The sequence below is a fragment of the Triturus cristatus genome, chromosome 12, assembly GCF_964204655.1.
Source record: "Triturus cristatus chromosome 12, aTriCri1.1, whole genome shotgun sequence".
NCBI lineage: Eukaryota > Metazoa > Chordata > Amphibia > Caudata > Salamandridae > Triturus > Triturus cristatus.
This window is the reverse complement of record NC_140595.1, coordinates 174,998,596-175,270,801: the sequence shown is the minus strand read 5'-3', so window position 1 is coordinate 175,270,801 and position 272,206 is coordinate 174,998,596. Positions and strand designations below refer to the sequence as shown.

Genomic DNA, 272,206 nt, shown 5'->3' with positions numbered 1-272,206 from the left:
CAGTGTGTTCATTTCAGTTTAGCTTTATTCGGTTAAAATGTGAAATCATGAAAGATAGACCATAAAAGCAGACAATCAACACCTCCTATTATGCTCTTCGCTCTTTCTGCTCCAGAAATGAAACAAGCAGCTTGAGAAATATGTACATCAGGTAAAAGCTGGAAATATAAAAGTTCATTCGTAACCTGTTTAAAATTCAATTTCTGGAGCCGCGGCCGAATAACATTATTCCACAAAATACTGTACATTGGACAAAACCTAATAAAGTGCAGTGTAGCATGTGCAATACCTTTGTGCAGAGGCTAGGTGCAATTCCGGTTTCCTCTGCCCAGCCCTTCGGTATAACTAACAGATTATGAGCAAGGCTCATCATAAACCACTAAGAAGAGTCACTGTTGCTGAGAGAAAAATTGGGAAAAGAGTAGTTTTAGAGAAATGGATAAGAGTCAGAGAGACTTTTACTAGATGCCCTCACACCCCCCAAGGGATGTCATGCTTCATCATGGGGCGGTGCTCCTCGTCAGGCCAGCGCTGCACTGCCCTACGTGTCCCCCAAAGGGTCACTTTGTCGGAGATCTTACTTGTTATCTAGCCATATGGTGTGTGCAGTGTTATGTGAGAGGTGACCATTAAAAATGACTTGAGGGTATCTAAGGTAGACTAATTTTAATGAGGGGGATCCCTCTATCATAGTTTTTTTTTTTTAAATAACCGGTTGTGTGCTGCTCGAGGGTAGTTATGACCCTCAGTAGCTAGACAAGTGCAGTGTTTGTTAAAAAGAGAATGGGGTCGACATGTTTCGCGCCATAGTGTTGTCTCAGGAGGAGATCCTTCGCGGTTCTTCAGGACCATAGGGTAGTGATTAAGGTCATGGGAAAAAGGGTTATGCGGTGGCACTATTGAGTCAAGTAGTCACTCGGAGGACCCAGGTAGTGGGCCTATCTTAAACAACAAAAAAGAAGGAAGAAAATAAGAGTTCAAAGATTAAGTGAAGCAGCACACTATTAATACAGAGTAGAGGTCCCCATTGGTGGACCGAGGTGTCTTAATATGAGCAAAGCCCACAAGTCACTATTTTCCACGTGTGTATTGGTGAGGCGCTTAGTAACATGAATAAATACAAGAATAAGTAGAACGAACAAACATGAGAGATAAGCCATTAAATCATAACCAGTGCTCATGGTGGACATGTTGCTGTAGGAATAAATACAAGAATAACTAGAACGAACAAACAAGCAACATGAGAGATAAGCCATTAAATCATAACAAGTGCTCATGGTGGACATGTTGCTGTAGGCTGCCCCATAGCTGTTAATATAGGTAGATAGTATATGGTACAAAATGATCATGTTGCAGCCATAAAGCCTATTTTGGTAATAGTAGTCAGAAATACGGTTACCATTGATAGCAAAACCTTTTTGGTCCACACTGTGATATCAAGGATAACAGGGTGGGGGGAGGAGAGATAGTTGAGGACCGCTTAACTATTTAATTAGTTGATTACTCCATAAGTCTTAGTGAGAGCGTGCTGGCCGTCACAAGCTACATGTTCCAGCAGAAAGCTGAGAAGGGGTGTGTGGCTACGGACGAACGGGGTGTGACAGGGTAGTCACCAGCAGTAACTGAAGGTTGCCATCTTAGAGTGGTTTGAATTATCGTGGGTAAGAGAGAAAGTACTAATTGATCATCATAAATGTAGCTGTGTTATTGCTACTAGAGTCCATAGTGAAGTGGAGTGATGTGTAGCCCTCATGTACGAGAGAAGAGTCTGATGGTTCTTCTATGAGGTTAGCAACTGTTGTGGTGTGTCAATAGAGAAAGAGTCATCATGATGTTGTGACGAGAATGCCTGAAGGTGGCCAGACTGATAATTGCCCAACAATTGGTGCAAAATTCATTGTTGGAGGAACAAGCACCTCTCTAGGGTGACAATTTGTTTGTTATACGCACCGGTCAGTGTGTCTCTCTAAAATTCACTCATGGTTGAGCGTATATAGGAGTGATATCAAACTGGGGACTGGTGGTTATGAGTGTCGTCGTATGTCCCTAATGTGTGTATGCAACATAGAGAGTTACACCGAATGATGGAGTGACAGGAGATATTGATGAGTGTTAGTCAAGGAGTACCTACAGGGTAGATTGAAAGCGTTGGTTCAACTTTGCAGTTCTATCCAAGGTATCTCGTCATTCAGACCATTGATGTTTGAGCGCAACCGGAACACCCAATGTTCTTTTCTGAATAGGGTGGTTGTATTCAAGATGGATTGGCCTCCAGAATGTCCATGCTAGTTGGTCTATGGTGCGGCGTTTCTCAATATAATGGTTACACATTTTGGTTGTGCTACAGCCACAGCGGATATTGCTCTTATGTTCACTAATTCTGATTTTCACTGGTCTGGTGGTCATACCTACGTAATGCATGGTGCAAGGACATGATTAGGTAGACAGTTTTTTGTGTTAGTGTGTTGTCGTTGGGTCTAACACACTTCGCCTATCTGTAGGTCCTTTGTGTGGCGTGTGGAGACACAGGCACTGCAGTTACCGCAAGGGTAGTGACCCTTAACTGTACGAAGGTCCCACAGTGTTGTTTTGTTGAATCATTCTCTTTGTCTGCGGTTGAGTGTGGACCAGCCCGTCTTTAAGGTTTTGAGTTCTCTTGAAGGCGAATCTGGGGCGTCTAACTGGAGTTCTCCTTTGTTGACAATGTTCCAGTGTTTTAGAATTATGTTTTTTTACTTTGTTGGATGTGGGGGTGTATGTCGTGACGCAAGCCATGGTATCGTTTGTTCTCGGGGTGGTTTCTAAAAGGGCTTTGTGATGGTTGTTGCGGGCCCTCTTCTTTGCAGTTCTGATGACTTTCTTTGGGTAGCTCTTGATATGTAGATTGTGGCTGAGAGGGTCCGCTTGTAGATCATAGTCTCTTGTGTTGCTGCAGTTCCTCCTCAAACTCAAGAATTATCCGTATGGTAAATTCTCGCAAAGTGCTTTTAGGGTGGTGCCTATTGAAGGGGAGGAGACTGTTGCAATCAGTGTTTTTTTTTGTGTATGTTTTAGTTTGTAGTGTGCCCTGTTTCAGGGAGATGAGAAGATCTAGGAAGGGGACTTTCTTATTAGATTTGGAGAGGGTGAATTTGAGATATGAGTCTCTTGTATTGATCCAGAGATGGAATTCTTTGCACCTTTCCTCAGTACCTGCCCAGAGGATCAGAATGTCATAGATGTAGCGTTTCTAGTTGTTGATGTCTGTCTTGTAGGAGATTGTGTTGGTGAACACATGTGAGGATTCGAAGTCGGCCATGTAGAGACATGCCAGGCTCAGCGCAAAAGTGCTGCCCATTGATGTTCTGTGTTTCTGGTGGTACAGTTGGGTCTTACATTGGAAAAAGTTGTTTTTGAGACCTATACTGGCACAATCCATGATGAACTCTACAGGTGTTGGTGAGGTGATCAATGTTGTTCTTAGGATATTGTCTCTGACCCTGATTGTAGCGTTTTGGGGAATGTTGGTGTAAAGAGCTTCCACATCAAGGGTAACGAGGAAGGGGATCTCATGTTGATTGGGAAGGATGTCAGTATGGCAAAGGGTTTTCTTTGTGTCCTTTAGGAATGATGGTGTGTCCTGTACTAAGGGTTGTAGATAATTATCCCAGAATTTGCTTAAAGGTTCAAAAAGAGAGCCAGTACTGGACACTATAGGTCGTCCTGAAGGAGGTTTCACATTCTTATGTATTTTTGGAAGGATGTAGAAGTATGGGATTGTGGGTGTAGTTTTTACCAAAAGATCTGCATCATTCTTCATGATCCATCTGTTGGGAGATCGCTTCATTGACCAGACATTTTATCTTCTTGGTCAGGGATTCCGTGGGATCTGTATCCAATTTCTTATAGTATTGGTTGTTGGGCAATTGTCTGTGGCACTTGGTGTCATAGTTCAGGATGACAGTTGCGCCGCCCTTGTCTGCTGGTTTAAATACTATATTGGAGTCATTGTTGAGATCCGTGATGGCTCTTCTTTTAATTTGAAATTCCTTTAAAAATGGCACCAATGAACTTCATCCCTTTTTCCCACCAAGCCTACAATATTCCAATTCCAAACATTCAAGAATCCATTTGACTCCTGATCAATGGAAGAAACATGAAAGGCGTTATCAGAGGTAGAAGGGAATGTTTGTAGTCAATCTAGGTCATCCAAATTGCTTAATACTTCAAATCTATTGGGCGTAGGAATGTAAAGGGTTAGGGCCCTCTGAACCCTAAAAGGCCAATTCACCTTTGGGAAGGTACAGCCAGTGGAGCCAGCCAATCCTTGCAGCCGGTAGATGAATTCTAAAGGCAATGCCAGGCTGCCCTTCCTTAACGAGGGATAGGTTTCTCTAAGAGATGGCCAGCAGTTGATCATTGTTAAAATTCATCACAACACAATCCCCCTCAAATATTTTAGGGTCCCTGCCTACCCAAGAAACTTTCCTGACCTTTATCTTATGAAACAACATTTGTCCCGGTTCAAACTCCTGTTCAGCAAATGACTATCCTTGTTTTTCAACTGCGAGAAACTCTCTTCCTCCCCTCCCCCTTTACTCCTAAGATGTCGCATTGGCCAAGATCATCATAAAATTGATGGTGGGAAGTCCAGAGTAGAGGCTGCAGGTGAAATCTTAGCCTGGCCCAACAGCTTACTCCTTTTAAATAGCAATTACTTTTGTGACCAGTGGGAAATTGGTAGCAGGTATGTACAGGTAGGACTTTTATTGACGGAACAAAATACACTGTTCACATTTAGGGTGGATAATGTCAGCTGAATGTGGGATTGAATAGGAGGCTATAATAGGCGCCCCTCTCCATATTATTAGTACCATTTCTGCCTACTGCTGATATCCTTGTCTGCTCTTATTGTTATTTTCATGTGAAGTTGGCAAAGATGCATTTGTTTAAAAAATTAAAAAAAATGATCCTCCTTGTAAATGCATAGTAAAATACTGGGTGAGTAATTACGATTAGCAGCAAGTCTACATATGTTATTCTTGCTAGCGGTTATGGTGGCATGTGGCACATCTAGACCCTGTCACCATGTAATCATGGCTGGTAGAGTGGCCAATTGCCACATTGGGAGGGCTTTTCATTGAGTTATTTCACTTAGAAAGGTAAAATACGAGAAGAGGCGGGTGCAGAATTACTGCGGGGATTGGGTGGGTCTCGACTACTGCCTAATTGGGAGTGAATGAAAGAAGAGTACAATTACAGTAAGTATTGTTCCTCTTAGCAGTTTTTCCTACCACTGAAGCTCCAGATTTAAGGCAGAGAAAATTATCAAGATTTACTTTTTTGCCCCATATTAGTAACTGACAATTCTACTTTTACAACACTGCCTGGTACTTAACAGACTTACGAACTTTACATATAGCTGTGGTGAAGCAGTGAGATTCTTAATCTCCTTCTTACTGCTGAAACAATAGCATCCAAACATACCCAGAACAGCAGAAGTACAGATGTCGGTGTATACTTTAGTCTTCTTCTTGGATGCTGTGAGGGCAAAGGTCCAGATCTCTAAAACACTGGAGCTGTCACCATGTCCTGGTGCAGATCCCCTGACAACCTGCATTGCTGACCCCATTCCAGGTTCTGGCCATATTTATTCTGGTTACTCCAGCTCACCCTTCAGGGAATCCATCTTTGAGCCACCCTCCTTGCAAGAGGGCATTCCTGGAGCAGCCTAGAGACTGGTTGTGGTGAATAAGATAATCTTTAGCCAAGCATATGCTGTTCTGACCAACACATTGTAGAACCTATCCTTTGTGACCCCACCTTCCCAAAAGAGGATACGGTCAATTCTGCCTTGATGGCTGCAACACCACCCAACCCATCAAATTAGACCATGTCCCTTAAGTCCTAAGTTCTCAAGCAGGCTTAGGAGATTTAGAGGCAACTTAACTCCAAAAGTGCCACCTCCCTTTTGGGCTTCAGCAACCCCCCGCTATAAGTTTCTCAGAATTTCTAAAGGCAGTCTGTCTAATTCCCTCCACACCTAGTTGTCTACTGTACACCCTCAACAGAATACATAATACCACGTTATGTGAATATTTATCTGAGAGACTTCTCGCAGTAGATTTCTTACCTCAGAACATTCCCCAGGCTTCAGACTGGATCTGGAAATTTTCAAGCAATACCCCTGCGTGCCGGTAGGTGGCATCATTTGGCTTCGCACTGGTCACACCTGGACCGGAAGTGAATTGTACAGTGCCTTTATTGGCATCGCGCCTGCACGCTGAAGTCAATTCATTTCTTTCTGCACCAGTCAGCACAGATGCAAAAGAGAGATCAGTTTTTGAATGACTTTTTTCTTGACTTTTTGTTGAAACTTTTTAAAGAATTTCTTCACCTGCCATGTTAGGGGTGTCCCCAAAAAAACCACCGGGTTTCAAGCCATGTTGTGCCTATCACAGGCACAGGTCTTTGACAGACCAACACTTGGTTTGTCTTTGGTGCTTTGAGCGGGACCACGACTCATAGACCTGCAAGGACTGCCGCACCATGCATCCAAAGGTGCTGTGGGAGCATTCACTTAAGCGCCTTGCTGTTTGATGATGCCACAACCCTCATGATCCCAGTCACGCAGAAGGTCCCGGGACCACTCACTGGGCCGCTTCCGATGCACCCCCTCCCCTACCCAAGTTGTCCAGTAAGTATCCCCATAAGAAGTAGTCTGAAAAGTTGAAGAGGCCTTAGATTTCATTGTGCCTGTATAAGTACATGGACCAGATGCGGAAGCGTCATCACTTTAGGACTCGCTCCTCCTTGCCAGGGTCCACTCCTCATTTCCCTGACTTTCCAGGAGCTGGAGCAACCCCTGCCTAACTGAAAAAGTTTCATGAGGCAATGCACTTCATATTTCGGTGGCCCAATCCCTCTGAAGGCCCACAGGTGTAAGAAGGCTACTAGATTTCTGCTGGCAGGTTTGTCCTCCGCACCAGTTGGGCCCCTTGGATCCAGTGCTGAATCTGGAGCAGCATGCCTGTGACCTTACTCAGCACCCGTTCCAGTACCGACACCCCCCAGTGCTGCAGATGCCCCGCAGTGGCACCATACGTATTGTCATACCGTCTGTCCAGCTCGACCAGGGCCTCCGAGTTGGAACCAGCACCTTTTTCTTTTGACCGGCCTTAGTTAAGGGTGATGAATGGAAAGGGTTAGATGACCCTTATGGATACCAGCATCCTTTATATGACACATGGGACAACTGGTATGAGGAACTAGAGATACCAGTGGTCTGGATGCCTTACTAAACACTGGCCTGGTCTCTCCCCCCTACTTCGCTAAAGAGGAGGGCCCCTCATTTGCAGTGGTGGTGCGGCTGAGGTCTTGGATCCTATGCTACCCTCCATGGCAGTCAAGAGGAACGTCTTGATGGATGTGCTTCACGTCTTGATTGAAGCGCTTCAGCAATGGGTTGCCCACACCGAACCCTTTCATACAGATGTTCTCCTTTGGAACCGGCCCAAGATGTGCATAGGAGATCTCGTGCACAGGACAATTGCCGGCCGCCACTGCCTCACTCCAGGGGATCCCAGTTTTTGTTTTCTGACTGAGTACCTCACGCTGGAGAGCTTGGTGGTCCAAATCACCACTTCTGACTCATCCCCGGGTACTTGGGTCTATACATGGCTCCTCGCCAACCCCAGTCTGTCATCCGCCCCTTTCGGGGTGACGAAAGGGGCTTCCAACTGCATGCATTCCCTCCAAGCCAAACATACATCCCAGCCTTTTCGTGGCAGAGGACGTGGTTCCCGGGACTACTAGCTAGAGTTTGGGCTAGTCTATTACTCCCCTAGCAGTCACACCTCCAAGCTCCTTTAATTTGCCCTCAAACCACAATGGGCATCCAGTGGGGGCCAGAATATGCCACCACCTGCACATCTGGAAGTAGATTACATAAGAAAGTGGGTTTTACAGATAGTCCAAGGGGCTACTCTATTCCCTTTCTGGACACCCCTCCGCCCACTTATGATTGGCAGGCGGAGGACTATCTCTCCTTCCTCTGTTACAAAATGTTGGCTGTTTTGGCCAAGGTAGCTATTGAGAGGGTGCTGGTGTCAGAAGTAGGTTGTGGTTGCTATTCAGGATACTTTCTGGTGCCTTTGTCGTAACCTAGACCTGCGCCTTGTGAACTTCTTCCTGAAAAAGGAGAAGTTCAATCTACTCACATCAGATCAAGTCCTGTTTGCCCTGGAACCTGGATTGTAGCGTTGGATTTGCAGGATCCATATTTCCATATGCTCGTCCTGCCTGCCCACAGCTGTTCGCTGCAATTCATGGTGGGTGAAGAGCATTTTCAGTTTGCCGTGCTTCCCTTTGGACTTACCAGCACCCTCCAGTGTTCACCAAGGTGATGGTGGCTGCAGTGCATCTGCGGAGGTCATAGGTTCCAGCTTTCCACTATGTCGATGACTAGCTGGTGAAGGTGAACTTGCCCCAGGCAGTCGTCTCCCACATCCAGACTATGGAGGACCTCGTGCACTTGCTGGGGTTCACTATCAATGTGCAGAAGTCACACCGGACTCTCTTCAGACACTTCCTTCCATACGAGCTGTACTGACACAGTACAGTTTTGGGCCTCTCCTCCCGAGCGGTGAGTTCAAAATAATGAGGCTATGATACTAATGATTCAGTTTCTATCCTGGATTTCGGTGAGACTGACCCTTGGGCTATTGCACCTCATGTGCTCCTGCTTGTTATGCATGCTTGTTTGCATATGTGCGCTCTGCAGTGGGACCTGAAGTTCCAGTGGGCACAGCATATGGGGAATTTCTCAGATATGGTCCAAATCTCAGTGTCCTCTGAATGACCAGCAGTGAAAGCTGACAAACCATGTTTGAGTCAGACTCCTCTCCCTTTCTCAGCCACAGATAACTGTTGTGACTGGGATGGTATAGAAATATGCCCCCTTTTGACATGGTCACTCCCACTTTTTGCCTGGTAAATGATGCAATTTTGATAGAAGTGCACTGGGTTCCTGCTATGTAGGTCCCCAGTGCCAGATCTCTTTCCCTAAAACTATACAATTGTTCCCTCAATTAGCAATACCTTTAGCGCACACACCGAATTTCCCTGGTAAATGGTACCTGGGGCATGGATGCTAACAAGGGTCTCCCGAAGGGCTGCAGCATGTATTATGCCAACCTACCGGACCCCTCGCCACATTAATGCAAACTGCCATTGCAGGCTGCAGATAAAGACACACTATGGCACACCTCCTGTGTGCTATGCCTGTAGATACTGCATTTAATATGTAAATCACTCCTACAGCAGGCCTTACAGCCCTAAGGCAGGGTGCATTATATCATGTGTGAGGACATATCTGCATGAGCAGATATGCCTCTGTGATGCCAAGTCAATGCTTGGATATTGCCAGTGAACAAGGAAGCCATCTTGAGTATATGTGCTGGGCACTGGTGATTAAGAATTCCCCAGCTACATGACTGCTTCACTGAAACCAAAGATGTTTGGTATCCAACATCTCAAATTAATAAACCCACACTGATTCCGGTGATGGATTCATTAAATGTATTAATACATCTACCTTAGAGGTGCCCCTTGAAAACCTACAATTCTCTAGTGTACTGGCTGACTGGTGTAGACCAGCCTGCCATCGAGGGACGTCCGCACCACCGAGACTCGCGTCCAGTGGCCCAGCTATCCTGATTTTTGCACCCTCGACTAGCGAGACTATAACCGCAAGGTCCTACAATGCACCAGCCAACCTAACCGCTCTGCACATGAGTGCTCTGGCCCGAGTTCTCAAGAACAGACTGTGCTGCTCTGCTTCCATGACCCTTATGCACCTTAAGTCCTGAAGGAGACCCCTGGAAACCTACTGCAAGTACCGGTATACCATAAATGTATTTTTCTCCCATAGGAAAGTATTCCGCGTAGAAGCATTTAAGTGAACTTTTTACTTAACCAGTGAAAGTTGATATTTTAAAAATGACTTGCTTACAAAATTCCTGGTATCAAAATTTACATAAAAATGAATGAGTTATTTTCCTACATTGGTCTCGGATTTATTCTTTGAGTGTGTGTCTCATTTATTGCCTCTGTGAGTACAAATGCTTAGCATATAAGCCTAAACGTCTCACCCACACTACCTCAAAAGAAAGCATTTAGGGGAAGATTTACCAAATCGCCACGCAATGAATCCTAGCCTCATGTGAGGCTGTGCTGCATTGCGCTGCAGGGAAGAAGCAGAGGAGCACCATATTTTTAAAGCTATGGCGCTCTCCTCCCCTTTCCTGCTGTGCGCCACGCACCACCTTAGCTGCAAAGTCGGAAAAGGAAGAACAAATGAAAGCATTTCTCCTTCTTTGTGCCTAGTTTAATAGGGCACAGTTTTCTCATGCTAAACCCAATCTACTGTATTCAGTAAATTTGGTTTAACGTGAGAAACCTTGGGTGGTTGCATGGGAACGCCCATGCACCACCCTTGGAACGCCCTCATGGCGCAAATCAATGCGAAGTAGCGCTATGCGCTGCTTTGCATTACGTTTGTTATATTCAGATCTAAACAAGTTTAGCGCTGGAAAGTAAATTGGAAAAAAAAGAATTTGCGTGGGTTTGTGTCACTTTTGTGACGCAGACAAGGCGCAAAAAATTTGTAAATCTCCACCCTAGTCTTATTATTTTTGTCTCTGTGAACCAATAAGGGTTGCATGGACTCTCTACATAGTGTACCTTGTTTTGGTCCAGTATACACAAAGCCAGCTTCCTACATTTGACTGCCATCTGGGAGATGGGGAGATGAAGGGACTCTGGTCAAATCCTAACTTCATCTCAACTTGCTGAGCTTCGGGCGATCCGATTGACATTGAAAACCTTTTTTGTTTGATAAGGGGGTAGGCTGTTGTGGGTGTTCACTGCTAACACCATTGCCACGTGGTCCTGCAACAACCAGGGCAGGTTAGGGTCGTGGACCCTTTGTCAAAAGGTCTGCATCTCTGAAAATGGCTGAAATGTCAAGGTATTCACCTGGTGGGCTCTCTGAACGTCAGGGTGGAGGAACTCAGTCATCAATGCCTACTGGATCACAAAAGGCATCTCCATCTAGAGGTGGTTTAAGATCTCGTTCACGGGTTCAGTATTTCCACCTGTAAACTAATTTAGGTATTTTCTGTGGCTGTCCTGAAGAAGGAGCTTAGAACGCCGAAACGTGCATAGAGAAACAAAGAATTGTTCCATCCCTAAGCCACTATGTTTTAACATGAAACAAATCTTTATACCTATGTTTTGTTTTTTGTATTAATGTTTGATTTATTTGGATTTAAAAAATGTTTGATTTATTTGGATTTTTTGTTTTACATTTGTTAGTTCTGTATATACGTTTGTTATCAAATATAGTATGTTTTGTTTGTCTCACAAAAATCTTTTTTATATGAATTAACATTAATAAAATGAGATTTTTAATATAAATGTTAAGTACACTGAGTCCCTATTTATATCAATGTGTCTAGCATAGGTCTACATATGACCAGTTAATTGCCTAGGTTCTTTCTCAAATGTATTTTCCCTGCCCTAGGATTTAGTATCCTTTGCAGGGGGTCCCTCTTTTTCTCAAATGAGAACAAATGGTGCCAAAAATTAGTCATGGGAAGTAAACACATACATTCATCCACCGTTGCAACTATTGTCGCCAACAGTCTCTGGGAACCTTTCTTTAAAAAAAAAAAAAAAACACAAGGGCAGTATAGATGCATGCGTAAGTATGGGCTCAAAAGCACCAAACAAAACTACTAAGTTCAAAGCCCGTCATATCGCGGAAAGAAATCTGCTAGCCTCTTCCCATTATGTCGAGCTCGGTCATTTTCAGCTTCATAACATACAATGCATGATGTTCTGATGCCATCATGTGGCCACTTTTGATATTGCAAGCATCGGTAAAAACACACTGGCATGTTAATGCTTGCACTCTTGCTTGCATCCACGACAACGAGCAGCAGCGCGCAGGACATATGTTTTCAATTAGCACGCGTGCCGCTGCTCGCTCCCGCAAGGTGGATGCCATCACAAGCACGAGTGTGCTTGAAAAGGAACAGACTGATTTCTAAAGGTCATCTCCTAGACCAGCGCATGAGCGCTGCCTAGGCGAAACCTAAAAATCTGTACTTAGAATAGTGTACCGCCCGACTTGTATTTTGCTGTTTCTGTCATTGCATCCAGATATATGATACAAGTAGTAACATCATACCTACAAGTCAGGACTATAGGCTTTGTCAATTGTTGTCAGTTGCATAAGATAAATAAGCAGCAACTATGGCTCGCATATAATATTGAAAAAACTTCCATTTAAAGCCCTGGTTACACCACGACAATGTTACTGCGCCTGAGTTTCAAAAAGAGAAGGGAAATCCAGAAGAAAATGCCTCTTTAAAGGATTTCCCTTACCCTACAAGGCTCACCTGGCATGATGCAATGCCCTAACTTCTCTACTAGTGAGAAGTGAGCAGTGCACATTGATGTGCCTACTATCACTGCAGTCTGGAAAAAAATGGACTGCCTGTGCCAGGGCACAAAACAGAGCCCGATAGAGACCTGTTTCGAGGCCCCCTTTAAAAAACTGTGGGTGCTCAGCACTGAGAGACCTGTTTCGAGGCCCCCTTTAAAAAACTGGGGGTGCTCAGCACTGGTGAGACCCAGCCCACTTAAAGCCCTGATCATACCTACTATCGACTTTGTAAGTCGTTAGCTAGTTGCATGAGATAAGTACGCAGCAACAATGGCTTGTATAAATTAAATCCATCTGAATTTGAAAACAGCAAAACTCTCCAGCCATCTTTTTAGTTTCGATGAGGCTGCCAATGACCCACTTTCTTGAGTGTCTGTTCTGGTCACGCTGCTAGTACAATCTTAACAACCCCTTTAGACAAAATGTGACATTTTAACAAGAAGCAGTTTGACTTAATGAGATTCCCTTTTTTGTACTTGCATATATTAGGGTGAAAGGGAGTGATCTACAGTACAAAAGTCAGCTCTGAAGTTCATCTGGTTAAGCAGACTGTCTTGTGATAGGAGCTTGCCATACATCTAGTAGTGCAGCTTCCGTACTGTAGTTGGGACAGAAAAGTGACCGATGGGAATTCAACAGTTGGCTTGCTTCTAAATATTGTTTAAATTGTAGGGTGGTTATTCTTTACAGGTTTAATGGGGTCAGAGGAAGGAAGAAAGGGGAAATGTTTGTGGTATTTCTCTATTTTTTTTTATGTAGGTGCTCATTATGGCAAGTCTGAAGAATAGAGTAGCTGGATCTTGACCCAGTGAGACACTGATGATGGTAACAGTAGTCTCGAGCAGTGGAGGAGCAGAGTCTTTTTTAGGGTCTTAATTATTGTTCTATTATTGTCTTGAGAAACTGACATCTAGAAAGAGTGTGTTTTTCATGCACGATGAGCTGTGACCTGAGCATTCTACGGGACTAGGTGATGTACCAGTGCAGTGATGGTGCAGGTTTTCACAGATCACTTGTCAGCGTTGTAATGTTGGTCTAAGTTTGTATTTTTTTCAAGGATTTGAAAGTTACATAGCAGTTCAGTGATCACTTTTATCACCTATTAAAGCCTCTAAGCACACTGCTCACTCGAAGTCATCCAGTTTTACTTCATCTGAAAGTTTTCTTGTTAATTGCAGCTCCAGACGGGCGCTGCGATTAACCTGAAAACTTTAACAAAAGCACACTATCACCTTGCAGCTGCGCTGTATTAAGAAAAGAAATGCAGCAACTCTACAAACATGGCGTGTAAAGCACACGCAGTGTTTGTAGACTTGCAGGATTTCTCTTCTTAATAGAGCAGGGCTGTGGGGTGATTGTGTGACTTTTTAAACTTTTCTGTGCTTGGCATAGTATGCCCCTGACTTGTATTTTCCTGTTTCTGTCATTGCGTCCAGATATATGATACATCAAGTAACAGCGTACCTACAACAAGTCGGACTATTGGCTTTGTCAGAGGTTGTTAGTTGTATAAGATAAATAAGTAGCAACTATGGCTTGTATATAATATTGAAAAAGCTTCCACTTAAAGCCCTGGTGACACCACAACAATGTTGCTGCCCCTGAGTTTCAAAAAGAAAAGGGAAGCAAGTGTTAGTGAAGAGAATACCCCCGACAGATCGATCAGTCATTTACACACTTGCAGCTGCCATTTGCTCAGACCTGCATCTTGGCAAGGCCTAACCAGCCTTCCACCTTCCTTAGTTTGTTCAGGTGAGCACAGTTACATAGAGCAAGCGTTTAGAAATGACAAGATGGCAAAAAAGGCTCCTTATAGAACCCCCCAATGTCGATATGCAGAGATGCTACTTCTGAATCATTGCCATAACCACACTCGTTGGCTTCTCTGACATCTTTTGTAATTTTTTCTTCCACTCTCCAGCTGCTCTTTCTATCTCCTTCTCTTCATTTTCTTCTTCCTCATATCAGTCCCGCTCCACGTTTACCCACTTACCCCTTCGCCCCCATCCCAATCTTGTCTCCATTTCCCTCTCGCTGCCTGTTCTTTGCTTTCTCTCTTGCCGGTTTTCCATTCTCCCTCCCAGTTCTCCAAAGCCTCTGGCTGCCTTTCTCTTTCCGTCCCTCTCTTACAAATTTCACCATTATTGTCATGGCGTGTGTATCCAAATTGCAATCTGCCTCAAGCCCCTTAACGTGGGTTGTATGTGTGGAAAGGCACTGTCTTTTCAGTTTTTTAAGCAAAAGTTTGGAGTGATATTTGGAGCTGCGCACAAGCGCGGTCTGGTTCCTGGCGCACACAGCCATGGCTGCAGCGCACAGAGACCCTACACTGCCGCACACAGAGGAACAAAATTAGAGGGAACATTGCTGCTGACTTACCTGTAAACAAACCAACCGCATTAATCTGTATTATACCTGCAAAGTATTATTTCACATATCTGCACCAGGTCTGGCTTGGTTCTAGAAAATAAAATATAACTAAATATTTTTATACAAACAAATTGGTCTGAGTTCAGTCTTTGAGTGTGTGACATTATGTTTTGCCTGAGTATGTACAGTAAATGCTTTACACTACCCTCTGATAAAGTCTTACTGCTAACCCACACTACCACAAATAGAGAGTAAGGTTCTATCTACTTTTACCTCTGCCTACCTTTCGGATCCCACTAGACTCTGTGCACACTATACCTTACTTTGGTATAGTTTATACAGAGCCAGCTTCCTATAGCTATGTGGGCTTCTCTGCACAGGTTTACTAAGCACTACTGCCTGGTTGATGGGGCAGGCATTTTGCTTCTTCGGTCCTGCAGTACTTTTTGGTCTAAACCCCGTTTAGCACACCCACCTTCAAGGATGTATTGCTTGAACAACTATTCCAAGGTATGGAATCCATAGCTAGAAGTCTGTATTAGATTAGCAAGTTGCTTACCTTCTGTAATGCCATATCTAGTAGAGACTAATCACAGATTCCTTACCGACCCTGCCAGCTCGGTGAACTGATTATGGTTTAAGGGTAACCCTTCTAAAAGCCCTAGACTTGCATACTAATCTGTCAGTGTTCCTCATGACTCCATGCTTTTGGCGTGGAAAGTACTAAAAAGAACCCAATGTCATTGCAGTGGGGTGGTGCCTATTTAGGCACCGTGCACTTCACTTTCAGCATGAACGTTGATGCTGACGCGGAGTCGTTTGATGCCACCTACCGGAGTGCAGGGGTACTGCTCAAAAATCTCTGGATTCAGTCTGATGCCTGGGTAATATTCTAAGGTAAGGAATCTGCTGCAAGATAAAGTCTTTACCAGATTTCTTTGAAGACAGATGCGCGTAAGTAGATTTAATGATCTAATGTTGGGGCAGGCCATTTTATATAGTCTGTTCGAGCCTTTGAAATATCAAATTTTAATTTGTTTGTGCCTTTAAATTGATAATTCTCAGTACTCACTTGACCAATGTTAGGACAGGTCATTTCATTCGGTCTGTTCCAGCTTTTGAAATAACACATTTTAATTTGTTTATTCCTTGAAGTTGATTATTCTCAGTACTCACTTGACCAGTACCCTAATGCTCTTATTAAACTATTTAAATATGTCCACATGACTACTAAAAAGCTTTAAAAAACCAAAACACTCCGTGAACAAAAATTGTGTGAGTTCTTTGGTATTACCTCTTTCAAATAAACGTTTTGATCCTATGCAAACTTCCTAATTGTGCACTTCTTGTCAGACTACACTTAACACCTGTGGGCAGTCCTAGTCTGCTACAGTGGGACTCTCTCCCGACTCATGTTCTTCTCCTTCATATATATATATTTTTTAATAAAAAGTCTCCTGCACTGGACAAGTGTTGTTGAAAAGGAAAGTCCCACTCAGACAGTTAGTAAAGAAACTGCGCATGAAGAAGCACACGTGGCAGTCTTAATGTTTGGTACAACCAAAGGGCACTCCGAAGCAGTAGCACTGGCCCATTTGAGCAAACTCCTCTGGGACACAACCACAGCAGTCCAGTTTTGAGATTGGCCTGACACCAAGTTCAGTCTGCGTGGGTGATGATGACTCAGCTTCTCCATGGACAAAGCCTTGCCCTCCCACGTACAGGAAAAGGTGAAAACGTATGGTAACATGCGCTGCCAGTCCAAATGCTTATTTCAATGGGAGAACAAACCCAACATAGTCATCTCCATTGAGCATCTCTGGTGCGAAGCTTCCTTGCTCCGACCACCTAAGATTACTACTTTTTCATGCTCAACTCAAGCGTCCAACTGCTGAGGTCCTTGGACTGAATTAACACCATGATCTGGGCCAAATCTGGTTTCCCGATACAGCTGCAGTCGTGGCTCAAGTCCTTTGACTAAATGGAAAAAGCGCTGGAAATAGTAATCAACCTCGCCTTTAACAGGAAGAATATCTGCAATCCCCCTCCAGGGAAGTTCCTCAAGACTGGCATGGCAGGGCCCAATTGCTAAGTGTCATCCAAGCATCATACAGAAGGTCCAGTTTTAAGACTCATGCGAGTCCTGTGAGAAAGTGGCTCTGTATATACTGTTCCCTAATAGGTACAGGGTGTACAGAGTCCACAGTCCCCCAGAGGCTGATAGAGGTCAAAGTTAGGTATGACCTTACTCTCAAAAGTGGTAGCTTGGTCGAGCAGTAAGGCAGTACCAGAGGACAGTGTAAAGCATTTATTGTACACACTCAGTCAGCAAATGGTTTCACACACTCAATAACTGAACTCTAGGCCAATGGTTTATATATATAAAATATATGCTTGTTTTATTTTTAGAACCACAAAGGGGATAAAAATATACTTTCTCAGAATGAGAGGTTGAATATAAATACTTTTGCCTTAAGCAATACATTTTTGTAAACAGTCAGTTGTTTGCAATAAACAATCCTATTTCCTAAACATAACAATGCATTGAGCTCAATGGTAAATTTAGGTTATTTGTAATAAATTACTTTTCAGATAACTTTTGGAATTCCAGGTCTCGCTCCTAGATCCAGCCCTGGGTTAGTACTCAGAATCAAGTGATGAAAGTCGACTTAATAACTGTAATGATTTTTAAATAATATTTAGCTATTTCAAAAGTTAGCACTTAGAAAATATTTCAAAGAAAACATTCAATGGATCTCTATGGCAAGAAATTCAAATTGCAGGTAGAGTACTTTATCGTTACTTTAGTAATCCAGGACTGGGTACCTAGACCCAGGACTGGGGTCCTTATCAAAAACAGGTAAGTAATTTCGTTTGCAGAAATGGTACGATTTTAGAAGAATATTTCAAATTTGCAAAAGTAGACACTTAGAAGAAATTTCACAGAAAAGCAGACAATGGTTTCCTATGGGAGAAAAATGGGTTAGAGGTAAGTATAGTTGTGGACACTTTTCAGAGTCAGGGCTGGGCACCAAGATCCAGCACTGGGAGCTCACCTAGGAGCAGGTGAGTAAATTCGTTTTTGTCACTTGGCTGATTTTTAGTGAATATTTGCAGTTTTGAAAAGTTCACACTTCGAAGATTTTTCAAGAAAAAGCCAGTCAATGTTACCCTATGAGGAAAATGAAGTTAGCGGTTTAAGGGTAAGTACTCGACTGGCAGAGTTGAAATTCCGGGCATAGACTCAGGGGTCGCCCAGTGTCAGGTAGGTACAGTTGGTTCACCCTCAGCGGTTTCAGGACGGCCGGGTGCAGAGAGAGTTAGGCCCAATGTTATCCTATGAGGGATAGGGGGGCCTTGGTTGGTGGCTGCTGTCTGGCAAGCCACGCGGCTGTGGGAGCTGGGCTCCTGGTCACTTACTCAGGGCAAGTGGGGTCGTAGGTTAGTGTAGAGAGTGCACTGCCAGGGCCACTCGGGCGGCTGGGTGCAGGGTGCTTTTGAGCCCTCGGGCGCTCAATGGAAGTCAATGGGAATGTTCCGGTTTGGAAAAAGGCTGCAAGCTCGGGAACGAGGATGCTTCAGATGCCACCACCACTTCGAGAGGTAAGTTGGGTAGTTGTAGGTTAGGTGGGTATCCCGGGATTGGGCACAGGGGGCCGCAGGGCGCCGGGTGCAGGGGTGCCTTTTGATGTCGGAATCTTACCCTCTTGTTGATCGCGGTTGGGGTGGCACTCTGTTCTGAGGCTGCAGGCTTCTTCCGGAATGTCGAGGGGGGTCCTTGGGTGCCGGACTCGGGGTCACAGTCGCCATGGGGTCGTCCTCAGGGTCTTTGTTCACTCCGGCACTGGCCAGGCTTGGCTGGTGCAGAGTGTGCTGGGTTCGCGGTTCCGGGCTGCTGCCAGGGGTTAGAGATAGGTTTCTGAGTAGAGCCTCAACTCATGGGAGTCCCAGGGGCTTAGAGCCAAAAGGTAGCCAGGTCCTCCGGGGTTGGTGAGGTTGCTGGCCACGAGAGATGCCGCGCTGGTGCAGGTTCGAGAGTCGACAGGCCGGTAGGGCTGGGGCCAAAGCAGTTGGTGTCTTCTTCTCTTTTTAGCAGCTGCAGGGCAGGTCCTTGTTCTTCTTGCTCTTTTTGTAGTTTTCTGTCTGGAATCTAAGGGAGGAAGGTTCAGGGTGCCCCTAAATACTAAATTTAGGGGCGTTACAGGTAGGTGAAGGCCAGGGACCAATGGGTCCCTGTCCTGGGGTGGGTACACCCCCTATCCTGCCTCTCTCCTGTGGGAGGGGGGCAGTAGCCTAATCCTGATAGGGTAGGGCCTCCCATCTTCAAGATGGCGAGAGCCCGGAGATGTGTTTCACCTCGCCTCCCCTACCTGAGGGGTGGGGTGGGCAGGCTGGCACATCCCCTGTCCTTGTATGGGGTTTCCGGCCAAGCTTCCCGCCATAGTGGGGGGTTGCAGTGGCCTGGGGAAACTCCAAATGGCGGTATGCCTTTGAAGCTTCTCTTTGCTCATCTTGGGGGAGGAGATTTCTCACCTCACCCAGCATGTGCATTGTTGCAGGCCCGGGAGAGCAGGGGCTCTCCCAACCAGGGGTCCAGCAACGTGTCTGCTGTGTGGCAGCCTGGGCAGCCTCAGAGCAGACGTGGATTGTAGGTTAGCTGTGAGGGGGCATCTCTAAGATGCCCTCTGGGGTGCTTAGTACATTAAATCCCACACTGGCATCAGTGTGGGTTTAATGTGCTGAGAAGTTTGATACCAAACTTCCCAGTCTTCAATGTTGCCATTATGGTGCTGTGGAGCTCGTGTTTGACGAGCTCTCAGCACCATGTACTCTTAAATGGCAGCACTGCACTTACAGTGCCCAGGAATGGACCCGGGTACTGTAGGGGCACAGGGCTCCTGCTCCTGTGCCCACACCATAGGCGTAAGGCACCCAGCCAGAGGGGTGACTGACATATGCCTTGGCAGTGTAGGTGATGGGCATGGCACACAGAGATGTGTGCCATGTCGACTCTTTGTTTTGTCCTGCACCCAGACACTCAGCCTGCAAGGCAGTGTGTGTGTGTAAGGGTACAGGGCCTCTGAGGGTGGCACAATGAGTGCTGCAGCCCTTAGAGGCCTTCCCTGGCCACAAGGCCCTGGGTACCTAGGATACCATTTACCAGGGGCTGACATGTGGCTAGGGTTTGCCAATTTGGAGTTTGTGTGGTTTAAGGAAGGAACATAGGCCCTGGGCACCTGATTGGCAGGAACCCAGGGTACACTCAATCAAAGTACATTCAGCAATTTAGCAAAAAGTGGGGGCATACCATGCAAGAAAGATGGCACTTTCTCACACAACCCCCCCCCCTCCCCCCCCCCCCCCCCCAAACGAAAGGTGATGAGACTAACCTTGTCCTATGGAGTCTTCATTGTCTAAGTGGAAGAACCTGGAAAGTCCATCTGCATTGGCATGGGCAGTCCCTGGTCTGTGTTCCACTTCAAAGTCCATTCCCTGTAGGGAGATGGACCACCTCAGTAGTTTTGGATTTTCCCCCTTCATCTGCATTAGCCATCTGAGAGGTCTGTGGTCAGTTTGAACTAGGAAGTGAGTGCCAAACAAGTATGGCCTCAGCTTCTTCAGGGACCAAACCACAGCAAAGGCCTCCCTCTCAATGGCACTCCAACGCTGCTCTCTAGGGAGTAGCCTTCTGCTTATAAAAGCAACAGGTTGGTCTTGGCCTTCATCATTGGTCTGGGATAGGACCGCTCCTATCCCTAGCTCAGAGGCATCAGTCTGCACTATGAACTGCTTGGCATAATCTGGAGCTTTGAGAATTGGTGCTGAGCACATTGCTTCTTTTAGGGTGTCAAAAGCCTTTTGACAACTAACTGTCCAGTTAACTTTCTTGGGCATTTTCTTGGAGGTGAGTTCTGTGAGACCCATACCCCTTCACAAACCTCCTGTAGTACCCAGTCAAGCCAAGGAATGCCCTGACTTGGGTCTGGGTTGTTGGAGCTATCCAGTCCATGATGGCCTGGATTTTGGGTTGTAAGGGCTGTACCTGGCCTCCACCTACAAGGTGGCCCAAGTACACCACAGTGCCCTGCCCTATCTGGCATTTGGATGCCTTGATAGTGAGACCTGCACTTTGCAGAGCCTCTAAAACCTTCCCAAGGTGGATCAGGTGATCCTGCCAGGTGGAGCTAAAGACAGCAATATCATCAAGATAAGCTGCACTAAAGGACTCCAACCCAGCCAGGACATGGTTCACCAACCTCTGGAAGGTGGCAGGGGCATTCTTTAACCCAAAGGGCATCACAGTAAACTGATAATGCCCATCAGGGGTGGAGAATGCTGTCTTTTCTTTTGCTCCTGGGGCCATGCCAATCTGCCAGTACCCTGCAGTTAAGTCAAAGGTACTGAGAAATTTGGCAGCCCCCAATTTGTCTATCAGTTCATCTGCTCTTGGGATAGGGTGAGCATCTGTCTTGGTGACAGAGTTGAGCCCTCTATAGTCCACACAGAACCTCATCTCTCTCTTTTCACCCTGTTGATGAGGTTTGGGGACCAGAACCACTGGGCTAGCCCAGGGGCTCTCTGAAGGCTCAATGACCCCTAACTCCAGCATCTTGCTGACCTCAGCTTTGATGCTTTCCTTGACTTGATCTGACTGTCGATAGATTTTGTTCTTGACAGGTGCACTGTCACCAGTGTCCACATCATGGGTACACCAGCTTGTCAGACCAGGGGTCAGGGAAAAGAGGCTAGCATATTGTTGTAAGACTTGCTTGCAGTCAGTCTGCTGTTGGGCAGAGAGGGTGTCTGAGAAAATCACACCATCTACTGACCCATCTTTTGGGCTGTAGGATAGGAGGTCAGGGAGTGGTTCACTCTCTGCTTCCTGTTCTTCATCAGTCACCATCAGCATGGTGATGTCAGCCCTATCATTGTAGAGTTTAAGGCGGTTCACATGGATGACCCTTTTGGGTGTCCTGCTAGTGCCCAGGTCAACTAGATAGGTGACCTCACTCTTTCTCTCTAGGATAGGGTAAGGGCCACTCCATTTGTCTTGGAGAGCCCTTGGTGCCACTGGCTCCAAAACCCACACCTGTTGCCCTGGTTGAAATTCAACCAGTGCAGCTTTTTGGTCATACCAGTGCTTCTGGAGCTCCTGGCTGGCCTCAAGGTTCTTGGATGCCTTTTCCATATACTCAGCCATTCTGGACCTTAGGCCAAGCACATAGTCCACTATGTCCTGTTTGGGTTCTTGAAGGGGCCTCTCCCAGCCCTCCTTTACAAGACACAGTGGTCCCCTTACAGGATGACCAAACAGAAGTTCAAAGGGTGAGAAACCTACTTCCTTCTGTGGCACTTCCCTGTAAGCGAAAAGCAAGCATGGTAACAGGACATCCCACCTCCTTTTGAGTTTCTCAGGGAGTCCCATGATCATACCCTTCAATGTCTTGTTGAACCTCTCAACAAGGCCATTGGTTTGTGGGTGGTAGGGTGTAGTAAACTTGTACTGCACTCCACACTCTTTCCACATGTGTGTTAGGTAAGCAGACATGAAGTTGGAACCTCTGTCTGAAACCACCTCCTTAGGAAAACCCACCCTGGTGAAGACACCCAGGAGGGCCTTGGCTACTGCAGGAGCTGTAGTAGTCCTAAGTGGAATTGCTTCAGGGTACCTAGTAGCATGATCCACTACTACTAGAATGAATTTGTTCCCTGAGGCTGTGGGAGGTTCAAGAGGACCCACAATGTCCACACCTACCCTTTCAAAGGGGACCCCCACCACTGGTAGTGGGATGAGGGGGGCCTTTGGGTGGCCACCTGTCTTGCCACTGGCCTGACAGGTAACACAGGAGCTGACAAACTCCTTCACCTTTTGGTGCATCTGGGGCCAGTAAAAGTGACTCACTAACCTTTCCCAAGTTTTGGATTGCCCCAGATGTCCAGCTAGGGGGATGTCATGAGCTAAAGTTAGGAGGAACTCCCTGTACTTCTGTGGCACTACCACCCTCCTGGTGGCTCCAGGAGTGGGGTCTCTTGCCTCAGCATACAGTAATCCCTCTCCCCAATAAGCTCTGTGGGTACCACTAACATCTCCCCTGGCTTCTGAAGCAGCTTGTTGTCTCAGGCTTTCAAGAGTGGGACAGTCTCGCTGACCCTGGCACAGCTCTTCCCTAGAGGGTCCCCCTGGGCCCAAGAGTTCAACCTGGTAAGGGTCAAGCTCCATGGACTCAGTTCCCTCAGGGGTATCCACATCCTCTCCAGGGGGAGAGGGGTTCTGAGTGTTTGGCTGTACAGAAGCTGGTCCCCCAGTCTTCTTGCCTTTCTTCTTGGTTGGTTGGGCCATTATTCCAGGCTCCAAACCTACTTTTTCACCCTTCCTCTTGCTCTGTGCTCTGGTTTGCACACACACCAATTCAGGGATGCCCAGCATGGCTGCATGGGCCTTTAACTCAACCTCAGCCCAGGCTGAGGTTTCCAGATCATTTCCAAGCAGACATGCAGCTGGCAACTTTGGAGAGACCACTACCTGTTTCAGGCCAGTAACCCCCCCCCCCCCCCCCCCCCAGCCTAATGTTACCATGGCCATGGGATGACTAGTGGTGACACTATCAGCGTTGGTGACTGGGTAAGACTTCCCAATCAAGTATTGCTCAGGGGAAACCAGTGTGTCTTTCACCATAGTGACACTGGCACCTGTATCCCTCAGAGCTTCTACCCTAGTTCCATTCACCCAGGGGTACTGTAAGTATTTCTTTAAGTTGGGGGGCCACACAGCTACAGTGGCAAACTCCACTTCTCCCAAGGAGACTAAACTTGCTTCAGTGTGTTCCCAGATTTGCTCAGGGTACACCTCTGATCCCATTTGTATGCTTGCTGCCCCAGGAGTAGCTGTACTGGGTGCCTTAGGGGCTTTGTTTTGGGGGCAAGATACAGTTAGGTGTCCCTGCTTTTTACAGGTATTACACCAGGCCTTTAAGGGATCAAAGTTCTTCCCCCTATATGGTTGGGGCACATAGGGAGTAGTTTGGGTCCCACCCACCTGAACAGGTTTTTGGGGCCCTTTGGAAGACTCAGACTTTTTATCTTGGGGATTCTCACCACCTTTCCCCTGGGGAGGTTTTGTGACCATTTTCTTTTGGTCACCCCCAGTGGTTGTCTTGGTCACCCTAGTCTTGACCCAGTGGTCTGCCTTCTTTCCCAATTCTTGGGGAGAAATTAGACCTAGGTCTATCAAATGCTGATGCAACTTTTCCTTTGTGCAGTTACTCAAAATATGTTCCTTCATGAATAAATTGTACAATCCAGTAAAATCCTGCACACCATGTCCAGCTAACCAACCATCCAGTGTCTTCACTGAGAAATCTACAAAATCAATCCAGGACTGGGTCTGGGTTTTGTGAGCCCCCCTGAATCTAATTCTATACTCCTCAGTGGTGAATCCAAATCCCTCAATCAGAGCTTTCTTCATGAGGTCATAGGACCCTGCTTCTGGCCCAGAGAGAGTCAGAAGCCTGTCCCTGCAGTTACCAGAGAACAGTTCCCACAGGAGTGCCCCCCAGAGAGGTTTCTTTACTTTCCTGATATCACAAGCCCTCTCAAAGGCTGTGAACCATTTGGTAATATCATCACCTTCCTCAAATTTAGGGACAATCCCTTTGGGGATTTTAGGGTCAGAAGTTTCCTCCCTATCCTTGTTTTTATTATTGCTGCCACCATTGATGGTTGCTAAACCCATCTCTCTCCTTTCTTTTTCTAGAGCCAGGAGCCTGGACTCTAGATCTAATCTTTTGGCCAGCCTCACAAGGCTGTCCTCTTCACTGGGGGATCCCCCAGTGTTGTCTCTGGGACCAGAGCCACCTGTGTGGTCTCTAGGTGCCCAGATGCTAATTCTTGAGTTGGAGGGTATGGGTGCCATCTCCTCCCTAGGGAATAGTATGGGGAGGTTGTTGTCCACCTCCCCTGTTTCCCTTTCCTCATCTGACTGGTCATCACCATGTTCAGATGGGTGGTCTTTAGCATACTCAGCCAGGAGCTCCTGGAGCCCTTGTTTGGTTGGATGCAGACCCATTTGTAAATTTTTGAGTTTACATAAGGACCTCAATTCCTTGAAAGACAAGTGTAAGTAAGGTGTGAGGTCGAGCTCCTCCACCAGGTCCATGTTATTATTATCACTAATAGCTGGGTTTGTTTGAGGCATTCTAACCTGACAGTTCTAACCCTCTACCCTGACTATAGTGACTTTTATTTTTCTAAAATTCTAATGGGACTTAAGCAAGGCCCTAGCAAGACTTTTAGTAATTTTGGAAAAACCAATCAGAATTCTAAAGGCAATTTTTAAGAGTTCTGTCGTGTGATCAGATGGTAACCAAGTAGTCCAACAAATGCAAGTTTGTATCCCACCGCTGATCCACCAATGTGAGAAAGTGGCTCTGTATATACTGTTCCCTAATAGGTACAGGGTGTACAGAGTCCACAGTCCCCCAGAGGCTGATAGAGGTCAAAGTTAGGTATGACCTTACTCTCAAAAGTGGTAGCTTGGTCGAGCAGTAAGGCAGTACCAGAGGACAGTGTAAAGCATTTATTGTACACACTCAGTCAGCAAATGGTTTCACACACTCAATAACTGAACTCTAGGCCAATGGTTTATATATATATAAAATATATGCTTGTTTTATTTTTAGAACCACAAAGGGGATAAAAATATACTTTCTCAGAATGAGAGGTTGAATATAAATACTTTTGCCTTAAGCAATACATTTTTGTAAACAGTCACAGTTGTTTGCAATAAACAATCCTATTTCCTAAACATAACAATGCATTGAGCTCAATGGTAAATTCAGGTTATTTGTAATAAATTACTTTTCAGATAACTTTTGGAATTCCAGGTCTCGCTCCTAGATCCAGCCCTGGGTTAGTATTCAGAATCAAGTGATGAAAGTCGACTTAATAACTGTAATGATTTTTAAATAATATTTAGCTATTTCAAAAGTTAGCACTTAGAAAATATTTCAAAGAAAACATTCAATGGATCTCTATGGCAAGAAATTCAAATTGCAGGTAGAGTACTTTATCGTTACTTTAGTAATCCAGGACTGGGTACCTAGACCCAGGACTGGGGTCCTTATCAAAAACAGGTAAGTAATTTCGTTTGCAGAAATGGTACGATTTTAGAAGAATATTTCAAATTTGCAAAAGTAGACACTTAGAAGAAATTTCACAGAAAAGCAGACAATGGTTTCCTATGGGAGAAAAATGGGTTAGAGGTAAGTATAGTTGTGGACACTTTTCAGAGTCAGGGCTGGGCACCAAGATCCAGCACTGGGAGCTCACCTAGGAGCAGGTGAGTAAAGTCGTTTTTGTCACTTGGCTGATTTTTAGTGAATATTTGCAGTTTTGAAAAGTTCACACTTCGAAGATTTTTCAAGAAAAAGCCAGTCAATGTTACCCTATGAGGAAAATGAAGTTAGCGGTTTAAGGGTAAGTACTCGACTGGCAGAGTTGAAATTCCGGGCATAGACTCAGGGGTCGCCCAGTGTCAGGTAGGTACAGTTGGTTCACCCTCAGCGGTTTCAGGACGGCCGGGTGCAGAGAGAGTTAGGCCCAATGTTATCCTATGAGGGATAGGGGGGCCTTGGTTGGTGGCTGCTGTCTGGCAAGCCACGCGGCTGTGGGAGCTGGGCTCCTGGTCACTTACTCAGGGCAAGTGGGGTCGTAGGTTAGTGTAGAGAGTGCACTGCCAGGGCCACTCGGGCGGCTGGGTGCAGGGTGCTTTTGAGCCCTCGGGCGCTCAATGGAAGTCAATGGGAATGTTCCGGTTTGGAAAAAGGCTGCAAGCTCGGGGACGAGGATGCTTCAGATGCCACCACCACTTCGAGAGGTAAGTTGGGTAGTTGTAGGTTAGGTGGGTATCCCGGGATTGGGCACAGGGGGCCGCAGGGCGCCGGGTGCAGGGGTGCCTTTTGATGTCGGAATCTTACCCTCTTGTTGATCGCGGTTGGGGTGGCACTCTGTTCTGAGGCTGCAGGCTTCTTCCGGAATGTCGAGGGGGGTCCTTGGGTGCCGGACTCGGGGTCACAGTCGCCGTGGGGTCGTCCTCAGGGTCTTTGTTCACTCCGGCACTGGCCAGGCTTGGCTGGTGCAGAGTGTGCTGGGTTCGCGGTTCCGGGCTGCTGCCAGGGGTTAGAGATAGGTTTCTGAGTAGAGCCTCTACTCATGGGAGTCCCAGGGGCTTAGAGCCAAAAGGTAGCCAGGTCCTCCGGGGTTGGTGAGGTTGCTGGCCACGAGAGATGCCGCGCTGGTGCAGGTTCGAGAGTCGACAGGCCGGTAGGGCTGGGGCCAAAGCAGTTGGTGTCTTCTTCTCTTTTTAGCAGATGCAGGGCAGGTCCTTGTTCTTCTTGCTCTTTTTGTAGTTTTCTGTCTGGAATCTAAGGGAGGAAGGTTCAGGGTGCCCCTAAATACTAAATTTAGGGGCGTTACAGGTAGGTGAAGGCCAGGGACCAATGGGTCCCTGTCCTGGGGTGGGTACACCCCCTATCCTGCCTCTCTCCTGTGGGAGGGGGGCAGTAGCCTAATCCTGATAGGGTAGGGCCTCCCATCTTCAAGATGGCGAGAGCCCGGAGATGTGTTTCACCTCGCCTCCCCTACCTGAGGGGTGGGGTGGGCAGGCTGGCACATCCCCTGTCCTTGTATGGGGTTTCCGGCCAAGCTTCCCGCCAGAGTGGGGGGTTGCAGTGGCCTGGGGAAACTCCAAATGGCGGTATGCCTTTGAAGCTTCTCTTTGCTCATCTTGGGGGAGGAGATTTCTCACCTCACCCAGCATGTGCATTGTTGCAGGCCCGGGAGAGCAGGGGCTCTCCCAACCAGGGGTCCAGCAACGTGTCTGCTGTGTGGCAGCCTGGGCAGCCTCAGAGCAGACGTGGATTGTAGGTTAGCTGTGAGGGGGCATCTCTAAGATGCCCTCTGGGGTGCTTAGTACATTAAATCCCACACTGGCATCAGTGTGGGTTTAATGTGCTGAGAAGTTTGATACCAAACTTCCCAGTCTTCAATGTTGCCATTATGGTGCTGTGGAGCTCGTGTTTGACGAGCTCTCAGCACCATGTACTCTTAAATGGCAGCACTGCACTTACAGTGCCCAGGAATGGACCCGGGTACTGTAGGGGCACAGGGCTCCTGCTCCTGTGCCCACACCATAGGCGTAAGGCACCCAGCCAGAGGGGTGACTGACATATGCCTTGGCAGTGTAGGTGATGGGCATGGCACACAGAGATGTGTACCATGTCGACTCTTTGTTTTGTCCTGCACCCAGACACTCAGCCTGCAAGGCAGTGTGTGTGTGTAAGGGTACAGGGCCTCTGAGGGTGGCACAATGAGTGCTGCAGCCCTTAGAGGCCTTCCCTGGCCACAAGGCCCTGGGTACCTAGGATACCATTTACCAGGGGCTGACATGTGGCTAGGGTTTGCCAATTTGGAGTTTGTGTGGTTTAAGGAAGGAACATAGGCCCTGGGCACCTGATTGGCAGGAACCCAGGGTACACTCAATCAAAGTACATTCAGCAATTTAGCAAAAAGTGGGGGCATACCATGCAAGAAAGATGGCACTTTCTCACACAACCCCCCCTCCCCCCCCCCAAACGAAAGGTGATGAGACTAACCTTGTCCTATGGAGTCTTCATTGTCTAAGTGGAAGAACCTGGAAAGTCCATCTGCATTGGCATGGGCAGTCCCTGGTCTGTGTTCCACTTCAAAGTCCATTCCCTGTAGGGAGATGGACCACCTCAGTAGTTTTGGATTTTCCCCCTTCATCTGCATTAGCCATCTGAGAGGTCTGTGGTCAGTTTGAACTAGGAAGTGAGTGCCAAACAAGTATGGCCTCAGCTTCTTCAGGGACCAAACCACAGCAAAGGCCTCCCTCTCAATGGCACTCCAACGCTGCTCTCTAGGGAGTAGCCTTCTGCTTATAAAAGCAACAGGTTGGTCTTGGCCTTCATCATTGGTCTGGGATAGGACCGCTCCTATCCCTAGCTCAGAGGCATCAGTCTGCACTATGAACTGCTTGGCATAATCTGGAGCTTTGAGAATTGGTGCTGAGCACATTGCTTCTTTTAGGGTGTCAAAAGCCTTTTGACAACTAACTGTCCAGTTAACTTTCTTGGGCATTTTCTTGGAGGTGAGTTCTGTGAGACCCATACCCCTTCACAAACCTCCTGTAGTACCCAGTCAAGCCAAGGAATGCCCTGACTTGGGTCTGGGTTGTTGGAGCTATCCAGTCCATGATGGCCTGGATTTTGGGTTGTAAGGGCTGTACCTGGCCTCCACCTACAAGGTGGCCCAAGTACACCACAGTGCCCTGCCCTATCTGGCATTTGGATGCCTTGATAGTGAGACCTGCACTTTGCAGAGCCTCTAAAACCTTCCCAAGGTGGATCAGGTGATCCTGCCAGGTGGAGCTAAAGACAGCAATATCATCAAGATAAGCTGCACTAAAGGACTCCAACCCAGCCAGGACATGGTTCACCAACCTCTGGAAGGTGGCAGGGGCATTCTTTAACCCAAAGGGCATCACAGTAAACTGATAATGCCCATCAGGGGTGGAGAATGCTGTCTTTTCTTTTGCTCCTGGGGCCATGCCAATCTGCCAGTACCCTGCAGTTAAGTCAAAGGTACTGAGAAATTTGGCAGCCCCCAATTTGTCTATCAGTTCATCTGCTCTTGGGATAGGGTGAGCATCTACCCTGGTGACAGAGTTGAGCCCTCTATAGTCCACACAGAACCTCATCTCTCTCTTTTCACCCTGTTGATGAGGTTTGGGGACCAGAACCACTGGGCTAGCCCAGGGGCTCTCTGAAGGCTCAATGACCCCTAACTCCAGCATCTTGCTGACCTCAGCTTTGATGCTTTCCTTGACTTGATCTGACTGTCGATAGATTTTGTTCTTGACAGGTGCACTGTCACCAGTGTCCACATCATGGGTACACCAGCTTGTCAGACCAGGGGTCAGGGAAAAGAGGCTAGCATATTGTTGTAAGACTTGCTTGCAGTCAGTCTGCTGTTGGGCAGAGAGGGTGTCTGAGAAAATCACACCATCTACTGACCCATCTTTTGGGCTGTAGGATAGGAGGTCAGGGAGTGGTTCACTCTCTGCTTCCTGTTCTTCATCAGTCACCATCAGCATGGTGATGTCAGCCCTATCATTGTAGAGTTTAAGGCGGTTCACATGGATGACCCTTTTGGGTGTCCTGCTAGTGCCCAGGTCAACTAGATAGGTGACCTCACTCTTTCTCTCTAGGATAGGGTAAGGGCCACTCCATTTGTCTTGGAGAGCCCTTGGTGCCACTGGCTCCAAAACCCACACCTGTTGCCCTGGTTGAAATTCAACCAGTGCAGCTTTTTGGTCATACCAGTGCTTCTGGAGCTCCTGGCTGGCCTCAAGGTTCTTGGATGCCTTTTCCATATACTCAGCCATTCTGGACCTTAGGCCAAGCACATAGTCCACTATGTCCTGTTTGGGTTCTTGAAGGGGCCTCTCCCAGCCCTCCTTTACAAGACACAGTGGTCCCCTTACAGGATGACCAAACAGAAGTTCAAAGGGTGAGAAACCTACTTCCTTCTGTGGCACTTCCCTGTAAGCGAAAAGCAAGCATGGTAACAGGACATCCCACCTCCTTTTGAGTTTCTCAGGGAGTCCCATGATCATACCCTTCAATGTCTTGTTGAACCTCTCAACAAGGCCATTGGTTTGTGGGTGGTAGGGTGTAGTAAACTTGTACTGCACTCCACACTCTTTCCACATGTGTGTTAGGTAAGCAGACATGAAGTTGGAACCTCTGTCTGAAACCACCTCCTTAGGAAAACCCACCCTGGTGAAGACACCCAGGAGGGCCTTGGCTACTGCAGGAGCTGTAGTAGTCCTAAGTGGAATTGCTTCAGGGTACCTAGTAGCATGATCCACTACTACTAGAATGAATTTGTTCCCTGAGGCTGTGGGAGGTTCAAGAGGACCCACAATGTCCACACCTACCCTTTCAAAGGGGACCCCCACCACTGGTAGTGGGATGAGGGGGGCCTTTGGGTGGCCACCTGTCTTGCCACTGGCCTGACAGGTAACACAGGAGCTGACAAACTCCTTCACCTTTTGGTGCATCTGGGGCCAGTAAAAGTGACTCACTAACCTTTCCCAAGTTTTGGATTGCCCCAGATGTCCAGCTAGGGGGATGTCATGAGCTAAAGTTAGGAGGAACTCCCTGTACTTCTGTGGCACTACCACCCTCCTGGTGACTCCAGGAGTGGGGTCTCTTGCCTCAGCATACAGTAATCCCTCTCCCCAATAAGCTCTGTGGGTACCACTAACATCTCCCCTGGCTTCTGAAGCAGCTTGTTGTCTCAGGCTTTCAAGAGTGGGACAGTCTCGCTGACCCTGGCACAGCTCTTCCCTAGAGGGTCCCCCTGGGCCCAAGAGTTCAACCTGGTAAGGGTCAAGCTCCATGGACTCAGTTCCCTCAGGGGTATCCACATCCTCTCCAGGGGGAGAGGGGTTCTGAGTGTTTGGCTGTACAGAAGCTGGTCCCCCAGTCTTCTTGCCTTTCTTCTTGGTTGGTTGGGCCATTATTCCAGGCTCCAAACCTACTTTTTCACCCTTCCTCTTGCTCTGTGCTCTGGTTTGCACACACACCAATTCAGGGATGCCCAGCATGGCTGCATGGGCCTTTAACTCAACCTCAGCCCAGGCTGAGGTTTCCAGATCATTTCCAAGCAGACATGCAGCTGGCAACTTTGGAGAGACCACTACCTGTTTCAGGCCAGTAACCCCCCCCCCAGCCTAATGTTACCATGGCCATGGGATGACTAGTGGTGACACTATCAGCGTTGGTGACTGGGTAAGACTTCCCAATCAAGTATTGCTCAGGGGAAACCAGTGTGTCTTTCACCATAGTGACACTGGCACCTGTATCCCTCAGAGCTTCTACCCTAGTTCCATTCACCCAGGGGTACTGTAAGTATTTCTTTAAGTTGGGGGGCCACACAGCTACAGTGGCAAACTCCACTTCTCCCAAGGAGACTAAACTTGCTTCAGTGTGTTCCCAGATTTGCTCAGGGTACACCTCTGATCCCATTTGTATGCTTGCTGCCCCAGGAGTAGCTGTACTGGGTGCCTTAGGGGCTTTGTTTTGGGGGCAAGATACAGTTAGGTGTCCCTGCTTTTTACAGGTATTACACCAGGCCTTTAAGGGATCAAAGTTCTTCCCCCTATATGGTTGGGGCACATAGGGAGTAGTTTGGGTCCCACCCACCTGAACAGGTTTTTGGGGCCCTTTGGAAGACTCAGACTTTTTATCTTGGGGATTCTCACCACCTTTCCCCTGGGGAGGTTTTGTGACCATTTTCTTTTGGTCACCCCCAGTGGTTGTCTTGGTCACCCTAGTCTTGACCCAGTGGTCTGCCTTCTTTCCCAATTCTTGGGGAGAAATTAGACCTAGGTCTATCAAATGCTGATGCAACTTTTCCTTTGTGCAGTTACTCAAAATATGTTCCTTCATGAATAAATTGTACAATCCAGTAAAATCCTGCACACCATGTCCAGCTAACCAACCATCCAGTGTCTTCACTGAGAAATCTACAAAATCAATCCAGGACTGGGTCTGGGTTTTGTGAGCCCCCCTGAATCTAATTCTATACTCCTCAGTGGTGAATCCAAATCCCTCAATCAGAGCTTTCTTCATGAGGTCATAGGACCCTGCTTCTGGCCCAGAGAGAGTCAGAAGCCTGTCCCTGCAGTTACCAGAGAACAGTTCCCACAGGAGTGCCCCCCAGAGAGGTTTCTTTACTTTCCTGATATCACAAGCCCTCTCAAAGGCTGTGAACCATTTGGTAATATCATCACCTTCCTCAAATTTAGGGACAATCCCTTTGGGGATTTTAGGGTCAGAAGTTTCCTCCCTATCCTTGTTTTTATTATTGCTGCCACCATTGATGGTTGCTAAACCCATCTCTCTCCTTTCTTTTTCTAGAGCCAGGAGCCTGGACTCTAGATCTAATCTTTTGGCCAGCCTCACAAGGCTGTCCTCTTCACTGGGGGATCCCCCAGTGTTGTCTCTGGGACCAGAGCCACCTGTGTGGTCTCTAGGTGCCCAGATGCTAATTCTTGAGTTGGAGGGTATGGGTGCCATCTCCTCCCTAGGGAATAGTATGGGGAGGTTGTTGTCCACCTCCCCTGTTTCCCTTTCCTCATCTGACTGGTCATCACCATGTTCAGATGGGTGGTCTTTAGCATACTCAGCCAGGAGCTCCTGGAGCCCTTGTTTGGTTGGATGCAGACCCATTTGTAAATTTTTGAGTTTACATAAGGACCTCAATTCCTTGAAAGACAAGTGTAAGTAAGGTGTGAGGTCGAGCTCCTCCACCAGGTCCATGTTATTATTATCACTAATAGCTGGGTTTGTTTGAGGCCTTCTAACCTGACAGTTCTAACCCTCTACCCTGACTATAGTAACTTTTATTTTTCTAAAATTCTAATGGGACTTAAGCAAGGCCCTAGCAAGACTTTTAGTAATTTTGGAAAAACCAATCAGAATTCTAAAGGCAATTTTTAAGAGTTCTGTCGTGTGATCAGATGGTAACCAAGTAGTCCAACAAATGCAAGTTTGTATCCCACCGCTGATCCACCAATGTGAGAAAGTGGCTCTGTATATACTGTTCCCTAATAGGTACAGGGTGTACAGAGTCCACAGTCCCCCAGAGGCTGATAGAGGTCAAAGTTAGGTATGACCTTACTCTCAAAAGTGGTAGCTTGGTCGAGCAGTAAGGCAGTACCAGATGACAGTGTAAAGCATTTATTGTACACACTCAGTCAGCAAATGGTTTCACACACTCAATAACTGAACTCTAGGCCAATGGTTTATATATATAAAATATATGCTTGTTTTATTTTTAGAACCACAAAGGGGATAAAAATATACTTTCTCAGAATGAGAGGTTGAATATAAATACTTTTGCCTTAAGCAATAAATTTTTGTAAACAGTCACAGTTGGTTGCAATAAACAATCCTATTTCCTAAACATAACAATGCATTGAGCTCAATGGTAAATTCAGGTTATTTGTAATAAATTACTTTTCAGATAACTTTTGGAATTCCAGGTCTGGCTCCTAGATCCAGCCCTGGGTTAGTATTCAGAATCAAGTGATGAAAGTCGACTTAATAACTGTAATGATTTTTAAATATTTAGCTATTTCAAAAGTTAGCACTTAGAAAATATTTCAAAGAAAACATTCAATGGATCTCTATGGCAAGAAATTCAAATTGCAGGTAGAGTACTTTATCGTTACTTTAGTAATCCAGGACTGGGTACCTAGACCCAGGACTGGGGTCCTTATCAAAAACAGGTAAGTAATTTCGTTTGCAGAAATGGTACGATTTTAGAAGAATATTTCAAATTTGCAAAAGTAGACACTTAGAAGAAATTTCACAGAAAAGCAGACAATGGTTTCCTATGGGAGAAAAATGGGTTAGAGGTAAGTATAGTTGTGGACACTTTTCAGAGTCAGGGCTGGGCACCAAGATCCAGCACTGGGAGCTCACCTAGGAGCAGGTGAGTAAATTCGTTTTTGTCACTTGGCTGATTTTTAGTGAATATTTGCAGTTTTGAAAAGTTCACACTTCGAAGATTTTTCAAGAAAAAGCCAGTCAATGTTACCCTATGAGGAAAATGAAGTTAGCGGTTTAAGGGTAAGTACTCGACTGGCAGAGTTGAAATTCCGGGCATAGACTCAGGGGTCGCCCAGTGTCAGGTAGGTACAGTTGGTTCACCCTCAGCGGTTTCAGGACGGCCGGGTGCAGAGAGAGTTAGGCCCAATGTTATCCTATGAGGGATAGGGGGGCCTTGGTTGGTGGCTGCTGTCTGGCAAGCCACGCGGCTGTGGGAGCTGGGCTCCTGGTCACTTACTCAGGGCAAGTGGGGTCGTAGGTTAGTGTAGAGAGTGCACTGCCAGGGCCACTCGGGCGGCTGGGTGCAGGGTGCTTTTGAGCCCTCGGGCGCTCAATGGAAGTCAATGGGAATGTTCCGGTTTGGAAAAAGGCTGCAAGCTCGGGGACGAGGATGCTTCAGATGCCACCACCACTTCGAGAGGTAAGTTGGGTAGTTGTAGGTTAGGTGGGTACCCCGGGATTGGGCACAGGGGGCCGCAGGGCGCCGGGTGCAGGGGTGCCTTTTGATGTCGGAATCTTACCCTCTTGTTGATCGCGGTTGGGGTGGCACTCTGTTCTGAGGCTGCAGGCTTCTTCCGGAATGTCGAGGGGGGTCCTTGGGTGCCGGACTCGGGGTCACAGTCGCCGTGGGGTCGTCCTCAGGGTCTTTGTTCACTCCGGCACTGGCCAGGCTTGGCTGGTGCAGAGTGTGCTGGGTTCGCGGTTCCGGGCTGCTGCCAGGGGTTAGAGATAGGTTTCTGAGTAGAGCCTCTACTCATGGGAGTCCCAGGTGCTTAGAGCCAAAAGGTAGCCAGGTCCTCCGGGGTTGGTGAGGTTGCTGGCCACGAGAGATGCCGCGCTGGTGCAGGTTCGAGAGTCGACAGGCCGGTAGGGCTGGGGCCAAAGCAGTTGGTGTCTTCTTCTCTTTTTAGCAGCTGCAGGGCAGGTCCTTGTTCTTCTTGCTCTTCTTGTAGTTTTCTGTCTGGAATCTAAGGGAGGAAGGTTCAGGGTGCCCCTAAATACTAAATTTAGGGGCGTTACAGGTAGGTGAAGGCCAGGGACCAATGGCTCCCTGTCCTGGGGTGGGTACACCCCCTATCCTGCCTCTCTCCTGTGGGAGGGGGGCAGTAGCTTAATCCTGATAGGGTAGGGCCTCCCATCTTCAAGATGGCGAGAGCCCGGAGATGTGTTTCACCTCGCCTCCCCCACCTGAGGGGTGGGGTGGGCAGGCTGGCACATCCCCTGTCCTTGTATGGGGTTTCCGGCCAAGCTTCCCGCCAGAGTGGGGGGTTGCAGTGGCCTGGGGAAACTCCAAATGGCGGTATGCCTTTGAAGCTTCCCTTTGCTCATCCTGGGGGAGGAGATTTCTCACCTCACCCAGGATGTGCATTGTTGCAGGCCCGGAAGAGCAGGGGCTCTCCCACCCAGGGGTCCAGCAACGTGTCTGCTGTGTGGCAGCCTGGGCAGCCTCAGAGCAGACGTGGATTGTAGGTTAGCTGTGAGGGGGCATCTCTAAGATGCCCTCTGGGGTGCTTAGTACATTAAATCCCACACTGGCATCAGTGTGGGTTTAATGTGCTGAGAAGTTTGATACCAAACTTCCCAGTCTTCAATGTTGCCATTATGGTGCTGTGGAGTTCGTGTTTGACGAGCTCTCAGCACCATGTACTCTTAAATGGCAGCACTGCACTTACAGTGCCCAGGAATGGACCCGGGTACTGTAGGGGCACAGGGCTCCTGCTCCTGTGCCCACACCATAGGCGTAAGGCACCCAGCCAGAGGGGTGACTGACATATGCCTTGGCAGTGTAGGTGATGGGCATGGCACACAGAGATGTGTGCCATGTCGACTCTTTGTTTTGCCCTGCACCCAGACACTCAGCCTGCAAGGCAGTGTGTGTGTGTAAGGGTACAGGGCCTCTGAGGGTGGCACAATGAGTGCTGCAGCCCTTAGAGGCCTTCCCTGGTCACAAGGCCCTGGGTACCTAGGATACCATTTACCAGGGGCTGACATGTGGCTAGGGTTTGCCAATTTGGAGTTTGTGTGGTTTAAGGAAGGAACATAGGCCCTGGGCACCTGATTGGCAGGAACCCAGGGTACACTCAATCAAAGTACATTCAGCAATTTAGCAAAAAGTGGGGGCATACCATGCAAGAAAGATGGCACTTTCTCACAAGTCCTTCTTTACAGTGATGGCATTTTACCACTTACATGTTCTAACATATAAAATACATGAATTATGATTTAGGTCTACGTGATATGTGGCTTTCCCTTGACAAACAACATGCAAAGAATGGCTTAAGAGTCAAGTTCAGTAATAATGAATGGATTGAGAGCGCTAACTTGGAACTCATACCATTGAAATCTAGAGCAAATACTTGAATTGCCAATAAAAGAGTCAAGGGTTGGGACTCTGTATGTACCCACGGCACACTAGATCATTTGATTAGATTGAGTAGTTTTGCCAGTCGGTGACGTGATAAGAAATAGAATTATGCTATACCTCGATTATGGGTTGGTTTCGGCACGGATGATGTGATTGAAACAAGCATGTGATTTCTATTATTTATCCTTAGCGTAAAATTTCCGGGAAAAATGTTTTGCCTTTGATTAGGGTCTGTAATGGAACATGCATAATGGAGGCTCATATTGATGATGTTGGATTGGTTTAATAAGTTTTTACTCTGAACAAACTAAGTAAACTAAAACTATTTGGTCTGTACCGGCCTCCCTAGGGTTCCAGTAATATGTTCTGCGCAGGAATCGCAAAACTCCTTCCCCATATGGCTGACCTGACTTCTATGGAGGGAGGTAAATTATTGCATCCCCCAATATCATTGCCCAGCTTGTGTGCATTTTTACTGAGGCGCTTACCTTTACACATCAACCCCATTCTCCAAGAACTTGGAGGTACCGAAATAGCCCAAAGGAAATAACATCCAAAGTTCAACTACCAAAAACACAGCAACAGCTTCATGTTTAATAGACATTATGACATTCAGATACTTTGAAATGATGTAAAGAGAATGCCTCAGTGTTCTCTTATCTCCACAGGATGGCAAAAAAATAGCATCCAATCCACCTGAGCTGATGTGCACTCTCCCAACACATTGAACAGGTGCATGGATGCTCAGTTACCACCACCAAAAACCTTTCTGCAGGATTCCATCCCATACAAATACCACACCGTGGCGCATAGGTTTTGGCTTAGGTTTTGTGACAGCAGCAAATCTCATAATAATCACATACGCGTACACAAAATAGAACTGTGGGCTGCAGTGCATCAGTAAAGGGTTTCAAAACATTTCTTTCTTCTCAATATTTCTCAATCTCACACGATGACCTGAATAGTCGAATATTCATATTCTTTCTTGATAGTCATACATCTTCCACAATATCACATAATGCCACAGTATGGTCTTCTTTAGCTTAAATCCTGATATCCTCCTGAAAAGCAAGTCCTTTGGGAATTCATGAAACTCCTATCTGGGAAGCTTTGAAAAGTGAATGCAATGGTGTAATGTATATCTAAAAGGTTAAAGTAGAATGACAGTAAATCGTTACAATCTATGCTGCTTTCAGTTTGACGGTCTAAAAATATGTCACATTCCTTGTTCACGTAACTCTTGTATCTTTGGATGGTGAGGATGGTCAATTTCCATGTTTTTGTTAAGTAATCACAAGTCTGCACAGGGATGTAACCCACCCCCTTTTTTTGCTATTAACATAGGGGTGACGTGCTCTTCCGAGATGACAGGTTCAATGACATATTCTCTGCTGTTGCCCTTCTTTATATTCTGCTAAGCTCCTGTGACAAACAAAGGAACATTTATGACCTACTGCCCAATAGAAATAGCTTTCTATGTCATTGTAATCTTGTGTTGGAATCCACTTACACAGCCAGGCTTACTTGTCTTTGTAAGACTCCACAATACCATCATCCTTGTCGTGAATGTGGCAAAAAAAGACACCACTTTGTGCCTTAGCATTTGAATAGTTAGGAAAGAAGGAATGCGAATGGTCTGTGAACAGAAAAATAGGACTTCCAAAAGGCAGCTGAAATACTTTATTCAGATCAAACCTAACAAGAGGGAGCTCGCCTGCCAACTGCTCCCATTCGTAACACACTGAGCCTTGTCCATCATTATAACAAAATGCTCACTCGGTGTTCTTCACAGCAAGGAGTGCAGGATGCCACCACTCTTCCTCCCTTAAATTATAACAAAGAAACACATATATAATGCCATCATAACGAACCATGTTACAAAATACTATTAACAAACAAATGGAAAAATGAACATATCTGTATAAACGAAAATCATAACATTACATTAAAGTCATATTAAAATTCACAATTTTCATACATTGAAGAACATGCTTCAAAATCCTCAAACTACTAGGACGCTTTGTGTGTCCTATTCAAGAACGGTGATTTAGTGCCACCACTTTTACCAATCTGTTACTTCACTCCCTGTATCAGGCACTCCAGTAGCTTCAACACTTTCTTGCATTCTCTTTACTCAACAGAACAGAATAAGGATTAACTCTCCTTATCTGGAGGGGCTGGAAATATGGGGTCAACACTTTGCTTGTCCAATGTCCTTTTCTCACCCAAACTCCTTCCTGCAACTCTATAGTAACAAACCTGGCCAATTCCTTTTCATTTCCACACACATTTTTCTTCTCCACATTATTAGACAACAATGCCCTTGGTTGCTACACCTCAATCTCAACACAGGTTACCCTTTGACACTGTTGGGAGTTGTCTCATATGACCACACCAACATGCTCAGAGCATTTTCCCACGGAAATCCACAAGTTATCTGCACACCCTCTAGTTCTATCCACCACTCAACCAAACCATTTCCTTGGCGATCATATATAGACAACTGAACATATTCAGTTCCCTTTACTGCCAAGAAATATTTTATAGTATGGAAAACAGACTTTTCCATTGTCTTTTACAATAACCTCAGGCATTCCTTCTCTATTTCATAAATCTTCCAGGAACTTGATAACCTCCCCTGTAGTAACCCGATTAATACATTTCATTTCTGGTCATTGTGAATAATACTCTACAACCACAATCGCATATATGGGGCTAAGATCCATAACACTGTAAGAACCATAAATATCTGGGGGAATTTTCTTCCATGGTGAATTCAGCTTGTCAGACTCATTTGGTGGATGTAGCACTGTTTTCGGTCACTTATCGTTTCATGCACATGGTATACAATACCTTCTGTTTCATTCCACATCACAGACCACTCTTGGCCACCAGTAACTCTGTTCTAATACGACATTTGGTGGCACTCATCCCTATTTAACCTTCCAGGACAATCTTAAAATTCGGTCTCGCAACATCTCAGGAACTACCAGTAAATCATTTCTCAATGCAATCTCTCCCGAGTATGGCAATTCTTTATCTGCTTTGCATAATGAATCTGCCAGTTCCAACACATGACCCTTCTTAAACTATCCAACAGAACATTTTCTTTCAGGGAATCCACTCATCATGCAAAATATGGCCTTCTGTTATTTCATGCACACTAGAAATCGTTACTCCTTACTCAATCTATTCAGCAACCTAAATATCTTCCACAGGCAGAGGTGACAGAATCTGCTAAAATATGTTTTTTTCCAGGAAGGTATCCCACTCTAAATATTTTCCATTAATCTCAAAAGTCTCTTCGAAATTCTCACAGAGGCATGGCCTACCGCCTTAGTGGTAAAAATATCTACAAGAGGACGATGATCTATGCGTACAACAAATTTGGACTCCCACGTAAACCTTTCTAAGTAGTTTACTCCCCACCAACACGCTATCAATCGTGAAGTAGTTCTTCTCTGCTTCCATTAATGGCCTCGATGTATGCACAATGGTAACTTCTTTATAGTGCTGGAGTTGTAATAGAACAGCACCTAACCCAATGTTACTAGCATCAGTACTAATGAAAGTTTTATCCTGTGTGTTGAACGTTTGTAGTGCTGTGGCTATGAACTTTTTCAAGTCACAAAACTCCTTCTCACACTCTTCACTCCAATTAAATATCAGTTTTCAGCATATGTTTACATATTTACTTAGTCTAGTCTTGAAACATGGGACTAAAGAAATAATAATATGCCGCAAGCCCTAGGAATGTTTATAATTGTTTGTTGCTCTGTGGTAAAGGAGCTTTTTCAATAATAGTTGGACTAGTTTTACGTTTGGACAGATTTCATTTTCATCTAATCACTGACCAAGGTACTGAACTCCTTCAACATCAGTTCTGCATTTTTCCCTCTTAATGGTGAATTCACTGTCCTGAAGTACTTCTAAGACCCTATTATGTGTCTTAATGGTCTCTTCAAATCCCAATATGCGTCCTGGAAGCATTTAACATTGTGCATATTCTTAACTAGTTGGTAAATGGCTCTTTGAATACTGCCAAAGCCAACTCAAATGGCACACACTTGTACCTGTATTCTCTGTCAAGCATGATGATAGAAGGCAACATCATGGAATCTGAGAGAAGAGAGATTTGATGGTATGCTGATGACAAGTCCAAAGTGGAGAAAATACTCGCTGCTCTGATTTTTCGTCAGCATTGCCCCAATGTTAGGGGGAGGATGTCTATCCACCCAGATTGCGGAGTTCAAATCACGCAAAGCAACACATAAGCAAATCTCGGCGTTTTTTTGTTTGTTTGAACCACAGGGGTCAACCATTCCGACACCTACGTTTATTCAATAATATCCTCCTCTCATAACCTTTACAATTCTCTGTACAAAGGTTCCCTCATAACCAATGGAATACCTCGAACTTTGTATGCCTTGCGAATTACACTGTTTGTAAGTGGATGCAGCCATATTAGGTATGGGTTCTTCCTGCCCTTGTCCATTGTTTTGAAAGACCAGGTTGGAGTCCTTGTGATGGATAGTTTCCTTGGCTGGTTCCTTCGGGTATGCCCAAATTCTGGAGTTGCCTCCTCGCCCTGCCTAAGGGTACTGTGTGCCCTTCGACTCAAGTGCATGGGGGAAGCTGGAAAGAAGGTAACCCTAGCTAAAACGAGTATGTCTCTTGTCAGACCTCATGGTGGTTGTAGACACACACTGTGCCCCCCAGTTGTATGTCCTGGAAGCTGGTGGTTGTAGACACACACTGTGCCCCCCAGTTGTATGTCCTGGAAGCTGTTACTGACATTACAGTTACTTTTTTTTATTGTAATAGTATTATCTGTCCCTGCTTGTTTATGGCATCTTTATTTGCGACCTGATAACCATTTTTATGCGTATTTACTAAGACAGACATTCCTGCTTCATTGGTTTTCTAGAATGGAAACCGTCTATCCCATCACCTCTCAGGCTTTTGTATAGATATTGCTTGATTATTATTTTTGTTCAGTTAAATCTGTGGTCTGTTTTTTTTTTTATTACCTTCTCCTATGCATATCTTCAATTCTTTTATAGGTTTTGTAAGTGTCTCGGGACGGTAATTATGCAAGTGTATTTTTGTATGAATGTGAATATATATATATGCACACACACACACATATATAATACACACATATATATTTATACATATATATTGTTTAATAGTAAAACTACTTAGGCAAGCCCCTTTTGTGTTGATTCTGCGATGCTTCACCAAGCCCTAATTCTTTTGTGTACGATATTGGTGACTAGTGTTTTCCTTTTTTGTTCGTTAAGGTTACTTTTACCCAAGTGTCATTTGACAATTGTCCTGGTGATGGCCTGGTAAATTAAACTGCAGGGGTTGAAATGTCGACTTTCCTTATCTTTAATATGGACTGCACTAAGTGTTTGAATTGCAATTATATTTACTTGGAAGTGATTCTCAGATTTTGGAAAATTACCATATGATTTGTGTCCTAATATATCCCAATAATCCATGCCACACTTTCACGTGCACGAAGGACGCACCCCTTTCTTTAGAAGAGCTGGGTCTAAGGAAAGGTGCGCGGCCGCTATTAAAGTAAAACCGCGGCATGGCGGTTTTTACAAAAAAAAGCATTTGTTTGAAGAAAAGATGCTTTTTTGGGGGGGGGGGGGAGCTCCCATGCCGCGGTTTCACTTTATTAGTAGTCACACACCTTTTGTTAGATACAGCTTTTTTAAAGAAATGGGCGCTGCCTTCATGTGCGCGAATGGGCGTCATGGGGGATTTAACAACAAAAAAGTATTTGCAATGCCATAGGTCTCGCATTTGTGAGAGTTTAACCCCTTGTGTGCCACGCCCTTTCCCCGCCCTGTGCCGGCCGTTACATTAGTGGGCGGGGTTTATGACGAGCTGGACTCGTCATGGGCACAGTGCAACCGCGGCCCATGACGAGTCCAGCTCGTCATGGGCACACAAGGGGTTAAGCTGTTGGCATTTACAATGTCAATAGCTCAAACTCTCGTAAATGCGAGAACTATTGCACTGCAAATGCTTGTTTCTAAAGTTGCATACTTAAACCTCCTATGTCAAGAAATGAGGTGACCAGATTTTAAAACAACTAACGGGGACATTCTCCAAAATAAAAGGAGGACTACAATTTCACATCATCCATGGGGCACAGAAAGACAGCGCTTGTTAACAGAAACACTGCTAACGAGGTACTAAGGTAATAAAATGCACTTTTCAAGCCCAGTATCTTACCTGTTAAAAAATTGCTTTCTGATAAGAGCTGCTAACTAGTCCTGCTTTGGATTACATAAAAAGCTTGCCTCTGACTATCTGCAATTGTGAAAATCTGGTGTCAATTTGCTGATATCTGCCTGGACAGCTGGTTTGAAACCAGGACTGTCCCTGCAGATCTGGGATGCCTGGTCACCCTATCAAGAATCATGTTGATGATTGTTTTCGTTTCAGCACCTTGTTGTCACCAAGGGCAGACTATAGCACTGATATTAACACAATCTCCCTTTCCTGCCACTGTATGTACCCCACCACACACCACTATTACTTTTGCTCTTTTCCAGATCATGTGTGTTGCTTAACACTATGTGGTCATCTGATCTGACAACAATAAGATGCTTAAGTGTAATTAAATATGCCTTGATGCTGCCCATACAGTAACTGTTGTGTGTTTTCTAGCCAGTCTTTGAAAGCTGCAGGCTGTGCTTTGCTTTTGAGGAAATCTTGTACCGCTGTTGCTAGTGATGGATCTTTCTCCGCCTGCCACGGATGTTGCAAAGCTTGCACTGCCGCTGTTGCCTGTGCCAAACGTATTAAGCGGCTAGGGGTGCTTGTACTGATGCTGCCTGCGCTGTACCTGTCTGAAGAAAGACGACACTGCTGCTGCCTGTGCTTACCCCGGCTGAGCTCATGGTACCTCATAGCGGAGAGAAAGCTGAAATCGCTCGTAAAGTATACACTTCCATTTAAAATGATGTACAAATACTCCCAGTGGCCACCAGTACAAAGTGGAGAACAATATGATGGTCAGATCATTAGGTCAGTTGCTTATTTAATTTCAAGTACACACAGCACCACATTATCCGCGGACCAACGATACTGGCACTTTTCCGCAAAAGGGTACATGACAAGCTTAGCATTGGAGTTTAGAGTGCCTCAGTCTTTGTGCGAAAACGACAGCTGGAATGTTTTGTCATTGGATTTAAAGGGGACAGTGAGGAGTGCTAAACAAATCAATCGTTTACCAACAGGTTTTGCTGTGTGAAAAGGACTTATCGTGCCGGCAGAACCAATTCTCTGGTTGCAATAGTTTTCTTCTGTTCATACAATTTGCTGAAATCAAGGACTCTAAAATTGCAAGATAGGGCTACTGGTCAGATTGGTTGATTTCTGTAGTACAAGGACAGCAGGACGCACAGGGAGATTGCTAAGGCTTTGGAATCGTCTATACTTTGGTGACTTTACCATACAAGTCAGGTCTCCGGTGGCTGCATACAGGCATTTCCTGGCGGATGCGGTGGAGGTAGTCAAGATTTATCTCTGCACAGCAAAGGCCGGTTCCTTCTTGGCACTGAGCGATGATACTGCCCCATGGATCCACTACCATGGCATGGCCATACGAGGCACGGCGCTCGTTGTGTGAGCCGGTCTGCGCGGCAGCCACCACATAACACTGAGTCTCTATGGCGCGAGCACGCAAAAGTACCTAAACAAAAAGATGGAGATATTGGTTTTGCAATTCTTTATGAATGATGTGAGAACCATGAACGAAAGCACTGAGCGAAGTTCTCAACTCTTTTGCCTACTGACATTATCCATAGTAAGGGGAATGTGCACCCGGCCATGCTTACCTCCCAATGCGCCGGCCCAGTAGTTAGCGTAAAGGCTGATGGGAATGTCAGAAGCTCTGCTCCTTCCTGGGCCAGAGTTAAGGACATTTCTGGGAAACGTAGATCATAACAAACTGCTAGGCCAACCTGGTGGGAGAAATATGCATGTGTACATGAATAATGTATAGGAATAATGTTAATCAACTTGTTTAATTGTATGGGATATATTTTGATTCCTATGCATTTTTTTTAATCCCAGTGCTTGGCTTAAGTTAACATTAGATAATTATTTTTTATAAACTTTGTTTGCAAGATGCAATTATTTCTTTATTATTAAGTTACAAACATTGCCTCAGAGGTCACTCGCTTGCTCATTAGGGTTGCAGTGATTAAGTCACCTCAACACCACTCAAAAATGGCATTCAAAATAAAAGTAAAAGCTCTAATTATGGTAATGCAGATTGTAAATCTTTATGCGGTAATTCTGCACGAGACAGTGTTCATAGAGAGCCTACACGGAGCGTGAAAACATACACTACTGAGAAACATATACAGGTCAACGAGCTTCAATGTATGCATTTAGAATTTGCCTCATGTTACGATTAATAATTTGCTGAGCATCAACCCATTTAAAAAGAATGCATGGCCTTTTCCAAATGTATCACCCAGTACTTAATGTGTTCATCAATACATTTGAGCTATAATAAAAAGTTGGGATCCTAAGTCACACATAAATATTTGAGGCGAAGTAAAGAATGGAAGATATAATTGTAAAGGCATGAGAGTATCTGTTCATATTTTCATACTGCTGACAGAAGACCCAAGTCTACTTTTCCTAAGAGTAACAACCCAAACAATTTGTAGCATTAGTCTGCAAAAATGTTTCCAGATCCTAGAGTGGCCATTTGCCCACTGACAATACCTACCTTCCCAACGGGTGAGCTCACAGGCGGTAGAATTTCAGAGCCAGGGATGGTGAATTTGCTCTCTCTCAGAGAAACCCTTCCAGCTATCTGAACATCAAAGAGGTGTGCCTTGTGGTATACAGACACAATAGATCCTGGAGAAACCCCACAACAAATATACAGTAGTTAGCAGAGGAAGCATAAGAGTATTGATTGTTAGCAAAAAAATCAAGGAAGCCTACAAGCTCTGCAAAAACCAAATCCAATGCATGAGCGTGTAGTGCATAAAACCAGTTATGATCAAGTTAGAGGTAAGATCGACCACTCTTCAGAGATGGGACAATGCATTTCGGTGGGTACAGAAATTGTCAGGGCTACAGAAATCTTGCCCTCTTTAATTCAGCTTGATAGATGAAACACTTGTATCACAAGGAAACCAGGTCAGAAACCTTAAGTGACTATGCAGCATAGACATAAAGCTGCTGACACATTAAAGAACATTGGGCCTTTCATTCAACATAAAGTGAAAGGGGAGAGTACGCTGGGAAGGGGCCTGTACATAAGAGTACAAAATACTCTCCAATCATTCTGCATCTATTGCACTGGTATGAACATGGAAAGTTTTCCCTTCAGTTATTCTCGAAAGGCACAGGTAGAATGCACTAGTTTGGAAACTTTGGACCCAGGTTTAACAAACCACTTCCGGAGCTCCTGTATGTCCATCCGCCTGCCATCTGAAACAGGGGAAAACAGAAGCGTCTTTGCCAAATATGCAACCTTTGCCTGTTTTGTTGCCAACCTCAACACTGTGTCTCGCTGGGATTCACCAAGCACCACGGGTCAACTCTGGAGTTCCCAGGTCACCGTCCAAGTGTTGATCACCCCTAACAGGCACTCTCAGTGCCCGCCTAACAAGGATAGCCTAACTGCACAGGAAATATTCACAGAGTTGCGAAGGAGGGACTGACTAGCACCATTAAAAACACCATGCCGATTGGACTCAAGCCAACCCAGTTACCGTAAATTGTTTGCTCTATTGACATTCTCCAGTCCATTCTTGCTAGTGGCTGTTTTGCTCCTATGTCTGGAGAGTACAAATAATGCTGGGGGTCCCCCAATGCAATGGAATGCAAATGAGCTTCGATCGCTCTCACACTCTGTTTATTTTCTTCCAGAGGCTTTTCAGTGACTTCAAGAAGGTGTACGCCACCAGTCCAACATATTGTTACTTCCCAAGATGATCATACCCATTATTATTTCCTGAACTCCAGACAGTCTCATCCATTGTTATTTACCATATCCAGAACAGCCATCACTCGGTTATTTCCCACACTCAAGAAGGCTATACGCACTATTTTACCATACTCCAGGAAAGCATGTCCAAGTTGCTATCTTAATACGCTTTCAAACTGTGATTTTTCCTGCTACATTTAAACTGGTTTGACACTCAATTCCAAACACATTCAATAGAAAACCATACTGTAGTAAAGCCAATGTATATTTTTTCTTAGGTCTTCATTGTATGAGCATGGCGGAAGTATACAAATGCTGAAGCGACAGGGCATACAAACAGTACTGAGAAAAGAACGCTCAGTGACCCCAATTTTGGCCCTGTCAGTTTTGCAAAGAGGTTTTAAGCTCTTGAAAAAAGGTAAGATTGCGATCTTTAAGCATACAAACAGCTCGTTGGGTATCCATACAAAATGCAGGTACTTTTCTTTACAGTTATGCTAAAAATTATGAAACCAATATAGAACTATTCACATGAGCACAGGACAGGTTCAGGTGTTGGTATGCTGTCCCCAGCCCCCTCAGTAAAATTGGAAAGTGCTGAAGAGGGTATGAAAAGGACAGTACTTCAAAAGATAAGCAGGATGGTGTGCTGCCACAGAGAGGACTTGGCCGATGCGAAGTAGTAGCTATTGGCCACCAAATGAAAGCCAAAGTGAATTGCTGCATTTTTCTATGAGTGATTTACTCTCCCACAGATCTCTGTCTATTACAAGTTGGACAGTTGTGGTTAAAAAGCACAGCTACTGGGCCACCAAAGGAATATTTCATATTATACATTCAAAAGAGCAGGAAAGGGCACACATACGGTAAACAGCCATTGCAACGAGGCTGTTACCACGCAAGTTGTTACATCGCATGCGTAACAACGCATGCGATGTAACAACGACTACCATTACAAAGCAAACCATTATATCGCATGCGCTTTTAAAACGCATGCGATGTAATGGTTATTCAAATCGTTGTGAGAAAACTGGGCTGTTCCGTTTCCTCACAACAACATGCACCGCCCCTCTTTCGACGCTGGAACCAGGAGAGAGGAACCACGAGGAGAGAGAGGTAAGGGGGATTGTGCTTGGCGCTGGGGTTACCTTTTAATGGTTTAGGGTAGTGTCGAAGTAGTGTAGTAATGTTTGTGTAGTGTAGGGTTGTGTGTAGGGGGAGGGTCGTGCTGGGGTAGTGTTTTAGGATTTAGGGTAGAGTTGCGGTGTTTGTGTAGTGTAGGAAAGTGTTTTTGGGTTTAGGGTAGTGTCAAGGGGGTCGTGCAGGGTAGTGCTAGAGTGTAGGGGCCGGACTGGGGGTAGTGATTTAGGGTAGTGTTATGGTGTTTGTATAGTGTAGGGTAGTGTTTTAGGGTTCAGGGTAGTGTTGGAGGTCGTGCAGGGTAGTGTTAGAGTGTAGGGACCGCACTGGGGGTAGGGGAAGGGTCGTGCAGAGGGTAGAGTTTTAGGGTTTAGTGTAGTGTTGTATTTTTGTAGTGTAGGGTAGTGTTTTAGGGTTTAGAGTAGTGTAAGGGATATTGCAGGGTAGTGTTAAAGTGTAGGGACCAGACTGGGGGTAGAGGGAGGGTCGTGCAGGGGGTAGAGTTGTAGGGTTTAGGGTAGTGTTGTGGTGTTTGTGTAGTGTAGGGTCGTGTTTTAGGAATTACTGTAGTGTCGCAGGGTTGAGCAGGGTATTGTAGTGTTATTGTAGGAAGAGGACTGGGGTCGGAGAAGGGTCTGGGAATTAGTGTAGTGTCGGGGGGTTGTGCAGGGTAGTGTAATGGTATTGTAGGGAGAGGACTGGGGGTCGGGGGAGGCTTGTGCAGTGGAACTACATTAGGGATTAGGATAGGGTAGGTTGGAGTCACTTACCTTGCAAACGTTTACCATGAGTATACCTTTACCACGCATGCCTTGGTGTTGAAATGTGTTACAGCAAACAAAAGCGTGGTAAAGGTATAGTCGTGGTAAAATTTTGCGTTGTAATGGTACTCGTAATTGACATCGCGTAGTTATACCCGCGTTGTAAAGGCATGCGTGGTATTTCTATGCGATGTAATGAGTGCTATTCCACACATACACCACAATACGCTTCGTATATGAGGCTGAAATAAGCTTTTTTCTTATGGCTCATGACAAACTTCAACGTCATGGAGGTCGACACCTTGTGAATAATTATGGTGCATGATGTTAGAAACTCTCAGGCAGACAAGACTGAACATTTGCAAAAAGCAGATTCAGGCCTTATGTGCTGTCAGAATTTGAAGTTGCATGGCAGAATTTTAATTTTGGGTAGAAGACTGACCTTTGTTGTCCATAATGACGTGAGAGTTGTGTATTCTCTGATCTTTCTCCCAGTCACTCGTTTTTTCATGAAAACCTCCCAAGGACAACCACATTCCAGACTCCCTGAAAAACATCCGGAGACATGACTTAGAATATAAAGCCGGGCTACACCACTCACAACATACTTTTTATTACTGGCTAAACATGACAGTTGTGCACAAAAATCCATCTGATTTGGAGGGTCTGTTCAGGCTGTTCTACAGCTCAAAATCATATGAACCTTGTAGCACAGAGGAATAGTACTAGTAAAGCATGACCTATATGCAAGGTAGGCAAAGATCTTTAAGGCACATAAAAAAACTTTGACAGATATCAATCAAGCATTTCCTATTCAGATGCTTCTGGGGTCTATACTGGAGAAATGCCAGGGTCCAGATTATTTCTAGTTTCTGTATGTTTGATTTCACAACAAAGGAGGAAACAATTTTGCAAAGTTTTTCTCTGGCCCTTCGCTACGCCAGACTCAATGATGGTTGAAATAGTTTACCCACTCACTCCACTATGACCAGGCAACTTCAAAATGAAGGGCAATTAACTTGTGTAATGTTAAATGGCCTTCGCAAATTGAGTTAGTTTAGAATAAAGAAAGCCAATGGCAGCTTTATTACACGCAAAGCTATGATGACGCTTGGGAACAACCATATGGATCATGGTGCACTTACTGGTGCTCAAGAGGTGCATTAGTTCCAACAGGATCCCTGCAACCTGTCACTAGAATGAAGGCCTAGTTACAAGAACTCATTATGTCATGATGCTACCATTGGCATGCTTGGTATGCTATATTAACATTTCCGTCTGCATTTATCCATATTTATTTTTGGGCCATCTTGTTGGTATTTATCTATATTTATTTTGTGTTTTTAGAATAAATGATTCATAAAATGGTATAATTTCCACATTTTTTTTACTGAATAACTTGCAACTATACTTTGCTGGCTGTCGTGTTTTAGCAAATTTAGCAGCTAAATATAGTGAAACATTACACCCACTGGTAAATATAACCATTATAATGCAAAAATATATTACAATATGCAGGTATTTAGGTAAATGTGAATCTGTTTTTTAACTTCCCATGTGGTCTATCTGCTCAACTGTTGTTCTGGAAATCATGAAAGACAGCATGGTGAGTCACCCACAGAAAGCACAATTTTCTGTATTTTCTGCTTTTACAAATAAACACAGACAGGAAACATATTGTTTTCTGTCTGGATTTATCTGTAGAAATCAGTACAAATGGAAAACTGGGAGCCTTATTTATACGCAACGAAGTTAAACTTTTGCAACTCTTGATGCTAATCCTACCTACTATTTGTTAAAGTTAATGTAATACTTGCATTTCTTCCTTTATTGTCCTCGTTAGGGGAGAGGGTGCTCAGTATTCATCTTGGAAGTAAAAAAACACAAGACACTACTCTTGACTTTGGGCTTTTTTCTTTAACCCCTTCAGTGCCCATGACGAGATAGTCTCGTCATGAACCCCGCCCGCTAATGAAACGCCCGGCACAGGGCGTGAAAAGGGCGGGGCACTGAAGAGGTTAACCAAAAAGGCAGCCTAAATGCTTCACCGGTAGATACCACTCTCCTTCACCATTCTAATGGCATTGGTTAGAGGGGTCTATCAATCTTTTTCCCTGTTCATGAAGGCTTTGGATACCTGCAAAGTTTGTGTTTCTCAATGTAGTGAAAAAAATACTCTTTTCAGAGGTTTTTTTCTTAAGCAGTGAGACATTCAAGTTTTTGTTCATTAAGAAAAAAGAAAACAATCAAAATACTGTTTAAAAGCATTTCGACTACAAAAGAAACTATGTATTAAATAGTTACAAATAAACTACGGAGACGAAGGTTCCAATTTATGGTGGAATACATCTTTTGGAAGGGAAATTGGTGAAAGAAGGGTAGATAGTGGTCATTATGTCAAGGGTTGCCCTGTAAGTGTTCACTGGACTGATGCGTCCACTACAGTGATCTGGGTATGACCGCATGGTCACATGTTTGGATCCCTGTGACCTCACACTCTCTTTAATCCTCCAGGGGTCGACAGAATGAGTCTGGTCAAAATAAACATCCATTATCCAACTGCTGCACCATATGTATGTTGTTCTTTTTATTCTTTTTAATTAAGAATTGTTTTTGAAGTGTGCTCTTGTTTAACTAAAACACATCTAAATAGATTCCGATCGCTTTGGTCTTCATGGTAAAACTGTCGAGGGACTGCAATACTAGAACAAATGAAAAAATGATTGGTAAAGCAGCTGGCCACCCTACTGGTCTTAAAACTTCTGCACACCAGATGTACTAATAAGGAATTAGGTCAAATAAATCTGCTTAAGAGCAAGTGGCTAAAAGGAAGACTGTACCAGTGACTGGGCCAAGGAAAGGACAACAAATCTGCCAATGTGGTCCTTAGAGATTGTTTTCTATTCAGTTTCTTAGAGTGTCCCAATCACCGGGATCTGGCATAAGAACACCAGAGCAAGGGTTTCCTAATGACTGAGCCTTGTCAGAAAGGACTCAGTGAAAAGTACACTAGGCCTTGAATTGAAATTTGCATAGAGACTTGAGGCCAATCAGATGAAAGGAAACAGAGAAACATGCACAAATACTCGAATGGAGTTATGCTCGAGTGTTCTGGATAGGTTTAAGATTTTGGATCAAGAGCATAGGTGTAGAGAATTACAGTGGTCAATTCGGGATAAAATCAAGGACTGCACCATCATTTTATGAGTCTCCGTTTGCAGAGGACGGATGACCCAGATGTAAAAGGAACAGTAGGAAATGACATGATTGATTTGATCGATAAGCACAGATCGTGGTCAACACTATCCGGAGTTCCTGACACCGACGTGTCATCGTGGGGGATAGAACCACCTCTGAGTTTGCCGCACCTCAATGAATCTTAACACTCCTCCTACATTCCAGACATGGTTAGAACAGGTGATGAGTGCTGGTGCCAAATTCCTAGGAGGAAGGCACTTAGTAGTCCGAAGGCAGAGATTCAACAAGATGGATACAGTGCCATCTTTAACGGGTGTAAACAGGTGTGCAACACACTCTAGGTCTAGAGAATGAGATGATCTCCTCTCCAGTAATTTGCAATAACAATGTCCTTCTTGGTTAATAGTTTTTCTTAGACAATTTGATCCTTGGAATTTTGTCTAAGTAAATGGAGGTTCAATTCTGCTAACATTGGACTATTAAGCCTTGTACATGGAAAATGTAGCTCCTATGCTATATCTCCTGATGTCCCGCAGGGAGATTGAATGTTAATTCATCCTGGCTGTCAAGTACAGATGGATCAAGTTCTGCAGACCCTATAACCATTAGACCTTTCCAAATTTATCCCAGGAGCCTGAGTGGTTGGAGCAGAGGTAGCATGGCATCTGCTCTTGGAAGCATGGCAGCAGCCATTTACAACTGAGCATTCCTCCCTCTCTCGGTCTCCGCATCAGCATAGTACAACTTTTTCTAATGACTAATAATAACTCCAAATGCTGTTCTTCCCATTGGAACTCCTGATTCACAATCCCATGTCCCAAATACTACTTGTGAGTTGAACACTTCTCATTTGTAAACTGCTGAAACTAAGGGGGCCATTATGATGTCGTGTGGATCGCCACTGCCAGACCGGCGGTGGCAATCCGCCCGACATCTTTCCCCACCCACACGCTATTTACCCCCGCTCTATTACAATGGCAGTGGGCACAGCGGTGGACGGAAAGGCCATCCGCCGCTTTACTGCAGGCAGGCAATCGTTAAGATTGCCTGCCGTGCGGTCCTGGGCCATAACATGGTGGCTGTGCCTAGCAGGCACTGCCCGCCATATTATGATGTTTGCGGATTTTGGCCTTTCCATGGCGGTGATGCCGCCATGGAAAGGCATGCAGTTTTTGGCATTGGGGGCCCGTTGCGGGCACCCGTGGTGTTAGGGGGGTGCGTATTGTACCTCCCCACATTGGCATGCACAAGGTGGCAGGCACCGCGCGGTGCCTGTCACGTTGTGCATGCCAATGCACAACATGCATATTTGACATTGTGGCGGGTGCTGCACAAAGCACTGCCCCCCACAATGTTAAATATGCGGGATGCGACCGCCAGGGTGGCGGTCGCAACCTAATGGGCACAGCGGGACCGCCGCACCTCTGGCGGTCGGTCCAGTTTACCATTACGGTGTCCGCCCGCCATCGTAATGGACACCTAAGTGTGGTCACCTAAACTACAGTGGCATGTCACTACATAAATGTTACTACTACAGGGAATGCTGCTACATCATGTAGGCAAATATAATACATTTATTTAGATTGTGAGGTAATTCAATTTAATTAAGGATTATAGGTTACATTTAATTTCTTTTAATTTAAAATATGAGAGGATTAATGTACAAATTTATTTTCAATTAGTCAAGAGGTGGGGTAAATAATAATATCTAGCTTAATGTGCATTAATTGTGCATTAGGGTAAGGCATACTAATTAAGCGTATTGGAAATAAGTGTTAAGGAAAATCATTTAAAATAAAATAAATATACAACTTAATTTTATTTACTGGCACAAACAAAATTAAGTACGGGATTCAGATTAATTAATTAACTAAATGTTTCTATTAATTTTAACATTTCAAATCAAGGTTTAGGATTGACATGTTTACATTAAGATTACTTATTTTATTTAATATAGATGAAATATATATAATAAATCTTTGGTGATGGTTAATTTAACATTAAATCAATGGACATCAACAATAAGAGTAATGGTTACTTTTTTATGTCATCTATTTTTTTATTGGGTTCATTATTTTCTATTTTGTAAATTAATTAAATGGTAGGGTTAGAATTAAAAGAATGTGGGACGAGGTTAGGGGTACGATACAATTTTGGCTAGAGGTGAATATTTAATGGGTTTTCATTTAAATGAATTAATAGTTAGGGGCACCATACAGTTTTTAGGTCTCGCCTGAGCCAGCGCTTTAGCGCAGCCCTGGCGAGAGCTTTAGTGACCGGGGATTTGGATGTGCAAACTAGTGCTTTTCAGGCCTCCAAATACAGTGCATGTGCGCCGGGCGCGCGTGCCATTTGTCAGCCTGCCTGATCACTTTCGCGGCCGTTTTGATGTTCTCAGCGAGCCGCGCGGCCACTGAGAACATCAAAACGGCCGCGAAAGTGCTCCCCATTTGCCACCCCTTCCCTCACCATTTGCCACCCCCTCCCTTATCCCACTTCCTGCTTGCTTTTTTTCTGTTGACTTTCGCGCGACCTGGACGGTGGAAACATCGGACTCTGTTTATACATCCACAGATCACAGTCCGCGATGTACGTACACCCTGCGTGACTTAAACCCTCCTTTATATTTTTTCAAGGACCCTCTCCTTCACCTTCTGCATGCTCCCTGAGTACACGGTACACCGCATGCCTAAATCTCTCGCTCTGAAAATAAACCCCCACATCCTAACAATATGTTTAGTCGCTCGATCCACGATTTGCTTCCCACATACCCCCAACTAATTATCATACCAAAATCATTAATATTACAACATAGTAACTGGAGTAAGAGCCAGGAGCGGCTTCCTTGACAGCACAAGAAGAACCGTTCACTGCTGCACTGCCCAGTCATTTCGGGTGCGCTCCCGATTCATTTTAGACAAACAAGCGAAACGCTCACGTACACAGATGGTAATAAAAACTAATTGAAACAGAAGGTACCCTGAACACTGATGCCTACAGAAATACAGTATAATTTGACAATTTCACAATGTCGTACGTGCGTTTGGTGTTTTCCTCTGTTGTGTGCTCTCCGCAGCAGCCACAATCTACGTTCAGTATTTTCAGTGCCTGTGATATATTTTGCCCCTCAACGTCGCATTCCCTCCCCCTTCATCTATCACGGAGCTGCTGGGATGTTCGATTTTCTTTCTTTCTTTTAAAAATTGCCATTGTCATTACCAATTTGTGGTGATGCCCTTTGGTCTGAAGAATGCACCTGCCACTTTTCAAAGGTTGGTGAACCAAGTCCTTACTGGGTTGGATGACTTCTGTGCAGCATATCTAGATGATATTGCTGTCTTTAGCTCCACCTGGGAGGATCACCTGATCCACCTGACAAAAGTACTAGAGGCCCTGCAAAAGGCAGGCCTCACTATCAAGGCTACTAAGTGCCAGATAGGGCAGAGTAAAGTTGTATACTTGGGCCACCTTGTAGGTGGAGGCCAGGTTCAACCACTGGAGAGTAAGATCCAGACCATCAAGGACTGGTCCCCTCCAACTACCCAGACTCAGGTCAGAGCTTTCTTGGGCCTGACTGGGTACTACAGGAAGTTTGTTAAGAACTATGGGTCCATAGTGACTCCTCTTAATGATCTGACATCCAAGAAGGTGCCCAAAAAGGTTCAGTGGACAGTAAACTGTCAAAAGGCATTTGATGACCTGAAGAAGGCCATGTGCTCTGCACCTATCCTGAAGAGTCCTGACTACTCCAAAGAGTTTATTGTCCAAACAGATGCTTCTGAGTTGGGGATGGGAGCTGTGCTTTCACAACTTAATGTAGATGGTCAAGACCAGCCCATTGCTTTTATTAGCAGAAGGCTGACCCCTAGAGAGAAACGTTGGTCAGCTATTGAGAGGGAGGCCTTTGCTGTGGTGTGGGCCCTGAAGAAGTTGAGACCATACTTATTTGGAACTCACTTCAAGATTCAGACCGACCATAAGCCCCTCTTATGGCTAAATCAGATGAAGGGTGAAAACCCCAAACTACTCAGGTGGTCCATTTCCCTACAGGGGATGGACTTTACAGTGGAGCACCGCCCAGGGACTGACCATGGTAATGCAGATGGTCTCTCCCGGTACTTCCACTTAGAACATGAAGACACAACTGGTCAAGGTTAGTCTAATGTCCCTGCGTTGGGGGGGGGTTGTGTAGGAGAGTAGGGTCTGCTATCCTATGGTCACCCCAAATTTTTGCTTTTGCTTCACTGGTTTTATGACTTAGTGTGGCTGTGGGCCTACTAATCAGACCCACAGCCCTGCTGCTCTCTACCTAAACTAATGCCAATGCACACTAGGTGCATTACCAATTGGAACTGGTTCACCTTATTGGCCCCTGTAACAGTGTACCCCAGGTACCCAGGGCATAGGTGTATCCAAGGCCTACCAGGGGCTGCAGCATGTATTATGCCACCCCTGGCCTGGCCTCACTATTTGACACAACTGGCTGATCACTCAGCTGGGGTAAGTTGGTGCAATCACCTCTTTCTTAGATATAGTATATCTATATCTAACATATATGGACACATGGTAGCCTATCAGCCACTCCTATGGCAGGCCTTAACAATCCTGGAGGCAGAGTGCTTGGTTTCATGTGAGATGGTGCTCTGGCATGAGCTGAGCCTGTCTGCAGCTTTCGGAACAACGTCCTTTAGCTGTTTCATGATATTGCCATACTATATACTCTTAAGTGCATTATGTACCTCGCGGTCAAATGCTAACTTTGGTTTGGCTTTATCCAAACATGTCGAGTAAGGTGTCATACGATTTGGAATACTACCCCCTCACCAGTTCTGGCGACGGGGGTAGCATTCCACCCTTCTAGAGGGACACGACATGTACCCAACCTGAAACCCGGGTAAAGTTAGACAGAGCCTCAGCATCACAAAATGGATGCTGCCACCACAGACACAAGTCTGCCCTCCTGCTGCTGGGAGTCCTTCCAGCTTGGGAGGTGTGGACAAAGGGTTTCCTGTCAGGGGAGGTGTTTGCACCAACCCAGACAGGATTTTGTGTAGTGGGTTAGGGAGGGCTGAATAGATTGAGACATCCCTGTGCATATGCCAGTTCAAACCGGAGCTGGGGCTCTCCAGCCCCAGTCCTGGCGCGAAACTGGACAAAGGAAAGGGGGTGTAACCACCCCCCTTCCTGGTCCCACCCAGAGGAGGGACCTAGCAGGTAATCCGGCCCCTAGATTTGGAATAAGAGTAGGAGCTGTTTCCCAAGACTTCAGATCATCCTGAAACTCTACTTGAAGAAGAAGAACTACTGGACTTCGACGTTCTGCTGCACAGAAGACTGAAGAGAATCTCCCTTGTGGCCAAGGGGTGACCACCCTGTGAATACAGGCACCATCCAGCAACTCAACGACTGCTTTGCCGCCACCTCCCACCGGAGACCGAGCCCAGAGCCCGACAAGACCCAGACTCCCAGACATCTCTGAGCCAGATCCACAGTCCCTGCAAAGAAGAGACCCGTGGAGGCACCGTGAGACGTGGGACCGGCCATCTTGAAACGTCCACGAGAAGCTGACTGCGCAGCACCTGAGGCATCCTCAACGCTGTGCTTTGGGCCCTGAGAAGCCCCAACACCGAGCAGCATTTGCACCAAAGATCAGCCCTCCAGCATCCACGAGATCTGCGTGGGGTCCTTTTGCTTTTTGCCACTCGACGCGTCATCCCGGTTACTGGCCCGTTGGCTAGTGGCCATCTTGGCGACGAAATCTACGAACAACACCGCTGGTCTGGTTGCTCCAGACTGGCCCTTGCTCCTGTGAAAAGGAGCAGCCCCTCTGACCTTGCTGGTTAGAGCACCAAGCTTTCATCGATTCCTGCGTGGCTTGCATTAGCCAAGGCCTGTTTGCTCCAATCAAGAAGCCGACACCGCCATCAGCTAGAGCCTTCGTGGGACAGCTCGTGAGTGACTTCTGGTCGTCGTCGATCCCTTCACGTCCACGTGGCTGCGGAGACAAGCTTCCTTTCTTCACCTGTTGGCACCTGACATCGCCTGGTTCCTTCCTGGTTCCACGACGGTCACTGGCTAGTGACTTTGAACACTGTCCCCTCTGCTTACAGGTCGTCTACTCTTCAGATCCACCCTTGGATCCACCCGAACTCTTCCTGCCTGGCCACCTGCAGCATCTTCATCTTCAGGCTCCATAGACCTGCACGACGAAACCCGACGTACTTTGACACCTATGCACCCGCTTCCTGTGGGTGAGGTAACGCTGGCACTCCGGTGCTCCTGTGTAGAAAAACATCTCTAGTGTCTAGGTTTCAAGTTGCTAGGTTCTAGTCCATCCGGAAGGTTCCTTTTTCTTTAACTTTGTGACTTTTACGCACCCATTGAAATCAATAGGTGCACGCGTGTAACTATTCACACTGCACACGCATCCTGTGGGCCTCCTGGTCACTAACTACAGTTAGCTCCTTGTCGTCCCAGCGATTCCCAAGGCCCTAGGCCTTCCTTCCTTTCTATTCGTGGTTCTTATACCACTATTTTAGTATATGGTTTAGCTGACCACCTGGCCCATCCATAATTGTGCAACTTTTGTATATTTAAACACTGCCTTGTTTTAATGAATGTGCTTCTGTGCTCATAAAGAGTATAGGGGATACTTTTAAGTAAATAAATACATATATATTTTGAATATATATCTGTGTGGTGTCCTTTCATTTGGTATTCAAGGGGGTTACATATGGTAAAACAGCTGGCTTCACATGCCCTCAAGAGTTTAGCCTGCAGACTGCACTGTCCACGCTACCACTAGGATAGCTGGTCTATCAAGGTTGACTTCAACCACCACCATAAGGGTTGTTTGGCATGGTACAAGGTGATCACTAGAATTAGTGAGCAGCATATACCAGGCCAACTTCTCACATTGGTGAGCAGCGGTTGGGATTTGAGCTTGCTGTGTTTTACCAGTTGTAATCTTTGAAAATATCATTTGAAAGATCACACAGGTACCTTTAGGTACATATAAAAACAAGACTAGTATACATAAGTTCTACTGAACTTAGTTGTTGTAGAGCAAAGGGAGTAGCACGCCCTGACTACAACTAACTAGAAAAGGTACAGTAGGAAAACACCAGTGTAGGTAGATTACAACACATCCACCTCACTAAGAGAATGGCTGGAGCAGCAGGAGCCACTGGGCTCCCAGTTGTTGAGAGTGACCCTCAAAAGGCACCATCCAAATATTCTATGTTAAACTATCAGGAGTTAAGACAGCTGTGTAACACCAGAGGTCTTAAGCAGGGTCAAAACCCTACTATAGCCCAACTCCTAGAGCTATTAGATTACTCTGATACTCAAAGTCCCCCTGACTCAGTCCCTACAGGGTCTGGAAATGGAGGTCACCCATCTGAAGATGATAATACTAATGCCCTATCACTCCAGAGGGAGATGATGCAGATGAGGAGGAGGCAGATTCAGATGATAGACATAGCCAGGTGCCAGTCAGGAGACTTAGCCAGGCTAACTTAAGCTTACATGGGTCTGGAAATGGGATACCTCCCTACAGACCCCCAAGCAGGCTTAACCAGAGACAGAGGGATAGAGGATCCAGTTCGAGTGGGTCTGACCATTCCACTGGCTCTAAAGGCCCACATGCCCCTGCTCAGAGGAGGATGACTTCCCCTCAGAGAAGAGAGCATGAAGCCAAGATGAGAGAGGCTGAACTTAGGATTCAAAGGCAAGAACTAGAAGTTGCCTTAGCTAAGGAGAAACTTGCTAGAGCAAGACAGTCTAGAGAGAGTGGATTAGATTCCACTGGTGGCAGCAATATCCCTAAGGATAGAGACAGGTCCTATGATCAGAGAAACTTGAGTAAGATTGTGCCCCCCTACAAAACTGGGGATGACATCCACAAGTGGATAACTGCCCTTGAGAGGGCCTGCAGAGTACAGCAGGTCCCTAAGGAGCAGTGGGCAGCAATCTTGTGGCTCTCCTTTGAATGTAGAGGCAGAGACAAGCTCCTCACAGTTAGTGATGAGGATGCTAGAAATTACCTGGTCCTGAAGAGTGTTCTGATTGATGGGTTAGGCTTAACCACTGAACAGTACAGGTTAATGTTCAGAGACACCCAGAAGACACAGACTCGGGACTGGTCTGAATTTGTTGAGTCTGCCACTAAGGCTCTGGAGTGCTGGTTGCTGGGAAGTAAGGTTGCAGATTACACAGGATTATATAATCTAATTATGAGAGAGCAAATCTTAAATAATTGTCAGAACCAGCAGTTGCATCAACACCTGATTGACTCAGATCTGACCTCTCCCCAAGAATTGGGAAAGAAGGCAGACAAATGGGTTAGAACCAGGGTTAAGCAAAAGAACCAGAACCAGGGTGGTGACCAGAAGAAGGCAGACCAAAAGGGTGGGGAACAGAAACCCAAAGACCAGAAGTCTTCGCCAGGCCCCCAACAGAATAATGAGGGTGGGTCCCAAACTTCCAAGAAGAAAGAAGGATTTTGTGTAGTGGGTTAGGGAGGGCTGAATAGATTGAGACATGCCTGGGACAGACAAGGTGTCCCTGTGCATATGCCAGTTCAAACCGGAGCTGGGGCTCTCCAGCCCCAGTCCTGGTGCGAAACTGGACAAAGGAAAGGGGGTGTAACCACCCCCTTCCTGGTCCCACCCAGAGGAGGGACCTAGCAGGTAATCCGGCCCGCTAGATTTGGAATAAGAGTAGGAGCTGTGTCCCAGATCATCCTGAAACTCGACTTGAAGAAAAAGAACTACAGGACTTCGACGTTCTGCTGCACAGAAGACTGAAGAGAATCTCCCTTGTGGCCAAGGAGTGACCACCCTGTGAATACAGGCACCATCCAGCAGCTCAACGACTGCTTTGCCGCCGCCTCCCGCCGGAGACCGAGCCCAGAGCCCGACAAGACCCAGACTCCCAGACATCTCTGAGCCAGATCCACAGTCCCTGCAAAGAAGAGACCCGTGGAGGCACCGAGAGATGTGGGACCGGCCATCTTGAAACGTCCACGAGAAGCTGACTGCGCAGCACCTGAGGCATCCTCAACGCTGTGCTTTGGGCCCTGAGAAGCCCCAACACCGAGCAGCATTTGCACCAAAGATCAGCCCTCCAGCATCCACGAGATCTGCGTGGGGCCCTTTTGCTTTTTGCCGCTCGACGCGTCATCCCGGTTACTGGCCCGTTGGCTAGTGGCCATCTTGGCGACGAAATCTACGAACAACACCGCTGGTCTGGTTGCTTCAGACTGGCCCTTGCTCCTGTGAAAAGGAGCAGCCCCTCTGACCTTGCTGGTTAGAGCACCAAGCTTTCATCGATTCCTGCGTGGCTTGCATTAGCCAAGGCCTGTTTGCTCCGATCAAGAAGCCGACACCGCCATCAGCTAGAGCCTTCGTGGGACAGCTCGTGAGTGACTCCTGGTCATCGTCGATCCCTTCACGTCCACGTGGCTGCGGAGACAAGCTTCCTTTCTTTACCTGTTGGCACCCGACATCGCCTGGTTCCTTCCTGGTTCCACGCCAGTCACTGGCTAGTGACTTTGAACACTGTCCCCTCTGCTTACAGGTCGTCTACTCTTCATATCCACCCTTGGATCCACCCGAACTCTTCCTGCCTGGCCGCCTGCAGCATCTTCATCTTCAGGCTCCATAGACCTGCACGGCGAAACCCGACATACTTTGACACCTATGCACCCGCTTCCTGTGGGTGAGGTAACGCTGGCACTCCGGTGCTCCTGAGTAGAGAAACATCTCTAGTGTCTAGGTTTCAAGTTGCTAGGTTCTAGTCTATCCGGAAGGTTCCTTTTTCTTTAACTTTGTGACTTTTACGCACCCATTGAAATCAATAGGCGCACGCGTGTAACTTTTCACACTGCACACGCATCCTGTGGGCCTCCTGGTCACTAACTACAGTTAGCTCCTTGTCGTCCCAGCGATTCCCAAGGCCCTAGGCCTTCCTTCCTTTCTATTCGTGGTTCTTATACCACTATTTTAGTATATGGTTTAGCTGGCCACCTGGCCCATCCATAATTGTGCAACTTTTGTATATTTAAACACTGCCTTGTTTTAAACTAATGTGCTTCTGTGCTCATAAAGAGTATAGGGGATACTTTTAAGTAAATAAATACATATATATTTTGAATATATATCTGTGTGGTGTCCTTTCATTTGGTATTCAAGGGGGTTACATATGGTAAAACAGCTGGCTTCACATGCCCTCAAGAGTTTAGCCTGCAGACTGCACTGTCCACGCTACCACTAGGATAGCTGGTCTATCAAGGTTGACTTCAACCACCACCATAAGGGTTGTTTGGCATGGTACAAGGTGATCACTAGAATTAGTGAGCAGCATATAGCAGGCCAACTTCTCACACCTGGCATATCCTAAATATGTTTCAGCACCTGCTTGTCATAACTCATGATCCAACGGATGATGCAGGTTTTTGGAATTTTCCACAGAAACCTGGGTTGCACTTCAATCCAGCTACAAACGGATGCCAGGAAAGGAAGAATGTGTCCCGTTCTTATGGCTCCACATCTCTAACAGGGCAACATATAATCTAGCCCAGCACAATTGCCTTCAGCATAGAAATGCCTAAATATACCCTGATGACAGCTGCCAGATGGTTCAGCTGATTCATCGAGAGGTGTCCTCTTTCCTTTTGAGTTATGTCTGGAAATCCCTCAGCCCAAAATCTCCACAAGAGAAGAGTACTGTTGGAATCCCTGCGCCCCTAAAGACACCAAATGGATATGTACCTTTCTCCACGGACCAGATTACTTGTCAAACAAGCATTTGCAATGCAATAGGTTTCGCATTTTTAAAGTTTAAGCTATTGGTGATGCATTATTTAGCAATGCCAATAGCTCAAACTTTAATAATGCAAGACCTATTGCATTGCAAATGCTTTTTGTTATGGTTAATGGTTACATTAATTTTGACAAAGAGGCACAGACTACGATTCTAGTTTGGATTTGGCTATCTAAATATAAATAAATTAAAGTTATTCATTTTACTTTAGTCACTGTAGTTTTAGGGCAGGGGTAGTGTGGACACTGTAGTTGTATGAACATTTAAAAAAACATTAAGTATGTAGTTGCTAACAGGACATTGGCATTGAATGCACTAGTACCGCAAGCTATTGATCAATAAGGTAATAACATAGAACTGAGAGAGAATGCGAATAGCACAACCAATGTAAATATAGATCTTTAAGTCGATTGTCCATTAGATTATAGCAATCATGCTGTTATTGCCGTGAGCAAGAAACCAGGAAAATCATAAACAAATGTTGCTAATTTTCTCATGCTTTCACAATAAGTAAATCAATACATTTTCTGTAGCTGCACAAAGACACTTGATATGTACCTGGCTAGGTTGGAGTATCTCTGCATGAGGTCACCTTCTAAGGTTTCAGCCTGGTTCAGGGTCTCTTCAGTGCTTCTTCCAACATAATCAAAGTTCTCTGGCAGAAAAACCATGCTGGCACCGCGATGACCAGCTTCGCGGATCAGTTGTGAGCAGGTAGCAAAATTCTGCTCCTTGTCAGAGGTGGATGTCATCTGACACACAGCTATGAGGGGTTTGGCCGGACTGGCTGTGCTGGACATGCTGCTGATCCTATTCATTGATAAAATATTCAGCGATTAAAGAACAAGATAAACTGGGTTCATTTTATTCCTTATGTCCGCAAAGTCTGCTACAAGCACAGCACCATGTTTGCCTTTGATACAATCCTGAAGATTCATGCTCTCTGGTATCATGGAATTTCTATTCCCCGGTGCCTTCACTGTGACAACATCTATATTAGAAAATGCTGACCCACTGTTTGCAACGCAGCCTTATAAAAGAATTCCACTCCTACTCTGGTGTAAAGAAAATATTTTGAGGGTGATGCATTAAATAAGCCCCTAGAAATCTGAAAAATGTTTTAAACAGGCAAATCTCAAAGTTAGAGGATTCTGCCACCTTGAACTAAAACTTGATCAAACATATATATATATAGATATATATATCTCCCTTCCACTGTGTGCAATCATGTGTTGCCACACTGATCCCTTTGCGCAAGAACGTTTTACCACCTTCAAATTATGCAGCAGACGTTAGATTATGTGGCATATGCAATATATATATATGTCACATAATCTAACATCTGCAGATGATAAAATGATCTTGCGCAAAGGGAACAATGTGGCAACATGTGTTTGCATACAGAGGAAGGGCCAGGGCAAATGTTGACTGGTCATCTTTCAGCTGCTTATTTCTGCCTGGTACTAATAAGGTGAAGTGTTCAACCAGACAGTACTACCCTGTTTACAAATGTGCTCTCCTAATGCATATTTCCAGTGACCCTGGAGATTACACTATTTTTTCACAAGGAGCACGCCTGCGCACAAAGTTGCAGGGCCTACTATGTGAATGGGTGCTTCTTGAGATCAAAGGTAGATTTGTCGCTTCGGAAAATTACTTTTATACTGTCAATGGCCCAGCTTATCCCCAAACAACTAAGTTTTGCATAAACCATTACAGAAGAATGCTGTGGAAGTGGGTATGTTCAGGTATGTTGCAGCTTCACCAAAAAAAGATATGACATTTTTTGTTTACTTACTTTTGCACACATCTCTCCTTCGCAAACATCCAACGACTGATTTAGAACAGTACTTATGCCTTCTACGTAAGACACTGTTTTAGGAGAAAGTTTTTATCCAGTCAGCATAGATGACGGCTCGGGGATGACTGCAGCGCAGGGCCTAACGTGGCTTTTAGAGGACAGCTCTGAGACAGGATCAGATACGGAGTCATCGATTCACAAAGAGCCTCCGTACTCGTGGTGGAGGCTCCTCAGCCATTGAGGGATCTCTGCCCTCATGGCAGGATCCCCGCAATGGGAAACATCACGAATGCGGAAATCCCACCCCGACTGAGGAGCCTTGGCCACGAGTGCAGAGGCTCTTTGTGAATCAGGTCTGAGACAATCGTCTTCCAGAAATTCTGAGGGACACGATGATGGTAGTCATGATGTCCCTTTGCAAGCACAGTCTGCAGCAGAGCAACCATAGCAGGGCAGACCAACCAAGACAGCAGGCAGTGCAATCACCAGCACAGACATTGTGATGTATTGGCTGCTGCCCAGTTTAGTGCAGCCCGAAAATGCACCATTCAATTGCGACGCTGGATGTGAAGTCAAAACAGCCAATCGACTACGTCCATCTCTTTTTGTATGTTGAGTTCCTTGAGCAAATTGTGAAGCAAACAAATCTGCATGCAGATCAATTTCTGAGGGAACATGGACACTCTAGGGGCTCATTCTTAGGCGCTCCAGTTGACTCCTACTTTACTTGAGAAGTTGAAGACATTTTTTGGCCTTACACTCAAAATTGGGTTAGTGCAGAAACCAAGCTTGCAGTCCTACTGCTCTACTACAACTGTTTGGGTCACACCCATATTTTCACTGTAGAATAGCAGAGATTGTTTTTTGCTATTGCAGCGTATATTCATTTCAATGATAATTCTGATGCATTGCCCCAAGACCATACAGACCATAACAGAATGTTAAAAATTCAGCCTGTCGTGGAACACTTGTCTGCCAGGTTTCCAGACATTTATACTCCTGGAAAGAATATACCACTGATGAGTCATTGATCCTATACATTGGGTAGCTGCTAGTCAGACAGTACATTGCGAGCAAAACAGCTTGCTATAGCATCAAGTTTTACATGTTGTGTGAGAGCTCTACAGGCTAAGTATACAACTTGAGAATGTATACAGGGAAGGACCCCACTCTAAACACTAGGTTTGTTTTCAATGTAAAAATGTGATGTGTCTTTGTTGCATTTGGTGGCCTGTTCTGTCACGGGCACTAGGACTACCCAAGAAAATGAGGTAGAATTGTTATCTGGAAACTTGGGAGAAATCTGGGTGGCAGGAAAGGGTGGCTCCCCACAGATTTCAGAGCTTTCTATCACAGAAATGTGAGAGAATGTGTGTTTTAACCAAACAGAGGTTTGCATTGGCTTCTGGGTAAAATTACTTAGTGACAGCCATGCAAGTCACGTACCCCTGGATGTCTAGTTTTCAAACATGTACAAGTTTGCTAGGTTTCCCTAGGAGCTTGCTGAGGTAGGGCAAAAAATAAATCCACCGCTGCCAACATTGTAAAAATAGGTCCATGTTGCATTTGGCCTGTTTCCCATTGCAGACACTGGGCCTACCCACACAAGTGAGGTACCATTTTTATTGGGAGACGTGGCTGAATGCTAGGAAGTTTGTGCCTCCACGCACATTACAGAACTTTCTATTACACAAATGTGAGGAACATTTTGTTTAGTCAAAGTTTGAGGTTTGCATGATTCTGGATGAAGAAAATCGGGTGAGAGCCACACAGGTCACCCCACCCTGAATCCCATAGGTGTCTACTTTTCAAAAATGTTCAGATTTGCTAGGTTTCCGTAGGTGCCTCCTGCGTTAGGGCCCAAAATCCACAGCTACCCACGCTGGACAAAAAAGGATCCGTTTTGCTCCGTTTCTGTTGCAGGCCTACCAATACAAGTGAAGTACCATTTTTATCGGTAGACCTGTGGGTGCATAGAATAGTAGAACATTCCTAATTAACTATTGGATTTTATTCCATATGTGTCTTGCAAATGTAAGCCAGTGTATAAGAAAGAAGACATTTTGAAAAATACCCTCTGAATCTCATGCTGGTAAGGGTACTCGCAAATTCAGAGATGTACATATAACCAATGCTCCTAAACTCAATTTTTGTGCCATTTTCGAAAATACATAGGATTCCTTGATACCACATTTCACCAAATGAATTGGTCTACACTTGGTACACAAAGAAAAACCATTGAATGGTGCAGCTTAGTTGTTGGCTATGGGTACCTCGGGTTCTTGGAGAACCCACAAACCCTATGTATGCCCACAACCAGATGGGTCAAGCGGACATAATGGTATATAGCTTTTGTAAATCAGCCATCACGGCAAAACGTTACAGGTGAAAACGTTCTCATAAATGACAGTTTTTTCCTACTCATTCTCAATATTTCTTTATTTTAACAGTTTATTTTGGAAAACTTTGAGTGATCTTCATATGCTGAATTTGGGATTTTGTCTACTATTCAGAAAAGTATAACTTTCCTGGATAACCCATGTGATTCCCATTGGTTTCTAAAACAAACAAAGCAGGTTCAAAGGCAAAATGGACGACCGCTTTGAAAAATGCTAAAACTAGTTTTTTTGATTCAGCTGCCCATATTCCTTAAAGCTGGGAAGATGACTTTAGCACAGCAACCTTTTTGTTGATGCCATTTTAGGACAAAAACCAGACTCTTATCTGGAGCACTTTTTCCCAATTTTATTTTTTTAAACATTTCAAAATGTAGCTATATTTGCCTATTTTCTTGGTCCCCACCAGAGGAATCCACAAACCCTGTGTACCTTTCGAATCCCCAGGACGTTTGGAAAAAAAGATGCAAATTTGGCATTGATATCTTATGTAGAAAAAAGTTATGGAGGGCTAAGCACGACTCACCCTGAATAGTCATAAAAAGGCTCAGCAATGGGGATTAGGGAGAACAGCAGTTAAGGGGTGAAAGGGGTATCCGGTATATGGAAAACACTGTTAACTTTACACAGCCCTAAATCTCTAATAATCATCATCAATGAGCTTTCTATAACGTTGGACCCATTGTGACATCATTCACCTAATGGTCGCCTAAAAGGATCAGCCTCAATATTCAGTTTGACCACTTTACCGTACTGTTTATTTCTAAATGACTTACAACTGGAGCACTTAGACACAGGTTACAAATGGGCTGAAAAATTCTGATGCCTGTTTGTGGAGGGGTCTGAATTATAAGTAGTGTGGATTTTATCACACCTGGTTGTTACCTTGTGTGTTCAATTCACAGCCCAATTAAAGTTCGGCTGGTCTAAAAGGTTACCAGGACATGCATATTTTTAGTGCGATTAGCACCAAATCTTCATGACCATTACTGGAGAAGAACGTATAAAAGATGCTGTTATTACACCCAGAGCTCGGAAAAAAAAAATTTGTTAAATCTACTTGACCTAACTGTAATGCACTTGACCTCTGTGAGCAAATGTGACAAGTTAACAAGATTTAAAGGCATTTATTTAGCTCATTCACTTTGTGAGAAATAAAGATGCCTTTAAATCTAGCTATCTTGTCACATTTTATCTGCTTTCAGAGACAGAGGTCAAAAGTCGGTTTGTCTTCCTACTTGCCAGAAAGGGCGAGTAGGACCTACAAATAGCTCTCCCTAAATAAATCTGGCTCGCAGTGTGAGCGGGTTTTTTAAACCCTGACACCAGATAAATTGCTAATCCTGAGGCGTGGGATTTTATGGGATGTGAAAACTACCAGTAACCCTCCCTGACAATAACAATATGGTGCTGCATAGGAGTCCACTAGAACAAAGAAGTGAAGCAATGTATAATTCATATGGCAATTTTGAATAACTGTTGATGGGGCCTTGATTTAGAGTTTGCATCAGTTAACAGTTTAGCACACAGGCAGCCTTTCACGTGTAGGTGATTAAGTCTAAGCTAAAGCCAAATCTGTCTGTAGGAAGCTGGCTTTGTATATGGTATTACAACTAGGTGGTATTACCATTGACAGAGTCCAGGGGTTCCCCAGAAGTTTAATGTATAACCCAAAGTGCTCTATTAGTGGTAGTGTGGGCAAGCAGCCCCAGGCCTAACAAAGAGGTGTGGAAGACATTTATTGCTCAACAGTTATCAATAATGGACACACGAATCAAGAAGGAGACCCAGACCAATTTTAGAAAAACATACTTTGTATTTCATTTTAAGACCAAGGTCTTCGTAATAAGGTAAGTACATTTTAAATTAAAAATACTTTTCACTTTGAAAAATCGACATTTAGAAACTTTTCAAAACAGTCCAATGTTATCCTATTGGGAAATCAATATTGCGGTTAAACAGGTAAGTATTAACTCTTAGAATCTCAGTCTTCGGAGCTAAAAGTAAGCAATGGCCAGGGGTCAGGTCAGCACCAAAACTGCACCATCAGCGGCACGGGGCGGCCAGGTGCAGAGGTCAAAATCGGAGTTCGACCCAATGCTTTCCAATGGAGACAGAGGGTGCCTGGAGCCACACTGCTTGCAGTTAAGTAGATCGATTGCATGAGCCACACTTTGGGGGGTTAAGTTAAGCATGGGGGGGCCAAAAATCAGCACCAAACTTACACCACCAGAGGCACATAGGTGGCCGGGTGCAGGGTTCAATGCTTTCCCATAGAGATTCTTCTTTCGGCAAAGATGCTGCAGGCTTGGCCGCGGAGGTTGCAAGAGAAGACCACTGACAGAAGAGGTAAGTTGGGATGTAGGGGGTCGTAGGGGCCCTGTCGGTTCAGCTGACCAAGGCCCAGGGGCTTCGGTGCAGGGGTGCCTTTCAACACTGGAAAATTCTTACTGGATCAGATCGCGGTCAGGGGATCCTCTGGATTCACACTGCAGGCACCATCGTGGCAGGCAGGAGAGGACTGCCACTGAGGTCAGCCACTGTTGGACACAACGTCAGGATTGCCTGGGAGACTTCACTGCACAGGTGAGCCACTCAGATGCGGGCTGTGGGCGTTGGGTGCAGAGTGGACTGGAGACACAGATCCGCCTGGTTCCGGAGTCCTTAGAGTAGCTTTCTTCAGGACAGGTCAGTTGTCCATGGGAGATTGGAGTCTTTTTCGAAGGCAGCAGTCCTCCCATGGGTTTCAGAGGTCGCTGGCTGCAAGACAGGTCGCAGGTCCGCAGAATCTAGAGATGGGTCGGTAGGGCTGGGGCCAGCAGAGTTGTCGCCTTCTTTCTTCTGAGGCCGTCGCAGATCTGAGTTCCAGGTCTGAGGGGGGAAACCTAAATACTACATTTAGAAGGCGTTTTATGGGAGTAGCAGGTAGGGCCAATGGGCACCTTACCTGGGGTGACTACACCCTCTATTATGTCACCCTCCTGTGGGAGAGGTGCATAGACTTAGCCCTGACTGGAGGGGTCTCGCCATCTTCAAGATGGCAGGGACTGAAAGTTGTGCTTCACCTTGTCTCCCCCACCTTAGTGGTGGTGTTGGCAGAGGTAGGCACACCTCCTATTCTTTTGAAGTTTTCCCGCCGGTTTTGCTGCCTAACGTGGGGGTGTAAACTAGGGGCTGCCATCTGCTGCTAGCAGGAGAGGCTAGGGGTCACATTGTAAAGGCGGAAGACCTTTGAAGCTCCCCTCTTCGAGCACTGGTCCATCCTGGGGGAGGAGGCATGGCACCTTTGCCCAAGATGTGCATTGTTTCTGGTCCCAGAGAGCAGAGGTTCTCTACCCAGGGGTACTAGAAACATGTCTGGTGGTGGCTGGCTGCCAACAGACGGTCAAAGACCATACCAGGGTTTGCAGGTTTTCGGGGGGCACCTCTGAGTTGGACTCTGGTTACATGGTACAATAAATCCCACACTGGCATCAGTGGGGATTTATTGAAAGGAATAGTTTGGTACCTAACACTCCTGTGTTCAGTGAAGCCAACATGGTGCTGTGGAACTCAAGTTGTCGAGTTTCCAGCTCATGTACTCTCTATGGCTTCATTGCCACTTACAATAATAGGAAATTGACCCAAATATTGTAGAGACATATCTGCTCACAGAGATATGCCCTCAACTGTAGTATTGCGCACCCTGCCGCTGGGAGGCCTGCTAGAGAGGCGACTTACCTATGCCTTGAGGCAGTGATAGTTGGCATGGCATCCAGGAGGATGCCATGTCAACTTTATCATTTTCTCCCTCACAGAGGTATGCAAACTGCAAAGGCAGTGGCATGGCCTTCAGCTCTCAGGCCCTAGGCACTCAGTGTACCACTTACTAGGGACTTATAGGGGGCACAAGTACCAATTAGGGATTTGTTTTTTGGGAAGAAGCACTGGCCCTGGTTGTCAGAACCCAGTGCACTACATTTGAAACCACATTAAAACCAGGCAAAAAAGTGAGGGGCTAACCATGCAAAAAAGGCACTGTCTCACACTGTCCTTGTCCTGCTCTTAGAAAGGATGCTGAAAGAGAATGTGGCAAGATAGTATTCATGCTCATACACAAATTAAGAACACAAGCTTAAATTCCAAACATAAAACTGTCAATTGTCTATTGAACTGAACTTTATAAAAAAGCAAAACGTCAAAAGAAGTAATCCCACATTCTGTTTGTTCCCCTTATTTTGCCGATGGAAGCTTGAATGGCTGATACTTTAATGTAAAAGTGATAGTCTTTTCAAAACTATCTCCCATATAACAATATTTCAATAAATTATTTCATTTTTTTGTCAAAGAAAACTAAAGAAAAATGTTATTTTAGAATTAACTGAATAACTTCTCAACAACATTAGACTTTTGTTCTAAGCACAATATAAATACTGAACATCGAAATAAAAAAAGGTTTTGGGAGAACGTGTATGTCTCCAATTAGAGCAAAATGGGAATGAAATAAGGATGTTCTTATATCAACAACAAAATGTATTATCTACCTGCTGCAGGGCATTAATCACCATCTCTAAAACAACAGTAACTTAATAACTGGTCTTTTCAAGTGTTATTCACTACTGTCTCTTCCCCTTATATTTACTAATAAAATACTAAGAGCACAAAAAGCCTATGTGTAATGGTACCTGTAGGGAGGTATGTCAAAGACAACTTTTGTCAATGGTCCTCGTGTGGCTCGCAGAAGGATCTTGTGCAAAATCTGTGCCGGCTTCTGTATAAATAATCCTGTCCTAAAAAACCGAAAGCAGTTTTACATCAATTTCTATCAGACTGTTACGTCACTTTGACAGAACTATCTACAGATAAATAAATAACTCCCTTGACTAAACACAAGCATTTATTGGAGTTCGTTTTCAGAAGAGAAATGTACCTGAAAAAAACAGAAGCAACTCCAGAGTATTTTTTTATAAACAATAGAAAAAACAGTTTCAAATAATTCTAGCAGTTTTTATGCATACTGTATATTTCGCCAATGACTTCCAGTGCATGGCTTATTCCACGATGTCGTCCTCTGGAAGCATGGGCTGCCTCTGAAAAGTACTAGGGTGGAATCAGTGATAACTTTCGCCCTTGGATTAAGAATTTTTGGATCACAATGCTGGGAGGGGAGTGATGGGGAGTGATGCAACAACCCCAGGAAAATGCTCTGAAGCCCATAGACTCAGATTTATATTCTCTGGGGCCGATTCACAAAGGACCTCCACACTTGTGGTAGAGGCCACGGAGCCATGTTAGGGGAGGGTGCACTTGTGGCGGGACCTCCGCAATGGGTGACTGCAATACAGAGGTCCTGCCACGAGTGCAGGACCCCTGTCAGAACAGCAGGACCCTCACCACGACTGCAGAGGCCCTTTAAGTTAGTCACATAGAAAGCTTCTCCATATGCCTGAAGAAATTTATTAGACACCAGAGACATGTTCCTGTGTCAATTGAATAATTTAGTTACCAAATTACTAGCCACCCTGAAATCATGTACAGAACTGATTACAACAAAACCTTCCTCGCAGTCATAACTTGATGGAAGATCATTTCCCGAGAGTCAGAGAATCACAGAAGTTGATTGAGGCTGAAGCACCTGCTTCCCTTCACGTAAGCTGAATATAAGTATTCTCTCAATATTCTTTGAATAAAATATGCAAAAAATGCACTTAGATTAGTAATGACTGAAATTCTTGTCTATCTAGGCAGAACCTTAGCCACATGAAACCATTTTCATGGACTTTAGACCCATAACAGAAGCAGAGCTCCTAGCTGTGATGGGTAGCAGCAGGTCATGGGGATCTCCCTCAGATATACAACGTATTGTAAATGCATTTATATACCACTTATTTATCTGGACAAGGCATTGGAGATTTCACAGAGAGCAGCACGCTACTCTGGACCCAAGGTTAGTGGTAAATACAGTGGTTATTGATTTTTATTGATTCTTGGGATTTTAACCGAATAAAGCAATTTTTGATTGATTGATTGATTGATTCTTGGGATTAGTCATTTGTTCTCCGGAAAACGTTGTATACATTTATTTCTGCTTCTTTGTGGTAGACTAAATTAATAGGAGTTAGGTATGATCATTAGTGGGGTATAGCAATAGGCAACAAAAAGGTGACCAGTCCAACTTCGCAAGGGGCCTTCTACTGCGCGAAACATGCGTCACTGCTTTTTATTAACTTTGGGGGGGGGGGAAATCTGCCGATTATGTGGCAAATCATGGATTATGTAGCAAATCTATAATTATGCTAAAATCGCAGTGGCCGCATAATTCCAGTGTCCTGAGTATAATGGCTGTAATGCATGGAATGCAACTTTACTGAAAGGGATCCGAGGAGAACCATACTATAGTTCATGGACTCATTCATCCAAATTAACCCCTTCTGTGCCCATGACGAGATAGTCTCGTCATGGAGCGCGGTTGCGCTGTGCCCATGACGAGACTATCTCGTCATGGACCCCGCCCGCTAATGAAAGGGCCGGCACAGGCGGGGGAAAGGGCGGGGCACTCAAGGGGTTAAAACATACCATTTACAATCATTCATGATGAACTGTAAGGTCCAAGTAGGATGTTTATTTAATTCCAGGGGATGAAGTGTCCCTTAATCTTTTTTCAAACTGATTTTCTAAAAAGGGTTTTATTTTTAACAACATGAAAACAGATGCTTCTATTTTAGCAAAAACTGACTTCTGTTTAGATTAGTTTGCTGCTGCTGTTGACTTCAGTCATGTTTTGGGGGCAAGGCTGGAGGGTCTTGAGAGTCTGAACATGGGAGTGGGGTCATAGGTGTGGCTAAAAACATAATATTCTGTATGTTTTTCAAGTCTTTCACCATCTGAAAGAAACACGTTAGTTAGATTCCTCACCTTAGAATATCCCCAGGCGTCAGACTGGATCCGGAAGATTTTTGTAGCAATACCCCTTGCGCGTCGCTAGGCGTCGTCTGCGGCTCCGCGTCCGTCGTTGGCGTCGTGCGCCGGAATGAAGTTGTCGGAGTACTTAGACACCGTCCTCGCGCGCCGACGTCAGTTCTTCTTTTTTCCGCGCCAGTAAGCGCCGATCCGGGAGAGCTACCCCTTTAGTAATTTTTTGACTAAATATTTTGACTCTTTTTGGTCACTTTCTCGACTCTGGTGCCGGTAGGATGCCTGGTTTCAAGGCCTGCGACGACTGTCACCGACTGATGTCGGTGTCCGATCATCACCGCCGGTGCCTGTACTGTTTGGGGCTCGACCACGACGCGGAGTCGTGTTCCGATTGTATGGCCCTGACCTCGAAAGCTAGGCGGGAGCGGTCCCGTAAGCTTCTCGAGCTTCGCCACTCGGCCTCTCGATCCCGGTCCAGGAGTAGGTCCATGGATCGGTCGCGGAGCCGCACTCGACAACGTCGCTCGTCTGGCTCGAAGTCTTCGGGTAAGTCGAAGCGCTCCAAGAAGTCCAAGAGGCGACACCGCTCTTCGGACTCCCCTCGCCGGTCGCGCGACTCGGCCGAGGGTCAGGGTGGTTCCACCCCCGCGGCTCCGCCGGAGCTGCAGGGGCCGCGCACGTCCCCATACCCGCCGGTCCCTGGGACTGACGCGACGCCGGCGGAGGTCAGAGCCTTCCTCTCGGCCATGAGGAGCCTGGCCCCGCCGTCGACGCCCGCTGGCGCGCCTTCAGGCCCCGCGGACTCGACTGGGCGACCTTGCGCGCCGGCGGCTCCGGCCCCGACGCCGCAGGTCCCCGAGGGGCCCAGGCCTGGGCCCCCGTCGACCTCGTCACGCCTCCTCCGCCGGCGTCGACACCGGTGCCACCTCCGACGCCGACTACGGTCGACGTCGATCCCCGGTTCAGCCCCTGTCCGGACCCGAGGCCGGCGCGGCGCCGCTCAACGCCGCATCCGACGCCGCTAGAGACACATTTTGTCTATCGTCCGGCTCCGATCATTCCTCCTGTTTACCAGGAATCGGATGACGGGGGCGACTGGGAGGGGTCCGTGGACCCTTTGGCCCTACAGGGTCAACTTTCTCAGGACTGGGCAGATGAACTGGGGGAGGCCAGTGGTTTGGATACCTCACCGGACACTGGATTCATCTCTCCTCCGACTGTGGCTTCGGAGGAGGGTGCAGCTTTTTCTGTGGTGCTGCGCAAGGCGGCCGCGGCCCTTGGGCTTGAGCTGCCTGCTGTGGCTGTGCGGACTAACATCCTCACTGAGGTGCTTCAGTCTGCAGCAAGTTCCACTGAACCTCTGCTGTAATTCAATGAGGCCCTCATTGACGTTCTGCAGGGCACCTGGTCCAAGCCCTCCACAGTCCCTTCTGTGGATAGGAACGTTGCCAGGCGCCACCGCCCTGCTCCGGGCGATCCCGGTTTTCTGTCCCAACACCCCACCCCCGAGAGTCTGGTTATCCAGGCCTCTACCTCCCAATCCTCCTTCCCGTCCGCTCCTCCGGACAGGGATTCCAAGAGACTGGAACAGTTCGGTATGAAGCTGTTCTCTTCGCTCAGTTTGGGCCTGCGGTCTTTGAACACTGCCTGTCTCTTGGACCGTTATTCCCACTCTCTGTGGGATACGGTGGAGGACGTGCTGCCCCTGTGCCCTGAGGAGGCTCGGGCACGGCTTTCCTCAGCTCTGGCCGATGGGAGAGATGCAGCGCGCCATGAAATCCGATGTGGACTCGACACTACGGACTCGCTGGGTAGGGCAATTTCTACCACGGTGGTGCTTCAACGTCACGCCTGGCTGCAGTCCACGTCCTTTTCAGGGGATGTCCAGAGCACTCTCATGGACATGCCTTTTGATGGCACTCGCCTTTTTGGTGAGAAAGCGGACAGTGCGCTGGCTCGCTTCAAGGACTCCCGGACTACGGCCAAGTCCTTGGGCCTCTCGGCCCCGCGGCCACAACCTTCCGCTTTTCGCTCCTTTCGTGGCCAAGGAAGGGGCACCTCCTCACGTCCGCCTAGCCACCGGCCGCAGAACCAGCCTGCACGCGGTCGCGGACGTGGTTTCTGCCGAGGCGGTACTGGAGGACAACGCGGTCAGTCCACATCCACCCCGGCAGCATCCGCCTCAAAGCCTTCCTAATCCGAGCTTTCAGGCCCATTCCTCGCCAGTGGGAGGCCGGGTTCGCCATCACCTGCTCCACTGGCGTACCATTACTTCGGACAGGTGGGTGCTGCAAATCGTCCGACGGGGCTACTCCCTCCCCTTCGAGACGACCCCTCCAGCCATGCCACCGCAGCACCATCGTATCTCGGAGGATCATTTGAATCTTCTGCAAGAGGAAGTTTCGGCCCTCTTGGCCAAAGAGGCCGTCGAGCGCGTTCCGAGCCCAGAAGTAGGTCGTGGTTGTTATTCCCACTACTTTCTGGTTCCCAAGAAGGGCAAAGGGGGCCTATGCCCTATCTTGGACCTCAGGAACGTCAATGCCATCCTCCGGAAGGAACGGTTCAAAATGTTGACTTTGGCTCAGGTTCTAGCTGCCCTCGACCCTGGAGACTGGATGGTAGCGTTGGACTTGCAGGGCGCATATTTCCACATCCCCGTCCTGCCGGCCCACCGGCGTTACCTGCTGTTCACGTTGGGTCAGGAGCACTTTCAGCTCACCGTGCTCCCCTTCGGCCTTACCAGTGCCCCTCGGGTGTTCACAAAAGTGATGGCGGTGGTCGCAGCTCATCTGCACAGATCAGGGGTTCCAGTCTTCCCCTATCTCAACGACTGGTTGTTGAAGGTGGGCTCGCCCCAGACTGTCGTCTCCCACCTCCAGACTACGGCGGATCTCCTGCATTTGCTGGGGTTTTCCATCAACGTGCCGAAGTCACACTTGAGCCCCTCTCAGAAGCTCCTCTTCATCAGAGCGGTTCTCGATTCGGCGCAGTTCCGGGTTTATCCACCGGAACAGCGGGTCCGGGATATACAGGCCCTGATTCCCATCTTTCGGCCTCTATCCTGGGTTTCGGTCAGGCTAGTGTTGCGGCTTCTGGGGCTGATGGCCTCCTGCATCCTACTAGTGCATCACGCCAGGCGGCGCCTGCGGGCTCTGCAGTGGGACCTGAGGTTTCAGTGGGCCCAGCATCACGGCAACCTGTCCGACCATGTCTTGATCTCGGAGGGAACTGCACAGCAGTTGCAGTGGTGGCTCACAGACCGCGATTGGGTCACGGGCAAGAGCCTCTCCCTACCCCTGCCGGAGCATGTCGTAGTGACGGATGCATCCCTCCTGGGATGGGGTGGCCATATGGGAGAGGCGGAGATCAGAGGCCTCTGGTCTCCGGCGGAGTCTCGCTTCCACATCAACTTGTTGGAGCTGAGAGCGATCCGACTTGCTTTGAAAGCCTTCCTTCCCTCTGTCCGGGGAAGTGTCGTGCAGGTGTTCACAGACAACACCACCGCCATGTGGTATTGCAATAAACAGGGCGGGGTGGGGTCGTGGACCCTTTGTCAGGAGGCCCTGCGCCTCTGGACATGGCTGGAACACCAGGGCATCACCCTGGTGGTTCAACATCTGGCGGGCTCTCTGAATGCCAGAGCAGACGAACTCAGCCGCCGGTGCATAATGGATCACGAATGGCGTCTGAACTCAGAGGTGGCGCAAGGTCTCTTTCAGCAGTGGGGAGAGCCTTGGTTAGATCTATTCGCCACCGACGAGAATGCGCAATGTCAGCAGTTCTGCGCGTTGGAATTTCCAAGGCGGCACTCACTCGGCGACGATTTTCGTCGCAAGTGGAGTTGCGGTCTGTTGTACGCCTTTCCGCCTATACCACTTCTGCCCAGAGTGCTGAAGAAGATCAGGCACGACCGGGCCCAAGTCATCTTGGTGGCTCCGGATTGGGCACGAAGGTACTGGTATCCCGAGCTACTCAGTATGTTGACCGATCCTCCGATATGTCTGCCCCTTCGGGAGGATCTTCTGTCGCAGCAGCAGGGGACGGTCCTCCACCCGAACCTGTCCAGCCTCCACCTCCATGCGTGGAGATTGAGCAGCGGCAGTTGATGCCATTTAACTTGCCTCCTGAAGTCTGTGATATCATTCTGGCAGCCAGGCGTCCCTCCACAAAGACGGTATACGCCTGCCGGTGGAACAAATTTGTGGCATGGTGCACAGCAAAGGCTGTGGATCCCCTTTCCGCCCCTCTTTCTGAGGTTCTCCTCTTTCTTCTTTCTTTGGCCCAGCAGGGCTCTGCCTTGGGCACCTTGAAAGGTTATCTTGCTGCCATCTCTGCCTTCTTACGGCTTCCTGATCAGCCTTCTCTGTTCAAGTCCCCTGTAGTTTCACGCTTTCTTAAAGGCATTACTCACACGTTCCCTCCTGTCCCTTTCGTAATGCCTCAGTGGGACTTGAATCTTGTCTTAACATTTCTGATGTGCGCTCCCTTTGAGCCTCTTCACAATTGTCCTCTTCGTCTTCTGACTCTTAAGACTGCTTTCCTGGTAGCCATCACCTCGGCTAGATGGGTGAGTGAGCTCCAGGCTCTATCGTCCAAGCCTCCTTTTCTATCTGTTCATCCGGACAAGGTTGTCCTTCGGCCTCGTCCTTCCTTTCTACCGAAAGTGGTGACCCCCTTTCATCTTGGGCAATCTGTCACCTTGCCCACCTTCTTTCCGCCTCCGCATCCTTCCAAAGAGGAAGAGCGGCTCCACCGTTTGGACCGCACGAAACAGTTCCGGGTGGACGACCAGCTTTTCGTTGGCTACGTGGGTGCTAAGAAGGGGAAAGCTGTGCACAAACGGACCATCTCCCGGTGGGTCGTTTTGTGTATAAAAACCTGTTATTCCTTGGCGAAAAAGGACCCTCCTGTTGGGCTGCGAGCCCATTCTACTCGGGCCACAGCGGCTACTACTGCTTTGGGACGGGGAGTTCCTTTGCAGGACATCTGTCAGGCGGCGACGTGGGCTTCGCTGCACACTTTTGCCAGGCATTATTGCCTAGACAGCCAAGTCCGGAGGGATGACTTCTTTGGCCGTTCTGTCCTCCAGGACTTTCTGGTGTGATCTTGGTTCGCAGACCCACCACCGGGGTTGGTATTGCTTGGGTATCTATTCTAAGGTGAGGAATCTAACTAACGTGTTTCTTTCAGATGAACAAGTTACTTACCTTCGGTAACGATGTATCTGTAAGAAACATTAGTTAGTTAGATTCCTCACCGACCCACCCATCCTCCCCGTTCTACGAACTGACATCTAGGGTTAAGGCTATCCTTTTCAGGGCCCTAGATTTTTTGGCACCAGTGTCGGTCTCTTGCATGGCTCTGCGTTCCTGGCGCGGAAAGCTATGTACAAGAACTGACGTCAGCGCGCGAGGGTGGCGTCTAAGTACTCCGACGACGTCATTCCGGCGCACGATGCAAACGACGGACGCGGAGCCGCAGACGACGCCTAGCGACGTGCAAGGGGTATTGCTACAAAAATCTTCCGGATCCAGTCTGACGCCTGGGGATATTCTAAGGTGAGGAATCTAACTAACTAATGTTTCTTACAGATACATCGTTACCGAAGGTAAGTAACTTGTTCGTCAGGTAGATACATATAACGTAGCAGGCAGCTTAAATGAAAAATACATTTTAAAAGTTGTTATTCAGAGGGAAATGCACAATAGTATATCATGCAACCTTTATTAGTTAATGAACTGCAAAGGTCTGTGTGTAGCCACAGAATTAAATCTTGGTTGGTTCAGTGGAGAATAGTGACTTGTGTATTTTTAGTGCTACGAGGTCACAGCCTGTGACAGAAAGTACTGTGAATATTCAAGTCATTCTTTTTGACTTGCATTACACACAGTACAAGATAGACTGCCACAAAATGTACAAAACGTTTTATGATAAAATGGTGCTTCTAAAATATACATTTTATTAATACCCAGACTGGACGTAATGCAATTTTGTTTACATAACTGTTCCTTCAACACCTCCTCAGGGATAGTAAGGGCTATGTAAGTATAATGATAATTAAAAGCACGCACTTCACAGCTTAGTTGTTAACTCCTCACACTACCACTCAAAAAGAATAACTCTTCGTCATCATAAAACTTCAAGTGATTCGATCAATTGGCTCCCATGCATCCTTTACATTGGCAGATTAACTCATTGTGCACATTTGCATTTCTTTCAGGCAAGCAGCACACTGGCAGAAAGGGGTGTTTAGCTTTTCTGCCTGGCTTCGGCCTCATAGCACAAGAGATTCCCTAAATTACACTCCAGCTGAAGCATTTTAACTATTGGAATAACCATCCGGAGACGGTTGTCTTTTTCCAAAACAAAGACCAAACGTTTTAGATTCCAGGCAGAAGTGAGGCTGAGCAATGCACACCCCCTTTCCATGGGTTGCGCCCCAAAGATTGAAGACCTCTGCACTAACGTGTTGTTTTAATTTAAAAGAAATGAAAAAATGGGTTATCACCAGCTGAGAGCAACTCGCCTACACACACGCACTCACAATTATATTCCATGTTATCTAATTCTATTCTAGTGTGTTTCTAGTGCACAGGAACCACAGAAACAAAGGTACCTAATGCTTAGATCTCAAGTGTATATTGTATGCATTTGTTTATGTGGCGTACATGCAATGTGAGAATGAGTGACCCTTAGTAATGGGGACCTATGGATTTTATTTGGAAGCCCTGGACTTGTTCCTCTGCACAAGATGGAGGCAGGCTGTTTTCCATGACATTGGAAGTGTATTCCTTATAGTCCTGAGCTGCGGGGAGAGAGAACTATACACTGAAGAGTGGACAGACAAGACATGACTCCTTTAGAAATTCAAATAAGACCTTTTGCTAAGAGAAACCAGTCAACTGTCTTCCTGTAGCACTGCCATTTGTTGGATGGAAAGGGTGAAGGGTGGGGCTGCAGTTCCTGTGGTCAGGCCATTACGAGTTCTTTTAGAAGAGGTCAGGCTTTTTACTCTTTCCAGATCATTGACAGTGTAGCTATTGATAGCCAGGTTCAGGCTGCTCAAACCTCTTTGTGCCTCTGCTGTGCTAGAGACTACCCTGCTTTGAAGAGCATCACTCAACACAAACGCTATGCTGGGAGAACTGCCTGGATAGGATGAAGCACCATCTTCCCTAATTCAATCCCTTTTGCAAACTCTTCCCAACACTGTAGTGTTTTGAGTTTTTCAACATTCGCCTTTTCACCGTTAATATTCTTGAAGGCCCAAGCCAGTCAATAATGACCATACGAACTCCATATTCTAGGCTTTTTGCTAGCCTGATGTGAACAATCTCACTTCTTCAAAGATGTACATGGCAGACATTCAAGATGACAGTTAACAAATAGTTTCTTTTTGAGCCGGTGGCGGCATACAAGTTTTTAGAAACATTTTATCCTGCATATAAAACAGGGCAAGAGAGGTCAGAAGCACGTATACTGGTGAAAGTACCACGGACCACGATAATATGCTAGTAGACCACTCCAATATGCTGTTCAAATTACTTGGAAAAAGTAATTCATAGCAGTTGCTAACTAACTCTAGTAATCACATCTTCAAAAATCAAATTCTGCCAGGTGAATCTTGAAGAAACAATTTGTATTACCGAACTACAAAGTCTCCTTGTGTATTCTGAGGGGGGTTTAAAAGCTGCACCAGCATTGTTTGGTTCAAAAAAAGTGTGTGCCCGTCTGTGCACCTGACAGGTTCAGCAGCAGTAAATGTCCACATTTTACTATATTTTTTTAATAAGCCCTCCAGAGTTTGGCATAAAATGATTTGTACCAAAATCACACAAAGTGATCAACTGAGGACAACTGGTTTATCTGCCAACCTTGCCACTCAAACGTGCTTTTTACCTGTGTGGAAACATCACTACTAATGCCTGAAATGATTACTCTGATCTGGCAGATTATTGCAAGATTCTCGAAACCATACGACAAATAAATACTTCTCACTTTCAGGTGTGAGATAAGGGTTACAATTCTGCGCTCGGACTCTATCTGAAAACACAGAGGTTGTACAGGTAGTGTACATACATTAAAAATTAAATTATTCCAAACATAAAAAGTGTACATTATCTTGCAAATTGAATGCGTAATGATAAAAAATGTACCATGAAATCAAAATACACCCAATTAAAAAATAACTTAATAAAATGTGAAACGTACTGGTTGCATTCCTTAATAGAGAAGGAGCAGTGCAATACTACACTGAAGAGCCTGCCCGTACACCATTGCTCTTTTGAGAGTTGCACACAAATGTTTAGTAATTTAATTTAAAAAAAGACACATTGCACAACTTTGCCTCTTCAAAATCACTTCTCTTTACCTGCCGACCAAACCATCTGAAGAAGCCAAATGCCACACTAGCCGACTTTGGGATGACCTATTTAGTGAATCTGCAACCCAATCCCTAAATATCACATCCGTTGACCTCAATGGGATTGCTATGAAGAACACCTATACGTTTTCCTTGTTGGATAGCCAGCAGATGAAGAGGCACAGCAGAGATAAGATGATCAATTCCCAATTGCAAAGCTGCCATGTTAACTGTATTTGTTTGAAGCCTACCTCTGCAGGACCAATGGTATTGTCCATATGTCAGTTGACCCTGGATTCCATTTAGTTCTACTGCTCGCCCCAAGTGGATCACTTACTTTCCCACAGCACCTCTTGCTTTGCCGGGCGGAGTAGTGGCATTCCCTCACCTGTGTACCCTCAGGTAGGCTGGTGGAGCCACCCACTCAGGAAAAATCACCGGGGGCACAGCAGCGTTTCAATGACGGAAGCAGCAACAGCCATCTGTAAGCTCACCTCACAACATGATGGAGCTCTGCCAAGGTTCTACCATGTTTCAGTCCTCGTGATGCCTTACCCCTGTCCTTCAATAGGTTCCAGAAGGGCTATCTTTGGGCTTTGTGACAAAAATAGAATACAACACAGACTGGCTGTATTACTAACATTGGCAGACATATCCTAGATGCAGGCTGACAGTCAGCTACAACACAAATAATGACAGAAACGAAATATGGAAATTAAATATAGAAAGAGTAGAATGCAAGCACTGGCACATCAACGCTAGTCACAAGCTAAAAGTCATATGCGACAAAAACAACAGAGTACAAACTCATACAGACAAACTAGGCTGCAAACTGAGAGTGACATACAAAACAAAAATGGGAAATGGAGAATACAAATACTTGCCAACTAAAGACTTGCACACAAACCCTAACAGCCAGGCGTGGATACAAACTGTGGCCACAATCAAAGAATAACAAAAACAAGTTAGGAACGCTATGATACAAACACTTACAAGCTACACTACAATCACTTACAGACCAAAAACTTGGGTGAAAATGATGGAGCTTAGATTTCACCTATAAAATGTATGCATTATTATATGACAAAAAGCTGCAGACATGAGTTTTAAAATGGCACGCAGATTGTGGCGCAAGCAAGATGAAAACATAGGGCCTGATCACAATGCTTCAGTTTGGAGGTGCTTTCATGAGAAAACAAGCTTAATTAGTTGAACAGCCATGCTTATATGTGATTAATCCATATGTAATCTCACTATAGAATGCACATTAATTTAGAAAATGTATTTGTACTTTTAAAATGGCATCATGTATTTTTGCAAGAGTAGAAACGTGCTGAATTGTGTTTCACAGTGTAGAAAACCACGTGATTTTAGTTTGCTTAAGAGGACTCAGCTAAACTGCATTTTGCCCTTGAAACATTAGTTTGGAATGTGCTCCTCTTTCCCCAGCAACTTTCAATGAAAGGGCCCTGATAAAAAATCCTGCCTACCGCTTCCTTCGACCTTCAAAATGTTGCATATTTTTGTAGCCTGTTTAAACATGGAGAGAAGAACACACTTTTTTTCATGAAATTTGAACAGTAACAAGCCTGATTAATGACGTATCCAGTCAGCCCTTGGGGAGATGATGTGTCTTGAAGTTCTGATTGGACCAGCTATGAGGACTGAGCACGTGAACTTTTACTTGAAATATGGCTTACAAGTGGGAGGAGGGCCTTTTTGCCTTGCTTTTTGCCTCTCTCTTATTTTTTCATTTTTCTGATGGCCAGGCCCAGTTTCTGTGCTGGACACAGAGACAGGGAGGGGCTGCATTCTGTGGGGGCTCTGGTGCAGCTTGAGACAGAGACACAGACTAGCACAGCGAAGCAGAGGCAAAGAGCTGAAAGGATCAGAACAGATTTAGATTTTAGGTGCTAAACTGCATTTATTTCTCTTTATGGGATATTTTTGCCATTATTAATTATTGATTAACCTTGTAAGACTTACTCTTTTTCTTAGAAACTCTTTAAGAGTTTTGACTGACAATCTGCGCCACATTTCCCTTCCTATATGTGATGCTTATATGCAGACTGTATATGTTCTGTATTAATGCTATTTTTCCTATTTTTTTTAATTCTGTAACCTAATTGATATTTGACTAATGAATAAAGAGTCATCATCATCAAAACCACTTTAATCGATTAATTAAAATCACAAAAGTACATCACAATATTACAAATTGTTAAAAAACACAGGTACAATACAATAACAACATTATAAAAATTCATCCCGACAAATACAAATAACACTAAGATCATAAAATAGACTGTACATCAAGTTTTTTCCTTGCCCGAGCTGCAGCAACCAGGAAGTTAGCAATGTTAAAGGTAATCCAAGGGGAATGTAATAATTGCAAATACATCAAAGCAGGTTTAACTTGATAAAAACCCCTCCCTCGCAACAATGGTATGAATAAAGAGTCAGTGAACCTTAACTTTTGACTTAAAATAAAACCCTTTAAAATAACTCACCACTCTCATTATTGACTCTAATATTCTGTGCATTTAATTTTCATATATATATATGTAAAATCTCCTGTTTGGTGAAACACGGTCATCAAAAGAGCCATCATTTTTTTCACCCTTTACAGCGGTAAACCATAGGTAATGTGGTTTTGAATAGGGAAATTACCAGGTAATTACCGCTGGATCAGTTTTTGGTAGCAGAGTTAAGGTTAGTGCCATCACCAAAAGGAGCCTAGCGCTGGAAAATAATTGCCCAAGTTAGATAAAGTCCTGATTCCTGTGCTCAGAACCTGAAGACTGGCAAAGCAGTATTGGAAAGGTGATACAAGAAGGAGATTGCTGGAGTGGTGTGAGTATTAAAAGGGTTGTGAAATGTTAATGTGCTTGCAGGTATGTTTTTGTGGTGTTGAAAAATAGTAAGGGTTTTGACTGTGGATGAAAGTTTGCTCATTTTGACTTGATGTTTTTTATTTTGTTTTATTGATTGAATTGGTAATTTCATAGGACAGATTTATTGAGGATTGATTTATGTACTAACATTCTATATTGAGTCGCGTTGCGTTTTATGTTGTTTTTGAAGACTTCTGGGATGTAGGAAGTCAGATGTTTGTAATGATTCCGTAGTAGGGCAGAGGTAAGCACTGCTCTCGGGAAAGACGGAATTATTGTTGCCCTGTAGGTACACAGGGAAAACGTGTAACGATTGAAGTTGCACGACGCAGTGTCTGGGTTCGATTTGGTAACATCGTCGTGTGTTACTGTTAGGGACTTTTCTGTATGAAAGAGGTGTATGGGTAGCGAAGGTCACCTGTGAAATTTTGGTCTTAGGTACCAGGAGTCCAAAAGGCACTCTGATTACGCTTATCACTGGAAAGGTAATAGGTGTTCCCTAAGCTTGTTAGAAGGATAAAGTAGAGGGAAGTGCTACTTTATTAACGTGTGTCATAATTCTGTAGTAGAGCAGACTGTTCGCTGTTCTCGGGAACGACAGAATTCTGTGTGAATGTACTACATTTTTCCGTATGAAAGTGCGTGAATGAAAAGGCATTCTGGCTAATTGCGAAACTCTGGTTTTATTTCTCAGGAGCATTGGGTCTCCAACTATGTGTCTTAATTCTAGAGAAACGGTTAGCTAATGCTTGTTAGAAGGGTAAGGTAGAGGGATGTGCTACTTTATCAACGGATGTAACGATTCCGTGGTAGGGCAGAGGTAAGCGCTGCTTTCGGGAAAGACGGAATTCTTGTGAAAAAGGTCATTAACTATACTTTGGTTAGCGAAACAGACAGTGGTGGTGTTTTTATGTCGTTACTAACAGATTTTGAGTAAAAGAGAACGTAAGAAAAAGATTGCCGTAAGATTTTGTAAAGGGAGGGCTAGTAGCAGGAGGTGAAGCTCCTGTGCTGGTCGTTGGCCCCTGCAGTGCTAACCTTAACCCCAGGAGCTATGCTCCCACACCGAGTAGCCTACTCGTCAGCAGTCCCTAACAGAAGGCCCCCTTAGCCCATTGGCTAACATTGGGCCCCTGCACTCTGCATCCGGCCGCCCCAAATAAAACCCTTTACAATAACTCACCACTCTCATTATTGACTCTAATATTGTGTGCATTTAATTTTCATATATATATGTAAAGTCTCCTGTTTGGTGAAACACGGTCATCAAAAGATCCATCATTTTTTTCACCCTTTACAGCGGTAAACCATAGGTAATGTGGTTTTGAATAGGGAAATTACCGCTGGGTCAAAAACAGTGACAAACATGCTTTGATACACACTCTGAGAGACTGCAAGCTAAGATGAAAATATTAACAGCAGGGTATGAACCAGTTAAACAACTGGCTAGGCTAAACACAAGCACACAGCATGTCAGGATACAAATACTCTTAGTCCATCAATCTGCCATTGTTGTTTACTAGAGACTGTTGCAGGTCTGCAACACAGTCTAAAACAGATGTCTATGCAGCTAAATATATGAATCGTCTACATCCCGATCTCATTAATGATCCATTTTTACTCTTCAATAACGTTCTCATAATAGGAGATATTCCGCAGGCATCAAAAAATACAATTGTGAAACATCTGCTCACAAACCCTTCCTTGGACTCAGAGGATCCTGATTATTGCCAGACCTCCCTAATGTTTAGTTGGGTAAACTCTTGGGAGAGACTGATATGTACCATGTTGCAGGACTTTGTAGAAACTAATATTGCTCTGCACTGTTACCAGGTTTGCTTTCGGCCAGGATGGTACGTGGAGCTGGTCGTCTTCTGGCTGTCCTAGATGATCTGAGATGCCCAGCTCACAAAGATGGGGTTGGAGTGTTGATATAATTACTTCTATCTGCCATCTTTGTCACCACAGACTACTCCATTTAATAAGTAGATTAATCTATGTCAGCATTGCCAGAATTGCACTAATATAGCTAGAGTCATATATCTTAAACAGAAGCAAATCTATTGCTCTTGCGTCTTTCTTCTCCCGGTCTTAGAAGATCAGGTATAGTGGCATTTCAGATTATACATCCTGATCCGTTGGTGGATGTTAACTAATTTTCTTAAGTTGGATCCTTCAAACAAGGAAATCCTTGTCACCTAGAATGAACTTAACACTGGAGGTCATCTGGATGGCCCTCTGAAATAGGTGCTACTTCATCCACAGCATAGCAGATCCATAATCTAGAGATGTATTAAGAGAGCAACATAACTCTCGAAACTAAGGTGACCAAAGTATCAACAACCTATTACTTCCAAATAAAAAGATCATTCCCTAGTTTGATTCCTGTCATTACATACCTGTAGTTGATGTTCTGGTTGAAGTCCAAAGTGGACAATGCAAATGCTGTTTACCTGTGAGCCCTAGCAAAATCTTCGACAGGCTACAGCCTTGCACAGCACACGTACAAGACATATTTCAGGCTTCTCCAGACAAAATTACTCCAGCTCCATAATCATACATCTCCATTGGTCACCTGATAGAGTTTTATTAAGTTCATGCTGATAACACAGACAACTCTACCATTGCTAGTCAGATATTTTGGCAGCTATACCAGCCGCTGCAGGCTAGTTCAGGCTCAGCTGTTCCTAAACTGCCTACAGTGAACATTGGTGATTGATCTATTCCATCTGCTGCACCCACTATTTGGAACACCTAGCTGCTGTCCTTAAGAAGCAAAAGCTGTTTAGGTAAGTTCTGAAGGAACTGAAAACTTGACTATCCATCAGCTTAATTTATGAATTGTAGTTGTTGCCATGCATTCATTTTTTTAATTTTGGGTAATACATAAACAGAAGATGAAAAAAGCAAAAGCAGCATAAGTCTGTATATACATAAATATATTTCGTAGCGCCCATATTTCCATAAATATAACTAATGAAATTCAAACAGCAATGCACAATTCCAATGAAGAAAGAGAATCATTATTATATTTTGATCAAAAAAGAAATAATAAACAATATCAGACCAGGCCTCATATATTACCTGAAATGCAGCGGCCCAAGACATTATTAATCACAATGTGCGGATTAGTCATCCTAAGCTAGTGCGTTAACCCAAACCGTTAAGGGACCCCAGATCTTCCTCCCTTTGATTCTCCCTTTTTTGCCTCTCCGGTCATAGAGTGCTTTTTCTAAATTAAATATGTGTAGTAGACGACCTTTCCACTGCTGAAAAGTTGGGGGGGAGGGATCTAACCAGGCTGAGGCAACACATAGTCTGAGAATTGACATTGCTATAAATATAAGCTCTCCACCAGAACCCCCATATTGTTCAGTTACCCCTAATAACATGAGCTGAGGTGAAAGCAAAACATCTTCTTTCAGTACGTGCCGCAGAAAGCCAGATATTTATCGACTCATTAACCCCTTCAGCGCTGGGCGAATTCCGCCGCGGTGCTGAAGGGTTCGAGCGCGGGCGGGACCATGACGGAACGGTTCCGTCATGAGCACAGCTCAACCGTGGCTCATGACGGAACCGTTCCGTCATGAGCATGGAAGGGGTTAATTCTAAACTAGGGCATGTAGGGAAGATATGAATCATATCCGCCCCGTATGCCTTACACCTAAAACATTGGAGTCCCTTTCGCTCCACCCCACTTAACAATTTTAGCGGGCGTAATATACAAATCAAACAGAGTTTTGAAATGTTGAGCCCGCAAATTGGCAGAGCATAATACAGAGTTACCCATCTTCATTGATTTCACAAAACAAGAGTAGGAGACATCTAGCCTGTCCTGCCATTTTAGCCCATGCTTTTCTAGATCATCAGTGACTCCTTCCAACAAAGAGCTGTACAATTGTGAGATCAAAGGACCAGATGTACTAATTAATACCTCCATCAGAGGCACCGGTGCAAAGCCTGCTGAACCCCCAGCTTTTCTAAGAAGGCAATCCCTTATTTTAAAAAGTCCCGATGCCCAATATTAAACCTAGCCCTAACTACCTCAAAGGAAGCAATGTGATCCCCCATTAAAAGATCACCTATCCTGTAAACACCTGCTTTCTCCCACCTTGCCAGACACTCGTCTAGCAGAGCCTTAGGTAACTGATCATTACCAATCAACGGAGTATATCTAGTATACCTGCCAAGCCCAAGTTTTTTCCTAATCCCTGCCCAATTTCAAAATGCTGCTATTAATGTCTTGAACCGAATCTTTTTAAAGTAATTTGGTTCATATATTTTTAACAGGCAGCCATTGGCCCGTGAGCCAATCAGATTCTCAAATATTGACGGGACATAATTAGGATCGCTAGCTTCCCTTATCCTAATACGAAAAAGAGGCCAATAATATTGTAAGGCTGCTGCTAGATAGTATAATTTAAAGTTAGGTAGCCCAAGACTGCCCCTGTCCCTTGGAAGAGATAAAAATGCATTGGATCTTCGAGTCCGCTTATAAGACCAAATAAATCTAGCAACCTCCCTCTCGATTTGCCTAAACCAATCATTATGTATTTCGAGAGGAATTGTGCGAAATATATATAGTAATTTGGGCAGAATCGTCATTTTTAATCAGATTACATCTACTGATTATAGACAATTTTAAATTGCCCCATCCCCGCATATCATTCTTAATTTTACATACTATAATAGTAAGATTTATATCTACAATATCTTCCACCTTTGCCCTAATACGTATATCCAAATATGTTGCATCCTCGACAATCCTGCTATCAGAAGCTAAGGTACATCTATTTATTGAGATCTGAGTTTTTGTTCTATTCAGAGAATAGCCCGATTGTATAACAAAGTTTTCGGCCACTGTTTCTACTCCAGCCATCGCTCTGTCAGGATCAGAAGTAATGATTGCAACGTCATCGGCATAAGTCAATAGCTTCGATTCCCACCCCAGTAGCCTTATTGGAGGAATATTCGGGGAAGCCTCCAGGCATCTAAGAAAAGTGTCTATATATAAACAAACAACAGAGGAGAGGAAGGACATCCCTGCCTAGTTCCCCTTCCAATTGAATACACCCCAGACTCTCCTCCCATGATTTGCAAATGGGCTATAGGTTTAACATATATAAACCCTGCATAGCTCTAATAAACCCAGCTCCTAAACCATTAGCTTCCAAACACCTCCACAAATAACTCCAGGACACCCTATCGAAAGCCTTCTCTGCATCTAAAAAGGCAGCCCCCATAGGTTTTATAAGGGCATCCGAAGCATCAAATAGTGAGATTAGCCATCTGACGCGATCGTCCGTCCCCCTCCCCTGAATAAAACCATGTTGCCAGAATGTTACTAACTGCTGCATTACCTTATTGAGACAAGAGGCACATATCTTTGAATACAACTTGGTGTCACTATTGAATAGCGTTTTTGGTCTATAGGAACCCAAGTTGATAGGATCCTTACCTTTCTTTAAAAAGATAATATTAGCAGTGCCCCATGAAACCGGTGGAGCGGCCCCATTTCTAACCTCCTTAAACAATCCCAAAATTTCCTGACAGGTCTCATTCGCAAAGGTTTTATAAAATTCTAATGGTATACAATCAGCACTTGTGGCTTTACCTGAGGGAAGAGCTTGAAGAGCCATATAAAACTCCTCCTAAGAAATATCAGCCTCTAATAAGAAAGCCTCCTCCTGCGACACCCTCACATTTGAAACAAATTAAGGCAATTCATCACGTCCTTCGGGTGGAGCTGTAGCTGCATATAACACCTCATAATACTCCCTAAAAGCATCCCTAATCTCCGCTGCATCAGACACTACTTCTCCCTCCATATTCTTTACCTGCCTTATATGTCCTGCCACTACCTGTTGCCTCGCCCTAACTGCTAATAATCGGCCAACGTTCTCACTGTATTCATAACATTGTTGCTTCTTAGCAAGATACTTGCCAGCCATTTTTTCCACATTGAAATCGTTCAGAGTGGCTTTGGTAACCATAATTAAATCCATGATTGAGGAGGGGTCACCACCATTATTTACAGCATTAATTAATTCTGTCTCAAGGAGGGCTAATTTTTGATAATAACTTTTAATTTGTAATAACACTTATTTTTTTTTTAATCAAGCTATATCGCAGGGTCTCACCCTTCACCGATGCCTTAAAAGCATCCCATATCATTCCTGGGGAGGCACTATCCTTATTATAGGTAAAAAAAATCCCTAATCCACCCCCTCATATGATTAACATACTCCTGGTCGGAGAGAAGTGCTCTTTCAAAAGTCCATCTTTTATATTCCCTCCTTAATCCATACAGAGAAAATTTAAAAACTAGGGGATTATGATCTGACATTACTCTAGGAAATAACTCCACCCGAGCTTCCTTCAGGATGGTGAAATTAAAAAATAATCAAGCCTTGCAATTTTGCGATGAGGGGCAGAGTAATAAGTATATCCTGGCTCCTTACCCATCAGGCTAGGCCACACATCCAACAAACCAACAGCCCTAAGCTGATTTTTCACTGCCCTAGACGATTGAGGTTTACGCCCCTTGTTTGATATCTCATCTCGCTCCGAAGCTCCTCTAGATCCATTAATATTTAAATCCCCACATATTAGATATGGTGCAGGCCAAGAAGGTAGCTCTGTTGCTAAAATTTACCACAGGGTCTTCTAAAACAGGGGTGTATACTGAGCATAAAGTTCCCCCTCCAACTTCCAATATTATCCATCTACTGTGTTTGTCCACAGCCTTTCTCTCACACGTGATAACTCTGCTTTTCATTAAGATGGCCACCCCCTTAGTCCTTACATCTTGAGTAGTATATGCAAGTAGCTTAAAGCCTAAAGTATCAAGTAAATTATGATCGTTGCAGGTTATATGAGTCTCCTTAAGACACAGCAGATCTGCTTGTAAAACTTTACGGTCCTCTTGGATCCTTCTTCTTTTAGCCCCATCGTTAAGGTCACAAATGTTTATAGTGGCAATGCGTAACTTAGCCATGAAGCGTTAAGTCAACTTTCCCATCCATATTTCCTCTCTTCATATTAACGTAGAGCCTATCATATCTATAGAAAATCTCTGTCTGAATCTTATACAAACATTGTTTTTCCATTTTTAATGATACCTGGAAAACCAATAAGAGAAACAAAACATTATTTAGCTGCACTTTGCTTTCAAATTGTCCATACTAAAGCCGATGGGCAAAAAAGGGAGGGGCCCCCAAAAAGAAAACCCATATCACCACTTTGTTAGATTCTCAGGCAATCGAGCAAATATCAGTAACAGAAGTCAAAACCCAAAAACCTCCTGCAGGGAGACCCCTGATATAGATAGTATTACATCTACATAACAAATGTAATCTTTGCCCGTAGTGTCTTCAGCCAACCTTACTTAGCGAACTTGTTATACTTTTCTCTTCTTCCCCTGAGCTAAATCTCTGCTAGGCACTTTATGGCGGGCAAAAGGAAACCTATGAGCCCTCTGAATTTCCCGTTCCCAATCCCACCCAGTGAGCTCCGGAAAGGACTCTTTGAGAAGGTCTAACATAAGACCACGAATGTCATCCCCTTCCAAGCCTTCTTTAATCCCAAGAAATCGGAGATTATTCCTTCTCTGGCGATTTTCCAAATCTTCCAATTTACACATCACATCCGTCAGTTGAGCTTCATGTGTTTTTGTTTGCTCTCTCACAGCAACCAAATCCTTTTCCACCACGGCCGTTCTCACTTCCATTGTATCCAATCTTTCACTGATTTCAGCACAGGTTAGCCCAACTTTCCGCACTGCACCTTCCAGTTTCTTTGTGGCCTGTCTTGCCTTTTTTCCATCGGCCCTGGTCTTTGCCCGATGTTCTTTAATAGACTCCAGGATCAGGCTCACAGCCGGATTAAATTGGTTGCTGACTCCCCTTAATGTTCGGAAATGGAGTTGCCCCATTGGGCAGAAGTTAGCTCCGAGGGACCGATAATCCTTGTATGCGAATAGTTTCACTTCAATCCGGAACCAGAGGTACCACTTCCCTTCTTTTTCGGTAACTCCTTATGGCTCTTAGAACTTTTAGAGGTTCTACAAGATTTTTGATGCTTAAGGGCAGTTCCGGAGCTTCCAATGTGCTAGAGCCCGAAGTGGTAACATTGTAGTCTGATTCACTGTATGCTAAATCAGAGTCAGAGGCCGCTGAATGAGAATCTTCTGTAAGAGAGAAAAGTGTATTCGGTCCATCAGATACAACGTCGGCTGGTAATAGCCTGTCCACATCAATATTGAGAGATGCTCCCCCAGGTGGAACTTCATCAAAGAGTTGGATGTCTAGTACTTTGCTATGTGCCTTCATGATGGTCTTCATGAGCCCTCTTGCTTATATCATGTTTAGTACTTGCTGACATCGCCTGTTCGCCCGTAGTTAGTATTGGCATCATAGTTGATGCATTATGTATTGAAAAAGCATCCTCCGCCACTTGGTCCTGTGGTGTTTCATTATCCTCCTGTACTGCCTGGTCCTCCTTATTGTCCTGGGAATTGTCCTCTGTACCTCCACTAGGAATTATCTCGGAAATCTTAACCCCTGCTTCAACTGGCGGAATGACATGATCCTGGTCCCCAAGACCATCCCTAGCTTTGAAAAAATCTGTGATAGCTGGTTGAGGTAAAGTTGGAGTTACATTTATGTTACCCCCGTCAAAAACTGCCGCTTCTTCTTCTAAAGCCTTTGGTGCAATACCTTTCTTGCCCCCCAGCATGTCCCCTTTACAGGAGGTTGCTCCGCTTCACTTCCTCCATATTGTCCTGCTGCTTTTTAGTGATACGAGCTTCATTGGGCATGCCTGCTTTAATCTCCACATTCGCTGGAGAGAGTTCCTGTCTCAGCCCCTGTGACTGAGTTGAATTCCGCCCCGCCGTCTCCTTCGGCTGCCTCGTGGATTTAGGAGGCATTCTCCTACTAACAGCAGCTACAGTCCAAATGGAAATCACACCGCGCACTCTCCAGACGAATTCCCCACTGGCAGCTGTAGCCAGGCCCACCCAGACACGCAGAGAGCAGCACAGTGATCTGGGAAGCCACTAGGGTGAGACGCTACTCACAGCCGTGTTATGCTGCCTTACACCCGCTTCCAGTACAGTACGGAACGTCCCTGATGCCTCCTGCGCCGTTGGACCGAAGTGCGTCTCTGCCCAGGAACAGGATAAACTGGCTAAAGAAGCACCAGCAACCGAAAGGGGCCCGATGCGCCCTAGAAAGCCCCACTCGTCCTCATCAACATGCAGGTAAGCAAGCCGGCTATAGATGCCTTTTCTGTTTTTTTCCAGGGGATCATGGGTAGAGGCTCTGCCGTGGTGCTCTACGCCGCCATCTTGCTTTCTCCACCCAGTTAGAGAAGCCATGCATTCTTAACAGCTTTCCTCCTACTTTCATAGGATGTCTGTTTCTCTCCTCTGATCCCATTTCTTTATAGGCGCTGTTTAATCCATAGCCATAAAGCTTTGTGAAAGTGTGCTCTACAAATACAATATAACATAACCTACTGATAAACTCATGATTGTTCACTTCGCTTCATTGCCTAACTTTCTTCGTTACCACTGATGGCACCTCATTGACTCCCTTTCTCAAAATGTAGTGGTATCCTAAAGATCTTCGGGTGGGTCTCTCATTTTTGCAAAATAGCAAAGGAGTGTAAAAACAACCTTGTGTTCAATTACAATTTTCATGTGAATGTATCCCAATTGTATTTATATAGCGCTTACTACCGCAACTGGGTGTTGAAGCGCTTTACGGCGAGCAACACACTACTCCGGAACACAAGGTTAGAGGTTAATCAAGTGGCAATTGCGATTAATCATAGGTTCTACAGAAAAAACTGTGTGCATCTACACCAGTTACTTTGTGATAGATTACGTTAATACCAGTTACATGTAATCATTAGTGGAAGCGCTGTGGTTTCAGGTTTCTAGTTGGTGAGACGGAAAGGCTGGCAGAGTTTAGGTCATGTTAGGCTACATGGATAGGCTTTTAAAGAGGAGAGTTTGTGATCTATGAAATGGGGTGTCAGCTAATTGCACAATTAAAATAAGAGAGTTTACAGCAGAAAGGCATAAGATTGAAAGGCAGTTATACTCTGAAATAGAAGGCGTGCAGAGGACAGAGGCCAAGAGGAGGGTCATTGAAGAAAGGAATGAGAGAAATCACGCTGGGGTAGGTCGCGGTCAATTTTTTATACAGAGGCTTAGGCGTTTAGTAGAAGGCTTTGTGAAATAGCAAGCAATCCGAGCACGAAAGCTGTAGAAAGAACCAACATTAGAACTAATGCTCCATATCCAGGGCAGACCGCTTAAACATGGGAGTCAGAGTACACACATTTAAAGATTGAGAGCCTCATCCTGCTGTGTGCCAAGCCTAGGGAAGCCCTTTTAAACACAGTCTGGACTATCCTAACATAGGTACATGGAGTGTACGCTGCACGAAGAGAGTTGGAACAGAATATGAGAAGGTCTCATTTAAATATCTTCCATCATTATTATGTATTGAAGATTTTTATTGCTCACCAGAAATGAATTATTTGGCACCGAGTATGCCAATACGTAGTTCGAATTGTCCTTTGTTTGGTCCCCCAATCTCATTCCAGATTGTTCCCACAGCAGAGCAACCACTGATATGACGCTACCTACAGCTAACATCCCCAGTGTATGTAGCCAGTGTAGTATATGTATCGTACTTATAAGTGAAGCAGAGTAATGGAGGCTTGTAAGCTTAAGGGTATCAGGAAAGAAGCAGGAGGGAAGATACCTAGACATTGAACTGGGGACACAGGAGACATGCCTCCTATAAGAAATAAGCACTTTTTTTTATAGAGCCTCGTCTAAAATTAGGCTGCTTCTCTTCATTTTCTCACATGGTAATAAGCTTTTTCAGAAAATCTGTACAAATACAGAGTAAGAACTACCATCTGAATTACCATTACTCTCAATCGAATACTCTTACTGTCTGCATGTCTCTATCTTTCACTTGCAAATGTGACATCACCTCTAATGCCCGTTTCACAATAAATGCGCCCTCTATCTCGCCTCTCAAGTCATGGGCACAACAACCGCTTCCCAGAGACGAGCGAATGGAAGGCTTCATTACTTGATTATTTATCGATTAGGTTGGTGACTTGCCCCACAGTTGGAGATCACCTTAGCTTAAGCGATGTGCCCAAAATCACAGTTGTTAGGAAACATCTCCTCTCCATACATATCTTTAAATTAGAAGAACACGTTTAAGCCAGGAACAGAGCTAATGTGCTGCAACGTTTGCTACAAAAGGCAGGTTGATCTAAGGAAAGCTGCCAAAGCCTATATAATTGTTCGCTGAACCATCACAACCAAAAAACAAACCAATTAAACAAAAGATTCGCTAACACATTCCCGTTTTTACTAGTCTTTCCCGCTGTACTGTGTCGTTTTAGTTGTTTCTAAAAAAGTACCCAATGAAAGTTGTAATACCACATTTACCAAACACACACAATTATTCATCTTAAAAAAGTTATAAGATTTACATTTGATTTCTGGTGCAGGGAGCAGGTATTTTAAAGGAAGATCCGAAAGTCAGTAGAAGCTTCTGGTGCCCATTGATGTGAGGTTAAAGTCCTACCCCAGGAAAGATGGGAGCTAAACTCTATAAGCAGATTTCGCAGCCATCTTTCTTTGGGGTCGCATCGGGTTCCACTTTGGGGCTCGAGACTGTCTTAAGACAGTGCTCGAGACTGTCTTAACTAGAGGTTAGTTTCGGGATACCTTTTGTAGACTAATGACGAACAAGTACTGTTTAAAGGAAAGAGGGATGTGTCCAGTTCAGCACAGAATGAACGATACCCAAATACCGCTGGGAAACCCTATTTCCCACCAGTAGACTAGTTCGAGCAGCTACAAAAGTGAAACAGAGGATCGGCGCCGCCGCAGAAACCGGAAGTGACGTTGGGAGGAGGCACGTGCCCTGTTCAGTAAGCCTTTCGGCCATAGACATCTACAGTAACGACAGCAAGGAGACAAGCACTCAGCAAGATGGCGTCAAACAGCAGCAGCACCACTACTGTCAGCAAACCGATGACAGCGGAACAGGTAAGACGCCGCGCGGGCTTGGATGAGGAGAACGTGCACCTCTCGTTTAAGACCTTGCGAACCCACCCGCCGCGAGAGGAGAAACCAAGAGATAAGAGGCACAACATATGATCTGATAGATTGCCTATGTAGTTGGAGGGCGTCAACTTAGCGGCCATCTTGGAACGGTATGCCGCACATTCTGTATAGCAGGTTAACTGGAATAGAAGATCTACTCTAATTAGGTGTCCAACCGGTCTTCAAAATCGTATTGAAGTTAAAGGTGTTTTCAACATTTTTGTTTTGTCTACTTCTGTACAAGGAACACATTTTGTTATTCTATGCATCTAGAAATTGTATCGCGTTCAAGCGTCATGTTTGGTACTTATTTCTGACGCAGCCTAAGTAGCAGAAAACAACTAAAAAGCATTGATCAATTTTTGGGGAGAATCTCTAAGTATCTACTCCTGTTTTAACATAAGGTACGCTAGGTGAAAAGGGAACCCTCTTTCCAGTATTGTGTTTTTCTCTACATCCAGTGGCCTTGAGTTTTTTAAAATACATCGTTCCAAGTTGGTCGCCTGATATCATTGTGTTTTCAAATTAAAATGTAATACTTTACCAGATAAGTCTATTCTAATGTACAGTCTCACCGTATATCCCTTCTCACGCTGCATAGGTTATTTTCCCATTCTGAGATGTCTGCTTAAACGACATGTGCATTGAAATCACAGCAGACCTATTGGTACCTTTCCTATTTCCGTTTCTTCTATTCTACAAGGTTATTTAGGATGTTCTGCCATTGTACTTGGGTAGGGAAACAAACTCATACACACTATTAGCAGCATTACCGTGATTTCCCAAGCATACCAACTTGCTTTATTTATTAGTTTGCCCATCCCTGGTTCTGTATGTGGCAGTGAGGCTGGCTGACATATCATCTTTAGGTCTCGCCTACGCAGCGCGCATGTGCTGCATAGGAGACCTTTAGCCGTCGTTCAGCTCTTTTTCAAAGCACATACTCGTGCTTGTGGCGGCATACACCATGTGGGAGCACGCAGGGGTGTGCCACAAGCACGACAGTGACGGCCCGTGTAGGGCATTTTACTGGGGCGGTGACATGGCGCAGAGGAGGGGCAGGGTGAGGGGTTGCAAAATGTGGCAAACGGCCGATTTCAGGTAAGTTACGAAAAAAATTAATAAAACAAATTTTGTTGCGCGCGCTGCATCGTATTTGGCGATGCGCGCGCAACAAAATTCGTTTAATTGATTTTTTTCGTAACTTACCTGAACTCGGCCGTATGCCGCATTTTGCAACCCCCCACCCTGCCCCTCCTCTGCGCCACGTCACCCCCCCCAGTAAAACACCCTACACGGGCCGTCACTGAAGCACGAGTATGTGCTTCGAAAAAGAGCACCACTCCCGGGCCAGCAAACACATGTGCGCGCCTCTCTCCTCGCCCACTCACTCGCTCCGTCTCCTTTTGCCTCTCCATTAACGCCCCAATCCCTGTCTCTCCCCACAGGCATTCAAGTAATCCTTGCTCCTCTAGTCTTCTGTGTTGCTTATTTACTCCCCCCCCCTTCATTCACACTCCCCATTCTAACTTCCAGTCCTCATTATAGATAATCGCCCCTTTGTTCCCATATTTCAAGCTTGTGCTTCTTTCCCTTTTATTCATACTCCTCACCGTTCGTTCCTATCATTGGCTCCAGTACCGCCTCAACCTCCCCATGCCCCAACAAATCCCATCCATTCCTCGTAATTGTCCCTCCTTATTCCAAATATGGCCACTCTTCCCTCCTTGGTCATCTATCTCTTCATCTTTGACACTCCTTGTTTTAAACTTTCCTTCAGCATCCGAGTAGCTTGTTTGGGGTTAGAACCCTTATAATGCCTGCCAACAATCCTCATTCTTGCTGCTGTGGTCTCACGAGATCGTAGTTCTAGAAAGGTAACCCCGTCACTTTTTGCTTGCAGTACCTTGATCTTGACACTTTGTTATATGTGTGATGTTTTATCCACAGTTAACAGCAGTGAGACTCTTACAAAGGCCCGAGTGTCAGTATCTTGTTATATATGGGCTTCCAATGCCATGTTGTATGTTAGCAAAAGATGAGTGACAATCTTATTTTTTTTGTACTCAGATATCCGCTCCAGGTTATCTTATTCTAGACCAGACCTACCAAGCTGGGAGAGGATTCTGAGCTAGGGAACTTGTTCCAAGCAGTACGCAGAGGTGTCAACCAAACTCTAATGCTGGAGATTTTATTTTTATTTTAAAAGTTTTATATAGCGCTAGCTTGACCCGTAGGTATCGGAGCGCTTTACATACATACTGTAAAGAAAAACAGACGGAAAATGCATTACAAAGTAGGCAGGCAGTACGGAAGCAAAACCAGGGATAGAAAAAATACAGCATGGAAGATAAGGTGGTTAACACAGTCCGGTCACCAACTATCCTTGAATGTCAAGAGAGAGGAGTAAACTCAGATATTGAAGTCTAGGTTAGTTGACGTTGGTCAGGAAAGTATTTGTTAAGGAGATGGATTTTCAGGTCCCTTTTGAAACAGGAGAAGGAGGGGTTGCATCTGAGGATCCTAGGGAGAGTGTTCCACATCCTGGGAGCGTTGCCAGAGAACGATCGGTATTGTGTGGTTTTCTTTTTCAGTTTCGGAATAAGAAGGAGTGAGTTGGAGCTTCTCAGCGTTCTGGATTGACCTGCTCTTACCAGTTTGTTGTTCAGGTAGTTAGGGGCCGGAGAGTGAAGGGTTTTGTGTGTGATGCAGGCCAGTTTGTAAGTACACCTCCCCTCCATGGGGAGCCAGTTGAGGGAGTTGAGAGCTGGAGTGATGTGTTCAAATCTTTTTACTCCGGAAACGAGTCGAGCGGCCATGTTCAACACTGCCCTTAAAGGCTAGGTGAGCTTTTGGAGTCCCTGTTAGGATGGCGTTCCCGTAGTCGATTTTAGAGAGATCTAGGGATCGGACTACTGTCTTGAGGTCATCATGGGGAAGAAAAGGTTTCAATTTCTTGAGGTGTTTTAGAGAGAAAAGAACACTTTTTGCAGAGTTTTTGATGTGGGCCTCCATAGATAAGTTCTTGTCAAGGGTGATGCCTAGAGACCTAACTGAGTCTGATAGGACGATGGGGCAGTTTAGGGCGACCAGATTCTTGAGCCACTCTTGGATTGGACGATGGTTGCTTTTTGGAGAGAATAGGATTAGTTCTGTTTTATCTGGGTTGAGCTTTAAGTGGTTAGCGTTGAACCAAGTTTGGATCTCGGTTAGAGTGGCATTGAGGTGTTGGATGTCTCTGGGAGACTTGTTTTTGAAATAGATTTGGGTGTCATCAGCGTAAAGGTGGTAATTCACTCGAGCTTTTTTCAAGATGATTGTGAGAGGCTCCATGAAAAGATTGAAGAGGGCCGGGGAGAGGATCGAGCCTTGCGGGACCCCAAGTGTGACTTTTGTTGACTTCGAGAGACAGGAGTTGATTTTAATTTGTTGCGCGCGGTGTTGAAGGAAGGAGGTGAACCATTTTAGTACTGTGCCATTGATGCCGGAGCGCTTCGACAAGGTCTCCAGAAGCGCGGGATGATTTACTGTGTCGAATGCCGCAGATAGGTCAATAAGGATGAGTCGGCAGGCATCACCTTCATCTAAAGCCTTGTGAATATCGTCAGAGACGTTGAGCATAGCTGTTTCCGTGCTACAGCCTTTCCTGAATCCTGATTGAAAGGTGTCGAGGAGGTCGAACTGTTTCCGTGCTACAGCCTTTCCTGAATCCTGATTGAAAGGTGTCGAGGAGGTCGAACTCATCAATGTGTTTGTTGAGTTGGTGGAGAACGCATTTATCCAATCTTTTTGCAAGGAATGGCAGGTTGGAGATAGGTCTGAGGTTGTTGAGATCATTAGGGTCGGCCCCTGGTTTTTTGAGAATGGGTGTGATTTGTCCAAGTTGAAGGGAGTCTGGGACACAGCCTGAGGTGAGAGAGGCGTTGATGATTTTTGTCTTGAAAGGGGAAATGGTGTGGTTAAGTTCTTTTATGATTGTGGATGGGATGGGGTCCATAGTTTGGGAGAAAGGTTTTAGGTTATAAATTATACTGAAAACCTCATTTTCCGATATTAGCTCAAAGTCGGACCAAGGCGCATTGTTTTTTAGCTGGAGGCAGACCTGATTGTCCTTGGTTAGAACTCTTTCTGAATGATCAGGGGTAGTTAGAGTGGGGCAGGTTAAGAGGGAAGTAGCGTTAGAGGTTTGGATGAAGGATTGATCAATTTTCGAGACTTTATTAGTGAAGAAGGTGGCAATTTCTTCACAACGCTCATTGGTGGCTTTGATTTCTTGAGAGGGAGTGCAGTTAGTTTGGCTTTTGACAATGTTAAAGAGTTCTCTCGGTCTGTTTTTCGCCAGATCAAGTTGGCTGCGGAAGAAAGACGCCTTTTTACTGAAAATGTGTTTTTGTATGCTTGCCGAGCAGATCTAAGTTGCACTAGGTGTAAGGTCGAGGGGTTTAGTCTCCAAGACCTTTCCGTTTGTCTGAGTTGACGCCTTTCCTCATTCAGATCCACGTTAAACCAGGGTTTAGATTTGGTTTGCCTCAATTGTTTGAGTTTGAGAGGAGCTACTTGGTCTAGTACCTCTGTCATTTTTGAGTTAAAGTGTGAAGTGAGGTCATCAGCCGTCGATGATGAGGGTTGGAGTTGAAGATGGGCAAGTTCGGATAAAGGGATTGCTTTGATATTTCTGAGATTTCTCTAACTTGCTGTCATAACCTAGCATCACTGCTTGATCCACAGATGCCGATGTGGCTGACACTTGGGCCTATTCTAGTTGCTGGTTTGACATATCAAACGTGTACCTTGTTACTTTTGACAGTAGCTAGATATGCAAATAATAAATCATGTACACTGCATGGTTTATTTAAAAGGGAAAAAGTGATTTGGGTTGCAGTGTTTGTTTCCTTCATTTTTAAAACGGAGTGCTAGAAACACATTGAACTTTTCTTTTCTGTAGAAAGGTGAGGCCATGTCTCCAATAGTGTAGTATTGCTGGTGCCCAACAAAAATCAGTCAAGTAAAACACCATGGTTGGTACTGTCTGATAAATGGTACTTTGTGACATTTTTAAAGTGCCTTTGACACTTCTGTCTGTGCACTGTGTGACTCACGTACATAGATTTTTCCAATTTTTATTTGATTTGTTATGTTCATCTAAGACCACGTCTCTTGTAAAGGATTTCGAGATAAAGCTTCATTAACCACTCCACTTTTAAAGATAACCCTCACCATTTTCATCCCACTGAAAGCACTAATGCTTAGGACTGCCAAAGGGACTCTTTTCCTCAGACCCTGCGCTTTGACCGCACCGGTGCTTGTGCTATAAAATCTATGCATAGGTTTTGAAGCTAGCATTTTGTGTTTTTTCATGTCAGCTGACGCATTTGAAATCATTAGTTGGTGGCGGAGACTGGAGCTACTGTGTTTTCTCTTTCCCATAACACTTTATTTTTAAACTTCGAAACAGGCGCTTGTGACGTGGGGCCCAGCATAGTTGTTTGTCTAGGGGTCCGTAAAAACTGCTGACAGGCCTGGTGCTGCTAGACGCCCCTCATGCTCTGCCTTGCACCCTTCTACCCATCTGCCTTGTACCCTTCTCTCCCTCCGCCGTGCACCCTTCTCTCCCTCCGCCGTGCACCCTTCTCCCCCTCCGCCTTGCACCCTTCTCCCCCTCTGCCTTGCACCCTTCTCCCCCTCTGCCTTGCACCCTTCTCCCCCTCTGCCTTGCACCCTTCTCCCCCTCTGCCTTGCACCCTTCTCCCCCTCTGCCTTGCACCCTTCTCCCCCTCCCCTTTGCACCCTTCTCCCCCTCCGCCTTGTACCCTTCTCTGCCTTGCACTCTTGCACCCTTCTCGCCCTCCCGCTTGCACCCTTCTCGCCCTCCCGCTTGCACCCTTCTCGCCCTCCCGCTTGCACCCTTCTCGCCCTCCCTCTTGCACCCTTCTCGCCCTCCCCCTTGCACCCTTCTCGCCCTTCCCCCTTGCACCCTTCTCCCCTTCCCCCCTTCTCCCCTTCCCCTTGCCCCCTTCTCCCCTCTGCCTTGCCCCCTTCTCCCCTCTGCCTTGCCCCCTTCTCCGCCTTGCACCCTTCTCCGCCTTGCACCCTTCTCCGCCTTGCCCCCTTCTCCCCTCTGCCTTGCACCCTTCTCCGCCTTGCACCCTTCTCCCCCTCTGCCTTGCACCCACCCTTCTCCCCCTCCCCTTTGCACCCTTCTCCCCCTCCGCCTTGTACCCTTCTCTGCCTTGCACCCTTCTCGCCCTCCCTCTTGCACCCTTCTAGTCCTCCCTCTTGCACCCTTCTCGCCCTCCCCCTTGCACCCTTCTCCCCCTTCCCCTTGCCCCCTTCTCCCCTTCCACCATTCTCCCCTTCCACCTTGCACCCTTCTCCCCTTCCACCTTGCACCCATCTCCCCTTCCACCTTGCACCCCTTCTCCCCCTCCGCCTTGCACCCCTTCCGCCTTGCACCCTTCTCCCCTTCCGCCTTGCACCCTTCTCCCCTTCCGCCTTGCACCCGCACCCTTCTCCCCTTCCGCCCTTCTCCCCTCCCTCTTGCATCCTTCTCCCCTTCCCCTCCCACCCTTCTCCCCCTCCCACCCTTCTCCCCCTCCCACCCTTCTCCCCCTCCCACCCTTCTCCCCCTCCCACCCTTCTCTACCTTGCACCCTTCTCCCCCTTCTCTGCCTTGCACCCTTCTCCGCCTGCTACTCTTGTCCCCCTTCGGTTACCCACCCAGTATCACTCCTCCCAGCTCGGTGACATTTGCTAGTGAAGACGTACACAATCTGGAGACGCAAGCACAGTACAAAGGAAGAAGGTGCTCCTTTTTATTTTCCGTCCAAACCAATGACTCTGTAGCTTTTGGAAAATCTTCCCTCTTCACTTTAGGTCATGTCCATCCCTCCTCGCATTCAGAAAATTGCTCAAATCTCCCCCCTCAACCCCACTCCATGCGGCCCCCCATCACTAAAGTGTACAATACAAATGATAATCACAAGAACTAAAACAAGCATTTGCAATGCAATAGGTCTCGCATTTACGCAAGTTTGATCTATTGGCATTGTAAATGACAATGCCTTTTATTCTATGTTTTGGTTTTTAAAACGTAAATAAAAGGCATTGTCATTTCCAATGCAAATAGCTCAAACTAGCGTAAATGCGAGACCTATTGCATTGCATTGCAAATGCTTGTTCCTTTAGCATGGTCACTCTTGAGCACATATTTCCACAGCCAAGTTTCATTGCTTTTGTGTGCCCTTAAGGACTCTGCATTCAAAAATAAGAGTCCGACAATCTGGCATGTAAGAGTTTGGGCAGAGGAGCACATGAGGGAGCAGCACACTGTTGACAAAGAAGCACAGGGCATAGAGAGCTGGAAAACACATGCACTCTCATGGAGTGCTTAAACTAAAAGAAAATCGTCGTTCTTTAAAATCGAGCTCAGGAACGATACAAGTCAGCCAATGAAAAGGATGATAACGAGGCTATCCTCGGGAGAGGGTCAAACACAAGAAGAGGAAGGCTAGTCAGCACAAACCAACACATAAGAAGCAAGCAAATGAATGACAATAAAGCCTACAAGTATGGATCGACTCAGATATATTTTGTTCATCCTGGACAGTTTGGGCCAATCCAGTAATCTTAAATCTAATGTCATAAGAGAGGATTTCATATCGTCACAAGGAATACAGGGTAGTGGCAAATACTTCTGCATACAGCTAGAACCCCAACATCAACTGCACTGTTTCTGACTCGCTGAAAGCCTATAGGTTAGATTTACATTGTAATTCCCTTACAAATTGTTGATTTTTATCAGCAACAGTCTAACAAGACTAGCAGATGTGAACAATTAAACGTTATAGTGATGAGATACAATATTGTCTTTTCAAACGTGATCTGCCTTTTTCTGTGAACTAGTTTTAACAACAGAGGCAAACAGCTGCTGGATGGCAGCAGCTTTGCACTTTTAACTCTGGTTCTGAGTAGAAGAGAAGTGGCACATGCCAGACACACCTTCACTATAATCTCCTAATCTGACAGTGTAATTGCAGATTTCCAAAGATCGGTAGAAAGTTAAGGAATTGGGCATAGGAACCAAGTAAGGGCGTTTGATCTTACTGCAAAAATCCTACACAGGGTGTGGAAACGTCAATTAAACATGGGACAACATGTTACTCTGGTGGCTGTGACATGACAGAGATGTGGAGTGAGTGACAGTTTCAGTGTGGATGAGTAGAGGAGACATTTATGGGTTAGGCAGGAAGGAGCCTGCTGCCAAGACAGTGCATTGCTTCAGATCAAAGTGTTGAAGTAATACTCTGTGGTTCCATAGTGTTGCATTGATTTAAATTAGGCTGATCACTTTAGCAATCTTACAGCTGCGCACTGCGATGGAAGATCACTTTTGCAGAGTGGTGGCATAGATGCAGCTTCTGCTGATATGATGTATGTTCTAATTGGTTTTTTTCAATCGAATATCAGTTTTAACTGACTTATTGGATAACTGTTCTTTTGCAGTTACAGTAGTGTGTGACGTAGGCCAAATTCACTAAGCATTTTATTGGTCGCAAATCTTCTAATATGTAAAATGCTTTTTCTTATTAGGAGTCGGAAATGTTTTCTGGCCCCTAAAATGGGTTTCCGAATGGATACAGTTTCAGTACCTGGACGGTGCTTGATCTAGTGGCCCCTTACAAATAACAAATTAGTATCTAATGCAGTCCTTCCCAAACTTTTTAGAACCACAACCCACTTTTTAGAGCAACAAACTGTTGCATCCCACCTAGTTATTAACCCCTTCGGTGCTCATGACGGAACGGTTCCGTCATGAGCCACGGTTGAGCTGTGCTCATGACGGAACCGTTCCGTCATGACCACGCCCGCGCAAGATTCCGTCAGCACAGCGGCGGAATCTGCGCAGCATGGAAGGGGTTAATGGGCATTAGGCAAGTGTTTTTTTTTTTTTTTTCGGGAACTAAATTGTGTGGCAGCGTGCCGTCATTTACAAACAGCACATTTCCCATTAAAATGGCCACTCAATTTGCATAGAAATACACTTTTACTTCTAAAACTATAATTGCACACAAATGATGTGCAGGAATAGGGTTTCAGTGAATATTTATCATTTGTGCATCACCAAGTAAATTTATTTTGATCCTATTAAAATCTTTTGTTCCATCACACCTCAGAATTACAAAAACATATGCTTTATTTGTCTTAACTGCTGAGCGCATACATTTAATTTACAGTTATTTAAAAGAAAGTTTTACAAAAACGATTTCCTTTCCTTTCACACATCTTGTACCCCAGGTAGATTGCTCCATAATTCACTTTACTTTTCATTTTATGACTACAAAGTTAGAGGATTCTGTAAACCCTAATCACCCTGTTAAGCATTGGCATAGCCAATAGGTCTCGCTTTTGGGACCTTTATAAGTATTTAGTTATGCAGCACAATATCCTTGGTGCAACAACATCAACTGTTGCATAGCTAAACACTTATAAGGTCCCAAAGGCGAGATCTGTTCACTATGCCAATGCTTGTTTATATTAGTGAATGCTTGACAGCTCCCCTAAAACTGAAGTTCTACACAAACCAAGAACTGACAGCCAAAAAGGTGGTAGCAGAGCCAGACATATTGGGTTTGCTAGTGCTTGTTTTAATGTGAATGGTTTCTCATGTATAAAGATACCACTAAGAAGTTGGACTTTATCTCCCCAGGACATACATGTATTGGGTTACATCTCTAACCACGGATATTAAGGGGTACTTTAGCGCCACCCACAGACATCTAAGGATGCTCTAGAACCAGATAAAAGAATGCCACTTGTACTGCATCGGTACCAATAATGAGCATGGATGTGATAGGACTGATTATGTATGCTTTTCTGATAGGTTAGTCCCTCTCTCATGTTCTGCTACATAATACAAATCGCCCTCTGCTGACAGCCCTGAGTTCAGCCTGGCACTGGATACGTCAACCATCCATTATGAAGTCCCGCTAATACACCAGGATTTCCTAATGCTTGCCAAAATTGTACCTTTAACTCAGTTACTCATCAGTAATATACTCAAGGTGGGGAATGTCTGAAACTTGGAACAGTTATCTGTACATGTTAACTTTAATCTAAACATACACTGTGAGCGACATGGTCATAAAAAAACATAACACAAAGCTTACATTTGAAATTTCCGAACTAGCACCCCATTTCAGAAAGCTCTAAAGACTAGTCACTAAACATTCACTGCCGCATTTCAGTAGTTACAAGAGGCTTGACAGCAATGCCCAGCACCTCCCGACACATGCCCAGAGCGGCACCAGAGTAACTGGGCTATGGGTGGAAGAAGTAAACTGCCTGCTTCAGGTGGAGGCCAGGAGAAGGCTACATGCAAGAGCCCCGTCTAGCAGCTTCTGCCTGTCTCAGCTTAACCCGCTTTGTCAGTACTATGCTTCAACCTAATAACTTCACATAACAAAAAAAAAGTAGTAACAGGTTTTTTCACATTTCTACCTAGACTGGACAGAAACCTTCGAGTTGTAATGATCGACACAACAGCACGCAGTAAACCCACACACTGCTTGACTGAGCTCGGCACCTGGGATAGAAACGGCACACAACACGTAAAAGGACACGTGCATCGTAGTAATGTCAAATCACGTGCCACTCCCTCCCTCACAAGACGTGGTCGCTCAACAGACTGCCACTAACGAAATGGAAACAACGAGAACCTCTTATTTTATTATACTTTTTCAACTATCCCGATTGTATTTGTAACGTGTAATTATGTCAATCTCTGTATGTAATGTACTTGTTTCCATTGTAAAGCGCTCTGACACCTTTGGGTAAAGTCTGCGCGATACAAAAACTGCAATAAATAACCAACTTTCTGACCATCGCACACGTCCATTAAGACACAACAAAGCACTTTTTTTCAATAGCAAGTAACACCCGCGAATGATAAAATAACCTTTTCCGACAGTTAACAGGCCCCAATAAATCCAAACATGTTTAAAGCGCGGCAAATCACTTGTGGGGGTCTCGGAGCGCTGAAGCTATCTGATGCTGCATGGAGGTTTAGAACACTCCAACATCCCAGTCTTTAAGATCGCTTCTAAATTGCGGGAGCGATGGGACAGTCCTGAGGTGCAGAGGGGGAGGGGTCATTCTACGGCACGCCTGTGCAATGTATACTGCTTACAACCAAACAAAAACACTTGACTTTTCAACCACCGCGCGCCCAAATAAATGCATATTAGATGTCGTGCAAAGCAAGCAGCGCGCAGCCAGCTCACAAGAGATCCTCTTCCTTAAAAGCCAGCCTGAAGAACCTGCGCGGCAGGAGAAGTAACCGCCTTTTAAGATGAGCCGTGGGCGGGCACGCCCCCTCGAACAGCCGATTGAGAAAGAAGGGCGTTTAACCATGACTGGGTGAAGGGTAACCATAGGCCACCGGGCAACGTCATCAGAGGAGCGGGAAGGATGCGCGTCGTGCCCCCAGGGCGGACTGCGCTGGGGACCACGCTACATGGAAGCGCCTAATTTGGGATATCAGTATTTTTATAGCGCAACCCGCCATTGGTGAGGCATCGTAGCGCTGGTGACCGGTGACTTTGTCTAAATATGTAAATTTTCCTCATGTAACGTACTTGGTTCTCTTGTGAAGCGCTCTGATACCTTTGGGTAAAGTGCGCGCTATATAAAAATGCATTCAATAAATACATTCCAAAGACAAAGTTTGAGGAGTGTTGTCTGGTCCGTTCAAGGTACTATGTATGTGGTAATCCTTAAATGCAGTATCTGTGAACCGATCAACCACTGTGTTTGAAAAATCAGCGGCGACTAAACCACTGGTCAGGTGGGGTCAGAACGAATGAGGCCTGAGTGATTGTCTGACTGCTCGAGCCAGGACGTAACGCAGCCCACACTGAACCTCGGAGTATTTGTGATTTTTTTTTTTTATTTACAACGTCTTAGAGGTGACTCGCCGCTCTCTGTAGGGGCCCCAGCATACGTAGCGCCACTGCCCGCGGAAGTCTTGGGTCAGACATACAGCAGCAGACACCTTGGCATTGTGGTTAGAGACGGGTTGAATGGATTTATCGTATGAGTTTTGTACTTAATACTACTTTTTACTCGACTTAAGAACTTCAGCCATCTACTGCAATTAACAACGCAAGTGCTGTTAGAGGCCCCATAAAAATATACACGAGCTGTGTTTGATGCATCTCAAAGGTCGCATGTGAAAGGCCAAGAAAACATGACTTCCTCGTAGAAATCCTCACAAGGAGGTATTTTTTTTTTCCAGATCCAAAAAGTGGAGAGGCAACTTACAGTTAATGTAAGCATCTTTTCGAGATACCGCATGCAGTTTAATAAAGATGCACCCACTGGAAGAATCCCCAACGCTTGTAAGAGCGAATAGACGCGGCGGGGGAGGGGTGGAGGAGCGTTCAGAGAGCAAGCGAGAGGAAGGACAGATGGCGCCTGATCGGGCGCTGAAAGCAGGTGGTTGCGTGCACGCTCGCGTGAACGCAAGCGCTAGGCCAGCCAAAGTGTGGGGTGCACTTTGATAACCCACCTACTAAATGTCTCGCAGAGCAGCGCATGCGCTGGCTCAGGCGAGACCTAAAAACATAAGGAGCAATTTGTAAGAAGATATAGCCTGACATTTGACCTGTCTTTAAAGTGCAGCAAATGTGACAAGATAAATACAGAATTTTAAGGCTTCTTTATTTATTGCTTCAACTTTCATGACTCGCCAAAAATCGGCTTGCGACTCACTGTTTGGGAAACACTGATCTAATGTATCACTGTTTTGCAACCAAAATCTGGTTGCAAAACATTGATATTTCACCTGCGACGTAAAGGAGGTGATAATGCATTTATCATGGGGACGAGTAGATGTGGAACCACTTCCATCCACGTGATGGGTGTCAAGAATTCCTGTCATACGAGGGGAGGAAAACGGTAACCAGCGAAAACGGACTACATCTCCCAGGATGCTTAGCGGTTGAGAGGTTATGTAAACAGGAGAGCTGTTACATAACTCAAGGGAAACACGCCCTTATGTAAACAGGAGAGCTGTTACATAACTCAAGGGAAACACGCCCTTATGTAAACAGGAGAGCTGTTACATAACTCAAGGGAAACACGCCCTTATGTAAACAGGAGAGCTGTTACATAACTCAAGGGAAACACGCCCTTATGTAAACAGGAGAGCTGTTACATAACTCAAGGAAAACACGCCCTATAAAGGGAGAAACCGGGAGGTACAAGGCTGTCGGATATTGTGTTTACACCGACGTACCTGCTTCGTGAAGAGCAGTGTTCCGGAGTGGTGCTCCAGTAAGGCAAGAACGGAGGTAGGTCGAGTCGTTACTCCCTGGGCCGTGTCTTGCCCCATCGTCACCTGTGAAGGACCCGGAAGCTCTACCGGTCAACCATTGAGCTTCGCTTTTTGACTCGGCTGAGTCCAAGCGCAGTGGCGCTTTTGCTGGTTGGAGTCGTAACTCCCAGCCCGACCAGAGACACAGGGACTGCCAGCTGTAACGCACACCAGGAGGTGTTTGCCGCGTTACAGACTCGGAAGTCCACAGGATCGATCGAGCGGCTGCTCTCGGTTCAGTCTTCTTGCTTGTGATTGGGGTATCGGTGACGCATCACCAGGAGGTGACTCCGCGTCCCGGTGCAGTCTGAGGAAGAGGTTGAGCGGCTGCTCCCTTCAGGTAGAGACCCCGGCTGGGTGTTTCCCTGACTCCTCGATTCTCCCCAACACTCTTCGTGCCCCTCACAGCCTACCGATTGGCATTGTCGGCCATTTCATTTCTGCCCTCTGTTGGCATACGCCGGGATCGGCGTATATGCAGAGGACGGTTAGGACCATCCGTGCTGTGGGCTGGTAACGTACTTAGCCTGGAGGATTCCAGTGACTATAACTTTTGTTTGTTCTTTGTATTTTATTTGCCTTCATTAAAAGAACTAACCCTTCACAAGTGGTTGTGTCCTCATTGTCGTGTCTGTTAAACGATCCTGAGACGTTCAGGGCGTTACAATGGGCTTCAATTATCGTAATTTGAGATCTACCTCATTAATATTCATGCCGTAGGTCAAATTGGTACCCACTATGATTCATATTTCCTAAGAACCGACTATTAGTACTTAGGCCTGTTCTTAAAAATCTTTACAGGTTGTAATTTGCGTCCAGTTTTATGCAGCCACATACTTTTAAAACTGGCCTAATGTCCTTCAGTTTTTTTCTCTGGTTGCTTCGTTCACAGTTTTTACTTCCATTTCTTCTACTTGGCCTTCACAATTTTTTCAGTTCAGGCTGGACTCTTCCTACTGAACCAAGATGAAGGCTGATTTGCATATGGCTGGGTCTACTCTAAGGTGGAATGGTGGGCAAAAGAACTAAGGTTTGGAATGCTTCCCTGAGTGACTGCTTGTGGTTAGACAAATTGAAAGCAATCCTCCTATCACTTTTTGTGTGATTTTTCTTCATCTTTATTGATGCCCTTCTTCCCCCAATTTCACTAAGCATGCCTAAAGCTCAATGATGCCGTACAAAAGGCAAATCATAATTAACATGAATGAAAGATTAAGGGCCAGATGTAAAAGCAATTTTGTGATTGCAAACCGTACGATTTGCAAAACCACAGGCTTGTGGCTGTAAAAATGACAGTGTCTTATGTTCAAAACCCATTTTATGAAGTCAGAAAGGTATTGCCAATTCATAAAATGGGGTTTCAGCCAATACTTAATAGCAGTGTGGAAGTGTTGTAAGAAGGCATTTCTTCATAATAGCGATTCAATACTTAATTTTGCTCTGGTTTGCTAGCACAATTCTGCTCGCAAACTATTGAGCAGTTATTGACACCTCAGAGGTGGTGTAACACATTTCCAAAGGGGGAAGTGGGTCTCTTTGAGTGTGTTTTCCCATTGGGAACAGTGTTGGGAGCTTCACGAGGAGTAGACAGTGGTCCAGTTGATTATTATTTTTTTTAAAGCTGCACCAATCCCTTCAAAAGAAAGAACCATTCTGAGAATGCAAACCCAGAGGTGGTGTGAGGTCATTTGCAGGCCACAGTCTCTGTAGCCCACCTCAGGGGGTCGTAAAGTGCTACCTGCTTAATTAACATTCATTAGGCAGGTCGTTGTGTGACTGATGATTCTGTTAAGCTATCTTATAGTTCCTTGGCTGCTTCGGAAAATGAATGATTGGCTACATAACATCAGTGCACAATCTGCGGCCACTTTTTCTGACCCCAAATACTGGAAAAAAGATCTAAATTCATAATATGGAAATTGAATCAATGAGTTGTGTAAAACGTTTATATACTGCTTTTAACTAAAAGCGCATAATTCAGGTTAAAAAAATAAATGGAATAGTGTACATATTCCTCTCGTGTTTGATGACTAGGTGGCTCATTTTGTCTTCAGATAAAGCAGGATTCTCTGATACCTACTGTTTCTCTAGGTTGTGGCCGGCTTCAATCGTCTAAGGCAAGAACAGCGAGGAATGGCATCAAAAGCAGCGGAGTTGGAGATGGAATTGAATGAACACAGGTGAGTAGGCAAGAAACGTATCGTTGAATTTAGGTTTATGGAATATACTAAATGTCTGAGAAGACGTTGTTTCAAGAGCCTTTCCCTGAGTGTAGCTCTGACTGATCTGTAGAGAATCGCATGCAACCAGCCCTGGCTGTGTCACAACTTCTGCATACTTTAAAATGTATTTGTTCAATTCATTAATAGCTCACATTAGCCCTGCAATTTGACACCTGCATCTCGATTATGAGTGTAGGTTTGAGTATGCGTTAGTGGCTGTTTAACAGAAGAAACAAATTAAGTTGTGATGTTAGTGGTCTACAAGCATGAGTTTCTGGCTTACACCTTTGAGATGTTTTCACAATCCTTGGATGCAGACTTCTTAGATGATCCTGCCCCCTCCCTCTCCCCATACACAATTCGCTTGAGACCCTATTCACAGTGCCAAGGAGAACCCGCTATTTGATGAGTTATGCACCTTGTAATATCTTGATGTCTGCTATGAAAAACATCTTCACAGCACAAGGAAACGCTTTCAAATTATTTTGTTTAAAAAATATTAAGTCAGACTGTACAGATGTTGTGGGGAAAAGAGCTTCTTCCAGTGTTCTGCGGCTGCTACTGGGAAATTGGAAATGTTTTACATCTGAAGAGCTTGGTAGTCTTGGATCCAAAAACTAAACTTAGCTTTCCGACTCCTTTTTGCATCAGTTGTAGTGAAAACTGACAGTTGGTTTGAAGAACAGTGATTGTGGCCTGTCCTCAAATGTAGGATCACCTGGGAATATGTAAGAGACAATAGTCCTAGAGCTTGTGTATTAGAGATTGGAAAACAGGTTTCCACTATAATATCGTACACATTGAAGATCTGATTGTTATTCCTTGAACCTCATGGTATTTAGCTCTTTGAAAATCATGGTATGTGCACCTCCTAGCTCCTTACTATGTGCCAATTCTTTCTTCTAGCCTTGTAATTGATACACTTAAAGAAGTCGATCCGAGCAGGAAGTGCTACCGTATGGTTGGTGGGGTACTGGTTGAGCGGACAGTAAAAGAAGTTCTCCCTGCCCTGGAAAGCAACAAAGACCAGGTAAACTATCAAAAAGTATTTATCATGAAATATGTTGAGGCATTTGACCTCCTTAGGGTCCTTGTAGTTGTGTTGTGCTTGAGCTGAATCAAATGGCAACAATCATTGGTAATGCATCGGTTTTGCCTATGTAACAAATAAAGAGCTATTTTCATCAATCCTCGTCCGGGAGAAGGAAAGAGCTCCCTGACCGATGACACTGGAGGGGAGAGGATCTGGCTCAGCGGGCAAAGCTGCTGACTCAAGAGCTGGGGATCCCGGTTCTAGTCTCGGTGGCGCCGTGCAACATCCTGTGATTCTATGCAAGTCACCAGGTGATAAATTGTTATATCCGTATGCTGCAAGAGTAAAAGGCAATACGTTATGAAAATATACTTCCATCAAAGCGGATGTTAACAGTATTTCGGCAGTGGGAAATTTATCAGAGAAGCAGACGAGGAACAAGCATTGGTCCATGCAGGAAAATATCCTACAGCCAATAGAAATGGAGGAAAGGTAAGTGGTACGCACAGGAACCAATGAGAAGCAGGGAAAGAGAGGAGTAAGTCCCTTTTAAAGTTTATATTAAAAACTATTTATTTCTCATGCACAGCACAAGCGCAGTGCAGGTGAAACCTAAATAAATAAAATACTATAACCCTCATTCTGACCCGATTGGTATTACCTTGCCGTAAATCTGCCCAGGAAAAATCTAGTTACACTCCTTTCGGTTTTAAATCTGTACACTTTTACAGCAGGAGTCTGAGATTTCCAGGTCTAAATGAAGGTCATTATGCAGAATTGAAGTTGCTGTATCTGAGATTCACACATTTGTCTTTCTTCCAACCTATGTTGCACACTTTACTTCTGGCCATTATGGACACAGTCTCGAGTCTTGAATTTCCCCCTACATATCATTTATTGCAGGTGTGTTATTATAAATATGTCGGTCGTCTCAGAACAAGACTAAAGTCAGTAGTATTCGACTGCCACACAAAAAGTACAAGACTAGTAATGTCCATAATGGCCTGAAGAGGTGTTTTAACTTATTCTGACTTGTTTTCTCTTACAAGTTTCACCAGATGCTTCTTAATGAAAGTGTAAAAATGGCAGATGGTGTGTTTTAGAGCTTAACTTGGACTCCAGGGATTAGGTGCAGACAGCTTTTGCACCTCATCTTAGTGTTCCCACCGCAATATGAATGTGGGTCCAGATATTCAAAAAGTTCATTCAGCTGGAAGTGCATCAATTGGGACTATAACTATTGGACTCAGTGCTCAGTAAGTGGCATACAATGTTGAAGTAGAAAAAATCTTTCACTAGCCTCATTGATGCACATAAGAGGTACAACATTTGTAGTATTAATGAAAGTAATGCAAACGGATGCACTCTGTAAAGAAGGATTTCTTAGTAGTATTCTTGAAACCACTACAGATTGTGTGGGCAGCAGCATTGTACACTATGTGAAGACATACAGGCAATGGTTGGTTAGTCCTTCATAATTACATACAATAGTCCAGATGGGAGGCCATTTCGGCAGCTAGTGCTGATGCTTGCCACATTTCATTAAGCAATGGATGGATCTTTTTATAAAACCTCTATATGGAAAAGCAGGCTGAAATTGCTTACAACTGAATCTGGGGTGACCTGAAGGCCTAGTTATGTATTGAGTTAGTAAATGATGGGCTGTCTGTCATATCAGAAGGTATAACATTGGTGCTCAGATTATCATGCTAACACCCATAACCTTTAGCTTATCCAAATTCAACCTGAGCGATTGTCCTATAGCCTGCCTGTGACCACAAGTATATATTGTGTGGAGTGACTTCAGGATGATCATAAAGCTTAGGAAGAACTTGAATGTAATAAGCAAACTGTAAGGCTATGAAACTATGTGATACAGTTATGTGCCAAGATGTACAAATCAATAGACAGTGCAGATGTATAACTGAGTGTAGTGTCTGTTTCAAGTCTTCTAGGTGTTTAAACATCCCACCTGGGCATAGAAATATAAGGGCATAAAAGGTTTTTGACCTAACCCCAAAACACATTAGGGAATGACCAATTCACAGCACAAACTACTCGGGGGGGGGGGGGGGGGGGGGGAATAGAGACCACTGACATGATGGATTTAGGAGACTCCGGTGATCTGAAATTGCTTGAGAGGGAGTCTTCGAGAGGGAAAAGGAAATTCGGTGTTGCATATTAGCGTCTTCTATATCCTAGTTTTCAGGCCATAGGGGGAGCGCAGAAAGTGGAGCCACTGGGGGCAGTCTAAGTATGGTGAGTGTCCGGTGGGATTGTGCAACACAAGGGGTGTCTAGTTTGGCGTTAAGTGGCAGTCTGCCAACCTCCGCTCCCAATTCCAGAATGTGAAATTGCTATGGTCACAGTGTGGGTAGTCAGAGTCCTGTTCTCAGAAGTGGAGGTCAGGTTGGAGATATTTCAGTCGCAGAGAGGTGTCCATTGAGGCTCTCTGGTCCATTAAAGGCTGAATTGTATTTATTTATTTGGTGTTTTATATAGCGCGAACATGACCCTTAGTAGGGTATCGGAGCGCTTTACATTTGCATATCAATAAACAGTTTTGTTACCAAGTCATCAGTAGTTGTACAATGATTTAGCAAAAAACATTAAAGCTTAATAAACATATATACAATACCCCAGAGAGGTTAGTGTTCGATGATAGGTAGCGTGTGTGATTATGGTGAAACAATGATGATTGCGAGTCTGCTGCAATTATGGGAGATATTTACTTATGTAAAAAGATTTGGCGTCATTTTTTAAAGCAGAGATTGAAATTCTTCTAATGTTAGGGGGGAGAGCATTCCAAATTCTAGGCGCTGCACCAGAGAAAGCTCGGTCATAATTCTGAATCCAGCCTCACCCATGGCACCTTGTCCAATCCTCATTCCTCATGATATGTAGACTCTGTATACTCTAGTTAAGGGATATGGTATGGTAGAGTAGTGTGGCAGTCAGCTCCCTGTTTGGGTACTTAGCACAATGCTATATGATTACATTGGCCAAACACTGCATCGGATCAAACATTGGGGATTTACTAGTCCGGGCCGAGATCACCGCATGGTAATGTGTTGGGGATAATAAAAAAAAAAGTTTTTTTAACACAAAAATAAATATTAAAATATTTGTGTTAAATTTCAATGTAAATTAATGTTATAGATTGACTTTAAACATAGACAAAAGTAAGAAAATGCCCCAGCACTGTTAAATTAATTGCGAATTAAAGTTTTAATGGAAATATATTAAATTGAAAATATTTTTTGGAAGCTTAAATAAAAAATTAAAAAATCCGTCCTAACGAAAAAATAATTTTGTGTGTGTATTAATAATTCTAGAAAGTGATGTAGAGCATTATTTTTGATAAAATGTACTACTACATTTAAAAAAATGCAAAATCAATTATAAAACAGTTTATAATTGAATCATATTTACTATTTGTATTTATTTTTTACCTTAATGTATGGGTATTTACATTTTTTACTATTTTAAATAATTTAAGATTATTTTCTATGGGGTTTTATTTCAAGTCCCTTTTCTGTGGAAATGTGTTGAAGTACCAGTGCGTAATCACAGATTTGGGCACGAAGAGCACTCCGTGCTCTTGCGAGGCGCACAGCAAAACAAACCTAATAAGTTTCAACAATATTAGCGAATTCTTAACATACTGTACTGTATGTTAAGTATTCGCTAATATTGTTGAAACATATTAGGCCCGTTTTGATGTGCGCCTCGCAAGAGCACGGAGTGTTCTTCGTGCCCAAATCTGTGATTATTATATTAGGGACAGTGGCAGATCACGTATACGAAGCTGCACGCACTGTTTCATCTCATTTATTAGAAGAACATTGCGGACATTCACATTACTGAAGGTGTGCAGGTAATAATTGTTTATGTTATTTATCAGTACCAGTGCGTAGCCATGTGTTTTGCTGGACTTCTTTTTTTGTTAGGTCCTGCCTACAATGCACATGCAATGTGCTGAAAGACGTATTGATTACAATTCAGTTGGCTTAAAACCCGCCCACAGCATATCATTGGTTGTTTTCATTGCCACTCTCACTTGCAATCATTGATTGCTTAGCTCCAGTAGGCTTCCCGTCCTTTCTTTTGTTGGATCCTCCTTGAAGCCTTTACCAAGTACGTGTTCTTTATCATCATTTTGCAAACTATTTTTTAAGTGTTTCTATATTATTCCGGGACATGCAATGTGCTTTCCTACTTTAAATACAGTCATACTGATTCTTATTTATGTTGCTTTCACCCTATCTGCCGTCCCTATTGATGCTTTAGTTAGTTACACCTGCAACTGTACTACTGCATGCCACTCCACTCTACACCCCCTCCATTCCATGTCACTCCACTCTATGCCACTCTCCTCTTCGCCTTGGCACTCTACTTTACGCTATGCCACTCTACACACCACTCCACTGTATGCCACTCCAAACTACGCTACTCTAGCCCACTTATGCTACTCCACTCAACGTCGTTCCACTCTACTTTATGCTACTCTACTTCACACCACCCTACTCAATGCCACTCCAGGCCACTTCAGTCATTCCACTCTACTGCGCGCCACTCTACTGCACCCCACTCTACTGCACACTCCTACGCCACTCTCCTCTATGTTGCTGCACTAACCTTTAGTCATGCTAAACAGCAGCCATGATGTTCTGCAACATAGCTAAAAGACCTTGGCGAAGCCATTTGCTCTCACCCAGGCAAGACCTATTGGCGTTGCCAGTGCTTGTTTCTTTTAGTAGTAACTTACACTCCGAGTTCATGAATACCGGAAAGTAGTAAACCTACTCAAATGTGTAAGTGACCTTTTTGAATCTGAACCATACTCTAAATAGAAGATCAGTATGGTGTATTGTTTGTTATAATGCTTCTCATCTGGAGGCAGATTCCTCTGTGCCTTTCTCCCGTTTGTTGTTTCCATCATTGCCTATCCATAAAATGACTAGGCTGGTGAAGAAAGTTATATACCTGTAACCAGCGTTCAACAATATATCTTTTATTGGTCTGCCTGCAACTGTCTCAACTTTGAAAGTAGTGGCAGGATCTCATGTTTTTTGGTTTCAAAAAGGAAAGTGAAACTGACAGGAAATAGGGTATTTTATAGACTTTTTTTTGCTTTTCTAACCTCTTTAAGCTCTGCCTGTGATCTAGGGAGAATAAACAGTATTTTACAATGACACATTATATATACTTCATGTTTACGTGAGGCTACATGAGGTATCTCATCCATTTGCATCTAGAGAAGATCCATTGTCTTACTGGTGCAGCTGAAAAATGATGCTCAGGAAGCAAACCGCTGTGGTCTCTCAGATGGACTAGGCCTCTTAACTAAGGGAGCTCGTTTTCAATAGTTACTTGTGTGTCCGTGTCAAACAGACTGTAAGCATATCTTGAACCTATTCATCTTTACCTTTACTATTAATATAACCTTTTAATTTTTTCTAATCATTGCAGCTCAACAAGATCACCGAGTCCCTGAATGTGCAGTTGCAATCCAAGGGTAGGGAGCTGAATGAATTTCGTGAGAAGCACAACATTCGCGTGATGGGGGAGGACGAGCAGAAGCAGCCTGCCAAGGAGAGCGGCAACGGGTCATCTGGCAGTAAACCCACTTCTGCTGGCGTGTTAGTCTCCTGAGGCTCAGTGCTCTCTTATCTTAGTCCCGTTTCCACAACCTTAGTAAAGGATTAACTTTATTCATATATTTTTTGGGGTGCTTGTAATATTTTTGTTAAATAAATTTGTTTGACTTTTGGACAGGTATGAATTGAACTTGATGTCCATTTTCTTGCGTTATTGTTCTTGCGTTATTTTTCTATTGCTCAAAAAATGGGATGCAAAACAAAACCTTTAGTAAACATTTGTTAACAGTAATGTGCTTGGGATAGCCTTAGTTGGCTTACAAGTTATTTATATGTACATATTTCATAGTTGGTGGTGGTGACACTAGTAATGTTTGAAATACAGGCCCAAAAGAAATAGATTTTTTTTTTTAAATTGCAAATAAATTCAGTTTCGTTTGATGGACTTACCCACTACCGCGTTCCTTCCAGGTAAGGCTTGTCCTTTCAAATTTATTGCGAGTTAGTCAAAAGTGTGTAAAGTAATTGAGACATTGCAAATGTAATATTACCAAAATGTGCCGACGTAGGGTCGTTTGCGTCACAAGTACCCGTTGGTACTGGTACCGAAGGGTATATCAACGGCCCCCAGCGCCGAGATACCCCTTTGGGGGTGATTTGTGCGCTATACAAGTACTGGATTTACATTTACATTTTATTGCCTGCAGTAATTTTTGTATTGCCTATAACTTTGTCCTTTTTGACTAACCTGCAGGAAACCTTCCAAAACCCAAATATGCCTGGTTAGGTTGGAACTTGGGAAACTGCTTGTAGGTTAAGGTTGGAACTTGGGAAGTTGGTTGCAGATTAAGCAGAGGAAGTCGCTATAATGGTGTGCCAAATATAATTTTTGCAGTTAAAATACAGAAGTGATGATGAGCGAAAATTTAGAACTCTGCTACTGGAGGGCTATCAGCTCTTGGGTGACTAATATCTGCTGATCAAGGTCAAAGCTGTGTTTAGTCGGCAGTAGGGATGAGTTGAGTGGTTTGTGCAGTGTTTCTAAAGGGCATGCCCCTACTCTGCTTTCTCTGAGCATAGCAAAAGACTCTGGAGACTAGGGTTTGGTTGGGTTGGGTGGGGTGCAAGGTGTAGGAAAATGATAAAGCCCAGATTATTTTCATTGTTGATACAGCTAGCTGTGGTTAGGGGCACGTCATGGCTAATGGCTGAGCCATAAACCCAGTATCTATTAGGAGCTAGGCATTGAGCTTATGGTGTGGCACACTCTGATCAGTCCCTCCAGCATAAAGCTGATATGGCCTAGAGTGCGCGGAGGACTTGGTGAAAGTCTTGGCCTTTCTCCCAGCGACTTCTGGATGTGGGTTCCTTCTGGATATGGGGTATTGTTTGCAGGGAGTTGACAAAGGGCAAGCCCTGTTGCACAGCTTGCTGTCCATGACAAGGCCATGTGCTGCAGGCTCTGTAGGAAGGAGCTCTGGATGCAGCTTTTGCACCCTGTACAAAAAAAGCAGGTAGACTTAAAGGCAGGTTCAAGGAAATCAGTGAAGAGAGGCATCCAGTTTGATGCTGCTTTTGGGAATGTCCAGGACGTAAAGCCTTATTAGGATGAGGGCAGTAAGCCGACATCTACCAAAAAAGGGCAGATATCTGGTCAGTTCTCCTCTCTCTTCCCGACCGATTGGCCCGGGGACGTGAGGGAATAGGAAAGACACTTGTACTCGACAAAGGTAGAAATGGTTTCAGATTAGCTGCTTTTTTTAAATATGATTTTTAAGAAATACTTTGGCTGAGAGACCCAAAAGATTCTCTGATGAATGTCCTGTTACTCGAGGGCGAGCAGGCCGTGCCTTGGTGCCCAGTATTGATATCGGTTTCACAATTGCCCATTGCTGCTAAATAACTCATTGCATATCAGTGTTGTCCAGGGTCCAGTTATCTTTAATCGGAGAGAATTGCTTACCAGATTTGCAGTAAGTAGCAAACAGACAGGCTGTGGTCATTTTTTACCACTGGACAAAACTCTACAGATGAATGATGAAGTGCTTAAATACTCGAACATGTTTTGAGCTGAATTGCCTGTTAACCTGTATTCACTGTCCACATAATGCACATACACAAGGTATCTGCGGAAAAGGGCGACTTTCTAGTAGTTGTCGTCTATGAGAATGCACTTATATATTTGTCACTGACCATGTCATGAGTGATGTAATATGTGACGTCATCAGCAGTGCATTGCGGGCACGCGAGTTATAGTTAGCTGAACTAACTATAACGGGGGAATTTCAATGGTTTTATACGAGTGAAAAGTCCAGCTAACTATAACGCCCCTGACACCTATGGTTTTTTTCTGTGAATTTCTAACGTTTTTCAAATGCTAATTCCTAACTATAACGTGCCTGAAACCTATGGTTTTTTCTGTGAATTTTTTAAATGCTAATTTCTAACTATGCCTACAGAGATAGGACATGTGAAGAAAGAAGAAAAAATGCACAGAAAGAAAAAAATGAAATGCAGAAAGAAGCAACAGAAGTCCTCAAAGTCTAAGAAAAGTGCAGGAAGAAGGATAACGTGCAGAAAGAACAAACAGAAGAGCAGAAAGAAGCCTTGTTGCAAAATCATCCTGTACCCTCAACTTTTTCAGACGGATACTGGTGGTAATTGAGTCTGACTAACCAGTCCTAGAGCCAGTGCTATGTTAAAAGACACTTAGAATACAGTGAAAACACCTACATACACTAGGGAACACTATGCATTGGGGTCCCCCTGTGATTAGCATGACCTCCTCTGTAAGCCCCTAGTATATAATAGGGCAGGGGGATTAAAACTACCTCAAAACGCGCCACAGGGCGTGTTTGCACACGTCACCTTCGGCCCCGTCCCCTCCCTTCACCACTGTATAAACGCGTCCTGTGGCCGTTCTAAATTGAGAGATTAAGTCCCCTTGAATCCTAAGGGTCCCTAGGGTCAAACTAGCCCACTAGGTACCTCCAGTAACCGCCACAGAGCTGCGTTGCAGGGAGGTGTAAAAAGGGGCATGGCCTCAGAACACCTGTCTGCACTGCAGCTCCCTGGCAACATACTGGAGATACCTGTTGGGCCAGTTGACCCTCAGTATTGAAGGGGAATTAATTCCCCAACTTACAACTCGCCAGGGGGTGTGTTTGCAGAGTGCTGCAAGGAGAGGGCGTGGCCTCTGGCGCGATGCCGGTCTTTAAAAAAAAAAAAATTAATAAAGGGGGCTGTGTGGCCCCCCTTCTTTTTCTAATTTATTGGCCTTGGGGACCCCATTCCCCAGGGCCTGCCCCCTCATTTTTTTTTTTTTAATTGTTTTTTTGGAAGGGGGCCGCGTGAATCCCCTCCCGAGGCCTTAATCGGCCCCGGTTACCCCCAAAATCCGGGGCATGGCCTTTTTTTGTTTTTTTAAAATTCTTTAGGAGGGGGGCTGCGTTGCCCCCTCCTCGGGCCACTTATGGCCCCGGGGACCCCATCCCCTGGGGCTGGCCTTTGTTTTTTATTATTTTTTTTATTTATATATTTGTCAAAACGCCTAGGACATGTTGGACAACCCGTACATACCTATCACCATGACGATTTGCGTGACATCCATTAAAAGGCGACTATACATACAATGAATCCACGTGGAATGTATTTACACCGCTAGTGAAGCTCTGACGTGTCTGACGCCCTACCGTACCTAATCCCGGCGCCCCCACCGGTGGGTACTCTCCAGGTAGACACCCTTGTTGTTTATTTATACAAACATGGGTAGCCATTGACGGGCACATTTAATACACACGCACACCAAGCCATTCAAAGGGGATTTGACAAAAATTCGACAAACTATGCAAGAAACCCCCCTCACGGTTAATAAAACGCACATCCACCGCAGGATGTGTAATACTTTGTATTTTACTCTCTGGAAAGGAGACGAACCCCAGTTCATCTTATATCACACTTTTTGGTGCATAGTTTATACCATACACTATATCTAGTTTTCATTTTCAACCGTGCTTTCAGGACTATATTCTATATAACACTGCGTTCACCTACCCTTTTCACGGGCATTACATTTTGCGATGGGGGGTGGAGGGTCAGGGGGTGTTTCTGCCAAGTGAGCCCAGTCACAGTCACAAACGTCCTCTTCTTCCTGAATAAAAGTGAGATTATGCTGCATACTTGTTCATATTTTAAGTAGTTCGCACAGACACACATTTTAAAAACAATACCCGCCTTCTCTGAACAGTTTGCTTGCTGCCCCATCCACCTTCTCCCTATCCTCTATTGTCTGAATCCACGGACTAGCCTCGTCCCTCCTACCATGCATGGTCTGATGTGCTGCCACTGCCCTCCATTTAGCATGATGTACCAGTACACTCCTCCTGCCCTCCATTGCCCAGTTCTATGCCCCATCATTGACCTCCTGCTTAGCCTCTGTGCTTAGCTTGCTGCCCCTATCTACTCTGTTCTGTTGAGCTGCCACTCCCCTCCCACCTGCCTAGCATTGTCAGATGACTGTAACCTGTACCTGCCACCTCCACCCTGCCTGTCCACATGCCATGCCTCTATCCCCTTCCTCCTGTCCTCCATGGTCCATTTTACTGCCACACCCTTCTGCCCTCCCTGGTCTGTTGTGCTGCAACTGCTCCTCCTGCCTGCCCTGCGTGGTCTGTTGTGAGGCCCCTTCCCATGAACTCTCTTGTCTGTGCCCAGGTCCTGACCCTCCCTTCTATCCTCCATGGTCCTTTGTGCATGCCCCTGCACCCTCCTTCTTGCCCATCATAGCCATTGTGCTGCCACTAACCCTCCCGCTTGCCATGCATGGTCTTCTGTGCTGCCACGGCCCCTCCCACCTTCCCTGTGTGGTCAGCTAGCTGCCCCTGACCCCCTCCCACCTTCCCTCCATGGTCTGTGTGTATGCCATCATAGTCTCACTGTTGCTCTCCATGGTGTGTCTTGCTTCTAGTGCCCATCCTGCCTGACCTCCATGGTCATCTTGCTGCTCCTGCCCCCTTGCCCCCAGCCCTCTGTTTCCATGTGCAGACCCCTATTCCCTCCCTCCTGGCTTGTCTGTTATTGCAATGCCCCTGATCCGTCCCTCCTTCCCTTTATGGTCTGTTACACTGCAGCTTTCTCTCCTGTCTGTCCATTATGGTCAGCTAGCTACCATTGCCTCTTTCCCCTCTGTTCTCTGTTGTCCATGGTCCTGTCCCCTCCCTATTGCTTTCTATGGATTGTTGTGCTGTACTCCCTTCCCACATGCCTTGTGTGGTGTATTGTGCTGCTGCAAACCCTGATGCCTGCCCTGTAGGGTCAGTTTGGTGCACCTCTCCATGTCCCTCCTGTCCTCTGTTATCCGAGTCCATGTCCCTACCCCAATTCCTCCTGCCTTCCAATGTCCCATACTTGCGAACATTTTGAACTTGGTAAGAGGGAGATTTTGAAAAAAAAAATGGGGTATTGATTTTCCCCTTTGAGTTACATTGAAAAAGAGGAGATAGGAGACAGATCAAATAAAGCCCGTTTTGAGCTTAAAAACATTGGACGTTTCGTGGCTGAATCGGGTCTGTTGGCATGTATGGTTGTACTACCACTGCCTCTTCCTTCTGCCCACAATGGTCTATTATATTGCCACAGCCTCTCTTGCAAGTCCTGTATTGTTGGTTTGGTGCCCCGCCCCCTTTCCACTGCCCTCCATAGTCTGTTGTGCAGCCACTGCCCTTCCTGCCTGCCCAGTGTGGTCAAATTGTTGCCTCTGCACCCTCCTACCTGCCTTCAATTTTCAGAGTCTGTGCCCCTGGCTTCTGCCTCTCAACAGTATCCTAATGAACAACTAGATTGCTAACATTCTATATTCATTACAAAAGTGTGGAACGCCTGACGTCATCTTGATGTAATCAAAACTGTAATACCTAGAGCATTTCCTTTTAGAGATTACATATATGAGAGGGTCTTATTTGCATCAAAGTTATGGTTAGTGCTCTAAAAAACTAAAATGAGGACATATTTTCTGAGTTTTCAAATAGCGACAAAGCACTTTTAAATTATTTGTTATCTTTATGTTTTTTTATTCAGTTGACCACTTGATTAAATGTTGCACTTAGGGGAAAGGATGTGGTGTTCCTTCCAGAGCTGCAGACTTTGCAACTGGGGAACCAGGTTGGAGTTTCTGCTTCAGCTCGACATTCTGTGATTCTGGTCAAATCACTTAATCTCTCCATGTCTACAATCAAAATGAATTTGTACTTGTGTGATGTAACCAATGCTCATGTAAAGCACTCCAATACCTGACAAGTCTGCACTATATAAAACTGCAAAAACACAAAAAAGAAAAAGTGTTTTGCACACTTCTGCCCTTGGGCCACATCTGGGTGATTTTGTGGTGCATTTGGGCTCTTTTGTCTCTGGTGGCCATTTTGGGAGATTTATTTGTTATGAAGTTTCCTAATTTCCTCATTTACTGCAGTCTCCTCAGTAGGAAATGCTTTCAGTTTTTTACTTTGATTCCATCAAGAAGGCATTCAGATTTGTCACACATTTGCCATAAATTCAGAATGTCAGCACTTCAGTTGCTCATTAGATCACTGTAGTAAAGCTGCTCACCAGGGAATTCTGCTGCTGGTATTGAAAGTGCATGTTTCAGTCTGCGTGTCAGAATTTTTTAATGAAATAGAAGAGGATTTGAGAAGTCACTCAAAATGTGCCCTAATTATTCTTTCTGCAGCACTAATCATACTTTCTATGGCAAAATGAACCCCCTCATTTTGTTCCTTTTTAAATTAATTGTTTTAAGTGTTACCACTTTATTCCAATCAAGATGGCTTCAGGTGTGCAATACGGTTGTCATAAGTAGGACTGTTAGCGCTCTAGTTGTTCTTTAGAACACTCTGGGAAGCTGCAGTAGAACACCAAGGAATCAACTGACAGTCTCTGCCCTTGTTGGATGTACATGTTTTACTGAGAATGTCAGACTTCATTCTCACATGACTGAGAAAGATAATGTGAATTTCCAGAAAATATGCTCTCAGTTTAGCTTATAGATCACCTTCCAAACCTCTGTGGGAAAAGCATGAAAAAATAGTTTTCTCTCAAACATGATTCATGATATCCCAGCAGAAGGCTTTTTCACATGGTAAAAACACCTTAGAACACACCACAACTCCTAAAATGAGTATGGTACCATCAACAAATGTTTTATAATGTAACAAGTCTTAAAACCTTCTATTAACTGCAATGCTTTTTAGGTCTCTCCTCTCAGGTTGTCTCCTGCCCCCCCCCTCCAAATAACTCCCTTGCACAGAACATATCACCACGGCTCGACCTAAACTAGCTATTAAATGTATGCATCGCATCACTACAAACAGTATTATAACTATTCATGTGATTATCGAGAGTGCCAGCATTATTGCTGTTGTCACTGTTACTATCAAAGTTACAATTGTATTATATGTTGAGATGTTTACAGCGCCGTGCCGCCATTGGTGTGTATCGCATTACTGTGGTGTGTACTGTTTTATTATTGTCATTATTCGTATTACTAATTCCATTACTGTTCCCCTGTTCATGTGGTATTACCATTATAATTAGTATTCTATAATATAATCTACTGAGTATTCCTTAAATATTTCTGGTATGTATTTGTTGCCAGCACAAGTCCTAGAATATTTATGGGGAATTATGTGTCCCAAAGTCCGCTGAACTTGCCCTAATGATACATGTGGGCTAAAAGCAAGGCTACTGGAATTATGCAATAGTGCGGTCGCGTGATTTTGGCATAATTATAGATTTGCCACATAAACCATCATTTGCAGCATTATCTGCAGATTTTAACAAAAATATTTTTTGATTCTAGCTCAAACGGTTCCAACAATACTAAAAATGCAGCAGCGTGGTGGAAGGCCCTTTCAAAACTTGACTGGTCAGCTTTCTGTTGCGTATTGCTATATTTGGGTGATGAATGGATACTAATGAGGAGCAACCAGTGTTAACAAGTTTAACAAGAATTGGCATAGCCAATAGGTCTCGCCTTTGGGGCCTTATAAGTGTTTAGCCATGCAACAGTTGCATAACTAAACACTTATAAGGTCCCAAAAGCGAGACCTATTGGCTATGCCAATGCTTGTTAATGAGGTGCTATCATGTATATTGGTCCCATGATGGCTGCCAACACTTCTTGAATGAAGTGCTGACAGCCAATCAGATTTCACGATGAGATGTGTAGTTAGGCTCCGCCCAGACATATTTGTGATTTTACTTTTGATTTTCTCAGGAACTACTGAACGGATTTACACCATTTAATCAAAAGGCACGACTCTGAACCAAGGGCTACCTTGTTTGCCAAATTCTGGTGTAATTCCGTTCAGCAGTTCGGAATGTAGCTGCTTTTTTCTCGGCCCCCGCTTGACGAATCACCCCGAGACTTTCAGGATAGGACCGGAGCGCCCCACCAGTTTTGAAAATTTAGCAAAGATTCATCAACGGGCACCAACGTTATTCCAAATAGAACGTTGCGGATTTCCTATGGATAATATGTCTTAACTATAACTACCTACTGGCGACCGCCAGTAGGTAATATATATATGATTACCAAATACGAATAAGACGATCACACCGAGGTTAAAGCTGACACCAGTGGTTGGTTAACCAGGACATTTGCACACTACAAAATGGATGCCATGTTTAACATGTAAAGCATGGATAGAATGGTCCCTCTTCCATCTTCATTATGACTATGTAATGCCTTCAGTCCCAGATGCTCACTGTGTGACCAAGCTTGCTACTCAAGCGAAACGCGTAACCTGGATTAAACAACCACTGGTGTCCGCTTTAACCTCTGAGTGATAATTTTATTCGTATTTGGTAATCATCCTTTGTTGGCGTTGCTCCGTAAACAGTGTACGAACCTCGGCGGGGGAAGGCAGAAGGAGTAGCCATTTGAGAAAAAATATATATATATATATCTTTATATACATTCACCTACAACATAAAATCTCATAAAACATATTATAAATTAAAACATTAAAATATTTATTAATTTTTAAACTTACATTTTGCACTCCATTGAGTGCAACAGTAGGGAAAGTGATGGATAGCGGAGGGGTAAAACTTACTATTCCCACTCCAGTGAGTGCAACAGTAGAAAAAGTATTGGATAGAATAGGTGTAAAAATTTCTATTCCCACTCCAGTGAGTGCAACAGTAGGGAAAGTGTTGGCTAGCGGAGGGGTAAAAATGAATCTTCCCACTAAAGTCAATTCAAAACTAAAAACAAACTCCATATCAACTACAATAAAAAAGATGGTTAAAAAAACAAAAAATATATAGAACTAATAAAATTTACAAAAGATAGAAACATATAGTGTTAACAAAATCTAAAAATTACATAGATTATTTTATAAACATTTAAAAAATAACTTACAAATAACTATGATAGCAATTCATTATAATCAAAAACATGAATTGTTACATAAATGTAATATTTTTTATTTCCTACCCTATAACACCACACAATTCACAACACACATGATTTTTTTTTAAATGTACCTCCATACTTAACATAATTAATTATCGAATAAGCAAATATTATTGATTGAAAACAAATTAAAACAGATAAATATTAATTTACTCACCAAACGTTACCTCTATAAAACCACAATTCACACACACAATAAACAATTACCTTAAATATTATCAATTAATGAATGAATGTCAATGAGCAACTAATTATTAATTGATAAAACCTAAAATAATTTCCACTCTCTACCCTAATAAACACCACAACACACACCTAAAAATAATTACACAATTTCCATAACTAATTTTACATTATTAAATTAATATCAATTAACAACTTATTAATGAATTGAAAAGAATTTACTTCCCACCCTTTACCACTATAAACCCCACAACTCGCGTCTCAAATTAATTACACAATTGCCATATTTAATTTTAAATTACCATTAATTACCAAATAATTATTCATTAATTATAAATAAATTACTTCCCACCCTATTCCTCTATAAACGCCACCACCCAGTCCTAAAAAAAGACACACTTAACCTAATTAAACACCAAATAATTAATTAACAAGCAATTGATAAAAAATGATTAATAACTTAGGGCACCATTACGATGGTGGGCGGACATTGTCCGACCGCCAGACGTGTGACGGTCCCGCCAGGCCAATTAGGATGCACCCGCCACACTGGCAGATGCATCCTTGACTTTAACATTGTGGCGGGCGGTGCTGTAAGCAGCTCCCGCGGCAATGTTAAAGTCCATGTTGTGCGTTGCCATGCACAACGTGACAGGCACCGCACAAGGTGCCTGCCACCTTGTGCATGGCAATGAAGAAGGGTACCATTGGTACCCCCCAGTGCAGCCAACCCGGGGGCCTGCAATGGGCCCCGAAGTAATTTCCTGCATGCCCACCACAGGCATCATAATATGGATGGCCACCATATTATGGCCTTTTTCCACCCGGCCGGCAATCGTAGCAATTGCTAACCGGCGGAAAAGCGGCAGACGGGCGGATCGCCATACTAATAGGCCCCTTAATTCCCACAATTAACCCTATAAATTATAAACGAAATATTAATAAATGTATTACAATTAAATTACTTCCCACCCTATTCCCCTATAAACCCACAACCCGCTCCTACAAAAATAACACAATTAACATTATTAATAATTAATCAAAATTAACCAATTAATAATTCATTATAAATTCCCACAATTAACGCTAAAATCTAAATTCAATACTAATAAATACCAAATATTAATTAATTATAATGAAATTACTTCCCACCCTATTCCCGTATAAACCCACAAGAGCACTAAAAAAAACCGCAAAATTTAAGTAACATAAAATTAATAACTACTAAAAATGTAACACATATTAAAAAAAATGCAATACTTATACAAAAAAAGATCAGATACTTTTAAAATACATACTAAAATACATAACACTCATTTAAAAAGCGATATTTTAAACAACTATATTTTTGCAAACGATATTACTAACTTCGATGTTTTCAAAAACGATATTTCTTACCTTAAAGTTGATATTCTTGACCACGATATTCTTGCTGTCGATATTTCTGTATCACGATATATCCAACTCGATATTTGTGTATGTCATTATTTAAAACTCTATATTCTGTCTGTGCACCGATACAGTCTATCTTCATTACCTTTAGTTGCCTTCTGCTGAAAATTTTACAGCAACTATATGCAAACTAAGCACTACACAAATTGTATATTTTAGGATTTACAATCTGAAAATATAACCAGTGAGTTCCGCTAAAACTGGCACTCTAAAGAGTATGAAGCATCTTGGAAATTAAATATACAAATCGACTCTTAGCCAATCAGATTTATTTACTGATTTATGAACCACTAAGCAAATTTACAATAAGAGCTTTCAAATGTCCACTCGTCTGGGCGCTGACAAAGATGGAGTAAATTCAAAATTAATGCCAAAGCTGGAAGATCTCATAAGAACTGTTTCTTGCTCTTACGCAGTTTAAATGATTTTGCTGTAGATATGTTAGTCTGCAGTTTAAAGTGATGGATGAAGTAATCAAAGACATTTAATATGGCCACATTTAATTTTATGCAGTACTGGCTAGGATGTGCTTTCTTTCTCAGTCCTTAGGGTAATATCTAAGGTGCAGATCTCAGGACATGGTGTTTTGCCGTCTGCGCAAAATCCTCCAACTAAGTACAGCGTATCATTGAGAAGGCATGTCCGGTGTCCTATCCTCTTCTGGCGACGGTCTGTGCTGGGAAAGTGGAACCAGGTTGGCGGTGAACATCCTCAAAAAAAAAATATATATATGTTTAAATGTAATAACATAAATATTGATTGTTATTTTCATAAGTACTATATCAAAGCGAAAAACTGCAATGCGTTTGTGAATATAAAAGTCTGACAAAGGAAGCCGTTTAAGCAGGCTTGGGTCAACTCCTTGTGAGTTCTAGAAGTTCGTGATAGTGAAAGCAGTTAAAAACTTTGCCTTAGGAACCCTCCTCCAGCCCAGGCCAAGCTGGCTGGCCACCCATACATTACAGCACCTTTTATAAGATCCTTATCCTGGTCTATAAGGACATCCATGACGTGCCCAAGCTCTCGATACAACTACTGCCACTGGCATCCTTTTTTTGTTTTTATGTTCACAGACCATGCTTGCTATTTTATCATTTTTCTAGGTACAGACATGCATTGTGGAAATGTGCTTTTTAATGAGCACACCAGTGCAGGGGTCACCCTTCTCTGTCCACGGGTCCGTAGACCAACAAAATAGAGATTGGCACTGAAGCTGGAATTCAAATAACAAGTTTACTAATCACTCATGAGTGGGACTACGTCCACACAGCACTCTCAAGTGCTGCCTGAGGTAGTACATGGAATACACAGACCATGGGACTTATATACAGAGTTTGTTGCAGAGTAAGTCTGTAGTTACAAATAGAAGGTACAGACCTACACAGAAATAGTTACAGTCAGACGTGGGCAGATGGGTAATCACAGCAAAGTGGGAGGGAGAACAGAACTGCTTACAGTTGCAAAACACAGTTGACAGTTATATCTAGCCAGGTGCATTCTAGCAGCTACAGGCCTTTTCTCAGCATGTACATTGCTTTGGCTCAGTACAGAAGGAGTTAACTAAAGCTGATGACTCAAGCAGAATAGAAAGGCAAGCAACAGTGAAGACGGAAGAATTACATAGCTAACAAAATGGATGCCACAACCAAGATGGCTTCAGCTTATCCTAACGGAAATTATTTCCGATTTCTAAAGCATTATCTAACCCTGTGTGTGTTCTGGTTCTCCGTGGGCATTAGCAGTGCTCACAATGCCCTCACAGGTTTTTATCCAATAAGGTTCAAGAACTGAGTGAACTAGTTCTGAAATCCTGCAATGTCAGGCCCTCTCAACCAATAGCACTCCTGGTTTCTAAAGCTGCAGAGCCAGTTCCCGAATCACGAGCTGTCAGACTTGAGAAAAACATTCACTCTTATTTGATTCTTTTCATTCAAAATTTCTATTCAGAAAACTGGTGCACAAACTAACATGTTCCAGATATTCAGAACGTTTGTAATTTTTCTTTAGATCAGTTCCGTCCTGGAGGTCTTACTTTAGTAGAGATGAAAAAGTCCTACACTTCATTCAAATGGAAATATAAAGTTTGAGAATCTACTTTATAAATCCTCTTCCCAGTGTGCATCAGATTTGTAACAATCAATTTAAAGGCCTTGCATATTTTCTTTAAAACCTTTTGTCAAGTGGGTCCGATTTATTAGTGATCCGTAAAGTGACTTTTCAGTATAACTTACAAATGTACTACTGAGTGGCTTCTTCTGTGTCCCTTGCACAAAAACAGTTCATTGTGTCCCTCCATCCTTTGATCCTGTTACAGGAAAATTGAGATATGCATCATAGAACACTGAATTCACTGGGCATGAACTTTACAAAAGCACTTTATCCAGTGCCCCTGCCTAGTAGCAGCAGCCGGATGCACCTGTGTTGAGTTGATAAAAGGCAGAGATAATAGCTTGGGGATTCAGAGCATGGTCATGAGCTGAGCCACCCGTACAGCACAGCTACCCTTGCAGTTAGATTGTGTCGCATTTTTTAATGGCTCTATGTTGTTAGTGGGATTATTTTAAATCTAACGATTCTGCAAGTGTAACTGCATTCTTTAGAACTCATTTTACGAATGGTACATGTCCTTGCTCAGAATCTAGTAGCTAAAACAGCAAATCTCCTAAAAAAAAAAAAAATAATCTGCACTGACTTTTGCTCCCCCACTTTTATTTAAATAATCGGTGCATGCTGTGTCATGCCTTGCGCTCCTTACCCCGGCACCTGAAGGAGAATCCTGGAGCCATTACAGACCTGAACATCAACAGACTTGTCTTCCATGGGTGGCAGAGATACCAGAGTAACTTGGTATGAATGCAGCATGCATTGGAAGATGATAATTTTCAGTCATTCTGCCTGCAGCCTTAGCGTGTTAGACATCTAACATTTTTCTTGTTTAACCATATCTGATCTTTATGTATGATTTACAAATAGTGAGATTGAAGCAAGAGAAATCACACCTTTGAAATGTAGTGAATCTGGTCAGACCTATGTGGTGCACTAATCAGGAAGAACAATCTCCTTGGCTTCCTCACAGGAGTACTACTCCATAATACTATTGCGCTACAGTGATCGGCACACACAATTTTTCATTCATGGACATATAATATACATCTTAAGACATGGGATGCACAAATGTCATTCACACGTTCTTTGTTTTAAATAGACCTTCTTTATTCAAATCTTCTTAAAATCAGATTTTTCAAGTAGCCAGTACATTTCGTCTCTTCACAAGAAACTTCTTCAGGGCTACAGTGATACAGATAATACAAAGAGATTTTCAATTAAAACCAACTTTTTGTTGCACAAGCTGCCCAATTATATGTGGTTTATCCTCCAAACTATTTAGCGGCGATTTTTCAACATTTGGTACAAAAGTTCAACATCTTTGTGCAAACCATTTGTTAGTTATTTCATTTTTTACAACAGCATCATGTCCTAAAATGTGAGGCTATTATAAAACAATTTGATTCAGGTCATTTTCAGATTTAACATACACTACTTCAAGATTCTTGGGGGATATATAATTAAACATTCAGGCTCCCTTATCTTGCTAGATATTAATCTCTCAGGGTGCGTGGCCAAAGCCTATGTTGGCATCAAAATCTGTTTGAATTATAAACTAATGGTATAGGTATATCATCAATGCTGCCTTCCCTTAAGTGCATATAGAGAATATCTCGTTAAATTTGAAGAAAAGCATTGTATTCTCTTTTAATATTACATTACTATCTTCCCAGTAAGATGCTTCCTTATGCCAAGAATCCTTATGCATAACGGGCATACCATCTTTCATAATACATCCAAACCTATGGGGCAAGTATTGCAGATCCCATACACTTCATTACCAGAGTGGTCTCCTAATACATGCCCACATATTTATGGGTAGTTACAATATTATTGCATATCTATTACGAATGGTTCCTGATTTTGGGTAGGTCACAAAATAGCAAGAAGACGACGAAATGATGTGAGCCACATTCTTATCATATAAATTACTTGCAACAGTTGTGAAAAAGCCCTTTTGGTCAAGCAATATGCATTATTTTGTAGTAAAACGCTTTTGACTTGATCAAAATCCTGATTTTGATCAAAATAGCCTAAATTTACCTGAATGGCATATTATTGTATGATATATTGGTCGTCTCTGGAGACTCCTTATGTGCCTATCTAGGAGTCTCTATCATTAGTTATAAATAAGAGGAATCTAATTTTTCAATGATGGTAACTTATTTGAGATGTCTGGATATAATCCTTCAAAATAAATGCAATGATGTGGACCTTTGAATTGCACACTAAAAGATGTCGGCCATTCATGAGATATGCTGACACCTCGCCTGTTCACCCATCACGCAGGTGATAGTAATTGCCTGGCCTTTAAATACCAGCGAGATCGGAGTGCGAATCCTTTGAATTGGGGAGAAAGGGAGTTCTTCATATGCCTGACTAATAATTTAGATCTCTATTGGTGGGCTCCTTTAGAGATCACTTGGCTCTATTATATCTACCCATAAATATGTGGGTGGTGTTTATGAGACCACCATGGTAATGAGGTGGGTGGGATCTACAATACTTGCCCCATTTGTTTGGATGCATTATGAAAAATGGTGTGCCAATCATGCATAAGGATTCTTGGTGAAAGGAAACAACTTACCAGGAAGAGAGAAATTGAAAATTAAAAGGGAATACAAGGCCTTTTTTTCAAATTTAACGAGAGATTTCAATTTCTTGATATGAACTATAGGAAAGGTAGCATTGATGATATAACTATACCATTCGTTTAAAATTCAAACAGATTTTGATGCCAACATAGGCTTTGAACACGCACCCTGAGAGACTAATATCTAGCAAGATAAGGGAGATGCTGACACAGTGATAAGAGGTACATCATTTGATTGCTTTTAGGACTTGATGTTGACAATATAATTTATAAAAGAAGAGTTCAAGTAACATGTTATATATAAACTCTGTTTTAGAATTGTTATGACGAGTGCATGGGCCCAGCTGAATATGCATATGTATCTTGGTAGACAATAGAATTTCCCACTTGGTCATGACCTGCTTCAGATGAAGGAACATGGTTTTTGAGGCCTTTGTGCATTAAGCAACAAATCGAGGTACATCATAATGCTTAATTGGTTCAAACTGTTGAAATTATGCTATTTATCACGTAAAATTCGACAAATTGATTTCATTTGCTATTTCATAGCTTGACGGCTGATAAAATAACTTTTTTTTAGAATATATTAATAAGTATCATCTAGAAGCATTGGTAACTCTTTCTGAAAAACTAGAAGCATTGTTATTTTTTTTTTAAGAAACATTTTATATATGGATCAAATTTAAGAAAGAATACAAAATGAAGAATATATGTGCAAATTAATGGATATGTGCCTGAATGTTTAAATATATAGTATCCCCCAAGAAACTTGAAGTTGTGAATGTTAAATTTGAAATGAAAATGACATGAATTAAAGTATATTCTACTAGCCTCACATTTTAGGACATGATGTTGTTGTAAAAAATGAAATAACTAACAAATGGTTTGCACGCAGATGTTGAACTTTTTGACCAAATGTTGAGAAATCACAGGTAAATGGTTTGGAGGATAAATAATACCTAATTGGACAGCTTTTGTAACAAAATGTTGGTTTTCATTTAAAAATCTCTGTATTTGATTTTAATCATCCGTGTATTATCTGTATCTTTGTAGCCCTGGAGAAGTCTCTTGTGAAGAGAAGAAACGCGTTGGTTACTTGAAAAATCTGATTTTGAAAAGATTTAAATAAAGGAAGTCTTTTTTTAAAACAAAAAACCTGTGAATGTAGTTTGTGCCCCCCATGTCTTAACAAGATGTATATATGTCCATTAATGAAAAATTGTGTGTGGACGATCACTCTTGTGCAATATGATCCTTATCTATGAATGGAGGATCACTGAAGCTTGTTTCTATGTAAGTCATGTGAATGCATACTTTCCTCATGTAATCACAGGAGTCGTCCAAGCTATGATATGAATAGCAAATTAAATTACTTTGTGTGGTGGGAGATATCCATAGTTCGAGTTGTGTGCTAGAAACTCATAGTGTAGAGTTGCTCTGTGCAACCAGTCCTTAGGTTCTGGACGTCCATAAAAGTGCAGCAAAATGAATAGGAGCACCATCTAACACGAGAAATGGAGCGAGGACAAGAACCTTCAGCAAACAACCTTTATTTGCATATGCTACAAGCCACAGAGACCACCTGAGAGCCTAGAGTTTGGTGACAATCACGATTCACAATGCTCAGCTTGCCAATTCCATTGATGCTGCTGATAGATCTCGCTAAACGTTTTAGGGCACCATTCCTGTCTATCCCCAGCTATGGAGCCTTCATAGCTGCATTACTGAAAGGCTCACCAAGGCCTCCAAAGTTCAACATAAAGATCTAGGTAGGTCTATAGATCTGAGCCTAGTACTCCACGTAAAGCTCCAATTGCTAGACACAAACCAGAGGTGGACTTCATACTGCACATAAGGTTACATAAATGACCCAACGAATTGAAACAGAATCCACACTGTGTCCCCAGACCTGAATGAAACCTGAAGAACTGTGTACAGGAATCTAGACATCAACATACTAATAGTTGTTGTCTACGAACCGAACACGGTTGAGGCCTTACTACCATACACGCCCAAGATCCCAGTGATCCAAGCAGCCGAAGACTATTCTTTGCTCACTGTGGGGTCTCTTATTAAATAATTTCAAAGATGTTCAAGAATAAGTGTTGCAGTGCTTGCTCAGCTGCACAATATGTGTCAACGAGGGAATCCTGCACTACAGCACCTTAGCCATACCTGTTCTTTCTATTAATGAAGCTAGGTAAAAACATTTCACCTTCCAAAAGTAACCCAGGATAATCGACTGCTTTTAAAATACAATCCATGTCACTCAACTTAAAGATAAGACACTTTTACACCATGTATTCCTTTCCCTTGCATGACACCACACACAAACACTTCCCAATGGAGCCATACAGGTGAGCTGCACAAATGCTGGGGAATGTAATAAATGCATTAATAGGTTATGAACTACACCCTGCAACACCGTCTGTCTAGACTACCTGCCCTGAACACTGTGCAAGAGTCAGGACCCTGCAGTCATACTGTAGAAAGAACACATGATCTTCTGCCAGGTAGACATTACCAGCACCATGCTGTCCTTCATATATGAAAATACAGCCAGGGTTGCACGAAACCCATGTCTGAAAATAGCCACACTGTCTGTACACAATAGGATAAACACAATATCTGTTGTCTCTTGTCCAGCTTTTCCTGTTTCTGATCAAGGCAACAACTGCAAAAGCTAAGCAGGATTCTCATCCTTGGGCAACTTCTCTTGAACGTCCTCAAGAATCGCTCTGGAAAACCAAAGGCCGCTACTGCACATTTCTGAAAACATAATACTTCCCTGGCCAAAACAAAACCCCGAATCTCACTTCCAACCTATAAAAAGCTAATTTGGTATTTTTATATCCTATCATTAGCATTTATTTTACAATGTTTTAGCAATTGACTTTGTATTTCTTGACAAGGAATGAGGCGATTTGTATTTTTCTGGCGTATTTGCTTGATGATAAAAGCATGTATTCCTCATTATTCTATGCAATTTCATGGATTTCCTAAAAGTCTAGGTCTGACAACCGAGTATCACTCACTTGTATCATAGATGTACAAATCATTGCAGATGGCATCTCTCCCCTTGGAGAGTGTTTCTCCACCGAACACCACAGCAAATGGGCCGACCATGGTGCAGGAGTGGTGTCTGAGTCCTTTAGGCTCCTCAGGGGAAGCTCTGTTGGAGGCAACGAGACATGATAGCTGTTCGATCATCTTAGGAGCATGGACAGTGTCCACCTGGATCAGAAGAAAACACAGGTCAAGTTGATCTTTATTGCCTGGACTGAAACAAAGAAAATAAACCATGCTTGATCGGAAGGGAAATGTTCAAAATGTGAGAGTCGGCCATCTGAGTTAAGCCAGTAAAATGGCCTAGCTGGATTAAATGAGCAATGTAGAAAACTGTATGTTGCTTTCTTGCACCCGGTTGAGAAGATTGGAAAAGCTTACTCAACCTTAAATCCTTACGGAAACATTAAAATAGTACTATGATGTTTGATCTGCAGTGAAAATGGATCCAAGTGAAATGTGAATTTGAACGAACTGGCACTCTTGAACTCAACCTTAATGTAGTCAATACAGAGAATGATGTAAAGTAATCCCATGTGAGGGTACCTGGTCTCTTCAGACAGACAGGAGCGGCCCGTGCAGGTAAGAGCTGTGGGCGGGACTCAACAGGCGGCAGCGAGGGAAATTATTTATTTATTTTTCCCTTGTCGTTGCCAAACCTGTGTGTGGACCGCCCACCAGATTATGACTCTTTTAGTCACTGCTGAGTGGTTCTTTGTCGTCCCTGAGGCGGGGCCTATGAAATAGGCACCGCAAGGGGAACATCAAAGGCAGTACCTGCACAGCATAGACTGGTGCAGTCCATACCATGCAGGTACTGGGGTGCATGCACACAGGAGGGGAACATGTGCCTCCCTGCATGCACCCCATGGCCCAGAGGCAACAAGGCGCCCGGTAGGGCAGCCTTTGTTTCCTATCCGCCACGGTTTTCTTGGAGGAGGAACCGCCATGAAAACCTGTTACTTCAATTTACTACTGGACTGCCCTTCACTACAATGTACTTTTGCACACCTTTTATTTATTTTTAATTTCACTATGCGAGATAGACATCCGTCATCTTGGAAGAGTACATAAAAAAAAAAACGGTCTCTGCATCATGAAGTTTGTGAATGTATATTACCTACTTTCTCTCAAAATTTCAGGCAGGATTCAGAATCAAAACTAGTACGATCGACCAAGTATTTAGATTTACATGTTTGTGCTGGAAATACATACACATAAGAGGAGGTCATTGCCTCGTAGACCTAAAGGCAGCATTCGACCTTGTACCCCGAAATCTACTTTGGGACTGGTTGAGATTGCAAGGGGTGCCAGGTGAACTACTCATACAAATAATCAGGCTCCACGATGATAATTTTGCTAAGATGGGGCCCGAGGGGTGAACTTACCAAGGCAATCCCGTTGAGAAGGGGTGTGCGCCAGGGGTGCGTACTGGCGCCCACCCTGTTCTCTCTGTACGTAAATGACATCCCTAATTATCTGAATGGCTGCCAGAATGACGCACCTAAATTGGGGGGTGACTCCGTGCCAGCGCTCCTATTTGCTGACGATACCATCCTAATTTCACAAACCCCAAAAGGATTGCAATTTTTACTGGACTCCTTCCATAAATTCTGTACTATGAAAGGTCTCGAAATTAACTCCAGCAAAACTAAACACATGTCAATAAATCATCATAGATCGTTTAAAAAGAATTTAGTGCTTAATAATCAAAAATTAGAATATGTGCAAAGTTTTAATTATTTAGGCATCACATTGGACACAAAATTATCCTGGAAGCCGCAATTGGGAAAAAACAAGTTAATTCTGCTTCAAAACTCACTTCCTATTTTAAAGAAACATGGGGACAGCACATCAAAGGCAGTATCCCCTACCTTAGAAGTATTCAAATATAAAGCACAATCTGCCTCCCTTTATGGAGCTGAAATATTGGGACCTTATTGCAAAAAGAATTTTGAATTGGGAGAAAACCAGTTTTTATGGAAACTATTAAGCCTCCCCATTAGAACTCCCCTAATTCCGATTCTTATTGATTTAAATATCAAACACACTGACCACCATGCTTTATTAAGACCACTTTTATTTTGGGTGAGGATATGGTCAACCCCAGAGTTGCTACATTATAAGGAAGGCCTAGAAGAGATTATGAGAAACAATAAGAGTAGGGACATCCCATGGCTTAAACATGTTGCTCTGTGGATGTCGAAGTTGGGCTTATCTCACTACTGGGAAGTACCAGCCCAGCTGACACTAGCTTGTAAGAAACTATTAAAGTCCACCTTTTGGCCCTACATCAACAATAGTGTGCTACATAGCCCCTTTATTGGGTCATTAACATCTAATTTTCTTTTGTTTAAAGATGTAGTACAGTTTGAACCCTTTCTGGATGAGGTATGGCCACAATTAGCGAAATCTTTGTTCATGAAGTTTAGATATGGGGTGCTTCAAACAAATGCCAATAAATCAAGATGGAGCAACATTCATGATGGCAAAAGTAGTGAACTATGCGTATTATGTTCAAACAATAATAAAGAAAATGATTTACATATATTATTCTTCTGTCCCAAATATGATAGACCTAGGAAAAGGTGGATAAAGCCAGTTTGCAAAAACCTGAATACTAGATGTTGTAGTGAGGCTGAACGTATATTGAAGACAGAGACCTCACAATTGATTGTTTTTAGTGTAAGCAGATATTTATTCAATGTGAGCCTTATAAGAGCCAAAGCTGGGCTGAAGTTATAACAGGTTAGGATTGTGTATATTTTTGTAAATGTTTTTAGTGATTATTGCACTTGCACTTTACGATCTATGGGTTTTATGGGAAATTGTGATTCTGAAATGATCGAACTGACAAAGAAAATTTGTAATTAGAATCCTTCACCCAAATAGAAATTGATGTATATATAGAAGAAAAAGTTATGGTTTTTAAATCAATGTTGCCTTTGCTAATTTTGCCTAGCTTTTATTGTTTTATTGTAATATACACGTTTTAATGGCGATAGATGAAATAGGTAAACCAACTGCTATTTTTAAAATGCTCCTACTATGTTCAATTGTAACTTATATGCTCATATCAATTGTATTTAAACTAAAGTGTTTATAACTGTATCTTTTATGGTCGAAATTGACCGAAATAAAGATTTTGAAATGAAATGAAATATTACCTACTCTATATCCAATATTGCAACTATGTTATTTTCTGAACCTCTTTTTGCAAAGGATTGTCGCACATTATTGTGTGGTCGGTGTGATGATGTGATAATGAGGTCACTGTCAGAATTCTCGGAATGCTCTCGTGGAGAGGATTCCAAGAACTAGCAGTTCCTGCGCCATCGTCGTTGGATGGGGTGTTCTTCAATAAACTCTGCTGAATCTTACCTTCTTTAATTGTCGTCTGTTCCCGACATCACAATTTGGCCGACGAGGATGGGATGATTTTCAAGGTCCTGTGTCCGAGTTACACCCCAACAAGACGTGATTTCACTTTCCGATGTCCTGTGCTGACATTCCTGTCTGCGGAGTTCACAAAGTCAATCAAGCTGTTGTGGAGTCGGAAACCGTGTCAGAGATTCAAATCGTTAGTTTCCGATGTCCTGTGTTTACATTCCTGTCTGCGGAGTGCATGAGGTGATTCAAGCAGTTGTGGAGCCAGAGATCTGTCTCGGAAGCTCTATCGGCACCTATTTCCTCAACTGATCGTCTCTAGCAGCACTACGGGAGCTGGAGTTCATCTTCTTTGCTGTGTTGGCAGTGCGTGTTAGCAACTGCACCCATCCAGGTACATTTAAGTCGCTTTATATAAGGGCTCAGAGGAGCGACTTTTCGCCCTCTAGCCCAAAGTTTTTAGTTTTTTTTGATTCATCACAACGTCGGGAGAAAAAAGTCTTCCCCCTCCGTCGTTGTATCCTTCACGCATGCGCACATCGTCAGTTTGTTTGAAACAATAAAAAAAATATAGGGCTTTTCCGATCAACTAGAGCGCGGTCTAAAGAAAGAAAGGATACCTCCGATGTGTTTCCACAACAGTGTGAATGTCACATGCATCATTTCAAGCAGGAAGTGAGGAAATACTGTGTTAAACAATGTGGTTTGATGTCTAGTGATACTATTTTCACAAGGATTGCATCTTATTCATTTTCAGCCCTGCTCATCTATATAAATATACAGTATTATTTTGACATTAGCAAAGACTAGAAGGTGGTTTGATGTCTAGTGATACTATTTTCACAAGGATTGCATCTCATTCATTTTCAGCCCTGCTCATCTATATAAATATACAGTATTATTTTGGCATTAGCAAAGACTAGAAGGAACACTAATCTGACAATTTTAGTGCTATAGGTGCATAGAAAATATTAACTCATATATTGTGGTGTTTATAATTATTTACATTTTGCAAAATACATTCAAATGTATATGATAGCACTATTCGCAGATTAAGGTGAAAATGCAGAATGTTACATCTGTTCCTTTTTTCCTCTCTTCCCCTGGTGAACCATCCATAGGGTGGTCAAAATGGAAAAAGGTTTTCAGCAACTATGCGCGTGTTTGTGGCACTAATCTTAGTGCAGAAAGGAAACATGCACTCTTGTTACATTGTCTAGGGGCAGAAGGGCAGGATGTCTTGGAGAACCTACCTGATCTTCCTCATGCAATGGCACGAGATTTAAATGAATATGAAATTGCCATAACTAAATTAGACCAACATTACTTACCACGTGTGAGTACCATTTTAGAAAGGTATCATTTTGGTTTGAGATGTCAGGGTAAGGAAGAATCAGTTGAAGACTACATAACATCTCTAAGGAAGTTAGCATCCAAGTGCAAATTTGGGGGGACGTCAGATGAAAGAATTAGAGATCAATTTCTACTTCTTTACAATAGTAACAAGATACGAGAAGAACTTAGGATGAAAGACGATCCTCCTCTTGAAGAAGTAATCATAGTTGCTAATCAAGTAGAGCACATGCTGAAGTGTGTTAGTGAGCTTAAGGTTGAGAAAGAGGTTGATATTCCCAGTTCTACTGAAAAAGAGAGCACTGTTAAGGTCCAGATGGTCAAATCTAGTGAAGTTAAACTCCAGTGCGATCCCAGTATGAAGCAATCTGTTGAGGTAAAAGGGGCCAAGAGTAAAGATCATAGTTTTAATGTCACATGTTTCAGATGTGGGTATAGCGATCGTAGGGCTAATGACAGATCCTGACCTGCATTGTCACAATTCTGTAACTTTTGTGGTTTGAGAGGTCACTTCAGTAAATGGTGCAGGAACCGAAACAAGAAGGGTTATAAGGGCAGAGACAAAGAGCCTTGTCAGGAGATTTTATTACAAGTGAGTCACCAAGAGAAAGTTTTCCCCTCTGAGATGGTTAGCATTGACGGGAAGGACACCATGATGAAATTTGATTCTTGCTCTCGCATCACCATCATCTCGAGACAAACGCTGTTAAATTTGTTTCCGGATGATAAGTCTCTCCATGTAAGGGATATTCAACCTGGGGGTATGGAGGGAGCAAGATTGACATGTTGGGGTATTTTACTGCAACAATTGGTGTTTGTGGGAAGTCCACGTCTGGTAAAGTTTATGTATCCTCCAAAGGTGATGATCTTTTGGGTTGGGCTCACCAAAAGGAGTTGGGGGTCAGTCTACATCCGAACAAAAATCCACAAGTGCAGGTTGATCATATTGACCACAGTGATAACAAGTTTGTAAAAGAATTTAGTGGTCTGTTTCAAAATAACCTGGGTAAACTTGTTGGCTAAAAGCACAGAATCAGACTCAAGGATCATGCCATCCCTGTAGTAGCCAAGGTAAGAAGGATTCCTATTCATCTTCAAACTGCGGTTGAAAATGAACTCAAGAGGTTGGTAGACTGTGGAGTTGTTGAAGAAGTCGAAGCTACGAACTGGTTAGCTCCCATTGTCGTCGCGCGACAACGGAATGGCGACATTCGCCTTAGCGTGGATTTGAGGGCACTGAACCAAGAGGTGGTGGTCGACAGATTTCCTCTTCCCAACATAGAAGAGATGATCACCACCTTCTCGGACGCTAAAGTCTTCAGCACGCTAGATCTGTTGTCAGCATATCATCAGGTTGAACTACATGAAAGTGCACAGGATCTCACAGCCTTCACGACTCCTTTTGGCATTTTTCGTTTCATAAGAATGCCTTTTGGTTTGATTTCAGCGGCCGCAGTTTTTCAAAGAGCAATGGCGATAATTTGGAAAGGCCAGCCTGGAGTGAAGTGTTACCAAGATGACATTATTATTTATGCGTCTAACACAGAGCATGACCAACGTGCTCGTCAAGTTTTACAAAGACTTCAGGATGCTGGTCTTACTCTTAAAGCTGAAAAGTGCAGGTTTGGAGTCAATGAAGTAAGTTACTTAGGGTATAAAATTACTGCTTGTGGGATCCAGCCCAAGAAAGAGCTGGTTGATACAATCAAATCTTTGAAAGAGCCTGCAACAAGAGATGAACTATCATCTTTTTTAGGAATGGTGGAATATTACAGTCGTTTCATAAAGGACTTTGCCAGCAAAACTTTTCACATGAGGAAACTCTTAAAGAAAGACACAGAATTTGTGTGGGGTGTTCAATGTAATCAAGAGTTCATTAATGTGAAGCAAGACTTAAACAATGCTCCCTCTCTACAATCTTTTGTGGCTTCATCTGACACCAAGGTTGTGTGTGATGCTAGTGGTAAAGTCTTAGGTGCCTTACTTATTCAGACTAGGAATGGAAAAGAGAATCTAATTGCTTGTATCTCAAGAAGTCTTAGGGATACAGAACGCAATTATTCTGTAATAGAGCGTGAGTCGTTGGCTGTTTTCTGGTCCATCATGAGATTCAAGCAATTCCTCTGGGGTATCAAATTTTGTGTACAAACTGACCATAAACCTTTGGTGGCGGTCTTTGCTAAGAAAGGTCTCGACTCTATCTCTTCTCGTATAAGAAGATGGGTAGTAGGGCTACAAGATTTTTCCTTCACTGTTCAGTATGTTCCTGGCGCAAGTATCTTTTCAGCGGATTGCCTATCCCGGCTTGTTGATTTGGACAGTGTTCAGTCTGATTGTTGTGATGATCTGGACCTTGAAGGGGGAGTGAGTGTGTGCGACGTGACTGAGGGATCCCTTAGCGAGGAAGAGTGGTTAGATGAGCTGATTAAGGATACCACGACTCGATTACAGCAATGCTGTCTACTTAGGAGCCCCTGAAGCTACTCTGGGCAAGCTGCAACGAATCCAAAATGCAGCTGCTCGGATGCTGATGGGCCTCCCCTCCAGATCATCCGCCAGACCAGCACTTAAGGCACTCCACTGGTTGCCAGTGCGAGAGAGGATCGAGGTCAAGGCTAGGTGCATTGCCCACAAGCTTCTCAATGGACAAGGCCCCTCGATCCTGGGAGACATGGTCACCCCTTACAAAGCCTTGAGATCTCTGCGCTCGGACAATGAGCGACTGGCGAATATCCCCAAGTTTAGGAGGGCACGTACCGGAGGTCGTCGCTTCTCGGTAAAGGCAGCCACCCGCTGGAATCTGCTTCCCCGTAGTTTGCGTTTGGAATCCTGCTATCTGCGTTTTCGCAAGCAACTCAAAACTCTGCTTTTCCCCAAATAAAAAGCCTTTCTTCTTTCTTTTTCCCTCTTGCCAACCTTGCAGGTTATAGCGCGGGGATGCCTCCGGGTCACCAGGCGCTCTATAAATTCTTAAATAAATAAAATAATAAATAAATAAAATAGTCAAGTTTAGAGACATCATTGCCTCTAGTACAACGTGTCGTTCCCAATTTAAGGAATTTTCAGGATGCTGGGAAAAGATCTGGGGCGAACTTACTGTTGATAGAGGTTTCCTGTTAAGGGGGCCGAGATTAATTCCACCTGAACATTTGAGAGGTAAAATTTTAAGACTAGCCCATGAGGGGCACATGGGCATTGTTAAGACTAAGGCCAGACTCCGGAGAGATTTTTGGTGGCCCACACTTGATCATGATGTACAGTGCTTGATTGGAGATTGTGTTGAGTGTGCTGTCTCTGATAAAGGGCTCAAAACTAGTCAACCTCCCATGGTTTGCAGAACTCTTCCAAAATACCCTTGGGAAGAAGTCGCAATGGATATCCTGGGACCCATTAGGGGTGAGCATGCCACACCTTTTGTCATCGTGCTCATGGATTTGTATTCCAGGTGGGTTGAAGTTTTGTGTGTACAGGATATCTCTTCATCAGCTGTCATTAGATTTCTGGAGGGTGTATTTAAGAGGGAAAGTTTTCCCAGATATCTGCTCACTGATAATGGGCTACAGTTCTGTTCTCATGAAACAGAGCTGTTTTTGAAGAAGTGTGGAATTGTTCACAAAAAATCAGCTCTCTATCACCCTCAGACCAATGGTGCCACTGAAAGGGTTATAAAAACCTTAAAGGAGGGCATTCAATTAGCCAGAGCGAATGGTCTAGTCTCGAAAAAAGAGTTGTCCAAAAGACTTCAGGGCTATAGATTCTCGCCTCATAGCTCTACCGGGAAGATGCCTTTTGAACTATTCAAAGGTATGTCACCTTCCACCTTTGTGTGTCCTGGGTGGATGAAGTGGAGTAAAGGTTGTGTGGACAATTCCCCTGGTTTGTGGAGAGAAAAAGAGATAGCCCTTCAATGTAAAATGAAAAGGATTTTGACTCTCATAAGCGTGTGAGAGATGCGGAGGTCGATGTGGGTGATTTTGTGAAAATTAGTGCTCCCAAGGGGTGTGCAGAATGGTCCAAGTTCACCAAAGAGTTACAAGTAATCAAATGTTTTCAAAATGCTGTCAAGACTAATGATGGTCGCATATGGAACAAAAGCAGAGTTTGTGTTACCCGTAGCTTATCTAACCCTGCTTCCTGTTTCAGGTCAAGACCACTCTCGGTTGCTGGTGTTTCTTCTAATCCAGGTGTCTATGGTTCTTCTGTAAGAGTATCATCTGCACATAGACGTAGTGGTAGAGTGACCAAGAGACCTGCTTATCTCAAAGATTTTGTAGTTAGAGATGTGTCCACTATTTTCGCAAATTACCTGTTTATCTTTACTTTTCATTGTGTTCTTTCATTTGTTGTTATTGTTCTGTTTCACATTTCTTTGTATAATAAGGGAGAAGTGTGATGATGTGATAATGAGGTCACTGTCAGAATTCTCGGAATGCTCTCGTGGAGAGGATTCCGAGAACTGGCAGTTCCTGTGCCATCGTCGTTGGATGGGGTGTTCTTCAATAAACTCGGCTGAATCTTACCTTCTTTAATTGTCTTCTATTCCCGACATCACAGTCGGCCGCTAGATAAATTATAATTGTTTTCCTGTTTTACAGGAAAGTGGATGGAGAAGGGTTTAGAGTGCAATGTTTGTTGCAGATGACTCCTTTTCCCCACCACAAGCATCACTCTTACGTGCATTTTGTCCTTGCTCCAGTGGCCAGCCATGTCAACATCTGATGAGTCTCGACCCCCGAACACGAGGAGTTTGTAGCCAGAGTCTTTCCCGTCTCGGCCCTTGCTGTGCAGCAGCATCGCAGAATGCCCTGATCTTGATGCTGTTCGGGACGGCTCCTCCTTGTACCTACCAAAAGCAACAAATAAAACATGAAAGGCCCTAACAAAGGGGTTGCCTTTTATTTCAGGATCTACCCTGCTTCTCCTTGGCAGTAGCTTGGATCATAGTCCTTTCTGAGTCTGTTACGGGCATCTTTCACGTAGCAGCAAAATATAAGCTACTTGCAAATTCAACATATCCACTGTCATTAACTATTGATCATTTTATAATTGTTGAGTTGTATGTTATGGTTGCTGTTGGCATTTTACGCAGTCTTAAAACTGTGGTTTGGAGATAGAACTCAGAAACCCAGGGTCATTGTTAGGTCTTATCTTCCAGACCGTGCAAACTATGAAAGACCTAGTTTGAACATAGAGTAGACCCAGAGCCTGCCTATTGTTTACCACAGGTTGGCTTTATAGTCCCTGTCAGTAGCTTGCTATTTTCTTTAGCCTTGTATGTGCTTGCCTTGCTCTTCTGTGTTTGTCTCTGCCCTCAAGCATAGTCTCTTTACATTTGTCCTTACACTGCTTATTTTTCATGAACTTAATTTTTCTCTTTGGTTTAGCTCTCCATGAGAGTGCATGTGTTGGGCAGCTGTCTCTCTCATGTACCGCTCTTCTCCTCTCTGCTGTGCTCTATGTTGCTCTCCCTCACCCTAGTGCTTCTACACACCTCGTTCAGAGTAGTTCTTGCCCTCGTTTGTTTCAACCACTCAGCATTGCTTTCTCGCTCATGTGCTTCTACCTCCAGTGCTGTTTTTCCCTCCCACACCAGCTTCCCATTGCTTTCCCTTTCTTATCCTTCAGCTCCCCGGTGCTACCTCATCCCACCTTCCCACTCCCTGTTGCTGGTTGCTTCCCTGCCCATTGTTGCTTTTTAAAATGTATTTATTTATTTAATTATTTGCAGAGAACAAGGCAGCAATTGCTACTGACCTGCCTGCTTTAAAAGCACTTTTATGCTACCTCCATTTCTTTTCCTCATTTACAGATGCATCTTATATTTATAAATAAACAAATGTTGCCCATATCATTTTGCAGGGGTGCATGAATAATAGAGCATGCACGCACCTACCAAATGATGTTGCATCACTGCACCCTTTTTACCATTTTTTGTCTTTTCTATGCTGCACAGCATGGCTAAAACCCACTGGCAAAGCCTATAGGTTCCAAAGGCAAGAATGTATGCTTTTTTTAATACACCTTTGGGAGAAGCAGCTTGTGCTGCTTTCGTCAGTCGATTTATGTTTGTACGCCATGGGCAAAAACAATGAACAGTGCTTTGACATGGAGACATTCTTAAGGGCTCATAATATCCTATAAACATTGGATTATTCCCACTTGTTCTAGAGAATGACTATTCAGTACAGCCAGGTGGGTGTACAACAATAAACTACAGCACAGCTACTTATCTACAGAGGATAAAAAGTTGTAAAAAACATGAAAGAAGTATGTTATAAAAGGGGGCAAGTGGTGGATACGGGATTCTGATGCTGGCACATACTTTAAACAGCAAATAATGACTAACGCAATTGAGCCAATAAAATTATATCAAAAGTGGTTTCGTTTTCCAAGGTGGGGTTACAGCAACTAGTCATTACTGAAATTCAAACTTCATATTTCTTTGTTATTTATTAACCATCCACAAATGTGTATGTTGATGAAATGGGATTCTGATTTGATGCAACTATAAGGAGACCTTAACTCTACATATATATAATTTCATTAAAGGCTTATCAATGGGATTCATTCTCAACATAATATCTATATAATATCAATAAATGAGTTTCAGTCGCCAATGAAGATAAATCAATATAATACATGCAAGCCTGTGACCCCTTGATGAAACCAGGCTTTCTTATTTACTTACTACTATTAGTAGGGGGGAGGATGTGGCCTAACAGCAAGAATGGTCGACCGCGAAGCTGGGGAACGGGGTTCCAGTCTCGGTGGGGACCCTCAACATCTTGTGATTCTGGGCAAATCACTTAATCTCCCCGTGCCTAACAAAATGAATGTGTCCGTCTGTAATGCAACTGGTGCACTTGTAAAGTGCTCTGATACCTTAAGGTCGAGTTTGAGCTATATAAAACTCCCCCCCGCCCCCAAAAAACAAGTTGGGCCGTCTCTAGTCATCTTTAATAAATAAATAAAAATAATGCTGTTCGGAGTTTCATGACTATATAAAGTAACTTTACAATCAGCCTTGTTCCTCTATGTGTTCATGGAGCTCCTCAGTGACTTGCAATATCCATATAAGGAATGCCAGGGGGTACTTTATGCAATCATTTCTTTTCTTGTGTGCACCCTACAGGTCATATGAATTGATCTTCAGACTGTCAAGTTGCAGACAGATCCTTTTAAAAAGTCATTAGCTGACCAATCTGGCCCATCCTTCGGAAAGACAGAGCATTGACAGTGATGCAGACTGCATGCTTGTTCTGGAGCCCCAACCAGTGGCCGCGCCTTGACAGTCACTAAATAATAGTTCTGAGAAGTTTTGTTTATCTGGTGTTTTTCTGCCCTTGAGGTGTATGCCACTGGTGCCTTCATTGCCTCCCATTCAGTGTATATCTGTTATGCCATCGGATACCATCTTAGAATCAATGTATGGTAAAGTTTAAGCCTTTAACAATAAATGTAACTACATGTCATGTCCAAGTTGCCATTTGTTGTCTATAAGAATTTCTAATCAATGTACCTTTGTACTGTAAGGTATTTATCCTGTAAACAAGGAAATGGTTTGTTATAAAGGTACATGAAACTTACCAGTAGGTTTTGGTTTTGGCGTTAACTCGTAGGGTGTACACGCTGGCATAGCGTCTTTGGGTACGCAGTCCACCTTCCCGCCCGACGATCCGCAATTCATGATCGGAGACCTTCGTGCATGTGTGACTGCTGAGACCCACCGGTGGGTCGTTAGATGCGCCCTCACTCCACATGTCCCACACTTTGCTCTCCGTATCAAAGCTGAATACTGAGGAGACCCTCTTGGTGCCGTCCCAACCCCCAACCACGCTTAGCCACCGCCCTCCAAGGACTGCGGCGTCATGGTGGCTGCGACGTTGTCTGCTGTCCTCTGCCACTCTCTCCACCAACTGCTGTTCTGGGTCAAAGGTCACCACATCCCCCAGTGGAACCTCCTTGGGGCCTCCTGATTTTACTCCACCAAACACAAAAAGCTTGCCTTGAACTGCAGTGCATGTGTGGTATGCCCGCGCAAAGAGATCATCATGAGCCACAGGCTTCCAGCCCCAGCAAGAGTCCACTGTAGACATGTCCTAGTGCAGACAAGGAAAGGAGAAGAGATGAGCTTTTTGTATGGAATTTCATCTGACCCAATCCAACACATAATATAATGACCTTCTATAACACCTGATTAATCAAATTAGTATTTTATTTTAGGGCAAGCCCTTACTATTTTTAGATACATAAACATTTATGTATGAAGTGGCATTTAGTAAACATCACAATACTAGGAGTTTCCCACAATCTCACTCTCAAAGCAACATGCCTTTGCACCTCAAAGTTCAAAAGGACACGGTTAGGTTTGTCTTTCTTGCAAAGGTACATTTGCCCTGCAGTCTCAAGTTGCCAGATTATTTTTCCATTTCACAGTTCTTTGTTTATTAGTTGTATGATGTAGAGAATCAGTGGTAGTTGAGTGGGCAGGAGCTGGCAGCTGCCCCTGCAGGGCTTGCCCTCCATCACAGATACATATACTTTGTGTCAATCAACGGCAACTTTACAGGACTGCCTTGTCCAAATTTGAAAAAATAATAATAATAATAATTGAGTCTTGCATAGTTGAGGGCCTGACAGAGAGGCTGTCTGAGTCTGTAGATATCTTTCTACGCCCATTTGTATCTAATCTCCCATTACACATTAGGGATGCTAAACATCTACTAAATATCCTCAATGATCTGACATGGGATAAGAATATAACCTTAGTGACCATGGATGTGATTTAACTCTATATGAATATACTACACCAACATGGCATTATAGCACTGAGATATTTTCTATACAAAAGGCCGATAGAGTTCTTGGACCACTCAGAAATGATAAAAGAGATGTCCAAATTTGTACTTGAAAACAATGTGTTTTTATATAATGATATGTTGTTAAAACAGATGTGCAGGACCCCAATGGGCTCCAGGTTCGCACCGCCTTTTGCCAACCTCTTTATGGGGTGGTTTGAGAGTGAGCAAATCTGGGGCCCACCAGGTGCCAAGTGGAATGAACACACACTATTGGGGTCGTTACATTGATGACTGCCTAATGATATGGATGGGCAGCCAAGTAGAACTCATAGAATTCTTTGCCTTTATGAATGACAACACTGACAATATGTCCATTAAGATGGAATGCAGCCAGGGCAGGATTGTGTTTTTAGATGTGGAATAGTGGAGACAAGATTGAAAGTAGGATCTATTGAAAAGCCACAGGCTGTAACTCATCGCTTCATGCCAGCAGCTCACGTCCCAGGTGCCAAGTCAATTCAATACCGCATTGGCAAATGTTGAGCGCAAGATGCAATTGTAGTAATGATCAGGAATTTTTAAAAAATATCAGTGACATAGGACAAAGACTCCAAGAGCGAGGGTATGATAAAAATGTGATCTTGAAAGCAAACAAAAGGACCCGGGCATTAAAACTTATCAGCACATTTAAAGATACCAAGAGACCAAACAGCAGCAGTAGGGCACTAGTGAAGCTAATCACCAACTATCATCCCTTCTCACAGAAAGTGTACAGTATACTAAAGAAACACTGGTCCTTACTTACGACAGACCAAACGTTATGATTATTTCTAACTAATTCCCCTGGGGTTACATACAGAAGGGGTTATACGATACGCAAAATCATTAGTCTCAGTTACCAAAAACAAGATATCTGAGACATTGTAATATGTCTAGGCTAGCTACGAATGGTGTTGTCAACTTTTCCTACAATAACGCACAGAAATCCATAATACATATGCATATTGACTGTACCATCAAATATGTTGTATATGTTCTGATTTGCAATTGTGATAAGATTTATGTTGGGAGCACAATCAGGTCACTCAGGGAACATACCTCGGAACATTTCAAAGCTTTCAAACAAGGTGATGAGAGATTTCCAGTTGCGGCCCATGCAAAAGATTGTGAGACTCAAGAGAAACATTTGAGCTTTAGTTATCATGGAATCGAAGCAATACAGAGGAATGTGAGGGGGGTAACCGTGAACTCAGGTTGCACCATTGTGAGGCGCGGTGGATCATGAGGTTGCATGCGGTGGAATTAGGTTTGAATTTTGATCATGAGCTCCAATATTTTTTAGGTACATGATGAAACTAGGAATGACAATCTAAAATACTAACACCTTGGACATATTCCCCTCCTGTTACATTTTTTTCTATTCTCTTGTTGGTTGAGCTGAGTACTGTGATTATCTTACACCTGATCTGTAGGATAGTGTAGTATAAAACAGCTATAAAATATTTTCTCTTCATGTTTAGGATCGACTTCACTATAATGCATATAGCTTTTCTATTAGGTCCATTTGACAGGATACGGATATATGCAAAATGTGTTAATATATGTCTGAAAAATACCAAGTATCGGTATCATTGATGCACTTGGATATCCAATGATGAGTACTGCTGACTTATGGCGTCAAGATAGTGTCATATTAAAATCATAGTAATATGGTACAATGCGTTAGAATTTACTTTATAACTAAATAAGGGGGCGATGATTTGTTTACTTTCATGCACCTTTGCACAAACTGATATTTAAAATAATAACAAATGGAATGGGCAGCAGGCAAAGGTGGCGACAATGTCAGCGTAGTTGTAGAATAGTCCGCTTTCTAGTTGAGCATGTGTGGGTGTGTATAAAGAGCCACTCCAAGATGGCGTAAATGTAGTACGCCGATTTGATCGTAGACGGAGTACTCTCCACCGCCGGACTAGGGATCACAAAGGTAAGGTAAGAACACATTATAACGGTTTCAGATATATAGCACTTTGTAAAGTCTGACAACACATTGTTTGTATCGCTTGTAGTTAGATGTATCCATTAATGTTTAACCGTGAATATTTTAAGTGGGATTACGCTATATGAATAACTATACTTAGTAGCGACATGAGGGAATGAGAATAAGACTTTCAGGCATGTTATTAGGTCCATATTATTCACTTTGATTTTACGAAGCAGCCGGATCGTAGAGTCACAACACCATCATATGGTCATTATAATCTTATGAAGTGCCCTTTGAATACTTATTGTGTGTTGTTTTCATAGAATAACTTGGAAGAGATTTATGACTTGGTGGGGTATCAGTAAGGATAGAGACTAATGGGTTGCATCGATTTCACACTGACAGATAGGATGTGAACACTGGATATGTACTCAGAGATTCTAAGCACAGATACGGTTTAGGATTAATGAAGTGGGCGGTCCTCAAGATTACACTTACAATGTAACTACTAGCTGTATGGGGTAAGAACTGTGTTTAAGTGTTTCTGTTGCGAATGAGTAGTACATCATGATGAGTGGAGGAGAGAGTCTTGGATACTGGATTGTTACTTTGGATCGATTTTTGTTAGGGTAAGTGTCATTTGGTTAAACTGAGTATCACAGGTGCTGGCTTTACTAATATAAGAGTGAGAATCTGAGCTGATAACAATAATTAGCAAGCCACACCAACAGAAGCACTAAATGGATTAATCATGGTCACTTTATTTCCTCTTCGCAATCTCAATATATGTGTTTATATATATATATATATATTCACTTAAAAAACCATAGGTTTCACACATGTTATAGTTAGCTGGACATTTCACTCGTGAAAAACCATTGAAATTCCCCCGTTATAGTTAGTGCAGGCAACTATAACTCACGCGACCGCAATCCTCTGCTGATGACGTCAGATATTACATCACTGATGACATATGTGTCTTTCTGAAAAAAAAATATTTGTAATATATGTATAGCTAAAGATTAATGGAAGAAGACATGGGTAAATAGGTGTCTAAATACAGTGATGTAATATCTGACGTCATCAGCAGAGGATTGCGGTCGCGTGAGTTATAGTTGCCTGCACTAACTATAACGGGGGAATTTCAATGGTTTTTCACGAGTGAAATGTCCAGCTAACTATAACATGTGTGAAACCTATGGTTTTTTAAGTGAATTTGCAAGGTTTTTTAAATGCTAATTCCTAACTATAACGTGTGTGAAACCTATGATTTTTTCAGTGAATTTGTACAGTTTTTTAAATGCTAAGTTATGTATTTATTTTTTTAAGGTTTTTCACCGTGCGCGTACCGTACGCGCACGTTGCGCTTCGCGCACCGTGCGCGCGCTGTGGGCGCCCACGTTACACAGTTCGCTGAATTTTTCCGTTTTCTACCGTACGCGCACACTACGCGCACTCCACGATTTTCCTTCTGGGACCCCCTGACAAAGGCTAGGGGGTCAGGAACTGTCCACCCTGCCCCCTTTTCACGTTCTCCACCTTTGTTTTTCACCCCCTCAGACTGCGAGAGACAAAATGGCGGCCGACACTTCCTGGTTTTGACCGATTCGAATGTTTACTAAGATCTAACAACCAATCAGAATCGCGCTCGCGCACGGCAGCGTGCGCGTACGGTACATTTTACCGTACGCGCACGGAGCGCGCCTATAGATATATATATTGATTTAAATGCTATTTTCTCAGGAAATACTGAACAGATTTACACCAGACCTGCAAAAGGCACATCCCTGACCTGAGGACTACCTCTCTGCCAAATTTCAAGTAATTCTGTTCAGCCGTTCGGGCTGTAGCTTGGACTAAAGGTCCTATGGAAAAATGCATGGGGAAAACGCGTTTTGGGACCCCCCCTTTTTCTCAGCCCCCACTTGATGAATCCCCCCGAGACTTTCAGGGAAGGAGCGGAGAGGAGCGCCCCACCTATTTTGAAAATTTCGCGAGGATTCGTCAATCGGCGCCAAAGTTATTCCAAATAGAATGTTGCGGATTTCCTATGGAAACACGATCCTAACTATAACTATCTACTGGCGACCGCCAGTAGATAATATATATATATATATATATATATCCACAAAACAGGTTGCCCTTGAAGAAACGCCACTCGCGGGGAAGTTTCACAGCCTTTAATGATGGACAGCAGTGCAACAGCCTCTGAAATCACTTCAAATAAAATCTGATGCCCAACGCGTTTCGAGCACTCCTGTGCTCTTGTTCACGGGCTAAAAGGTGAGTGATCAAACCGGCAATGTTCAACGGCTCATTTAACTGGAAAAGAGTCCCGCCCTCACTGGGCGTGAGCCCAGGGGCATGCTGGTCTCGATAGTTCCTTGTGTATTCATCCCAGGTGGGTGCCGATCTGTCACAAGTACCATGTGCTGTTCTTTCTCCCAAGTGGGTTTGAGGGGGTACAGGCACTACCGCATCTGTCAATTTTACAGTCCTATCATACGGCCTTCTCCGCTCCTTCGTGCTTAGTGGTTACCAAACATCGGATCCGCTTACTGGCAGCGGGGCGTTTCCGCGACTGAGCGAGCCGCAATAAATCCACAAAACAGGTTGCCCTTGAAGAAACGCCACTCGCGGGGAAGTTTCACAGCCTTTAATGATGGACAGCAGTGCAACAGCCTCTGAAATCCCTTCAAATAAAATCTGATGCCCAACGCGTTTCGAGCACTCCTGTGCTCTTGTTCACGGGCTAAAAGGTGAGTGATCAAACCGGCAATGTTCAACGGCTCATTTAACTGGAAAAGAGTCCCGCCCTCACTGGGCGTGAGCCCAGGGGCATGCTGGTCTCGATAGTTCCTTGTGTATTCATCCCAGGTGGGTGCCGATCTGTCACAAGTACCATGTGCTGTTCTTTCTCCCAAGTGGGTTTGAGGGGGTACAGGCACTACCGCATCTGTCAATTTTACAGTCCTATCATACGGCCTTCTCCGCTCCTTCGTGCTTAGTGGTTACCAAACATCGGATCCGCTTACTGGCAGCGGGGCGTTTCCGCGACTGAGCGAGCCGCAATAAATCCACAAAACAGGTTGCCCTTGAAGAAACGCCACTCGCGGGGAAGTTTCACAGCCTTTAATGATGGACAGCAGTGCAACAGCCTCTGAAATCCCTTCAAATAAAATCTGATGCCCAACGCGTTTCGAGCACTCCTGTGCTCTTGTTCACGGGCTAAAAGGTGAGTGATCAAACCGGCAATGTTCAACGGCTCATTTAACTGGAAAAGAGTCCCGCCCTCACTGGGCGTGAGCCCAGGGGCATGCTGGTCTCGATAGTTCCTTGTGTATTCATCCCAGGTGGGTGCCGATCTGTCACAAGTACCATGTGCTGTTCTTTCTCCCAAGTGGGTTTGAGGGGGTACAGGCACTACCGCATCTGTCAATTTTACAGTCCTATCATACGGCCTTCTCCGCTCCTTCGTGCTTAGTGGTTACCAAACATCGGATCCGCTTACTGGCAGCGGGGCGTTTCCGCGACTGAGCGAGCCGCAATAAATCCACAAAACAGGTTGCCCTTGAAGAAACGCCACTCGCGGGGAAGTTTCACAGCCTTTAATGATGGACAGCAGTGCAACAGCCTCTGAAATCCCTTCAAATAAAATCTGATGCCCAACGCGTTTCGAGCACTCCTGTGCTCTTGTTCACGGGCTAAAAGGTGAGTGATCAAACCGGCAATGTTCAACGGCTCATTTAACTGGAAAAGAGTCCCGCCCTCACTGGGCGTGAGCCCAGGGGCATGCTGGTCTCGATAGTTCCTTGTGTATTCATCCCAGGTGGGTGCCGATCTGTCACAAGTACCATGTGCGAGTGGCGTTTCTTCAAGGGCAACCTGTTTTGTGGATTTATTGCGGCTCGCTCAGTCGCGGAAACGCCCCGCTGCCAGTAAGCGGATCCGATGTTTGGTAACCACTAAGCACGAAGGAGCGGAGAAGGCCGTATGATAGGACTGTAAAATTGACAGATGCGGTAGTGCCTGTACCCCCTCAAACCCACTTGGGAGAAAGAACAGCACATGGTACTTGTGACAGATCGGCACCCACCTGGGATGAATACACAAGGAACTATCGAGACCAGCATGCCCCTGGGCTCACGCCCAGTGAGGGCGGGACTCTTTTCCAGTTAAATGAGCCGTTGAACATTGCCGGTTTGATCACTCACCTTTTAGCCCGTGAACAAGAGCACAGGAGTGCTCGAAACGCGTTGGGCATCAGATTTTATTTGAAGGGATTTCAGAGGCTGTTGCACTGCTGTCCATCATTAAAGGCTGTGAAACTTCCCCGCGAGTGGCGTTTCTTCAAGGGCAACCTGTTTTGTGGATTTATTGCGGCTCGCTCAGTCGCGGAAACGCCCCGCTGCCAGTAAGCGGATCCGATGTTTGGTAACCACTAAGCACGAAGGAGCGGAGAAGGCCGTATGATAGGACTGTAAAATTGACAGATGCGGTAGTGCCTGTACCCCCTCAAACCCACTTGGGAGAAAGAACAGCACATGGTACTTGTGACAGATCGGCACCCACCTGGGATGAATACACAAGGAACTATCGAGACCAGCATGCCCCTGGGCTCACGCCCAGTGAGGGCGGGACTCTTTTCCAGTTAAATGAGCCGTTGAACATTGCCGGTTTGATCACTCACCTTTTAGCCCGTGAACAAGAGCACAGGAGTGCTCGAAACGCGTTGGGCATCAGATTTTATTTGAAGGGATTTCAGAGGCTGTTGCACTGCTGTCCATCATTAAAGGCTGTGAAACTTCCCCGCGAGTGGCGTTTCTTCAAGGGCAACCTGTTTTGTGGATATATATATATATATATACTTGGAGGAATAATATTCTCTAATATAAATTCCTGGGAAATGGTAAAAAGGAAGAAAGAGGTAACGAATTAGCTGTGCAATATAGGTTAACACAAGTAAATGTACATGTTAAGAAATGGCCGCCAGAGTGTACTGAGCAAATAGTGGGATGCAATGTGTCAAGTCCCTTGTTGATGTTACCTATGAAATGCTGGGTATTTTATTGTCAAAAAAATGGGCACAAACATCGTGAACAAGGCAGCGTGAGTCTGCTGAAACGCGTAGATGTTTCCTCGTGTATAAGGAATAAAAGACCGAGTGCCAAAAACTTTGACTTGGAGTGCTGGATGTCTATTTCGAGAAAGAATGGAGTATTCCTATAATTGATTATTTACAAGACGCGGCAAGAAACGTCTTTGAACCAGCACCGTCGGCGGTCAGGAAGCACGCCAGTACGAATCGCCACATCGAAAAAGGAAAGGAAGACAGGCGTGCCCCCCGTGCAAACTGCTAACAAATCCCGGAAGCCGTTCGGAGTGGAAAGAGCCGCGGTACTCGCAGCGGGATCTCGGAGGTCGGAGGATCACGGAAACCGCGGTGAGTAATTGCGGCTGAACTCGCGAACATAGTGAGGGAGCAGAGGCAGCCACGGGAGTCGGACTGGGTGAAAATAGAAAGCTAAAATAGCGAACCCGGAGCTGTTAAGTCAGTGAGAGGGAGAGAAAACGATTTGAATACCCGGCTAGTCAAATAAGCACCGGCAGCAGAAATGAGCGACGAGGAGTGTGCAGTGAGAGAGCAAGAAGCTCTTAAAATCTTTGAGGAGAATGCTCCACCAACCCAAAACACGAGGGGAGCAACAGCATTAAAAGTAAGCAGCGATGTAACCAGACAATTGCAGGAATACGAAAAACTTAAGAAGAGAGAAATCTCACGTTGGTGGGAGGTGGCATCCCTTCGGCAGTATTTACAGGTGGGACGAGTGCCTCGCGGCTTGCGTATAATGATCACCCCAACGTACGAAAATCCTCAAGGGGAAATGCTCAGTGAATGGGCTGAGAATAGCGCAGCAAGCTCAAACAACATGATTCGCATTTTAGTGAAATATGCGGAAAAGGAGCGCCTGGAAGTGGTCACTAAATTAAAAGAGTTGAATGACATTTTGGAGAAAAATGAAGATAAAGCCAAAGTGAGTAAATTCAAAAACGATCTGAAAAATAGGCTGGAAAAATACGAAAGACGCATTAAAGATAGAAAAGCGACGAAATTCCTGAGAGATCGTATTGACTACGAGTCGGGACGGATTTACACATTCGCCAGGAAATTCGATTCGGAAAGACGGCAAAAGATTTATAGTGGCCAAATAGACCCCCAGGAGAATGTACAGAGTGAAATCAGCTCAGACACTGGCTCGGAACAGGAACCAGAGGAACAGAGCAATAGAGGAACGCGAGATGTAAGATTAGCGGTGACTGAGGAACTCCGTTTTATGCTCCTAGAGCAACAGACGGATCATCGCATGACAAGAGGACGTGGGAGAGGAAGAGGCCGAGGAAGAGGAAACAGAGAAGAGGAGGTGAGGGATACAGAAGGAGCACAAGATTGGCAAGCAAAAAGATCATTGCGGTCCAACACAAAGAAACAATACAAGAAGTGATGGACAATACAACGGTCATTAATTTGAGCAATATGAAGCTAACAGAAGATGAGGAGTCAATTCTGAAATTAGGTATGTCTTTCTGTAGCAGTAATGAATATAATTACCCCAACAACAGAATGGACTTATACCGCTTCATTAGAAAGCTCAAATTATCAAAGTTGCATCTGAACCGACGTGATACCAATCAAGCACCACTGGAGAAAGTTTCAGAATCCGCTGACAACGGAGAAATTTTGAATATAAATGATATACCCTTTCTAACGGACATAATCTCACTGGCGAATGAGGAAAATTCACCAGAGAGTGAGGAAACATCAGCCCTGTTTACTGTAGGGATGAATAAAGAGGATTATACACCGTTTAGACCGCCGTCTAAATTTCTGCCACAAACGATGAGAGATAACCTTGATATCTTTGGAGAGAATGTAACTAAAGACATGAAACAACTATATGTTGCCGTGAACCAGAAGAAAAAGAAAATGTGTCCACAAAAAGCATCTTTTCACAAAATAGTGAATAAACTCCAAAAAGAAGATGGAGTGTTGATCAAACCCTCGGATAAGGGAGGGAATGTTGTTCTATGGGGAAGGGAACTATATAAGAAAGAGGCCCTTCACCAATTGAATAATACTGAATGTTACATCCGAATAAACATGAAGGAATATGAAAAGGTGAAAGATTCATTCTTCATAAAATTGGATGAGTGGAAAGAGAGAGACTTGTTAAGCTGGGATGAATACAAATTTATCAAGAGAGAGAAACCAATGATCCCTGTATTTTATATGCTCCCCAAGGTGCATAAGAGTCTCACAAGTCCACCGGGGAGACCGATAATTTCATCTTGTGGGAGTCTTTTCGAGAATGCATCACGGTATATAGATTACTTTTTGAATCCAATCGTGAAAACACTATCTTCATATATTAAAGACTCAACGGATTTTTTAAAGTGCATCTATGATGTCAAATGGGATCCAGAGACCATGGTATTATTAACTCTTGACATTTCAACATTATATACCAGCATAAGACACATAGATGGGCTAAAGGCAACTGAGTACTTTTTAAAGAGAAGACCAATTCGACTCCTTGAACATAATAAGATGATTTTAGAATTAATGGAGTGGTGTCTAACAAAAAACATTTTTATGTTCAATGAGGAACTCTTTCAGCAGGAGCAGGGGACTGCGATGGGCACCTGTTTCGCCCCCAGTTATGCTAATTTACATCTTGGCTGGTGGGAGGAACAGGTGCTCAGAGGCGGACCATTGGAGCACTGGTCGGAGCATATTCTACTATGGGTTAGATTTATCGATGACGTCTTCGTGCTGTGGCAGGGCACGGAGACGGATATACCCTTGTTCATCGAAAACCTGAATTCAAATGCAATTAATCTAGAGTTTGTAGGCCATTTTAGTAGGGTTACTATAGACTTTTTAGATATTCGGGTTAAACCTATAGGGGATAAACTGGAGACTTCAGTGTTCCGGAAGGCCACTGCCGGAAATACAGTGCTCCATGCAGGGAGTGCCCATCCACTTGCATTGATTAGGAGCATTCCCTTTGGAGAGTTCTTCAGAGCTAGGAGAGCTTGTAGCAACCAGGATGAATATGTCAGAATAGAGAAAGAGATGACTGACCGATTCATACAGAGAGGGTATTCCCCGACTGTAATCAAGGGGGCTTCTTCTAAAGCAAGGAATTTGGATAGACAGAAAATCCTATTCGAACCATCTAGAACCAAACAGAGGAAATCAGACAGAGAAAAAGATGTAAATAAAAACTGCATCAACTCTAGATTTATAACAACGTTCAGTGAGAAACATAAAGAAATAAGATCTATTCTTAATAAACACTGGCATCTAGTAAGAAACGACCCTGTCTTAGGTTCTAAGGTAAAGAAACACCCTGAGATCACTTCTAAAAAATCAAAATCACTGAAAGACCTAGTTGTAAAAAGTGAGTATCAGGAGGTAAAGAGACAAGCTCCTACCTGGCTACACCAGAAAGCGGGCTTCAAGAAATGCCCGAAGTGCAAAGCGTGCCAACATGGCGTAAATTGCACTACTCTAAAAACATTCTTTAACAAAACGATCACAATCAGGAGTTTTTTGACCTGCAAGTCTAGTTTTGTTGTTTATTTATTACGATGCCCTTGCCCAAAAATATATATAGGGAGTACAACTCTCCCTGTATTTAAACGTATTTTACAACATAGAAGGGCGATCGTAAATCGAGACAGAACGTACCCCATAGCACGCCATTTTGAGACCCACCACCAAATTAATCCGATGTTTCTTCAATATTCCTGTATAGCTGAAGTCCCGAGGAGAAAGAGGGGAGGAGACAGGGAGAAGGAATTGAGAAAATTGGAAACATACTTTATTCTAGAATTCAATTACAAAGAGCCACAAGGGTTGAATGTGGATGAGGATCTCTATACGTGTCTGCCTTGAGAAACCTGATTAAGAAAAATGAGTAATAGAAAACTGCACACATGATTAACCATTAAGGATATGGTTTTTCTTTTTTTGCCCCTTTGTTGTTTTTAATGGTAAAAATTGGTCAACATAGTAGTGACTATGACACAAAATAACTGCTCTACAGGAATATGTTTGTTTATTTCTTCGCCGGTCCTAATGTTTGCAAATATATATGGATATGTAATATTGTTTTATCTAGGTGTATTGGATGGAAGGGAACAAATATGCACTTTGTCCGAACAACTGTGTAGGTTTACAAAAGCACTTGCACTTTAAATTGTAATCATCAGGTTAAATGATATCGACTAATCAGTTATTGTATAGAAGGTATATAAGGAAATTATGGTGATTTCGCCTAATAACAGATATCTAATAACTAGTTACGTATAATAATTATTTGTTTTTAATATAATTTGGACCGTTGGCGTAATTTGCACAGCAAGCACCAGCACTTTGAATGACAATGTTTTTAAGGCACTTGCCGGATAAAACTCCTTGTCTGCACTTGCACTTTATATTTCTTTCTGTTCATTCCCTGTATAAATACTTGGAGGAATAATATTCTCTAATATAAATTCCTGGGAAATGGTAAAAAGGAAGAACGAGGTAACGAATTAGCTGTGCAATATAGGTTAACACAAGTAAATGTACATGTTAAGAAATGGCCGCCAGAGTGTACTGAGCAAATAGTGGGATGCAATGTGTCAAGTCCCTTGTTGATGTTACCTATGAAATGCTGGGTATTTTATTGTCAAAAAAATGGGCACAAACATCGTGAACAAGGCAGCGTGAGTCTGCTGAAACGCGTAGATGTTTCCTCGTGTATAAGGAATAAAAGACCGAGTGCCAAAAACTTTGACTTGGAGTGCTGGATGTCTATTTCGAGAAAGAATGGAGTATTCCTATAATTGAATATATATATATATATATATATATATATATATATATATATATATATATATATATATATATATATATATATATATATAGATATATATATAGATATATAGATATATAGATATATATTCACTGAGAAAACCATATATATATATATTTCAAAGCAAATCGGAAAAAATGCTGCACTCGCTCTGGAATAGTCAATTCGGTTTATTGACTTGCATTTCTCTCCACCTACGCGTTTCGAGCTGAACGCAGCTCTTATTCACGGTAGTAAAACTTTGCTTTGAAATACTTTGTGGGGACAAGTCCTTTTCTCGCCGCCGGCAACAGCAATAAGTTGTTCCCCCCATAAGGACATTTTTGCTCAGCATAAATATACATAGCTATGGCTATATATACAAACACTCCAACTCCCACGGAAGACTCCACGGAGGAAGGCACGGACCCGAGGTAATCAGGATGTGGCAAATATTTATTTCTCAGGTCCACCCTCAGCCCCTGAGATAAGAGATACGCGTTTCGGCTTTCAGGAAGCCTTTTTTTTTCAATCAGCTATATGTATATATATATAAATCCAATATTGCACGTCAAAAGCACACTCAGAGTCACGGGTATTCCAAACACGGCAGTAGTTTATTCTTCGTTACGCGTTTCGACACGAAAAGTGTCTTGTTCACACGAATCTACAAACGTCTTGCATTGATTTAAATAAAGTTCATTGAGGTGATTTCACCCGAAACACAGTGATAACAGAAATAGGACTAGAACTTCAGGTAGTCAATTCAGATGTTATAGTGCGGCAGACCAGGAAGATGCAGACAGCAACATTAGACTTGTAACTACATACAACAATAGATCACAAAAAGTGAGTAAAATGCTCACAGAGAATTGGAAGATTCTCCAGACTGATGCCATTATAGGGAAAGAAATAGGAGAAAGACCCCTGATCACCTATAAGAAAGGCAGAAGCCTTAAGGACATATTGGTAAGAGGGGATATTACTGAATCAAAAAGCCGTAATTTTCATGATCTCAAAGGGTTCTTCCCCTGTGGGCATTGCAGAGCGTGCAAATTCAGCCACTCTGTAAAATAATTTAATATTCCAGGAAGAAATAAAAAATGGAGAATCAACCAATTTCTAACGTGTAGCAGTAACTGTATTGTGTACGTACTTGAATGTCCTAGCAAACGTAGATACGTGGGGAGTACCATTTGCATGGTAAAGAAACGAGTGATGGAACATCTTCGAGCAATTACCAATGTTAATGTACAATACCCAATTGCAAGGCATTTTCTTGAATTCCATCAATCCAATAATTCTTTGTTACGGTACTTTGCCATTGAACAAGTAGTCTTAAATCCAAGAGGCGGCAATAGAGACCTCAGATTAAGACAACGGGAATCAAAATGGATACTTGAGTTAGAAACCAGATTCCCGGGAGGGCACAACCTTGACGAGGAACTAGCCTCACATCTTCACATAGAATAACAACTAGAGATAGTATTAAAAATAGTGAGTGTAGTTCTGTGACAACTAATGAATGTGTTGTTTCGGTATGGATACTTTGTCCCCTTCTCTTTGAGAAACTAATGGCTGTGTATCTCTTATTTGTGTTTTTTTACAGGAGGAAAGGAAGGGGCCCACTTTGTGTTTGACTGTCTCACGGGTTCCCTAACCTTTTCTTCCCCGGGCTCGGGACTACACTATAACACAGATAAGAGAATTTTATATTGGAATGTCTACTTGTTTCAAAATATAATTTGTTTCATTGTTTTCAATTTTGCACACTTGATTGTACCACAGGTTGGGGTAAGGACATTAACCTATAAAATGATTTTAGTCTAGAAAGATGTTGCAAATAATATTAACCAGTGCTAAATCAGTGTAATGTGAAAACATATAGGCTCTTTCAGGCACTAGACCGATATGAATGTATAAATAATAGACCCCTAATTTATACCATTAAGCCACTAGAGCGCTTATAAATGAAACGTGTGTTTTCTAGGAACACGGGTAACTATGAATACTGGTATATGCAATTACCAATGATATAGATTGCTAAATACAAGGAAAACAATACCGATTGCAGCAACTGAAATGGATATTTAGCCCAAATATACGGCGATATATATGAACACGTGTTCAAGGCAAATCGTTAATGAATGTAAATAATAGAAACCAGTAATCAGAGGCATACTGATATTTATGTTCCTATGATTGAAAAGCAATTGTGGTGTCTATTTTACAATGTTTAAAACAGTAATAATATAAACTGAAGAGAGATTATATACTGTGAAAACGTTGATTTGCACTTTCCAATATGTCTGCCGCACTATAACATCTGAATTGACTACCTGAAGTTTTAGTCCTATTTCTGTTATCACTGTGTTTCGGGTGAAATCACCTCAATGAACTTTATTTAAATCAATGCAAGACGTTTGTAGATTCGTGTGAACAAGACACTTTTTGTGTCGAAACGCGTAATGAAGAATAAACTACTGCCGTGTTTGGAATACCCGTGACTCTGAGTGTGCTTTTGACGTGCAATATTGGATTTATAAAGAATTTGCCGGTTTTCTGGTTTACCGGCATTGTGCACCAACTGACAACGGGCTCGGTTTCTAAATAACCCGTTTGGAGGAAAGATGTATATATATATATATATTTTATCACACTTTTTGTTATTTTTAATCAGTCTCCATCTTAATATCTTTGTTTTCACCCATAACAATCCCTACAGCAAATTAACCATCACTCACATCTATGCTATGGTGCATAACTATTTTGAGAGATAACTCATTTATCCTTAGAGCCATATGTATGGATTGTTTGCGGAACTAGTCTGATGTTTTGATTTGACACATTATTTTCGATTAGTGTATAGATGGCCTTGGAATTATTTTAAGATTGCACCATCCCATGGATATTAATTCTCACTCTGGGGGTGGAGTATGGAGATTTGAATATACAGTACTAATATTGGGGGATGAATATTGTTTGTCTTTGTAGCCCTGATGAAGTTGTAAGTAAAGAAATTACCTTGAGACGAAACACTTGTTGGCTACAATCTTATGGCTACGAATTTGCATTATGATTGTGTTGAAATCCACTGGAAGATTGGAATGAAAATAAAGAATAACCCATTATCACAACGTTACATGGACTACTGAGTCTCTGGATTTTTTGGTGCTCTGGATCTTTACAGTATATTATCCTGTTTATTGGACTACATACATTTCAATTGTACTGGCCTGGGTCAGAACACGAGTGCAGGTATTTTAGTGGCTGGCTGACATATGTTTCGCTCAGGCTCTTGTCTTCAAGCTTTCTCAAGACATGCTTCTTTAAATTTGCCGGGAAGTGTGCTATAGCATTGCAATAAATTAGCGTCTTGTGCGCATCACACCTATTTGTATGTTTTCATTCTATAGACACTGTGTCTAATATCCACGCTGTACTCTTATTACATGGACTCAGAAAGCACGACATTCCTGCTGATTAGTGAGTTATTTTAAATGTGCCGTGCGCACAGCAAGGCAACAAACAGAATGACTTGAGGCCACACCTGTTGACATTTAGAAAAATAATAGAATAATATAGAATAGCAAAATGACTCAAGTCAGGTTGGATGTCTGTTCATTCTTGACATCATGATGGACACTGTTTCTACTCATGGGCTTCCAAGTGAGCACCCAATGCATTCTGGGTGTTTTTAGTCTGCAACCTTGTTTCTACGCCATTTCTTCACTATTCATCGTCCCGTATGTCATGCAGAAACGCGCTCAACTTCATAAAATTATTAACCCACATTTGACTGAAATTGATATAGCTAATTAGCAAGAAAATGTGTGTAAATTCAGGAGAGCTCTCGTGGTTGTCATTCAATGAGCATGCGTGGGTGGCTCAGTCTGGCTTCTTTCTTTGCATTGGTGTACGTATATGCCTGAATTTATAATGTTATTATAAGCCCCAGAATGCACAGTAAAAAAGCCGAACGGTGGGAAGTACTCACGCATGGACACTTTAGAATTACCCTTGCTTTTCTTTGGACTGCCTGAACATTTTTCCAAATATTGCATGACTGTTGGCGTCACAAATATGACGAAATACAACAGGTAGAGCCCAGAAACCCTTCTCTTAGGTAGAACTATATTTTGATGTCCAACACGTGCAGACCTCCCAAGTGAAGATACGGGCTTTAAAAATGAATAGCAAAGATATCTTTTTTTATTTTTCAGAATCGGGCAGATCTCTCCATGGATGTCTTCATCGTTAGGCGCTACCATTAAGGAAAATGATTCAACACAAACGGAAACATGTCTCACCTGATAAGAGTCACTGGCGCCTGGTTACTGCAGCAACCCACAGCTCTTGGCAACCAAACACAACACCCTTAGCAACGGCTGCTGCAAACCTGCCAGAAAGCATTCTCAGACGGCTGTCTTACAGCAGAGCGCGCCCTGCATATCAGTGGAAACGAAAATATGTACTTATGCCATGAAAATAAACGGGGCCTTAAAGCGCAAGAAGGCCTGGGGCAGCATCTCGGCACGTGCTGCACCCGTCCACGGCAGCAACGCAGCGTAAGAGGGCCTGGCGGGGCAGCATCTCGGCACGTGCTGCACCAGTCCATGCAGCCTCATAAGGCCAGGCGGGGCAGCATCTCGGCACGGGCTGCACCTGTCCATGCAGCCTCTTAAGGCCAGGCGGGGCAGCATCTCGGCACGTGCTGCACCTGTCCATGCAGCCTCATAAGGCCTGGCGGGGCAAGCATCTCGGCACGTGCTGCACCTGTCCAGGCAAGGCCCACAAACATCAAAGCGTTGCAGGTGCTCTGGAAGGTGCTGGTCTATTCTCAGAGTCTCTTCAGATATGCCCAGTTGTTGCTGATTGCATTGTTCTGGTAAATAAACGTTTATAGCATGCTGTATCTTTTTCAAAGGAGTACAAATGTTGCCCATTGGCAGCGAGATTATGGCATTTGAAAAACTCTCTGCCCTTTCTGTCACTGACATTTTTAACACGTTTGCCAACAAAAAATAAAGGCAGTAGGCCAGGAATTACATTTTATTTTCCATTTAACAAGTCTGGCAGGTGCGCAATGGCACGATACCATGAGCCATTCCTGGATTCTCCACCAGCAGCATGTTTATGTGTTATAGTTGCCTTATAGTTTTCATTTTAGCTGTCATTTTAAAACCGAAGCATGAACAGTCCTGTTGGCTATAGTCAGGACCACTACAATTATGAGAAAGGAGAGGATACAATTATGCACCAGGGTATACTAAACTATGTGACAAGAAAGGCAAACTATTCAACGAAATGCACCACATTTTGTCATATTATTACTTCATAATTTTTTTAATAAAAAAAAAAATTAACACTGTGTGGACAACCGTTTTGCCTCATTAGTACTAAGTTTAACTTCCAAATAGAGTAATATTCAACTGAAAGATGTCCAGTTACTTATCAGCTATGGTTTAAGATTTTATAGGGTCACATAGGCCATTTGAAAAACCTGTTTAACAAATACATCCCAAAACAAACTCCACTCGCATATTTTGTGAGGGTTCATTCCTTCATTCATGCATTGAAACTAGCATTCACAAAGCATATTATTTTGTATTTGTATTTCTTCTAATAGGACATGTTACACCAAGATACACATCAAATGTACTACAAGGATAGCATCAGTGCATTTTCCCATAACACAAAGAATAGGTGAAGAACAAGTGGCAGTGGTAGGAGTAATGTCACATGATACACCCACACATACAGAATGGGTGTCATACAGGTAACTTACACACTACAGACGAAATGAGGGGTCGTGCACTCTCTTTAGACATAAAGAACCAGAAAGAGCCAAACCTCTTACAGAATTCCCATGCATTCATGTACTCACATGGGATTATGGACCCTCGCCTACCTAGTGTTGCATGCTTCAACAGTGGGTCCCACCTCTAGCAATTGGAAGCATCTGAGAGTACTGCTGTTTATTGGCTGTACAGTTCCCTATATATAGGTACTCCAGCTTGGGTGAGGTCGATATTTATGATGTTGTTAAACTGTCAGATCTGTGTTAAAATTGTGTGTTGGATGAGCGAAAAATATTTTTTACTGGTGCGCCAATACCACAAGACTTAAAACTTGGACGCCACTTCCTTTTTCTGTAGACATCTTTTTAGACTTGAATATTTTTCCTATGGGGTAAAGCACCTTCCTCAGGACTACAGGTCTCGGTATCTCGCATCAAATATTGCGAAACATTACCTGATTCAAAGGGTATGTTATACAAGTGCATTCAATATATCCTTTGTGTTTTTTCATGCGATATGGGGCAACATCAGTGGAAAGACCCTTTCTTTGTAGAACAGGTACACTCCGGCAAAAACAGTGCAAACTTCCCTCCTACAGTGGCAGGGCCGTTTCTACCATTAGGCAAGACTAGGCGGCCGCCTAGGGCAGCAAAAGGGGGGGGGGAAATGTTGACTACAAGTTCTTTTATATCTAATGCATTCATTCTTCTAGCCTGGATGATAGGGGGAGAGAGTGATGGTAGTAAAGGCACACAGGGACAAACTTCTATGAACAATCTTTGAATGTGTGCAATCCAAGCCTTGGTGTGGAACATGTTAAAAATGTTCAGGGATGCCACTGTCATATAACACCTTATCCACAGTAACTATAATAATAAACACACTGTCAGGCATTTATTACCCTTGTTAATGGAGGGAATGGCATACCAGTGAACTCTCCAGCATTTGGCTGGTGTCACCCTCTTTTTACTTCAATTTGACTGTCTGACAAACATAATGCAGTCATATATTTAATAGCGTAACACCTTTTTCTAAGATACCACCCACCAAAAAAGTGTTCCTTCACCATTTGCCTTAATGGGATCGCCATCCTAAAGGCCTGACTTCATCTGAATTTTTGAGTCAAGAGGTTGACTGGCATTGGAAGTGTTTTAGGACTCACACAATGCCTCATTTCTTTGGAGTCATTGCACCTTCCCAAACTCATTGATGACAATAATTAACATATTATACCAGTGCATTGTACCAGTCAAACTATATACAGTGCATGTATACAGTCAAACTGTAAGCAATTAGAACTGTCAAAACTACCAGGTTCTCAAGTCAGTTGCACACCAAGTGCAGGTTTTTTTGCTGCCGATTCTGGGGTATGTAGTCCAGTTTATCACTTCATTTAATCGGAGCTACAGGTCCCTGAATACAATTTAAAAAAAAACGTAACTGGATGAGTTACTCAAACAAGAACCTGTGCTGTGACATTTGAGAGCTCTATTGCATATAGTTTTAAGGAGGAATCTCAAACTGAAGTACTGGGTTATTTAGGACCCCAGCGGTGCCAGGGGTAGCACCCTATGACTTCGAGTTCTTCCTGTCTTGGACCACAGAAACACAGAGTCTTGCGGTGGCATCAAAGATCGTTTTATTATTTGACTGCAGCCAGTAACAGCAATCCTAGAAGTACACACGGGTATGTTCTCAGGAGACTGCTCAACATTACAAAACCAGTCTTCTCCTTATATACAAAATATTATGCTTCAGGCACACATTCCTCGTTTTACGATATGGTCATTCATATGTATTCATTACAAACGAAAAGGCAGAGTCATGATGACCATCCCACATTTCAGTTCAGCCAGCCCACAATTATTTACCCAGCGAGGCTCAGATCCCTCATCAGATATCAGCAGACCCCAATAAACACGGGCACCTCCTCCTCGTAAAACAGGCGATAAAGCAGGAAGCAGAGTCAGGTGTGAAAGAGATTTGGTCGGGGGCTTGTGTGGGATGAAAGGGCTTTATGGTGTGTCAAACCCTGATGCTAATCACAGGTGGCCGTAGGAAGGGGAGCTTGTGAGACCGGACTGACCTCGGGCAGTGGAGCCAGCTCGCACAGGTCACAGAGAAGTCAACAGAAGGTACATGTGTTCTGAAGGCCTGTGCCTGTCCCTAATGTGCAGCCTATGTGAGGGCAACCATAAGATGGCTACCGCTCTAAAATGGAACCCACAAAGTCAATGTGTAATATCGTATACAAAGTGAATTTATCGATGAAACGTTATGCAAAACACTTGTACATACTGCATTGGCCATTCGCGGTTCGCTGATACCGAAATAGGCAGGGTAGGGCCATGCCTCCTACGTGGTCCCAAAATTTAAAGTACCACAGACCCTCCTTTTGCCCTTACATAGGCAATAACTATACTCATATTAATCCGAGTCCAGGTCTATATTCATAAGGTCATGGAGTTGTTCCTGTAGCATCATCCTATTGCTTAGCTCATCCCTCGTTACAGGTTTCCTTATACACGATGTAGCACAGAGGCCACATATCGCAGGAGCACACTGTACACACAGACAGAACAGGAAAAGAATGGCTAAGATCATTCCAATGACCATCAGAATCTTCCGTCCCCAGGCAGATATCAGTTCCCAGAACCACCCCATCAATGACCAATCTCCTTTATCCACGTGGATAGATTCGGATATTTTATGCAGTTTGGAGATGGCTTGATAGACTGTTGGAGCGGTATCTGGTATGAAAATGCAACAGCTAGATTGGGTGACCTTACATACCCCACCACGGTCTGCAAGTATGACGTCTAGAACCATACGGTTCTGCAAAGTCATGAGGCGATCCGCTTGGAGCTCAGCTGTCAAATTACCAAGGGCACCAGCCGTTACATTAACAGTGGATTCAACTACACGAGTCAGTTGTCTCAGGTTCCTACTATTGACCATCGGTCCCCAAAACGGCAGGAAACCCAAAAAGAAGTCTCCCGCTTCCTGACCGGCAGTATCCTCCTGACTAACAACGCCTCTCACAACTCTGGTCTTGTGATAATCAGAGGCAGCAGTAAATGATGGCGGTAGCAAATTTGCAATATAACATGTGCCCGAGAAATCAGGGGGCAACCATGTATATGCTCGGTCATTGCAAACAAAATATGTACCCTTGGCAGCCAAAAACGCAGGGGAAAACTGTGATGGAAAAGTGTACGTTTCAGTACAGTCACTTTTCCCCAGTTGAGCTCTTGGATTCTGACCATTGCCTTGGAAACAGAACCGACCTATGTGGGGTACGACCCAAATTGGGGATGAAAGTTTTTTCTGCTTTTCACCCAGACTAATGCTATACCCCGTCGCGTTCCAACCTACATAAGCTCGTAATTCATCCTTAGGAATAGATGAGTATGCGTCGATATCTCTGCTCATATCAGCAACTCCTTCCATTAAGGCCTTATTGTTCGTGCTAGGTCTGATGGAACGCAGTTGTCGCGGGGAGTAGGCATCTAATGCAAAAAGAAACATAGTCTGGAATGCCCATGATGATCCATTATAGCTAAACGGCAGCACTAGATATGGGATACCCTTATTAATTGTATGTGGCATTAAACCACACACCCAGCAATTGGTGGTATTCATAACTAGTTGGTGCTGGTGCAGGAGTTGAATAAACGAGTTGTTTACGAACTCAGACCGTCTAGCTTGTTCGTGTTCAGGCAGAGGGTGGAAAGAGTGCAAGGAGACAGTAGGAGGAGGTATAGGCTGTACAGTGGGTGCAAATGGCACTTGAGAGCACAAGAATACATAACCTACAGTGAACATCATCATACTAAATAGTACAAACAGACATAATAATACAAAACGTTTGCTCTTCATTATTTTACATATTTTTTTCTTAAAGTTCATTTCCTCAGCGGGTCTCTCCATCTTGAAAAACTCCATCCTCTAATCGTGCTGTTCGCGGCGGGTGAGTTTCTTCTGCTTAGGAATACCTCTGTCAGTCCAGGGAACGCCCCAGACTAACCAGAACCGTTGACCTAACGTCTCCGGCTTGTACCCCAAAGTCTTGGCACCGCGACCCTACAGCTGAACCCGGATGGTGGTTCGAAAAAGAAAAACCAAAAATAAGAAAGTTTCTCAGATGAGAGAGGGCTGTACTGTCAAAAATATCAAAGAAAAAGAATTTTTATTTGTCCATAATTCTAGGCCTCAAGTTATAGCGTTCTCGTCCGGGTACTGTCTGATCTTGAAACAAAAGTTCAGGCTCTGTAGTATCCAATCGGATTGATGGTGGCACGGCTTCTTGCAGAATATTGTCACTTTCCTGCTCAGAGCTTGTTCCTTTCACACGCGCATCGCTAAAAGGCAGAAAATGAGGCACGGTCTCAGTTTCAGAATCAGCGATCCCCTCCTGGACCCACCGGTCATATGGCAAGGGCAAAGGGACTCTTTTACAGTGGACGCCGTGGATCCAGTTCTTTTTTCCTTTCACTCGGACAGCCGATCTTGTAGAAAGAAGGACGAGATGGGGGCCGGTCCAACGGGGCTCATCATTCTTTGCCCGTTGAAAATTCTTCACCAGCACCCACGTTCCAGGATTGATAGGGTGTCCTGGAGCTTCAGAGGCTTGAGGCAGAGTATCGTGCACCTGTTGGTGTAAAACACGCAATTTAGCGGTCAATTCATGCAGATAATCAAGCAGTATTGGATGTTCGATTTCATTGAATTTTGTAGGCCTTGGCACTCCCCATATATTGGCCGGGCGGCCAAACACTATTTCATAGGGACTAAGTCCCACTCGTGAGTGCACAGTCATTCTTGTCGATAGGAGTGCTAAGGGCAGAGCGTCAGGCCATTTAAGACCGGAGCTCGCCTGAATTTTGGCCAACTTAAGCTTCAAGGTGCCATTGTAGCATTCTACTAATCCAGCTGATTGGGGGTGATTTGCAGCGTGAAATTTCTGCTGAATCCCTAGCCCCTCACATACTTCTTTCATCACTCGACCCACAAATTCACTCCCATTATCACTCCAGACCATTCTCGGCATTCAAAACCTAGGGAAAAATTCTTTGACAAGGGCTTTAGCTGTGGACAAGGCAGTATTGTCTTTTAAGGGGTATGCTTCTATCCACTTTGAGAAGGCACAGACAACAACGAGTACATATTTTAAATTGTTGCACCTTTCCATGTGGATGAAATCTAGCTGCAAAACCTTGAACGGATACGTTGGAGGTGCAAAATGACCAGCTGGGGTTGGGGTTCCCCTACCAGGATTGTATTTCAAACATACCATGCAATTCTTGACCACATTCTCTGCACATTTAGGAATTCCAGCGTTTTGCCATACTGGAGCCAACAGCTTACAAATCCCTTTTACACTAATATGGGCCATTCCATGAGCCATTGTCACCACTGCAAGCACATACGCATCGGGTTACAACCAACGCTGATGTTCTGACAAATCGACCCAACAACCTTTTTCATCCAATTTACCCGTACTTTCTCTCCACTTGCTCAATTCTTTCTCTGTGGCTTCAGCTTGAAGGGACTTCACGCTCTCTATCGTGTCTTCACACATTCCAACATCACCAACCCATCTTGCAGGGCCTGCAACATGCATTCGATTATTTACATTCTTTGCTGTTTCTTTTGCGATTTCATCAGCAAATGCATTACCACGACCAACATCATCGGTAACTTTCTTGTGCGCACTGCATTTCACAATCGCAACTTGTAGCGGCAATGTCAGTGACTCAAGGAGATCATTCACCAACTGACCATTCTGAATTTTGGTTCCATGCGAAGTCAGGAATCCACGTTCTTTCCACAAGCGCCCAAAACTATGGGCCACACCAAAAGCATACTGACTATCCGTGTATATGTTCACCCTCATACCTTTCGACAACACACATGCTCTCGTAAGTGCAATTAGCTCTGCTGCTTGAGCCGAGTTATGTGGTATACGTGCGGTTTCAACAACCGTGTGCAAAGTCGTGACAGCATATGCAGCAGTTGTATCACCATTCGGGAGCTTGAAGCATGAACCATCCACCCATAAGGTACCATCACATTCAACCAAGGCAGTATCTTTAAGATCCACTCTCCCTTTTGTTTCTTCTTCTGTTCTAAACAGACAATCATGCTGTTCAATCTCATCCGTGTCTGCTGCAATTGGCAATAAGGTAGCTGGATTCAATGTGTTGCATCTTTTTATGTGTACATGACTCGCTAATAGTGTCAACTCATAACCTGACAATCGAGCACTAGTTAAGTGCTGTGCCTTGGTCCTGTTCAACAATGTGTCCACTGCGTGCGGAACCATCACAATTAACGTGTTATTCATTACTAACCCAGCAGACTGTCGAACAGAGACAGCTGCTGCCGCTGTGGCTCTCAAACAACTTGGCATGGCCTTAGCTACCGGATCCAAGGTCGATGAAAAATACGCACATGGGCGCTGTTTGTCTCCAAAAGACTGTGTCAACACTGACAATGCACAACCTTCCTTCTCGTGAACATACAATGTAAAAGGCTTGCTGTAGTTGGGAGTGCCCAACACAGGAGCTGAACATAATGCCTCACGCAATTCGGAAAAACTTTTCTGACACTCTTCAGACCATGGGACGAGATTCGGTGTATCTTTACATGTCAATGCTATTAAAGGTTTTGCCAGCAAAGAAAACCTCGGGATCCACTGCCTACAGTAGGAAGTAATACCCAAGAAAGCACGCACTTCTCTCTGTGTTCTTGGCACGCTCAATTTTGCAATGGCCTGAATTCTTTCTGGGGTCAGTTTCCTTCCCTCCTTCGAAAAGAGATGACCTAAGTAGGTCACTTCTTGTCGACAATATTGCAGTTTTGAGAGAGACACTTTGTGATGGAAGGCAGACAAATGACGCAACAATGACACCGTAGCTTCTTTACAAATCTCCTCAGTATCCGCGGCGATTAGTAAATCGTCAACATACTGGATAAGGGTGGCACCACTAGGTAAAACAATTGCATCAAGTTGTGCTTTTAAAGATTGGCTGTATATTGATGGGCTTTCACAGTAGCCTTGAGGAGCGCGTTTAAAACGGAAGCTACGGCCTCCTAGGCTAAAACCATAAATGTCCCTACTTTCCTCTGCAATCGGGATGCTAAAGAAAGCATTCTTTAAATCAATCACTGAGAACCAAGCAGCGGAAGCTGGAATCATAGTTAACAAAGCAGTTATATCAGGGACAACTGGAAACTGTGGCACAACAATCTTATTTACCTCTCTAAGATCGATCACAAATCTGTAAACAGGTGGCTGTGAAGGGTCTGTACGTTTTAAAACAGGCAAAACAGGGCTATTGCAAACGTTACCTCTTGTCTCTTCAATTACATCCTTTTCAATCAGATCATAGATAATCGTTAGCAACGCTTTTTCACCTTCATTAGAGATCTTGTACTGGGGAATGCGTGGCAATTTAACATTGGCTTTCAAAGTTACCACGTACGGCGGTATTTCCAAGAGACCCACATCATTAAGACCAGAAGCCCAAAGAGCGTCCGGAAGAGATGACAATTCAGCTGGCAGTTCATTCCTTGACAAATACATTGGAGAAATCACTTCCCTACCAAGTGTAAGTTGTACTCCCGAGGGGGAACAATATAATGTCGCATGTAATTTCTTCAACAAATCTAATCCTAACAGGTTTTCACCACAACCTGTCGTTAGGATAAGGGGTGCTTTCAGCTCACAAGGTCCAACAGAAAGGGGCATAGGACTAGAGATCGGGTTCCTAACCGGGGCGCCAGAAAAACCTACTGAAACATTCGTGTCGCCAGACAAAGGTGCGCCAGGGAGTTTTGAATGTATAATTGAACTTTTTGCAGCACCAGTATCCAACAGAAAAGGTTCTGACACACCCGCTGTAGTCACCTTGACATACGGTCCACTCTGATCCACTGGCACTGAAACAACTCCCTCTCTTTGTCTACGGCTATCCTAGTAATCATTACTTTCTACATTTTCATCCTCTGTATAATAGTCATTGTTATAGTACTGAGCTGTCCTACCAGTTGCATTGGTTTGCTGATCAAAACTATTAATCGTATTTTGAGATGGAAGAGGACGTGCGTTCTGGGGAACATTCCCGCGTCCCCTACCTCTAGGAGCTTGTTGACCACCTCTACCTCTGGTGCTAAAAGCGCCATTAGCGTGCTGTAACAGAATAGGACAACTATATTTGAAATGACCCTCTTCCTTGCAATATGAACATTGATTAGGGCCTACAGGAACACGTGGTTGAGAATACTCGTACCTTTGCACGTTTCTCTGAAACTGTGGCTGTTACTGATAATTACTCTGGCCACCACGTGGCGGGTAAGCTTGCTGTAAAAGAACCTTCGTTTTTAATTCTTTCGTTTTCTTGTCTGCTTTATCTTTCTCATCCTTATCTCTATTTTCGTAATACTGTGCAGTAGCCAGTATTTGCGCTGATGAGGAAACAGCCCAAGAACTCTCTGAATCTTTTAACTTCTTACACAACTCGGGAAGCAAATTATGCACAAATTTATCAACAAATAATCGTTGACCACCTTCCGTACTCATATCTTGACCACTGTGGTCAATAAACGTTTCCTCAAACCTAGTGAAGAAATCAGACACTGTTTCATCTTTCTTCTACTTACACGCAGACAATTTATCCCAATTCACACGCATTGCGGGCATTAAAGTCTTCATGTAAGCAATGATTCTAGCAGGGAGTTCTGCTACCAAAGGGTCAGGCTTGGCACCACCATCTTGTCCATCATTAGCAATAATAATATTAGCCCAGGTGTCACCTAACTCCGCAGCATGATCTGCATTACGAATCAATCCCCACAAAGGCTGAGGAACAACATTTCCAAACAACATATCTATGTCAGCTAGATTCATGATACATGATCCTGCCATCTGTGACAACTCCTTATAATATCCTGCAGGGTTTTTACGGGGATCAGGCAATGTCTGTTTAAGCGCTATTACTTCGGATCGTTTCCAAGGGACATGCACCCAAACACGCTGGAAATGAGCTGGAGCAGCAAGAATACCGTTATTGGGATCAGCCACAACGGCTTCTTTCCATACCGGAGGGACTTCTCTCATAGGGTATTGTCGCACTTTTTTACCATAGGGGTCATGCTCAAACAGTTGCTGGGAAGGATCCTCAATCCTAAAAGACAACAACGCCGCAACTGCTTTTTCGACATCAGAACCCACAATCGTGCCTTTTCCGAATTCAAACCGTAAACGACACAACTCCTGTGGAATTGCTTCTAAGCCATTATCCTCTAATTCCTGACAAAGGAAAGCACACATCTTTTCAAAAACGTATCTCTGTTTTGGTGCTTCCCATTGATGAAAAACACTTAGAACAGATTCCACATCATATCTCGAAGGGTAAACAATCCATCTATGTGCCGTGCGGTCTAATACTTCTCTCTCTTCAGAACCAGGCAGCTGACTACGCAACTGCTTTCGTTGTGAGCCAGGGATCACACTAGATAACCCAAGGAGAGGCGACACAAAACTAGTAACCGCACTAGTTATGCGTTGTCGTGCAGAAGGAGAATCTAACATAAGAATAGGGGAGAAAACAGAGGGAAGCAGGTGTAGATGCAGATGCAAGGACAGTATCGGGAAGAGCGCCAAGGGAGGCAGTTGGTGGGGCAGGCAAAGTCGCAGAAGGCAAAGGGGATGCTGGCAGCAAAGTCGGCGGCCCTTGAGGGGGCTGCACTACAAGAGCAGGCGCCGGCTGAGGAGGAGCTGGCGGCTGCAGGAAAGCTTGCGGCACATTAACTGGAGGCTATGCATTCAAGGGTTGCGGAGGTGCTGTAGCACTCTGCGCATACGGAGGTGGCAAACTCAGCAAATGTGACATTAGGGGATCTTTCTCCTTTTCTTTTAACACATTTTGTTGAAGGTGCGGTAAAACTGGGTAACATTTATCGATCCCTAGTTTACGCTGTCTATGTAACTGCTCATTCATTTGTTCCTCCTCATTATCTTTAAATTGTACAGCTGCTTGCATTATCGACATACCTTTTTCTCTCTTATTTCTTTTTGCTAATTTAATTTCCTTCTGTTTGGCTTCCTTTCGCCATAGGCGGAAAGAATCAAACATCACCGGCCGGGCTTTCTTTTTAAATAATTTAACTTCCAAATTGTCTAAGATATCTGTAACGAAACTACCATTTTGGGGCCATTTTAAAACACCGTCCTTCCTGGTGTATCGGATCCATACTTCATTACATGCAATGGGGCCCACGCCATGTTTTACATAAAGCTCATAAGTTGGAGTTCCAATTGGAGGAACCGGACACGAATCCTCTAATTGGGAATCCCTTTTACAACCCAAACAAAACAAGTTTCCAAATATACTAGAACCAGGCATCTTTGCTCACTAGTCTAGTTTCAAACTTCAAAGGATTATCAAAACGCGATAGTCTCGTGAATACACGAGTCCTTCGGCTTTGGCGCTTGCAAGATCCAAATCAAAGCGATCCCGAAGGGATACCAAAACTAAGAACCAAACTAAGAATTAGGAGACGCTCCACTTATACTTAACTGAGTTATCGATGACGTCACCAGAAGACTCGGTTAATCGTTTCGCTCTACCAAATTATCAAGGGTCCAAAACAGGGCGATAGTCAGGGCAGCAGTCCTTCGTAGCCGTCAGCAAGCGGGGAACCTCGCAGCAAAGACTTTCGGACCACGTCGACATGCAGGGGTCGATGAAGTGGCGGCCTTCCTCCAGAATTTCCACACGAAGCTCCTCACGAACCTCTGGCTTGGACCAGTACCGCTGAAATCGCCCCGAGTTGGGCGCCAACTGAAGTACTGGGTTATTTAGGACCCCAGCGGTGCCAGGGGTAGCACCCTATGACTTCGAGTTCTTCCTGTCTTGGACCACAGAAACTCAGAGTCTTGCGGTGGCGTCAAAGATCGTTTTATTATTTGACTGCAGCCAGTAACAGCAATCCTAGAAGTACACACGGGTATGTTCTCAGGAGACTGCTCAACATTACAAAACCAGTCTTCTCCTTATATACAAAATATTATGCTTCAGGCACACATTCCTCGTTTTACGATATGGTCATTCATATGTATTAATTACAAACGAAAAGGCAGAGTCATGATGACCATCCCACATTTCAGTTCAGCCAGCCCACAATTATTTACCCAGCGAGGCTCAGATCCCTCATCAGATATCAGCAGACCCCAATAAACACGGGCACCTCCTCCTCGTAAAACAGGCGATAAAGCAGGAAGCAGAGTCAGGTGTGAAAGAGATTTGGTCGGGGGCTTGTGTGGGATGAAAAGGCTTTATGGTGTGTCAAACCCTGATGCTAATCACAGGTGGCCGTAGGAAGGGGAGCTCGTGAGACCGGACTGATCTCGGGCAGTGGAGCCAGCTCGCACAGGTCACAGAGAAGTCAACAGAAGGTACATGTGTTCTGAAGGCCTGTGCCTGTCCCTAATGTGCAGCCTATGTGAGGGCAACCATAAGATGGCTACCGCTCTAAAATGGAACCCACGAAGTCAATGTGTAATATTGTATACAAAGTGAATTTATCGATGAAACTTTATGCAAAACACTTGTACATACTGCATTGGCCATTCGCGGTTCGCTGATACCGAAATAGGCAGGGTAGGGCCATGCCTCCTACGTGGTCCCAAAATTTAAAGTACCACAAAACTAGCACATGCTAGGACATTGTGAAAACTGCTGTGACTATGGAGTTTTGCACATTGGAACAATGTGGAAAATAAACTAGCCTGGCTATTGTGCTTTCTCTATTGAAGGAACATAGGAGATGTTGGAAAAATGTCTCCTGTGATGAAATCTAGTATCCTTATGAATCTCTAATAATATGGTAGTGTGATGGCCATTCTAACTTTTAAAATTACCGCATGGTGGAGAAAATAGTTTATTCTATTCACCCTGATGGTAATATTGAAAACAGACTTGAGGGTACTAAATTGTCCTCGAGTGGTTCAGTCAACCTGTTTCAGCCATTAAAGCTCGAGAGAAAATGGTCTAGGGCTTTCATCAAGATGATTTTTTTTATATACTAACCTCTGACATCCCGAAACATAAGCTGTTATGTGAAGTATAGTGAAAAGTAGTTTAAAACATTGAAAATATTCTAATATACAAATTGTATTCTAGGATTTGTGCAATTTAAGATTTTCTTTTAAATGTGTATGCCTTTAAATCTCAACTTCCCAAATAATTTGGCTAAAAGCCATGATGTTGTGCAAGCGTCAGGCATAGCAGTGAACCACTTGGAAGCTGTGTGGTAAGCTTCTGTACCAGAATGCAAATTTAAAGGTGCATTGGCAAAGCTAATAGGTATGGACTTTGAAAAGCTGTGATTTCTCCCCCCCAAAACATATGCAATAGACATAAATTTTTTTAAAGCAATATGAAATAAAAAAAGTTAAAATGTAGCAACATCTAAATGTGGTGTTTGTATATTTGCAAAGAAAGTAAGTTATACAATAACCCACCGCAAAAATGATCTTTAGTGTCAATCAAGGGGATGGTCAGAATATATAAAGCGAGACGTACATCAACTGCTACCTACGGGGTTGGGCTATGGGGTTTCACACCTAGTAAATCCGTTCAGATAGAAGAGATTCGTTTTCACAAACGTTTGCTGTGTATACCTAGCTCTGCATCATCCTTTATAGTTCATAAGGGAACTGGTGTGTGCTACCTAGAGGACATTTTAGCTTTAAAACTTTTACTATTATGGCAGTCTATCGGGGCAAAAGCTGAAACCAGTTTTACAAAGTCAGGTATCTTAGACTGCCTTGCCTTAAACTATGCTCTTAAGAATCCATGGTTGTCCTAAATAAATAACATTTTTTTTATTGTTTGATCTACCTGTGCTGAGAGACCCCAAAAGTAGCCTCTCCATTGAGAAGAGTATAAACAAGGCTTCCTTTATGAATTATAGACTGGAGGGAAAGATGCAGGATGAATCCTGGGAGCAAGCAGTTGTGACATATTTGTCGAGTGATCTGCAAGCAGGGTGCCAGTCATATCTTATCTAGGTAACCAACGGGCAACACCACTTGTCTTAACCAGATTGCAGTTGGGCACTGTTCATCATCTGGTTGCCTTTCCTGATATGAATAAATAGCCTGTAAGTATGAGCCCCTGTCTCCGTGATGGTGTATCGACACAAAGAACACAGCATTTTATCCTATTCTGTGGTTTTTATGTAGGTTTGAGAAAACCTTATTTAAAACCAATATTCTCCCAGAAAACATCAGGAATTTTAAAACTGCAGCATGTCATATATTTCTACTCGAGAACCCTTTTGTATGTTTTAGTACTGCACTTTATATTTGGGACGCTATACATCTTAAGAAAAGCATTGTATTGTAACATATTTTTTGAAATAATTTTACTGTTTTCATTTTTATTGCTAATAAATGGTATATTTATATGTGATATATTTTATGATCTTATATGGTAACAGTATTCATGCCAAATAAAGAAATTGATCGATTGATTGAGCTTTAGTGTAAATTTTAAAACATGAAACTAAAGTAGAAGTTGTCAAAGTTTTTTCATACGTGCAAAATTGGGTTACAAATTACTTGTGCGAAATTGTGATTTTTATGATGCATTTGGTCATAACTTTTTTTTGGGGGTGGGGGGTTATATAGCGTGAACTAGAACCAAAGGTATCAGAGTGCTTTACATAAGTACCAGTTAGGTTCCAGACGGACACCATCATATTTTTTGTTGTTGTTGTATACATGGGGAGATTAAGTGATTTGCCCAGATGAACCGATGAAGTTGTATTTAAAACAACTTAATTAGGTGGGTTAGAAGTTTGATTAATTATGTAATATAGTTATGACACATTTTTGTGTGAGAATCCATATTATTAGTGTAGGAAGGTAGGATCTGACTGCATTGTTACTCCAACTTTTTGCCTGGTGTTTTGCTGTTTTTTGACCAGTCTGATTGTGATCCTGCTAATCAGGGCCCCAGTCTATCTGCTTTCTCCCTAAAATGATATGTCATGTACCTAGGTACACTCCAGATTGGATACTGGGGTACCCTTATAAGTCCCTAGTATATGGTACACATGTACCCAGGGCATAGGTACCCCAGAGGCCTCCCATGGGCTGAAGCTTGTATTATGCCACCCATGAGAGACCATGCAAAATTGATCTACAGGCCTGCCATTGCAGCCTGTGTAAGATGGTGCATGCACCACTAAGTTTAGATATAGGTTTACTATATCTATAGGTCACTACACTTAAAACCTATAAGTTACCCCTATAGTAGGCCTTGACAATCCTGAAGGCAGGGTGCTGGGTTTTACATGAGAGGGTGCACATGCATGAGCAGAGCACCCCTGCAGCCTTTGGAGACCATTCTCTTGGGTTGTCGTTGACGCAGCTAGACATATAGGTAGAGGCGCATTATATGCTCGAGTAAAAAATGCTATCTCGAAAACGGCTGCAACAAACCATGTCGTGTTTGGTATCAAACACCTTGGAATCATACATACGGTGTGCGAGGTATGATTCCACCCCTCAGAAGCAAGCTTCGTGGGTCCCTGGTCTTTCCAGTACCAGCCTTCAAAACCCAGGCAGCACAAAATAGTTGCTGCCGACCAAAGACACATTTCTGAGCTCCTGCTGCTGAGCCAAGCTCGAGCAGGGGAAGGCAGCACAATAGGCATCCTGTCACAGGGAGGTGTGACCACCTCCCAGACAGTATTTAGTGTATTGGAGCTGGGTGGGTGCACTTCTAAAGTGCCTGAAAGTCTGCACGAGGCGCACATTTGATGTCCCTGTGCAAAGTCCAGTTCAAGCCAGTTCTGGGAGCCGTTGGCTCCTGCTCTGGTGCGAAACTGGACAAAGGACATGGGAGTAACCTCCCCACTGTCCTGACCCTCCCCTAGGAGGGTCCCCTGAATCTGTCCAACCCTCCCCCGTGGGTGCAAAAGGACTTACCTTGCTGTAGGACCCTAGATTCGACGTGGTCAAGATTCTGATCAAGAAACCACTGACCTTCAACCGTCTGGACACTCTGGACTTTGCTGGACTTCGACTGAGCTCGACTTCGTCCCCCTCTCCGTCCGAAGCATTGTCTGTGCCTGTGCACCATACAGGCTCCGTGCAGGACCTGTGGAGCATCATGGACAGCTGAAGTATCTCCCTTGGGGTGAAGGAGTCACTCCCCGGCATTTGCAGGCACCGTAATGCAACTGACCGGTCTGCTGATCCTGAGCTCCTGCAGACTCCGATGGCTCCAGCAACACAGGAGGTGGGTTCATACATTCCTTGAGGTTGAGCTGCCCTCTCACCAAGTTTGATGCTAGTGTCCCTTGTGGGGACCGCATAACTTGAACCCCTGTGCACCACATACTTTTGCAAGTGCATGTGCTTGTTGGCATTCCCCAACTAAGCGCATTGGGGTATTGATAGCCCCAGCCTCTGCGCACATTTCATACAAAGGACTCCAGCCTCCTTGCACTCTGTGCCCTGCAAGCTGTGACTTTGTGAAACTGCTAGAGGTTCCCTTGCGACTCCGGTGCCCTCGGCCTGTGGGTCCATTTGAGGGACAACGCTGCTTTTCTTGGGCTCCCCTGGTTGCTCCAGGCCTGCCCTGACTCCCCTTGCTGTGGTGAGGCCTCTGATCCTTGCTGGGCCAGACCATTACCTTCCTTGACCTTCTTCATGGGTTGCCGCTGCCAAGGCTTGTTGGGGCTCCCGCGGGACACTGGCCCCTCACCGACTCGACATCCTTCATGGGACAGCTCGTATCCAGCTCCTGGTCCCTGCAGCTGTAGAGTAAAGGTCTCCTTCTTCACACCTGAAATCGGTGGACATTCGCCTACAGAGCCCCTGGTCACTCCTGAGTGACCCAGACTCTGTCCCCCCTGCTTTCAGGTTCCTTCCATCAAGAATCCACCTGTGGATTCCAACAGACACTTCTCTTCTTTCCAGCAGTGGCATTTCTTTGAAGACTCCCATTGAGAACAACAGCGGTTTCCAACGCCACTTCAGCCCTATGCACCCGGCTTCCCTGGGACAGGTAACTCTGGTACTTCGGAATCCACGGGTGGGGTGGCTCTCCAACCTTCTAAGTTCCAAAGAGTTTCTTCGTAATCCACTGGGAAGGATCCTTAAACTTAAAAATTGTAACCGCAACTCTCCCATTGAATTGTTCGTAGCATGCGGTCGTGTTCTCACACTGCACCCGTCCTCCGTGGGGTCCCTACTTACTCACCTTGGGTGGTTCCTTGGGGTCCCAGCGATACTACACTCTCTACACACTGTCTTGATTTGAGTCATGGTTCTTATACCACTATTTCAGTATATGGTTTATTCTCCCCCTGGAGCCCACTGTGTATTAGAGCTACACACGATTGTTTCTGTGCTACAGTATTGTGTGCTTTGTGTTTATCTGCATGTAACAGGTACTGTGTGGTATTTCAGGTGTGTTCTAATAATAAATATATATTGTTATAACTACTGTGTGGTTCTCCTTTCATTTAACCAATACAATAAGGTTGCGTTCTGGTAAAACAAGCTGCTTTACTTTCCTGCAAGACTAAGCCTGAAGGCTGCTCTCCACAGCTACCACTTGGATAGCTTCCAAAGGTTATCTTTGACCTCTTAAATCACCATAAGGGTTGTTTGGACTGGTGCAAGGTGCCCACTTTAATTAGCGGACATCATATACCAACTTCTCACAATTAGAATGAATGAAGTTTCTGAAATTCTATTCATCTTGCACCTGCTCATTCTCCCTCCAATCAGAAACCTACTGCAAGCCTTCTCTCGACACAGTTTTCGTGGAGCACAGGTCACTATGACGTAAATACTGAATGTCCTTGGAAAGCGTGTATTGTGAATGAAACTTTCCACAATGTATTCAATGCATCTTTTGAAGGATTTCCACTAAAGTTCAAATGTAGGGTTGCAGAAGAGCTTTTGTTTGTGAAATGTGTCATACTGTATTAGACATCTCAAGAGTGCAGTTACTGAGGAGGCAAGTGGAAGATTTCCTTTTACCTTAAGAAATAGGTTAGTGTGAAGAGTTTTAATTATTATTTCTATTTACCATACTTATAAAGCACATGGCTACCCGAAACCGGGCTTCCCCGTGCTAGAGAATAGAAAAGTGAGGGAAGAAAAACAGAAACAAATTATGGAAAAGAGACATTGTCAGCTGCTTCATAAAGTTCAAAAAGTTGTTTTCACTTCTCAGATTAAGAGGCAGAGAGTTCCTGAGCTTGGGGGCAAGATAAGAAAATTAGCGTCTCCCACATCTGGCTCTTATTGTTCTGGGCACAACCTTGAGATCAAGGTTATTAGGTCCGAGAACCCTATTGGGTTGATACAGTGTGATAAACCTGGTTGTTTTTTTAGCTGCATGACCTGCTGAGGAGTGCTTTTTTTCCCACCCATAAGCCCCACACTAGCACCACTGTGGATACCTGTATCTTAGTGAGGGCAGGACTGTACCTTATTTTCTCGACCCATTATTTAGGGACTATCGTCACTACCTTGCCGCTCCCTATCCCATAGACGTTTAGTGTTCTGCCATCCTGCATCCAGTGTTAGATGTGTGTGTGTTGCCTGTTGATGTCCTTCTGTCAGTTTTCCTTTGTTCGTCACTCTGGAGAACATGAGATTGTGTTCATTCCGTTTAATGCTAACTGGGTATTTGCTATCTTATACCCTAGCATTAATATACTGTTGTTTTGAACAAGTTTCAATGTGCTCTGGCATTGCTACCTATTGTCTTTCCATTTCTCCATGTCCAATTGCATGGACCTGGTTGTATAATTGTATGTATGTCGGACATTTGTTTACCACACTGAGCATTTGAAGTCAACTGTCTGATATATGTTTCTATAACTGCACGGTACAGTCAAACATGCCCCTTTTTCTTTTCCTTTGTCTCGTTCCTAATTTAGTTTTTGGAAGCCACCTTGAGTGCGTGCGCTGAGGATGAGTTGCCATTATCTTCCCCGACTAGATGGGTAAGCATTGAAGGATAATTTCCCTCACCATTTCCATAGCCACACTAATGATTTCTAACACTATATATACCTGGGTACGGTTACAAAGGAGTGCTTGTGAAAATGTATATAATATCTTAACACTTGTCTTCTTTATAGGGACGACGCTGACAATCAGTCTCCTACAACTGATGTATCATCCTATTGGTCGGCTGTATCCTTTTTCCCACAGACCTGATCTGGTATGGTGCCAAGATTCATTCACATTGTCTCACTTTTTCACCTGGTCCTGAAGAAAGCTGCATCACCTCTGCGGAGGGCACTTACGCTGAAACATGTCGACCATTTTAACACATCAAGCCCATGTTAGGTTGAATTTTCCTGCCATAGCCCACATACTTCTTTTAATCCTGTCCCCTGGATGTTCCATTACAATTAATTTTTAACATACCAAGGAGTTAGTTTTAACCCCATTTTCACTGCCTTCACATAGTCCCTCCACGCCCGGCTCATTTGAAGGTTTTAGTATACCTCTCTAAAATCGCAATTAAAACATCCCTGAGCTCCTCCCTCAAAGTGAGAGGGTTGTAGCCTGCACTGCAACTAGGCTCGCAGTGCGAGGAGGTTCCCGATGATGAAGCATGCCACCTACGGGTGGGTGAGGGAAATCGTCCTACAAAAGGGACTCCCCCGCACTCCGCTGTCACTATTTTGATCCAGGGTGGCTACTGTGTGTTGCCATATTTGATACGAGGGGAGTCACCCCCTGCCAGTCATTAAACCTCCTCAGGCCTTTTCTGTGTGCACCAAACCTAGATACATATGTCATCTGTTAAAATGTGTTATTTCCTCTTCCTGGAGGTCACCTTTGGTTTGGGGGCTTGCTGTTTCTCTGGATAAAACTAAATCCATATTAAATGCAAAGTTGCACAAAGGGCACTTACTTAGTGGGTTGTCTGGGCTAATGGAGTGGGAACAATTTGTCTTCAATGATTTATTAAGACTACTTAACTCAGCAGAAGTAAAGAAAAATGCCTCTCTAATGTAAAATGGGCAGGATTCCTGGCCCCCGCCGGATGCAGATGGGAGCGGACGGGCTTGCCTATGACGACCCCCTTGTGCGGGTCCCCACACCAGCTGCAATTGAATTGGGTTGATGGCAGGCTCGCCTGCTAACTGCTGTAGTAAAAATTAAAGAAAGACTCCAGGCACTGAACACGGCAACGGAGACCAAGAGCCAACCAATGTCCGCCCCAATTAATGTTATGCATTTATGTGCCAAGGTACAACATGCAAGTTAAAAAGGATTAGCAATTCGGAGAGTCCCCAAAGATAAAACGTCCATCTCAAAGTGCAGAAGCTGATCTCAGTAAGTATTCAGGCTAGCCCAATCACTCCAAATTAAAGAGTATTAAAAATTATTAAAACCAACAAAAAAAACTAAAATATGCTCACCTAGCAGGAACAGAAACTCACTGTAATCTTCCTCTCGTCTGCGCACCAGCTGCCATTAAATAGAATGCTAGACCACTAACCGCAGTAGTAAAAATGAAAGAAAGACACTGAGCACAGCCACAGAGACCAAGAGCCAGCCAATATCCTCGCAAATGAATTTTGTGCACGTTTATGCCAAAGTACAGGCTATCCCAGTCACTCCAAATTAAGTACCCCAAAGATAAAGCGTCTATCCCAATTTATGAGGTTGCTTTAGAATTGCCACCTGGCCATATTTATGTCATGCTGAATCTGCAACTTTGCTAATTGCTTATGCATAAAATGTGTATAAAAATCTCTAGTTCGGGACGACCTCTCTTTTTCCTCCCTAGACTCTGTCCAAATATTTTGAGACTTTCTTTTCCCCTCTCTTCTTTTAAAATGCTGTTAGTATCTTCATGAGTTTGACGCTGAGTGCCTCATCTACAATATTTTGATGCATGGCAGTGCAGGCACTCTTCCTGCTGCGCTGCCGTGGGTCAAAATAAAAGGGCAGGATTGCGCCGTAGCATAAAGATACGAATATCCAGTTGCTTTGGTTAAAACTTATTCAACACCGGGCCAGTGGATTCAATTCATAGGCTCGTGTGATTTATTTCACATTTTTTAGAATAATTCCATACAATTCAATAACATTCAAATCATGTCAAACATTAAGGAAAACACCAAATAATTACGTTTTTTGAAGACAATATATAAATTGCATAAACAAATAACACACATGAACAAATATTTACAAATGTGTATAATACATCAGCAAGTTGTGCACAATTAGAGAAACACAAAAGGAGCTATCAAAGCACCTGTTTGACATGATTTGAATGCTATTGAATTGTATGGAACTATTCTTAAAAAATGTGAAATAAATCACACAAGCCTATGAATTGAATCCACTGGCCCGGTGTTGAATAAGTTCTAACCAAAGCAACTGGATATTCTTGCTTGTATAATTATTAGTGGTCCCATCCAGTTAGCTTAGGACCCAAGCCTTTCTTAGGTTCCAAGTATCATAAAGATACAGCACATTCCTGTCCTCCCCCCCTAGCCCGGCGCACAAACAGCAGCCAGACTCCCGTGTGTCATTTGAAAGAGTGCCTGCGAGGATGGGATGATTGCTGTTGTGCAGGGAGGGACACCTTCCTGCACAAAAACAATAATCAAAGGCATTTTCCTCTTTCAATAGGTGCTTCAGAATGCAGCACGCATAGAAAGAGGAAAAAATGAGGAGAAATAAAAGCATTTATCCTCACTGCTCATCCTTACGCTTCCCCTGGGGAGGCGTAGGATTCTGACGCATTTCCATGTTTACAAAATGTTGTAAATCTGGGAATGTGTCGAGTTCCATGAATGTTGCTTGGGAACACCCACAGCAACACCCATGGAATGCCCCTTTCACACAGATTTATGTGTGAAAGGAAAACGCATTTACAAGGCCATGAAAGTCTTACAGGGTGACTTTACATGGCCTTGAATATATGGGGAAGCCCATTGCGCTGTTGGTGCGTCAATAAACATGACGACCCGGCGGCACAATGGTCTTGTAAATAACTCCTTTAGAATCTTGAGAGATTTAACTGCTTAGATTGGGATTTTTGCTATGGTTTTATGATTCTGTGTTCTGTATCTGAGCCTTCATGGCAAACAATGCATTTATTTCCCTGCATCATTTATATTATGAATTCTGTAATAAAGCTTTTAAACATATTTTCAATCTAGAACTCAGTTATTGAGTGGCTCTATTTCTTCTTTGAATTTTAATCTGCTAATTAATGGGCTTAATGTTGGAGAGGTTGGTGTTTCGTGCCGCTAGATTAAAAAGCACAACTGAGCTGGATTACCTGATGTATAAATCGGGGTGCATAAAATATTGGGGTTCAGTAAATTATTTGGTTCGGCTCCCATAAATGATGGACCATACTGTGAAAGAAAAGATTAGTGTACCAGCCCTAGTACTGAAGTGGACTACTTTCTAAATGGATGTACACATGAAAGAGGAAACGCTCTCCCTTACAGTACACAGCCAATGGCTGAGGTGGATGGTCATTTTCCAATGCTGTAGGCTATGGTGGGCCGAACCAAAAGTGTAAGATACAATGACACCAATCAATAGAAAGGCATCAACTATTAAAAGTGATAGTTCCATTTGAGACATCTCCTCTGTACAAAGCTTTCACCACTGAATAAATGACCAAATAGTAAAGGAAAGTCGTGGATTGGGGGTTCGCCATGGCTGACAAGTGGCCCTAAGTTATCCGTGGGATCTTCAGTTTTCACATGGCCAGCAATGGCTATTTTCATAATTCGCACTCATACTAACTGGGCCAAAGGAGAGCCAGGCATAACCTTGGCCATCAATCCTTTGACTATCTATGCACAACTACCTCGCTGGCAACCTTCAAAACCTACCAGACGGCTGTACTCAGGGGCCGGGTAGGAATGCAGAGGGCAAATCTCCTGGGTGAAAGTGTGACAATAGGAGTCGTCCACACCTGAGCAGACCAAGAGGCACAAGGTCTCTCTGGACTAGGCAAATTACCTTTAGACTTTTCAAGGAGAGGTAGGTCCCCTCCATATTCTTTATACTATCACACAGAGTAATGTAGGGATCCTTAGATAAACCCTGATGAAGCAAGGCAATCCAAGGGCAGAAACATGTTGGCACCACAGAGATACTTAGGGGCCATGGTGCCCAATAACGGCCTCTGAGCATACTTTTTTGTATTTTTATATATACTCCGAGGGTACCACCTAATAAAGGATTCCTTGTGGTTTACCCTGAGGTATTTTTAACTAAAATAACTAGAGCCCAGGTAATTATCCAGATTAAATAGTTTCCAAGAACTCCCTCAACACAGTCCCACTTGAGGTTGAGTCCTCCCTGCCAGGTTGGGATGAGGAGGCCTGAGATGAAGCATGTCACATTACGTGAGTGAGCCCACCTCATCCAATTCTTGAAATTGGCCAGATCTAAAGTTGGAAAGTAGAACAGGTAGACAGAATCTCTGGAGAGGCACAAGAAAAACATGAGTGCCTATCTAAGAGGCTACTGCATCAATGTGTGACGTGATACTGGAGGCAGACATGGGGTCTATTTCAGACGCTTTTTCTATCTTGGTGATAAGGGGTGAAGGAGAGTAGGATCTCCTTCACATGGGTACCCCCACTTTTTGCTGATGTTTCACTGTTTTTCGACTTTAGCCTGGCTGTGGCCCTGCTAATCAGGACCACAGCCTAGCTGCTTCCTCTCTAAAATGGTTTCCATGTACATTAGGTACATATCTAATTGGATTCTGGAGTGCCTTATAAGCCCCTAGTATATGGTATACTATGTACCTAGGCCATAGGTACCTCAGAGGCCTACCAGGGGCTGCAGCATGTATTATGCCACCCCTGGGAAGCACTCCAAAATGACACCACAGGTCTGCTACTGCAACCTGGTTAAGGGAGTGCTTGCACCCCTTTCTGTGGTATAGGCTACCTATATTACTACCTTATACAGACACATATAAACCTATAAGCCACTCCTATGGCAGGCCTAGACAATCCTGAAGGCAGAGTGCTTGGTTTTGTGTGAGAGGGTGCCCAAGCATGAGCTGAGCCCCTATGCAGCATTCGGAAATACTTCCTTATGGCTGTTCTGTGATACAGCCATACCATATACTCTTAAGTGCATTATAACCTCGCGGTAAATGCTAACTTTGGGATGGCTGCATCAAAAAATGTCGTGTTTGGTGTCAAACGCTTAGGAATACTACCCCCCCCCCCCCGCCAGTTCTGGCGGCGGGGGTAGCATTCCACCCTTCAAGAGGGAGAGACATGTTCACACTGACTAAACCCGATTAAATCCTTTCAAAGCCCTGGCATCACAAAATGGATGCCACTGCCACAGACACGGGTCTGGCCTCCTGCTGCTGACCGAAACTCCGGCAGGGGAGGCCTGGACAATAGGTTTCTTGTCACAGGGAGGTGTAACCACCTCCCCAGGCAGGCAGATGTGTATTGGGGCAGGGTGGGTGCATTCAGTGAATGCTTTTGAGACACTGCCTGGGGCACACAAGGTGTCCCCGTGCATAGCCCAGTTCAAACCGGTTGCATGGGCACTCACCCCTGCTCTGGCGCGAAACTGGACAAAGGGGAAGGGGTGTAACTACCCCCATCCCAGGCCCACCCATAGGTGGGGCCTTAGAGTTAGTCGATCCCCTAAACTTAGTATAAGTATCGGAATCCAGTCCCTAGGACTTTAGATTACCCTGGACAAACCTCTGAAACATATATCCTGGAACTTCGACTTTCTATCACGACTAGAAGATGGAAGACATCTCCCTTGGGGTCAAGGAGTGACTCCCCTGCTTGGTAGGCACCAAAGAAGCAACTGACCGGTCTGCATTACTGAAGCTCCCGCCGGACGCTGAAGTCTCTTCATCCCCAGAGGTAGATTTCCAGACTTCCACAAGGCTTCTCTGAGTCCACAGCAAAGCTGAGGCCCGTGGCTATCGTGGGTAACGTGGAACCATGACCCCTGGACACCATGAACTTTTGCCGCAACAACACCTTCCTGGTCATCCTCGAAGTTGTGCTTTGGGCTCCCAGTAGCCCCAGCCTTGAGCACCTCCTGCACCGAAGATTATTGGCGTCCACTCCACGAGTGACCCGTGGGCTAGCTTCCAGTGCAACCGCTTGAGGCTCCTTTGCGATCACTAGCCCGTTGGCTAGCAGGTCCCTACGAAGGCAACTCCACTGCTATTTGGGCTTTTCTGGTTGCTCCAGACTTGCTCTTACTTACCTTTGCTGGGTGAGTCCATCAGACCTTGCTGGTCTGCACCGCCATTCTTTCTCTGATTTCCTGAGACTTGCAGTTGCCAAGGCTTGTTGGGTCCTTTTGGGTCGCCGACACCGCAGCACTCGACAGACTTTGTGGGTCAGCTCGAATCCGGCTTGTGGACTTCGTCGACACCTCCTGGACCTCGTGGCTGAAGAGTCAAGACACCTATCAACTCACCTGAAGCACCCGACATCTGTGGGCATTGGTCCATCCTGCCCTAGGTCACTGGCAAGTGACCCAGACTCTGTCCCCTCTGCTTTCAGGTTCCTTACATCCTAGATGCAGGCTTGGATCTCTCCGGACACTTCTCCTCTTCTCGGCAGCAGCAGTTCTTTGCAGGCTTCCATTGGAATCGACGACGCGACCCGACACCAAAAGACACCTATGCACCCGGCTTCCCTGGGTGAGGTAACTCAAGTACTCCGGTACTCTCGAGGGTGCTAGCCCTAGAACTGTCTAAGTCCAAAAGGGTTTGGTCCTAGTTAGATTTGAAGTGTCCCTAATCTTTAAAATTCCAACCGCGACATTCCCCATAGAAAGTAATAGGAACCAGCGGTTGTGTTTCCACACCGCATACAGTTCCCGTGGTTCCCCTGTGTCACTACCTTGGGTGGTTCCTTGGGGTCCCAGCGATTCTAGAGGTAATAGGCACCCTGCCTATTCCAGTCGTGGTTTTTATACCACTATTTTAGTATATGGTTTGGTACGCCCCTAGGGCCCAAACGTGTATTTGTGCTTTTACTGATGCTTAAACACTTATAACTAAAGTACTTCGAACTCCAGTCTCATAACGAGACTAGAGGGGTGTGTTTTATCTGAAATACATATATCTGGTGTGAAAACAATGAATTGTTCCCGAGCATAAACAAATCAGTATTCAAAATAAAAGTATCAGCATTTCAAGAACAAAGTCCAATCCATAAGCGTAAGAAAATGTTCTTCTTTATTGTCTCAGTTGTCAGGATCTCTCATCATGAATTTGACATGATAGATCATGTTTAAAAGAAGACCAATGATGTTTGTAGCCTTGTATATACCTGGTGTGGTTGTCTTTTCATTTGATCATTCAAGAGATTATAGACTGGTGAGACAAGCTGCTTTACATTCCTTCAAGACTTAGCCTGAAGGCTGCTCTCCATAGCTACCACTAGGATAGCTTTCACATAAGGTTGTCTTTAACCTATCACCATAAGGGGTTGTTTGGACTGATACAAGGTGCCCACTAGAGCTAGTGGACAGCATATATCAGGCCACCTTCTTACATTGGTGTGCAGCGTGTGGGATTCCAGCTTGCTATTGTTTTATCAGATAATCTCAATTGAATTGATCAACTGAAAACCACTAAAGGTACCTAAGGTACATTTAATATCAAGTTTAGCTAAAGTAAATTCTACTGTACTTAGAGTTGTGTGTTAAGGGATAGCACACCCTTTCTACAACTCAAGAGAGTTTAGTAGGCCACACTAGTGTAGGTAGTGCAATACACCACACCACATTAGTAATGTCTAACCAGCCAGGAACCACTGATTCCCTACCAGGGACCAGTGAGCTCCTTCCCTATCAGTATGAGGATCTCTCCTTTGCTAGACGTAGGGCCTTATGCACCATTGGGAAGCTGAAGACAGGCAAAAGTCCATCCACACATCATATTATACAGATACTGAAACTGGATGATATCACAAGTCCTAGTGGGCCTGTAGATGGAGACAGTGTGGGTGGGGCAGCACTTGAGACTGGGTCCAGGGGTGGAAACTCCCCTGACCCTAACTCTGATGCTGACCAGACTGGTGACAATGACCAGACTCTGGTGGACACAGACCATCAGGATGAGGATGAGGACAATAATGCTCCTTCCTTCATTCCTCCTGATAGGCCTGAACACAGGGCTAGAAGGGATAGGTCTCTGTCAAGGGGATCTATTCAGTCTAACTCCTCTATTGGAGCCTCTATTTCTTCTCATAGAGGGAGGTAAACCTCCCAGGAGAGGAGAGAGAGACTGCTGAAGTATTAGCAAGACAAGTTCAACCTCAGAAAGCAGCAGATGGCCTTAGATAGGGAAACCCTGGAGCTCTACAGAGCTACTAAAAAGGAGGGACTGGAGTCCCTTGGTGGCAGCAATTTCCCTAGAGATAGGGAGAGGTCTTATGACCATAGAAACCTAAGTAAGATTGTCCCTCTCTACCAGAGTGGGGATGACATCCACAAATGGATAACTGCCTTGGAGAGTGCCTGTAAAGTACAGAATGTCCCTCAAGGTCAGTGGGCAGCAATCGTATGGCTCTCCTTTGCGGAAAAAGGTAGAGACAAGCTCCTCACTGTAAGAGAAGAGGATGCTGATGATTACAAAGTCTTGAAAAGTGCTCTGATAAATGGGTTTGGCCTAACCACTGAACAATACAGGTTAAAGTTCAGAGATACCCAAAAGGCACAGAATCAGGACTGGGTTGACTTTGTTGACTGTGCTGCTAAGGCTCTGGAAGGTTGGTTATTGGGCAGTAAAGTGTGTGACTTCAAAGGATTGTACAATCTGATAATGAGGGAGCAGATTCTTAATAACTGTCAAAATCAGCTGTTTCACCAGTACCAGGTAGACTCTGATCTGACCTCTCCCCAAGAATTGGGAAAGAAGGCAGACAAATGGGTCAGAACCAGGGTGAGGCAGAAAGTACAGAACCAAGGAGGTGACCCTAAGAAGCAAGATTCTAAAAACTCTGCTAAGGGTGGGGACAAGGGTAAAGACCAGAAGTCTTCACAAGGGCCCCAAAAATCTTCTTCAGGGGGTGATTCCCAGTCAGGAAAGGGAAAAGGCCAAAAGAAGCCCTGGTGCAAAATCTGTAAGCAGAAAACTCACTGGACTAGTGACTGCACCAAGGCTAAAGAAAATACTCCAACCACCACCAATGCCCCTAAGGCACCTGTTCCCCCTAGTACAGTTACAATCGGTGGTGGAAATACACAGACTAAGGGTGTAGTAGGGTTGACATTGGTTTCTGAGGTGGACTCTGGCCTAGTCAGAGTACCAACTCAGGCTGTGCTTGTCAGTGATGGGGGCATGGATATGTCCCCTTTTGTGAGCGCCAGTAACCTGGGCAAATACCGACAGCAGCCTTTAATTAATGGAGTAGAAGCTTGGGCATTCAGGGACACAGGAGCAAGTGTCACCATGGTGACAAAAGATCTTGTGGATCCTGGGCAGATTATACTTGGTGAAATGTACCAAGTGACCAATGGTAGCAATGTCAGAACAGACCATTCTCTGGCAGTTGTTAACTTCTCCTGGGGAGGGGTAACTGGCCTTAAGAAGGTTGTGGTAAGTGCAGACCTACCAGTACAGTGCTTGCTTGACAATGATCTAGAGACTTCAGCTTGGGCTGAAGTGGAGCTCAGGACACATGCAGAAATGTTAGGGATCCCTGCACATGTCTTTGCTGTGACTAGGTCACAGGCTAAAATGTCAAAAGCTGGACAGGCCCTGGATTCTGGAATAATGGACCAGGTGCCTCACAAGAGGAGGAGCAGTAGGGTTAAGGCAGAGCCTTCCCACCTGACTCAGGAAGCTGATCAGTCTCCTCAGGGAGATGATCTTGAGTCTGAAGAAGGAACTGTCCCAGAGGAGCTTGAACCTGATCAGGTTGAGTTCTTAGGGACAGGGGGCCCTTCCACGTCTGATCTGAGCCAGGAGCAGAAACCCTGTCCCTCTCTTGACACCCTCAGACAGCAAGCTGCTGATGAGGCTGCTGGGAATGCTAGTGGCACCCATAAAGTGTATTGGGATGATGGACTCCTTTACTCAGAGAATAGAGACCCCAAGCCTGGTGCATCCAGGAGGTTGGTTATACCTCTGAGGTTTAGGGGTTTCTTATTGACACTAGCCCATGATATTCCCCTAGCAGGACACTTAGGTCAGAACAAGACTTGGGACAGAATTGTTCCTCACTTTCACTGGCCACACATGTCTGAAGACACAAAGGAGTTTTGTCGCTCCTGTGTAACCTGCCAAGCCAGTGGCAAAGCAGGTGGCACTACAAAGGCCCCCCTGATACCACTACCTGTGGTGGGGGTTCCCTTTGAGAGGGTTGGGATTGACATTGTTGGTCCCATGGATCCTCAAACAGCATCAGGGCACAGGTTTATACTGGTGGTAGTGGATCATGCCACCAGGTATCCAGAGGCTATACCCCTAAGGACCACTACAGCACCTGTAGTGGCAAGAGCCCTCTTGAGTGTGTTCTCAAGAGTAGGTTTTCCAAAGGAGGTGGTATCTGACAGAGATGCAAACTTTATGTCAAGTTACTTAACTGCTATGTGGAAGGAGTGTGGAGTGAATTCCAAATTCACCACACCCTATCACCCACAATGCAATGGTTTAGTTGAAAGGTTCAACAAAACCTTAAAGGGCATGATTAAAGGACTCCCAGAGAAGCTTAGGTGAAAATGGGACCTTCTCTTGCCCTGCCTTTTATTTGCATACAGGGAGGTGCCTCAGAAGGGGGTTGGCAACAGCCATTTTGAACTTCTGTTTGGTCACCCTGTCAGGGGTCCATTGTGTTTGGTGAAGGAAGGATGGGAGTTACCTCTCAAGCCCCCAAAGCAAGACATAGTGGACAATGGGCCATATGTACGTAATTTCTGTTTACCGATTCCTAAATACCGAATTTTACCGATTCGGTATTTAAGAATCGGTAAATAGAATGTAGGTAAACAATCGGTAAATTTTACCGATTCGGTAATATTCGTTATTACCGATTCGGGTAATTTACCGGATCGGTAATAAGGAATACCTTCCCATTCATTCCTATGGGCCTGGAGGCCCATAGGAATGAATGGGAAGCCATTCACTATTACCGATTCGGTAAATACTGATTCGGTAATAGGGGGAGCATATTCAAGGGTGGCAGGGGGTCACATTGACACCCTGTTGCACCCCTGAATCGTGCATGTGTGCACATGTGGCGCACATACATGCCCTAAGGGCATGTATGTCTGCCACATGGCACTTTTAAAAAAGCACAAAATTGCTTTTTAACAGGTATTCGGTATTTACCATCAACCTGTAGTTGGTGGTAAATAACGAATCCTTAAACCAAAAATGCACTCACTTGAGTGCTCCCTACATAGGATTTAAGGATTCGGTAATTTACCGATTCCTTAAATTAAGGAATCAGTATTTTACCGATTCCTTAAAATAACGAATCGGCAATTAACCGAATCCTTAAATCCAGCCTCCTACATCGCAAAGGGCTAAATACTGGTCGGTAACGGGAAATTTACCGATTTTCAGACGTTACCGACCGGTATTAGCCCACCTACATATGGCCCTATGTACTTGGTCTCCGCTCCAGGATGGCTGAGTACATGAAAAAGGCAAACAAAAACCTTGAGGCTAGCCAGGAACTGGCAAAAAGCCTGGCATGACCAAAAGGCTGTACTGACTGTTTATCAGCCAGGACAGAAAGTGTGGGTGTTGGAGCCTGTGGCCCCAGCAGCTCTCCAGGACAAGTGGAGTGGACCCCACACTATTGTTGAACAGAAAGGGGAGGTTACCTACTTGGTAGACCTTGGAATCCCTAGGAGTCCCCATAGGGTTCTCCATGTCAACAGGCTGTAGCCATATGTGGACAGGGCTGACATGGGCTTGCTCATGGCAACTGATGAAGGACAGGAGGAAGAGAGTGACCCACTCCCTGACCTCCTCTCACAGAACCCGGATGATGGGTCCGTAGACGGTGTAGCCTTGGCAGGCAGCCTTACTGCCCAGCAACAAACTGATTGCAGACAGGTTCTCAATCAGTTCAGACACATGTTTTCACTGACTCCAAGTCAGACTACCTGGTGCACTCATGACGTGGACACTGGGGACAGTCTGCCTATTAAAAATAAGATTTATAGGCAACCTGACCATGACAGAAGTCCAGAAAATGTTGGATCTGGGTGTGATTGAGCCCTCAGATAGCCCTTGGGCTAGTCCAGTGGTCATTGTGCAAAAACCTCACACCAGTGGTGGAAAAATAGAGATGAGGTTTTGTGTGGACTACAGAGGCCTCAATGCAGTCACTAGGACTGATGCCCATCCAATACCAAGGGCAGATGAGCTTATAGATACTTTGGCCTCAGCCAAGTACCTTAGCTCATTTGACCTGACAGCTGGCTACTGGCAGATCAGACTAGCTGATGATGCAAAGCCAAAAACAGCATTTTCTACCCCTAGTGGGCATTATCAATTTGTGGTGATGCCCTTTGGTTTGAGGAATGTACCTGCCACTTTCGAAAGGTTGGTGAATACAATTCTCACAGGCCTGGAAGCCTTTAGTGCAGCATATCTAGATGATATTGCTGTCTTTAGCTCCACCTGGGAGGATCACCTGGTCCACCTAAGGAAGGTTTTGGAGGCCCTGCAAAAAGCAGGCCTAACTATCAAGGCTACTAAGTGCCAGATAGGGCAGAGTCAGGTTGTGTACCTGGGCCACCTTGTAGGTGGAGGCCAGGTTCAACCATTGCAGAGGAAGATCCAGACCATAATGGAATGGACTGCTCCAACTACCCAGACTCAGGTGAGAGCCTTCTTAGGCCTGACTGGGTACTATAGGAGATTTGTCAAAGGGTATGGATCAATAGTGACACCCTTGAATGACTTAACTTCTAAGAAAATGCCCAAAAAGGTTCAGTGGACAGCTAGCTGTCAAAAGGCATTTGATGGCCTGAAGCAGGCCATGTGCACTGCTCCCATTTTGCAGAGTCCTGGCTACTCCAAAAAGTTCATTGTTCAAACTGATGCATCTGAATTGGGGGTTGGGGCTGTACTGTCACAATTGAATGAAGAAGGTCAGGATCAGCCAGTAGCTTTCCTAAGCAGAAGGCTGAACCCTATAGAGAAACGTTGGTCAGCCATTGAGAGGGAGGCCTTTGCTGTGGTTTGGGCTCTGAAGAAGTTGAGGCCATACTTGTTTGGTACTCACTTCCTTGTTCAGACAGACCATAATCCCCTCTTATGGCTAAAACAGATGAAGGGTGAAAATCCCAAACTGCTTAGGTGGTCCATTTCCCTACAGGGGATGGACTTTACAGTGGAACATAGACCTGGAAGTAACCATGCCAATGCAGATGAACTCTCTAGGTATTTCCACTTAGAACATGAAGACTCAACGGGTCAAGGTTAGTTTAATGTCCTTGCGTTTGGGGGGGGGGGGTTGTGTAGAAGAGTAGGATCTACTTCACATGGCTACCCCCACTTTTTGCTGGGGTTTCACTGTTTTTCGACTTTAGTCTGGCTGTGGCCCTGCTAATCAGGACCACAGCCTAGCTGCTTCCACTCTAAAATGGTTTCCAAGTACATTAGGTACATATGTAATTGGATTCTGGAGTGCCTTATAAGCCCCTAGTATATGGTATACTATGTACCTAGGGCATAGGTACCTCAGAGGCCTACCAGGGGCTGCAGCATGTATTATGCCACCCCTGGGAAGCACTCCAAAATGACACCACAGGTCTGCTACTGCAACCTGGGTAAGGGTGTGCTTGCACCCCTTACTGTGGTAAAGGCTACCTATATCACTACCTTATTCAGGCACATATAAACCTATAAGCCACTCCTATGGCAGGCCTTGACAATCCTGAAGGCAGAGTGCTTGGTTTTATGTAAGAGGGTGCCCAAGCATGAGCTGAGCCCCTCTGCAGCATTCGGAAATACTTCCTTATGGCTGTTCTGTGATACAATAGGTAACGACCCCACCCCTGTGGGGTGTATCCCCGGGCACTGGACTGGAGTAACAAATTTTTTCGTGTTTATCAATGAATAATTTGCTCAATTATGCACTTGAAAGTTTTTTAATTTTTCACTTGATTTTTCATTAATCCGTTGGAAAACTTCATTTCCCAAAATGCAACATGTTACTTTCACAAAGTTGTCTCAATCCGTGTTCCAATGCATTTCGGCAAACTGCCTTCATCAGGGAACATCTAGAACAAAAGATTTAAACTGTCTGTAATGATACCAGATGGATATATACAATACACAGTACTAGTCACATACATTGTAACAAATGTGAAACAAATGGCGTGTTAATGTATCAAGCGTGGTTTTAGACTCGAAAAGAGGCTGTAAGGGGACCGTGTGGGTGAACATCGTGCCACATGGCGGTTAATTCACATAAGAAAACTTAAAAAGCTTAAAGAAGATGTGTGGAGGTTGTAACTGAAATCACTATATAGAAGTGACTAAATAGGTATAATATGGGCGTTGAAGAGTAAATATACAAGCTGGAGGGGACTACGGAAGCTAATATCAAGATCTTACCGGAGCTGAAACCGTCGGTTCACTCAGGTGCCTTTCATGAGTGTGCTGCTAGTGCGTGACTGGCTGTGTGGTGTGGTATTTAAACGTAATTGACGTGCTACTAAAGGTGAAAAGCGGACTGTTGGAGTGTGCGTGTGGGAGAGAAAAAAATTTCTAAAAAAGAATTAAATTAAACTCTCAGGGCATGCTGTTTGTGTGGTATGTGATGAACAAACGTTGTTCGACAGTCTATATTGTGAATATAGCTAATCAATTCTAAGACATTGTCAATCAATGAGAGAACGGCAGCCTTCCGATACGGTACCCAAGGCTGAATATCGCAGTCAGTGTGATCTGTTTAGGTTAAATGTTTATAAATAACAAGAAAATTCCACCCTGTCATTCATTCCGTGCGGCTGTAGAGAGTTCAAATTATAAATCCAATGATTTTCTCTTTGCAGCAATGCTGTGCGGTTATCAATTCCTTCTCGTTTTTGCACTACTTCTAAAATGCAAGCTTTTAACTGACTGTTGTGGTGTTGAGCTTCAATAAAGTGATGAGCTACCATTGATTTGGTTTGTTTGGTTCTTATGTTACTTTTGTGTTCGTTCAATCGAACTTTTAATTTACGTTCTGTTTGTCCGACATAAACTTTTCCGCATGGGCATTTTAACATGTAGATGATATTAGAAGTATCACATGTAGCTGTCACCTGTAGTTTGATTTTATGTCCTTTCATGGGGTGCATGATGTACGTCCCCTTCATGATGTTGTGACAGTTGCTGCAATTTAAACATGGTATCGTGCCTTTGTAGGTAGCTTCTGGAGACTTAGTGGGTGAATATTTAATGAGCTCTCCGAGGTTTTTGCCTCGTGTATAGGCAAATATCGGTTCACGGATGAAGGTGTTTTTGAAATCCTGCTCTAGTTGTAACAATGGCCAATGTTTTTTAACGGCCTTTTTTAAGTATTGGCTCGTGGTAGAGAATTTGCTGACGCATGTGATTCTTTCAGCGGTGGTTTTGGGTCTTGTCAAAAGTAGTTGTTGTCTTGAAAATTTGCTAACGCGTTCTTTAGCTTCTGTTAGTATGTGTTCTGGGTATCCTCTCTGTCTGAATCGCTGTAACATGTCTTCTTGTTGTTTGGAAGATTCAGCGCAGTCTGAGACAATCCTTTTTACCCTCATTAATTGAGAATACGGTAGATGTTGTTTGAGCGGTTGGGGATGGAAGCTGTCATATGTTAAGGTGTTGTTCCTGTCTGAAGATTTTCTATACAGGTTGGTTTCGAATCCTCTCATGGTTTTAGTCACTTTTACATCCAAAAAGTTGATCGTATGTTCACTGATCTCGTAGGTAAATTGAATCCTGTCATCAATAAGGTTAAGTAGTTTGATTTGATCTTCGAGTTCTTCATAGGGTCCTTTCCATAATAGGAAGATGTCATCGATGAATCTTAGGTACAAAGGTGTCAGATTCTTCCAGGGTTGAGTGTTTAGGATGTGTTCTTCTTCCAAGGAATTCATGAAGAGATTGGCATACGCGGGCGCTGCACAGTTGCCCATCGAAGTGCCTGTCTTTTGTAAATACCATGTGTCTTGCCACTGGAAGTACGAGTGTAGAAGAGTGAAATCTAGGAGTTCCATCAAGAAGATCTTCATGCCTTCGTCATAATCTGTACTTAAAAGGGCCTTTTCAACTGCTTCTATCCCTGCTTGATGTGGGATCGATGTGTATAGAGATTTAACATCAATAGTGCACATTAATATGGTTTCCTCTTCCGTGATGTTTGTAAGATTGAGTTTATTGAGGAAATCTGTTGTGTCTTTGAGAAAGGATGTCATTTTAAGAACACATGGTTGAAGGTAAGTGTCCAGAAATTTACCAACAGGTTCATGTATACTCCCACGTGTCGAAACTATAGGGCGACAAGGTGGGTGGATGGGATCTTTGTGTATTTTTGGTACCATGTAGAACTTAGGGCTCCTGGGTTGTGGTTGCGTGAGGTACTTCTTTACTTTTTCGTTGATGATGCCCCCATCAAAGGCTCTCTGAATGATGTGTGTGAGGATTAGTTTGAACTCCTCAGTGGGATTTGTAGTCAGTTCCATGTAGGTGTTCTCATCTTTTAGATGAGTTTCAACTTGTTCTTGATAGTAGGTGGTGTTTAGGATTACAAGGGCTCCCCCTTTATCGGCCTTTTGGCAAATGATCTTGGAATTGTTGGATATTGATCTAAGAGTAGCAAATTCTTTGGTGTTTAAGTTACGACGTCGCGGTCTTTTTTGAAAGTTGATTTTGGCTAGGTCTTGTTTAACCAATTGTTCAAATAAATCGATGGTTTTGTGACTAATGGGGGCTACATATGTGCTGATAGCTCTGAGTCCTTTTAGTGGATCTTCAATCTCTGTGATTGGTGTGACAATGATGTTATCGAAAAAATGCCGTAGGCGTATCTTTCTCATAAGCTTGTAAAGACTGATATGCGATTCTAGGAGGTTGGATTGTGAGGTAGGCACAAACGAAGTTCCCTTTTGCAATGTTTTAAGTTCAAAATCGTTGAAGTGGTGATCTGATATGTTGATCACCAAACTTTCTATTGGGTGCCTTTCTTGTGTTTGTCTTTTTTGGCTGCTGTGACAGTCCTCGTTTGTGGTGTTTCTTTCCCTTTTGTTTTGTCCTTTTCTTTTTGCCCGCCTGGGTCGTCCTGTTCTTCGCGGCCTGCGTCTAAAAAAGGCGTTTCTTGTGAGGTTGAAGCTGATATCTCTGGTGTAATTGAGGATGTCTGATGTGATCTTGTCGTGGTTTCGTTCTCAGAGGATGAGGTGTCAGTTTGAGGAGTGTATGGGCGGTTTTGTCGTCTTCTGGCATAGATGTCAGCCCACGTGTAGACTTCTCCCATTTTATAGTCCACCGTATCTCTACGGTATTTGCGGATTTTTCTTTCATTGACCTCTTGTGTATGTTTGGCAAGCTGATTATTGATGTCATCCAATACTTTCGTGAGTTCTTCAGTGGTCATGGTTTTATCTAGCTCACTTTTTATTGTTGAAATTTCCTGGTTTAATTCTTCCAATATATTTGACAATTCCTCGATGATGAGGAGGATTAAATCCAAGGAACACTTGTTTAGAATGGCATACCACCTTTCTGTGAATTTCTGTGCGTTCTTGCATAATGAGGGTTTTAGGGATATTCTCAGGCCTCTAGGAATTCTTTGTGCTTTGTGATATCGTATCATCGTGCTGGCATGTAGTCGCTGATTGATAACTTTTCTGGATAGGTAGAGTAGTTGCTTGATGTTCTGTTCTTTACTGCGGCTAGTGGTGTGTACTGTGGTTTCCTCTTGTATCAATGCGTAAATCCTGGAAATTTCTTCATTGGCGAAAGCAAAGGTTTCCGCCCTCGATTCCGTAAGGTTTGTTATCTCGTCATATGACATAGTTTTAACTTGCGTGCTACAATTGTGGAGCAGGAAAATTAGACGAAACTAGTTATGGTCAATTGTGCACTGCTGTGCTTGGAAGAATTTTCAAACAATTGTGCCGTGCTCCAGGGTATCACTCCCTGCCAGAGAGTGTGTAAAACTCAAACAATAGGTAACGACCCCACCCCTGTGGGGTGTATCCCCGGGCACTGGACTGGAGTAACGAATTTTTTCGTGGTTATCAATGAATAATTTGCTCAATTATGCACTTGAAAGTTTTTTAATTTTTCACTTGATTTTTCATTAATCCGTTGGAAAACTTCATTTCCCAAAATGCAACATGTTACTTTCACAAAGTTGTCTCAATCCGTGTTCCAATGCATTTCGGCAAACTGCCTTCATCAGGGAACATCTAGAACAAAAGATTTAAACTGTCTGTAATGATACCAGATGGATATATACAATACACAGTACTAGTCACATACATTGTAACAAATGTGAAACAAATGGCGTGTTAATGTATCAAGCGTGGTTTTAGACTCGAAAAGAGGCTGTAAGGGGACCGTGTGGGTGAACATCGTGCCACATGGCGGTTAATTCACATAAGAAAACTTAAAAAGCTTAAAGAAGATGTGTGGAGGTTGTAACTGAAATCACTATATAGAAGTGACTAAATAGGTATAATATGGGCGTTGAAGAGTAAATATACAAGCTGGAGGGGACTACGGAAGCTAATATCAAGATCTTACCGGAGCTGAAACCGTCGGTTCACTCAGGTGCCTTTCATGAGTGTGCTGCTAGTGCGTGACTGGCTGTGTGGTGTGGTATTTAAACGTAATTGACGTGCTACTAAAGGTGAAAAGCGGACTGTTGGAGTGTGCGTGTGGGAGAGAAAAAAATTTCTATATATGTATATTTACTCTTCAACGCCCATATTATACCTATTTAGTCACTTCTATATAGTGATTTCAGTTACAACCTCCACACATCTTCTTTAAGCTTTTTAAGTTTTCTTATGTGAATGAACCGCCATGTGGCACGATGTTCACCCACACGGTCCCCTTACAGCCTCTTTTCGAGTCTAAAACCACGCTTGATACATTAACACGCCATTTGTTTCACATTTGTTACAATGTATGTGACTAGTACTGTGTATTGTATATATCCATCTGGTATCATTACAGACAGTTTAAATCTTTTGTTCTAGATGTTCCCTGATGAAGGCAGTTTGCCGAAATGCATTGGAACACGGATTGAGACAACTTTGTGAAAGTAACATGTTGCATTTTGGGAAATGAAGTTTTCCAACGGATTAATGAAAAATCAAGTGAAAAATTAAAAAACTTTCAAGTGCATAATTGAGCAAATTATTCATTGATAACCACGAAAAAATTCGCTACTCCAGTCCAGTGCCCGGGGATACACCCCACAGGGGTGGGGTCGTTACCTATTGTTTGAGTTTTACACACTCTCTGGCAGGGAGTGATACCCTGGAGCACGGCACAATTGTTTGAAAATTCTTCCAAGCACAGCAGTGCACAATTGACCATAACTAGTTTCGTCTAATTTTCCTGCTCCACAATTGTAGCACGCAAGTTAAAACTATGTCATATGACGAGATAACAAACCTTACGGAATCGAGGGCGGAAACCTTTGCTTTCGCCAATGAAGAAATTTCCAGGATTTACGCATTGATACAAGAGGAAACCACAGTACACACCACTAGCCGCAGTAAAGAACAGAACATCAAGCAACTACTCTACCTATCCAGAAAAGTTATCAATCAGCGACTACATGCCAGCACGATGATACGATATCACAAAGCACAAAGAATTCCTAGAGGCCTGAGAATATCCCTAAAACCCTCATTATGCAAGAACGCACAGAAATTCACAGAAAGGTGGTATGCCATTCTAAACAAGTGTTCCTTGGATTTAATCCTCCTCATCATCGAGGAATTGTCAAATATATTGGAAGAATTAAACCAGGAAATTTCAACAATAAAAAGTGAGCTAGATAAAACCATGACCACTGAAGAACTCACGAAAGTATTGGATGACATCAATAATCAGCTTGCCAAACATACACAAGAGGTCAATGAAAGAAAAATCCGCAAATACCGTAGAGATACGGTGGACTATAAAATGGGAGAAGTCTACACGTGGGCTGACATCTATGCCAGAAGACGACAAAACCGCCCATACACTCCTCAAACTGACACCTCATCCTCTGAGAACGAAACCACGACAAGATCACATCAGACATCCTCAATTACACCAGAGATATCAGCTTCAACCTCACAAGAAACGCCTTTTTTAGACGCAGGCCGCGAAGAACAGGGCGACCCAGGCGGGCAAAAAGAAAAGGACAAAACAAAAAGGAAAGAAACACCACAAACGAGGTCTGTCACAGCAGCCAAAAAAGACAAACACAAGAAAGGCACCCAATAGAAAGTTTGGTGATCAACATATCAGATCACCACTTCAACGATTTTGAACTTAAAACATTGCAAAAGGGAACTTCGTTTGTGCCTACCTCACAATCCAACCTCCTAGAATCGCATATCAGTCTTTACAAGCTTATGAGAAAGATACGCCTACGGCATTTTTTCGATAACATCATTGTCACACCAATCACAGAGATTGAAGATCCACTAAAAGGACTCAGAGCTATCAGCACATATGTAGCCCCCATTAGTCACAAAACCATCGATTTATTTGAACAATTGGTTAAACAAGACCTAGCCAAAATCAACTTTCAAAAAAGACCGCAACGTCGTAACTTAAACACCAAAGAATTTGCTACTCTTAGATCAATATCCAACAATTCCAAGATCATTTGCCAAAAGGCCGATAAAGGGGGAGCCCTTGTAATCCTAAACACCACCTACTATCAAGAACAAGTTGAAACTCATCTAAAAGATGAGAACACCTACATGGAACTGACTACAAATCCCACTGAGGAGTTCAAACTAATCCTCACACACATCATTCAGAGAGCCTTTGATGGGGGCATCATCAACGAAAAAGTAAAGAAGTACCTCACGCAACCACAACCCAGGAGCCCTAAGTTCTACATGGTACCAAAAATACACAAAGATCCCATCCACCCACCTTGTCGCCCTATAGTTTCGACACGTGGGAGTATACATGAACCTGTTGGTAAATTTCTGGACACTTACCTTCAACCATGTGTTCTTAAAATGACATCCTTTCTCAAAGACACAACAGATTTCCTCAATAAACTCAATCTTACAAACATCACGGAAGAGGAAACCATATTAATGTGCACTATTGATGTTAAATCTCTATACACATCGATCCCACATCAAGCAGGGATAGAAGCAGTTGAAAAGGCCCTTTTAAGTACAGATTATGACGAAGGCATGAAGATCTTCTTGATGGAACTCCTAGATTTCACTCTTCTACACTCGTACTTCCAGTGGCAAGACACATGGTATTTACAAAAGACAGGCACTTCGATGGGCAACTGTGCAGCGCCCGCGTATGCCAATCTCATTATGAATTCCTTTGAAGAAGAACACATCCTAAACACTCAACCCTGGAAGAATCTGACACCTTTGTACCTAAGATTCATCGATGACATCTTCCTATTATGGAAAGGACCCTATGAAGAACTCGAAGATCAAATCAAACTACTTAACCTTATTGATGACAGGATTCAATTTACCTACGAGATCAGTGAACATACGATCAACTTTTTGGATGTAAAAGTGACTAAAACCATGGGAGGATTCGAAACCAACCTGTATAGAAAATCTTCAGACAGGAACAACACCTTAACATATGACAGCTTCCATCCCCAACCGCTCAAACAACATCTACCGTATTCTCAATTAATGAGGGTAAAAAGGATTGTCTCAGACTGCGCTGAATCTTCCAAACAACAAGAAGACATGTTACAGCGATTCAGACAGAGAGGATACCCAGAACACATACTAACAGAAGCTAAAGAACGCGTTAGCAAATTTTCAAGACAACAACTACTTTTGACAAGACCCAAAACCACCGCTGAAAGAATCACATGCGTCAGCAAATTCTCTACCACGAGCCAATACTTAAAAAAGGCCGTTAAAAAACATTGGCCATTGTTACAACTAGAGCAGGATTTCAAAAACACCTTCATCCGTGAACCGATATTTGCCTATACACGAGGCAAAAACCTCGGAGAGCTCATTAAATATTCACCCACTAAGTCTCCAGAAGCTACCTACAAAGGCACGATACCATGTTTAAATTGCAGCAACTGTCACAACATCATGAAGGGGACGTACATCATGCACCCCATGAAAGGACATAAAATCAAACTACAGGTGACAGCTACATGTGATACTTCTAATATCATCTACATGTTAAAATGCCCATGCGGAAAAGTTTATGTCGGACAAACAGAACGTAAATTAAAAGTTCGATTGAACGAACACAAAAGTAACATAAGAACCAAACAAACCAAATCAATGGTAGCTCATCACTTTATTGAAGCTCAACACCACAACAGTCAGTTAAAAGCTTGCATTTTAGAAGTAGTGCAAAAACGAGAAGGAATTGATAACCGCACAGCATTGCTGCAAAGAGAAAATCATTGGATTTATAATTTGAACTCTCTACAGCCGCACGGAATGAATGACAGGGTGGAATTTTCTTGTTATTTATAAACATTTAACCTAAACAGATCACACTGACTGCGATATTCAGCCTTGGGTACCGTATCGGAAGGCTGCCGTTCTCTCATTGATTGACAATGTCTTAGAATTGATTAGCTGTATTCACAATATAGACTGTCGAACAACGTTTGTTCATCACATACCACACAAACAGCATGCCCTGAGAGTTTAATTTAATTCTTTTTTAATTCTTTTTTAGAAATTTTTTTCTCTCCCACACGCACACTCCAACAGTCCGCTTTTCACCTTTAGTAGCACGTCAATTACGTTTAAATACCACACCACACAGCCAGTCACGCACTAGCAGCACACTCATGAAAGGCACCTGAGTGAACCGACGGTTTCAGCTCCGGTAAGATCTTGATATTAGCTTCCGTAGTCCCCTCCAGCTTGTATATTTACTCTTCAACGCCCATATTATACCTATTTAGTCACTTCTATATAGTGATTTCAGTTACAACCTCCACACATCTTCTTTAAGCTTTTTAAGTTTTCTTATGTGAATGAACCGCCATGTGGCACGATGTTCACCCACACGGTCCCCTTACAGCCTCTTTTCGAGTCTAAAACCACGCTTGATACATTAACACGCCATTTGTTTCACATTTGTTACAATGTATGTGACTAGTACTGTGTATTGTATATATCCATCTGGTATCATTACAGACAGTTTAAATCTTTTGTTCTAGATGTTCCCTGATGAAGGCAGTTTGCCGAAATGCATTGGAACACGGATTGAGACAACTTTGTGAAAGTAACATGTTGCATTTTGGGAAATGAAGTTTTCCAACGGATTAATGAAAAATCAAGTGAAAAATTAAAAAACTTTCAAGTGCATAATTGAGCAAATTATTCATTGATAACCACGAAAAAATTCGTTACTCCAGTCCAGTGCCCGGGGATACACCCCACAGGGGTGGGGTCGTTACCTATTGTTTGAGTTTTACACACTCTCTGGCAGGGAGTGATACCCTGGAGCACGGCACAATTGTTTGAAAATTCTTCCAAGCACAGCAGTGCACAATTGACCATAACTAGTTTCGTCTAATTTTCCTGCTCCACAATTGTAGCACGCAAGTTAAAACTATGTCATATGACGAGATAACAAACCTTACGGAATCGAGGGCGGAAACCTTTGCTTTCGCCAATGAAGAAATTTCCAGGATTTACGCATTGATACAAGAGGAAACCACAGTACACACCACTAGCCGCAGTAAAGAACAGAACATCAAGCAACTACTCTACCTATCCAGAAAAGTTATCAATCAGCGACTACATGCCAGCACGATGATACGATATCACAAAGCACAAAGAATTCCTAGAGGCCTGAGAATATCCCTAAAACCCTCATTATGCAAGAACGCACAGAAATTCACAGAAAGGTGGTATGCCATTCTAAACAAGTGTTCCTTGGATTTAATCCTCCTCATCATCGAGGAATTGTCAAATATATTGGAAGAATTAAACCAGGAAATTTCAACAATAAAAAGTGAGCTAGATAAAACCATGACCACTGAAGAACTCACGAAAGTATTGGATGACATCAATAATCAGCTTGCCAAACATACACAAGAGGTCAATGAAAGAAAAATCCGCAAATACCGTAGAGATACGGTGGACTATAAAATGGGAGAAGTCTACACGTGGGCTGACATCTATGCCAGAAGACGACAAAACCGCCCATACACTCCTCAAACTGACACCTCATCCTCTGAGAACGAAACCACGACAAGATCACATCAGACATCCTCAATTACACCAGAGATATCAGCTTCAACCTCACAAGAAACGCCTTTTTTAGACGCAGGCCGCGAAGAACAGGGCGACCCAGGCGGGCAAAAAGAAAAGGACAAAACAAAAAGGAAAGAAACACCACAAACGAGGTCTGTCACAGCAGCCAAAAAAGACAAACACAAGAAAGGCACCCAATAGAAAGTTTGGTGATCAACATATCAGATCACCACTTCAACGATTTTGAACTTAAAACATTGCAAAAGGGAACTTCGTTTGTGCCTACCTCACAATCCAACCTCCTAGAATCGCATATCAGTCTTTACAAGCTTATGAGAAAGATACGCCTACGGCATTTTTTCGATAACATCATTGTCACACCAATCACAGAGATTGAAGATCCACTAAAAGGACTCAGAGCTATCAGCACATATGTAGCCCCCATTAGTCACAAAACCATCGATTTATTTGAACAATTGGTTAAACAAGACCTAGCCAAAATCAACTTTCAAAAAAGACCGCAACGTCGTAACTTAAACACCAAAGAATTTGCTACTCTTAGATCAATATCCAACAATTCCAAGATCATTTGCCAAAAGGCCGATAAAGGGGGAGCCCTTGTAATCCTAAACACCACCTACTATCAAGAACAAGTTGAAACTCATCTAAAAGATGAGAACACCTACATGGAACTGACTACAAATCCCACTGAGGAGTTCAAACTAATCCTCACACACATCATTCAGAGAGCCTTTGATGGGGGCATCATCAACGAAAAAGTAAAGAAGTACCTCACGCAACCACAACCCAGGAGCCCTAAGTTCTACATGGTACCAAAAATACACAAAGATCCCATCCACCCACCTTGTCGCCCTATAGTTTCGACACGTGGGAGTATACATGAACCTGTTGGTAAATTTCTGGACACTTACCTTCAACCATGTGTTCTTAAAATGACATCCTTTCTCAAAGACACAACAGATTTCCTCAATAAACTCAATCTTACAAACATCACGGAAGAGGAAACCATATTAATGTGCACTATTGATGTTAAATCTCTATACACATCGATCCCACATCAAGCAGGGATAGAAGCAGTTGAAAAGGCCCTTTTAAGTACAGATTATGACGAAGGCATGAAGATCTTCTTGATGGAACTCCTAGATTTCACTCTTCTACACTCGTACTTCCAGTGGCAAGACACATGGTATTTACAAAAGACAGGCACTTCGATGGGCAACTGTGCAGCGCCCGCGTATGCCAATCTCATTATGAATTCCTTTGAAGAAGAACACATCCTAAACACTCAACCCTGGAAGAATCTGACACCTTTGTACCTAAGATTCATCGATGACATCTTCCTATTATGGAAAGGACCCTATGAAGAACTCGAAGATCAAATCAAACTACTTAACCTTATTGATGACAGGATTCAATTTACCTACGAGATCAGTGAACATACGATCAACTTTTTGGATGTAAAAGTGACTAAAACCATGGGAGGATTCGAAACCAACCTGTATAGAAAATCTTCAGACAGGAACAACACCTTAACATATGACAGCTTCCATCCCCAACCGCTCAAACAACATCTACCGTATTCTCAATTAATGAGGGTAAAAAGGATTGTCTCAGACTGTGCTGAATCTTCCAAACAACAAGAAGACATGTTACAGCGATTCAGACAGAGAGGATACCCAGAACACATACTAACAGAAGCTAAAGAACGCGTTAGCAAATTTTCAAGACAACAACTACTTTTGACAAGACCCAAAACCACCGCTGAAAGAATCACATGCGTCAGCAAATTCTCTACCACGAGCCAATACTTAAAAAAGGCCGTTAAAAAACATTGGCCATTGTTACAACTAGAGCAGGATTTCAAAAACACCTTCATCCGTGAACCGATATTTGCCTATACACGAGGCAAAAACCTCGGAGAGCTCATTAAATATTCACCCACTAAGTCTCCAGAAGCTACCTACAAAGGCACGATACCATGTTTAAATTGCAGCAACTGTCACAACATCATGAAGGGGACGTACATCATGCACCCCATGAAAGGACATAAAATCAAACTACAGGTGACAGCTACATGTGATACTTCTAATATCATCTACATGTTAAAATGCCCATGCGGAAAAGTTTATGTCGGACAAACAGAACGTAAATTAAAAGTTCGATTGAACGAACACAAAAGTAACATAAGAACCAAACAAACCAAATCAATGGTAGCTCATCACTTTATTGAAGCTCAACACCACAACAGTCAGTTAAAAGCTTGCATTTTAGAAGTAGTGCAAAAACGAGAAGGAATTGATAACCGCACAGCATTGCTGCAAAGAGAAAATCATTGGATTTATAATTTGAACTCTCTACAGCCGCACGGAATGAATGACAGGGTGGAATTTTCTTGTTATTTATAAACATTTAACCTAAACAGATCACACTGACTGCGATATTCAGCCTTGGGTACCGTATCGGAAGGCTGCCGTTCTCTCATTGATTGACAATGTCTTAGAATTGATTAGCTGTATTCACAATATAGACTGTCGAACAACGTTTGTTCATCACATACCACACAAACAGCATGCCCTGAGAGTTTAATTTAATTCTTTTTTAATTCTTTTTTAGAAATTTTTTTCTCTCCCACACGCACACTCCAACAGTCCGCTTTTCACCTTTAGTAGCACGTCAATTACGTTTAAATACCACACCACACAGCCAGTCACGCACTAGCAGCACACTCATGAAAGGCACCTGAGTGAACCGACGGTTTCAGCTCCGGTAAGATCTTGATATTAGCTTCCGTAGTCCCCTCCAGCTTGTATATTTACTCTTCAACGCCCATATTATACCTATTTAGTCACTTCTATATAGTGATTTCAGTTACAACCTCCACACATCTTCTTTAAGCTTTTTAAGTTTTCTTATGTGAATGAACCGCCATGTGGCACGATGTTCACCCACACGGTCCCCTTACAGCCTCTTTTCGAGTCTAAAACCACGCTTGATACATTAACACGCCATTTGTTTCACATTTGTTACAATGTATGTGACTAGTACTGTGTATTGTATATATCCATCTGGTATCATTACAGACAGTTTAAATCTTTTGTTCTAGATGTTCCCTGATGAAGGCAGTTTGCCGAAATGCATTGGAACACGGATTGAGACAACTTTGTGAAAGTAACATGTTGCATTTTGGGAAATGAAGTTTTCCAACGGATTAATGAAAAATCAAGTGAAAAATTAAAAAACTTTCAAGTGCATAATTGAGCAAATTATTCATTGATAACCACGAAAAAATTCGTTACTCCAGTCCAGTGCCCGGGGATACACCCCACAGGGGTGGAGTCGTTACCTATTGTTTGAGTTTTACACACTCTCTGGCAGGGAGTGATACCCTGGAGCACGGCACAATTGTTTGAAAATTCTTCCAAGCACAGCAGTGCACAATTGACCATAACTTGTTCTGTGATACAGCCATACCATATACTCTTAAGTGCATTATAACCTCGCGGTAAATGCTAATAAATGCTAACTTTGGGATGGCTGCATCAAAACAAGTCGTGTTTGGTGTCAAACGCTTTGGAATACTATCCCTCCCCCCCCCCCCCCCCCCCGGGGGGGGGGGGGTAGCATTCCACCCTTCTAGAGGGAGAGACATGTTCACACTGACTAAACCCGGTTAAATCCTTTCAAAGCCCTGGCATCACAAAATGGATGCCACAGACACGGGTCTGGCCTCCTGCTGCTGACCGAAACTCCGGCAGGGGAGGCCTGGACAATAGGTTTCCTGTCACAGGGAGGTGTAACCACCTCCCCAGACAGGCAGATGTGTATTGGGGCAGGGTGGGTGCATTCAGTGAATGCTTTTGAGACACTGCCTGGAGCACACAAGGTGTCCCCGTGCATAGCCCAGTTCAAACCGGTTGCAGGGGCACTCAGCCCCTGCTCTGGCGCGAAACTGGACAAAGGGGAAGGGTTGTAACCACCCCCACCCCAGGCCCACCCATAGGTGGGGCCTTAGAGTTAGTCCATCCCCTAAACTTAGTATAAGTATAAGAATCCTGTCCCTAAGACTTTAGATGACCCTGGACAAACCTCTGAAACATATATCCTGGACCTTCGACTTTCTATCATGACTAGAAGATGGAAGAAATCTCCCTTGGGGTCAAGGAGTGACTCGCCTGCTTGGCAGGCACCAAAGAAGCAACTGACCAGTCTGCATTACTGAAGCTCACGCTGGATGCCAAAGTCTCTGCATCCCCAGAGGTGAATTTCCAGACTTCCCCGAGGCGACCCTGAGTCCACAGCAAAGCTGAGGCCTGTGGCTATCGTGGGTAACGTGGAACCGTGACCCCTGGACACCGTGAACTTTTGCAGCAACAACATCTTCCTGGTCATCCTCGAAGTTGTGCTTTGGGCTCCGAGTAGCCCAAGCCTTGAGCACCTCCTGCACTGAAGATTTTTGGCCTCCACTCCACGAGTGACCCGTGGGCCAGCTTCCAGTGGGACTGCTTGAGGCTCCTTCGTGATCACTAGCCTGTTGGCTAGCAGGTCCCTACGAAGGCAACTCCACTTCTACTTGGGCTTTTCTGGTTGCTCCAGACCTGCTCTTACTTACCCTTGCTGGGTGAGTCCATCAGACCTTACTGATCTGCACCGCAGTCCTTTCTCTGATTTCCTGAGACTTGCCGTTACCAAGGCTTGTTGGGTTCTTTCGGGTCGCCAACACCGCAGCACTCGACAAACTTCGTGGTACAGCTCGAATCCAGCTCGTGGACTTCGTTGACGCCTCCTGGACCTCGTGGCTGAAGAGTCAAGACACCCGTCAACTCACCTGAAGCACCCGACATCTGTGTGGCATTGGTCCATCCTGCCCTAGGTCACTGGCAAGTGACCCAGACTCTGTCCCCTCTGCTTTCAGGTTCCTTACAGCCTAGATCCAGGCTTGGATCTCTCCGGACACTTCTCCTCTTCTCTGCAGCAGCAGTTCTTTGCAGGCTTCCTTAGAAATTGCCGACGCGACCCGACACCAAAAGACACCTATGCACCCGGCTTCCCTGGGTGAGGTAACTCAAGTACTCCGGTACTCTCGAGGGTGCTAGCCCTGGAACTGTCTAAGTCCAAAAGGGTTTGGTCCTAGTTCGATTTGAAGTGACCCTAATCTTTAAAATTCCAACTGCGACATTCCCCAAAGAAAGTAATAGGAACCAGCGGTTGTGTTTCCACACTGCATACAGTTCCCGTGGGTCCCCTGTGTCACTACCTTGGGTGGTTCCTTGGGGTCCCAGCTATTCTAGAGGTAATATGCACCCTGCCTATTCCAGTCGTGGTTCTTATACCACTATTTTAGTATATGGTTTGGTACGCCCCTAGGGCCCAAACATGTATTTGTGATTTTACTGATGCTTAAACACTTGTAACTAAAGTACTTCGACCTCCAGTCTCATAAAGAGACTAGAGGGGTGTATTTTATCCTAAATACATATATTTTGAATATATACCTGGTGTGGTTGTCTTTTCATTTGATCATTCAAGAGATTATAGACTGGTAAAACAAGCTGCTTTACATCCCTTCAAGACTTAGCCTGAAGGCTGCTCTCCATAGCCACCACTAGGATAACTTTCACATAAGGTTGTCTTTAACCTATCACCATAAGGGGTTGTTTGGACTGATACAAGGTGCCCACTAGACAGCATATATCAGGCCACCTTCTCACAAGGGGAACCTTCCAAACCAACCTGATAGCCCTTTTTGTCCACTTACATTTTAGCTAAGAATCTGTTGCATGCTCCACTTTTACAATTATTTATAGTTGTATTTTATAATTTTAAACCATCAGCAACTTGTAAAGCACTCTAGCACCTTTGGGTAATGTCTGCTCTATATAAATATACATAAATAAATCAATAGGTCATAGGCATTTACCCTAGCAGACAGCCTTAATGCTGTGGAGGTGGTAAGGGGCCTGGTGGTTTTGGCCTGATTTCTCTGTTTTGCCATTCTTTTTGCTTTTTTTATTTTAACAGATTAATCATTGAAAAGGGGCAGGATTGCGAGGCTGTTAATGGTGGCGGAGGGCGAGAATTGGCCGACTGCAATGTTAGCATGACTGTAAAATCTTTTATTCAGTGGGTGGTATCCAGCGGGCACATTTGGGGAGTGCAGACTTGTAGTTTCAAAGCATCCCTAATTCTAGAATTTAAAAGCCATTTTGCTGGTATATCGTGCCCATGGGATCTCTCCAGTGACTGATTTTATATGCTTACTGCAAGTGATATAATATGCCAATGACCCCCAGACGTAAGAGCGAGAAGTGGGGGCAGATCGTTTACATATCAGGGGCCCCATTACAGAGTGCTCTGGGGGCGCAACGTGCGTTTGTCCCGCTTTGCGTGCCCCCTGGGGCACTTTGGTATTACAGAAGGGGCTGCAGACACTTGTGCGGCCCCATCTCTAATACCAATAGCGCTGGTGCACATAAAGCGCCATCGTCATCTTCAGGGGGTATTCCCTCATTTGCATGGGGGCGGCCCATGCAAATTAGGAATTCCTTTGCCTCTACGCCTGCATTGTATTACAGACGCGGTTGCAGAGATAAAAAAGCTGTCAGGAGGCGAATTGTCAGTGTGCCCCTTGAGAGCAGCCCTCTGAAGGGGGTACAGGAGGTCCTATGGAACCCCCAGACATCCCCTTGCAGGCAGATGCAGTCACTGATTGCACCCGCCTGCAAGGGGATCTCAAATTCCCCTTCTAGTGCAGGTAAGTTGCTGCCTGCAAACTGAAACATGGAGAAGCTGCTTCAAAGTTGCTCCGTATTTCACTTGAATGCACTGCCCCAGGGCAGCATGAGTTTGCAGCTGCCCTGGGGGCAGTGCATTCTATGTAATTAGGTGCACTTTTTCTATTTGCGCCCGGCGCACCTGTTTTGAGGTGTGCCAGGCGCAAACAGGGAAAGTGCTCCCTAATACATAATAAGGCCCCGAATGCCAAAGCTTTAGAACACCCTGCCCAGTTACCTTAGATCTAATGGGAATCTGTTAAGCTTCTGGAAGCAACTGAAGGCCTACCTCTTCACTTGATCAAGACACTCACATCCTCAGGACTCGTCGCACTGAGAAGCCAGTTTCTGGGTAGCTATGCGTTTTACAAGAAACTGTAACATAACATAACATATGATCACTGCAAATGATCGGACCTAGCGTGATTGCTGCCAAATTTGCTCTTTGTTGTCATTAAATAGTACATACGTCGTTATTTTGTTCAGCTTCAGCAACTATATTCTTGGCGCAGCCCGTTGGTGCCACTGTCTACCGGCTAACTGGGTGCTAGTAATTTTATTGATTCCAGAACGATAAAAGGCTGAACTCACTGAACAGAGTTAGGCATTATCTGCTGTGATATGTGTGCAGGGTACATTCAGATCACATAACCAAAGGGGATGATAGACGGAGTATTGAACATTGCAAGCACTCACCCTCAGTCAACTGATCTGGGTTTAATCCATCATCATTCTTTAGTTTACTCCGCCACCCCAGTTCAGAAATGGCCATATGCAAATCAGTCTGACCCTGTGCCTCATGGGAACAGTCCAGCCTGAACTGCCAAGCCATGTCTTCCCTGGACCGGAAACAAGCATCCTGCGACCGGTTTCTGGCTAACCAGCCGTCATCAGTCAGGCGAGCTTGAATCCAGTGGCAAAGTGAGCAAGGGACCCACGTCTGGGCATTTCCTGCCAATTTAGGGCGAACAAAGCAAAACCAAAGGGGATGATGGATGGAGTGTTGAACATTGCAAGCACTCACCCCCAGTCAACTGATCTGAGTTTAATCCATCATTATTCTTTAGCTCACTCTGCCACCCCAGTTCAGACATGACCATATGCAAATCAGTCTGACCCTGTGCCTCATGGGAACAATCCAGCCCGAACAGCCAAGCCATGTCTTCCCTGGACCAGAAACAAGCATCCTGGGACCGGTTTCTGGCTAATCAGCCGTCATCAGCCAGGCTAGCTTGAATCCAGTGGCAAAGTGAGCAAGGGACCCACGTCTGAGCAAACCCTGCCAACTTAGGGCGAACAAAGCAAAATCAAAGGGGATGATGGACGGAGTGTTGAACATTGCAAGCACTCACCCCCAGTCAACTGATCTGGGTTTAATCCATCATCATTCTTTAGCTCACTCCACCACCCCAGTTCAGACATGACCATATGCAAACCAGTCTGACTGCAGATTGCAGCAACAAATTCTTAACCCATCGAGCTATCTTTCTGATTATGTGTACATTTCCTGTGGCTGATGTGTGAAACATTTCAAAAAGATTTGGAGGAGCTCTTTTATCTGGTCATCATTTTGCATATTCTTATCAAGGTATTCAGGTTAATAAGTGATCACTAACCAAAGTCAGTGATGCTTGCTTTGTCTTCCTTGGAAAGATGACTAGCTGAGGCGGCCATACCTGTATTATTTATTACCGGCAGCCGTGGCCGGCATGGCTCGTGGGAGGGGGGGACGGGCGAGGGGGTGGGGGTACGGGTGAGTGGTCATGAGGGGAGGGGGGTCATGCGGGGAGGGGGGATAGGGGTTAAATAATAATAAAAAAACATACCTTTCCCGGGTTCGTGTTTTCAAAGCTCTGGCTCCTGCTTTCCTGCCTCCGCAGGAGCAGGACGTACCGAAGCAGGCTTATGGGGAGGCCATTTTCTCCATGTATGCAGCCTATATGGAGAAAATGGAGAGTGTGCATGATGGGTTTGGTCGGCCCCAGAGGGCCACCAAACAGTCAGGACCCGCAACATTGGGATTGCCATTCCTCCTCTGCCCTTGAGCAGGACCGCCCACCGGCCCCCAACTAAGCCCTTCTTCTGCTTTCTCGCAGTGTGGGAAGCAGAAACATAAAATAGTATTTATATTACCATTTTATGTTTCTGCTTCTCGCACTGCGAGAAAGCAGTGGGGCGACGATCCTCCGCCCACATGGAGGAGCTGCCCCTGTGTATCCATGAGCTGTAACCGGCACAACACCTTCTGCAGCAGCTACTGTACCCGCTGAGTTGTCTTGCTAGCTTGAACTTGAAGAGGGTTCTGGATATGGCTCACGTGCACACGCTCTGCCCCAGCCTCATATAAGAGCTTTTCTATCAGGTTTTTGCAAACACAGAGTGTTTGAATATATCATCTTTCCACCAATGTTCTCCGTGGGTTCTTAAAACCTTGTAATATTATTGTCAGTGGTCGGAAGTGCAAAAACAAAAAATCATAGGAACTCTTGTGCGCAAGGGGGCGGAGTGAGTGAGCATGTGAACATGACTAAAAAAATAAAATATTCTGTAACTTTTTTCAGTCTTTCTCCTTCCGGTAACTACATCCTAAATGAAAATTAGATATAAGTTATGTTAATCAAAAGGAAATGCACTATCGCACATTATGAAACCTCTATTAGTTAATGCACTGCACCAGAGACACAGAATTAAATCCTGGTTGGTGCAGTGGAGAATAGCGACTTGTGTGTGTTTAGTGCTACAAGGTCCCAGTCTGTGACAGGAAGCACTGTGATGATGTAAGTCATTATTTTAAACTTGCATTACACATAGTATAAGATAGGCTGCTACCGAATGTCCAAAAAGGTTTAACCTCTTCAATGCCCGTGACGAGCTGGTCTCGTCATGGGCCGCGGTTGCGCTGTGCCCATGACGAGACCAGCTCGTCACAAACCCCGCCCGCTAATGAAACGGCCGGCACAGGGCGGGGAAAGGGGCGGGCACTGAAGGGGTTAAGATAAAAAGTGTTTCAAAAATATAGATGTTTTTGCAGACTATATCTAGTGCAGGATTTTTTCAATTTTCTTTTAAAAGCACTCACTTGACAGCTTAGCTGGTAGCTGCCTTAAAATACATCTCAAAAAGAATAAATGTGTGTCGTCAGGACGCTTCAAGTGATTCCATTGATTAAAGCCAGTACCAGCTTCCTACAAGGCCCAGCTTCCTACCAGGCACCCCTTACATTTGCAGATTGACCAGTTGCGCTAAATTTACATTTTTTTCAGGCAAGCAGGCACCCTGACAAGAAGGCCTGTTTAGCTGTCTGCTCCTCTGTTGGTTTCATTGCACAGGAGACTCCCTACCTTACACTGGAGCTGAAGCATTTCAGCTGTAGGAATTAACCATCTCGAAACGGTTGTCTTTTAACAAAAAGTAGGGGAACTGTTTTTCTAAAATTAAAAAAACTATGGGCACGTCGTGCCTCTCAGATCCCCTGACTTCGACCACTGGTTATTGTACTATAAGATGTGCAAGAAGAGTAGTGCCCCCAATACTACAAATCTCAGAATGCTTTAGCCAGCATCCCTAAATTCGCATAGCAAGTCAGATGTTGACTATGCACTATTGTGGCTTACAGTTTTAAGCGGGGCTCATGGGACGCAAAATAGACACAAAGAAGGGACTACATAATAAGTCGGAAGAGGCCCGAGAAGAAGGGCAGCAGTGCCAGCCCGGAGGTGTTTACTGTACACAGAGGGCTGGCAGGAGGTTTGATGTCAGTTCTGAGTCTGGTGTTTACTGTTTCTCCTTCAGGTGACCTCTTTCTTCACCCACCGCAAAGATGTCCAGGTTGGAACTGGTTGTGTCGGCAGCCAGCCTCCTGTATCCTGAGAGTGCCGGTCCATCCACCATAAACCAAAGCAAGGGGGTGGGGGGGAGGACTGCGCCATTGTACCGTGAAGGCAGAAATAGAAGTGCAGGGGGAGAGTGGCAGAGGCGAGGAGTAAGCGGAGCAGCGTCAGGAGAGAGAGAGAGAGAGAATAAGCGAGCAGAAAGAGAGGGGAACAGGGAAGTGGAGAGAAAGAGAGAGAGTGCGAAAGAGTGAGAATAGAGAAGGTGAGAGAGCCGACTAAGAAAACAGAGAAACGGGAGAGCGAGAGAGGCGTCACTTCCAAAAGAGTGTAAGAAGAGACACTTTGGAAGAGAGACAGTGGGCAAACTACTGCCTGTTAATGAGAGACCGAGGAAAGAGGAGAGAAAGAGAAGCGATATAATTCAAGGAGGGCGCAGCCAAACATACCGGAGAGAGGGGGAAACGATTTAAGAGGTAAGCTATTTCTTTTATGTAATGTGCAAAATATGCTTTTCACGTGAAAATGCGACATTTGATTCTTAAAACCGTTTCAATTATATAGAATAAAGAAAATAAGAGAGTATGCATACTTCATGTAAGGTAAAGCATTCTTCGAGACGTTTCCTAGAACATGTTAGGGGGTTAGCCAGACATTCGAAATATTTGTAGCAGTCATTGTGCCAGTTTTCACGAATAATCTCCCTTTTAGCTTTTATTTCCAACCAAAAATAGCGACACCCAACATTACATGGGGTGTAAAGAAGAAATCCCTTATGGCCATATCGTGTGATCTTGGGCAAATCGTTTTATCGAAAAGTGTTCACCATTCAAAGAAGTCGCCTACGCCCTTTATTTCCATTCGTACAAAAGATCATTTGTTCTGTTTGTGTAGAAAACCACCTGTAGCTGCTTTGGAAGAAGTTTTAAATACGCTTTTTCTTCAGGATGGGCGAGGAAGTGCAGAGGTTACATCTTTGACCCCTCGACGCTCTCAGGGAATCTTAAAGACAAGTATTTCTCACCTCAACATAGGGAGCAAAGTCCTTCAGGACTCACTGCTACCCCAGGAACTATTTTTTTCTCGTGATGTTTGTCGTTTTGTTTCTCGTGTAATTTTCAATTTTCCCTTCCTTGTACCTTTGGCGCCCACTTCTCCGGAATGTGTTGAGTTAGTGTGGAAACATACAGTGCATCGGTTCAAAAAGACCCGCGTCTATGCAGTTCCGTGGTGAATAATAGGAAACACGTGTGCCTCGATTCTTATATAGCGCTTACTCCGAACGCTCCCCCATTTCTGAATGCTCCTATTTCTTGGCCCGGAAAGCAACTGATTCCCAATACATTATTTCGTGGGTTTCCCAGGACGACAACACTTGCGGCCCCCCCGCCCCCCTGGTCCTGCTGTTCACAATTCTTTAACAGTGTCACACATTCCACTCTCTCTTCCACCTCTGACTTCAGTCTCTTGTTTGCGAACCCCTGCTCTATGGATTTAACCCAATCTGCCCTGAAGGAAACATGGGTGGAGTCCGGAGAGGGAATCTTTGCCTGGCACCTGTCACCGGTGTGACCTTGGAAAGGTCACAGTGTATATTCAGTCACAAAGCCTCTACACAACCCCCCTCTGAAATGATGATCGAAGGACATTGGACCCGATTCAGAGATCTATTTGCACTCGTACTGTATTTTTACGACTGCAAACTAGAAGCCAGATTTACTCCGATTATTATAAGAGAAGTGCATGAAATACCAGCCTTAAAACCTACCCCCTGCCCCTAGAGCAGTGCACGCTACACCATGCATAAGGCACTCTCGTGTAAGTCCCCAGGGTGGCTGTTGGCATTGCCTGTAGTGGCGGGCGAGCCCACAAATTAACAGGGAGAGCCGAGCCAAGACGAGCCTGTGGACCCGCCGAGCCCTGAAAATAGCTGGCATTTAAATCCTGCAGCAAGCTTCACGTTACAGTGAGATAGTATCATTAAAATGAAATAAAAAAGATTTCTTTGACATGCGGAAGCATTTTCACCTTAAAACATCAGATTACTTCTGTACAGCGCACCCCTGGAACTCACCTATTGGAATGTCCCCTGATATGTGACAACGAAGAAAAAATAGGCTTTATAAAATATTTGCAGAGGATCATACAATTTGGTCAAGCGGGGAAGCCAGGACTGGTCCCAGGTTTTCTGGTTTTACATTATTCAGTTCACTCACAAGATGGCTACCTCTTTCTCCGCTTTTGAACACCAAAGTTTCATGCTTTGCTTTTAACGCTGGGCGATGAGGACAGAGCGTGGGTGGAAGGCAGAAGCCACATTAGAGACTCAGTTCGTTTTGGGCTCGAGGCCCCAAGAGGACCTAGAGCTAAGCGACAGCAAGGCCTCTGTCTCGAGCCTCAACCGGCTTTCCCACCTCCACTGCCCCCTTGCATACTTGTTGCTGTGAACCTCAGTTCAAGCAGGAGGCGGTCAAGGCCCACCCAAAATTCAAGCAGAAAAAGGAAGATGGCATGCACCTGGAAGCATAGGGAACAGACTTCAGGGCGCTTTTGATTCTAATCGCACAGTATGACCAGTCCTATATCTATGACGTTTTGCGGTCCATACAGTGACTAGCTTATACAGGGCAGGGTTTTTTTTTACATTTTATTCTGAGACTTCCTGCAATGATTTTATAATGCGACAAACAGCCCCACAAGCAGTGCCTGAGTGGGGAACCAAAAGTAGCTTTAGCAAAATTGCTCAAGCCGACCCTGCTCCGTTCTCCTCTCCACGCAGTGTCTCTCTTTCCATCCATCTATTCTCTCACTCGCCTTGTCTCCTCTCCCTCTCTTTTCTCCCTCTCTGACTGTGTTCTCTCTACCTCTACCCCTCACTTTCTCAAAACCTCCTCCATGCCTTCTGTGATTTAACTCTGGGAGCTGCGATAATTGACAGATACACCAAGTGGTGTCGTGGTATTTCACAACCGGCCTCCAGGCGCTCCAGCCCAGTGGGGAAAGTCCAGCAGTGGAATGAAAGGCCAGCATGACCTTGACTACAACTCCCAGGATGCAAAGCAAAAACCTTGGATGGGGTGAGCTACTTATCCTAAGACTTGGAAAACTTGAAAGCTCTGCAGAAGTGTTCAAACAAGTTTAGTAGCCTTAACATGGAGCCCAGGTGAAAGGTGAGTAAACTGTATGGTGGGATGTGGATTTCGCTTCCCCTAACCGCACTCAGATGGAATGGTTAATTAATTATCGTATACATCCTTAATAGTGGCGTAAAGAAACTTGAGGGAGCCCCCTGCAAAGTACATGGAGGGCCCCCCACTCCGGACTCACTCAGGAGCTCTCAGGCAGGTTACTGTGCTGAGGCCCTGTTATGTTGCCGGGCCCGGCCAGTGTAGCACGGGGCCCAGGGGACAGCGTGCGGGACCTTGGGTGCTGGAGGGCAAGGAATCACTCGGAGCCAATGATGGTGATTTTACTGGTTTCACAGTCGCAGCCCAAGAGATCGTAGGCACGCGCGTAACCCTTATTTATTCTATGCGTAGAGTCACATGACTCTACGTTGCCGTCAGCGCCTGTGTCGTCACTGGCGCAACATTACATTCCTCCCCAACAACATCAAAACAACATTGGTTGCCAACACAAATCTAGAGTCCGTTCTCAGCCTAGTGCCACATCCCCGGCCAAAGTTCGGACCTCACACTAGCACCCAATAAATAAAATGAAACAGTCTTACGTTAGGTAGTCTCTCAGCCGGCAGGATGGCTCGGGATTGCCTCTCAGGCCATATTGTGACAGGCCACAGCTCTGGGAGTCTCCGCCCTCGCTGTTCTGCTGGTTGGTAGGGGCCTCAGACCTTTGGGAGTGGCCGGCATCGCTCGCCGCAGATTCATCGGCCCGGCGGTGCAGAGTTGTCATCGAGGTCTCACCCCCTCCGGCTGTCCCGGCCTTTTCGAAGGCCGGGACACAGCTCCGCTTGACCTAGACTCTTCCACTGAGCTCGTGTTGGGACAGTTTTCCTCTTGGTTGGATGATTGTCCCAGTCTTTCAGGATGATATTTCTTGAAATGTGACACATTCTGCTTTATTCTTACTCTCCCTCGAGTGGCCACAACACGGGTTCCCTGTACATGCACTACTGTCCATGGTTCCTTTTCAAAAGTCAGGCGAAATTTTCCACTAGTGACTCGGTTTTTGAGCAGCACCACGTCCCCACGTCGGAAGTTGGGCACTGTAGATCTTCGCCGAAGGCTGACATGTGCATGTGTTTTATGTTGCTGGGCATCTATTAGGCTGTCCCTAGGGGTCTCTGGCTGCCACGCCGGGTGATGAGGGATTGAGTCGGTGATTACTCGCCCCATTAGCAGGTGAGCCGGGGCTATGCCTGTTGTAGTGTGTGGCGTTTGGCGATAGCTCCTGAGAAACGTGAAGATGGCCATTTCTAAGGACTGGGCCCTGTCATGCGCAATTCTGATCACTTTGTTGAGTGTTCGCATGAATCTTTCAGCCTCCCCGTTTGCCTGGGGCCACCAGGGGGTGATTTTCCGATGGTGAATGCCAAGGGCCTGTAGGTATGACGCAAATTCTTGGGTTTGGAACGGGGACCCATTGTCCGTCCTCAGCTCCTGCATGATGCCATGGGCCGCGATGATTTTCTCAATCTTTGGTGTGATCTCCGTGGCGCTTAGTACTGACACTATTTCAACTTCAGGGTATTTGGAGTAGTCATCAATGGCTACCAAGGTGTGGCGGCCGTCCGGCAGGCTGACAAAATCAAGGCTCACTCTCGACCACGGGGTCCTCGGTCTGGGTTCTACGATGATCGGAGCAGGTCTGGGTATCTCCCCAGTTACTTGACATTCCGTGCAGGCTCGGACTGTGGCTTCCACGAGGTCATCCATCAATGGGAACCACACCTTTGTGCGGAGCCGCGCCTTTGTTTTGACCATTCCTTGATGTCCAACGTGTGCCAGGTCCACCACGCTTTGGGTCAGGGATGTCGGAATCACCAACCTGTGTCCCCTCAATAGACACCCTGTGTTGTCTTCGGTGAGTTCATCTCTGACGTGATACAAACTGTCCATCACCCTTTGTGCCGAGGCTGTTAGACTTTTCCATTCCTCCTTGGCTCTGTGTCAGCTGTTGCTCTGGATGGCTGCTTTGGCACGCTGTATACATTCATCTTGAATCGTTGCATTCCGCAGTCGTTCCATGGAAATTGGTATGGGGCATGATCGGGCGGTGACACACCTGACATACTCTTCGGTGTCTGCTGCGTCCTCCATTTCCTGCACCGTGGCCTTCCGAGGATGCCGGGACAGGTAGTCCGCTGGGTTTTTGGACCCAGGCTGATACTCCACCTTACAGTTGTAGTTTTGGAGCTGCAGCATCCACTTTTCAATCCGTGGTGGTGGTTTGGTCGAGGTTCCTGAGAACAGGGCCACTAGCGGCTTCTGATCTGTCGCGACTACGAAAGGCTTCCCGTAGATGTACAAGTGGAAGTGGTGACACCCCCAGTGAATGGCGATGGCTTCCTTCTCTATTTGCGAATACCTTTGTTCTGTTTCGGTGAGGGACCTGTTGGCGAACGCCACGGGGGCCCACTCTTCCTGAGAGTTCCTTCTTTGGAGGAGGACTGCTCCTAGCCCTACAGGGCCAGTGTCCACTGCTACTAGTGTCACACTTCCATGTGATGGATTCCTTAGTCAGCTCCCCACTTCCATGTGATGGATTCCTTAGTCAGCTCCCTCAGTGGTGATGTCAATTTGGCCAAGTCTGGGATGAATCTCCCACAGTAATTGACCATACCCAGGAAACTGCAGACTTCTGTGACGTTGGTGGGAGCGGCGGCCTCTTTGACGTCCCGAACCTTCTCTGGGTCTGGGTTGACCCCTTCGGTGGAGAATGTGTAGCCAAAGAATTGTAGTTTCTTGCATAAGAACTCGCACTTTTCCCGGTGAAGGGTGAGGCCCGCTTCCCGTAACCGGCGTAGCACTTGAAGAAGACGTTCTTGGGTGGTTTTGGCATGTATCATTATATCATCGCTGACATTGATGACACCGGGAATGTCCGCAATCAACTCCTGTATCACATTTTGAAATACCTCTGCGGCGCTGGACACTCCAAAACTCAGTCTGGTGTACCTCCTGAGTCCCACATGTGTTGAGAACGTGGTGATGTTGCGGGAGGCCTCGTCCAGCACCAGTTGATGATATCCGGACCTCAGATCCAGTTTTGAAAACCAGCGAGCTTCCGCCATTTCTCCAATGAGGTCGTATATCGTGGGAGTGATGTGACGTTCCCGCTTGATCGGGACATTGGGGAGTCTCATGTCGATGCAGATTCTCACCGCGCCCGGCTGTTTGGGCTTTCGCGCGACGACGATCGGGGACACCCACGGAGTGGGACCAGATACCTTCTCAATTATCCCTGTGGCCTCCAGCTTCTTGAGCTCCTCTTCGACCAGGGGCCTCAGGTGGAACGCTATTCGCCGGTGTCTTAGGGCGACGGGCTGGACCGTTGGATCGATATGAAGGTAGATTTCCTTCCCCTTAAACTTCCCTATTCCTTGAAAAACTTCTGCGAATTCTGCAAGGATGTGTTGGAGTGACTCTTGATGTACTCCGAAGGCAAATGTTACTACTCCCAGGTCCTCAGCCGCTCGGCACCCCAGAAGCATCCCCTGGCCGTCCTCGGTGACATAGACATTGGTTGTGATGGATTTTGAACCATGTGCGACGGTAGTCCGGAACCGTCCGGATCTTCAAAGGAGCATCTTGCCCGTAAGCGAATACGGTGATGGTCGATGGGTGGAGAGCCGGTCATGGATCCATGGTGCTGTGTAGGGTTGAGGCCATGATGTTGATGGTGGCCCCTGTGTCTACTACAGCAGTGACCTCCTGGGATCCTACCCGGATGCTGCATTGAGGTAGGCGTCTTGACTATCTGGTGGCAGTGCCGATCATATGGACTTTGTGCACCACCCTCTCCTCCTCCTCATCATCGTCCATGTCACTGGGTGCTGGTTCTTCTTCTTTGAGAGTGTTCGCTACCTGGTGAGGATTGCGATACTTCTTTGACCTACACACTTTTTCGAAGTGGTTAAATCGCCCACATCCTGAGCATCTTTTGCCTTTCGCGGGGCATTCAGCCGCCATGTGCGGTGGACCCCCACAGTATCCGCATGACTTGGTTTGTCCCGGAGAGGGTGTTCCTGGTCCTTTCCTGTTCCACCTCCGCGGAGGTTTGGTCGTTACCGCGTTTACTGGTTCCGACTTCACTGGTGTTTGGAGAGCAGCCTCCATGTGCGCCGCCCGCGCTTTCGACAATTCTTTGGTCCGTCCTAGGGTCAGTATTTCCGCTAGGGGCTTGCCGGTCTCTTCTAGTATACGTTCTCGCAATTTGGCCGACGCACATCCTTGGATTATCTGTCCCCTAATTTCTTCGGTTTCATCGCGAAATCCACAGGTGGTCACTAGATTCTTTAGTCGTGCGTGATACATGTCTAACGATTCCTCCGGAAGTTGGCGCGCTTGCCGAAAGATGAACCTCTCATAGTCCTGATTGGCCATGGGCTCGAAGTGTTCGTTGAGGGCATTTGGCGTATGGTGGCTCTTTGGGGTGACCTCAACTATCGTTTTGACGATATTGTGTATATCTTTGCCTCCCAGGTGGATCAGCATTGCCCGCTTCTGGTCTTTATGGACCTTGGTGGCCTCAAAGAAGATACGCAAACGGTCTACCCAGTCCTTCCATCTGGCCGCTAACGCCGATGGCGACCCTTCCACTGTAAACGGCTCAATGGGTGGTATGGTGGCCATTGTTCTATTGTGTGTTGTTGCCCGGGTCCCTCCTGACCTTTATGGCCTTGACGTGTTGGGCACGAGCTTGCAGCTCCAGTACCCGTGGGCTGGCCTTCTCTGGGTGGCTCGAGCTGTTTACCCGCTTCTGATGGGAACCTTGCCTGGTGTGTCCTTCGTCCCCCTTTAATGCTGGGTGTTGCTACGACATAGGGGTGTGGGCCTGCTTGAAGATGGTGAGCCTGCTCCTGTGTTTGTTCCTTTTCTTTCCTGTGTGTGGGCCTGTATTTTGTTTGTGCTTGTCCTCCACCACCCCACACAGCAGAGGTACTTACAGACAGTTGCAGGCAGACCTCTGCCCGGACACTGACGAACCCACCACGTGTTCTCCCTCCGTGAGGCCCGAGGCGATCAGCTGCGCCATCGGCAGCAAGGCCTGGACCACGTGGGTAGAGGGGTTGTGCTCCGGTCCGTCCCTGCCAGTCACGGGGCATAAACTCCGCAGATCACACGCACGGATAGCAGCGGGTGCGCCGCGCCGCACTCCAATGGGGCCCCTGACGACCAACGCGCACTGGGGCACAAGCGCCGCGAGCGAAGGACAGCGCTCGCGGCCGCCAAACCAGCGCTCGAGTCACACAAGGGCACGCCCACCCTCGTCGCCAGTTTGTTATGTTGCCGGGCCCGGCCAGTGTTGCGCGGGCCCAGGGGACAGCGTGCGGAACCTTGGGTGCTGGAGGGCAAGGAATCACTCGGAGCCAATGGTGGTGATTTTACTGGTTTCACGGTCGCAGCCCAAGAGAGCGTACGCACGCGCGTAACCCTTATTTATTCTACGCGTAGAGTCACATGACTCTACGTTGCCGTCAGCGCCTGTGTCGTCACTGGCACAACATTACAAGGGCCCCCCTGGAGCTTGGGGGCTCTGGGGGGGGGGGGCTTTGTTACGCTACTTTGATGAAGGAAACCCCAGGAGGCAGGTCTTCTCCATCTGCGCATCCAGGCTCTGGAACAGCATTCCCACTGGCATGCATCAGAAGCGTACCAGCCCTCCCGGGAGTCAGGAAGGAGCTGCAAATACATACATTTGAGGAATATTACACCCCTACGGACTAAGGAATCTGCCACTTGCTACTTGCTACATTGCACCGGTTCTTAGGCCTTACCCATGTCCAATGCGTCATTGTTTCCCATGTGAGTTTGCCCTGCACCAGTACCAAGACATACATATGCAAATACCTGTTTACATTTAACAAGTCCCCACGTCGTATAAGGAAACCCCATTTTTTCACCACCATCCGCCTTTATCAGCTGCCCCACGGTGTGGTTCTTTGTGGCATAGTCTTCATCATGGCCACTCTGATCTTGCTCGAGACTGACAAATCACTGAGCATAGATTTCATGTTTCTAGGCGGATGCATTAGTAGCTTTCCAGTGCAGGCATTCTGAGGGTTAGAGGATGCCATCAGAACCACAAGTACCAGAATTCCAACAAAAATCCTGCTCAAGATTAGCTAGTCACACATGGACCTGGGAAACCTGAGAGCGGTGAACAAGTACACAGTAAACAGAAACATAGGATGAGAAACCCCAAGCATAACAAACAATATAAAAGAACAGCAGATCACAGGAAAGTTTAAAAATAACTTTACAACTAAGGTAACTGCTGCCAAAGGCTGATGGGTGATTGCTTGTGTCAGTGGCAGTCAACTTTGCATGCAAGGAATTTTGAGCCTACACTCGAAAACGAAAAAACGAGTTCCAGAATGCAATAGGCGGTTGACAAAAAGGTGAGCTTGAGTTAAGGTAGCACGTGCGTCCGCTTAGCAGCTATAAACACGCCAGCATAAGCCAGATCCCTTGCTCGACAGCAATTTCTGGAACCACTCAACATAGTTTGCACGGAGGGTCATCATTTTGCATTATGTGCTGTTTAGTCATCTCTACATGCTTCTCCTCTCCACTCCCATCCCTGCGAAAACACAACATGCTTGGTTGGGGCAGTCCAGTTCGCTCCCGCTGAGTGTTTACAGAACGCTCTCTGCCTGTCTCTCTGCGCCCTGATTTAAATCTCTGAACGCTGGGTGGCGCTCTCGCCATGTTATTCGGTAAATAAACTGAGTTATGAGTTTCAACCTCTATTTTTAGCAAGTGGGTCGTATTCACCGTGACAAGAGCTTAATTTCAGTCTGTGCTTAAATTTAGTATGTGGATGCATTGCAGGGTGGCCTACCAGCACTCTGTTTTTTTGGTGAAAAGAACATATTTTTCTATCATTAGACTTTTTGACCCAGACCAAGAGAGAAAAAGTCGGAAAAGGTGTAAAAAGAGTTAGAGAATGACGGAACACAGTGACAAATTGAGAAAGAGGGGATGGAAAAGAACTTGGAAGAGCGAGATGCAAGAGCGAGGGAATGTTTGGTGGTGGATCAAAGCAGTTACAAGACTAGACAGGTTTTGGCATTCGGCCACTCCAATATTCAGGGACGTTGGCTGTGGACTTCTGAGAAAAAGGTTGGGGACATTAGCACTCAATACAGTCCTGCCAAGTACCACACTTTAGGCGTTTGACGCGTTTCAGTGTGGTGATCCACATCACTGCACTGAAATGGAAAGTCACGCATTTATAGCGCTTCCTCACAGGGCTGGACTGGCCGTTGCGGGCACCGGGCGTTTTCCCGGAGGGCCGCCAGGGTGGTGGCCGGTTTTGGGCCCCAGGGGGGCCATTTTTGTGACCGGGGGCCAGCAATATCAGCCCCCGTAACAAAATCGTCCGAAACCAGCCCTTGCAAACAGCTAGGCCGCAACCCCTCAGCCCCCCAGGGGGGCCAGCCAAGCAGTTTGCCAGGGCCGGTTTCGGTTCCCAGTCCAGCCCTGCCTCCTCATCTGACATGCTGGAGCGCTGTTAGCACCACTGTCAGGAAGCTGGCTGCAGCGCGCGAATCGCGCTGTATGGGGCAGGATGGGGGCGGCTGACTCAGCTTGCTCGGGAGTGGCTTAGGCAGACAGGCTGAAGCTACAGTGTAACAAAATTAGTTAATTGACCCACCGGGGCTGCGCCGGGGTATTCAGATTCTCTGTGATTGTTCATGTCACATGACGAGTGAGACAGCCCGGAGCCGACAGACACTCTCATGGGTGATTGAAATATTGGCGAGTCGGCCCAGCCGCACAGACACTAGTTTGAGTTAGTCAGCACACCTGCTGCTGCTAGCACCGCCGACTGGGTGTTTTTGACTCTTACTGTCTGTGCAATCAATATATGTGACACTATCGGCCCGCAGTGGCGGGCTGACCCTCTTACAAATTAAGCATAGCCAGCAAGCCTTGCTTTTTAGTCAATAACACTTTACGTTTTGCAGACTTACAAATATACAACTACAACTCCAAGCACAACAAGTATTGGCAAAGCCAATTGTTCTGGCATTGGATGCCAGTATATTGGCTTTGCCAATGTTTTTAAAAATGATTTGGCAAACCTTTGTAACAAAATATATGAAAAAAGTTGGGAGGTCGCTGCCTTCCCCAGTCCCCTGCGCCCCTGTGACCAGTCTTTGGGAGAGAGCTGGGCGGCCATTCTGTGGTGGAGTAAGCCCATGGCCGCCCTCCGTTGGCCGACCGCTGGATGTCTGCACATAGCCTCCGGTCCTAATGTCCTGCACACCCCATTGTCTTGCCGGAGAAGATGGGATTCAACGGGGCTCTCCGACTCTTCCTCTCTGCTCACCTACACGTCGTTGATCTCCTGGGGCGGGTGAAGGTCGAGAGCAGCTATGTTAAAGAGAATGAGGCAGCCATGATGTCCCCACCCCTGCACTCCTCAGCTACGAGCCTCCCGCGGGACTGAACTGGCCCCAGTGCTGTTAACCATTCTCAAGTACCCAGGAGCATTGATGCAACAGGGACAACAAGCATGGAGGACAATCTGGCCATCACCAGCTCAGGGATCCCACCAGGCCCAAGATCACTGCCCATGAGTGCAACAACACCCTGTATGCCGGGCTGAAAGCAAGAACCCCAGCAATGGCGAGAAGATCATGCTGTGGAAATCTGTAATATATATTTGTCCAACCCTAATCGCTTCAACTTTCCCTAAAATGTAACCTTGAGTGAATTTGCAACTTGTATATGTGTAACTCTAACCGCTAGTATCTGTAGTAGACTTATGTACTTACTACCATTCTTATGTGAATTTAGAGTTCATTTGTTTGTATATTTTATGTAATTCATGTACTCTGAAGTCCTTATGTAATGTAACTGGTTCTATTTTAAAGCGCTCTGGCACCTTCAGGTAAAGTTCATGCCATATAAAACCGCATAGATAAAAAAAGATTGCCACATGTGCATTCAATGAGGTGCATGCACAGGGGCCATCACTGAATATTTTTGTTCTGTAGGTAAAGGGGTGATGGGTCCTGATCCCTTTTTAGCCGTTGGATAATGAGCAAAATATTAAATAATTTGTTGTGTTACTTGTCACTGACAGGGGGATACCCCTAGCCCCCTAAATTTGAACGAGTTCCAAGGTGGGTGTCAGGGCAAGTAAATAATAATCGTAGTATTTTAGGAATAATTCCAATAAGCTTGAGTCATTGTAAAATTTTTTTTTTATAGGTGTTGTCACTCATTAAAGAAAAAATAAGTTGGTGTGCAAGGAAGTAACAGTCAGCCAACACATGTTTCGTCCCATTGCACGGCCATCCGGCCCAGGGCTTCCTCAGGGCGTGTTCGAGTATCTAAGAGAATGTAATCGTCGTTTGGCAAATTAAGTCCTTCTTCAATCTTATAAATCTCGGCGTAATGCCATGATGGTTCGATCGGACAGGAGTGAATATTTTTCTAATGAGGGTTTACAAAAACGTTCATAGATGACTGCTCCAACATATGCCTTTGCGTGCATGTGCACACTCTTGCCATTTTAGAGTGGGATGGAACCTAGGGCCTCATTTATGAAAAGTGACGCATCGCAGCGTGAAAACAGCGATGCATCACTTTTCATTGCGCCCTCTTTGTGACATGCTGGATGCGTCATATTTACAGTATGATGCATCATGTCGCAAGTAGTTACAGATACGTAAGTATTTCTGACGTATCTGTAGGTGCAAAAATGACGCATTGCTGGAGTGTGTCACAAAAGTGACGCAACTCCAGCAATGGATCATTTCACATGGGCAAGTCCCGTTTCAAATGTGCCTGCATCAGTCTTACGCCTGCTGTGAGGCAGGCATAAGATATTGACGCATTTGCGTCCTAGAAGTGGCGCAGTGAAATCTCATAGACTTCAGTCTGTCACTTCTACGAGGCTTACTTGCGTGGGAACGCCCCCCGCATACATTTAATGTAGCGCAGGGGTTTACAAATTGACGCATCTGCTTCGATGCATCACTTTGTAAATAGGCCGCAACAGGGGGCATGTTTTACGCAGCCGATGCGTCACAAAAAGTGACGCAAGGGCAGTGAAAAACTGTCGCAAGGCCTCATAATTAAGGCCTAGGATGTGGTGCACTACAAGTGGAGGGGAACTGGGGAATGGTTGGGCCCGCACACATGAAAAATACATAATTTGTTTTTGCTTGTTTAAAAAGCACTTTGGTCGACCAGTCACTGTCAGTGGTATGGATGACTTTCTCTGTGGGTGACAACATTGTGTTTGGGCAGAATTTGGGCACTTAACTCAGAAAGGAGCAATTGACGGAAGTGGGCTGATGCGCTGCCTCATGCTGTGTGCTGTGGTGGGTGGAAGTGAAATGTGACTGACACTACATAAGATCCAGGGATTAAGAGGGCCATTGCAAGTCTATTATGTGTATATTTTTTGTAAAATCAAACGGTCCTGGTTAACGTCAGACATAAAAAGCATTCCTGTTTAAATATCAAAAACTGGTCATCCAAGAAATTGGGACAAATGAGAAGTGTCTCACTGTTTTTACTTTACTAAAATACATTTTAAATTAGGGATATTCAAATTCTCTTTAAATCATGAAAGTGAACGTTTACTGGGGTTTCTCACTGTTTTCTATTTATGTTAGTTTACCATGTCTAAGTACCACACACTGTGAGAATTGAAGCATTTCTAGGCACTTTGCTTTTACATTGTACCATGAGAGTTTGTATATATACCCACACACAAACACACACGCGCGCGCATACACAGACACACACACACACTCACATAAATTCAGGCGTAAATATAACTTTACAACAACATTAATTTTTTATGATTCCTGTCAATCATAAATGTGTTCACTTCTATGGGTTTCTCTGGTACGAGTTTGAAGAAATGTTCAGTAGAAAATCCCACTGGTGTGTTCGGGAATGGACCACCCCCTATATGTATGAGTTATGTATGTGAAGGGTTTTCTCCAAACACCATTCCTTTTATTACCATATCATAACATGTGTATTTGTGAAGCGCACGTTCATCCAACAGAGTATCTTGGCGCTGAATAACAAATGTTTATTGATACCCAACTCAATGGTATTAATTTCATCGACCTCAGAAGGATTAAAGGCAGAGTGGACCCACCAGGATTGAACCTGTGACCATGAGGGGGAACACAGACCCCTACAGTGGACGGTTTAGTCCACTAAGCCACCAGACCCTTTTCACATTTCCTTGTTCATGGTTGCTTCCTTTCACTCTTCCTTCCTTTCTTATTCCCTCGGCGTATAAGGCCGTTAGGTCAAGTGGCCACCTCCAATGTAGCTACTAAAGCGAGGAGAGGGAGGATGCATCAAACAGTATAAACAGTATATTCAGATCCATTCCTGTTGACAAATCACTTTTAGGATTCTGGGTCGATATGGCCGACATGTAGATTGCATCAATTTAGAGATTCACTTTGGATAGGAACTCAATGGTGCCTTCGTTGTTGGGTTACACTGGTAACAATCAATTACAAAACCTCTCTAAATGCCTAAACTGTCTTTCACAATGAATTGGTATGAGGACCGTGAACACGCTGGCAAACTACTGGCCTGGTCTGTAAAGAAAAATCTCAATAATGCCACGGTAAAGTCTGTCTTTGATGACGAGACAGGCCAAAATGTCCATTAGACTGACGAGATTAATAAGGTTTTTTATCACACCATGATAACATTTATACAGCTTTAATACCCACACTATCAGAGGAAATCAACCAATTTATTTATACAATTTCTCCACCCCTTTTAATATCCCTGCAGAAAGCCCAGTTGATAGCACCAATATCAGAGATGGAGATTCGTGTGGCTGTATAAAACACACCTAGCGGCAAAGCCTGTGGCATTGATGGAATACCCATTGAATTCTATAACTTTTTTTGCCACAGTTAACAAATGTATTACTCTCTTTATATAATACAATCTTGGAAGGTTGCCATATCCCAAAGACATTATTGGAAGCAGTTATAGTCAGCTTTTAAAAAAAGGGGAAGCTCCCGGATACACCTAGATCTTATCGGCCTATTGGTTTACTAAATAACGATTACAAATTCTTCATGAAAATCATGGCAATAAGAATTACCTTAGTCGCTGCACGTCTGGTTCATGAGGACCAATGTGGTTTTTTACCAGAAAGCTTTCTCACCAACAATACAAACTTTTTAGTTCATGCCATCGATTTTTTTCAAATACTAATACGAAAGCAGCAATTATTATGATTGATGCAGAAAAAGCCTTTGATCTGGTCAAATGTAATATTCTTTTTTGCGATGTTAAAAAAGTTGGATTTTCTCCTAGACTTTGTAGATTTACTTAAGAAATTATATGGTAAAGGCCAGGCAAAAATAATAATTAACTCTAACTCTGCTGGTATAGTTGAGATACAAAGAGGAATCCGGCAAGGCTGCCCTATGTCCCCCGTTTTATTTGCTTTATATAAGGAACCATTTGCAAATCTGATACGCCAAAACCCCTTAATCAAGCCACCAATAATAGGGGCACCCACATTTAAATTATTTGCAGATGATCTAATCCTTTATCTCGAGGCAGAAACGACAAATATCAAACAAACGTTCAACACGATTGAAACATTTTCCAACTTAGGAGGGTATAAAATCAATGACAGTAAATCTGAGATTCTATTATTTAATTGCCATGACCAGATTCAGACTCGGGTGGCAAAAAAAAACCCTGTTCGATACTTAGGTATCTGGGTCTCACACGATTTTTCTCAGCTCTTCGCACTTAATTATACCACAACGCTTAATAAGCTTAGGAATATCTTAAATAGCTGGCATAATTTACCCTTATCTATAATTGGAAGAGCCACATTAATAAAAAAGATGGTACTTCGGCTATTTATTTTTATTTTCTCGAATGCCCTTATCAAAATTCCACATAATTACTTTTTAGAAATAGATCAATTAGTGCGGAAATGTATCTGGGCAGGGAAGAAATCACACACAAAATTAATAACATTGCTGTATAGTCCTGAAGAAGGTGGTTTAGGGCTCCCACACATTCAAAAATACTTCCAGGCCGCCTTCTTAGACTGGTGTGGATGTGTAACATCAGCTCACGATCATGGGCCCAATTTTTATCTTCACCAAATTTTGTTGGAAAAAAATATAGATCTAAAACCCTTTATCAAAATTCCCAAGCTACCCAAATGCTACAGATATAAGACTTTCTGGATAATTCATGATAGACCTAAGTAATTTAAGGAAGAATATCAATTTACACCTTTACATCCAGAAACTCAACTAATACACTGCAGGGAACTAGGAGCTGCAATCGATACACAGACATTGAAAAGATGGTAAAGGTTGGGAATCTATCAAATAAAAGGTCTAGTAGTACAAGGAGTGATGAAGTCATGGGAACAAATCAGACAAGACAAAACAGAAGCAGTTTCGACCCTAGAATCTTCCTACCTCCAAATCTCGAGTCTAGTTAAAAAGCTATGGCTCCCTGAGGGCTCACTTCCCGCAACCGTTACCCATGCACTATATGTCAAACAAATGTTGGGAATTGGGAACTGGTATAATTTCCTCCAGCAACAAATTTATGATCAAATAGTCCCGAGAGCCCTTTCAAAAATACAGGAGACCACAAGGTGTCACATTGAAACAGCCCAATGGACGGACTGCAATAATGGTCCATCAAGGCCATTCGCGGGGCAAATGTTATACATATGGCACTCTTCTTCAAATGGCAATTATACTACACCCGCACAAAATATTCCCAGAAATGTCGTCGGGTTGTTTGTCCTGGAAGTAATTATCAAGGAGGAGACTGGCTTCATATGTGCTTCTCTTGTCCTAAACTAACCGACTACTGGAATAGGGTCTTTCGTTCGGTTAGTTGGCAACTCAAACAGAACATAGACCACAATCCTATAGCTATTTTATTCGGGATCCCGAATCCAACTTTAACGGTGCGACAAAAACAATTTGTTTTTAATGCTTTTTTAATAGCTAGATCTTTGATTTTACAAAATTGGAAATCACCGGATTCACCTAAATTCGCACAATGGATAATCAAAATGAGAAGCACAAAAGAAAGAGAAAAACTATATTTCCTTTGAATAGAGGCTATTCATAAATGTTTACAAATATGGTGGGCAGAATAGAATTAAATATTTGTAGACACTAAAATAAAAACATAAGGTGAATAAATGGACAAGGAAAACTGGCAACAACAATAACAATTCATTATACATGTCATTACAGTCTATTTATCGTACTTTACATATATTTTATAGACATAGATAATTAGCAGTAGCAACAAAAATCTTGAATATATTATGTATGCCAGTACGTTATACTTTTTTATTACATTAAAAAAAAAATATACCCGAATATAGATGTCCATTCCAAAGCATTCAAGAATTTCAATGTACATTATTATTTACCGTATTCGAATCATGAATTGTTGTTGAGATTCTACTCTATCCTTTTTTTACAGCATGGGTCTTTGATTGATTGAATAAAGAAAAAAAAGAGTTGTGTTTGTGAAAATATATTTTAGACAAAACCCCTGTTTGAAATTGTGTTCCGGCAGTCTTTGAAACTAAGTTATGCTGACAAAAAAAGTTGGGTGGGTGGAAATATTTAACAGGGTTAAAAATAAGAGCATCAATTCTAGTCAGGTTTTTCAATTTCTTTGAAGGTACAGCTATTATGGATTTTTCCAAACTCGCCAAGATTGAAAATGAAGAGAAAGAAAGTATGGTGGGATATGTCCATGGGGTATCCGGTCCAGGTAAGTAAAGTATAAACAGCTTACATTAGCAAAGTTGCATGTGAACAGATTTATGAATTAATTGTTGACTTAATACTACTCTTGAGGTCCTATCTAAAATGTTATTAGAACAGTGCCTGGAAGACAGAACATGTCAAGCGAATGAAATAAAGTTTTGGAAACAACAACGTTTTAGTTGAATTGTTAGTAAAACATGAGGATCAAATGGCCAGAAAATAAAAAATATTATTGTGTTAAATTATTCATTCAATTGAAGAAACACATGAGAGTCTTGAACATCAAGACATTCCTGTCCAGGGTGGGGGTATTGTTGAAAAATCATTTCTTGTAAACTCAGTACAATTCCCTAATATTTTGTAATACCATGGATTTGATCAGATGTCCATAAGTCCACACATAGACAGGACTATCATGAGGCATCTGTACACCTTCTGAGACTAACGCAATTCTAGGAATCAGTATGATTAGATTTGATTATTGTAGAAAAATGCAAATAATAATTCTGAAATCTAAAAAATAATGTATGAAACTCAAAAATGTAACTTATTTGAATTACATTAAATACACTGAACCATGAGACAAATTCAGTGTACAACCAAACAATACAAATCTACAATTACAAGGTAAAAACATAAATCAAAATAAGGAAAACTGGAAAGTGACCCAGTATTATAAAGCATAGGAGCTAGAAAATATTCCTATCAGTTTGCCGAAATATGAACCTATGTGGGCTGGAATGTTTATTATCTGGCATGATACTTAAAACAAATATCTTGAAATGGTTTATAGAATTGTTGTAACCTCAGCAAATCCATGTTCTTTTCTGTAGCTTGTTGAAAATCATGTTTCCTTTTTCCACAATTTCAATATCATGTCCCATCTTTTGGCTGTTTTGGGCATTACACAAAAGTCTTAGAAAAATCATCATTTTGGAAATTCCTAAAGGATAAGGGTAGTGTCTATCTTCTATGGTGCAAAGCCTCTTAGGATAGCTTTGGGTGCAACTTGTGTGCATGGATTACATTTACCCAAACTTGTGCACAAAAAGATACATTATTTCCACAACTTGTCAATACCCTCAAATACATGGAACCCACATAATTTATGAACAGATTGAAACACAGTCAATTGCAGTTTTTAAATTTTTTATTTAACACAATTATTATTCAGTTTCAGAGTTTGCAAATGCAGGTTACATTGCATATTGGTCATTTTTATAATATAGTATAGGTATTAGACAAACGTCCCATGTAGCATTACATATACTTTGTTCCTCTGCAAAACATTCCAGTATTAGTGTAACTGATTAAGGTCTATTGCAGGGTAACTTTTAAAAAGCTAAGAAGTACCTAATTCAGTCTTCTGGTCACAGTTAACAAGCCAACCTGCTGTGGGTTTGTTTCTTAAGTTTTGCATATTCGAGGCGATAAATCAAAAACACTGTGTATGCTTTAGATTTAAAATCAGTTGTCAAATTTAAAAATTATGAATCCCATTTTCTCCTTTTAGTCATCAGGCATACAATATCCAGTAAATGTTCTTCTACACTCCAAGGAGCTCATCTTAACAGTGGGATGGAAGAAGCGGGTTTTCTAGAGCATAGTACCCTAAGTAAAAGTTGGTCAAGGATGTTAACACTCGTTTAGAGGTCCTCCAAGAGCAAATATGGTTAACATCTGGGAATAGCCCTTGATGTTTGGCTTCAAAGCCAGGAAGCAAGGAAAACCGCATATATTAACAAGTTCTCATAGTAGAATACAGATTTGCAATAGTAAATGCTTTTCTGCTGGTGCAAAATGCTACATTTCTCTGCAATAAAGATTTCACTCAAATTGCCTTCCTTATCCTGGCCAACTCCTGCATTTGACACTAGTACTCAAACTCTCTCGATTACAACTCTTCTTTTAGTATGCTTAGATTGTATTTAAACTGATCCATCCATTTTATTTAAAATGGGTATTACAATTCTCCCTCCAAAAAACTGTGTAGTTAAAAAGTCTCCTTACCTTTATTGAGGGATTTCAACCCAGAATCAATGCACAAACAAATTCTTTGGGTACCCACTTTGCAGCTTTTCCTTATCTCAAGACGTGGATTCATATATTTTCCAAAAGGGTGACCTGAAATGGTATGCACACAATATTTCAATGGGAATGCGTCCTTTGTCCTGCACATTATAGAGGATTGATTTCTCAATCTTTTTGCTCATGACGTTATTGGTGATGCCAGGTTTTATGTAATTAAATCAAGTGACCAATTATCAGAACCATGTTTTCTCCAATTAAAGTAGATCAGGAATATTAAATCTTCAACCCCTCTACGTCAATAGCTCCAACTTTTATTTAATAGCAAATATTGCTTTAATAACGAACAGCCTTGTACAGACCTCTTTTTGTATTGTGTAAATAACATTGTGTTACCCTAACTCCAGTCAGTGTACGAGTGTAGAGCATTGTCAATTTCCAACAGACAGGTCACTTATTGACTTAAAGATGGGATGTTGTTGACTATGAGATTGGTGTGGCTCCCAAATAATAACCTTGCATCTCTTCTTAGTGGTGATTGCGTGTGAAATGGCGGGAGCAGCCATGTATGAACTGGTGCGTGTGGGCCACTCAGAGCTGGTGGGGGAGATCATCCGACTGGAGGCCGATCTGGCCACCATCCAAGTCTACGAAGAAACCTGTATCCTTCAGCAGAGTTACTAAATTTCCCTCTTCTGGTCATGTCTTACTGATCATCATGCTCCATGTCTGAAGAAACACGCTATGGCTAACTTTTACAAGGTGTTGGTTGAAAAGGTTGCATGAATATCTCAAAGTTTTCTTACCAGGGGTGTGGTCCTTCATATTTCAGGATTGCTGATTCAACTCTGCTGCAGGTCAGTCCTGCCTGATTTGTGAAAGGAAGGCGCAGATTCTCAAAGAGATATTATGTAACATGGAGTGAGAGACCTTATGCATCTTACCACAGTTCCAATTTCCAGTTCCATCTTACCAACAGTTTTCATTTTGATTGCTCCAAATACACGCACAAAGAAACTTATAGCTTTCTGTGTTGCTCTAACAGTGTTTATTTGAGCCAGCGGGGCATTTTGTTTACAATTTTACAACTGAGCATTTTAGACCCAATTCGCAAATATTTTGCTATTATTTACTCAGGTAGTGCCTCTGTCTTGCTGCTGAATTCCTTGAGTAAACTAGAAATCCTGGATTACTCGTGGAAGTTAGGATTTGAGCAACATTGGAAATGCACTCACACAGTGTGACCATCCATCAAGAAAACTTACAGAAAACCCTTTACCTTTCTAAGAGAACATAGCAAATAGGTGACAGCGTATGGTCCCTAAGCATTACATTTACTTAACCAAGAGGATAAAGAAAGAATAAACAAGCCCCAGCATCAACCCTATTTTCACCCCAAACACCAATCCACAATTCTACACACGTAACACTCCACTGACCGCTACGACTGACAACGGCACATACAATACATAGACAACAAATAAACTGCAAGTTCACAGATAAAACACACACATGCCTAAACTATCAAAACAAGCAGAAATGACGAAGCAATAACATCTAGGACAATTTCCTATTCTAACCAAATTCAATATACTTCATTGTCATTAAATCTAGCAAGTGGTCTATGGACCAGAACCCCTGTTCCCCTCTCAGTATCTCTTCCAGCACTTACCTAATTTTCTGAGACCAACCACAACTTGTCCACATCCTTGGTTTGCTGAAAATCCTCACCACCCATCAACATGATTTCTATGCAACGCTTCATCAATTGCACCTGACTATAGCCATTGCATCTCTGATACAACGTTAAATGTCATCTATTACATTTATATTAACCGAATGTAACAAAATTACCTGACCTTATCCATTCTCTACAGTTCAGAGAACCCAAAGTTGTCATCATTCTGTTTGCCACTCTTGGCTTTGACCCCTTCACCTGCACGCACCCAGAACATTCATCTCTCTAACTTCTAGAATTTTAGTCCACACTTTGGCTTTCAAAATGGTGGCCTCCAACTGCTGTTAAAGAAGGTTTAGATTTAAGATCAGTCCACAGATATTATCAGCAAACAGTTTTGTACCTGGGCCTTCAAAGAAGCCAACATTACTATGACATGTGATTTTCATTTATAGAGTAACTATGTTGTGTACTGTGAGGAGTTTGGATTCATTTCTTTTTTATATATCTTTCAAAAGATAATTTCCCAAAAATTGCACCTCATAAAGAAGAGAATCTTTTCAAATTACCTCTCACAAAAGGTTTAAGGGTTTCAAAAGTACACAGCTTGAGGCTACTGATTAAATTATAGTAATGATGTGAATGGAGTCTCTTAGAACTACAGAAATAACCAGAATTGTCAACGGCCGCATTGCGGTTTCCTGTTCACAGGTCAAGTCAACAGGAAGGGACCATTCAGGATCTTCCAGTCTAGAACTGTGATGCCTTCTTTATTCAGGGAGCGTTGGCTTTCATCCCACAGAGCAGTAGTAAGATATTAACTAGATCTGTAGTTCATAATTGTTCTTTTTCCTTCATCCAGTCATGATTTTGAACTTGGTGATGGTGAAGTCAGTCTTCCTTCCAGGAAAAATGTTTGGATTAGGAATAGAAATGCGTGAGGGGCAATTGGTGTTTTTGCTAATATTATTGCACCTTTAGCTTTAATACAAAAATTAAAAAAATTAAATAGCTCAGAATAGTTAAGAAGGAGCTGAAGACTCTTGAGTCTTCTAAATAATTTTAGCTACCATCACGTCTCCATATGCTTTTTTGCAATAAAAAATGAATGTGCCCGTCTGTAACGCAACGGGTGCTCATGTACAGTGCTCTGATTCCTTATGGTCTAGTTCTTGCTATATAAAACTAAAAAGAAACATAGATTGCATTATTGTAACCCCCTCTATTTTTTTCGAATTTGGGTAATTGCATCCAGACGCAAACTACATTGGTTGCCTGTTTAGAAAACAATCCAATTTAAGTCCACAAGCATGGTCCATCAAGCAATCTACAACAGAGGAGCCTTCAAACAACCAATGACCATAAGCTGGTGAAGCCTATGGTTAAGGACTTAGGTTTCGGGGCAGAGCTCTTGGCTGTACAGTGGGGAAATACTGGAACGCGATATTGAGAACACTAAAAGAGATCTCTTCTCACCCTCATTTCAGAAAGCCATGTAAACCTAAACCCTGTTTTGTGCCTGATAATGATTTTGATGTCATGCAGTGATCTTAGCTCTCAGCATCAGGATGCTGTTTAGGAATCACTAACAATGCATAAGACTTTATGCATAAAGTGATGATGAAGTTGATGAATTGCAAATGATATGATATGCAATGTCAGATCATCTATCTATAAGGTATCTTGTTTATATATTGTAGGAGCCAAAACAAAACTTTGCTGTGCAGCTCTTCTCACCCTATCCAGTTAATTTTGTCCTTCCCAGCTATTACTAATCCTGTAAGGCTCATTACGAGTTGCCCAGAGTGATATCTCCAATGGGGATACAGTTTCGGATAACTGAAAATTTTCTTTGGCTCTAAGGTGGGAATTATTGCGTTAGTAAACTCACAACTCAATACATCGAGGGCCAGAGACACGTGCCCGGCTCCTCAGCTGAGTTGCGGGGTTGCTGCTGACCCCTCCACAACCCTCTCTTATACTTACATTAGCATTGCAAAGCAGAAACAACTCCTCCCAGCTAAATTGAAAGAACATTTGCCCTCCCGCTGTCCCCCACTCCCTATCCACCTCCCAAAGTTTAAAAAAAGCCCACTTAACTTTCCACCTGCTCTGAGCAACTTTTGGCCTATTTTCCTGTGGAAAAAGGAAATCATGTAGAACTGGACATAGCATTCCCAGCTCTGCATGTTATTCCACATAAATAATTTTCCATCATCATTAACTGGGAGAGGTGGGGGGATATTGGCTGAAATTATTAATTTCTGTTCTGGTATCTCCCCAGAGTTAACTGGGAACTTGTAATGAGTCCTAAGAGGTTTTAATCACAAATGTGTCTTGATAATCATGTTGAGGGAGATCTTAAAATCGTTCAGCCCACTCTAAGCAAAGGATTTTGAAAGAAACATTGCTAGAGTTTTCTCACATACCTGGTGGGCCGGCTTCCAAACAAGTCATGCTAGCAGCAGGTGTCTGAGGTTCTTGCATCACGCTTATTGTAAATGTCCTATGGGCATGATTCCAATCTCTAGGGACCCTGCACAAAGGAATTTGAGGTTTCAGTACCACTATTCGGTGCTCAGACCAGCTTTATAAGTCAGGACAATTGCAGGTTTTATATAAAGCATCCTTCATTGGTCTTACTAGTTGCCACATCTGGTGGATGCAAGGTGGGTTTACGCCTGCTCCAGTGTATGTAGATGGGCTGTGGTGATACGTCATGCATGCCTGCATGCATTGTGAGAACATCCGGGTGTGCATGCCTCCCTCTTCAAAGCAGCCAGTTTGCACATGTGCTCCTGTGGTCCAATCTGTGCAGGCTCAACCAATTGACTAGAGAGTGATCACAATTTAACGCAGGTGTGCACTTCCAACGATTGCATGAGGCTCCTCATTCGTGAGGCCCCTCTGCAGATTCAAGGAAAAGTCCAGATTAACCAGAGCTTCGACCACTGATCTTCAAGTCTGTGTGATTCTGGCTGTGGTCTCCTAACCTGTATTGCTCTCTGTATCCATATATGGTTATGATTGAGATGAGGAAGATTACATTGAGTTTCATCATAGACCATGAACCACTCTCTCTAATCCACCCGTGTGGTCTTTGTGTAGTGCGGTGCTGCCTGCTGGTTCAGACAGGAAGCGGATTGACGAAACTCCCATTGTGGGCAACAAGCAGATCCTGTGTCATAAAAACATGCCTCTATGATGTGTGTAACAGACAAGAGGGGTCCTCTTTTTAACTTTTTATTAATTTTGTTTTCCATTTGGAAAAAATGGATTCCATAACAATAACTCACTGGGGGTATTACATTACATAGGAGCATTTGTTTTTAACCAAAAATCAATTATTCAGTTTACAGATCAGTAACAACCTGCAATTTACCTTGTGAGTGTCCCACTTGGAAAGTTCCCTATCCATTCTCTTCCTCAATAAATTGATTGAGCCTTTGTCACTTCCATCTTGACTTGTATTGCCAGAATGGCCACATTTTCTGAAATGTAAGGGGACAACCACTATCCTCCTAGGACACATTTTCAATGTTTATAAATCCATTCTTTCCCATAATCCATCTCTTCCATGTTGGACCCTTAGAGTTGCCACCACTCCCTTGATATATCCCTTTGCTTTGTGTTATCATTAGGGATGGTCATAACTCACTTAATTTGCTACAGCGAATTCTGTGAAATTACAGTAAAGGTATGCGAGATTGCACAGAATTAAGTGAGGAGCGTAACCTGGCATTTAACGCTATTTTCCCTGCGCAAAATTTACCCTCATGTCCAAAATGGACCCCAGGATGCCGTTTGCACTAAGAAACTAGTTAAATGCAACAGAACATAAACAGCAGCAACTCACGCTCGCTAAGTTTGTGGTTCCTGTGCTCCTGCTGAAGGATTTTCGTGCCAAATCACTCATAATTGTGCAAATAACCATATTCATGTAATTTTAGGTAATTTTTAATCAAAAGAAAATTACCAAAATTACTCTGGTTACTCCGGTGTAATTAAAATTTTGCCCAGGCCATGAGGCCCAAGAACCAAAACATAACCACATCATTAGAAAACAAGCTGAAGACACCTGCTGTAACAATGTACAGTAGAACTTGGTGTAATAAATGTTTCCGAAAGGTAATAAGGGCATTTTCTAGAGCAGCGGCGCAAGGTATCAAAATTGTATACAATTCATGGAACCAGGCGGCAAAACTTTAGTTTTTTGTGGCACTACTTCTTCTACAGAGCATGAAAAATGTCTCAAAAGTTGATCATGATATCTTTGTAACAATTATCTTGCTTCATTGTTACACAGTAAAGAGGTTCTACTACATTATCAACTCTTTAATTACGACCTCCAAAAATATGGAATCTAGAATATTGTCAACCACTGTATTGACAAGGTATGCATATAGGATAAGTTTGCTGTTCATAACTCCAAATCTCTTATCAATGTTCACACTTTGCAAAATTCCGGGCAGTGTTTTTCTGAGCTAAATTCCTTCAGCTGGTGTTTCTGTGGGAGATCCTGTGCTCAGGACTGGAAAACCCCTCTCCGTAGAGCTGGGTCCTGGCATTATGGGTAACATCTTTGATGGTATCCAGCGACCACTGAAAGACATCGCGGATCTGACCAAGAGTATCTACATCCCTAGAGGTGTCAACGTGCACGCGCTGTCCCGGGACCTCAAGTGGGACTTTGTTCCCGATAAGAACATCCGGGTAAGTCTGTATGGAATATACACAGGTGAGGTAGACAATGTTGGATGGTAGAAGAAAGTGGTAGAGCATCGGTGAGAACACTTATGGGTAAGTTTACTCTTTGGTGTTCGCAAACTACTAGTTTAATTTTACTAATAGTAATTTTACGACTGTGAAAGCTCCACAGTTGGTGCAGAGAATCCCACACGTAAAAAGATAGGACAGGCCTATCTTCCTGTGTGCGGAGTCTCCGCAACGAGTGTGGAGTTTCTGCAGTCGTATAATTGCTATTAGTAAAATTAAACTCGTAGGGGCAGATTTACAAGAAACTAACGCAGTGCAGTGTTCCAAGTCATTTTGCTCCATTAGTTTTGAGGCAACATATTTACAACAATACGTCGCATCTCTGTGCTTCCCCCTGCGCTGGCGCACAAACTACTGCCATGCGCCGGCGCAGGCACCCTTGCACCATGGTGAAGGCATGCCTGCGTCGTGGGGAGATTCATTTTGTGCAGGAAGGGTTACCTTCCTACACAAAAACAATAATTTGAGGTGATTTCCTCTTCCAATGTGTGCTGTAGAATGGCGCACGCATTGAAAGAGGAAAAAAACAAGGAGAAATTCGTACATTTCTCCTCGTTGCACCTCACTACACCACCCCTAGGGTGGCGTAGCATTCTGACGCATTTCCAGATTTACAATTCCTCGTAAATCTGGAAATGCATCTGTGGACATGGGTGTGCGTGGGAACACCCACAGCAACACCCACAGCAACACCCATGTCACACCCCTAACACGCAAAGTGTTGCGTGAAAAGTTTGGATATTTACAAGCACAGGTAAAGTCACGCAGGGTGGCTTTACCTGTGCTTATAAATATCACTCAGAAGGTTGCGCCACCAGTGCGTCACGCAATGTGACACGCCGGCGGTGTAGGGGGCTTGTAAATCTGCCCCTAGTTCGAGAATAGCAAAAAAAAGAGTAAACACACAAAAATGCAAGTTTACCTTCGTCAATCAGATCCCTCTGTGTTCAGCGTTAAGATCAAAAGTAGTTCATAAGTGTGCCTTAAATATAATTTCCAAGAATATTGCCACATTGGAGCTAAGAATATAAAATCCTCCTCTGATGTGAGTCCAAGAAGCCTGATTAGAATATATAATTACTCACGTCAGAAATTGCTAATTTGTGGTTTCCCAGAATTCAATTACATGACTCCCGTGAATGTCTTGAAGCAATATACAGCCTAAAATGATGTCGGCTTTGTCAGTACTCGTGCATGGGTCGGACTGGGCCAGAAAATAGTCCTGACACCAAAATTAAAGTGGTCCCCATTGAGCTGATTAAATAGCCAAAAAAGTGTCCTATGTTTGCAAACTGGATTACTTGAACTTGTAAAGACACACTCTATAAGTGTTTTGCAAAGGTATGAAGGATGCATGGATTTGAGCTTGCTGCAGGCAATGTTTGTTTTCATATCAGGGAAATTAACAATAAAAACAGTCCCAACAGACCTGCAAATCGCCAGAAAACAGCCCATTGGGCACTGCCTGACTGCCCGATAAGCCAGCCCGACATTGACTCATGCATGGTTATTCACTATACTGAAATCAGTCTTTTCCTATCCTTTTCTTTCTATAGGCTGGAAGTCATATCACTGGAGGGGACATCTACGGCATTGTTGCGGAAAACTCTCTCATTATGCACAAGATTATGGTGCCCCCTCGGACCCGAGGAACTGTCACATATATTGCACCACCAGGGAACTATGACATCTCAGTATGTTTTTGCTGATATATTTCTATAATTATTTATTTTTATTTTTTGCCACTTTCTAATTGAATTACATCATTTAAAATTCTAAGACCACCCTTACAAGATCCCTAGATTTAGCTGCTGGGATACCGCAGAACTCGTATCTCAAAAACTGGCCAGTATCCTTACACCTAAATCCAAGGGTTATGACTTATTTCTGGCAGTACGGAGAATAACACACATGAGCCGGGCTTAACGTGTCGAATTTCACATGTTTTGCCCATCTTTGTAAGTAACGAGCATACATCCAAGCCTATTTACCACCTGATTAGAGCATTTTAATTTTGTGGCATGAGTGGTAGGTTTTTGGGCGGGTGATGGCAGATTGTATGACAGATGAAATGGAAGGGCATTTCCTGCTTCCCTGTTGTGTAGAAGGAGGGCAAGGTGACGGTGAACAATAGCAGCAGTCAGTAACCTCAGCACCGGACAAGGCTCCAGGTGGGTGTCTCGGGGATCGGGGTTCTGAGAATTGTCCGCATTCTGAGAATGGTCTTGAATACTACACTTAGCCACTCATTATGATGGCCCAACTAGTGTGAAACCTCTAATTGATAAAACCATTTGGATCCTTAACCGTCCTTACTTGACCAACTAGGACCCCAAAGAAGATCTTGGTGAAACAGTACGCACAACAGCTCAGTTATATAGTTCATAATCTTGCATGCCATGGAGTTGAAAGACTTTAGAGGTGCCTCCACATAACACACGTTTTGGTGTCTGAGTATATCGTCAATGTAAAGACCATATCTTCATTGCTCTCTTGTTTTTTTATCCAGGATGTGGTCTTGGAGTTAGACTTTGAGGGGGTGAAGGAAAAGCTCACCATGGTCCAGGTGTGGCCAGTCCGACAAATTCGCCCAACGGCAGAGAAACTTCCAGCCAATTACCCACTGCTTACAGGACAGAGGGTTGTTGATTCTTTATTTCCGTAAGTCTCTCTGATATTTATGTATTTTTTCTGTTTTCTTACTGTATCTCTCCATTAGTTTTTTACAATAGATAGTTTGGAATAAATATCGCAAGTAGGTCGTTACACCCAAACATTGCATCCGCTACTTCGACCTAACCACTACATCATAGCTCAAGCATATTTCCTCAGATGTGGTGTTAAGAATAGTAAATGTATACTTAAGTCGACGTGGAGGATGCCTCATTGTCGAAGGTCTGTATTAGAGACCTTGATGTGGTTTCTTGAAACCAGCACCTTACCATAGTTTAAAGTTGTCAAATGGTTTCGTTTTAAGATTAAGGACCTGTCTTAGACTTTGGTGGATGGGCTACTCTGTCACAAATGTGATGCCTATCCTGTCCACCATATTGCAAGGGCCACTGGATATAATGCACTTGTAATTCGGCAGAAGGAATATCTGTCGAACTCTAAGTCAGGCCATATGTCTATTGGCAAAATGAGTTAAATGGCGGAAGAGTCAACCAGAGGGAATGCATCTTGCTAGCAGACGAACTACTAAAAAAGGATCTTCCACCCACACATTTAACAGAGTATTTAAACAGGCCTATGGCTTTTCATCTGCTGATTTCTGATGGTAGCCTCCTTGGCCTGTCAGAGGAAACACTTTTGCTATTAGAATAGCAGTAGTATATATGTATCATTTATATATCATTCATACGAAAAATCTGTGGACATTTGATATGCGGTGGCTAGAACACACATTCCTTGGGCAAAGCTCAAGAATGTGGAATAAACAAAGTCGTAGAAAAAAGTCCCAAAGTGTCTAAAAGGCACGAATTAAATGTTGGAAATATTGAAGATGCACCAAAGAATGAGCTTCAGGCAAAGACAAATGGTGCACATAGAATAGCAACGCTTTTGAAATCTAAGACACTGATTAACATTTTTTGTATTGTGTGATGACTGTCTTGACCAGATAGCCCTCAATAGTGTGATTGAATGAACCCCCTTTTTTAAGCAAGCACTGGCAAATGCAATATGTCTGGAATTGGCAAACCTGATTTTTTTTCATCTCATATTTGCAAACATCTGCAATAAATATTTTAAAAGTGTAAAAGTAATAAAAAAGTAAAAATACTGTCGTCTAAATGTGAAATGCATATGTTTGCAAATAAAAGAAATCTATGCTGAAATAAATTCAGAATTAAAATAACGTAATAAATGTAGAGTTTGGCGTACTAGCCCTGGCTCGTATGTGGACAACCTTTTCGGTGTATGTGCACGTGAAGGAGCAGAATTGCAACACTCACAATTAAGCCAGCCAATGGTTAAAGAGGGCGTACATGTATATTTACTATGAATTTTGGGGAAAACGTGGGGAGACAGGTAAAGTTTACACTAGGCCAAACCTGTAAAAGGTGGGGGGGTTGTGTTTTTGGGCATATTAGCTACCCAGAGCAGTTAAATCGAAGTTTGATAATTCCTTGATAACTTGTGGAAGTAAGAAACATCAAGGCCTACAGAGTGTTCATTTCATTCACATTTGTAGAGGTTAAAGCCAGTGAACCTACACCTTTCTGCAGGTGATTCCCTCCCCTCAATATGCGGTAACATTGTTAGCCACAAAGTGGTTTTGCAAATGAGTGGTAAAAATGTCTAAAGCAGAAAAAGTAACTAGAGAAGTTTCCAATTCACTAACCAATCCATGCTTCTAAAGTCAGGGGGCGTGGTGACGTACTGACATATTAGTGGTTGGACACTAGTCAAGCAAATGTTGTAGAAAAGGTATAGGCTCTAATGCAATCAAGGAAAATGGCACATCACCTCTGGTTGGATAGTGAAGGACAGCCAGCACTTGGTGCAGTTTTCCCTCAGACTCACAGGCCCTGTTCCACTGCACCTGCTGCACTAAAGATAGGTACACCTCGAAAGAAATAATATGTTTCCTCTGCCGTCATTAGACATGCATGGTCATATGATAAAAATCATAAACAACTAAATTAAAATTTGTGAGATGTGTTGCTGTAAGCCACTAAAGAATGGCCCTATTCTTCATCATATTATCAGTGCGATGTTTTGTTTGTACTTTGAGATAATTTGGGCCTTCTTTTTAAATAAATAATCCCCTAGAGAGCTTCCCAATCAATTGGTGTTAAAAAAATAATACAGCACTCTTTTTAAAATTTCACTTTGTAGTGTTGTAAATTTTAGGAATAAGGACATGATCATATGTTCTGGTCTAGTATTTCCATATAGTGTGTTGCAGGAAACCATTGTGAAATGTGAAATGAAAAGCACGAACCATATAAGGTAAAACAAAAGCAAGACAGGCAACATTATTTACCCGATTGGATAAATAACACCGTTTACAAGTTCTCCTATTAAAATGGGGAATAACACGTGGGTTGTAAGGGTTGCCACCCCAAAATCTACAAGTATTCACTGGGCATTTTTCAACAGGTATATTTTGACCCGCGGATATTAATTGGGGTAAAAATCTGACTTTTAGGGTTGGCACGGGTGTCGGAATCTTATGAGGTTCAAATAATTGAGGCCTAATTTCTTAAAGGGGCCATACTATTTATGCCCCGTCACTAACCATTGCAGCAGCAGTAGTAAGGCCCTTGATGAAGGTAGAAACCCTTATAGTGGGTTTCTGAATCTACCCTCGTGTTGAGTAAGAGGGTGACTCATAGTGTGAGTGGCATGCTTTATTTTAGGGTCTGCCGCATTTGGAGTGACGTAATCTCTTGTCATTAGCTCTGCTGCCCTTCATATAGCTGTGCACTATATATCAACACCACATGCACACCATATAGGAGAGGTAGGGTCGGAAAACAACAAAAGCATTAGTAGAATTATAAGGGTGTCTATATGCACCAGTGGCCTCTCTTTGATGCCACCCTAATAAAATTGTTCTATGAATTTATTGATTCAACTGTATATATATTTCATTACAGGTATCGATGGATTACTATCTTATATTACCATTGAGGGGTTCTGTTCATATGGTAATAACTAGATTGAAGGCCACGAGGCGTGTAAACATCTCTACACATATATAGCAGTTTTATTTGCTATGTACCTATGTGTGTTTTTTAAGCTTATGATTGCTTTTAAATCCCTAATTCGTCAATATTATATCATACTCATGAATTACATCTGCTGACTCATTGCTGTGATGTTATTCTGTTTTTGGGTTGGACTCCACTGTCATTTGTGTGGTTCAATAGTCCTATATGTTATGAACCACTGCTCTGTAAATGTGTGTTTTGAAAAGTTGAACACGCCCCACATATGGGTGAATTGAACTGCTGCTCCTATCTCTAGGTGTGTTCAAGGTGGGACCACAGCGATCCCTGGCGCCTTCGGATGTGGAAAGACTGTCATCTCACAGGCACTGTCCAAGTTCTCAAACAGCGACATCATTGTCTATGTCGGCTGCGGGGAGCGTGGAAACGAAATGTCGGAGGTGCTGAGGGATTTCCCTGAGGTGAGCTCATATCAGTAAAGGTAAATGTCTTCTTTATGTGTGGCACTTACCAGATCTGGTGGAAGGTATCTTAGATCCCAAGGTAAAATAGTATTTTACTTTTTGAGCGCTGCCTGTCCCATAGCACCAAGACACTTTTTGCAATCTATCCCCCTCTTGTGGTCATTTGTGGTGGTGTCATAAGGCAGCTCCCTCCAATTACCTTAGTATAGCACCAACCCTGTGATTACTAAGAAAGCATGTTCCTAGAGCTAAGAGAAATGAAGCTTTTGTGATGTGATTTAAGGAACCGATATAATAATACGCAGAAGTATTTTGAATAATTGTTAAATCCCCTTTGAAGTTAGGAACATCAATTTAATTGCGTTCAGCTGTCTTAGGTAATCTATATTTGTTGCAGACAGAGAAGAGCTGCTAAATTACTTTAATTGTGGATTAGGAGTCGAATCATTTAAGGTGAGCTAGGGAGGGGACCTCTAATTTAATACATGGCCTCTGCAACAGTTCTGACTCCTTCCATGCACAAGTGTGGAGCAGAAACTAGTTTATTTCCTCTATCTATAAAATTCATGTTCGCAATATTAACTTCCTGCACCCTATTGCTGGAATAATGTAGCAATAGTATTTTTTTATCAAAGCGCTACACATCACACTTTGCTATTTCTCATCGCTGTAAATAATACGTGCTACTATTACTAAATGAAATGGTTCTTAACGTACTGACTTCAGAAGGATGGGAGGCTCAGTCGGGTTCCGGAAATCGATCTGGTACCCCTAGATCAACACATACTCATCAGCAAGAATGTTACTCACTGAGTAATCATACCAGCTGATTGGGTAAGACCTTGCTGATGTCTAATCAATTCACAACCATTGCACTGGTCTATCCCTAACCAGCCCATCACTACACGTTCCACTGTATGATGTGACCCATCATTTACAGTAGTGGCATTATCCGAGGTGGATTTTGCGAACAATGCAGAATTGCCATGGGGATAGGGGAATAACACGAAGAATGGCTCTTATCAACTGGTTTTAGCCCTTGTATAGCTTTGCATACTGTTCTATGTCTGCACATTCATCCAGGTAAGATCTGGAATGATTTGCACAGGCAGCAACCAATAGCGGCAACGCTATATATGAACTAGTCGAAACATGAAATCAGATGCAAGACAGTTTGCACCTGACTTCAAGTTTGCGGAGCACTTAGAATTAAGTCTGCGGCAAATCAAGTAACTGAGCATTCTTAAAGTCTAACTTTTGGTTTTTTTCAGATAGTCGCTACTGCTACAGTAAAACACACAGGTCCAGATTACGAAGCATTTTTGCAGTCACAAATGGCTTGATTTGTAGAATTGGGCCTTTTGCAAAAGCAAAAAGCTTTTTTTATGTGCAAACGTTAAACTGTGGTCCTACAGAATCGCAATTTGAGTTTGAGATTCAGTATTTGAAAGAAGAAAATCGTAGGGTAATTGCTAATATTTTGCGATTTAATTCCAGTCACAAAACATTAATATTTTGCCACAAATTCAAAATTGGTGGTGACCCATTCGCAAATGGGAAGGGACCCCTTCCCCTTTAAGAATGTTAAAAAAATATTTTTAAGAGCAGGCCGTGGTCACATTAATCACTGCCTACTCCTAAAAAAGAAAGTGAAACGTTTGATTTTTGTTTTTGTAACAAATCTCATTTTCCTTTAAGTAACAGGGGCGGCATTAAAAAAAAATTAGCTTTATTAAAAAAGCATTTACAGACATGGTGGTCTGCTGACCCCAGCAGGCCACCATCCCTGTGATCCGTAGCATTCCTAATGGGTCGTAAACTGCAACCTACTTCATTAATATTCATGAGGGAGGTCGATTTGCAGCCTACTACAAATTTGTAATTTTAAAATAAAAACGTTTTATATATTAGGTATAGGAATTTCTGAGAAAATCGCAATTTGGAAATCACTATTCTCAATGTTAGTACATCTGGGCTACAGTGTGTAATTTGTAAAAAACATAAGTAAAAAATGGAAAATTGGAAGAGAGAAAGATTTTTCATAAAAGCCTGCCACCTGTACAACTGAATGCTGAGGCTGCCAAACACCAAGGCTGCCAAAAACCAAGGCTGCCTAGTCTCAACTCCACCTCCTGCCTGTTTCTTCCACCACCCCACACTCACTCCTGCTTATCTTTTTTTCCTTCCTCCTTTCTCCTTTTATCATTGTTTTCTTATATTTTACATCTGTCTTCTTTCTCCCTTGCTGCCATTCTCTCTTTTGTTCTATGTCAATTCCAGTGACATATACTAGGCACTGGTGCCTACCGCCCACAACCACCATCATACATTAGGTACTGACAACACATTAAAGGGTTGTGGCACTTGGTGAAAGTGAGATCATATTTTTAGGTCTTTTACTTGCTCCTAAAGGAATGAATGTGCTATTCAGTAGTTTACAGAGCACTTTGGATTGTGGGTTACTTTATTTCTAAGTGCTCCTAATTTTGGCAGCCATGGAAACAGGGATGAATTGAAAAATGTGATTCATTCAGAATCCCACAACGTAGTGTTCGAGATAGGATCTTCCTAGATTTGAGTATGTATGGGCACGGATTGCTGTAGCAACCCATGCACCAGTGCAAGTCATGCATTCTATCTCTGTGATACCCTTCTATCTACATATACCTGGGTACAACACACCCTGGAATTGAGGTATCAACAGGAATGATACTGAGGTCTGGTGATTCTCTTCATCACCCTCAAGAGTATAGTTCTCCATAAGGCTGTACACAATTGGTTCATAGTCCTGATGAAGACCCCACAGTGATCAGTTATACACTTTCAAAGGGGTCGAAACGTCGACGTTCACCATACAAGTGTTGTTGCCCAAACAGACCAATCAAATGTTAAAGATGATATATCATGGGTCTTTTTAGGTATTTTTCCTTTGTTAAACCAATGCTGCACAGTCAAATTCATGCTTTACGTGTTATATATGTATTATATTTTGTCAATTTTGTATTGTTGATATATGTATCATATTTTTTCAGTTTATGTCACCAGTGTTTTACATATTGTTTGGTATATTGTGTATTAGTCTTGTTGTTTATTATGAATTTCACTAGATATATGCCTTTTTATGATATATTGAAAAATACTTTTCAATTTAGTGGTGTTTTTGTGTTTATACATGCAGTCAGTGTTGTGTTATGATGAATCATTGATTGACTGTCCTACCTCTGTGAGGACACAGTAATACATATGAAAAAATTATTTTTCGTGGCAGAACCACTGTTCACATAACAGAAACACAATGACAGCACGACCTTATGAACGTCGGTTGGGGCTCCACTCTCTTTGTTTTCTCTTATTTTATTTTAACTGGACTAAAAGTGAACAATGGAACATTATTCACCTTAGTGAATAATATTACATTATTCATTGTTAGCATAATAAAAATGGAGCACAGTTAGCAGCAATGTGATCTTAAGACTTACCTGAGAGCTGATTTAAGCAAAAAAAGTTTTACATGTATGTTTCCTTCGTGCTTGCAAATGGGAGTGCTTACATGAGAGAGAGTTTGTGTGTGTAAGTGTGAATGTGTGCGTATGTGTAAGTGTGTGTGTGTGAGTTAAAGTGACGGTCTAATGGAGTGTAATGTAACTTCCGCTACTCCTGGCATTTTGGTGAATTGACGGCCTTGCTGCCCACGGGACAGACTGACCACAAAGTGAAGTCTGACTAAATCAATAACACTGTTGCATGTTATTGGCAGCTGACCATGGAGGTGAATGGAAAAACTGAGACCATCATGAAAAGAACCACTCTGGTGGCAAACACGTCCAACATGCCAGTAGCTGCCCGCGAAGCGTCCATCTATACAGGTAAGCGCCGTCACACTATCCCTTATGGGAGCAAACCCATTAGAGGGCAGTGGGGAACAACCCCTTCTTGCCCTTGAGTCTAAAAGCCTGCCTTCATATTTTTGAGATATGTGAAAACACTTCCCATTCGTTTTTTGTTAAAAGGGATATTTTAAGTTTAGTTATATTGGTGTAATGTCGTGCTCTCTGTATGTGAACACATCCAGTGAAAAACAAAACAAACTGGAAATAAAGTTACCAGTTTACCCAAAACACCTTACACGAATTAGGAATCCAAAAACACATAACAGCTACCCATTTCACAAAATGTCATGCACTGTCTGATGCCAGTATATCCCAGACAACGTGTAAGAAAAGCCACTGGGATTAAATTAACACTCTGCCTAGAAAACTACCAGAAAAAACATACCTTGGTTTACTATAGCGCTTAGCAATGACCTTCTGTTGTATCTAAGCGCTGCAAATAATAAATGCTATCTTTCCTCAGTTTAATAATACTCAAATTACCGACTTCGGAAGGTTAAAAACTTGAGACAGCCTGCTGGAATTAAAAGTTGTGACCTGCATCCCTGCTGTATCATGAGAGGAGAGAGCTCCCATCACCGAGGCATCCAGTAATCCGGATTGGAGCATCATTTTGCATTTCTGCTCGCAGTACATACCGCCAGTTAGAATTACCACTGGTGTTAAAAATGCAACTCTTACAAACTAAGGGGCATATCAACAAGGATCTGCGATAATCATCGCAAAGCGCGATTATCGCTGTTTTGAATATCGCCGGCTATCGCTGCATTTCATCGCGGAGATATCGCGTTATTATCAACGCTTATCTCCAAGGCGATAAATATTGCAGCGATAGCAGCGAAATGCGGGCTTATCGCTGGAAATTCAGCGATAACACTACTGCGATAGGGAATCCATTGTTGATACGCCATGGTGGTCGTAGGCAGACAATCCACCTCCCTTTATACACATAGCTAAGTCTGAAATTTAGCAGACGTTAGCTGACGGCATTAACCGCGGTTAGCGCTGATTTTTATGTCGCTATAGGTGTCAGGGTCCAGCTTGTTGATACCGCGATGTGCGGTTAGCGATTTTTTTCTCTGTTGTTTTCAGAGGGAACGCCGTCTTTGCATCTCATTAGAGATGCGATGCGAGGCGTTAGTGAAACGGCGGCTGACACCAGGAAACACGCGCTGATTCCTATTAGCGTGTCCTTGCTAATAGTGAGGTAATTCAATTACCGCTTTTTGGCCGAAAACCGCCGTTAAAGCGGCGTTGTTGGCCTTGTTGATATGCCCCTTAATTCATACTGCTGACCAATGGCTAATAACTACACAGATAATTTAAGGAGAATTTTTACTTCTGTGAAAAAGACTATTGGTCCGACATGATAAAAAACTTCTCAGAGTTTTGGTGGCTCGACCTAACCTCCACTTCAGGTAGCAGTAGCTGGTTTTATTATTAAACATTTTATAACAGCGGTACGTATGTGATTTTATCGTATGGTAATCCCAACTATCTATGGGAGGGATATTTTACTGTAATGGGTATCCACATGAGTCATGCTGCTTCTTGGCCGGGGATAATGTTTTCACTCCCAGTGGTAATTTACGACCAGTAGCAAATTGAGAGAAGCATTTTTTAACACCAGGCTGCATTCTACCTCCAGCAGTAATGTCAATGGCCAGCGGTGGCATTGGCCTGGTTTTCCATAAGGAGGCCCGCGTCATTTGCCTATATCAAAATGATCTGAGACGGTGTGGAGACAGTTATCCAATTGGTTGACCAGATTGTGTAAACTAAAAACTGGGACATTTCACAAACACAGAAGTAGGACTACAATTAAGCATCGCTTGTAGAAGACCCAATGACTTAACTGACAGAGCCCAGCAACGTCCAAACACAGACAGTGAGATGCCATTTACACACAGCATCATCAATATGAACTAAATTGCTTTCATATGGAGATTCTTTTAAATAATTATTTTATTGGAACATATGAAAAAGCCTACCTTCTTCTGTATTCAGTTGGCCCTCTCTCAAAACCAATACATGTGCTGACTTTCCTGAAACTCGAACAGGCAAATGTTGAAAAACCGGGACTTTCCTTGTAAGTTCGGGACGCCTTGTGACCCTCTTCAATAGGTGCTTGGTATCTTGAGAAGAGACCATGCCATGAATATGAGGGCCCCTCAAATATTGCTTAAGATAGTGGCTAAATGTAGAAATAAAAAAGGATGGTTAGAAGACCTGCGGGAAGCCCCACTGTAGTTCTGGTGGGAACATCAAAACCCATGCCCTTAAAATCTTGTCCTACAAGTTAAGCACATGGACATGCTTGAATAGGCACATGCTGTTCTAACCTCTTTCAACTTTGACCTTGGAATGTCACCCTTCCTAACTACACCATTATTAGTTTCAGAAAATGTTTGCCTCATGAGGGACTTAACATACCATATGTATTTATAAAGTGCATGTTCACCCAATGGTATCTTGGTGCTGAATAACAGATGTTTATTGTTACCCAACTCAATCGTTTTCATTTTATCGACCTGAGAAGGATGAAGGGCTGAGTGGACCCGCCAGGATTTGAACCTGTGACCATGAGTTCGAACACAGGCCCCTACAGAGGACACATTTGTCCATTAAGCCACCAGACCCAGTAACTGAACTTACGTTCTATAGCGATATATATAAGCCAGTAGTTGCCGAGACTCTATCATTCGTGTATGCTACCCTATATCTGGCAAATGAATATGTACAAATTACTGGTAAATAAGTGATTGCTAGGCTCTAGGAAAGACTGTTGTCCTGACTGTCAACCATGGATATATAAAAACAACAATTTTGAAGTACATAGGAATATATGATTATGTTTTCACAAATGTACGTAATCCTAGAATTAATGCATGTGTGTGTAAATTGATGAAGGTGAATTACTAATTATGCAGTCTCGATGTCATGTGTATATGTGTTTTCATACCATTAAGGAGGGATCAGATGCACACACCTTTTCTCTGCCCCTTGAAAAGTCACTCAGTACCTGATGCACTAAGGGCCTCCGCATTCGTGGGGGAGGCTCCGCATCGTGGAGAATTCTCATTGCGGAGATTCCGTCCCGAGTTCCGAGCCCGTTTGTGAATCAGGTCCTAAATGTCTTAGGATTATGGGTTTTATTTAGCTCCTGGGGATGGTGCCCAGTTCCGCCAGGGCAATACAGAGATTTACTGGGTTTTCTAAAAAGCTGCTGTTACAGCAGCTATCCTGAAGGCACTGAAGCTATGCTCAGCAGGTGCCATATTAAGTGCACCTGTGCAGCAAAGTTTTTGTGTTTTGATAGAAATTCTAAAAGCAAGAGTGTATATATATATTTGGGCAGTAACTTCATAGGTACCGTGTAATTACTGTCATTTCTAATTTGATCTGCTAAATCATGTTTTGACACAATGGCTGAAATTATATTCAGTGCGACTGATCACTTGATCTAATCACCCATGTAATGCATTAACCTTGCCAGCTAAATAGTGACTTGGTTTTTAATGTTTCATGATAGGACCACTTGGTTAATAATTGTGTCATAATTGATGAATGTTATCAAATACTCTAAATTTATGAGTTCATATTATGTTTGACTGACCGTAATGAATTGGTCTTACACTTTGTGGCACTTGCCTGGACTGTTTATCTATTGCAGTTTAGTGAACTACGAGTCTTCTGTTTATTTCTATACTTGTAGTCCATCACGTGCGTTGATCGTCACTCACTGTTTTAAATTGCCTTTGAAAACTTTACCAAACTGCTAGTGAACAAGCCTGCAGGACAGGCGAAACGCGTCTAGCTTTTTCGGCTGGCAATAAATAACTTTCAGCACAGACACGGCGTCGATTGCTTTTGTTTAACTTGGAGAAGTTTTGGACAATATATATATATATATATATATATATATATATATATATATATATATATATATATATATATATATTTTTTTTTTTTTTAAGTCTCTAACATGCAGAGTCTTTTCTCTGTGTGGGGGTAATTCATTAGTTTTCCTGTTCAGGGCTGCCATTCAGGGCTGCCAGGCTTTCATGGTAATCCCAAACAGAAAAATAGACTTCAGAATATATGACCTGTACCAGGTTGATGGTTTAAGATACTTTGACTGACAGTCCAGTCTCCTTCTGAACATCAGGAGAAGGCTTCCTCCGTTTGAGTGAGTGCAGGCTCTTCTATCAGAAACATGATGATTCACCCAACTGTAAATAGTGGGGGCGATCTGGAAGTTGGAAGTTTGGTAGACGGTATTCAACCATTGGTGTAGAAACTCTAAATAAGGACTATGTATTTTAGGAAATATACAATTATTACATTACTCAAGCCCAGGAAACGACAACTACCCGATAAAAAGTTATATTACAAATAGGGGCGGGCGGAACTCGTGGAGTTACCTGAAAACTATGCAAGATTCCAGGGAGTTCTGAAAGCGGGTTGAATCGACACGTCTTGCTGATTTTTAGCGCCAGAGCTTGTTCCCTGCTACAAATTCAGTGTGAATGGCAACACTGGCCCGCCATAGGGTGTTGCTTCTTACCTGGCGCTCAAGTAGATTTTTTAATAGAGTGGCAGCTTACTCACGACGGACTGTTGCGACTGCACGAGTTGCAAAAGTCTCGCCGGGTGCCGCCCTAGTGCCTGAAAATCACGCTAGGGGATGCCAATTCACGCTTGCATTTGCCAACTTACCGTTGGCGAGCCACATGTGAGAAGAAACTCTGCCACGTCGCAGTTTGTAGAGTTTTGCCATAACTTTGCATTTCAAGTGTAATGCAGAGTGGGCAAAACTCTGCAAACTCTGCCGGGGGAGCAGAATGTATCGCCCACACGTAATTACAAACAAAGACAAACTTAAAATAAAAATAAAATAAAATAGAAATATGACCAATGTATGTCCTTTCTACTAGAAAACACAATAATGGGGGCGGGTCCAAGGGAGAAAAGTTTATAGACCTGCAAGATAGTAATACCCCAATCAAGTTTACTACAAAACACAACTATTCAATAGTCATGATTAACCACTGAAATCCGCTCGCTTGATCTTCTTCCACAAGGATAGGCAAATTGTATTTAACATTTGTGTATCTTTCTCTTTGCTTGAAGGAATTACCCTCTCCGAGTATTTTCGCGACATGGGATACAACGTCAGTATGATGGCTGACTCCACCTCCAGATGGGCTGAGGCCCTCAGAGAAATCTCTGGACGCCTGGCTGAAATGCCAGCAGGTAATTTCTTCCACCAGCCCCTCAAACTTTGTTCAACTATATGATTCATAGTAATAAATGTTTTCTTAGCTGTAAATCTAGTTTGCTATCAAACTCTCTAAGCCGAAGGCACTCAAACACATTTGCAATTTTACAAGAGGTCATTTCATTTAAGAGTTTAACCAGGAATTTATTGATATAAATAAACTCTAGACTCTCTGCTCAATCTTCTAGAGAGATTTCCTAATGCACCTTGTTCTTCCAGTGGCCCCAATCCTCTTTGCTCATTGGTAAGATCCTACATATAAGGATCTTCATTCAGAGCTTCCCAGCAATAGTCACTCCATTTTGGCAGGCAATACAATTGAAGATGCACCACACACCTCCACACAAGCTCTTAAACTTCAGAATGAAGATCTAACTTCTGTCTTTCACCAGAGCATCTCATCCTTTTCTTTAGACAGCGGCTATCCTGCCTACCTTGGCGCCCGGTTGGCATCTTTCTATGAACGTGCAGGTCGGGTGCAATGTCTTGGCAGCCCCACACGCGAGGGGAGTGTCAGCATCGTTGGGGCGTAAGTTGCATATCGTTGTAATTCACCATTTCACCTTTCACATGTTAGAGTTTATTATCTTTATAAATTCCATTCAATATTGAAGTCAATTTCGAATGGCCTATAACATGTGTATATTACTTTATACTTTAAAATAAGGAAGTCATAAACATTTAATTAATTAAGTTAGCATATTATTTTTAGAATTTCTAATATCATACTGTAAATATATCAACCCACTCACGATTTATAATTTTTTAATGAAGCAGCACATGTATGTTATTCTAAAACATCTTTGTGTTCTATTTATTAGATACCCTTGCTCTTTTAATTTCTGAACTTTCAAATTCTTACATTTTCATTAAAGTCGATTGAATGAGCGCAAAGTCCTAAACTGGATAGATATTTTTGGATGGAATTGTTCTGATAGTCTGGCAAAACAATATGTAGTTTTCATTGATCCAATATAGGAATATAGAAAATCGTGTTATCCCATGAATCCAGATGTTGGGTGTAGTTGGTGAAATCTCTAATATTAATCTATGCATTTTATGTATGTTCTATTTTTCTTAGTGTGTCCCCTCCTGGAGGTGACTTCTCTGACCCTGTGACCTCTGCGACCCTAGGTATTGTTCAGGTAAGTTATTCTATATTCCTGAATCTGACAGAGCAGGGCATGCCAACATGATGCTGACACAATGCATTATTTCACATCTCTAATAAGATAAGATACTTAAACTGATGTGTTCTGTCTAAGGCGCGAAATTGACAGCCAAAATTTTAAGCAATGCAACTGGAATTATGTGCCCTGAAGAGCCTTACTGTGGAGCAGGTTGGCTATTATGTAGCAACAAAGCCCACATTATATTGCATGATGTGGCACAATTTGTGGCAATATTTCACCATTTTCTCATTTTAACCCATATTAATCCTGTCTGAACAAATGTTTGACTTCATAACTAGCAGTTTAGCACATGAATGCGGCACTCCTCACTGGAAATTTGACCAGTAAATCTTCACAAAGGGTCAGTCGCTGCTCGACACCATGTGTTGCACTTTTGTTAGTAACTTTTGATCCATTTGAGCTTGAATTCTGAAAACTTAAGCAACAGGTGTTTGATCAAGGAGCCAATTTCACTATCATTGGTTATTAATACCCCCAGCATTAAAATACTGCTCATTCAGAAGATCAAAGTACTCCCTGTTGATAACATCAACAGCAGTCGATTCTGCTGAATTATGACAGATGAAAATTCTTTACCAAGTTCTTTACTTCTACCTCAAATAAAACCATCAACAATTATTATACCTTAAGTTCTGAGAAGGCCATAAATATTTTTAAAGCAGACCAGCTTTCTTCACCTTATTATATAGTGTGTATATTCAAGTTTCAAGGATGTATATGTTCAATAATTTTAGCCCAAAGGTTTTAATTAACTGAGCGCTTAAATAAAAACAAATTTGAAAATACTGTGTATGGTTCCTGCAGACTCAGGAAAATAGCCAGTATCCTTATTTCGCATTAGTGTTCGAGCCATTGTGCCAGGGGTAACATGGAACATAAACACTATAAAAACACCACCTTTGAGTGGTAACATTAGCTGAATGGTAATTTAACACCATTGGTATTTCATCTAGGATTGATTCTGAAATACACCATGCCTACATGTTCCTTTTCCTGCTTAAAATGAGTCTGGGACTGATGCATGTGCACATAAATAGCTATAAGTAAGCAAAGGTGAGATGATAAAGGAAAATATCCCTGTTATTTATAACAAATAATACAACAAATATTATGCTCCTCAATCCCTAGCTTCGGCTACAACATATGTGTCTTCACCAACACTTCCTAAGTGCTCTCCTTTCTCCCATAATGGCGATCGCAGATTGCCTGAAGTAGAACTGAACCCAAGACAGTGCCCTTCCTCAGGGTTTGTGGTTAAAGAAGTAATGTGCAGTGTCTTTCCCAGAATCGCGCGAGTCAGTCTGTCATTTTAGTGCACTTGTTTACCATCACTCTAGCCCAGATTGTATTATTTGGTACGTATTCCACTTGCCGTTTCCACTCTTAGCCCTACCCAACATTGTAACATAGTCACACAACATAGCATAAGTATCCCAAAGAGCATCAGGCCTGAATCTATGCGCATTGTCAATAGGGTGCAGATAGTATTTCTCCCATGTTCAGTTTGGTGTTGTAAATACCTAATAGGGCACGAAACTCACAATCCTCATTTTCATAAAGAGGGCATGAGTGCTATATGATGGTGTATTTCATATTTGAAAATGATGCTATCAAAAGGTAGGCAAGTCAACAAGGTAGGACTGCAGACAGATGATGATGTAAACTTACATCATCACCCAGTGATTGGGCCAGGTACTTAAGCTCCTGAAAGTGATTCTACATATATATAGACTATTCCCTTATCTAGCAACATCCTACATGATAGAGCACTGTAATGTATCATCCCTAAAACCATTAATCTTTGCATGCACTGGCCCACTCAGGTGTTCTGGGGGCTGGATAAGAAGCTGGCCCAGAGGAAGCACTTCCCTTCGGTAAACTGGCTGATCAGCTACAGCAAGTACTTACGTGCGCTGGATGAATTCTACGAGAGGAACTACCCAGAGCTTGTGCCACTGAGAACAAAGGCCAAGGAGATCCTGCAGGAGGAGGAGGATCTTGCGGAAATTGTCCAGCTGGTGGGAAAGGTAAGGACCTGCAAATGACTTAGAGTCCGATGTCTTCTAAAATGTGGTCCATCACTGGCTACTAGTCTCAGATTAAGATGTGCGTCACACGGCTATTGTAAAGCAAGGTTGGTTACTCTTTTAATGTAAAATTAAAATAAACTTTGAATATTTGGAGTCTAGCTTAGCTTGGATATTGCAATATATCATTAATATTAACATATCAGTGAATACTCATTACACAAACACATTTGCTATATACAGCTGTCTGACACTATATCAAGTTCATTAATATCATAAGATCATGCTTTAGGTCAGCCAGCTTATCCTCAATGGAGGGCAGGTCAGCAGGTGCAATATTTTTGGCATTAGATATATATCATATTCCAAGTAGTGACCATAGACCCTTTCTGTGTTTATTGCCTTGCTATATATTCTTTTGCTCATTAAATTTGGTAACTGAACAGTTTAAATGGTGGTCTTGAAGAGGACTGTTGGAAGAATTAAGGCTATCCTATGCAGATCATTCCCATTGGATTTCTATCCCAGGCCTCCATCGGCTCAGTGAATCCTCCTACCACTTTAACAAGTAATCACCTTTGACAAGTGGAATACTTAGATCTGTTCTGTGGTGCTTCAGTGAACATGGCAACTTTTGCTTCCCTTGCAATGCAAGAGAAAAGATTGGGAAGAAGAGAAGTGTCTACCTCGTGAGGTGGTTTAGACGAGGGACTACTCAGAGCTGATGAAAAGTTGGGCAAACCCCACAGACAGTGGGATGTTTCTCCTATAAGTAGGCCTTAGAAATGCAACCGATTCTGAGCACAGGGAAAGGCATCACCCAAGATATTGGTCTTAGTCTAGGATATTAGATACAGCCAAATTGGGCATTCACTTTCATGCTAAATTAGCGTGTATTTGTTCTTATCAAAGAAAGGCTAGGCCATGAAATAAGAGGACAAGACTACCAGAGCATGGTACTTTATGTCCCAGAAAAAAGTATGAGATAGCTGCAATAGTGACATTTGTTGGTGGCAAATGGAGTTGAGAGAACAGTTTTGGATAAGTAAAAATCAGGTCTTAATTCAGGTTAGTGTCTTGTTAGTATAGCCTCAAAGCAGTGGCAAGGTAACTGCCCATTCCATATTCTTAGAAATAAAGTATCATCCCAGGGAGAGCGGGATGAGAAACCCACGTGTGAACTTCTTAGAAGTGCTCCTTTGCATTTAGGAGAGTTTTAAGGCGTGTGAAGAGGTGCCGGGCATCGACATTTGCTTGGAATTACCCTCTCCTTGGTAACAGTGAGAATTAATAACACAAATATTGAGAATTTAAATGTGCTGTATATCAAAGTGTGGCCTGAAAAGAAAGAACATATAATGACATAATATGAAAGTGCCCCTGGGCGCAAAAAGCATGTGCCTCCACTTGTTTGCCCTCGCATGGCCCTTTTGGTTTTACAGAAAGGGCCGCGGATGCTTGCAGAGCCCGTTCTGTAGTGTAGATCATTGCCAGTGTTACATGTGCACAGTGTAATATCAGGAGGTAGTACCTTTATTTTCATGTGTGTGGTGTGGTGCCATGCAAATGAGGGAATCCTTTACCTTAGTGCCAGCATTATATTACAGATGGTGACAAAGAAGCAAAGAGGAGGCACAAAATCACTGTGCGATGCATAGATGTGATACAGGTAGTGCCCCTCTCCCATTTGTCATCTCTTGGAAGGAGGAAAAGGAAATTCTGTATTTCCCAGACACCCTTATGCAGTCACTCACTACACTCGTCTGCATGGGGCTCTCTGCTTCTCTTTGAAAGTGAGGCTGGTTGTCACCTGCGTAGTGAAAGGTGGACTGGTTTCTTCGATCTGTCTGTTAATTTTCCTACAATGCTCTGTTCCAATTACAGGCATAGGTTAGCGCCTGTACTGGGAACAATGTACTTGGTGGCATACAATGCATTGTCCTGGTCTGACTTTGTTGGGTTCCTAATGCTTCAGACTATAGGCATATGGTGGTGTATTCCATTTGCCACTGTACATGGATCTTTTTAAGTATCAGATGGCCGAACTAACAGGTACATATATGTTGTCTATTCCTCTACATAGGGCTCCTTAGCCGAAGCTGATAAAATCACCCTAGAGGTTGCCAAGCTGCTTAAGGATGACTTTCTCCAGCAAAACGGATACTCGGCTTATGACAGGTAATGTCCACTTTGACTCAGTGAAAGAGTATTCTGTTATCTGGCTTTGGTCTGGAATTTAGACTGCTCTCTATTTGCTTTTACCTCTAAATATCAGCTCTGCATAAAACCTGCCAATGTGAAAATGATCCACTTTAAAGGTTCAAAGTTTGAAGGTCACCATAGAAAGCACATATGCGAACAAGGTCGTAACATATTTTTTAGATGTTCTTCCAAGATGGAAGCTACTGATGCAAAGCTTGCATCTGATAAGACGTCTCCATGGTGGACCCAGTGGGATTGTCAATCAGGGTTTTCCATTTCAAACCTCAGTCCTTCCACCTAGTCACCACTTTTACCTTCCAATTAGATGCCTGCTATCCAAATCCTAATCTCATCAAGAATGAATTTAGAATGCTTTTTGTTGAGAACTTCCTCGAGCATTGGTTTCACCACTACTTTTAATAGAGATTATACAGCTAAAGCTTAGGCATGGAACCATTAAATTGGTGAAATTGAATAGCATTCTCTTAAGTCAAGTTTGCCACTTAAGTAAAAATATTCAAAGCGTCTATGGGCCCATTGCTATCAACTTTGAACTCATTTCCCAGTGCAGTGCACAACTACCTTGAAAATGAATGCAATGTTTTCAGTGCAGCAGGTCACAATATCAATAGTAAATTAGTTTTTATATTATTTCCTAGCTTTATAATCCTCAGGTTCTTCAAAAAAAGTCTGCATGTGTCATCCTTCAATAGACTTTTCTGCTTAAAGGAATCAGTCACAGACTTTCACTCCATGCTCTACTATCTGCATTGTATGATCAGATTCTGCTCTCTGATACCTTTGGTTCTAGGTTCTGCCCTTTCTACAAGACTGTTGGAATGCTGCAGAACATGATGGCATTTTATGACATGGCGCGACATGCAGTGGAGTCCACAGCCCAAGCTGAGAACAAGATCACCTGGGGGCTGATCAGGGAGCAAATGGGAGAAACCCTCTACAAGCTTAGCTCCATGAAATTCAAGGTAGGACTCAGGACAGTGTGTGCCATATCCACCGTCAAAGCACTCCTTCGGCTTAGTACAAATTCCTTTGTTGGTGGGCTACAATTTTATAATAACGGCCTCTAAACTGGATGTCAATATTATGGTATTTTGTTTCTTCTGTTAGATGTAATGTTCCATTAACCTTATTACCCATTGCTTATAGATTAAAGTGGGATATACTGAGGATGAAATCATCGATTAAGTTGGTATCCTCCCAAACAACAGGAATCCCAAAGTTTTGTCTCTGGAATGGGTAATGACATTCAGATCTAGGATTTCTGAGTCCTATTCTGCAGGTCATCTCTGATTCTGAAGACCTTTCCATTCAGACTTGCCACCTTCTCTAAACAGGTGGTAATTGGGTCGTGGTGGGTGATGCTGGGAAGGGCAGGATGGTGTGGCCAAAGGCAGGAGAGGCTCCGTTGTGACTGCCGTGGAGCTAGAGCAGCTTTGCCTATCACATCCCTGCTTTTAGGATTGTTGGTATGGACCATATTTATCGCAGTAATCAAAGTATCTTCTTTTTTACAGGACCCAGTGAAAGATGGAGAAGCCAAAATCAAAGCAGATTATGCCCAACTTCTTGAGGAGATGCAAAATGGATTCCGAAGTCTAGAAGACTAAAAAAGATGAAGTCGAATTAGAGCTGCTTCTTGTCCTCTCACTTATCCGCGCCTTAATGAAAAAGTCCTTTATTTAAACGTTATGTAAAATAATAAATCACACATTTTCTGTATATCATGTGGGGAATGAATGTTGTGTTTTTTTTCTCAGCTCGAGTTGGTCAATCAATGCTTAGGTATATTAAAAAGAGCCATTCTCTCGGCGTAGAGCACGTTGTGTGGATGAGCTGATGTGGAAAAATGTTGCTTTCTGAACTTACAATTTGCACACCTTAAACTAAATTTCATCTAGGCTCAGTAAGATAAGGGTTCTTGCCATTGCCAAAATATTCTGGGAAATTTAGAGATCAGGAAGATGTTCATGACCTACCAGAAGATGAATAATTGTATTTTATTTATTTGAAAAGCTTTATATATCGCAAACATGACCCGTAAGGGTATCAGTGCACTGTACAAAGAAGCAGATACGATTGGCAAGAAAAGCATACATAATAAACATAAGGTAAGTTAACAAGCACATGAACAGAAAAAGAGCAAACCAAACATGTGGTACGTGTATAGTGATAAAAAAATTGCTACACTGCATGAGAGACCCATGTTGTCGACAAGAAACAAAAGTAGTCATGGGGTGTTCAAGTTGATTGTTGCAACTGGTTATTCAGTA

General features: G+C 43.7%; 4 protein-coding genes across 5 annotated transcripts; 2 read left to right on the top strand and 2 right to left on the bottom strand.

Moving 5' to 3' along the window:
* Positions 1–38,590: 38,590 nt before the first annotated feature.
* NIT1 (nitrilase 1) lies at positions 38,591–96,845 on the bottom strand. 2 transcript variants are annotated; one of them, XM_085639912.1, is made up of 8 exons: positions 96,707–96,845; positions 71,692–71,796; positions 63,389–63,640; positions 49,251–49,354; positions 45,696–45,829; positions 44,791–44,916; positions 44,405–44,645; positions 38,591–38,749 (listed from the first exon to the last, which is right to left on the bottom strand). In XM_085639912.1, coding segments are annotated over exons 1-8 (1,002 nt in total). In that variant the 5' UTR covers positions 96,709–96,845; the 3' UTR covers positions 38,591–38,711. The 2 variants fall into 2 exon arrangements, with proteins under 2 accessions (XP_085496038.1, XP_085496039.1); XM_085639913.1 differs by lacking the exon at positions 71,692–71,796 and having other exon boundaries at positions 96,707–96,836.
* An 11-nt stretch (positions 96,846–96,856) lies between these two features.
* PFDN2 (prefoldin subunit 2) lies at positions 96,857–119,733 on the top strand. Its single transcript, XM_085639914.1, has 4 exons — positions 96,857–97,268; positions 112,789–112,877; positions 113,826–113,949; positions 119,425–119,733. Exons 1-4 carry the CDS (start codon positions 97,212–97,214, stop codon positions 119,605–119,607), a joined length of 453 nt encoding a protein of 150 aa, XP_085496040.1. The 5' UTR covers positions 96,857–97,211; the 3' UTR covers positions 119,608–119,733.
* An 11,175-nt stretch (positions 119,734–130,908) lies between these two features.
* Positions 130,909–168,297, bottom strand: KLHDC9 (kelch domain containing 9). Its single transcript, XM_085636791.1, has 5 exons — positions 168,162–168,297; positions 150,752–151,263; positions 147,839–148,007; positions 138,394–138,592; positions 130,909–131,369 (listed from the first exon to the last, which is right to left on the bottom strand). The coding sequence occupies exons 2-5, from the start codon at positions 151,258–151,260 to the stop codon at positions 131,179–131,181; spliced, it is 1,068 nt and encodes a 355-aa protein (XP_085492917.1). The 5' UTR covers positions 151,261–151,263; positions 168,162–168,297; the 3' UTR covers positions 130,909–131,178.
* Positions 168,298–222,700: 54,403 nt separating this feature from the next.
* On the top strand, positions 222,701–271,669 carry LOC146773018 (V-type proton ATPase catalytic subunit A-like). Its single transcript, XM_085637363.1, has 15 exons — positions 222,701–223,203; positions 240,613–240,705; positions 243,262–243,390; positions 248,906–249,120; positions 250,740–250,877; positions 251,693–251,844; positions 255,157–255,319; positions 259,080–259,188; positions 264,346–264,468; positions 264,908–265,022; positions 265,575–265,638; positions 267,510–267,713; positions 269,797–269,891; positions 270,727–270,898; positions 271,451–271,669. The coding sequence occupies exons 2-15, from the start codon at positions 240,624–240,626 to the stop codon at positions 271,541–271,543; spliced, it is 1,854 nt and encodes a 617-aa protein (XP_085493489.1). The 5' UTR covers positions 222,701–223,203; positions 240,613–240,623; the 3' UTR covers positions 271,544–271,669.
* Positions 271,670–272,206: the final 537 nt, after the last annotated feature.

What these genes read in the sequence shown, in the direction of transcription:
- NIT1 (XM_085639912.1), bottom strand. An exon ending in CGTCATTATGGACAACAAAG is followed by an intron (nt 45,830 to 49,250) that starts GTCAGTCTTCTA and finishes GGGTTTCTCCAG; the next exon opens with GATCTATTGTGTCTGTATAC. An exon ending in TGAGCTCACCCGTTGGGAAG is followed by an intron (nt 44,917 to 45,695) that starts GTAGGTATTGTC and finishes TTCTCCCACCAG; the next exon opens with GTTGGCCTAGCAGTTTGTTA.
- KLHDC9 (XM_085636791.1), bottom strand. Translation starts at nt 151,260, where the DNA reads ATGTCTACAGTGGACTCTTGCTGGGGCTGGAAGCCTGTGGCTCATGAT. An exon ending in GCCAAAACCAAAACCTACTG is followed by an intron (nt 148,008 to 150,751) that starts GTAAGTTTCATG and finishes TGCTTTTGGTAG; the next exon opens with GTACAAGGAGGAGCCGTCCC. An exon ending in GGAGCAAGGACAAAATGCAC is followed by an intron (nt 138,593 to 147,838) that starts GTAAGAGTGATG and finishes CTTCTGATCCAG; the next exon opens with GTGGACACTGTCCATGCTCC.
- PFDN2 (XM_085639914.1), top strand. Translation starts at nt 97,212, where the DNA reads ATGGCGTCAAACAGCAGCAGCACCACTACTGTCAGCAAACCGATGACA. An exon ending in AACCGATGACAGCGGAACAG is followed by an intron (nt 97,269 to 112,788) that starts GTAAGACGCCGC and finishes CTGTTTCTCTAG; the next exon opens with GTTGTGGCCGGCTTCAATCG. An exon ending in TGGAAAGCAACAAAGACCAG is followed by an intron (nt 113,950 to 119,424) that starts GTAAACTATCAA and finishes TAATCATTGCAG; the next exon opens with CTCAACAAGATCACCGAGTC.
- LOC146773018 (XM_085637363.1), top strand. Translation starts at nt 240,624, where the DNA reads ATGGATTTTTCCAAACTCGCCAAGATTGAAAATGAAGAGAAAGAAAGT. An exon ending in CCATGGGGTATCCGGTCCAG is followed by an intron (nt 240,706 to 243,261) that starts GTAAGTAAAGTA and finishes ATCTCTTCTTAG; the next exon opens with TGGTGATTGCGTGTGAAATG. An exon ending in CCTGGCTGAAATGCCAGCAG is followed by an intron (nt 264,469 to 264,907) that starts GTAATTTCTTCC and finishes CCTTTTCTTTAG; the next exon opens with ACAGCGGCTATCCTGCCTAC.